Below are 288,358 nucleotides of genomic sequence, written 5' to 3' on the forward strand. Positions count from 1 at the left end.
CTTCTGTCACAGGGTCATTTGGTCGACGTGAGCGTTATAGAGATGCTCGACAAACTCCATGGCAGACACTATAAGAGAGATGCTATGCGCATCACAGTGATGTAATATTAAAATTCTGAGAGGGTGTGTTCCGTGAAGAATTGGACGGTATATTACTATCTCCCATAAGCGTCTCATGAAATGACAAAACATTTTTTAGAAATTAGAGATAATATAGAGGTTTTCCACTCGTGAATGGAACAGGGAAGGTGGGGATCAGGTAGTGGAACGAGAACTACACTCTGTCAGGTGGCTGGTGTATTGATGCAGTGTAGAAGGAACACATTTCTGGACTAAAGTGACTGATTTCAAATCTTTATGAAGATTATTTTGATTTCTATTGATACAATGAACTGAGCTGTTGGCTTGAAAAAGATATATCTTTACTGACAAATTTCATTAAGGAATAACCATGTTGGAAGCAGTAGTTAATATTCCTAGCTCCTTCAACAGGGTTCTGTAAGATGTTCTTAATTTCACACAAGTAATTCTTATTACACATTCTTGGACTCAACTTTAGTTTGGTTTATGAATTACTCCGAAAAATAACCCCATACAACAGTATGTATTGAAAGTGAACACAGTATGCTAACATTTTGTGTTATTCTCCTAGGTGTGCTACAAATGTTTCTGAAGACTTATCTGCAAACTCTTAACACACAGATGATATAAACATGAGAGTGCTTGCTAAACTAGCAGTTCTAGATCTGTAAATTGTAAACAGTAAATGATTTTTGCTAAACAAACTTCTATGCACTTTTTCCAATCTGCTGAGCACAGTCACTGGTAATTCATACAGAAAATATATTTTGCAACTGATACCAATAATTAAATGAGTTGTACTGTAAAAAATTTTATTTGTAATACATAAAACTGCGCTGAAGCTTTCATACTTCTGTGGCAATATACATTTCTAAATACATCAGGTCAGCTCATACATAATCCTTTAAAATTAATTTTTGATGAATCACTTAAAATGGTTGCAATCTTCTGAAACACTTTATGGTATGAGTTGCAGAGTATAAGATTTCTATTAGTCAGGTTGAACTCCCTTCCTCATTTGCATTGTTAGTATCTTATTTTTAATATCAAACCATGAAGTGGGACTGACAAGAGACCTACACACATTCCCTAATGTATGTATTTTTCCCCCATTCCCATTTCATGCCTGCAATTCCATGGCAGTGGCACTACCGATTTTTATCAGATTTATCATCTGGTCTGAAACGCTTCCACACCATACAGTACAACAATTATACATTGCTCTAAATTTCTCTGGGGAAATCACCAATGTTTTTGATGAGAAGTCTACTGAATGAAATGCGTGACAATGTTTCTACTGCTTTCGTTTAAACACATTACTACGTTTTTGCAACGAAATGACGTTGCGAACCGAAGAATGAAAATGCACACTATCTGAATTTTTGCGAGCTACTTCTATATTCATCTCACCACTTTAATTGGAAGTGGGTGATATATAAAACATGTTATCTCCTCATAATACACGAAAATGGAATTAGGGATTCTCTCTTCCTCAATTAAACACTCACTCCCATGGACTTGATACCTAATAGTCAAATGTCTCTGCTATAATTTATGTGAACTTGAAAGAGAGCCTATATAGGCTCTCTGTATGTGACCTGCGTTTTCATGGATACGTTGCAATACGTCAAACTCGATGATGTCTAATTGTTATCGTCAATTCAGCACTTAAACGGTTCCAATTTTCTCTACGCCGCACGCAGAACAGTGCCTCTAGGAGGGGAGCCGTTACGTAGACCCGCTAAACGCGAAACGTGTCGTGCCAGGTCATAGCTGCACATCGATTAGGTTAACACGTATCATCGGTAGACACTGCAACAGAACTGTTAGATATGTTTTCTGTTAGTATACATGCTTAAGTGTAAGAAGTGCTTTTTTTCGAATCATTCGCTGCAAGAAATAGAAACGTTGGCAGTTAACCAATTTGCCGGAATCTGTTGTGAACGTGACAATGTCATTGATTGGAAACAGTAAGTACAGAACAACAACCGGCATATATAGCTTAACTCCTCGGTTACAATGTCTAATGTTTACGAAATAAAAATTTTCCAGTTATAATAATACTGTCGTAATTTCTCACATCCTGGCACGTCACAACATCATACGATAAGTGACGCAACTCATAGATTGAAATTACGGGAACACCAAGGATAACAATATTCAAACAAGTGAGTTGCGAAAATTATTATTAATGCCTCCAGGTATTGATATTATCTAAAACAGAAAATAAGAATTGGATGACTATTTTTGAAGTATTTCACTTGCGTGTAGGGGGAAAAAAAGCTTTGATTATATGCGTGAAGGCTTCGTCAATAGTCGATTACTTGATACCTCCACTCGGCTGTTTGCACACAAATGGATGAGTTATTAAGTTTTAACAGCAAAAGGATAACGAAAATGGTGAAATTCCATTCCCCTTTATTATGAAAATTTAAAATGGCACGAATTTGAACGGTACATCGCGCACATGTTTACAAAGGCAGCTAAAATCTGCAGCACCGTAACCAGTACACTAAAGATCGTCTGCTGCGACGCTCAAAAGCTGTTATTGCATGCCGATTGTTGTGACTGCATGGACTTTTTAAAGACAGAAATAAGTGCCTAACAGAAAGGAAGAGTGTAAGTTACATATGATGTTGCAGGTAAAGCTGAGCCAAATTCTGGATGGAACCTCCAGTCTCCGTCAAGGATGTCAAGAAAGCGTCCACGGGAAGTAGAAGGTTCTAATTGCCTGCGAAACAGTAATCTACCCATACAAATGGTGAGTAACATCAAACTACTTCATAATGTGAAATGGAGAAATCATAAGGCAGATATGTGGAGAAATTGCACGGCGGAAAATTTCACATGGTAGGCTAAAAGAGAAATTTGGTATGCATAAATTGTTGTTTATAAGTTTAAATAATTGTGTCACTAAGTGAATTGAAAGAAGGTTGTTTTGCACTGCTGTTCTACTGGAAACAAACTTGAATAAATTTTGTCTGTACAGATATTAGGGCGTAACGGGCTAGTGTTACTCATTTTAGTATGGTGTAAGTGCCATATAATGAAGAAACCCACGATTTTAGTGACTGTAGCAAGGGATTCTTGTTGAGTGGAAACATGGTGCCACTTTATAGTGTAATCCAAAAGTGACTTAAGGCTCGCGTTTATGATTTTTATTGTTGTTCAAATGTAAAACTTGTAATATAGTTACATTTTGCTTGTAAATTAAACAGTACTTTCATTCAGTAAGACCAGTTACAAAGGGGCTGCTGTGAAGACTTTACATTACAACTTTGTGTGTTACACACCCTCAACATAAAAATGTTGGATATATGTCAAATCAGTTTCAGTTGAAGACAAGTAATGAATGTATATTTAGTAAAAAAATACTTTAGAATGTAAATGTCATTGCATTTTTTGCTGTAAAGTTACATTAGGAATTATAAAAACTGAAACAAAGAAAACATACGTAGATGACACTATTTTACAGCTAACTTTATGTGTACCATATTTGTGAAATGATGACTAAGTTTGTTATTGTAACATATAGCATGGAACAACTCAAGATGTTTCTTTTGTTGTGGTCTTCAGTCCAAAGACTAGTTTGAGTCAGGTCTCCACACTGCCCTGCCTTTTCATCTCTACACCCATATATTTTTATTTATTTATCTAATAATAAATATTGTAAGGATGTTACCCAAATGTACACACAAATTTTATGTGAAGTCATTATAAGGAAATGTAATACACAAATACATACATAAAATAATACCAAATAATACATTGTAATACAAATTTGTATACATACATACTTTCCCATCATGAATCTTATAGAGGGAGACAAAGGGATTAATGAAGGTGGCTCAAGTGTGGTATTGGATCACCACTGAAATCTTGGATGCGGTGACAGACTGATCTTTAGTGTAGCCCAAGATTCAGTTTAGGTTTTAAGGTGATAATTTGATTGTGAGTTGGTGAAGCCGACAAATATGAATGCAAATGAAGGTTGTTGTAATGTGTTGATCTGTACCATAGCCTCACGTTTGCATTTGCGCCATATTTAAACACAATTTGCCATTTTTTTGTTTTAACACACTGTTTGGCATAAAAACTAAAAGTGCAAGCAAAACTCAGAAAACATATTAGATAACAGACAACTCTCTGGTGAGATTTTGATGCATATTTTGCACTTACATCGTAAATATGCTACAAAAAAATTCAAGGGAGACTACCGTCGTTGGTTGAAATAGTTATTCAGAGATCAGGAGGCTCGAACAGGTTAGACTACTGTTGAGAGCTGCATCTATCCAATCCTTAGTCTGAAGATGACAACAACGCCTGCTGTGACAGTACTTCTGTTATTTTAGATGTCTGTTCTACATAGGCCTTCACTTTTGTCTTACCTAACCAATGGATCCTTTTACACACATTATTCTGATAAAAATAATCATTCAAATGATCTATGGAACATGTAACTAACTAACAACAATGGTTCAGTAAAGGCTTTTCATCAGACAACAGCTGTCTATTAGATATGGAAATATAATATAAATGTCAAGGTTAGGAAGACTGGTTCAGTAAAGGCTTTTCATCAGACAACAGCTGTCCATTAGATATGTAAATATAATATAAATGTCAAGGGTAGGAAGACTGGTTTTCCAATTTTGGCTTGATATAAATATTATTAGAAAAATTTTTGTGGCCAGTATGGTCACTTACCAAGTAAAAACATTGTACGATTAGAAATTTTTTAGGTGTTGTTTTAAATTTCTTTTCATCTAGGCTACCCTCTTTCTGTAATAGTCTGGCAATCTGTTGTAAAATTTAATACCGATATGGCTCACATGCCAGTATGTGTTAGTTCTTTCTGTTCACTGTGGATGGAGGGCTGTGCTGGTTTGAGGGATTGTAGTTGAAATGTCAACCTTCTTCGATGTGGATGATATTTTGGTATCTTAAGCTTTCTGAATACTGATTTGCAGTATATCTGTGAAGGACTAGGAATTATTATTTGGTCGGCCCTCTCCCATAAAAAAATTTTGGATCCCCAAAATATTATTCCGTGTATTGCAACAGACTAAAAAAATTGTACTATGTATTGCACTTTCTAAGGTACAAATGTTTGTGACAATACTTGAAGCAAAATAAGCTGAATTGAGTTTCTGTGCAAGAATTATTACATGGTCATTAAAATTTTTAGTTTTCATCAAGATGAATTCCCAGAAATTTTGTCCGGCATGAGGGAATGCTCTGCAAGCTGTTCGGCCTTGGCATTGGAGGCTTTTCTGTCGTGCTATTGGCAAGCTACCTGTGGTACCATACCTTTGTCATTAGAGTTGGAGAAACAACATCTGCCATCAGAAGAGTTTGCGCAGGCATGCCACAGGGATCTTTGCTGGGCCCTGTACTATACACTACGCACATGTCAGATGTGCCTCAGACTCCAAGAGTTGCCACTAAATGCCTTTGGCCAGATCTGCAACCAATACAACTCTTTGGAGAACTGAATGACTGGACTACGACGTCAGAGTATCTTGGTGTTACCCTGGACAGCAGACTGACTTTAGTACACTACGTCGTTAATGTGAGACAGAAAATATTGCAGTGCTTTGGTGTCCTCTAACACTACTGAATGCAGTTTCGCAGTTGCCCACTGAAAGTGGTTTCAACCTATTCAGGGTCTTCGTCTGTGGTGTGATGGACTGTGATTCTGCATTGTGGGGCAATGCAGCACAGACGCATCTGCACAAACTCCAAACCACTTTGAATAAAGCCCTTCACTAATCATCCATCCCCATTCGATTTTCCAGCGGTCTAACTACATGAAGCTGCAGGTGAGCTGGGAGTACCTGAAAGATTCAAGGATACCAAACAACTGCACAAGAAGTCTAGAAGCTCAGGCAACCAGCTCATATGTCAACTCGATAGCATGCGTGATGACCAAGAGTGCTATAAGTGGCCCATAGGTCTGCTACTCAGATAGCAGGGCTATCTCAGGAGCACACTTTGAAAAAATAACTATGCACCATGCAGACACACTTAAAGCTGTGATGTCCCTTATCCTCACTCATAGACAGTATCAGTCAGTGCCCCAGGGTAGTTCTTGTGGTGTTCCTCCAACATAAGAGAAGAAAGTGTGAGGTCCCCAGCAGTTTTGTAGATCATATTGGAATCCATGTGACCCCTTTGTGTGCAATGATTGTTGAATATAGACAATGAAGGAAAGAACAGCAGTTGATTGCGAAATCTGTCAATTTATTACAGCAGATCTAGATTTCAACTGTTGCATAGTCATCTTTAGCGCATATAACAACAGGTGACATTACTCGAAAGTGTTGCGTAATGAACAATATTGGTTATTGTGGAGCATACAGGAATCTTAACTTAAGCCGTGACTATGTATTACAGATCTGCTGTAATAAAACTACAGATTTCACAATTAATTGCTGTTCTTTTCTCCATAGTTAACTTTGTAGGTGCTACTTTGCCTATGAATCTGTCGACCTACACCAGATCTATATTTACATTTTTTTTTCTTCCAAACTGCATGCAGTCTGCTTTATTTACATTTAATGTCAACTCAGTCCTAAAATCTGTATTAGTATCACAGGCATTTTTTCTTTTTTAAGCTAACCTAACCCCTCTAGTTTTTCTGAAAGGACGACAGTGTTAAATGCTTTGGAGATATCTAATTAACTCCTACTAGGCTGTTGTTTTTTTTCCCCACATTTCTGCTTATTTGTACAGTGTACAGTGTACAGTGTTAAATGCTTTGGAGATATCTAATTAACTCCTCCTAGGCTGTTGTTTTTTTCCCCACATTTCTGCTTATTTGTACAGTGCAGCAAGTTACTGCTGTTTCTTTGTTTTTACATGCCTGAAACCTATGCTGACTCCTTTTCAGGAGCTTATGATTATTTAGATATTTGTTAATTGTGCTCCATCCATTTTTTCAATATTTTGATGAGTGATGGAATGAGTGCTATTGTACAGTAGTTTCTTACCTTTTACTTGTCACCCTTTTTAAATAATGGCTTCACTTTTAATATGTTTAGCCTTTCTGGAAACTCTGCTTCACTAAATGATATGTTGGCAATCTACACAAAGTGTCTTGTGGTCTGTGGAGCATCTGCCTTCTCTGATGTTTTTAGGTTTCAAGCTTTTTGTCACTCTTGTCACTTCATGTTCATTGGTTGGATCTATGTAAGTTCTCAAATCATACTGTAATCCTCAGTGGAGACTTAAATCATCCAAAAATTAATTGGGAAAATTGCAGTTTTGTTAGTATTGGGCATCATAAGAAGTCCTGTAAAACACAATTAAATGCCTTCTCTAAAAACTTTCTAGAACTGATAGTTAGGAATCCCAATCAAGATTGAAATGTATTGAATCTAATGGCAACAAATAGACGTGATTCCTTTGAGGATTCCACATAGAAACTGGTATCAGTAACCATGACACAGTGATAACAACAGTGACTACCAAGGATGTAAAGGTAAAGAACAACTAAAACAAGCAAAAAGATATTATATAGGCCTATTCACTAACAATAATATAAGGAATAGGATAGATTGCTAATCTCCATAAAGATGATCTGATGACTTGGCAGAGTGCACATGAGGTGTGCTGACTTGTGTGAATGCGTATATGTTTTCTTTGCTGAGGAGGGCTTTGGCTGATAGCTGCACGTGTAGCAGTAATTTTGTTGTACCTGTCTGCAACTCAACGGATCATCTTCACTGTGAGTAGCAATCTATCGTATTCCTGATATTATTGTTATTTCAACCTGGAGTTTCCAATATGTTCAGTAAACTAGATTAAAAAAATCTGTTGTGTCATGTCTCAGGGAGGAACTTAAAACTTTCAGCACAGCGCAGGAACATGTAGAGGAACTATGGCTCAAGTTTCAAAGAAAAGTTGACCATAACAGGGTAGATATGTACCCAGTAGAACAGTTCTTAATGGGAGGGAACCTCTATGGTATACAGTCACTGTAAAGAAAATTCTAAAGAAACAGAGACTACTGCATAATAGGTGTAAATCATAAGACTACAGGCAGAGAGAACCTGAGTGAAATGCATTTGACTGTCAAGAGAGCAATTTGTGATGCCTTCAATGACTACTGTAGCAGAATATTGTCAAATGATATTTTGCACAACCCAAAGAAATTCTGGTAATATGTAAAGGCCGTTAGTGGCACCAAAGTTAGTATCCATCCCTTTGCGAATGAGATTGGAACTGAAATTAAGGGTAGCAAAGCAAAAGCTGAAATGCTTAACTCTGTTTTCAAATGTTTCTTTACAGAGGAAGACCCAGGAAAATTGCTCCAATTTCATCCTTGTACCTCTGAAAAGATGAATGAAATAAAAACTAGTGTCAGTGGTGTTGAGGAACAGGTGATATCATTAAAACTTAACAGAGCTCCAGGGCCTGGCGGAATTCCTGTCAGATTAGATACTGAATTTGTGGCCGAGTTAGTCCCTCTTGTAACTGTAATCTGTCATAGATCACTCAAACAAAAAACAGTGCCCAGTTCTTGGAAAAAAGCACTGGCCACAACTGTCTACAGGAAGGGCACTAGAAGTGATCCGCAAAACACTGTTCAATACCCTTGACATTGATTTCTTGTATAATCTTAGAACATACTTGGAGCTCAAAACTAATGAGGTGTGTTGAACAGAATGACCTCTGCCTCAATGCCTATCAGTATGGATTCTGAAAACATCGATCTTGTGCAACCCAATTCTCACTTTTCTCACATGACATACAGAAACCTTTGGAACAAGGCAGTCAGGCAGATGCAGTATTTCTTGATTTCCAAAAAGCATTTGCCTCAGTGCCACACCTATGCTTGTTGTCAAAAGTACGATCATAAGGGCATATCAAGTGAAATTTGTGACTTGAGTTGAGGACTTTTTGGCAGGGAGGACACAGCATGTTATCTGGGATGGGTAGTCATCACCAGATGTAGAAATAACTTAAGGTGTGCCTTAGGAAAGTTTGTTGCGGTGCTTGCTATTCATATTGTATATTAATGATCTTACAGAAAATATTAAACACTCCAACTGCACACACCCCACACCATTACAGAGCCTCCACCAGCTTGATCAGTCCCATGCTGACACGCAGGGTCCATGGATTCATTAGGTTGTTTCCATACCCATACCCATACACATCCATACTCTCGATACAGTTTGAAATGAGACTTGTCTGACGAGCCAACATGTTTCCAGACATCAACAGCCCAATGTTGGTGTTGATGGGCGCAGGCGAGGCATAAAGCGTTGTCGTGCAGTCCTCAAGGGTTACATGAGTGGGCCTTATGTTTCGTTGAATATTTCGCACGCTGACACATGTAGGTGTCCCAGCATTGAGATCTGCAGCAATTTGCGGAAGGATTGCACTTCTGTCACGTTGAAAGATTCTCTTCTGTCGTCCTTGATCCCATTCTTACAGGATCTTTTTCTGGCTGCAGCGATGTTGGAGATTTGATGTTTTACCAGACTTCTGATATTCATGGTACACTCGTGAAATGGTCGTCCAGGAAAATCCCCACTTCATCGCCACCTCGGAGATGCTGTGTCCCATCATTCCTGTGCTGACAATAACATCACGTTCAAACTCGCTTAAATCTTGGTAACGTGCCATTGTAGCAGCAGTAAGTGTAGTCAGTTTAGCTGTAGTGTATTCATCCATAGCTTTATTAATTTCTCTGTGCTTTCTTGATGCATAGAGCTAATGACTGGACTTCACTGACCACGGTTTCTTAAAAGGGCTAACACCTACCTCTGTAGTTGACTGATTCAGGATATTTAATTCTTCCGCCATTGATGCAAAATCTGCATCATCTACGCCATGGGAGGCTTCACCTTGTTCAGATAGTATCATTGTTGTTATTCTGTCAAAACGTTAAGAACAAAAAAAGTCGTCACTGGAAACATCTTCACTTTGAAACAGAGACTTCAAATGAGAACACACATTTTATTTTTTTTTTTGTCTCTTTTAAGGATATGCAAATAGTCAGCACACTTCACTCTCCTGTGGCCCCAGTCAGAAGATATTTCAAACAGTCCCTTTCACTAAACACACTCCAACTGCGTCAACTGGCAAATTCCTCATGAAAACACAGAACTCACTGGATGGTCTCAGATTGTTTAGAAGCCTTGTCTGTAAACAAATTAGTACTGAACAATTACAATACAGAAACCTGCAATAAACAACCATGACAAAGAAACTGACAAGAAACAACAACAGAGTGTAAGAAATAACTGCAACAAAGAAAGTGAAAAGAAATAACTGCAACAAAGAAAGTGAAAAGAAATAACTGCAACAAAAACAATAGAAATAAACATTATAACAAAGAAATTAGTAAGAAACACTTTCAGTGAAAATGTACACCCTTGAAAGTACCGAACTAGGTTAATAATTGGCTCCTTTTACCGACCTCCCGACTCAGCAGCATTAGTGGCAGAACAACTGAGAGAAAATTTGGAATACATTTCACATAAATTTTCTCAGCATGTTATAGTCTTAGGTGGAGATATCAATTTACCAGATATAGACTGGGACACTCAGATGTTTAGGACGGGTGGTAGGGACAGAGCATCGAGTGACATTATACTGAGTGCACTATCCTAAAATTACCTCGAGCAATTAAACAGAGAACCGACTCGTGGAGATAACATCTTGGACCTACTGATAACAAACAGACCCGAACTTTTCGACTCTGTATGTACAGAACAGGAAATCAGTGATCATAAGGCCGTTGCAGCATCCCTGAATATGGAAGTTAATAGGAATATAAAAAAAGGGAGGAAGGTTTATCTGTTTAGCAAGAGTAATAGAAGGCAGATTTCAGACTACCTGACAGATCAAAACGAAAATTTCTGTTCCGACACTGACAATGTTGAGTGTTTATGGAAAAAGTTCAAGGCAATCGTAAAATGCGTTTTAGACAGGTACGTGCCAAGTAAAACTGTGAGGGACGGGAAAAACCCACCGTGGTACAACAACAAAGTTAGGAAACTACTGCGAAAGCAAAGAGAGCTCCACTCCAAGTTTAAACGCAGCCAAAACCTCTCAGACAAACAGAAGCTAAACGATGTCAAAGTTAGCGTAAGGAGGGCTATGCGTGAAGCGTTCATTGAATTCGAAAGTGAAATTCTATGTACCGACTTGACAGAAAATCCTAGGAAGTTCTGGTCTTACGTTGAATCAGTAAGTGGCTCGAAACAGCATATCCAGACACTACGGGATGATGATGGCATTGAAACAGAGGATGACACGCGTAAAGCTGAAATACTAAACACCTTTTTCCAAAGCTGTTTCACAGAGGAAGACCGCACTGCAGTTCCTTCTCTAAATCCTCGCACAAACGAAAAAATGGCTGACATCGAAATAAGTGTCCAAGGAATAGAAAAGCAACTGGAATCACTCAATAGAGGAAAGTCCACTGGACCTGACGGGATACCAATTCGATTCTACACAGAGTACGCGAAAGAACTTGCCCCCCTTCTAACAGCCGTGTACCGCAAGTCTCTAGAGGAACGGAGGGTTCCAAATGATTGGAAAAGAGCACAGATAGTCCCAGTCTTCAAGAAGGGTCATCGAGCAGATGCGCAAAACTATAGACCTATATCTCTTACGTCGATCTCTTGTAGAATTTTAGAACATGTTTTTTGCTCGAGTATCATGTCATTTCTGGAAACCCAGAATCTACTATGTAGGAATCAACATGGATTCCGGAAACAGCGATCGTGTGAGACCCAACTCGCCTTATTTGTTCATGAGACCCAGAAAATATTAGATACAGGCTCCCAGGTAGATGCTATTTTTCTTGACTTCCGGAAGGCGTTCGATACAGTTCCGCACTGTCGCCTGATAAACAAAGTAAGAGCCTACGGAACATCAGACCAGCTGTGTGGCTGGATTGAAGAGTTTTTAGCAAACAGAACACAGCATGTTGTTATCAATGGAGAGACGTCTACAGACGTTAAAGTAACCTCTGGCGTGCCACAGGGGAGTGTTATGGGACCATTGCTTTTCACAATATATATAAATGACGTAGTAGATAGTGTCGGAAGTTCCATGCGGCTTTTCGCGGATGATGCTGTAGTATACAGAGAAGTTGCAGCATTAGAAAATTGTAGCGATATGCAGGAAGATCTGCAGCGGATAGGCACTTGGTGCAGGGAGTGGCAACTGACCCTTAACATAGACAAATGTAATGTATTGCGAATACATAGAAAGAAGGATCCTTTATTGTATGATTATATGATAGCGGAACAAACACTGGTAGCAGTTATTTCTGTAAAATATCTGGGAGTATGCGTGCGGAACGATTTGAAGTGGAATGATCATATAAAATTAATTGTTGGTAAGGCGGGTACCAGGTTGAGATTCATTGGGAGAGTGCTTAGAAAATGTAGTCCATCAACAAAGGAGGTGGCTTACAAAACACTCGTTCGATCTGTACTTGAGTATTGCTCATCAGTGTGGGATCCGTACCAGATCGGTCTGACGGAGGAGATAGAGAAGATCCAAAGAAGAGCGGCGCGTTTCGTCACAGGGTTATTTGGTAACCGTGATAGCGTTACGGGGATGTTTAATAAACTCAAGTGGCAGACTCTGCAAGAGAGGCGCTCTGCATCGCGGTGTAGCTTGCTCGCCAGGTTTCGAGAGGGTGCGTTTCTGGATGAGGTATCGAATATATTGCTTCCCCCTACTTATACCTCCCGAGGAGATCACGAATGTAAAATTAGAGAGATTAGAGCGCGCACGGAGGCTTTCAGACAGTCGTTCTTCCCGCGAACCATACGCGACTGAAACAGGAAAGGGAGGTAATGACAGTGGCACGTAAAGTGCCCTCCGCCACACACCGTTGGGTGGCTTGCGGAGTATCAATGTAGATGTAGATGTAGAAAGTTACCGAGCGAGGTGGCGCAGTGGTTAGACACTGGACTCGCATTCGGGAGGACGACGGTTCAATCCCGCGTCCGGCCATCCTGATTTAGGTTTTCCGTGATTTCCCTAAATCACTCCAGGCAAATGCCGGGATGGTTCCTCTGAAAGGGCACGGCCGACTTCCTTCCCCATCCTTCCCTAATCCGATGAGACCGATGACCACGCTGTCTGGTCTCCTTCCCCAAACCAACCAACCAACCTTGAAAGTTAAAAAAATGATTTTTTAAAATAAAACCTGTCCAACTTAAAATTGGAAGCTCTCCTTTACAGAGAATATAGTAAGTGCTACATGGTATTAATCAACAGAAAAAATCTATCTTTTCTGGATTGGTGTTTTTGGGAAAAAAAAATTTTTCTGTAAATAAAAAAAAAAAAAAAATTCGACGTGCGACAGTAAAAGAACTTTGACAGATATGTCCAAACGGAGGATAGCATTTTAATAGTAAATCAATTAGCGTTCAAATAAGAAAAAACCTCTTAACAAAAATCTAGAAATGTTTTCTGAAATTCGCAGCTTGAAAATGGTGTTTGTAGTGTCATCTTTGAAGGCCTGTATCTTGGGGCAGGAACTTTTATGAAGAAAACAAAAATATGTTTTTCTTACTTACTCCTGAATTTTAAAATATGCTAAAATCAATAACATCCGAGACTAGAAGGTAATCCCCCTGCCTGAAGTGATATGGATTATGCCCATTATTAAACCTATTCCTTCATTACCTCTGTTTGATTTTTTATCTGCAACCCTGTATTCATCTGACCAGAAGTCCTATTCCTCTTGCCACTGAACTTCTGTAATACCCATTATATCTAACTTTAACCTATCTATTTCCCATTTTAAATTTTCTAGCTTACCTGCCCAATTAATGGATCTGATATTCCACTCTGCGATCCGTAGAATGCCAGTTTTGTTTCTCCTGAAAACGACATCCTCCCGAGTAGTTCCCGCCCGGAGCTCTGAATGAGGAACTATTTTACCTCCCAAATATTTTAGCCAAGAGGACGCCATCATCATTACCCATACAGTGAAACTGCATGCCCTTGGGAAAAATTATTTGGAAGAGCAGTTGAACGGAATGGACAGTGTCTTGAAAGGAGGATATAAGATGAACATCAACAAAAGCAAAACAAGGATAATGGAATGTAGTTGAATGAAGTCGGGTGATGCTGAGGGAATTAGATTAGGAAATGAGTCACTTAAAGTAGTAAAGGAGTTTTGCTATTTGGGGAGCAAAATAACTCATGATGGTCGAAGTAGAGGATATAAAATGTAGACTGGCACTGGTGAGGAAAGCATTTCTGAAGAAGAGAAATTTGTTAACATGGAGTATTGATTTAAGTGTCAGGAAGTCGTTGCAGTAGGTACTGGGAGATGAAGAAGCTTTCACAGGATAGGGTACCATGGAGGGCTGCATCAAACCAGTCTCAGGTCTGGAGACCACAACAACAGTTTTCCCTTGCTTTCAGCCATTCGCTGTACCAGCACAGCGATGCTGTTTTGGTTGATATTACGAGGCCAGTTCAGTCAATCATCCAGACTGTTGCCCCTGCAACTACTGAAAAGGCTTCTGCGTCTGTTCAGTAAACACATGTTTGTCTGGCCTTGGAGCAGATACCCCTCCATTGTGGCTGCACCTCCAGTTTGGCTATTTATATTTGCTAAGGCATGCAAGTCTCCCTACCAATGGCAAGGTCCATGGTTCATGTTTAATACAAAATCGAAATCTTTGCACTTCAAACACTTGCTCAATACTTACAAGGGATGTAATGAAATAGGCAGCTCACTTTATGCTACATAATATTAATGTTAGTCAGTCTAATTAGATGTAGGCCATAGGGATTTATGACTAGATCTCCCAGAAAATAATTTAAAAAATCAAATATAAATTTGTAAGGATTTATTTCACACTACTCTTACACAGTAACCAGTACTTATAATTTTTACACATTTATGTATACATTACAGATAACTGTGACTAATAAATTATTGTGCACTGAGACAGTTACATCAAGGAAGTTCGTCTACCTTATCTTTTTTCACATTATTTCCAGCACATGACCGAAAGAAATCTTGATTTTGCTGCAGTTATGTATGCCATAAGAGACAATAGATCATCAGTTTTTTTTTACTTGGTAGGAAGTGGCTTTCTATACTTTATCGGCAGCTAATGTGGGTCTGCTTCAGCAAGCCTTTTGATATGAGTATCTATGGACATGAAAGTTTCTGTGTCTGGCTAACAGTGCTTTTCACTTAACTTGAAGGGATCCCCAGATTGAGATCATTGTCTTCAGGATTTCCAAACTTCTGAAGTCTTCTCTTTCCATTTTATTCACAATGAAATTTTTTGGATGTGCAGATTTTATCACTTCTGTCCATTCATCTTGTGTGTACACTATTGGACGTCTGTTTCATGCGTACACTTCAGTGTTAACCAAAATCATGATCACTAGAGATTCTGCTATGACCCACTTGCACAGGTACTCAGTCGGTGGCAGCAGGTGACCCAGCGGCATAATCTGGCTCCTCGGTCCCTTTATGCCTTTCTTGGCCATGGACAATGTCATCCTCCAGTCGAACTGCAGTGGTTTTTTCCACCATCTTGCTGAGCTCCGACAACTTCTCAGCCTTCACCTTTTCCTCAGCATTGCTCTTCAGGAAACTTGGTTTCCGGTGATGCGAAACCCCGCCCTCCATGGCTATCGGGGTTATTATAAGAACCGGGTAGCTTATGAGAGTGTATCTGGTGGCGTCTGCATCTACGTCCTTCACTCCCTTTACAGCGAGTCTGTCCCACTACAAATACCTTTAGAGGCTGTCGCTGTTTGTATGTGGACGCCTCAGGCTGTTACTGTCTGCAGTCTCCATCTTCCACCAGATGGTGATGTCCCGCAGTATGTCCTGACTGGGCTGATAGCCCAATTGTCGCCACCTTTTCTGTTACTGGGCGACTTCAACGCCCATAACCCTCTGCGGGGTGGATCAGTGGCCACAGGCCGAGGCAACATCGTTGAGCAAGTATTGGCACAGCTCGACCTTTATCTTTTAAATAATGGTGCCTTCACACATTTCAGTGTGGCGCATGGCACATACTCAGCCATCGACCTTTCGATCTGCAGCCCTAGCCTAGTTCCATCTGTCCAGTGGAGTGTGCAAGACGTATTGTGCAGTAGTGACCACTTTCCGATCTTTCTGTCACTGCCACAGCGTCACTCTTCTGGGCACCCCTGCAGATGGGCTCTGAATAAGGCTGACTGGGACTTGTTCACCTCCATTGCCACTATTGAGCCTCTTTCCAATGACGCTGTTGATGCGGTGGTTCACTCGGTCGCCACCGGCATCGTTACTGCTGCAGAGTCTGCCATTCCCTGTTCTGGGTCCCCTTGGCGGAGGACTGTGCCTTGGTGGTCGCCCGAGATTGCTGAGGCAATTAAAGATCGCAGGCAGGCACTCCAGTATCACAAGCGGCATCCCTCATTGGAACACCTCATCGCCTTTAAATGGCTGCGTGTGTGAGCCCGCCGCCTCATTCGCCAACGCAAGCAGGAGTGCTGGAAAAGGTATGTCTCCACCATTGGCCTCTGTCCCTCTCCATTGCAGGTTTGGGCCAAGATTAGGCGACTCTATGGCTATCGGACCCTCTGTCAGCGTACCTGCGCTTTCACTGAATGGAGCAGTCTGTACTATCTCCAAAACAATTGCAAACTGCTTAGCAGAGCATTTTGCTCAGAGTTCCACTTCTGCGAATTACCCACTGGCCTTCCGCTCCCTGAAAGAGTGGTTGGAACGTCGGAGCCTTTCATTTCACACGCGCCACCCCGAATCGTACAATGCTCCGTTCAGTGAGTGGGAATTCCAAAGTGCCCTAGCAACTTGCCCTGATACGGCTCCCGGGCCAGATCGCATCCCCTGTCAGATGCTCAAACACCTCTCGGTGGACTACCAGCGACGCCTCCTAGACCTTTTCAACCGTATCTGGGTTGAGGGTGAGTTCCCGTTGCAATGACGGGAAAGCATCATAATTCCCATGTTGAAACCTGGCAAGAACCCACTGGAGGTGGACAGCTACTGCCCCATTAGCCTCACCAACATTCTTTGCAAGTTGCTTGAACGCATGGTGAGCCGGAGGTTGAGTTGGCTACTTGAATCTTGGGGCCATCTGGCCCCGTCTCAGGGTGGGTTCCATAAGGGCCGCTCTGCCGCCAATAATCTGGTGTGCCTGGAGTCTGCCATACATATGGCCTTTGCCCGTCACCAGCATCTAGTCGCCGTCTTTTTTGACATGCGGAAGGCATATGATACGACATGGCGACATCACGCCCTCTCTACGCTTCATGGTTGGAGTCTTCAGGGTCTGCTCCCAATTTTCATACAAAATTTTCTGTTGCTTCGTTCCTTCTGTGTGCAAGTTGCGGCCTCCCATAGTTCCTCCTGAGTTCAGGAGAATGGGGTACTGCAAGGATCTGTCTTAAGTGTCTGCCCCTTTGATTGCAATTAATGGGCTCACTGCAGCAGTGAGAACATCTGTCTCATCTTCCTTGTATGCTGACAACTTCTGCCTATACTATAGCTCCACTGGCATTGCAGCTGCTGTACAGCATCTGCAGGGTGCTATCGGAAAGGAGCAGTCTTGGGCTGTAACGCATGGCTTCCAGTTTTCTGCTGCCAGGACCTGCGTTAAGCATTTCTGCCAGCAATGCACTGTTCACCCTGAGCCACGGCTTTATCTTGATGGTGAACCTCTTGCTGTGGTAAAGACGCATTGGTTTTTGGGGTTGGTTTTCGATACCTGATTGACTTGGCTGTCTCATATTCGGCAGCTTAAACAAATGTGCTGGCGGCATCTTAACGCTCTTCGTTGCTTGAGTCACACCAGCTGGGGTGCCAATCGGTCTACCCTTCTACGGCTGTACCAGACGTTAATTCAGTCCTGTCTAGATTATGGGAGCCTGGCTGACGGTTCATCGTGGGATCCGACTCGCCACTGGAGCTTTCCGGACAAGCCCTGTCAACAACGTACTTGCGGCGGCAACTATTACTGGCTGCTTATGCTACACACGTTTGTAGCTTGCCCGGGCATCCCAATTATCGTCTCCTGTTCCCTCAGTTGGTCATCCATCTTCCGGAACGCCAGCCCCGGTCAGGGTGTATGATCACAGTTCGCGTCAGAGCTCTCCTCTCTGGGATTGAGGTTTTCCCTCTTCCACCACTTTTCCGGGCCCCTCTGCGTATACGCCCGTGATGTGTGCCCTGCCCATGCCTTCAGCTCGATTTGGCACAGGGCCCGAAGGACTCAGTCCCTCCTGAGGTCCTCCGCCACCGCTTTCTTTCAATCCTTGCCGCGTTTCAAGGCTCTGACATTGTCTATGGTTCGATGGTTGCTGGTCGTGTCGGTTATGCTCTTACTCTAGGGTATCATTATGAGCACCACTCATTGCCAGCTGGCTGCAGTGTTTTCACTGCCGAGCTGGTCGCCATCTCTTGCGCCCTAGAGTATATAAGCTCCCGCTCAGGTGAGCCCTTCGTTATCTGTAGTGACTCCCTGAGCAGTTTACAGCTATCGACCAGTGTTTCCCTTGCTCTCATCTGGTGATGGCTATCCAGGAATCCCTCCACACTCTTGCCCGTTGCAGCCGCTCTGTGGTCCTTGTGTGGACCCCATGTCATGTAGGCATCCTGGGAAATGAACGCTGGCCAAACAGGCTGTTGGTGCACCAGCCTTGGAGATTGGCCTTTTGGAGTGTGACCTCAGGTCAGTTTTGTGGCAGAAGGTACTTCGCACCTGGTGTGAAGAATGGCGCACCCTTCCTTCACCCAACAAACTTTGGGCCATCAAGGAGGCTACCGGTGCGTGGTGCTCCTCCTTGCTGGTCTCTCGCAGGGACTCTGTTGTCCTCTGCCGGCTGTGCATTGGTCATACATGGATAACACACAGCTATTTATTGTGCCGTGAGGACCCACCTTTATGTAGCTGTGGGACAGCTTTGACTGTGGTCCATATCTTGTTGGACTGCCCGCTTTTAACTCCACATAGGCAGACGTTTGCGCTGTCTGATACGCTTCTTCAATTTTATCAGATGACGTTGCGATGGCAGATTTAGTTTTGAGTTTTATTCATGCAGGGGGTTTTTATCGCTTGATCTAAATGTTTGTCCTTTTTTTTGTGTTGAGTCTTTCCTTTGGCCTACAATTTTAGACTGGGGTTTTTAGTGTGTTTCTTGGTGGTTGGCTTTTCCTTTTCTTTTTTTTTTTTTTTTTTTTGTGTGTGGTCGGTTAACCACTGTCACACTCTGTGTGACTTTAATTCCTTTTGTCTGGTCTCTGTCTGTGTCTTTCTTGTCCTGTGTCGTCTCTTGTCATCTCCACTGTTTCTTTTTATTCCTTGTGGGGCTTTCAAGTTCATGGAAAAAGGGACCAACGGCCCTAGTAGTCTGGTCCCTTCAATCCAACCAACCAATCAATTATTAGGGTTTCTTCCAGTTCCATTCACATATGGAGCATGTTATAATAAGTCCTATCAGAGGGAAAGTGGCAGAAGAGATTGTTAATGATATTTTTCAAAGAATTATTAAATGGTTCTCTGAAAATGGAAACTCCCTGAATTTTGAGAAAATACACTACATGCACTTCTTTACAACAAATAGTCATACCAGCAATGTTGTAGCTCATGAACAGACGTCAGTCAACAGGGTAGAATGCTGCAAACTTTCGGGTGTACATATTGATGAAAACTTGAATTGGAATCAGCATAGTACTGAGCTTCTGAAACAGTTAAATGCAATCACTTTTGCTCATCATATAATTCCTAGTCTTGGAAACAAACAAATCAACCTCCTGGTGTATTTTGCGTTTTTCAACTCTGTAATGTCTTATGGAATAATTTTCTGGGGTAACTCATCATTTAGGAAGAAATAACATATTGCATGAAAGCAAGCAGTACCAATAATGTGTAGTGGCAACCTGCCGTCATCATGTCATGAGTTGGGCATTTTAAATGCACCATCACAGTTCATATGTTTGCTAATGAAATTTGTCATAAATAATCCACCTCAATTTGAGAAGAATACTGATGTCCATACCTACAACACCAGAGGAAAAAACTTCAGTGGGTCAGAAAGGAGTTCAGTATGCAGCACCAAAAATTTCTGACAGTATGACCAATACTATAAAATGTATTGATAGTGAGCAAAGCTAATATTAAATTTGACCTAAAATCCTTTCTCCTTGATAACTCCATTGGATGAATTTTTATTTAAGAACTGGTAGACTGTAAAAGAAACCTGGTTTAGTTGTATGAGTAGGACTAAAAAATAATACAATCGTTTATGATAACACTAGTTACAAACTGACTTGTTCCATTCATTTTGATAAAAGAATCACTCAAATCATCTATGTACATCTAGTACACAAATCTGCCACCCAAAACAGAAGAGAGTGGTTTTTATTATGTTCATTCATGGAACAACTCTTTCTGATGAACACCTCATGAGATTCCAAAATTAAACCTCAACAGCTCAAGTTATGAAATAATGACTGTAAGGATTAAGACATCAAGTTAGAATACTCTGATAAATGAAAGTGCAAAGATCTTCAATAATTGTGAGGTGGCATCCTTTGTTGCACTAATTTCTTTCTGCAGTGCTACATCTAGTAAAATAGACAGCTTCTTGGGCAGATAACGCACAATTTTGTGATTAGAAGATACAAAGATGTTGTGCCTGGGTGAGGACAGTCTCTGAAATATGTAATATTCATTGTGAATGTGGATGCAGCTGTATTGACCAGTTTCTGTGTGCAGTTTTCAAACCTCATACAGATCACCGACAGAAAATTAAAAACTGAGTTTTGGCAAAAGCTGAACGGTCTTACAATACATACTGACTTATGTTGGTGAAATGTGAATGTTACACATCCAGATACAAGAAGCTAAGTTCTTAAAGTTGCCATAGATATCAGAAAATGCAAAAATAGTTTTAATCTGGACAGTAGTTATAATTTTAGCAGTGCATGGAAGTAGATTTTTGGCAAAGTGTGGATAACAAGAAATTCACTGGGTTGTTTACATGTAGATGCAAGTGGTGTACCACTAGCCTTTTGTACATCACAAATATTGACTAGATTTTTGTGTATATGACATCTTGTTGATGATGACTGACCAGTCACAGGTAGACTATTGGTTATAAATACCTCTACAGTACCACTCAAGGAGGTTACAATGTAACTGGATAGATAAAAAAATCGACTCACCAAATGGCAGCAGCATACACACATAAAACAAAAACTGTCCTTCTCATGCTGTCCAGTAAGACTCCTCTGACCTGCTGTTCTGGGTGACTTTTCTGAAATCTAGCCCTCTTCCTAAACCTCCCCAGTCCTTTCCCATCATCCCTCTTCCTTCCCCTTCAACCCTTCTGCTGGAAGGACCAGCCAATGGCTCCGAAAGCTTGTATACTTATAACCTTCTCTTATGTGCTTGTTCTGCTGCTGCTTGGTGGGTATATTTTTTATCTGTCCAATTACATTATACTCACGAGGGCTAGTTAACCTGATGAAGACAATAGAGGTAATTGATGAAGTTGTATTCGAAGCAGTGAGATGACTGAGAAAATTTTACTGCAGCTATGTAACTTTAAACAGTGTGCCATTATTATTGATTTGTGACATATTATTAAGTTTTTGTCCACTAGTGAGTTTATGAATTTTGTTTTTGTTGTTATTATTATTAATATTGGAGCATAAATTCACTATCTGTAAACGTATATATTTCAGTCCATCTGCAAGCCAGCACCATTTAGTGATGAGCCTGAGGCAGCAGCTGAACGTGAACGCTGTGATTACAGCCAGCGTGTTTCTTTCAAGATGGCAAAATCTGGAAATGGTGATCAAATATTTAATGAACTACATACTCCCAATTTGGCTCACTTTGATTATCAAATATTCCCAAAGGTTCATAATAGATATCTAAGAAAGACTATTTGCTTGAAATCTATAATTTAATTTCATTGGTGACCTATTATGTTGATTAGATTGTATTTAAATAAAATCCAAAAGGACATGGTGATTTGCAATAATAGATAACCCCAAAATGAAAAGACAAATGTAAACACCTGCAATAAAGTGAGATAGATAAGAACCACTATACAACAGGTGAAAGGCACCCAGTATTGAAATTTTTCACTTTATCCACATTCACCCAACTTTGACTCATTACATGATGGGAATAGGAGAGTATAGACTGAGATTTGAGAATGAGCTGAAAGCCTAAATGATTATGATGCAAATATTGAATATGTATATCATTTATAATAACCATTATGCCACTCACAGGTATGTTCTACGGTGTGCCATAAATGATGTCGAGATTTATACCCATTTCTGCCCTGGGGTACTCAAATATCTGATCTGAATCACTGTTCAACATTTGCATTCTTTATTGCAAATGCTCACAATTTAATTAGCCTTTTTTATGGAGTTCCAGCTAAATTATAACTTCTCCATGGGTTTCTGCTGTTCTCTCTCACTCAAAAAATTAAGAAATTTGAGAGGTCAGTGTTAAAACTTAATTAATACTTTGCATTACATATGCCATTTCTAAATAACATTTTGGTGTTAAAAAAAATTAAAATAAAAAAAATCTCTAAATGTGGGAATTATTTCAGCCACGCCATCTACCAGTTTGTAGAATTTTCTGGTTTTCAGCAGAGTTGACATAGTTGGAGGTATGACAGTGACCTCATGTTGATCCATGTTATCTGCACCTGAAAATGATTTGGTCAGTTGTCAAAATATTTGGGCACAATAATAGAATTGTGCACTTTAGTGGAAACTTAAAAAATGTTGCAGTTAGTCAGTCACACAAAGAAAAAATGTATACATGACAAATAATAAGTCTCTTTGCCGCCTGCAGAAAGCTGTGTCATGTAGTCAGTCAGTTGGTAGAATGTGATTCCTGATCTTTGTGTAATATTACAATAACTTATTTACAGCTTGTAAATTCACTAAAATTTTACTGCAGAATCATAACCATTGGAAACTCAAGGTTTGAATATCAACAACACTAGGGAAAGCATGGATCGCTACTCACTTTAAAGATGACACGTTGAGTTGCAGACAGTCCCAACAAAAAGAGCCAGTTACAAAAGAGTGTTCCCTTCATCACCGAATACCACACCGGACTGGAAAAACTAAACGACATTCTTTGTCAGGACTTTGATTATCTATCGTCCTGATCCTACATAAGGTCTTTCCCACCACTCCTAAAGTAGTGTCACTACCCACTGCCACAAGAATTGTATCCCTGTAGAAGACCCAGGTGCAAGATCTATGCAATCCACCCACCCATCACTTTCTATGCCTGTCCTGTCACAGACTTATCCCTATCCCATCAAAGACTGGGCCAAGTGTGAAAGCAACCATGTCTTACATCAGCTCTGCTGCAACCATTGCACAGCTTTTTGTATTGGTATGGCTACCTAGTAACTGTCCACCAAGATAAATGGCCACCACCAAACTGTGACCAAGAGCAGAGTAGACCACCATAAGGCACAATTTGCTGCTGAACATAACATTCTTGATTTCAGTGGCTGATTAACAACCTGGTCCATCTGGATCTTTGCGTTCACCACCAACTTTTTTGAACTGCAGAGATGGGAGTTATCTATACAACACATTCTCTGCTCCCAAAAGTATCCCACCGTCAACCTACAATATGCTACTGTCCCCACACCCTCCGACCAAGTTTTTGCCCATATGTCGTATCACCTCCTCCATTTTTATGCCCCTTCACCCTCATTGTGCACTGCCCTCTGCCAATGCAACTGCCTATCCTTTCCTCTTCACTGCTCTTCTCCTTTCCCACTATCTATTTTTGTCCTCAATAGCCATCTCCCAACATTGCGCTTGACTGTCTTGTCAGGCTGCCGTCTAGTCCCTGCACTCCCTGCCAGACAGCATCCTTCTCCCCCCCCCACCCCCCTCCCCCCCACCCCACTCCACCCCACCCCACCCCACCCACCCATACCCTGCTACTGCTCCTATTTCCCCGCACACCCCGGATTGCTCTTCACATGATAGTTGCATTCCGGTCAGAGCTGCCAGTGCTGGCAGTCATATGTGCATGATTGTGCTTGTTTGTGTGAATGTGTGTATGTTTTTTCTTTACTGAAAAAGACTTTGGCCAAAACCTAATGTGTAACATTCCTTCCATTGTTCCTATCTGCAACTCAGCGGGTCATCTTTACTGAGTAGCAGTCTATCCTTTTCCTGATATTATTGAGTCATAAACTTATTGTTAAATACAGGGACAGGGAAAAAAAATATGGAAACACCACAAGAAATGCATGCTTGAAAATAAATTCAGATGCTAGCCAAGCCTGCAGTTTGTTTTGTAGTATTTGACCATGAGCGACATCCGTGCAATGTCCTCAAAACATTACAAACATTAGTCATGGTCAGAACAGTGTTCTTTGTAGCTGTGAGTGCATTATGTTGGAACTAAGTGAAGTCAAATGTAGGCAGATTGTTGGTTATCATATTGTGGGCATTTTCGTAACCAAGGGAACTAAAATGGTTGGCATTTCAAGAGACAACATCTCAAACTCTGACAAAAATAAAGAGGACAACGGCTGCGAAAATCACTACAGGACTGATTGTTGCACTTGCAGTCCATGTCAGCATCAAAACAACACAAAGGGAACTCTATAAGCAGGAATTCCAAAACTATTCATCAGTGATGCTAATGTCCATAAAAGGAAAATGTGGTGCCAAAGCCATCAAACCTGTCATTTAGTCTGGCAAGTGTTGTTTCACAGTGTTTTCAACTTGTGACTGAGTTTATGTCCCAAGAGTGAAGCACTGCAGGGGTTTGGTGGTGATTTAGGCAGTCATATTGTGATATTCCATGGGCCCTATGTGTACTCTGAAATGTCACATTACTGCCAGCGATTATGTGAGCATTTTGGCTGATCAGTTCCATCTCATGGTACAACGTTTGTTCCCCAGTTGTGATGCCTTGTTAAAAGACGACAGGGCCCCTGATTGCGCAGCTCACATTGTCCAGGACTGGTTTTGTGAGCATAAGGCTTAACTGGTGCATCCCCCAGCCACCGCAATCGACAAACCTTAGTGTTATTGAGCCTTTGCGATGTGCTTTGGAGAGAAGGGTGCACGATCACTGTTCTCCCCCCCCCCCCCCCCCCTCCATTTTTACCTGAACTTGCCACTATTTTGCAGGGAGAATGGCATAAGATTTATCCATTCCAACATGACTGGAAGCTGTTTTGAATGCCAGCAGGTTTCCTACACTGTATTAGGCATGGTAATGTGTTGTGGTTTTGGTGTTCCCATATTTTTGTCCAACCCATATAAACAGCAGTTTAACATTTCCATGTGAAAATCGGAGATGTTAAAGTTGCAAAAAGATATTATCTTGTCAAATATGCTAAGGTAGTGCAGATTAATGTAAAAGTTGCTTTCTTCTTTCATTGTGACAGCAAAATTGATCTAGAGTCAGGAAAGCATTACAAGCTGACTATGAGAATGTTTTGCAGCTGAACTAAAAGTGATGTCTGTATTGCCAACACTGTCTATCTCCTTAGTAGACTTGTCAACTTTCCTGAATGTGACATGTAGGACAGCCACCCACGGGGCTTGCCGCTCTTTGGCAAGTTCGAGCTTGGCTACCACGGGACCCCAGCTTTTACAGCATCTTTTCCCTTCCATGTTGCATACCTACCCTCTTGCTGTCTGGCATGTTTTTGGGAATGTGCCCCCAGGAGCTCAGCATTCAGGCGCCGGGTACAGGCTTGGCGACCCCGGGGTTCCTGAGCTGGGGACTGGTAAGCGCTGCCTGTCCCCTGTCACTGTAAGCTCTGAGCATACTTCAGCGACCACCGTGTGGCACGGCGGTGGAATGTTGTGTGTCTCAGGGAATGGGGATCTTGGCTTGACCATCCGGATCGCGAGGATGGAATAAACCTCTATAAACAATCCCTCAATCTCGAGGTGTGCTGCGCACTGATGAGATTCATGGCTGTTGAGGTGGAACAGTCGTTAGCGGGCAACCTCTGGGGAACCTGCCGCACCTCAGTTGTATAAGACTTACCTAGGCACGCTGGGCTCTGTCTAGGTGGACTTCTAGTTCTCTAGCTGCTCGTGAGACCGAGATGGATCCTTTGAAATCCTCTTTTCTTCCTCTCAGCGGAAAGGGTGGGCCACTGTAAGGTTCTAACACCCAGTCTCTTAAGAGGGCTCGTGCAGTCAGTCCCCCTGACTCCAGCACTTCTTTGACAAGTCCAGTCTTAGATAACAGAACGCATTCTGGTAATCCGAATGTGTTTCTCATTGTGAAATGGAAGGAGGGTAGTTTCAAGAAGGTTTCACCCTTCTATATACAAAAGGGTTTGGAGGGAATCTGTGGCTCCTTAAAATCGGTGAAGCGCTTACGTAAAGGGACCTTGCCAGTGGAAACTTCCACTTCCCAGCAAGCAACTAACCTCCAATCTGCTAAATGCCTTGGAGAGTATGCCATAGACACTGAACTGCACAGCACCTTGAACTACAGCGAAGGGGTTGTGACATGCCGGGATCTAGTTGACATTCCCAAGGAAGAACTGCAATGTGAGTGGGCTCTGGAAGGTATCATTGATTTCCAACATATCATGAAGAGGGTTGATGGCAATCTTGTCAAATCCGACTCCTTTATTCTGACCTTCAGTAGCACAAAACTTACTGAATATGTTAAAGCTGGCTTCCTTTGCCTTAGTGTGAGGCCTTATTTCCTGACCCCAATGCGCTGTTTTAAATGCCAGTGTTTTGGGCATACCACCTTAGGATGTAAAGGCGAAGCGACTTGTGGCAATTGTGGTAAGGCTGCTCATGAAGGAGTTGGTTGCTCGTCTCCGGCCAAATGTATCAATTGCTCTGGGAACCACTCTGTTTGGAGTAGGGACTGCCGAATATTTTTAGAGGAACGCAAAGTCCAGGAAATAAAAACAACCAAGCGTATCCCCTATGGTGAGGCCAAGAAGATCTATAAGTCGATGCAACCTCCCACATTTGCTACATCTTTTGCATCCCTGGTTCAGAAGCCTACTCCAAAAGTCGATGCCTCAACGCAGACCGAGGTGGTGAGTGTTGCCACTAACACCTGCAGCTGTCAGTGCATGTGCAACACAGCCAGTGTTTCAGAGCCAGTAGCCCCTACTCGAACGGCAGACAAAGGTACAGTGGCGAACTTGGGCCAGCCCCTGGCGCCTCCAACAGCTGAGGCAGTTCCAAAGCCCAGTGCGCCAATTACCACTCCCACATCAGCTCCCCCAAAGCCCACCAAACCACAGAAAGCTCCTGTACAGCAGCAACAGTGGGTCAAATCCCGTGGTAAATCGTCTGACCATGCGGATGTTATTTTATGTGAGGCTTCATCTGACTCTTCCCCAGAGTTGATGGAATATGATGTATGTGTGGACAATCCTCTCGTCCCATGCCTGCCCCTCCACCTGCTGTGTGGACAATCCTCTCGTCCCACGCCTGCCCCTCCACCTGCTGCGGTCTCCCCGCCCCGTCGGAGAGACAGGATGAAGGTGCTACCTCCATCGTAGATGGCTCCCATACTTCAGTGGAACTTGCAAGGGTTCAGGACGCATGTGGAGGAACTTCTTCTACTCTCTCAGGGTAGACCACTGTGTCTATGTCTCCAGGAGACTTATTTCCATCCCTCATACTCCCCTGAGATACGAGGCTATACACTCCACAAAAAGGACGACCTGCGTGGGGAGAGAGCTAGAGGAGGCGTTGGTATTTTTGTCAGGACGGACTACCACTCCTCACCTCTCTCACTTACGACGACTTTACAGGCCATCACTGTGTCCGTGCACGTGCATCATCCATTGACTGTATGTTCGCTTTACTTGCCCCCACATGATGCACTTGATGAAGTGGCCCTCACCGACCTTCTTACACAGCACCCCCAGCCATTCATTATTTGTAGTGATTTTAATGCCGACAATGTGCTTTGGGGCTCTGCAATTACCTGTCCCAGGGGTAGAGCAATTGAGAGGCTTCTCCTGTCATCCTGTGACTACTTGCTCAATGGAGGACAGAGCACTTATTTCTGCTCAGGGACTGGGTCGTTCTCTGCCATTGATCTCTCGCTTTGCTCTCCAGCTCTTGCCGCGAGTGCTCGTTGGGAAGTGGTCGCTGACTTGCACGGCAGTGATCATTTCCCAATCTGGATTCACCTGCCAGATGGTGTGGGCCCTGAAAGGAGACCACCACGATAGGTGCTCAGTGGAGCCGACTGGACGCTTTATAGCCAGTTGGCCCAGTTCAAACACTGTGCGAATGTTGAGGCGTGGGTGGATCATGTTACCACAACGGTCCACCACGCCGCTGCAGCATCTATTCCACAGTCCACAGGCCACCGGAAGAGGCCACCTGTCCCTTGGTGGAGTGCCGAATGCCACTCTGCAATCAGGACCAGGCGTGCAGCTCTGCGTCGTTTCCAGTGTCGGCCGACTGCTGAGAATCTTGCGGCCTTTCCAGTGGCGAGGGCAAGAAATTGCCACATTATTCGTGAGAGCAAGAAGAGGTCGTGGCAAAAGTTCCTGAACAACATTAATCATTCCACCAAAAGTTCCATTGTGTGGGAGACCATCAGGAGAATTTCTGGCAGAGGAGGGAGGTGCCCCATAGCTGCTGTTTAATGAATAATGGCACTCTCCACATGGACCCGCGAGATATTGCCCAGACTATGGCAGCATATTTACTGCAACAACCAGTCAAGATCCAGGTTTCCAGCGCCATAGAGCGGTTGCTGAGAGATGTAGTCTGGACTTGCAGTCCACCTCTCACGAAGTTTACGACTGCCCATTTTCTATGTGGGAGCTGGATTCTGCATTGTCTGCAGCTCGTGACACATCCCCTGGTCACGACAGGATCCATTACAGTATGCTATGGCACCTCACAATGCGCAACAAAGAAATCCTCCTCGCACTTTTTAATGCCATTTGGGCGTCGGGTCACTTTCCTGGTGCGTGGCGTGAGGCAGTTTTAATCCCTTTTTTAAAACCTGGGAAAGACCGCATGAGCCCGAGTAGCTACCATTGTGTTGCCCTCACTAGTTGCATGGGAAAGACCTTGGAGCGGATGGTCAACCGCCACCTTGTCTGGATGTTACAATCCCGGCAACTCCTTAGTAGCTTTCAGTGTGGGTTCAGGAGGTTTCGTTCCACCTTCGATAACCTTGCCCTCCTGGAGGCGGCTATACAGCAAGCTTTCCTGCACCGTCATCACCTTCTGGGTGTATTTTTCGACATCGAGAAGGCCTACAATACCACTTGGAGGCGTCTTATCCTGGAGCAGCTTCATGGATGGGGTTTTCGTGGTTGTCTTCCTCTTTTTATTCAGTCTTTCCTCTCGTCACGATATTTTAGATACCGAATTGGAGACGTCCTGTCTGATCGCTTTGAGCAGGAGAACGGAGTCCCTCAGGGTAGCGTTTTAAGTGTGACTCTCTTTGCCATCGCTATTAATAGCATTATGTCCATAGTGAAAAGTCCTGTCCAGTGTTCCTTGTTTGTGGATGATTTCTCTTTGTCTTGCTCTTCTTCAAGCCTTGCAACGACAACGCGTCAGTTGCAACTTACTCTTAGACGTTTGGATGACTGGGCACAGAAGAGTGGTTTTAAGTTTTCCACCGAGAAGTCTGTATGTGTTCTTTTTCTCCATTCTCGTTCGATTTTAACCTTTCCTGAGTTGAGGTTGAGGGTCACTATTCTTACTTTTAAAGACAGTGAGATTTCTGGGGCTCATTTTTGACTCGCAGCTTACGTGGTTACCTCATCTTAAAGACCTGAAACGACAGACACTTAAGGCTTTAAGTATTTTAAAATGTCTTAGCCACAGTACATGGGGAGCTGACAGGACTTGTCTGCTCCAGTTTTACAGGGTGTTTGTGCAATCTCGGCTCGATTATGGGTGCACGGTGTATGGGTCTGCGAGGCCTTCGTACTTAAAGATGTTGGACGTTGTGCACCATGAAGGACTTCGGTTGGCCACTGGGGCATTCCAAACTAGCCCTATACCAAGCCTCTGTGCAGAGGCTGGTGAACCGCCACTTCATATGCGGCGACGGCTACTTACAATACGCCAGGCGTATAAAACTTTGTCCACACCATACACTCCTGCATACCATACCGTTGCTCAGCCTTCTCTGGCACGGTTATTTCATAACCGGCAACGTGCGACGCAGCCCTATGGGATTCGCACACAGGATTGCGTTGCTGCGATGTCTATGGTTGGTCTTTGTGTTTTACGTCGCGGTTGGAGCAGATTTCCACCTTGGCTCCTTCGGAGACCCAAACTTATTTTAGATTTGACTACTTTTAAGAAAGATAGCACACCAGATTTTAGATTCCAATCACTGTTTTTTAACATTTTAGATGTGCATCACGCTTTCACCGTCATTTACACTGATGGCTCCAAACAGGAGAATTTCCTTGGCTGTTCTGTGGTGTTCCCTGATCATGTTACCCGGATTCGCCTCCCTGCTGAATATACCATTTTCGCAGCGGAGCTCCGTGTGACCCTGAAGGCACTGGAGCAGATGAATCGTGTTCGGGGTGATCGATTTCTTCTCTGCTCTGATTCTCTTAGTGCCTTACAATCACTGCAGAACCTGTACCTGACTGAAGAGATGGTCCAGCTGATATATGACCAACTGTACTTGCTCCAACGGCGGGGTAAGGCGGTATCCTTCTGCTGGGTGCCTGGTCATGTCGGAATATGGGGCAATGAACAGGCCGATCGGGCTGCCAAGGAGGCCTGCAGAGAGCAGGATGTGGTCCAGTGTCCTATCCGCTTGCAATCTGTCATCTCTGCACTCCACAGGAAGTGCATGGAGTTGTGGTAAACTGCAGTTGGTAAAGTCAACAACTTGGCCGTGGCATTCCTCCTGCCGGTTGCTCTGGCGGGAAGAGGTGGCCCTCACACGTCTTCGGATCGGGCACTGTCCTCTCACACATAGCTTTTTATTACGGCGGGAGGATCCTCCGTTTTGTGATGCTTGTGGTGTGCACATCTCTGTCCGGCACATTTTTACAGACTGCATTTTATACCATGATGCAAGGGCAGAAGCACAAGTTGATGGGGATCTGCCTTGTGTTTTAGCTAACGATGAGACGTGTGTGTCTAGGGTTTTAAAGTTTTGTGATGTGTCTGGACTCTGGCCTAAACTTCTAGGCTGGGGGTTTTGGTGTATTGCAGAGTGGCTGGCTCCTCCCTTTTTTCCTTGCGGTCAGCCAGCCACTTCCATCTGCTACATTGTTTTAGCTCCCTCTACCACTTTCTTCCTGTGTTGACCATGTTTTACTGCTGACGCCCTGCTTCATCCCACGCTTCCGTGTGGGTAGGCACATATTTTTCAAAGCTTGTTACCTGTGTTTTATGTTCTGTTTTATATTACTGTTCTGAGTTTTTTTTCTTGACACCCGTCTCACTATGTTACTGAACGGGCGCTGAAGACCTTGCTGTCGTGTGCCCAAAAAACCCTCTACTACTACTACTACTTTGGGAATGTGTACTGCATTTTCAGTAGCTGACATCAGAAAAGTCTCTCCCTGATTTTCATTCCTCTTTTTTTTCCTTGTTCACCTTTTCCTATGCTTCCTTCGGTGTTTGAGGTTCCTCATTTTCTTCTTCCTGCCTGTGCACTCCTGAAGGCTGACTGATGCATCTGATGCGTAACAGGTGACTGGGTAACAAGCAATTCCCAACCGTGTGCCAATACGTAGGGTTCACACATACCCCTGCTACAGGCCAGGCCCAGGGAGGGGTGATTGCCTCGGCTTCTTCCTTCCAAAATTGCCTGTTGGTCCCTCTGTCAGATGTTCGTCAGGTGTGACTTGAGGTGTGAACCGTCACCTAAGGAGGGTGCGCTCCCCCTCAGAGGGGGCCTCTAGTTGGAAGGAGCACGCCATCAGAGATGCTGGCAATCTTGCGGGATTTTCTTACAGTGAGCCAGTTGCCTTCTTATCAGTCAACATCTACCAAACGCAAATGGAATAAAGCTCACAATTCAAAGACCCTCCCTTCTGCATCACGGTTTCTCGTGGTTTCACATACTGAAGATGACCAGTCTTTGCATCAGCAAATCTGTTTATTATTCAGAAATGTGCTGATGCAGTTTCTATCCCTGTGAAATCGTGCTCTCATTTACGATGCAGTGACATTTTGCTTTTGGAGACGGTTTATGATTCTCAAGCACAACTACTCCTCGCAGTTTCGCTCCTCCACAATTATCCTGCTTCTGTCGAGGCCCGTCACACACTGAAATATTCACGCAGTGTTATTTACACTAGGCTGCTCGATGGTCTGACTGAGGCAGAAATCCAAACTTACGTCTCTGATCAGGGCGTCATTGCAATCCGTCAGGTGATAAAACAGGTAGATGCATCGTTAGTGCTCAAATGCACTCTGTTTGATATGAAGTTATCACAGTCACATCATACATTCTGAACCTGATGTGCTGCTATATTTGTCATCATTACAACCATATTTTAATGTCCTATCGACACCCGCCAAGTGTGTAACCTGTGGTAGGGTTGTCCACAAGGGTGATTGTTTACCAACTCCTCCCCACTGCATCAATTGCAATGCTGAATGTGCAGCCCCCACCTGAGGTAGTCCCACGTATCTTGATGAACGGGCCATCCGGGAGATCTGGGTGAAGAAAAGTGCCTTATCCTGTCGTTTGCAAATGGAAAACTCTGATGTTGTACTGTCTAGCACTTACAGTACTGTTCTTGCTACTTCTCGCTTCACGAAAGACATGGCTCCGCAGGCATGCGACCTCAACTTAAGCACCGCAATTTTAAAATCTCCCAGTGTCACGGTAGCAACCCCATCTCCTCCTCCGGCTCTGCAGTAAGCCACCGAACTTTCGCTCATGGGACAAAGTCATCTGCTACACCACCAGCTGGTCAGAAAGGACAGAAGGAATACTCCTGTGTTGACTTCTTACGTCCCTCCAGCCGACAAACATCTGAATTGTCATCTGCCACCCACAAAGGCTCCAAGAAATCGGAGGCAAATGGTCTTTCCCTTCACTGACTTGGAGATCCTCTTCAACTGTATTGCTGTATGATGCTCTCACCTGGCTGACCTCTATGTTGCCAGTGTCCACCACCAACCTTCTCTCTGCCTTAGACTCGGCAGACTAACAGAGGGAGAATGCCGACACTTTTGTAGGTCTCGTGGAGCAGGATCCTCCACCCTCTGCCCCCAGAAGCAGTGAGTCTTCAAAGGTTGACACTCAGCAGCCATCGAGGTGACACCCCTTCACTTTTTCCCTCCTCGTCATGATTCTCCTCCAATGGAATGTTCGCAGCCTTAGATCCAAAAAAGAGGAATTAAGACTGCTCTTGGAATAAAAGCGTCCACTTGCTCTGTGCCTTCATGAAACAAAATTACATCCCCATGATTGCTTTGACCTCTTGCATTTCTTTCCGGCCTGCTTTGTCCTCCCCCTTGAGGACGGCATTCCACCTCGTGGGGGTGTCATGCAGCTCATCTAGGATGATGCTCATAGGCAAACCATCTCCGTGCCTAATGGTTTTCAAGCTGTTATAGTCTGCATTTTTCTTCCTCACTTCACCTTTTCCTTTTCTACCGTTTACATCCTTCTGTCATTCAGTGTCACCATGGCATACTTCTGCCAGCTTACTGGGCAACTCCCTCACCCCTTTCTTTAATGTGCACCATCCCCTTTTGGGGTTCTCCTGGAGGCTGACTGTGAGGTGACCTCTTGGCTGACGTTCTCAATAAACTTAACCTCATCTGTCTTAACACGGGAGCACTCGCGTTCCTTTCAGACTCCATGCACATTATTTCCATTTGGACCTCTCCTTCTGTACTGCCCAGCTTGCCTGTCATCTCAAGTGGTCCATTCTCTCTGACACACTCGAGCAACCATTTCCCATGTGCTGTCCATTTGTGCCTATGTGCACACTAAATGGCAGCTTTCTAAAGCCGACTGGAGGCTTTACTCCTCCCTGGTGACATTTGACGAACATTTCCCTATTTGTGATGGCCAGGTTTACTACCTTATCAGTGTTATCCTTACTGCCGCAGAATGTTCCATTCCCTGCTCTTGCTCTTCATCTTCACCTCACCATGTCCCTGTCCCTTGGTGGACTGAGGCATGCCAAGACACAATTTGTGAGTGCTCTGTGTTTTTAACCATTATCTTATGGTGGCAAACTGTATTCGTAATAAACAATGGTGGCGAACTGTATTCATTGCATTCTCCGGAACAGCAGAAAAGCTAGCTGGATTTCATTTACTAGTTCTTTTAACAGTTCCAATCCCTATTCTGTTGTGTGGGCTAACCTCCGATGGCTCTCTGGGGCCAAGGTCCATTCTCCAATTTCTGACCTGATTGTAGCAGATGATGTCATAGTGCACCCTGTTGCTATCTCCAGCACCTTGGGCCGCTATTTTGTGGAGAATTCGAGCTCCAACCGCTATCACCCTGTGCCTTCCTCCATCAGAAATGAGTGGAGGAGGCTCAGGTGGTATTCTTCTCTTCTCAGAATTGTGAGTGCTACAATGCCACCTTTACTATGAGGAAGCTAGATCATGCTCTCCAGTTCATGCCGATCTCCGCCCCAGAGCCAGATGATGTTCACATTGAGGTGTTGAAGAACCATTCTCTTGTGGGCAAGCCCTTTCTCCTTCATACATACAATTGCACCTGGGCAGAGGGCATGTTTCCCAGACGCTGGCTTGAAGCCTCTGTCATACCCATATTTATGCACGGTAAGGACAAACACCTACCTTGTAGCTACCTTCCCATTTCTGGTGATGGAATGTATGATTCATGCCCAGCTGGTATGGTGGCTTGAATCTCACAATTTACTAACCATTGAACAGTGTGGATTTTGAGTGCACTTTTGTGCAGTTGACCATCTTGTCACTTTTTCAATCAATGTCGTGAAGGCCGAAATACCAGACTGTGACAGTGTTTTTCGAGTTGGAGAAAGCGTATGACACTTGCTGGAGGACTGGTATCCTTCATACAGTCTACACGTGGGGCTTCTGAGGCTGCCTGCCCCATTTCCTTCAGTAATTTTTAAAAGACCGAGTTTTTGAGGTACACTTGGGTTTGCCTTGTTGGACACCTTCATCCAGGAAAACAATGTGCCTCAGGGTTCCGTCCTGAGCGTCGTCCTCTTTGCTACCACCATTAACCCTATTACGGCCTGTCTCCTGCTGGGCACCTCGGGCTCCCTTTTCGTTGATGGTTTTGTCAGCTATTGCAGTTCACGGACTTGCCTCCTTGAGCGTTGTCTTCAGCATTGTGTCGATCATCTTTACTCATGGAGCATCAACAGTGGCTTTCACTTTTCCACTGACAAAACCATTTGTACGAATTTCAGGTGGCACAGTGGGATCTTCCACTGTTTTTACATCTTGGGCCTGTTGCTCTTCCATTCATTGAAACTATGAAATTTCTGGGGCTCGTGCTTGATAGAAGACTTTCTTGGTCCTTCCATATGTCTTACCTGACTGCCCATTGTACCTGGTCCCTCTGTGTCCTACGTGTCCTTAGCGGTACTTCCTGGGGAGTGGATCGAACCATCCTCCTCCGTTTGTACCGGTCTCTTGTTCGTTCGAAACTAGACTATTTGTATTTCGTTTTTGCATCTGCACGTCAGTCCATCTTACACCGCCTCAATACACTCCACCATTGTGGCATCCATTTGGCCACTGGTGCGTTTTACACTAGCCCGGTTGATCATCTGTGTGCAGAAGCTGCCAAGCTACCACTGTCATACTGCCATGATTTTCTCCTCAGCAGATACACCTGATGTTTGTCTGCCATGCCTGGCCACCCATTCTATGCCTCATTCTCCAATGACTGCTTTGATCGCCAGTATGGGGTGTGTCCATCTTCTCTGTTACCTCATGGAATTTGCTTTTGGCTGTTGCTCCAGCAGCTGAACTTCACGCTACCTGTCACTTTCCCAGTGGCTGTGAACCCTTCACTATCTTGGCTTCGTGTGCCATTCCTTGTTCAACTTGGACTTCTGCTTTCTAAGGACACTACTCTGGACTCCTCTATCGCTGTAAGTTTCTGGACCTGCGCACGGAACATCACAATGTGCCTTTGTGTACACTGATGGCTGTCAGACTAACCGTGGTGTCATGTTGTCGGGTGTGCCTTCATCATTGGCACCGACACTTTTCGGTATCGGCTTCCAGAACACTGCTCAGTATTTACAGTGGAGCTCTTTGCCCTGTATCAGGCCATGCAGTACATCTGGTGACACAGGCTTTCAAATTGTGTCATTTGCTCAGACACTCTCAGTGCCCTTTTAGAGCCTGTGTGTGCTGTACCCCGTACATCTCTTAGTGTAACAAATCCAGAAAAGCTTTCATTTGTGCACTGTTGATGGAGCCACTGTGATGTTTATGTGGGGTCCCTGATCATGTCGGTCTGATGGGGAAACGGGGCTGTGACACTGCAGTCCTTGAACCTCAGCCTGCTGGTACTTCCATTCCCTCAGGTGACCCCTGTGTTGTCCTCTGTCAGCAGGTGGTGTCACTTTGGAGTCACCACTGGTCTTCCTTTAATGGGAACAAGCTCCGGGGAATTAAACCTTTCCCAGCAGCGTGGCCAACCTCCTCTCGGCCCTCTCGCTACGAGATCATCACTTTAGCTACATTGTACACTCCTGGAAATGGAAAAAAGAACACATTGACACCGGTGTGTCAGACCCACCATACTTGCTCCGGACACTGCGAGAGGGCTGTACAAGCAATGATCACACGCACGGCACAGCGGACACACCAGGAACCGCGGTGTTGGCCGTCGAATGGCGCTAGCTGCGCAGCATTTGTGCACCGCCGCCGTCAGTGTCAGCCAGTTTGCCGTGGCATACGGAGCTCCATCGCAGTCTTTAACACTGGTAGCATGCCGCGACAGCGTGGATGTGAACCGTATGTGCAGTTGACGGACTTTGAGCGAGGGCGTATAGTGGGCATGCGGGAGGCCGGGTGGACGTACCGCCGAATTGCTCAACACGTGGGGTGTGAGGTCTCCACAGTACATCGATGTTGTCGCCAGTGGTCGGCGGAAGGTGCACGTGGCCGTCGACCTGGGACCGGACCGCAGCGACGCACGGTTGCACGCCAAGACCGTAGGATCCTACGCAGTGCCGTAGGGGACCGCACCGCCACTTCCCAGCAAATTAGGGACACTGTTGCTCCTGGGGTATCGGCGAGGACCATTCGCAACCGTCTCCATGAAGCTGGGCTACGGTCCCGCACACCGTTAGGCCGTCTTCCGCTCACGCCCCAACATCGTGCAGCCCTCCTCCAGTGGTGTCGCGACAGGCGTGAATGGAGGGACGAATGGAGACGTGTCGTCTTCAGTGATGAGAGTCGCTTCTGCCTTGGTGCCAATGATGGTCGTATGCGTGTTTGGCGCCGTGCAGGTGAGCGCCACAATCAGGACTGCATACGACCGAGGCACACAGGGCCAACACCCGGCATCATGGTGTGGGGAGCGATCTCCTACACTGGCCGTACACCACTGGTGATTGTCGAGGGGACACTGAATAGTGCACGGTACATCCAATCCGTCATCGAACCCATCATTCTACCGTTCCTAGACCGGCAAGGGAACTTGCTGTTCCAACAGGACAATGCACGTCCGCATGTATCCCATGCCACCCAACGTGCTCTAGAAGGTGTAAGTCAACTACCCTGGCCAGCAAGATCTCCGGATCTGTCCCCCATTGAGCATGTTTGGGACTGGATGAAGCGTCGTCTCACGCGGTCTGCACGTCCAGTACGAACGCTGGTCCAACTGAGGTGCCAGGTGGAAATGGCATGGCAAGCCGTTCCACAGGACTACATCCAGCATCTCTACGATCTTCTCCATGGGAGAATAGCAGCCTGCATTGCTGCGAAAGGTGGATATACACTGTACTAGTGCCGACATTGTGCATGCTCTGTTGCCTGTGTCTATGTGCCTGTGGTTCTGTCAGTGTGATCATGTGATGTATCTGACCCCAGGAATGTGTCAATAAAGTTTCCCCTTCCTGGGACAATGAATTCACGGTGTTCTTATTTCAATTTCCAGGAGTGTATATTGAACACTGTCTTTTTAGCCATCGCCATTTCTTAAGTGGTGATCCCCCACCAATATGTGCTCAATGTCCTCAACTGTTAATGGTTCGCCGTTTCCTGATGGAATGCTCTTTTTTTTAACCACATACATTCTAATTTATGTTTGCTGTCTGAGTTATAAGCCATTTTAGTAAATAACACACAGGCTGTGGACCGCATTTTACTTATTATCAATCGTAGCAATATGACGAAGGACATTTAATCTTTAGTTCAGGATCTTCGTTGTCTCTATGCAGTATTTTATGGACCTTTCTCCAACTCCATGTTTTTAGCTGTCTTTCCTTCCGTCGATTGGGCTTAATCTGTAATCATTTCTAACTCCTTTCTTATCTCCGTGTACTGTGGTTCTGACATGGGTGTGTATGACCCTAGTTGTTTTTGCACCCTAAAGTAAAACAAAATAAAAAAAAGACATAGGACAGGAGGTCAGTCTCTATCATTGCTTGATGGTAGAAAGTTAATGTATACCCACAGATTTTGCAATTGGTCATGAAGTTGTGCTTTCCCTAATATAGTATGTAGTAACAGCAGTGTGTGCTGTGATGAAAATGACTGACATTAAGACATTTATCTTTGAATAACACATTTCAAATTGAGCACCAGTTTCGAATTTTGGGCATTTTCTTTCCTTCCTTACAAATTTATTTTTTAGCTATATCATCCCAGCCTTCTTCATTGAATTACACTGTTTTCTATTTTCTTCTGTTTGCATTTATTTCATTATCTACCTGGGGAGTAATCTACGGGCATGAAAGCTCAGGATGAGGAATTAACATTTGCACATAGTATACTTTTTGTATAGTCTTAATATCTTTTAAATGAATATATTAGATAACAAAACTTAACCCTTACTTTCATGTTTAAAGATTGTAATACACTTTTTAAAATGTATAATTTGTTCAAACAATGGAAAGTTCAGGTTTGAATATTAACAATATTATGAATTGGATAGATTACTACTCACCATAACAGTGACACTTCGAGTGGCAGACAACCATAATGAAAAGACTGTTACTTGTTGAGCTTTTGGCCAAAGCCTTCTTCAGAAAGGAAAACACACACATTCACACAAGCAAGCACTCCTTGCACATATATGAACCCTGTCTCCAACCAGAATGGAACTAAGCTGTTTTGAACAGAAGCAGTAATCTGAACTGGGGTGGGGAAGGGGGAAGAACAGCACAGTACGGATGAGGGGAAAGAGTTGGTGCAGCCTGGAGGAGTGTGCAAGGACTGTATGATGACAGGGCAACCCTACTAGGCACAGTATCAAGAAGGTATGGGGTGGGAGGAGGAGGAACAGGTAGTGGAACAGCAGATGGGTGGAAAAGGTGAAAAGACTGCTGGGTGCCGTAGCAGAGAGCGGCATGCAGTGAGGATGAGGTGATGTGAATTGGGATGAGATGATAGGACAGAGTGGGCAAAAACCATTGTTTTGAGGGTGTGGGGACAGCAGGTTACTATATGTTGAGGCCAGGAAGATTTCAGGAGCAGTGAATGTTTTGTAAGGATAGCTCCCATCTGCACAGTTCAGAAATGCTGGTGATGGGAAGGAGGATCCATATGGCCTGGGTTGTGAAGCAGCCATTGAAATCAAGCACATTATGTTCAGTTGCATGTTGTGCCACTGGGTGGTCCACTTTGCTGCTGTTGGCTACAGATTAACGGTGAGCAGTCGTCCTGGTTGACAGCTGGTTGGTAGTCACACCGATATGAAAAGCTGTTCAGTGATTGCAACAGAATTGTTGAATGACAAGGCTGCTTTCACAGGTTTTATGGCCCCTTGCAGACTAGGATAAACCTGAATAGGAAGTGCTGGGTGGGTGGATTGGGCAGGTCTTGCGCCTGTGTCTTCCACAGGGATATCATTTCTGTGTCAAGGGTTTGGGATTGGGAGTAGCATAGGGGTGAACCAGGATGTTGTGGAGGTTGTGTTGCCAATAGAACGACACTTTAGTTTGGGGGGACTTGGGGATGCTGTCATCCCCCCACACTGAAAAATCACTCCCACACAGTCTGGTCACCTAGGAACTGTCTCTCTGCAGTGACAAAAACTCTCTTTCCCAGTACGCCAGAGGCCTCACAAAGGCCTTCACAGACAGGCTCTATCCTCCCAGCCTAGTCCCCAAAGAGGTTTCCTGTAACACACCTAATCCTCCTGGCACCCCCAAGGACCAGCTGCAAATGAGCGCCCCCTTTGTCACTCAATCCCACCCTGGACTGGAACAACTGAACCCCATTGTTGATCTGGGCTTTGATTATATATCATCATGTCCCTGAAATGAGGGACGTCCTACCCAAGCTCCTTCCCCCCTCACCCACCTAAAGTGGTGTTCCATTGACCACCCAACCTCCACAGCATCCTGGTTCATCCCCCTAGGCCACTCCCAATTCAAAAGCCTAGCCACAGGCGTCATAATCTCTGTGAAAGACACAGATGCAAGACTTTCCCAATCCACACACCCAGTACTTTCTTTCTGTTCCAGTTCTGTCACACGCTTATCCTACTGCTTCAGAGGCCAGGCCAGCTGTGCTGCCATCATTGCACAGCTTTTTGATTGGTACGACTACAAGCAGTCCACTAGGATGCTTAGCCTCCACCAAACTGTTGCTAAGAATAAAGTTGATCACATCATAGTACAACATGCAGTTGAGCAAAACAAGCTCAATTTCAGTGGCTGCTTCACAACCTTGGTCATAAGATTCCCTCCACCACCAGCTTCTCGAAACTATGCAGATGGGAGTTACCTGTAAAACACATCCTCTGCTCCAGAAATGACCCCTATCTGAACCTATGGTAATCTACTATCCCCACTCCCTCTAGCCAACAGTTTCTTCTTCCTCCCTCCTGTCACCTTCTCCCAGTTCACTTCCCCTCACCCTCAATGTCTGCTGCTCTCTGCCAAGGCACCCACTGCTCTTTTCCTCTTCTCTGCTCCTCTCCTTTTCTACCGTGCCCCCCCCCCCCCCCTCCCCCCACATCCCCAACAGCCTCCCAAAGCTGCACCTGGCAGCCTTGTCCTGTCATCACATAGTCTCTGCACACACTGCCGGTTTGTGCTGACATCCCCCCCCCCCTCCCCCTTCTCCCTCCCCATCCCAGTCCTTATCGCTGCTTCTGTTTAGTGCGACAGTTGCACTCTGGTTGGAGCAGCCATAGATAGTGGTCATGTGTGCATGAGGTGTGCTTGCTTGTGTGAATGTGTGTGTGTTTTACTTTCTGAAGAAGGTTTCAGCTGAAACTCAGTGCCTGACAATCTTTTCATTGTGCCTGTCTGCTCCCCAATGTGTCCTCTTTATGATGTGTAGCAATCTATCCTAATCAATTTTTGATAATGTGTTGTAACTGATAAATGTACTCACCAAGCGGTGGCAGGAGAAAACTTTTGTGAAGGTTAAAGAAATGTGCAAACTTTCGGACCTGTGGTTGCTTCTCCTGCCAGAAGGCTTGAAGGGGAAGAAAGAGGGGTGAAGAAAAGGACTGGAAAGATTGAGGAAGTGAAGAGAGTTCATAAAAGTTGCCCAGAACCCTGGGTCAGGGGAGAATTATTGGAGGGTTTGATAAAGTGCAAAGTGCTTCTCCATTTTCTCAACCTCTCCAGTCCTTTTCCTTCACCTCTCTTTCTTCCCCACCAGCCGTTACGCCATAAGGAGCCAGTATCCAAAAGTTTGCAGATTTGTTTATCCTTCATATAAGTTTTCTCCTGCTGTCCCTTGATGAACAGGTTTTTTATCGATCCAATTACATCAAATGTATCCTAATCATAATTTGTTCCAAATAACTTTTTTCTGCAAGCACTGCTACATGGCTCTTTAATGATTCAGAGAAGATGTCTTAAAATTGCAAAAAGCTGTTATCTTAACAGTTTTATCATAAATCATAATCAAGTTGACAGATATTATCCTCATAACATTGAATGAGAGTCCATTGATGTGAAAATTACAGATAGAGCACAGGACTCCACTATATCAGGCATCATGATTTTAAATTGTACTTCACTGAACTTCTATGTTCTGCCTGTACGTTTGATGTCACAGGACATCCCCGTCCATGTTATGTTACTGATATTTGTTAACTTCATGAGTATTCAAAATGAAAATTAGTTGAAAATAATATAATGAGTCATTTAAAGACTTTGGTGGTTTTAAGATATCTTTTCTGAGATATAATTTGTTAATGTAATATTGAATCATTCTTTTTTTCTTAATTGTCAACAGTACTAACATTTGTATTTTTCTCACAGTTGGTCGACCAATAAGGGTGTATGCTGATGGAATATATGATCTGTTTCACCAAGGGCATGCCCGTCAGTTGCTGCAGGCAAAAAACTTATTTCCAAACGTTTACCTTATTGTAGGAGGTTTGTATGCCAAAAATTGTTAAAAATTATTATATTTGTTGATCAGCAAGCGCCCTCCCCCTCTCCCCTCTTGCTCCCCCCTGCTCCCCCTCCCCCCCCCCCCCTGCTCCCCCTCCCCCCCCTGCTCCCCCTCTCCCCCTCACTCAAATGGGGTAGTCACTTGACCCAAGTATATGAATTAGCAGATCCAGTTAATTGATGAGTAAATCCATTCTTCTGACTAGTGTGTTCCATCCTTCTATCTACAGTGGTAACATACGAAGTGATAAGAAATCCGAGGAAGCAGATATTTGTTGAGAGACAGCTGATGGACATTGACACTACATGCTAATATACTTTGCGTGTGATGCAGAGATTCAGGAATTATTCTTACAACCGAGATTTATCTGAGAATGTTATTACGTTTGCGCTTGAAAAGTAATTTTTTTTTTTTTTTTTTTTTTTTTTTTTTTTTGCGCTCTTCAGTCTGAAGACTGGTTTGATGCAGCTCTCCATGCTACTCTGTCCTGTGCAGGCCTCTTCATTACGGAATTAAAACTGCAACTTGCACCCATTTTAACTGCCTTACTGCATTCATTCCTTGGTCTCCATCTACAATTGTACCTCTACGCTTCAACCAGATACCAAACTGGCAGTTCCTTCATGCCCCATGATGAATCATGTCTGTTTATCAGTTCTTTTAATTAAGTTATGCCACAATTTTTTTTCATCAGTTCTGTTCAGTGCCTCCTCATTAGTTATATGATCTACCCTTGTAATCATCAACATCCTTCTGTAGCACCACATTTCTATTCTTGTCTGAATTTTTTATCATCCACATTTTATTTCCATACAATGCTGTACTCCAGACAAATAACTTCATAAAAGACAACTAAACTTATATTAAATGTTAACAAATTCGTCATTTTCTTAATTTTTTTCCCTACAGCTTGTGTACATGTTATATATTCTCTACTTTGGTCATCATCAGTTATTTTACTGCCCAAACAGCAAAACTCGTCTACTACTATTAGTGTCTAATTTCCTAATCTAATTCTCTCAGCATTGCGTGATTTAATTCAACTACATTCAGGTACCTTTGTTTTACTTTTGTTGATGTTCATCTTGTAAATTCTTTTAAAGACACTGTCCATTGTGTTCAGTCGCTCATCCAAGTACTTTGCAACCTCCAACAGAATAACAATGTCATTGGCAAATCTCGTAGTCTTTATTTCTTCTATCTGATATTTTAATTCCCTGTACAAATTTCTCCTTGGTTGCCCTTACTTAATGTACAGATTAAATAACATTGGAGTATTACAGTACATTGGAGATAATCCGCAACCCTGCTCAAACCCTTCTCAATCACTTCTTCCCTTTTATATCTTTCTATTCTTATAATTGCATTCTGATTTCTGTGCAAGTTGTGAATAAATATTTGCCAACTTTTGCACCCTGTGTTTTATTCCTGTTTCCTCCAGAATTTCTAAGAGGAGAACTGGGTCAGCATTGTCAAAAGCTTTCTCTATATCTACAAATGCAGTAAACACATATTTGCCTTTCTTGAACCTATCTTCTAAGACAACTCATAGGGGCAGCATTGACTTGTGTGTCCCAACATTTTTCTGGAACCCAAGCTGATCTTTTATGAGGTTGGCCTCTACCAGTTTATTCATTCTTCTGTAAATAATTCGTGTCAGTATTTTGCAAGCATGAGGTATTAAACTGATAGTTTGGGAATATTCACACCTGCCGACACGTGCTTTCTTAGGAATTAGAAGTATTACATTCTGCTTGACGTCTGAGCGTATTTCACCAGTCTCATATACTCTGCTCTCAAGTAGGAACAGCTTTCTCATAGCTGGCTCTCCCAGGCATCTCAGTAATTCTGAGGGAATATCATTTACTCCAGTGATCCTTTTTGGCGTACTACTTTCAGCACTCTGTCGAATTCTTCTGTCAGTATAATATCTTCTGTCTCACCTTTGTTTACTTCCTCTTCCCTTTCTATAACATTACCTCCCAGTTTGTCTCCCGTGTGTACCCCTTCTGTACTGGCTGTTTCAGAACTGTTGTGACAAACTTCTGGGGGAGGTGAGGCACACCATAAAGATTGAGAATAGCATAGTAACATGTGGCCACAAATGTGAATACAGCTCTAATGTTACAACAGATGATTAAAACTTGTACCATCAGATTGCAACACACTCCCAACACCAGCAGAGCATTGACTGCCAGACATGCTCGAACTTGCTTGGAGTTTCTTTGATTGTAGCACCTGCACAGACGATTCTTGCAGTGATATCCATTTCAGACTCCAAAGGATCATGATACATGAGATTTGATGGCTGCCCACAGAAAGAAATCAAGGCTCAAGAATATCTGCTGAGTGGGGGGGGGGGGGGGGGGGGGGCAAGGGGAATGGTCCATGGTCCACCACACCCATTCCATTGATGTGGGAATGACCTGTTCAAAAGCCCGTGAACAGCCAGTCCAAAACGATCGAAAACTGTATCATGTTGGAACTACATGCTGTGCCTCACATTTGCTGAAACATCTTCAAGCCAAGAGGAATCTGTTCCTGAAAAGTCTGATAATTCGAGACTGTCCAGTGGAATGGTAAAAGGTCAGCAGTCACCAACCAAACTCGCCCACACATTAATTGTGAAATGATGATGTGTCGTGGTGTGGTACTGCACACCATGGGGTTTTCTGATACCCATAAATGCTTGTTGCGCTGATTGAATACGCCATCCCTAGTGAATGTAGCCTCATCAGTGAGCAACACACAGCCTGGGAAATGCACATCTTGGTCACTTTGTATCAGAAAGCACTGTGCAAAGTGTACATGTACAGGATGGTTATTGGGGAGCAATAGCTACACTCTTTGGAGATGAAAGGCATGTAATGACAAGGCATCTAAAAACACTCAACACTGCTACAAGAAATTCTTAAGTCCGAGGCAATGGTATGTATACTTGCACTTGGATTAATCTCCACGGCACCAAACACACTTTCTTCCCTAACGACAGAATGCACCAATTGTGGGCTGTCCTCACTAGCACTGCCACTTGTTAATTACCTTTACCCACACAAATTTCAATGCAGACGTTCAGACAAACTGTGGTGTGGTTTATATCTATCTAGAAAGCATTCTCAGTAAATGTATCCAGCAGTTCGTCGATTGCAATTGGCTATTCCATACATTAAGTTCATCTCTACTGGCTCACCGTTTGTATATTTTTCCATGCTCCTCGTATGCTTGCTAGCATTCGAATGAAGAAATCCTCATGTTTCCTTCCAGTTCTTTCGTGTACATCACCACTTAGCGGCACCCCCTCCAGTACTATCACATACATCATCACTTAATGGCATACAACAGTGTTTGCAACCATGGTTGGTTTTGCAATTCTCTATCCTTATGGTTGTCCCACCTCCCATAGAAGTTTTTCAGTTTCCCCTTCATTGCTTAGTATTGGCTTGCCATGTGAACTCTTGACAGAGATACAGCTGCTTCTATCTTCTTCAGAGGTCACTTTAATTACTCTGTAGGCAGCCTCATCTTTCCCCTCGTTATGCATGATTATACGTCCATGCATTTCTTATCTAGCCATTCCTGCTTTGCCATTTTTCACTTTCGGTCAGTCTTATTTTTTAGTTATCCGTTTTCACTTCTTCCCGCTTGATTTGCTGCATTTTTATATTTTCTCCTTTCATAAATTAGGTCTTGTATCCTGTGCATTATACAAGTGTTTCTGTTAGACTATGTGTTTATACTGATTTTATCATCTGCTGCCTTCACTATTTCATCTCTCAAGGCTACCTCTTTTTGTCAGTCATGCCAAAATCGCCCTTCGTCATTCTATTTATTTCGACTGACCTGTGCTGCATTTCCTTACTTTCCTACTTTTCTGCAAGTTTTCAGCTTTAATGTGTACTACATCCCCAATAAATTATGGACAGAGTCCACTCTGCCCCTGGAAATATTCTGCAGTTAAAAATCTGGTTTTGAAATATCTGTCCTACCATGATGAAATGCATTTGACACCTTCCTGTGTTTCCAGTTCTTGTCCACATATAGGACCTTCATTGTGGTTTTTAAACCATGCGGTAGTGACGAAGTATGATCTGTCCAAATTATACCAGACAGCTTCCTCTTTCGTTCCTTCCCGCCAGTCCTTGTTCACCAACTATTTTTGCCTTGTTTCCTTTTCGTACTATCAAATTCCAGTCCCTCATCACTATTAAATTTTCATCTCCTGTAACTATCTGAATAATTTCGTCTCTTCTTCATCTTCAGAGCTAGATGGCATATAAACTTGTACTAGTGTATTCAGTGTTGGCTTCATGGCTATCTTGGCCATGATAATGTGTCCACATGCTGTTTGTAGTAGCTCACTCACATTTTTATTTTCTTATTCGTTATTACGTCTACTCTTATGTTACCCCTACTTGATTTTGTATTTATAGTCCTTCATTCACTTGGCTGGACACACTGTTTCTCCTGCCACCAAATTTCACTGTTGTTAGTTATTTTATGAGGCTACAGTATGCATTAATCAAATTCAAAAAAGATGTCAATATCTTCAGCTTATCAAACATAGTCTAATGCAAAATATACGTCTCATGCTTTGTCGGATTTAAGGAGGCAACACTATCCTGAAACCACAAAAGCTAGTGGTTTGAATTCCCTATTCAATTGGAGCTACTCGGTGGCTCCACTTCAGATGGCCTTTAAGCCTCAGAAAAACTGTTCCGTGACTAGCGAGAGATAGAGAGTAAAAGAATTCTGAAATCAAATAGTTTACAGAATATCAACATAATCACAGTTGTTAGTTTTCCTTGTCTGGAGGGTGCTGATTCCACATTTGTTATTCAGTTGAGGCACTGAGAACCATCTTTCTTCTTCTTTTCCTTCAGTGTTTGTCCCGCGTGCCTGCGGGGTCTGCTACATGGGTCCGTTGTCTTCATTTCAGTCTATCACAGGCTGCATCTGGGTGGATTTTCGTGCATTTGAGGTCTATATGAATTGTATCAGCCCAACGTTGGTTAGGTCATCCTTTGGGTCTTCTGCCGACGACTTCAAGTGTGTAACCCGCCTTGTCAATTGAGTCATCACTGGCCTGTAAAACATGCCCAAACGATTGAAGACAACACTCATGCATCTTGTCTTGGATCGGTGCAACACCAAACTGTTTCCTAATGCTGTCATTGGAAACATGATCTAACTTAGTGAGGCCCACTGTCCACCTTAGCATCTTCGTTTCCATTACACTTAGGTGGTGTTCTGTCTCAACACCACAGTCGGCCAGCGCTGTACAAGGTGACTGGTCAGATGACAGTGTGATAGACTTTTGATTTTAAGTTATCTTTCATCCTGCGGTTGTAAGTGATCCGGTTGTTGTTTGCCACTTCATCCGGGCTGTGTGAGTTCTGGTGTTGACCTCTTCGATGAGTCGGCTGTCAACAGTGATTGTGGAATCAAGGTACTTAAACTTACTCACATGAGTCAGATCTTCACACCATTAATCGTGATGGTTCCCATTTCATGTCTGTCTGATGTCATGTACTCGGTTTTCTTCAAATTAAGGTGCAAACCGTGTTGCACCAACCTTTCACTCCATTTTTTAGTTTGGCTCTGCAGATCGAGCTTGTTTTCTGCTAGCAGCATCACATCTTCAGCATTAAGTAGGGTCCTTGATAATGGCCGGTGCAGGTCAGCTGTCACGGTGTCCATTACGAGAATGAACAGAAGTGGTGATAACTCAGAACCTTGATGGACGCTGACTTTGATGGGAAAGTCCTTAGATAGTCCTGAGGTTGTACGGACATAACTTCTTGGCTGTGCATAAAGTAACTGCACCCAGTTAATAAGCTGCTCTGACACATCATACTGTTGATGCTGTGAGGCACCCAGTCAAAGACCTAGCCGAGATCCAGTAATGCTAGATGCTGGCTTTCTCATGCTGTTTCTCGACTAAGAGTCTTGCAGCATGAATCACATCAGTTGCGCTGCATTTAGTCACAAATCCAACTTGGTTTCTGGAAATCTGTGTGATCTCATCGATTCTTTGGTCCAGAACACGCTCAAAGATTTTCATGGCGTGGCAGAGAAGTCGAATTGGACAGTGGTTGGTGCATGCAGCAGGATTTCCCTTCTTCTTAAAGATAGGCACAGTGGTGCTCTGTTGCGTATCTGTTGCCTCTGCTGGAAGATCATCTGGGCTGATGGCTTACCCAGGCTTCATTTTCCTCAAAGCAGTCTTGACCTCTTTGACTGCAATTTCTCTTGCGGGCCCTTCAACAGCATGGCCAGTGGGTATTGGTGGATAGGGGAACTCTTCTGTGAAATAGCTGCGCCATCGTTCTCTGGCCTTCTTCCAGTCAACTAGCAGATTACAGAACACATCATTGACTCCGTAAACTGATGAACATCTTCCGAATTGCGATGTCTTGCTTCAGCGAGTCGATATATGTCCTGCTCTCCTTCATGTGTTTCAAGTTTTGCGTCTACGTCAGCATAACGTGAGGATTTGGTTGCTGCTATAGCCTGTTTTGCATCTCTACAGGCCGTTCTGTATACATTCCATCGCTCCGGTGTTTTATTGGCAAGTAACTCATGATACAATCGTTTCTATGCGTGTACCATGTCTCTGATGGTGTCATTCCAGAGCCACATATCTCTATCGATCCTCCATCGTCCTGGTTTTGTTGCATGTGCAGCTTCATGAGCAGACCCTTTCAGTTTCTCCCAGCTTTCTTCAACTGTGGTAACTGGTGCCAAAGATAACTAGTGGCAAAGTAATTCAGGCTGTGATGTTGGCTTCCTTATCCTTGAATTTTCACCATTTGATTCTTGCAGGTCCTGTGCGATCTACGTGCTTGTTTGTTGGCAACTTGTTTCGTAGCTTCCAGATCAATGGACGCTGTTGTGTCACAACTGTTTCATAGGGAATGACCTTTGCATCAAGCACATCTTTGAGATCACGGTGTCTCAAGAGGATGTAGTCAATCTGCATGGCATTAGTGCTGCTGTAATGCGCGATTAGATGTGAGTCACACTATTTGAACCATGTGTTTGCAGTTGCCAGGTTATGAGCTTCTGAGAAATCGAGGATACACTGACTGTCATCATTCTTTTATCCAAATCCATGCCCACTGTGAGCAGTATGTTCTTCCTCTCTGCACCCTATGTGCCCATTCAGATCACCAGTGATGATGATCTGGGGCACTTCAGCAGTCTTTGCATTAAGCATCCTCCAAAAGGCATCCTTGATGGAAGTTGCTTGGCCAGTTTCTGGAGTGTAGGCACTGAAAAAGTGGATTTTTCTGCCATCTGTGATGTACACAATCTTCATCAGGTGATCATCATATCTTTGCGTTTCAGAGATATTACTGTTAAACTTGAATGATGCTATAATGCCATCGCCACTAGCTGTTCTGAGTGTGCCCATGTACATCAGCTTGTAACCGCGTCCAATGTCGTACGATTTGTTTCCACTCCACCATGTTTCTTGAACTGCACAGATGTCTATGCGTCGAGCTTTAGGTAGTTCATTGTACCGTCCAGTCATGGTGCCGACATTGAGTGATGCAAGACGGGATGTGAGGGCTAGCTCGTTTAGTCATCGCCATCCATGATAGGGTAACCCTTGCATATTTCTCACGCTGACTTGGCCATACCAACGTGCGTCGCCTACGGGGGACACCCTAGCCTTTGTACCATGACCAGAAGACAACATTTCCATAAACACGTGACAGGCGCTGAGAACCATAAGGGCCTAAAACACATCATAATCATAGCATTTATTCATGCTTTTGACATCAGTTGATCTTACGGTGAGTCAGATTTATCTGTGCTTTAGGCTCACATTGTATGTATGAACATTCATGAAAAGCTGTCTCATTGGTTTCTGTGATATCCACTTAAATATGGGCTCAGTGACAGTGTGCTTTCTAGGCCCTTATGGTTCTCAACACCTCAGTTAATGAAAAGCCACTCCAGTTGCTTACTTAGAACTTTATTAAGTTTACACGGCCGTGTTTGGCCTTTGTGTTAGGTATTTATCAAGTATATCTGAAAGTGCCATATTTTAATACCCAATATGCTGAGGGTATAAGTATTTTATGTAATAGGAGATATGAGATAGTGGTTATATATGTACAGTGAAAGTGCAGAAAAAGTATATAACTTATGTTATGCTGTAGAGAAGTAGCATTAAATGATGGAAACAGTGAAAGTCAAGTGGATTTAAAAAAGTTCTGCACACAATGATGTCATGAGAAAATAAGTCTAAAAACTGTACAATCCATTGCATTGAAACAGTTAATATGCTATAGCTTAAGAAGAATTATATTCTGACATATTTAAAAATTACAGTTGTATGTTTTTCAAATAAAATGCGGGAAGAAATTATTTGGTTTTAATAAAAGTATAAAACAAATGCAAGTCGAACCTAAGGGTATGTCCTCTAGCAAGTGAAATTTAAATCACCAGGAACTGTTGACGGCTCTAATGTAGCTGGGATGCATTGTTGATTGCTTACAAAAGTATTTTTATCTAGTTATTTGTAAACATACTTTGCAATTGTAATTTTGAAACACATCAGTATCTCATCTTAAGCTACAGCGTGTTAACAGTTTTGAGGGATTGGATTGTATAGTTTTTATAGTTGTGACAAACCCATTCCTCTTGTGACGTAACTGGGCTCGAAACTTTCTTAAAGTCTCTCGCTTTTACTGTTTTTGTCATTTGAAGGTGCTTCTCTACAGGATAATGTATGTTATGTGGGTGGTTATAATTAAACTTTCACTTCTTGAGTCAGTGTACACGGAAAACTATTTACGGATGGGTACACAACTTTATAGGAATAATGTTCAGACTGCGCACTGCAGGATTTGTGTTGTTAGAAGCGTTAGTGTGATGATTTGCCATTTGGCAGCAGTAATGGTATGGCGATGTATGGAGGAACTCGCACCTCTAAAATCAAGGATTTGCAGTGTTGAACGGCACACATTACTGTTATCTTTGCCAACATGTGATTCCTGCTCTATGAGAGGGAGGTTCTTTGGACTCAACTGTTAATGATGCACGAGGGAATGCCATCTTACATTGCTCATGAGGTCACTTGGTTACTCTGTAACACATTTTGAAAAAATCAAATCATTGACAGATCGTTCCAAACTGCATAGCTACCAAGGTCACCATATTTGAACCCATGTGATTTCTGGCTGTAGGTTTACGTAAAGGACAGGGTTTATCACTGGGACAGTGACACACATTGGAGGTTGAAGATGAGCAAAGTGATGGAGGTAACCATCATCCCACCTGAGATGTTTTGGGCAGCAGTAGAGCTATCTCTAAGACGGTTCAGAGTTTTCGATGTATGCAGGTGGTTGTCATGTTGAGCAATGTTTGTGACCTGTACTGTAAACAAGGCATGTCATTAACAAATGTTTCCCTCTCTTGTGGAAATTACAATGTGTTTCTTTCAATGTTTTGTTCATTATTTCTCATCCGCATGTCCTTACAAATCATTCCACAAAGTTTCGTTGTTCTACGATCACTCGCTTTTTCTTGGGAGCCCCTGTCAAGTATTGAAAGTTTAATTATATCCATCCTGTATATTCTTTCTGCATTTGTTATGTATTTGTATAAGCATTATATCTCATCTCTTTGTATATAAAATATTTATATACCCACCATTACGTATTAACATATGACAGCTTCAGATAAGCTTCGCAAGGGCCTAGTATAAAGGCCAAAACTGGTCATGTGGACTTAATGATGTTCTAATTAAGCAACTGGAGCATTAATGTTCTAGGTTGCTTAAATACTGTTGCTTAAAACAGAGAAATAAATAAAAATATCAATTGAAATATTTTTCTTTACTTTGTTGCGTTACTTACTCTTCATTGTAAAACGATTGTTGTAAATGGTGTGGGTAGGTGTTGATCTGTCTAAAAACTGTGGTTTCTGTTACAGCATTGCATTTGGAGGACATTGTTATCATGTCCACACTGTGGAACCTATCAATCCTAAAACATATATATTGTGATCATAATTTTCTGAATTATGCGGGTAGGACTTATTCATGCCGTACATTTTTCACTTCGGCAGTCCTCCTGCCCTCATTTTCCACTAACTCCCTGCACCCACACCCTCTACCCAGTCTCCTCTTCCTTTGTCTCTGTAATCCTCAGCCCTCCCAATCCACACTTCCACACCATTGCATTGTGCACTGCACAAACGCACTGGCTCTAGTGCCCATGCGCCAGCTGCCTCTCCCTCCTGCGTTCCTGTCCCACATAACTGCTGTACCCTTCCATACCACCAAGTCTACCAAATCCCTACACCTCCTCCCACTTCCTGCCTCTTTCTCCCTCTGCCTACCCCATGTGACATAATCCCTCACCCCAGTCCACCTGCCAAACTGCAGTCCCTACACTATGTAGCTGAGAGAGAGAGAGAGAGAGAGAGAGAGAGAGAGAGAGAGAGAGAGAGAGAGAGAGACTTGTACTATATAGGGAGTAATATCCTTTACTGCTAAACTATTTATGGACCAAGTCCTTCATCAGACATAGACAAAACGAAACACCAAAACACATGTGACAGTGTTGTCTCCAAGCATCAACACTCGACTATGACTGTGTCTCAGGTGAACAGAAATCCCTGGGGTTGGCGGTGGGGGTACAGAGCAGGTAGGGGGGGTAGTGAGGGGGAGGGATATCAGGGTAGAGGTGAGGTAAGATGTTAGTGGTTCTCTGGGGTGTGTGCAGTGACATGGTGTACTAGGTGCAGCATCAAGAGGCTGTGCACGTGGTGTTGGGGCTGGGGTGGGGAGTGAAGGGGAGGTAGGATTGGTGAGATGGGATAGGAGGCAAGTGTAGGGCTGGAGGAGGAGCAGGAAATTTTCCACTGTTTGACAAAAACATGCAAGTCATTTTCTCCTCCTCCTCCTCCTCTTCCTCCTCCTCTCAAAAGGCTTCGTCTTGTCTGCAGCTACAGCTTCCCCTCTTCAGCAGTCCTTTTCATCTCCATGTATAAAGAGCTCCCATCTTATTGATCCTATTTTTTAAATAGGATGTTCTCAGTCATCCCTTCATTTTCTTCTGATGATCTTGACTTCAAAAATGTTTTTGGGGAAAAAAAATCATTTCTTATTAAGTGTCAGTGAGTTTCACTTTGGATTGGCCCATAACTTTCAGTGTTCTTTCTTCTCTCTTCTCTTGTAATTCTCCCCCAGAACCACATTTCTGCAGCTTCGAGATGAGATTTTTCTTGCTTTGCTGATTTTCAGATTTCACACCCATATGCCAGGGTACTCCACACAAAGGTCTTTACAAATCCTTTCTTAGTTTGGAAGGTGATGTGCTCATTCAACAGAAGTTGTTCTTAATTTGGAAGCACTCTTATTTTCTTTGAGATGTATATTGTTTTCCTTCACAGTGCCACCAAGATATTAACATTTTGTTATTTCCTTGAGTTGCTCATTGTCTCTTTTTTGTTTCTGTATAACAGTGGTTCCTGAAGAGGGGCAGCAGCCTTTTCAGTAGTTGCAGGGGTAGCAGTCTGGATGATTGATTGAACAGGGCTTGCAAAATCAGTCAAAACAGCATTGCCATGCTGGTGCTGTGAATGACTGAAAGCAAGGGGAAACTACAGCTGTAATTCTCCCAAGGCAGCTTTACTGTCTGATTAAATGACGATGGTGTCCTCGTGGGTAAAATATTCTGGAGGTAAAATAGTCCCCCATTTGGATCTCTGGGCAGGGACTACTGTGGAGGATGTTGTTATCAGGAGAAACAAAACTGGCATTCTATGGATAAGAGTGTGGAATGCCCAATCCATTAATTGGGCAGGAAGGTTAGAAAATTTAGAAAGGGAAATGGACAGATTAAAGGTAGATATCTGGGGAACTAGTGGAGTTTGATGGCAGGAGGAACAGGACTCCGGTCAGCTGAATACAGGGTTATAAATACAAAATCAGATATGGGTAATGTAGGAGTGGGTTTAATAATGAATAAAAAAATACGAATACGGATAAGCTCCTACGAACAGCATAGTGAACACATTGTTGTAGCCAAAGTAGACATGAAGCCCACACCTACCACAGTAGTACATGTTTATATGCCAACTAGCTCCACTGATGATGAAGAGATTGAAGAAATGTGTGATGTGATAAAAGAAATTATTCAGATTGTTAAGGGAGACAAAAAATTAATAGTCGTGGGGGATTGGAATTTGATAGTAGGAAAAGGAAAAGAAAGAAAAGTAGTAGATGAATATGGATTGGGGGAAGAAATGAAAGAGGAAGGGAACTGGTAGAATTTTGCATACAGCATAATTTAATCATTGCTAACACTTTGTTTAAGAATCATGAAAGAAGGTTGTATAAGTGGAAGAGGCCTGGCGATACCAGAAGGTTTGAGATAGATTACACATTGAAGCGCCAAAAAAACTGGTATAGGCATGCGTATTCAGATAGAGAAGTATATAAACAAGCACAACACGGCGCTGCAGTCGGCAACACCTATCTTAAGACAGCAAGTGTCTGGCGCAGTTATTGGATCAGTTACTGCTGCTACAATGGCAGGTTATCAAGATTTAAGCGAGTTTGAATGTGGTGTTATAATGAGGGCATGAGCGGTGGGACACAACATCTTTGAGGTAGTGATGAAGTGGGGATTTTCGTAGGGCTATTTCACGAGTGTACCATGAATGTCAGGAATCCAGCAAAAAATCGAATCTCTGACATTGCTGTGGCTGGAAAAAGATCGTTTAAGAACAGGACCAGTGACTACTGAAGAGAATCATTCAACGTGACAGATGTGCAACCCTTCTGCAGATTGCAGCAGATTTCAGTGCTGGATCATCAACAAGTGTCAGCGTGCGAACCATTCAACCAAACATCATCAATATGGGCTTTTGGACATCAAGGCCCACTCATGTACCCTTGATGACTGCACGACACGAAGCTTTATGCCTCGCCTGGGCCATCAACACTGACATTGGACAGTTGATGACTGGAAACATGTTGCATAGTCAGAAAAATCTCATTTCAAATTGTCTCGAGCAGATGGGCGTTTACTGGTATGGAGACAACTTAAAGAATCCGTGGACCCTGTATGTCAGCAGGGGACTGCTCAAGCTGGTGGAGGCTCTGTAATGGTGTGGGATGTGTGCAATTGGAGTAATATGGGACCTCTGGTACGTCTAGATAAGACTCTGAACAGGCAACATGTACATAAGCATCATGTCTGATCACCTGCATCCATTCATGTCCATTGAGTATTCTGATGGACTTGACAATTCCAGAAGGACATTGTGACACCCCACAGGTCCAGAATTACTGCAGAGTGGCTTCAGGAGCACTCTTCTGAGGTTAAACATTTCTGCTGGCCACCAAACCACAGACATGAACATTATTGAGTATATTTGGGACGCCTTACAATGTGCTGTTCAGAAGAGATCTCCACCCCCTCGTACTCTTATGGATTTATGGATAGCTCTGCAGGATTCATGTTATCAGTTCCATCCAGCACTACTTCAGAAATCAGTTGAGTCCATGCCAATTAGTGTTGCAGCACTTCTGCATGCTCACATGGGCCATACATGATATTAGGCAGGTGTACTAGTTTCTTTGGCTCTTCAGTGTATAATGATAAGACAGAGATTTAGGAGCCAGGTTTTAAATTTGAAGACTTTCCATGGGCAGAATTAGACTCTGACCACAATTTATTCGCCATGAACTGTAGATTAGAACTGATGAAACTGTAAAAAAGTAGGACGTTAAGGAGATGGGACTTGGATAATTTGAAATAACCAGAGGTTGTAGAGAGTTTCAGAGGTAGCATTATAAACAGTGGACAAGAACAGGGGAAAGGAATACTGTAGAAGAAGAATGGGTAGCTTTGAGAGATGAAATGGTGAAGGCAGCAAAGGGTCAAGTAGGTAAAAAGACGATGGCTAGTAGAAATCCTTGGGTAACACAATACATACTGAATTTAATTGATGATAAGAGGAAGTATAAAAACGCAGTAGATGAAGCGGGTGAAAAGGAATACAAATATCTGAAAAATGCGATAGACAGGAAGTGCAAAATGGCTGACCAGGAATGGCTAGAGGACAAAGTAAGGATTTAGAAGCATATATACCTAGGGGTAATGTAGTTGCCACCTACAGGAAAATTAAAGAGACCTTTGGAGAAAAGAGAACCACCTGTATGAATATCAAGGGCCCAAATGGAAAACCAGTCCTAAGCAAAGAAGGGAAAGCAGAAAGGTGGAAGGAGTGTACAGAGGGTCTGTACAAGGGCTGTGTACTAGAGAGCAGTATTATGAATTTGGAAGAGGACGTAGATGAAGATGAAATGGGGCCCCATTGGGAGAGCCAGCCATTACAAAACTCTTCCATCTGGTGAGCAAGATGTATGAGACAGGCGAAATACCCTCACACATCATGAAGAGTATAATAATTCCGATTCCAAAGAAAGCAGTTGCTGACAGGTGTGCAAATTACCGGACTATCAGTTTAATAAGTCACATTTGCAAAATACTAACACAAATTCTTTACAGACGAATGGAAAAACTGGTAGCAGCCAACCTTGAGGTAGATCATTTTTGATTCCATAGAAACGTAGGAACACACGAGGCAATGCTAACCCTATGACTTATCTTAGAAGATAGGCTAAAGAAAGGCAAACCTACATTTCTAGTATTTGTAGACTTAGAGAAAGCTTTTGACATTGTCGACTGGAATACTCTTTTCAAATTCTGATCATGGCAGGGGTAAAATAGAGGGAGTGAAAGGCTATTTACAATTTGTACGGAAACTAAATGGCAGTTATAAGAGTTGAGAAGCATGAAAAGCGAGCAGTAGTTGAGGAGGGAGTGAGACAGTGTTGTAGACTTTACCTGATTTTATTAAATCTGTATACTGAGCAAGCAGTAAAGAAAAGGAAAGGTAAATTTTGAGTAGAAATTAAAACCCAGGGAGAAGAAACAAAAACGTTATGGTTTACTGGTGGCATAATTCTGTCAGAGACAGCAAAGGACTTGGAAGAGCAGTTGAACGGAATGGACTTCGTCTTGAAAGGAGGATATAAGATGAACAACAAAAGCAAAACAAGGATAGTGGGATACAGTAGAATTAAATCAGGTGGTGCTGAGGAAATTAGATTAGGAAATTGGACACTTAAAGTAGTTTTGCTATTTGGGCAACACAATAACTGATGATTGTCGAAGTAGGGAGGATATAAAATGTAGATTGATGATGGCAAGGAAAGTGTTTCTGAAGGAGAGAAATCTGTTAACATCAACTATGGGTTTAAGTGCCAAGAAGTCTTTTCTGAAAATATTAGTGTGGAGTGAAGCTGTGTATGGAAGTGAAACATGGACCATAAACAGTTTAGACAAAAAGAGAGTAGAAGATTTTGAAATGTTGTGCTACAGAAGAATGCTGAAGATTAGATGGGTAGATCACCTAACTAATGAGGAGATATTGAATAGTATTGGGAAGAAGAGGAATTTTTTGGCACTACTTGGCCATAAGAAGTGACCAGTTGATAGGACATGTTCTGAGGCATCAAGGGATCACCAATTTTAGTATTGGAGGGGAGCATAGAGGGTAAAAATCGTAGATGGAGACCAAGAGGTGAATACAGTAAGCAGGATTCAGAAGGATGTAGGTTGCTGTAGTCACTCGGAGGTGAAGAGGCTTGCACAGGATAGAGCAGCATGGAGAAGTGCATCAGATCAGTCTTCGGAATGAAGACCACCACCACAACAACAACGACATATCAGTCTTACCTGTACCTCATTTCTTGTTGATAGATGGATTGGATGGATAAGTAGTGGTGGATGTATAGATATATAATTTACAACCTTCATCAGGATTCATATTTTCACCATTTAATATTTTTTCAACAAAAGCCATTAATTAAACAATATTTTTTTTTTTTTTAGATCATGCTTCATAGGAGTGGCTAAATTTTGTGTTGTTGGCTGATATGTTGTATTTCGGTAGTTGTTTTCTTAGCTGTGTAACTAAACCGTTGCCTTAATGTCACAAGTTGCCGATCCATCTATGATGATACTAAAATGCCAGTTTTTCATTTTGCATTCTAACCATGGAATTTTAATATTGTGATTAGTTTTTAGTATTCTTTTCAATGTTGGTTGTCAGTATTATTGTTTTTGGTCTAGTAAATACAGTAATGTTGTGTCCAATCTCAAATTATTTACTTTCAAGTTGACCATGTTTCTGATTTTAGTAGAGAATATTCCTTAAGCTTTGTGTGTTTTTTGTATCATTTGTATGCACTTACAATTCTGAAACATGTAAAATATGTTAGTTCTTGCCAGCAGTGTGTGTGTGTGTGTGTGTGTGTGTGTGTGTGTTTGTTCATGTTCATATAGTGTAATGATTTTCAATGACTTCTTATATCTTCTTGCATGTTGTCTGTTCATAGATTTTGATTTTTAACATTTTACTGCTGATTTCTCGCATCTGTGTCCCAGTGCTGTTTCATTTTCCTGTTTCGGAAGGTTGTTAGTGGATGCTCTTCTTCTTTGCCACTGGACATTATTGTTATTTTTTTATTTATACAATTTAAAGACAGTGTTTTAGCATTTATTGTCGCATGTACAATTTAAAATTGCCTAATTATGAGGGCTATCTGGGTGTAAATCCTTATTGTTTGTAATAATTATCATTTTATATTTGTGTGTGTGTGTGTGTGTGTGTGTGAGAGAGAGAGAGAGAGAGAGACAATGCCCAATTAAGTTGGAGGCATTATGTTATTCACACTACCATACTTATCATGTATAGTTATTAAATTGGGTGACGAAAAGAAAGTTCACTGGTGCCTGATTGGCAACAGTAGTAAAATTTCTGACTTTTTAAAAAATTTGATAACAAAAAGCTACATACATTCTGAAGGCATACACTTAGTTCTTAATAAACAGCATTCTAATTGTTTAAATGTATTTTGAAGCTTATGTTTTTTTTTACCAGTCTGCAGTGATGCACTCACTCACAGCAAGAAAGGTCGCACAGTAATGACAGAGTCTGAACGTTATGAAGCTGTTCGTCATTGTCGCTATGTAGATGAAGTTGTTAGAGATGCACCTTGGGAACTTGATGATGACTTTCTTGCGTTTCACAAGGTATGATAAAAATTTTTAACTATTATGTTGGAAATGTTTGTTGGGATTGGGGGGGGGGGGGGGGGGAGAGAGAAAGAGATTCATAAGTATAATAAAATGCAAAAAGAAAAGTAAGATATTGGTATATGGATAGTACTTTGCTATTGCAGGTAATGCTTATCTGATTGCTGTATCTCATTTTTAATTAATCGATGCAACTTTTAATTCACAGCAGTATGAAATCTGCTGCCATAATATTAATCATAATCATCAGCCTCTGGATAAGGGCCTCCTCTAGACTTTTCCAACAAATAACTCACCTTCCATATGGTTATTGTCTCATTCTTTTATTGCTCTTATAATGCAGCGAAGATAGGTGTAATTTAATGAAATAAGGTATACAAATCATAGAATGCAGATGTCAGGAACAAGAAATGTATGATGATGGTCAACTTTTTATTAACAGACATGTTACGTCTCCTACAATTTGTTAAATTGTGTGATATATTAGTATATATCCACAGCTTAGGCACACTAAATAATTGAGACTAGGTATTTTTTCTCTCTATTTTAGGAAAATTGTTATGTGATATCCAAGATTAGTTGCTCAGCCAAAATCACTTCTGCTACAGCTGTAATGACATTGCCTGTGCAATTGAAAAAAATGACGATTAAAAATCTTTTTGTTGTTAGAATTATTTTTTCATGTGTGATTTCTTCTTTTATTTGTGCAGTCAAGAGGAATATAAACTGATTATTTATAAAATTGTTTTTCTGCTCATCAGCCTGATGAAAACAAGCATTGCTTGTAATTAAATCCACCTTCAAGGTATTTTTGGCTTGATTACTCTATTTCATTTTTCATTCTTCATGGCAACTTTCAGTTCTCAGTGCAAAATCTGCCATCATCTTCTTCTTTTTCATCTTCTTCATCCACATCAGACATCTAAGGTACACTGGTGGATTAGCTGGTTCTAGACTTTTCCATTGTTACTGCACATTTGCGGAAGGCATCTATTCACCTTGTTCTTTTCTTACTCTTGTAATGACATTTATTGTGTCGGTAGTTGAGGTGGCCAATAAAAAACAGTCATAGTTCTACACAAAGGTAACACATTAATAAGTTTATTTACAATATGTACACGTGGTAACAGAGATATACATAACCTGGTAAACATGTAGGTTCTTCTGTAGTGCTGAATTGCCTACAATGAGGTAGTGTTTTTGATAGTAAAAAATAGTCTTGAACAGTGGTGCAATCTGATAGACACTGACATGTAGCAGTTGCTTGTAGTGTCGTGCTGATCAGTGTATTATCCTTGCTGCAGTCTTCTGTACTAAGGTTGATATAGTTTGAAGATTCACTGTGTCTGTAGAAGCAGCTCTGAATTACAACTACTTAGAACAATGCGACAGACAATCAGTCGCATGCAATGTCATGTGAATTTACTGTCCTCTGTGGTGTGTTTGCGTGGTGCGCCCTTTGGAGACAGTGAGCTCCTCAGCGATGTGCTGATGGGGGGAGGGGGGAGGCGGGATGTTGCTTTTGAACGGCACACAGTGCACTGGGGAGATGCCATCGATAACGTATTGTAAACCGGCAAAGAATCTCTTCGGTCCACTGCCTAGCTGCATCTCTTGGCCAGCTCCATTTCACTTCCCTTATAGTCATTGTTCACCTTCCATTCCAATCTGTTTCTGATCCACATAGATACAGGGAGTGGACTAAATATGTAAAAACTAAAAACCTGCACATTAATGTCCTTAATTTGCTGTAGGAAAACTGTTGTTCTTCAAAACAGCTTCCAGATGTCTTGGAATGGCTATAGATCCTGTATGATTTCAATGGAATCTTGTACCATTCTTCCTGCTAAATAGTTACATGGGATTGACTTGATCAACCAGAATGGTCAAATAATCCTTGACAGTAATGCAACCTTGCAGAATAACCGTGGGGCACATGGAATAAAATGATATGGTTGCCTAAATCATCACAGAACCCTGCCATGTTTCTCTCTTGGGATGTAAACTGGCCAGAAGTTGGAAACAATGTGAAACAAGACCAGTGTGACTTAATGGCATTCTCCCATTGCTCCGTAGTCCAGGTTTTATGGTTTCGATGTTTTCTTGTTACTAGTGTTTGCATCACTGATTTCAGCTCACCCTACAATTCCCTGGATATGGAGGTCACCTCATGTTGTTTTGGCACTGGCAGGATTTGCAAGTGCGACTTTTGTTATGCAACGATTTTTGCGGCTCCCGTCCTCTTATTTATTCACCCAATTCTCTTCAATGATTGTCCATCACAATCACTCAACATTCACTTTCGTCCGCATTGTGACTTAGTGGATGACATTTTTCTGCTTTCCCTGTATGCGGTTTAAAACTTAAATATGTTTCTTCTTAGACCTTCAAACACTTTAGCTCCCTGGCTTACAAAAGCACCCACCATATTAACACCAACAATTTGCTCATGTTCGACTTCACTTAGCTTTGATGTAATGCACTTGCGACTGTGCAAAACACTGATCTTGTAGTGTCCTCGTTGAGACTGTAGAGTCTTGTACCATAGGAATCAAGGGAGAGGATGTTGTTTGGTGGCAGGTCTCCTCTTTCTACAACACAACTGCACACATGTATTAACAGGGTTCTTTATTTACTTAAACAGATAGCTGCTACTTAACTTTAACAGCATTCTTGTGTTGTGATACAAGCTCTTCATTATTAGTCCTCATTAGCCTCACTGCTGGTGAAGTACAGGTCCCACTATGCGATGAATGACAGGTGCCAAACTGGAGTGCAAGTTGGTGTGCCAGTGACTGCGCTAGTGACTAAGATTGAGATAGTGACTGAGACAGTGAGCTAGTAACTGAGACTAAATACTTGTGTTCGAGAGGGCGTTGGCAGCGTGTCGGTTGCGAGCCTGTCTTTGGCCTCTCTCCTGATAGGCGCGGTTGATTCAGTGCTTACTATCGATCTTCTTGCTACATCTTTGCTGACCGGTATGCTGGCGACAGCTTACCTCAGCACATTCCCCACCCCCCACCCCCTCAAATGCCATACCATTGTCATAAAGGGAAGATGTGAATGACAACGGGGAGGGAGGCAGGATGCTGGATGTAGAGATGAGTTGGGAGTCGAGACTGTGGAGGACGGCGTACTCCTGACTGTACCCTGCCATCTGGCTTGCGAGACAACAGATACATCCTCCAGAAAACTACTACCAGGGCACATGTCAAGGCCTGAGGGTCTGTCCTGGGGCAATGAGGGTGACAGCGATGGTGGGTCCGCGTCCAGGTCCAGGTCCATTGGGTCGGCAAGCGAGGATGATGGGAGCGAGGGTGCATCATCCATCCGCTCCTCCTGCAGTGCCCTGGCAGCACCAGCAGGCAGCTGTGAAGGCCATTTAGTCCAGTGAGGCCGTGAATGTGGCGAAAGAAAAGCAGCAGAATCATGGGGCAAATGACACACGCGAATTTGGTTCTGGTGGCAGTGCTGCAAACCACCAGGACCTGCAATGCTTTCCTGGATCATGCCCCTTTCCCAGCACCCATAGTTGCCATAAACTCTGAAGAGAACAAGATAGTGCAGCACAAAGCGATACTTGTGGACCATTGGTGGCACTGGATTCTCTAGTGGGTGTAGCAAGTGGAGCAACATCTGATTGCGGTGGCCATGCAGAAGTTCTGCTCGTGACAGTCCGTCTCACGGGTGGGAGCGATAGGAGGTGAGAAAGTGTTGCAGCACCTGTTCCAGGGTGGACTGGGGATGAAATGGAGCACTTGTTAGGTGACAAATACCATTTCTGAAACTTCCTGGCAGATTAAAACTGTGTGACGGACAGAGACTCGAACTCGGGACCTTTGCCTTTCGTGGGCAAGTGCTCTACCATCTGAGGTACCCAAGCATGACTCACACCCCGTCCTCACAGCTTTACTTTCACAGTACCTCGCCTCCTACTTTCCAAACTTCACAGAAGCTCTCCTGCGGAAGTAAAGCTGTGAGGACGGGGCATGAGTCGTGCTTGGGTAGCTCAGGTGGTAGAGCACTTGCCCACAAAAGGCAAAGGTCCCGAGTTCGAGTCTCGGTCCGCCACACAGTTTTAATGTTCCAGGAAGTTTCATATCAGCGCACACTCCACTGCAGAGTGAAAATCTCATTCTGAATGCCATTTCGTTCACAAAACAGTTCAAAATAAGGTGAAGTGAACTGTGGTCTGTTGTCTGACACAAGAACTTCTGACAAACCTTTTGTGTAAAATATGGAGGACAAAGCTTGAATGGTGCTCCGTGATTTGGTAGAAGTCATAGACGCTGCAAAGGGGAACTTGCTACAAGAGTCTGCCACTATGAGCCAACGACTGTTGGTTGGTTGGTTTGGGGAAGGAGACCAGACAGCGTGGTCATCGGTCTCATCGGATTAGGGAAGGATGGGGAAGGAAGTCTGCCGTGCCCTTTCAGAGGAACCATCCCGGCATTTGCCTGGAGTGATTTAGGGAAATCACGGAAAACCTAAATCAGGATGGCCGGACGCGGGATTGAACCGTCGTCCTTCCGAATGCGAGTCCAGTGTCTAACCCAACGACTGTTCCGAGATGGTCCTGCAATGTCTATGTGCACTCGTTGCCATGGTGATAGAGTCTTAGGCCAAGCTGAGAATGTTTGTGGTGGAGTGGATCGGTTTTCTGCGCATGCGTGACATTGTGACGTCATCTGTTTAATAGGGGTGTCTGTGCCCTGCCAGGTACAGTGCCATGGTGCTAACTGTTCAATCCAAACAAGTCCCCAATGTCATTGATGGAGCAATTGCAACACATCAGGAATAAGCACACACGATTGTCCACTATCATTTTGAACTAGAATCACATCCTTTGAACAGAAAGATTATGCCGACGTACAAAATATAGCCGAACAACTGAGTTCTGGATACTGTTCAATGAATGAGGCCAAGGCGTGTGAATGTAATGCAACAACGTCTTCAGATCAGGGTCCACTTTCATGGCATGTGCAATTTTTCTGTAGTGCAGGGGAAAAGATTCTAGCAATTCAGAGTCTTGCGCATTGATTTGGCAACAAGATGCGGCAGGGTCATCAAAATCAGAGTCTCGGCCAAGGGGAAGGCGAGATATAGCATCTGCATTGCCATGCTTTGCTGTAGGTGTGTACACAATTTTGTACTGACACTGCGAAAGTAACAAAGCCCATCGTTGCAATTTTTGAGCAGTGCATGTAGGAGCTGGCTTTGACGGATGAAACGAGGACTGGAAAGGCTTGTGATCTGTCACTAAATAGAACTTGCGACCATGTAAATAGTGATGGAATTTGGTTACTACATACACAATAGTGAGAGGATCTTTTTCTATTTGAGAATAATTGCACTGTATTTGAGAGAGCAACTTGAGGCAAAAGCAATAGGTCAGTCTTGTGTACCAATTCTGTGCAAAAGCACGGTGCCGATTCCGTAGGAAGGAGTATCAACTTGCAAAACTACGGGCTTGGCAGGGTCAGAATGCAGTAAACATCTGTCACCAAGCAAAGCATTTTTGAGTTTCTGAAATGCGTCTTGACAGTCTTTAGTCCACACAAAAGGTACATTTTTGTGATGCAATGGAGCCTCGATCTGAGTGGCATTCGGTATATGAGCCAAATGTAGTATGTCATCTTGCATTACTGATGGCACTTCAGATACTTTGAGAAGAACGGGTAGGTCACGGATTGCAAGCAAATGAGATTGGAGGAGGTGCACACCCTTGACTGTTTATTACGTGGCTTAAGTACTATAGTTCAGTTTGGAAAAGTCACACTTTTCGAGACAACATTTGAGCCCTGCTTCTGACAACACTCAAAAAAGAGTACGCAAATTGGCAATGTGGTCCTCTGGTGTACAACCTGAGATAACAATGCCATCAACGTAGTTTGAACAAAATGACACTTTTGCAGTCAGTTGTTCCAAGTAATGTTGAAAAATGGTGTATGCGGAAGTGCTGCCGAAGGGCAAATGCAAATACTTGAACAGTTCTAAGTGTGTATTTACAACAACGTTTCTGTGATTCTTCATCCAATGGAATTTGCTAGTAGGCATCATGCAAATCTATCGTGGAAAAGTAATGTCCTGCACCAAGTCTGTCCATGAGTTCCTCAGGGCAAGGTAATGGGTAAGTGTCAACTACTGTGGGTTGACTGTAGACTTGAAGTCAGCGCAAATGCGAATGCAACCAGAAGGCTTAGGCAACAAAACAAGAGGACTTGCCCATTGACTAACTTGTATGGGAGCAATTACACTGTTATCTTGCAATTCTTTAATTCACTGGCTTCTTTTTCTCTTAAAGCAGTTGGTGTGGAGTGGGCCCAGAAAAACGTAGGCCATGCATTGTCTTTCAGTGTGCCATGTGCTACAAAGTTACTAGCTTTTTCCCATTCCTTCTGAAAATAGTTAAGCAAACTAGCGACATTGTCTTGTGGTGCAAAAGCTGATACTGAAAATACATTGTCTTGGATGCTAATTCAAAACAAATCAAAGCCCTCTAAACTGAATATGTTCTCACTGTCTCTTGATTTCAACACAGTAAAATTCACTGTCCTAGTATGAGATTTGTAAGTGGCAGGCAAACTACACTGTCTGAGCTCTGGAATTTCCTGTCAGTTGTAAGCAGTGAGGTGCTTGCTAGATTTAAAAAGGTGTGGTGAGCCTAACTGTTCATATGTGCAGGGTGTATACGACCCGGGACAACCGGGAGATCTGGGAAAGACCCAGGAATTTTTTCATCCGGGAGAAAACCGGGAAAAACCCGAAAATTTTTTAGAATTCCGGGAATTTTTCGTGCCTTAGTTTTCAGTTAATTTTTTGTAATTTTGACTGGTAAGAACTGATACTCTAACAAAGGATATAACTGTATCCCACCACTGCAGAATAATACTGCAACAATATTACATGAACGAGAGAATAAAACTAAAATTGCAAAGGAAATGCGCCATATAATAAAAACACAGAGCTCATACAAGTGTCTGCCAACAGCAAAATTACCTCCGATGTTCGTGACGTCACAACTGTTTACATTAGATCCATTTAAGCAGTTACGGGCAGGCTCATGCGCATGCGCAGTTAAGTCGCGTATGAGTTGTACCTTCTCCCGCTTCTGTCTACAGAAATGTTGCTGCTGGCAGCAAACCATGGTATATGAACCGGGAGTAAATTTCGAGGGGGGCGGGGGCAAACTCATATTCTTAAGGAAGCGCCTAGCATCGAGTGCACATTGGTCTATCGATTGTTCAAATGATTTTGAAGCGCATCCCTGTTGGTTTTTGAAAATTTTTGAACACATTCTAAGTTGATTTCTGAATGAATCAGAAGTTGATTTTTGAATGCATGCATAGTGTACGTGATGTCTCTGCCAGGGGAATCCTCATCACATCTAGAAATAAACTTTCCAGCAGACAAAAGGGGCGGGGCTATACGAGTTCAGTGGAATAAAGCCGAACGGGTGAATGCCAACTGCTGTTTGTTTATGTGATTGATTGGGTATGCGAATGATCAGTGTTGTTGAAATTACTAGCGAAGTCCATAGATTCAGACTACGAGAGTGGAAATAAGTGACGAACAAGATTAACTGGTAAGAAAGATTACGTAATATCCTCTCGGTGTATCCAAGGAAATGAAATTTTGAAAGAAAATTTTGGTCAGATCGCTAACCTAGAAAGGGCAAGTTGTATAGTCCCCGACTAGCAGCCGCTAGGTTATATTGTGGGAGTAGCGCGGAAAACGTGTTGTACGAACGTCTAACCAGAGAATAATCGCTGGATAACTAAACGGGTCTACTATTGCCTCGGTTTGAAATATCGTAGATCAGGGGCTGATACGCAGAGGAGTCTGAATGTCGTAAGTTGTAGTGCAGGGGGGGGGGGCTAGTCTTCACGTGATCCTTGTTTACATTTAGTTATTTTGCTGTTTGCTCTTCATTTACTGCTCTCACATCAAATGAAAACAAAGTGATTTCTGTGGCTGGGAGCTATCAAGTGAATTAAAATAAATTCACGTAATTACAGATTTTATTTCCGCCTTTCTGACAGTCAAGCATTCATTGCCTTGCAGAATAATGGAGTTACTTTTGTCGTTTTGCTGCAGAAATCTGGCTTTTGATCTATTTTTCTGCTGAGACAGCCAATTTATTTGAAATGAAGTGTTTACCACACTATTGGCTAGTTTCAACTGTTCGCTGCATTTCAAATGCACGTTTTCATCTTCTAGCACATATAGCATTGTGCCATAATAAAGAACTCAACATGAGATAATACAGTACTCGTACTCCAAGAAAACTGACATCCCAAACACCACACTGAAGAGCTTAATATCAGGTCGAGGCCTGCTTCGTTGGCAATCTGGACATACGTATGTACACTGCAAGGCGAATTATTCGTTGCAGTATGGTTCACGAAATTCAGACGCTCTTGGAGTATCCTCTGATGTCTTGTTTCTTTTATGACATGATGTAAGATCTTTTAATGTTTCACACATACGGGCTTCCTACGTCATCGCAGCTGCACAAGCACAGTGACGCCTCTTATCTGCCGGAACAAATCTATTTCTAACAGATCGCGGGAAAATATTGCGAATTGTGGTTTGAAAAGCATTATTTTCAAAGTAAATTTCCTTTTACGCAAGATGAACTATGTGCGAGAATGTACGATGAATTTCTTAAATCACAGAGCGTTTGACACTCATTTAAAAATCAACTCTTTGATGACAATCCATTTGGAAGAATTTCCAGCCCAGAAGATCAGAGATTAATGACGGCATTAAAATTTTACTGGCACATTTGTGTGATGTATCTTAAAGTGTAAAACGTCCAAAAAAGATCAACATTATATGTGGAAGCTTAGCTTCTCTTGCAGCTTACAAATCGTAGAGACCAATGCCATATCTGAAAGCTTTTCTTTTCTTGCAGCAGCACTGTTTATATTAACTTTACCTATTTGTGTGTTCGCGCTGCTTAACAATGATGTTGCTATTGGCTGACTACATCACGTGTCCTATGCTCTGAATATCCGCTGTCATCGGCTGGCGAGATCACATGACATGAGCTATGACTGGCTTACAAAAGCGCATCGCAATCTCGATTTCAATGCATCGGAGAGTAACAAGCGGTATTTGGTGGAATACGAATTTATACTTTCGTAACATGAAAAAGTGTATTTTCACCCTGGAGAAAGTGTATCTTCAACCGGGAGATCTGGGAAAAATCCGGGAATTTGTTTTCCTTGTCCACATATACACCCTGTATGTGGCATGATTAAGCAAAGTTACTGAGGAACCTGTCTAACTGAAAGTTCACATGATGGCCAGAAAAAAATGGTGGTATGCTGGTCGACGGCACGTGTTGGGCTGTTTGATTGGTTGCTTGTGCTGCTGACGCAGCTTTTGCAGCCAGCAGTTGTTGTTCCATCTTCAATAGCGTAGCAGTTTGTTGGTTCTGAAACTGAAAGTTTGTGTTAGATCCATCACATTGGCTGTCTGCAACTGAGACAAGGGGGGAGGGGGTGGGGAATTCATGGTTTACACATGTACATTATAGCAAAAACAAGCAGAGCCTCTGAAAAGAGAAATGTGATTAGTTCTACGGAATATGTACAAGATCGCAACAATAATTCAGCAAATAGAAATGTGCACCCTGCAAGCTAAAACACAACAGAAGCAAGCAAAATCTTCGGCCAAGTTGATTATCTTCAGTCTGCACTGTGTTATCCTCATTGTCACTCCCATGTCCTTGTTGACACAGTAGAGAAGAGGATGTTGTTTGGTGGCCAGTCTCCTTTTTCTACAACACAACTGCACACATGTATTAACAAGATTCTGTATATACTTAAACTTTTACAGCTCCTTGTGTTGTGTTACAAGCTCTTCAATATTAGTCCTCATTAGCCTCACTGCTAGTGAAGTAAAAGTCCCGCTATGCCATGAATGATAGATGCCAAATTGGAGTGCGAGTTGGTGGTGTGTCAGTGACTGAGCGGCTGCGCTAATGACTGAGACTGAACTAGTGACTGAGGTAGTGAGCTAGTAACTGAGAGGAAAACAGAGCCCTCCAGTCAGTGGCAGCGATCTAAATACTTGCAGCGATGAGGGTGTTGACAGCATGTTGGTTGCGAGTCTGTCTTTGGCCTCTCTCCTGATAGGTGTGCTTGATCCATCGCCTACTATCGATCTTCTCGCTACATCTTTGCCGAGCGGTGTGCTAGCAACAGTTTATGCCAGCACAGTTCTCACTGCAACTGACACTTGAAATGTTACGAGAACATTGCACAGGTACCGCTCATGGTCAAATACAACAGTCAACCATGCTTGGCAAACAACTGTATTCATGTTCAGGGAAGCACGTCTTGCTGTGTTTCCATGTTTTGGACCAAATCCTGACGTTACATGACATTATTTCAGTATGAAGCTGCTACTCTCATCTGTATCTTTGAAATACGACACCATAAAATGTCAACACTTATGTGCTTTTCATTTATAAATATGAAGTTATGATGAACATAAATATGAAGTTGTCCTACCAGCAGCAACAGAAGAATCAACTAACATTGTTGTTCCCTCTTTTTTTTTTTTAAATTAAAGAGCATTATTTTCCTTTCTCCATGCCTTAAAGCACTTCCCTTTCACGTCTCTTTTCATTATATAGAACAGGGAAATAAGAACCAGCCAATAAGAAGGATGCAAAATTATCATCTTCATTTGAGTCAAAAACTGCCATATACCCAACTGTCAGTGACCGGGAATGTTATCATGGTGGGAAAGCCAATCCTTTAATTTCTCCTTTGCTGGCCGGTTTTTCAGGTAAGGCCTCATGTGATAAATTTATGATTTTGAGATATTAATCTTGGTTCAGATTCTGAAGGTGGCAGGGGTAAAATACAGTGAGCGAAAGGCTATTTACAATTTGTACAGAAAGGTGGCAGTTATAAGAGTCAAGGGACATGAAAGGGAAGCAGTGGCTGGGAAGGGAGTGAGACAGGGTTGTAGTCTCTCCCCGATACTATTCAATCTGTATATTGAGCAAGCAGTAAAGGAAACAAAAGAAAAGTTTGGAGTAGGTATTAAAATCCATGGAGAAGAAATAAAAACTTTGAGGTTCGCCGATGACATTGTAATCTGTCAGACACAGCAAAGGACTTGGAAGAGCAGTTGAACGGAATGGACAGTGTCTTGAAAGGAGGGTATAAGATGAACATCAACAAAAGCAAAACGAGGATAATGGTATGTAGTCGAATTAAATCGGGTGATGCTGCGTGAATTAGGTTAGGAAATGAGACGCTTAAAGTAGTAAATGAGTTTTGCTATTTGAGGAGCAAAATAAGTGATGATGGTCGAAGCAGAGGGGATATAAAATGTAGACTGGCAATGGCAAGGAAAGTGTTTCTGAAGAAGAGAAATTTGTTTACATGGAGTATTGATTTAAGTGTCAGGAAGTTGTTTCTGAAAGTATTTGTATGGAGTGTAGCCATGTATGGAAGTGAAACATGGACGATAAATAGTTTGGACAAGAAGAGAATAGAAGCTTTTGAAATGTAGTGCTACAGAAGAATGCTGAAGATTAGATGGGTAGATCACATAACTAATGAGGAAGTATTGAATAGGATTGGGGAGAAGAGAAGTTTGTGGCACAACTTGACCAGAAGAAGGGATCGGTTGGTAGGACATGTTCTGAGGCATCAAGGGATCACAAATTTAGCACTGGAGGGCAGCATGGAGGGTAAAAATCGTAGAGGGAGACCAAGAGATGAATACACTAAGCAGATTCAGAAGGATGTACGCTGCAGTAGGTACTGGGAGATGAAGCAGCTTGCACAGGATAGAGTAGCATGGAGAGCTGCATCAAACCAGTCTCAGGACTGAAGACCACTACAACAACAACAACAATATTGGTTAAGTTCACGAATAATTGTCAGCCTGACATTTTTAGTAGTATTTCTTTATTTTTTACACGTTTACTTTTTTTTTCGTAGTTTTCTCCATCTCCTTGTGTGCTTCATTCCTAGTCCTTAGTTGTACTGTTTTTTAACTTCCCCTTTTTCTTTCTCTTAACTCGTATTTATTTGTTACTCTGTCTTTCCATCATTGGACTGTAGCTGGGAAAGTATATACCAATGAACAATCTTTAATCTGCTACTCTCTGACTAGTGGATGTTTAACTATTAAAAAATGCAGTACTGGCTGATTTCGAAAAAGCCATTCTCAAGCCTGCATTCACCACATGCAGCTGTATAGCATATGTTCCCATTATAGATTTTGGGAACCATTAGCCGAGTGCCCTGTGTAATAAAGAACATAAAAAATCTGACAGTACGCTTGTGAGCACCCAAATGCAAACTCTACTAATTGTCAGATCAATAATTTTGATAACATTTGCCATGATCGAAAGTTTATGAATTTCATTTTCAAAAGTAAGATAAAAGTCAATATTTTCGGTGCACAGTAGTGGTGGTGTTTCGCAGCTTGTGTGAAGTTTGTTGAAAAGAAAAAAGCATTGTGGCAGGTCTACATCACAATACCACTTGTAGAACAATGAAATGAATTTAACAGCTGTTGAGTATTAGCAGATACACAAATAATTCTGCATTTAACTTCCCTATTATAAAAAATCTGTGGGGTGTTTTCCTTTTTAGGGTTTTGTATCTCAGTCAAAAAACCCCAACCATTATAGGATCACTTTGTTCTCCATCTAGCTCTCTGTCCAACTTGTAATACCCCTTTTTTGTAGGAAGTGGTAGATGTATCAAGATGGTATAAAAATTTAAGCTTCCAAGTTGATGCAATCGAAAGTTGTGGCCATTCATGTCACATATTTCGATACCCGTGAACTGGCTTATCAAACCCTATAGGGTACTTCCCATTGACATAAAATCATAAAATTCAGCAAGCAGTAAGGTTTCATAGTACAACAAAAGCAAAAAAAATCCAAATCCCTTGGCAGTGTAAATAAAACAAGCTTTTAAGTCAGTGCAAATGAATGAGATGAGATGGCTAAACATGTCACATACAATGATACTTGCAAACTCACTCATTAAAATCTGTACGTGAATTGTCTACATACATATCATGCCTGGTGGTCTAGTGGTAAACAGTGTACTTGGAAACCGAGAGGTTATGGGATTAAATCTCGATCAGACTATGAATATTTCAGTCATTGTTTCAACCTAGTTTTCACCTCTCATTGATTTGAGGAGTCACCTGGAACAACATGTGGTTCAGAATCCACATTAACCCCCTGCGGGTTTTGGGGGTAAGAATAGGCCTGCGGTATTCCTGCCTGTCGTAAGAGGCGACTAAAAGGAGTCTCAACTGTTTCGGCCTTTAATGTGATGGTCCCCTAAGGGGTTTGACCACTACCTTTCCAAATTTTCCGTTAGTGCGTGCCATTTGGGGAAGGACGCCTTACGTGGTGCATCTTAAATCCATCTTCCCCTAAGATCTGGCACACCCGATATTGTCATGGAGTTGGTCTTACATCTAGCTTCTGGCCACATCTTCTGCAGTGTGTTCCGGGTAGCATACATTCACTCCATTGTGCACTTCCATCTTTGCCCTCGTGATGTACATGGATATTTCGACACCCGGCATCCAGCACGGTAGCCAGTCCGTTGTGGTGGGGTCGTCATGTACCCTCTTGGTGATAGCCCCCTGACTACACAGGGATCGCACTGCTGATGCCTGAGCTGCTACCTCCCCACGTTTGCCGAGGAGTAGATGCCTATCCCTCTGGGGCATCGGGACTCCCGGCAAAGCCCATCCTGCCAGGTGGTCTTTGCTGTGGCTAGGTGGCGCCCGTGGGGAGAGCCCCTGGTTGGAGTGGGTGGCATCAGGGCGGATGGCCCGCAATGAAGCTTGATACATCATCTCTCGCTGGTGGGCCTCCACCAGCAGTCTCTAAGTGATCGAGGTCTAACCTCAATGGTAAGAAATACGAACCAAGATCATTTCCCTCCCTGGCAACTCCATGGAAGGAACGTATGGCTAAAGAAGGCAGTGGAGCATATTCACCCTGGTACCTCGTGTGTACACAAGTTGATGGGGAATCATTTATGTCAACCAAGCCCCAGTTTTTTGTGGAGCATTTAGAGGACAAGTTCGGTGAGGTGGAGGGCTTGTCCAAAATGCGCTCTGGGTCAGTCCTCATCAAAACAGCATCCTCTGCCCAGTCACGGAGTTTGCTCGCTTGTGACAAGTTGGGGGATGTTTCCGTCACCTTCACACCCCATAAGAGTTTAAACATGGTCCAGGGTATTATATTCCACAGGGATCTTCTTCTGCAGTCCGGCGATGAATTACGTGCCAATCTAGAACGACGAGGTGTTCACTTCGTCCGGCGTGTCCATCGGGGTCCGAGGGACAATCAGGTAGCCACCGGTGCCTTCATCTTGGCCTTCGAGGGTGACGTCTTACCCGAAAAGGTCAAGGTGATGGTTTACCGCTGTGATGTGAACCATATATCCCTCCTCCGATGCGGTGTTTTAAATGCTGGAAGTTCGGGCACATGTCATCTCGCTGTACTTCTGGCATCACATGTCAAGATTGTGGACGTCCTTCGCATCCCAATACTCCATGTGCTCTGCCTCCCATCTGTGTTAACTGCGGAGAACACCATTCCCCCTGCGCGCCGGATTGTAGGATATTCCAGAAAGAATGGATAATAATGGAATATAAGACCCTGGACCGCCTGACCTACTCCGAGGCTAGGCGGAAATATGAGAGGCTCCATCCTGTACCAATGACGTCGACCTATGCCGCTGCTGCAACACCAGTTGTAACATCTACCATGTCATCACATACAGTTGGATCTCAGCTCTGTCAGAATTCACCGGCCCCCTTGGTTGTGGGGGGCACTTCACTCCCTGTTGCTCCTGCTCCACCTCCTTCAGGAGCAACACCACCCCAACCATCGGGGACATTAGTCCCCCCTGCCCCTATTGAGCCTCTCTCTAATGACGACATTGATGCGGTGGTTCACTCAGTCACCACCGGCATTGTTACTGCTGCAGAATCTGCCATTCCCTGTTCTTCTGGGTCCATTCAGCGAAGGACTGTGCCTTGGTGGTCGCCTGACATCACTGAAGCGATTAAAGATCACCGGCGGGCGCTTCAGCGTCACAAGCGCCAGCCGGAGAAGCATGAGACTTCTTTGGCTACTCTCGCCAGGAAGGGGTCCCTTGGGGCCATCCATCCCAGGCTTTGCCCAGTGCCAAAGCGGACACCCGCAAATTTCCGAAGCAACAACCGGTCGCTGGTCGTAGGGCCTCACGGTCGTCGTCCGTCCCTGAGACTGACCCAGTGAGACCCTCCCAGCCAGACCCACCAAAGGCACAGCGTGCATAGCAGTCAAAGAAAAAGGCTCCCAAGCATCCTGACATTGCAGTGGCACCTGTGCCACCGCACCCTTCCAATTCTGCAGCTGAGGAAGAGGTGGAGATTCTGGCGTCCGCTGAGGACCTGAATCTCGCCAGTCCCTCAGACGCGATGGGTAGCTGTGGCACAGGTGGTGACTCGGTAGCAGCAGGGGCCCAGGAGGTGTAAACTGCCTCCCCAGTCCCTTCACATCTTTCTCAGCCATGGACAGTATCATCCTCCAGTGGAACTGCAGCAGTTCCTTCCATCATCTAGCTGAGCTCCGACAACTTATCAGCCTTCACCCTTTCTTCTGCATTGCTCTTCAGGAAACTTGGTTTCCAACAATGCGAACCCCCGCCCTCCGTGGCTATCGGGGTTATTATAAGATCCGGGCAGCTTTTGAAAGGGTGTCTGGTGGCGTCTGCATCTATGTCCTTCACTCTCTTCACAGCGAGTCTGTCCCTCTACAAACACCTTTAGAGGCTGTCGCTGTTCAGGTGTGGATGCCACAGGCTGTTACCGTCTGCAGTCTTTACTTTCCACCGGATGGTGATGTCGCGCAGCATGTCCTGGCTGTGCTGATAGCGCAATTGCCGCCACCTTTCTTGTTGCTGGGCGACTTCAATGCCCATAACCCTCTGTGGGGTGGGTCAGTGGCAACAGGTCGAGGCGCAGCCGTTGAGCATGTATTGGCACAGCTCGATCTTTCCATTTTAAATGATGGTGCCTTCACACGCTTCAGTGTGGTGCACGGCACATACTCCGCCATCGACCTTTCGATTTGCAGCCCTAGCCTCTTACCGTCTGTTCAATGGAGAGTGCATGACGACCTGTGTGGTAGTGACCACTTTCCGATCTTTTTGTCACTGCCTCGGTGTCAGTCTTCTGGGCGCCCTTGCAGGTGGGCTATGAATAAGGCTGACTGGGGCTTGTTCTCCTCCACTGCCCCTATTGAGCCTCTCTCTAATGACGACATTGATGCGGTGGTTCACTCGGTCACCACCGGCATCGTTACTGCTGCAGAATCTGCCATTCCCTGTTCTTCTGGGTCCACTCGGCGGAGGACTGTGCCTTGGTGGTCGCTGACATCGCTGAAGCGATTAAAGATCGCCGGCGGGCGCTTAAGCGTCACAAGCGCCATCCCTCTATAGAACACCTCATCGCCTTCAAACGGCTGCGTGTGCAGGCCCGCTGTCTTTCCGCCAATGCACGCAGGAGTGCTGGGAGCGATATGTGTCCACCATTGGCCTCCATGTGTCTCCATCGCAGGTCTGGGCCAAGATTCGACGCCTCTAAGGCTATCGGACCCCTGTCAGCGTCCCTGCGCTCTCACTAGATGGAGCAGTTTGTACTGACTCCGACGTAATTGCCAACAGCTTGGCAGAGCATTTTGCTGTAAGTTCCGCTTCTTCCAACTACCCACTGGCCTTCCACTCCATTAAAGAGTGGATGGAACGTTGGAGCCTTTCCTTTCACACCCACCATCCTGAATCCTACAATGTTCCATTCAGTGAGTGGGAATTTCACAGTGCCCTCGCCGCTTGCCCTGATACCGCTCCTGGGCCAGATCGCATCCACTGTCAGATGCTGAAACACCTTTCAGTGGACTGCCAGTGACGCCTCCTCGTCCTTACAACCGTATTTGGGTCGAGGGTGACTTTCTGTCCCAATGGCGGGAAAGTATTGTTATCCCTGTTTTGAAACCTGGTAAGAACCCTTTGGAGGTGGACAGCTACCGTCCCATTAGCCTCACCAACGTTCTTTGCAAGTTGCTTGAACGGGTGGTGAGCCAGCGGTTGAATTGGGTACTTGAGTCTCGGGGCCTTCTGGCTCCCTCTCAGGGTGGGTTCCATAAGGGCCGCTCTGCCGCCAATAATCTGGTGTGCCTGGAGGCTGCCATACATATGGCCTTTGCCCGCCATCAGCATCTTGTCGCTGTCTTTTTTGACATGTGGAAGGCATACGATACAACATGGCGACATCACACCCTCTCTACGCTTCATGGTTGGAGTCTTCGGGGTCTGCTCCCAATTTTCATACAAAATTTTCTGTCGCTTCGTTCCTTCTGCGTGCAAGTTGCGGCCTCCCATAGTTCCTCCTGAGTTCAGGAGACCTGTTTTTAATAGCAATTAATGGGCTCGCTGCGGCGGTGGGAACGTCTGTCTCAGCGTCCTTTTATGCTGATGACTTCTGCCTTTAGTATAGCTCTACTGGCATTGCAGCTGCTGAACGTCAGCTGCAGGGCACTATCCGCAAGGTGCAGTCTTGGGCTGTAGCGCATGGCTTTCAGTTTTCGGCAGCCAAGACCTGCGTTATGCGTTTCTGCTGGCGACGCACTGTTCATCCGGAGCCGCGACTTTACCTTGATGGTGAACTTCTTGCTGTAGTGGAGTCACATAGGTTTTTGGGTGTGGTTTTTGATGCCCGGTTGACTTGGCTGCCTCATATTCGGCAGCTTAAACGGATGTGTCGGCAGCATCTAAATGCTCTGCGATGCTTGAGCCACACCAGGTGGGGCACCGGCCGATCTACCCTCTTACGGCTCTACCAGGCGTTAATCCAGTCTCGCCTGGATTATGGCTCAGCATCCCCATCTGCGCTGCGGGTGCTGGGCCCAATCCTACACAGCGGAATACGACTTGCCACTGGTGCCTTCCGGACCAACCCAGTGGAGGCAGGTGTCCCTCCATTGCGGTTAAGGCGCCAATATTTACTGGCCGCTTATGCTGCCCATGTTTGTAGCTTCCCCGGGCATCCAAACTATCGTCTCCTGTTCCTGCAGTCAGTCGTCCATCTCCCAGAACTTCGGCCCTGATTGGGTTGTATGATCGCAGTCCGCATCAAAGAGCTTCTCTCAGGGCTTGGGGTTATCCCTGTTCCACCTCCTTTCCGGGTCCCTTTGTGTACATCCCCATGGAGTGTTCCTCGCCCTTGCCTTCGGCTCGACTTGGCACAGGGCCCGAAGGACTCAGTCCCTCCTGAGGCCTTCCGCCGCTGCTTTTATTCCATCCTTGCCACGTATCAGGGCTCTGGCGTTGTATACACTGACGGTTTGATGGTTGCTGGTCCGGTAGGTTATGCTCTAACTCTAGGGGACCATTACGAACAACGATCCTTGCCGGCTGGCCCCAGCGTTTTTACTGCTGAGCTGGTCGCCATCTTTCGTGTCCTAGAGTATATCCGCTCCTGCTCAGGTGAGACCTTCTTTATCTGTAGCGACTCCCTGAGCAGTTTACGAGCTGTCGACCAGTGCTTCCCTCGCTCTCGTCTGGTGATGGCTGTCCAGGAGTCCCTGCATACTCTTACCCGCTGCGGCCGATCTGTGGTCTTTATGTGGACCCCAGGCCATCTTGGGACACCCGACAATGAAAATGTTGACCGCTTGGCGAAAGCGGCCACCAGTAAACCATCTCTGGAGGTTGGCCTCCCGGCGACTGATTTGCAGGCAATCTTACGCCGCAAAATTTTCGACCTATGGGGCACTGAATGGCGTAACCTGCCCATGCCAAACAAACTTCGCCCTATCAAGGCAACGACGACTGTGTGGTGTCCATGCGGGTCTCCCGCAAGGCGTCTGTTGTCCTCTGCCGGCTGCGCATTGGGCACACTCGGCTGACGCACGGCCACTTATTGCGCCGTGAGGACCCACTTCTATGTCGCTGCGGCTTCGTTTTGACTGTGGTCCACATTTTGTTGGAGTGTCACCTTTTAGCTGTGCTCAGGCAGACGTTAGCACTGCCTAATACGTACCCTGCCCTTTTAACAGATGACTCTGCCATGGCGGACTTAGTTTTGCGTTTTATTCGGGCAGGGGGTTTTTATCATTTAATCTAAGTGGTTGTTATGTTTTTTTATGTTGATTCTGGCCTTTGGCCTACGGTTTTAGACTGAGTTTTTAATGTGTTTCTCGGTGGTTGGCTTTCCCTTTTTTCCTCTGTGGTCGGCCAACCACTGTCACACTCTGTGTGATTTTAATTTGTTTTGTCTGTTCTTTGTCTGAGTTTTTCTTGTCCTGTGTCATCTGTTGTCTCCATTATCCGTTTTTTAATCTGTGTGTTTGTTTTTAAGTTTTGGAACAAGGGACCGATGACCATTGCTGTCTGGTACCTTAAACCCACAAACCAACCAACCAACCAACCAATCCACAATAAACTGTAGGTGGGTTAGGGACACACAAGTGTCTGAAGTGACATCCAATAGAAATACTTGCACCAGGCCATTGAGCCATACAAAATTATTATTATTATTATTATTATTATTATTATTATTATCTATATGCATAATTACGTTTGTAAGAAACCCTATTTTCCGTATCATGGTATGCTGAAGATTTGCAAGATAGTTTCAGTAACTTTTCTTGGTAATGGGAAGTCATTATCATGTGTACTGGAAAGTGAATTTAAAATGTTTTCTCTATTAGATATTAAAGGATACTTAAAGAAGATGGAAAAATAAATTTGTTGTTTATCATTGTACTACACTTGCTTAAAACATTCAAGATAATTCATAAACCGTTGTTGACCTTTCAGTGCGTTTATTGTACATGTTAAGTACAAGTACAAAGTCAGTTAACCTGAACACATCAGTTGCCACTAACTTATGTTACTCGTATGTGGCTGTTGATTAATAAGTCTGTGTGTTTAGTCATGATACTATACTTAACTTTGAACTATGCTAGTTTTGCGTCTTCAGGTTTTGGCGGCACAAAGACTGTTCCATTAAGTTTCGGGTGTGCAGCCGGAAGAAATCTCCTTCTTCTTCTCTGGCGCATTTGCATCTGTGGCCGCATGCGCAGTCGCGCGGTACACGAGTATAAAGGGACGAAGCGAGCACTGGAGCGGCGGTCTTGCGGCTCACTCTGAAGATGGCTGAACGTTATACAGCCGAAATATTAGAAGAAGAAGGAGATTTCTTGTGGCTGCACACCTGAAACTTAATGGAATATGCTAGTTTTGTCTGTAAAGTTAGCACAACTAACAGAAAAAGAGCAAGTTCTTGTAAAATATTTAAAGAAGATTTAATTTACATTACTTGCTTGTTCTGCAGATTGATTTTGTGGCACATGATGAGATGCCTTATATGACAGAAGATGGCACCGATGTATATGCACGACTAAAAGAAAAAGGGATGTTTGCAGCCACGGAACGAACAGAAGGAGTTTCCACATCAGATATAGTGGCAAGAATAGTGCGAGACTATGACATTTATGTACGAAGAAATCTTGCAAGAGGATATTCTGCAAAGGAGCTAAATGTTTCTTTCCTGAATGTAAGTTTTTATTTCATTTCTAGCTGTTACTTCATGGTGACGTAATACAAATAATATTATTTGGCAAACAAGATTGGTAATATGGCCATGATGGCAGCACAATTGTGTTGATGTCCGAAAAGAAAGGAGGGGAGGCAGTGACAGCATACACTCTAGTACTTTTACAAGTGGAGTTCTGAGACACAATACATGTCTTTAAGCACCACTGAATGAAGTACCCATTTAGAACAAGACCAGTAACATAACATACAATATTTCTCAGAGAAGCTGCCCATAGTGCTTTGCAGGTAGTGTCCCTAAAACTACCTTTCCCAATGATGTCGCTATTTTCCACAGCGCTGACTGTTGATTTGTTGTCTGCTGTTTCAGCCTCGGGTGATAATCCCGGCTCTTTGTTCAAGTTTATGCCAATTGATTTTATTATTTTTTATTCAGTTTCCTCGTCTGTCACATTGTCTCTACTCCAGTAGATATCACACACTCTTTTGGTGTGACATGTGGCCTTTCAAGTCTTATAATGTCACAACACTAAAAGTTCATATGGCAGTTGCAAAAGCTAATTGATTGTGTGGCCTAATGATCAGCCTTTTGGGCTATACTCTGTTCACCATAAGAATAAACATCAGGTAAACATTACACTATGTATTTTCCTGCATTTGCTGGAACCTCATTGGATTTCGTTTCACGTGGCGCAGAAGCCAATCTGTCTCGAGCACAATTAAGTACGAAAATGAGGATATGTTTAATGCTGTGCATTACGCGTACATCGACTCAGCGATAATACGGGACAACAGCTTTACCGGTGCATTTTGTTTGGAAAGCACTGGCCAGCACCTGGTCCAACTGAACTGCAGTGATGTGAACAGTTGTAGCAAAGACATAAATGTAATTTAATTCTTGAACAGAAGGAAATAATGGTAAAACACAGGCATACGCATCTTAGGTGATCCAAAGGAAAACATGCTCTCGATCTTAGCTAACATAGTACTGTAATTAAAAATAAGAGTGATGAAAATTCCTGATTTTATCAAGGGTAATTTTTCTCCATGAGCTATATTCAGCGTAAAAGCGCGCTGCTGGGACTTCACTGTGTAGCCAAATATTGAAGCCATTGAAGGTATTACAGTCAGTCATCTGGTAATATCTGAACTACTTCCTTATTGGACTCCGAGGAAAGCAGTATATTTCAGTATTGCCACACTGATAACGAGGTGATTGACAACAGGATCCCAAGCCACCAAAAAGTCCACATTTCCTCCTCCTCCTCTTTTATGATGTGCTGTTCTGCATTTTGCCATCATTCAGCAGTGATGTGTCAACAAGCTTTGTGCATTAGTTCGAGTAAGTTTGGCAGCTTAAATGTCTTGTTATTTCTCGCGACATATCCCTTAACTTGGCTCCAGATCAGTTCTGTTAGGTTCAGATAGCAGTGGTATGGTGACAACTGTAAAAATACAGCATTTGTACCATGGGCTTGACGTTGTGAAAATTATTTTCCATGTTTCTACGATACTTATCACTCTGGCTCATGTGAGGCCACATCTGTCCTATAAAACAGTGGTCATATTCAGACAAAAAGTTTTTGATTTTACATTTTTCTCCAAAAAATCTAATTGTGTAATGTTTTTTAACTTCAAAATTTGTAACAATCTTTTATGATATATCGATAATTAAGAATGTGTGTTTGCAATGAAAACCAGAATTCTGCATGTGATATGTAATTAGAAACTAGAAGACGTGCATTTTCCTTGAAAAAATGATTGTTAAGAATGAGTTAATTACCGTATATTGATAAATTTCATATTTAAATGTCGTATGTATTGAAACGCAACAAAAAAAAATTGTTGATCACATTGAGTTTTGAACTACCACCCACCAGCCGACTCGATTATCAAGAAACGAGGCTATCAATTATGCCATGATTACAGTTGCAATCACATCTCCAATATTTATTAAATCGTGTTTCTCTACAAACGTCAGAGCTCATTTTTCTCTGTAACATTGTGAAAAACATTAAGAACAACTGGTTTCTAGCCATTAGTGGTGCTCTGCACGCGTTTCACTACGAAACACGAAGCAGTGTCATCCATTTGTGCGGTACTTATGAACAGTGATACAATCACAGCACAAGTGGTGCTTAAAATAAAAATTACGTAGCTAAAGTATGATTAAGACAAACATTGATGGCTGTTAATACATCAGAAGGTCTTAAAGTTCCATTTACAGTGACGTAATAGTAAAATCTCTAATACGTAAGTTGGACCTACTTCCAAGAGCAGAACAACACCGGTGTACAAGAGCTATGGCTGCTGACAATCATTGTGTGTGTGTTTGTTTACATCAGATTTATTCTTATGATGAATGGAGTATAGTAAAAGCTGAGGACATGTGTTTGATCACTAGTGCCAGCTTCAGATTTTTTCTGGTGGAAAGGTCTGGAAAAAGGTCTACTCAGCCTAGTGAGGCCAACTGTAAAGCTACTTGAATATAAATCAGCAAAATTGATGCACAAATCATGAAGTAGTGTTAACATTGACAGGTTCGCTCCAGAAAAGGTGAACATACGGTGTTTATTTAAGAGCAGTGAAAGCATCAACCATTATTTTTTCAGTTTCACACGAGACACTTGATGTCTTATTACGACAGACATTATTCTTTGCAAGACTCTGGACTAGTTCTATGAAATTTGGATCTATGCCAGGAGTGGTCAGGATTTTGGCTCGTGGGCCATGCACGAGCCCAAGTGCCAGAGCACTCAGCCTCGCTTCACATTCCCCAACTACCACACCACACTATCTGAGCGTGAAGAGGGAGAAGAGGGCAAAACAGTGAAAACGACACATTTAAACGACAGTACATTCATACTGCTTATGACTTGGTCTTGTATTTAACATTTATGAACAACACAAATCACAAACAAAACAAGTTTTCAGTATTAATTAATTATTTTTGGTGTGCTGAAGATGTAATATAATTTATGACTGGTACAAACTATTGGCATACTGACAGACGCAGACAATTTTACAGAGTTTTGCACTCAAGTTGCCTCGTAATCGTGAAGTACTGTAGCACTTTTGAAACACCATTATCAGACTTGCAAATCTACCTGAGAAAAGCAATGTAGTCGTCCTGGAGAGTTTTAACGTAAAACAGTTTGTAATTAAAACTGGAATTACCTTTCAGATCAATCGTTAAATCTGCACATGCACTGGTGCACTTTCAACTGAAACGGCAAACTGTCTTGAAAATAGATGTAAGATAGACAGTGTCCTCAAAACCTTTATGGAACTATTATTTTAATTCTTGCAAGGTCACAAAGAATGCTTCAACCTTTGTGCTTTCTTTAATGCCAGTGAGTTTAGGGAACTGGATAGTCTGTGTGAGAAAGTGTCCCTTCCACAATGTGATTTCCTTTTTAAACGGATCCTCATCAAATCAGAAAGAAATTACCGTGAGATGTCTCACTGTGGGTAGAGTGCAGTCAAGTCCACTTAAAATGCTAAGTCTGCAATCCATTCCTTTTTCCTTGATAAATTCAACAATAGCGAAATTTAGATTGAAAAATCATTCCAGGCATGCCCCTTGACTTAACCAATGTCTTTGCAGTAATATATTAAGTCTCCATACTCTTTGTTCATATCCATTGAAATTTGTTGCAACTGAAAATGGATTAACGGGTGCAACTTCAGAAATTTTGCTATTTGTACCACCAATTTCTTCAAGTGCTCCATACCTGCAAAGTTAGTACAAAGTGCTTCTTGATCTACAGAACAATGAACCCCATCTGTCGATCATTGTGATTTTTTGCTCTTCCACTCTCATCTAAAAGTTTAAATTCTTTCTTCATGGTACTATAATGTCGTTTTGTACCAAATAAGCAGTTCCTGTCACTTAATGAGAATTGAGAATTCTGAGTCCTCTCTTCTGTCATTTCCATTCATTTTAAGGGATTGTACCTGGACCTCTGAACATACTACATACCACGAACAAATAGCGAAGAGTAAACAGTGCTGACACCACAATTCTGCCAAACTCGGAGAGTTGTACTGACCACAACATGCTGCACCACAATGCTAAACGAAATGTCATGCTGTTCCGGGTACTTCCGAGAACAATAGAGCAAACCCGAATGACAGGCCGGGCCGTGGTCTTCTCGCGGCCTGCACATTGTGCGTGTGCAGTTTGGCATATTGTGGCTGCCCCTGTTCATGATGGTATGGCATTAGTAGTTAGGGAACCATTTGGCTGCAAAATTTTTTCCATAGAATGAAGAGGGGAAGGTTGGTGCTCCTTAGTTAATTTAAAAGTTCAGCTTTGTTTGTCTCTACATTTCTAACTTTTTCCTGCCCATGTCTGCATGATAATCCGAAGTTCTCATGTTGTAGCCATAGAGGAGAAATGGCCACAAAATGAAACTCTACATTCACAACATTTCTAACTTTTTCCTGCCCATGTCTGCATGATAATCCGAAGTTCTCATGTTGTAGCCATAGAGGAGAAATGGCCACAAAATGAAACTCTACATTCACAACAATGAAATGTTGCCTTGCACTGTTGTTTAATTATACTCGTTGAGTAATGTGATTTTTCACTATTTATTTACTGTGCACTGTTTATTAAAAATAAAAAATAACTCCTATATTTAGGCTCTTTCCGAAACAAGATTCCATTGACGAACAGTCTTATCTTAAGAGTTCCTTTGCTATCCTGAACGTATAGTTTTTATGCGACGAAAGCAGTGATGGTTTTGCAGAGATGGTTTTCTCTACATCATTAATAATATTGCAGAAATTTCCATTTAGTAATTCACGTATCTACTTCATCATTTTTGTGCATTTTACTTGTTCTTCTTTGGGGCAGATACTCGAGTCCTGCCTTATGGACTGATGACCTAAGCAATTTGGTCCCATAAGATCTTACTACAAATTTACTTGAGTCCTGCTCCACTCAGCATTGTGTCCCTCCTTCCATTGACTTCACTTTTACATGTCAACATTTGCTTGCACCCTCTCCTCCCTCTGTTGTTGGCATATCACGTCTTTCTTGTCCTTACTATCCATAAAATTAAGGTTGTTAACAGTAAGTTGTTGTGGATTCGCTTGAAGGTGTTTTCCACAGATGCCTGTCATGTTTATTCAAATGCTTGTAATGTTTATTTTTCTTTTTCGCATTGCGAGGTAATAAAGCACAATGCTTTGAATTGAAACGTGGCTGTACTTAGTTACATGACAAATTAAATCGTGCTATGGCTGGGTTAGCCCATCACCTTGTCAAGTAACAACAACAACAAATTGCTAATAAGATAACAGTATGTGTGATGTTCAGCTCTATACGCTTCATAGTGTTTCTCTGCCAACATTTTTCCTATAAATTGCAGATTCAATGACAAGTTTTTCTATAAAGGCAGCTAACTTGGAATAAATTAATTTCTGATTTCTTTTATTGCTGTAATATAAAATGCAGTCAATATTATTTTTGCTGATTTGTGAGTATATTTTCTTTAGTCAATATTACATTCTACTGAGGGAATCTAATCAACATGTAGACATTTCCTTTTCTTCAAACCATTATCAAGGAAACTAAGAAGAAGAAGTTGTTGTTGAGAAACAAATAGCAATAGTTGCACGGTGTCTTGAAGTTTTTCTTCTTAATTTCATTCAATTTTGAAAATGAATGAACACTATATGCTGTTGCTGGGGAATGGTCAGTGACTTGAAATTTTATTCGAAATATGTACTTGGCCCATTACTGTAAATGATGCAACACACCTGGTTGCAATGGTATTAAATTGATGAGAAGATGTGCTTCCAATTCTGGCTAGCATATTGGTTTAAATATAACTTTCCAGATGATTTATGTAGGGAGTTGACACAGTTTTACAAATATTTGATGAAAGTTCTACTCAATGTGTCATTTTATAGTTGTCAAGGAATTGGCTATATTTTCATCTGTTTCAGTTGGTTATGTACTAAAGAAATGTGCTTTTTGTAAGTGGCCACAAAATCCTTAACAATTTTGTAATAGAAAGTTTATTGCACAGTTTCAGTACTTGGTATAGCTTTAAAAATTATGGAATGGAGCCGTAATAAGAAGTAGTAATACCCTATCCTTTAAGTATCATTAAATATGTTTTGTGGTAAATACAGTTGTTAATCAGCTCAGGAGTTTTTGAGGCTGTACAAGTTTTGTTCTTTAGGAAAACACCACCTTGTCTGCTCCCAGGACTAAATGTCCAAGTAAAATTATATTTTGCATTCAGATAGCTCAGTTTCGTGAACAGTTCTGGATACTCCCATATCCAATAAAATACTTACACCTTTTTGGGGACAGAATATAGGGAAGAATACATAAAGTGTATACTATGTACAGGTTTGAGGTTTATCCTCACATTTTCCCTCAATGTACTGGACCATCTTAATACCTCTCATTTGAACAAGATGATACTACTAATTGATAATTTTTAGTCCAACACACAGATTTTCCTAAGATCCTTAGAACTGGAGCCTACCCATACAGTTTTGAGTAGAACTCAACAAGAACAGCCTATACATAAAACAATAAGCACATATTTATCCCTTTACAAAACCTATCCCAGCAAAATAGTCCAGAAAAAAGAAAGAAAATGTTTTAATTAAAGGTGCAAACTGTGGTAGTATTAGAAGATACTGGTCATGACAGAGGAATTACTTCCCTCACTTAATTATTGTGTGTCCTACTAATCATCTTTCTTAGTATTCTCTTCATTGTGGAAAACACTGGAATAATTAGATCAGGTAATGGCCTAGTTTGGTTAATACTGGAGAAAAATATTTAGTATCACATTGTAAGAACCTAATGATAACTAAAAATGTGCTTTCTTAAACTAGTTGCAGTAAAAGACCCTTTCATATTACCTAAACCTAGAACCTGTACAGAGCTTACAAAAATATAAATATAAAAACTGGTCAAAGCATGATCTACAATTGGAAGCACATTCATAACACTCCCTGCAGCTTTGCTTTCTCCAGTATATGTTTTGATGTGCTCTATTGGCCCAAAGAGTGTTTTGTTTTTTCAACTGAGACACTTCTTCTTGTTCCTATTTCCTCTTCATTTTGTGTGTTCCCCATTACTCTTCTTGTTTCTCTGTGAGGCCCATCAATATTTATTTTTCCTTGCATTACAAAACTATTTTTTCTTAACTTCAATACCTGGTTGGGTATAGTCTCTCCCCCTGAATCCAAACAATTGTTTCTCCACATCTCTTTCTCACAAGTCTCATGAAGGATATCTAGTTGTTCCACATAATGTAAAATTGAACTACCTCTTGACCATTTCTTCCCAATCATTTTTTCACATATCCAGGTGTGCATTCTATTGGTCAATACTCATATTAGATGGCTGTCATTAGTTCAGCCAAGAATTTGACCCTTGTAAAGTGCCTTCAAAATAATTTCAGAACTCGGTCAATGTAGGTATGTTGGTCATGGATCCAGTAGTTTGTAGGTTATTTCATGCTGTCATTCTTCAGACCAGTTATTTCTCAGAATCTTCGCATTTCAGAATTTCTTTTGTATTAGGGAGTCCCATTGTTTGTCTTCTTATTTTAGATACCACATTACATGTACATCTACATCCATACTCAGCAAGCCACCTGATGGTGTGTGGCAGAAAGTACCTTGAGTACCTCTATCGGTCCTCCTTTCTATTCCAGTCCCGTATTGTTTGTGGAAAGAAAGATTGTGGGTATGCCTCTGTGTGAGCTCTGATCTCTCTGATTTTATCCTCATGCTCTCTTCACGAGATATACGTAGGGGGGAGCAGTATACTGCTTGACTCCTCAGTGAACGTATGTTCTTGGAACTTCAACAAAAGCCCATGCTGAGCTATTGAGCGTTTCTCTTGCAGAGTCCTCCACTGGAGTTTATGTATTATCTCCGTAACGCTTTCGCGATTACTAAATGATCCTGTAATGATATATAAAAAACAAAGATGAGGTGACTTACCGAACAAAAGCGCTGGCAGGTCGATAGACACACAAACAAACACAAACACACACACAAAATTCAAGCTTTCGCAACAAACTGTTGCCTCATCAGGAAAGAGGGAAGGAGAGGGGAAGACGAAAGGAAGTGGGTTTTAAGGGAGAGGGTAAGGAGTCATTCCAATCCCGGGAGCGGAAAGACTTACCTTAGGGGGAAAAAAGGACAGGTATACACTCGCACACACGCACATATCCATCCACACATACAGACACAAGCAGACAGGTCTTTAAATATGTCTGCTTGTGTCTGTATGTGTGGATGGATATGTGCGTGTGTGCGAGTGTATACCTGTCCTTTTTTCCCCCTAAGGTAAGTCTTTCCGCTCCCGGGATTGGAATGACTCCTTACCCTCTCCCTTAAAACCCACTTCCTTTCGTCTTCCCCTCTCCTTCCCTCTTTCCTGATGAGGCAACAGTTTGTTGCGAAAGCTTGAATTTTGTGTGTGTGTTTGTGTTTGTTTGTGTGTCTATCGACCTGCCAGCGCTTTTGTTCGGTAAGTCACCTCATCTTTGTTTTTTATATATAATTTTTCCCACGTGGAATGTTTCCTTCCATTATATTGATCCTGTAATGAAGCGCACTGCTCTCCGTTGGATCTTCTCTATCTCTTCTATCAACCCTATGTGGTACAGATCCCACACCAGTGAGCAGTATTCAAGTAGTGGGTGAACAAGTGTACTGTAACCTACTTCCTTTGTTTTCGGACTGCATTTCCTTAGGATTCTTCCAATGAATCTGTCTGGCATATGCTTTTCCGACGATTAATTTTATATGGTCATTCCATTTTTAAATCACTCCTAATGCCTACTCCCAGATAATTTATGGAATTAACTGCTTCCAGTTGCTGACCTGCTATATTGTAGCTAACTGATAAAGAATCTTTCTTTCTATGTATTTGCTGCACATTAAACTTGTCTACATTGAGATTGCATTGCCATTTCCTGCACCATGTGTCAATTCATTGCAGATCCTCCTGCATTTCAGTACAGTTTTCCATTGTTACAACCCCTTGATGTACTACAGCATCATCCGCAAAAAGCCTCAGTGAACTTCCGATGTTATCTACAAGGTCATTTATATATATTGTGAATAGCAACGGTCCTACGACACTCCCCTGCGGCTCACCTGAAATCACTCTTACTGCGGAAGACATCTCTCTATTGAGAATGACATGCTGCATTCTGTTAGCTAGCAACTCTTCAATTCAATCACACAATTGGGCTTTTAGTCCATATGCTCTTACTTTGTTCATTAAATGACTGTGGGGAACTGTATTAAACGCCTTGTGGAAGTCAAGAAACATGACATCCACCTAGGAACCCGTATCTATGGCCCTCTTGAGTCTCATGGATGAATAGCGTGAGCTGGGTTTCACACGATCGTCTTTTTCAAAACCCATGTTGATTCCTACAGAGTAGATTTCTAGTCTCCAGAAAAGTCATTATACTCGAACATAATATGTGTTCCAAAATTACAAATTTGACTGCCTTTGTATGATTCCACATTGATGGGAAAGCGTCTTCCAATTTCTGCTAGAAAACTATAGGCTATATTCCTCTTCAGACTTGAAACATATATATATATCTCTTTCCTGATGAGGCAACAGTGTATATATATATATATATATATATATATATATATATATATATATAGATGATGTGACTTACCTAATGAAAGTGCTGGCAGGTCGACAGACACACAAACAAACACAAACATATATATATATATATATATATATATATATATATATATACGAGGGCCATTCAGAAAGTAACCTCCGGTTGATTCAAAAAAATACACCAAGTTAAATAAAAATGTTTTAATATATACATCTTACAACTACATCTTTGCACTATTTTTCTACATAGTCTCCATAGCGATTGAGGCACTTATCGTATCTCTTCACAAGCTTTGAAATTCCTTCTGCATAAAAATCACCCGCTTGTGCCTGGAGCCAGCCTGTGACCGCATCTTTGAGCTCTTCGTCGTCATCAAACCGCTGTGACCCGAGCCATTTCTTCAAATGCATGAAGAGGTGATAATCACTTGGCGCCAGGTCTGGGCTGTGAGGTGGATGGTTGATAACGTCCCACTTGAAGGACTCTGTGAGCAGAGTGAGGACGGGCGTTATCGTGCAAAAAAACGATACCGGAAGTCAGCATACCACGGCGTTTGTTCTGTATAGCCCGTCGTAACTTTTTTATTGTTTCACAGTACATGTCTTGATTAATGGTCGTACCACGTTCCATGAATTCAACCAACAACACCCCTTTGGCATCCCAAATCACCGTTGCCATCAGTTTTCTGGCAGAAAAATCTTGCGAGGCTTTTCTTGGTTTGGTAGGCGAATTTGAATGTGCCCACATCTTTGATTGTTCTTTTGTCTCAGGGTTCACGTACTTAATCCAGGTTTCGTCACCGGTCACGATTCTGTTTAACAATGGTTCTCCTTCGCCCTCATAACGTGACAGAAAGTCTAATGCAGAGGCCATTCTTTGAGTTTTGTGGTGGTCGGTAAGAATTTTGGGCACCCATCGTGCACAGAACTTACGGTAACCCAATCTTGCTGTCACTATCTCGTACAAGAGAGTCTTAGAAATCTGTGGAAAACCAGTAGACAACTCCGACATTGAGAAACGTCGATTTTCACGAACTTTTGCATCAACTGTCTGAATGAGTTCGTCAGTCACCAATGATGGTCTACCACTCCTCTCTTCATCATGAACGTTTTCTCGTCCACTTTTAAATAAACGTACCCATTCACGGACAACTCCTTCACTCATAACTCTTGGTCCGTACACGGCACAAAGCTCACGATGAATAGCTGCTGCAGAATATCCTTTGGCTGTAAAAAACCTTATGACAGCACGCACTTCACATTTGGCGGGGTTTTCTATTGCAGCACACACCCGCTGGCACGCCGATAGACACACAAACAAACACAAATATACACACAAAATTCTAGCTTTCGCAACCAACGGTTGCTTCGTCAGGAAAGAGGGAAGGAGAGGGAAAGACGAAAGGATGTGGGTTTGAAAGGAGAGGGTAAGGAGTCATTCCAATCCCGGGAGAGGCCAGACATACCAACAATTAAAGGGAACAGCCATGGGTACCAGGATGGCCCCCTCGTACGCCAACCTATTCATGGGTCGCTTAGAGAAAGCCTTCTTGGTTACCCAGGCCTGCCAACGCAAAGTTTGGTACAGTTTTATTGATGACATCGTCATGATCTGGACTCACAGTGAAGAAGAACTCCAGAATTTCCTCTCCAACCTCAACTCCTTTGGTTCCATCAGATTCACCTGGTCCTACTCCAAATCCCATGCCACTTTCCTTGACATTGACCTCCACCTGTCCAATGGCCAGCTTCACACGTCCGTCCACATCAAACCCACCAACAAGCAACAGTACCTCCATTATGACAGCTGCCACCCATTCCACATCAAACGGTCCCTTCCCTACAGCCTAGGTCTTCGTGGCAAACGAATCTGCTCCGGTCCGGAATCCCTGAACCATTACACCAACAACCTGACAACAGCTTTCGCATCCCGCAACTACCCTCCCGACCTGGTACAGAAGCAAATAACCAGAGCCACTTCCTCATCCTCTCAAACCCAGAAACTCCCACAGAAGAACCACAAAAGTGCCCCACTTGTGACAGGATACTTCCCGGGACTGGATCAGACTCTGAATGTGGCTCTCCAGCAGGGATGCGACTTCCTCAAATCCTGCCCTGAAATGAGATCCATCCTTCATGAAATCCTCCCCACTCCACCAAGAGTGTCTTTCCGCCGTCCACCTAACCTTCGTAACCTCTTAGTTCATCCCTATTAAATCCCCAAACCTACTTCCCTACCCTCTGGCTCCTACCCTTGTAACTGCCCCCGGTGTAAAACCTGTCCCATGCACCCTCCCACCACCACCTACTCCAGTCCTGTAGCCTGGAAGGTGTACACGATCAAAGGCAGAGCCACGTGTGAAAGCACCCACGTGATTTACCAACTGACCTGCCTACACTGTGACGCATACTATGTGGGAATGACCAGCAACAAACTGTCCATTCGCATGAATGGACACAGGCACACAGTGTTTGTTGGTAATGAGGATCACCCTGTGGCTAAACATGCCTTGGTGCACGGCCAGCACATCTTGGCACAGTGTTACACCGTCCGGGTTGTCTGGATGCTTCCCACTAACACCAACCTATCCGAACTCCAGGGATGGGAACTTGCTCTTCAATATATCCTCTCTTCCTGTTATCCACCAGGCCTCAATCTCCGCTAATTTCAAGTTGCCGCCATCTTTGCCTCTGCACTTCCACCTCGACTGACATCTCTGCCCAAACTCTTTGTCTTTAAATATGTCTGCTTGTGTCTGTATATGTGTGGATGGATGTGTGTGTGTGTGTGTGTGTGTGTGTGTGCGAGTGCATACCCGTCCTTTTTTCCCCCTAAGGTAAGTCTTTCCGCTCCCGGGATTGGAATGACTCCTTACCCTCTCCCTTAAAACCCACTTCCTTTCGTCTTTCCCTCTCCTTCCCTCTTTCCTGATGAGGCAGCAGTTTGTTGCGAAAGCTTGAATTTTGTGTGTATGTATGTGTCTGTTCGTGTTTCTATCGACCTGCCAGCGCTTTCGTATGGTAAGTCACATCATCTTTGTTTATATATATATTCATTCATTCATTCATTTCATTGTTGCCCTTACGGACAGTGTTTGAACTCGAAAATCACATGATGACACAATTTTCACTTCTTTCCTTTCTTCCTCTTCTCTTCCCAAAATCTCTTCATTCTTTGGCTGTGCTCCTGTTTCCTTTGCTCTGTCCATAATGTTCCTTTCTTCTTTCTCTCCTTTACAATAAATTTTGCACTCCTAACTTTGTTTCTGAAGTATTTCCTGTCTCCTATCATTTGCCTGTTGATCCCTATCTGCCTTAAGTCTTCGTCTATTTCATGATACCAATTTGTTTTCTTGCTTGAGCTGTTTACTACATCAAAAATTTCCTTTGTAAGTCGGTTGTTGTCCATTCTCTGTATGTGCCCATAGAAAGTTAATCTGCATTTTCTGATCGCGTCTGTTAGTCTGTCAGTGTGCTGGTACAGCTCTTTGGTAGGTCGCTTCATCCATATGCCATCTCTGTGAATTGGTCCAAATATTTTTCTGAGAATTTTGCGTTCTATTTTTTCTGTGTCTATGATGCCTGATGCTCCAATTGTGGTTGTTTCTGACGCGTACAATGCTTCTGGTAATACAACTGTTTTGTAGTGCCTAAGTTTGGCCTGCCTCGATATGCTTTTCTTATTATAATGTGACCATGTGAGTTTGTATGCCTTCTGGAGTTTCTTCGTTCGTTCCATGTTAGCCGCCTTGTTTGATCCTCCCATTTGTATGTACTCCCCTAAATACTTAAATTTTTCGACTCTTTCTACGGATCCATATACCGTATGCATGGTGTGTACATTGTTGGTCTGTCGTTCCATATATTGTGTCTTCTCGTAAGATACCTGCAGACCTGTTTTGGCAGCTATTTCATGCAAGCATTCCAGTGCTTCCTTTGCCTCCTGTGTATTATTGCTGAGTATGGCTATATCATCTGCAAATGCCAGACATTTTATGATTGTTTTGGTTTCACGTGTTCTTCCCAGCTGTATTCCTTTAACTTGTCTTATATAAGTGTTGCCGACTGCAGCACTTTATTCTGCCTGTTTACATATCTCTGTATTTGAATATACATACCTTTACTAGTTTCTTTGGTGCTTCAGTGTAGATGCATTACAATACCAGAACATAATGATTTTATTCAGTTATTTTCATTACAGAACATGAACCAAAATTTAAGATAACAAGACTGCAGCTTTTCATATAATTACTTGTACTGTTCTATCCCATTTTCCTCTTTTTGTTTATTTATAATTTTCACATTTTACTTAACAAATATTTCCCACATATATATATATATATATATAAAACAACATTTCACATTAACATCTTGCTGAAAATCAGTTTAATATTACAATTGCCAGACTATACAATTTTCTCTATGTGACAGATTGTCACCCAAGATCCAAATCGACACAGTTAGATACCTTTGCACAAAGAAGCAACCAGATGCACATTGTCATTTGCAGTGCTATTCCAGGGGCCGGGCTAATCAATGGCATGTTACTAACATGGAGTAAGTGGCCCTACATTACAGCAGGTGGTGATGCTTTAAGTCACATACCGCTCCCCTGACATACAGCATTCATGGATTACTTTGTTTCTGCCCAGAATTTACGTGTTCAGAAATCTTCCCCCTTATTTCGTCAGCTACGAGGGTTTGAAAAGTTCTCGGAATCACCACAAGAGGTCAGCACTTGCGCAACAAGTTGTTCACATGATATTCATTGGGCTGTTGCCTGTAAACACATGCCACGTCAGTGCTCTTGGAAGAGAGCTGTGGTGGTGTCGTGACTCTGTTGTTGTTCCTGCATAGTGATTTGTGAAGATGGAAAAAAAAATCGAGATTCGATCAGTGATTAAGTACTTCATAAAGAAATGTATGAAAGGAAAGGACATTCATGCCGATTCCCAGAATACACTGGGAGACTCTGCTTCTTTGTATTCAACTGTTGCCAAGTGGACAAATTAATTTAAATTTGGCCAGGAGAGCTTTGTAGTTGATACAGGGAGTTGTAGGGCTCTTGAATTTTCCTTCCTTCTCTTTTTCAATAGTTCTCCTGAGATCAGCTTAAAAGTACTTAGGAGCGTTGTGTCAGAGAGCATATTTAAAATATTTGAGGTATTGATAATTGTTTTGAGTAGGTGTTGTAGCACTGGAATTCTATTAGGAATCAACTTTCTACACTTTTTCTTTCATAAGTTTTGCCTAAAGGCTTGAACACGCATAACAACGTAGTCCCACAATTTGGTGATCAGAGTCATGTTCAAAAATCCACCACTGATTGGTACAGCAGGGTATGTGGTTTTCTGACAAGCATAAGCATGTTCAAAAACTGTCAAAATTGGAAATAACAGTAAGAGGCTTCACACAGTAAGTTGCAAGCCAGTGAATCCAAAAAATGAAGCAAAGTCTATCTTAAAAAGAATCTGATTAATCCTAGTTATGTCCAAATCGACACTCCAGACCCTTAGGAAGTGATTAAACAATTCCATCTACAGATTGCTGCACAGTTGTGGAATATATTCGTCACTACCTGGTGAGAATACAATAAACAGCATTATTATTTTAAGGTGACAATGGAATGATTTTATTTTCAAATACTGGCTGAAGAAGTGATAAGTTATTAATATTTTACTTAATATAATGGAAGGAAACATTCCACGTGGGAAAAATTATATATAAAAACAAAGATGAGGTGACTTACCGAACAAAAGCGCTGGCAGGTCGATAGATACACAAACAAACACACAAAATTCAAGCTTTTGCAACAAACTGTTGCCTCATCAGGAAAGAGGGAAGGAGAGGGGAAGACGAAAGGAAGTGGGTTTTAAGGGAGAGGGTAAGGAGTCATTCCAATCCCGGGAGCGGAAAGACTTACCTTAGGGGGAAAAAAGGACAGGTATACACTAGCACACACGCACATATCCATCCACACATACAGACACAGCAGCTTGTGTCTGTATGTGTGGATGGATATGTGCGTGTGTGCTAGTGTATACCTGTCCTTTTTTCCCCCTAAGGTAAGTCTTTCCGCTCCCGGGATTGGAATGACTCCTTACCCTCTCCCTTAAAACCCACTTCCTTTCGTCTTCCCCTCTCCTTCCCTCTTTCCTGATGAGGCAACAGTTTGTTGCGAAAGCTTGAATTTTGTGTGTATGTTTGTGTTTGTTTGTGTATCTATCGACCTGCCAGCGCTTTTGTTCGGTAAGTCACCTCATCTTTGTTTTTATATATAATATTTTACTTATTATGTTTCGCTTCACGTGCCTTATGTGGGAAATATTTGTTAAGTAAAATGTGAAAATTATAAATAAACAAAAAGAGGAAAATGGGATAGAACAGTACAAGTAATTATATGAAAAGCTGCAGTCTTGTTATCTTAAATTTTGGTTCATGTTCTGTAATGAAAATAACTGAATAAAATCATTATGTTCTGGTATTGTAATGCATCTACACTGAAGCACCAAAGAAACTAGTAAAGGTATGTATATTCAAATACAGAGATATGTAAACAGGCAGAATAAAGTGCTGCAGTCGGCAACACTTATATAAGACAACAAGTGTGTGGTGCAGTTGATAGATCGGTTACTGCTACTACAATGGCAGGGTATCAATATTTAAGTGAGTTTGAACGTCATGTTATAGTTGGCACATGAATGATGGGACACAGCATCTCTGAGGTAGCAATGCATTGCGGATTTTCATGTATGACCATTTCTTAGTGTACCATGAATATCAGGAATTCGACAAAACCTCAAATCTCCAATTTTGCTGTGGCTGGAAAAAGATTTTGCAAGAATGGGACTGACAACGACTGAACAAAATTGTTCAAGGTGGCAGAAGTGCAACCCTTGCACAAATTGCTGCAGATTTCAATGCTGGGCCATCAACAAGTGTCAGCATGCAAACCATTCAGTGAAACATCATCGGTGTGGGTTTTTGGAGCTGAAGGCCCCCTTCTGTACTCTTGATTACTGCACGACACCAAGCTTTACGCTTCGCCTGTGCCCATTAATACTGACATTGGACTGTTGATGAGAGGAAGCATGTTGTCTGGTCGGACGAGTCTCATTTCAAATTGTATCAAGCGGATGGATGCGTATGGGTGGGGAGACAACCTCACGAGTCCATGGATCCTATATGTGAGCAGGGGACTGTTCAAGCTGGCGGAGGTTCTGTAATGGTGTGCGGCGTGTGCAGTTAGAGTGGTACAGGACTGCTGATACATATAGATGTAACTCTGACAGGTGACATATACGTAAGCATCCTGTCTGATCACCTGCATCCTTTCATGTGTATTGTGCATTGCAACGGACTTGGGCAATTCCAGCAGGACATTGTGACACCCCACATGTCCACAATTGCGACAGAGTGGCTCCAGGAACATTCTTCTGAGTTTAAACATTTCCACTGGCCACCAGACTCCCCAGACGCAAACATTATTGAGCATATCTGGGATGTCTTGCAAGGTGCTGTTCAGAAGAGATCTCCACCCCCTCACACTCTTACGGATTAATGGACACCCCTGTTGGATTGATGGTTTCAGTTCCCTCAGCACCACTTCAGACACTAATTGAGTCAATTCCACATCCTGTTATGGCACTTCTGCATGGTTGCGGGAGCTCTACACGGTATTAGGCAGATGAACCAATTTCTTTGGCTCTTCACTGTAATTCATTCAGAGTTATACCTCAAAATATGTACAATTAGTTATGTGCATCCATTAATTATTTTTTTTACTCTTCCAGGAGAAAAAGTTCCGCTTGCAGAACAAAATGGTTGAACTAAAAGATAAAGGAAAGCGTGTAATGGAGAATATTGGAGAGAAGAAGGTAGATATGTTACAGAAGTGGGAAGAAAAATCACGTGAATTCATTGATACGTTCCTCCTGCTGTTTGGGCGGGATGGCCCCTTGGTAAGAAGAATGAAACGCACTGTACACCGAATTCGAAATGAGGTCTGTTAAATAAGTTACATTTATTCAGCATTGTTTTGGTGTGCAACTGTACCAATGCTGGGTATGTCGGCTTAAAGCACCTCGAGTTTTGTCAGCATTTTCTCTTGTAAGGCAATGTTCTGTTTCCATTTGTACAACTGTGTTTGTGTTGTGTATGTGTGATTGGACTATGTCGCATGTGTAGTGATGTATGTTTATGTGGGTCGTATTTTGACTTGCAGTTATAATGTAGAGCTGTTGGAAAAGATATATTCACGTACACTTGGATGCACTGTCCAGATAATGTATTATAGAACATCTCAGAAATGTAAATGTTAAAAGTGAAATAGTGTGCCATTGTCATTTATTCCACCACTGTTTAGGTAGACTGATATAAAACCTGACTTCTGGCTAGCTGCCATAGGTACTTAGTTTGAATTCTTCATATAAAGCAGTAGTAAACTTTTCTTCTCATCAGTACTGTAAGTCTTACCATCTACACAAATTGCTGACATTGTAGGATGCTGAAGCTTGTGGACCAGTTGTTGTATTCTTATTGAGCTGTTTTGGAGTTGTGTAAGCTTGTGGTCTAGTAGCAGTATCACACAGAATAAGTGAAACATTGGAAGTTTAAGCCCATTTTTTCCTGGATTTCAAGGATGCTCTTCTATTCCATCAGTCTGACTGAAGAGCAAAGATGATTTATATCACTTTCTGACCTGCTAACAATAGCAAAACATTTCAAAAAAACATTTCACAAAAAATCTTGCAACTGTCTGTCCTACTCAGATCGCTTTCGGCTCGAGTGTTACCCTCAGTGCTGTGGACAACAGCCGTGAAGTCACTGTGTGATGGGACTGACAATCTACACAGTTGATTATATGACATATCACATCTTGCACAGTGATCTGCAAGGGTGTACTGAAAAGTAACGCCTTCAGTTTCTTTTAATGTGGAAACTCCTAAAGCATTTTGAATAAAACGAACTTCGTTAACATTCTACATCTTTGTTCTTCATGTCTACATATTTATTACTCAACATCATCTCCCAGGTGACAAACATATTTCTCCCAATGAGGAACCAATTTGTTGATACTGTCACTGTACAATGTTTTTGACATTCATGACAGAGCCACAACCTCACCTCTGCTTGCACCGCTTCATCACTATTAAAGTGAAGTCCTTGAAGCTGTTCTTTTAAGTTTTGGAAGCAGATGAAAATCACATGGTGCAGTGTCAGGAATGTATGGAGGATGATCGATGACAGTGATCCCAAGACATGAGACTTTACAGATGTTGCAATACTCGTGTGTGGTCCGACATTGTCATGCTGAAGGAGAATGTGCTCTATCTGTAGACGGTTGGAAACTTGGTTACAGCTCACTGTTTCTCATGTACTGAAATAATTACATTACACACCAGCATGTTACAAGCTACAGTTCAGTGCCCTCTAGCAGCAGAAGGTTGTGACTTGTGTCAGCGAAGTTGGAAAGTGGACTGAGTAATATGTATGACACATAATATGTCAACTGATATTGAGAATAGAATAAAAAATTAAGAGGCATTACTTTTCAACACACCCTTGTGCAGTGTGTGTTGCTGCACTTGGCTTTGACAAGCATAAAATTATTTATTTTTGTGATGTGAATTTGCACATGAAATATTATTGATAAACTGAATGAACACTGTACAGTATCAACAGTGGTTAGATTATTAACTCCTGCTGCATACAACATGAAGGAAATTGAAATATTTAATTTACCGTCACATTTAAAATGTACCTGGGGAAAACACATAGGCTGGTCGTAAGTCCATAATAGTTTTGTTTGCATTTTATCACTCAGGTGGATATACATGTATTTATCATTTATGTCTTTCTACTTGATGTTCTAGTATTGTTCTTCCCATTGCACATTGGATTTAGTGTATTTAAGGATTATGAGAGTTGTTCAAATATTAGGAAATGGAGTGTCAACTGGAAAGTCATATTGTTTGCATTGGGTGGGATAATTCAAATTATTTGTGCCACATATGAGCTGAGTGCCATAAGATAAAAGCCAAAAAATAGTTTTCATATATCAAGCAGGATCAGTTTGAAGTGAATGATTCTCCACATCCAGGAATGCCTATAGGCTTTGATGAAGATTATTTAAATAGTTTAATCCATGATGGTTCATGTCAGTGTTCTTACAATTGACAAATATGATCAGCTGCCACCATTTAACCTTCTTGTGAAATTGATGTTTAATGTGTAAGGTTCGAAACCAGATTATGGGGATAATGTGATCTAATTTGCAGAAGGGGGGATGGGGGTGGGGGTGGAAGATCTAGTGGCCTCGCATCAAAATATAGTATCTGCTGCAGGCTAATGTGTGGGTCTAGGACAGGATCAGATTTTTGGTGACACTAAATAATGTAGTCAATTCACAAAACTAGAACTCTCAATTTATTGTTTATGTATTAATTCTTTAGTGATCATATAACAGTATTACATGTAAACTTGAACAATGGAAAATCCAGGTTGGGATAGATTGCTACTCAACACACAGGGGAGTCGTCGAGTGGCTGACAGGCGCTGTGAAAAAAACTGCTAGATATTGTACAGCTATCAGAGTATGTCTTTCATCAGATAAAGCAAGCTTCTACATTGTGTCTATCTGCCACACCGTGCTTCATCTATGTGGTGAGTAGCTACTTATCTTCTTTAGATTACATATAGACTTAACATTCTAGAGAAACATGTCTTCTTTCTTACTGATTTCAAGCCAGACACATCTGTTCTATATTAGCTGCTCTCCGCCCCCCCCCCCCCCCCCACCCCCCCGCCCCCAGTGAAAAATATATGACAAAACAGCTGAGTCAGTATAAGCAATATCTTTGCCTAATCTCTTAATCTCTTGCTGTGTATGCAAAAATAATTGTGTTGACAATCTGAAACATATACTTTTTTGCTATGGCAAAAACACTCCTGCTGCTGACGGGAGCATTGTGATACTGCAACACTCTACTGCCTCAAAACTGAAGTATCCCATAGTAGGATCTTTTGCCTAGAATTCTGCAAAGTTTTCTACAGGTTTGTCCATGCACCTGATTGGCCAGTATATGTTGTCAGTTGAATTACTTGACAGGAACTTTCATAACTATTGCTGCTTTCACTGCAGCCCAGCAATAGGAATTATTCCAAGACTGAGTGATTCCTTTTACTAGCCAATAGTTTCTTGAATGAGCAGATGCAGCACTCTGATTTCCATGTAATTTAGCACCGTCACAGAATAGTGATTGAAGATTATGAGCAACACACACACACACACACACACACACACACAGAGTCATAGAATAGAAAATACTGTACAGTTAGGTTTATTGTCACATTAACAAGACTCTTACAACCAATATACCTCCCATACCTCCATCCACTACTTATTTGCTTGAGAAGACTGTGTTCGGTTAATAACACCAGCTTCCTCTAAGAGGAACACAAAGAGTAATTAATGTAGGGTAATGAAATGTTGGGAATACGTTTGTCTAGATAACATATTTAAGCAATTAACATGGCAAGATCACAAGTTAGTTTAAGCAAGAGATAAGCCATTGCAAATGTGAAATTCTGGTTAATTAATAACTGGTGTTTAACTGTCAGAATGTTGATGCAAGCATGCATACATGCCCGCATTGTGGTGTACAGATGCCAGAAGCCAGTTTGTGGAATGTAACACAATGCCTGTTGAACTTTGTCAGTCAATACAGAGATGATTAACGCTGTTAGTGGATGATGCTGCACTTGTTGTATGATGATGTCCCATATGTGCTCAGTTAGAGACAGATCTGGTGATCAAGCAGGCCAAGGCAGCATGTTAACAATGTAGAGCATGTTGGGCTACAACAGTGATTTGTGGACAAGCATTATCCTGTTGGAAAACACCCCCTGGAAGTTGTTCATGAACGGTAGCACAACAGGTTGAATCATTAGATTGACGTACAGATTTGCAGTCAGGGTGCATGGGACCTCTACAAGAGTGCTTCTAATGCCATATGAAATCGCACCCCAGACCACAACTCTAGGTGTAGGTCATGTGTGTCTGGCATGCAAACAGCTTAGGTATAGGCCCTCAACTGGTCTCATTCTAACCAACACACAGCCACCACTGGCATTGAGGCAGAACCAGGTTTTGTCAGAGAACACAACAGACCTCCACCCTGCCCTCCATCAAGCTCTCTCATGACACCACTGAAGTCGCAAAACGGCAGTGATTTAGGGTAATTGGAATGAGTGGAATGCACGCTACGGGGCACCTGGCTGAGAGATCTCCTTGAAGTAACCAATTTGCAACAGTTTGTTGTCACTGCAATGCCAACGGCTGCTCAAATTGCTACTGTAGAAGCCGTATGGTGCACCAGAGCCATATGCCAAACATGATGGTCTTTCCTCTTGGAAGTGCCATGTGGCCATCCAGAGCCCAGCCTTCTTGCGACCATATATTCTCCAGACCACTGCTGCCATCAATCGTGTACAGTTGCTAAATTCCTGCCAAGTTTTTCTTTGGTATTGCAGAAGAAACATTCAGGTTCTTGTAACCCTATTACATAACCTTGTTCAAACTCAATGAGTTGTTGATAATGGCGTCTTTGTCACCTGAAAGGCATTGTTGACAAAAATCAGCTCAACATGCCTAACCTCGGAGGTAACTACCACTCATGGCTGTTACAGCATATATTTAAAGCAAACCTGATTTGCATCCTCATACTGGTGTTACTAGCACCACTTTTGTGACTGGTGCAAAATTTGAATAGACATCATCTTTCAGGTGTAGAAACATGCTACCAACTTTTGTTTAGTCGCAAAACTCCTCCTCAGTGTTGAGATTTTTTTTCTTTTTTTTCCAGTCGGTTTATTACTGGAATTAATAACCATGTCCTGTATCCTTCTGCACAGTAGGACCTCTCTTCTAGTACTGGCTTCTGTATTCCACAAGTTCCTATTGATTTTTGAATTGTTTAACATCCAGACATTTTTGGCAATCAGCTGTGTAGCTATAGTTTGATGACATCTTGTCATAACCATGGGCTTCTGCAATAGTCTAGTCTCCTATGGCCCTAATTACATGACTCTAAAACATATCCATCCTGGTCAAAGCTCGAGTAACTCTGATTCTCCACATAACTGTCAAAAAAGTTCTCAAGGGCCTTTCCATTTTTATTGACATAAGTGTATTGTTCATTTCAAAAAGATAAAATTTTTAATTCTTTGGATTATTATACACAGAATGACAGTTTTACATTAGAACGAAATGTTCTAGTCATCATCCAAACTTTTTGTTTTCTTTTCTGTATGTTCTGATAACTGCATCTCCTGTCATGTTATAGGAGACTGAAAGCGAACTTGTAATTTCATTTCTTCACAGTTTTATCATCTTGCTTGTAATCTCATTGTGTATGGTTTCTTTGCATAGTTCACTTTCTTGATTTCAAACTTTCTCCTGTTTGTAGGTTACACAATTTCACTGTGGGTGTTTGTGTTTCACAATCAGTGCTGCGTTTTTGTATTTTTCGTTTTTGTTCCTCTATTTGGGAGAGAGTGCAAATAAAAGCACTCATAATTAAAACTAGTTTTTTAAGTTTATAATGTTCAGATGAACAAAAAGTATCATCTGTTCATAATGTTGACAGGATAAAAAAAAAAGAAGAGAAGAAGAGCTTTTCAGTTTGCATTACACTTGTGATAGAAAAACAGAAATTACTGTAGCAGCTACTGAAGAGGGGTGGGGGGGTTGTCCACTCAAGTAATTCTTTCTGCTCATAATTTATGGTGCTGAAATTATTGTTGATGCAATGAATACTATTCATAACTACACTTAGCCACTAAGTAGTTACGAAAATGAGAGGAAAGCTCGTTGACATTCTTTTCATATCATCAGTCAACACAGCGGGTGCCTGCAACCCATTTTGCGCCCACTCAAACAGATTGGCTGTGGAAATGTATTATTTCAATTCTTGACTTTACATTTACACTGCACAATGTTACCAATAGACCATGAGCAGATACGGCACCATTACAGCTTGAGCAGAAAACAGCACTTCCTACAGGAACTTCCACATGAAAATGACTGGGTTTATGATTCTGGTGGGTAGCTAAGTTAGTCACCTGAGCCCAACTTAAAAAGATAGTGTCATTTTCCACTTCTTCTGTACTAATTTTATTGGGACTTAGTCTCTGCAGTGACTGCACATGTAAGACACAGACATGATATGATGCAGATAACCAAATAATTCCACATGGTTGAAAGCAAAACACTAAAAAGTTCTAAAGCACTCGCCAAACCATGTTCAGGAATAATCATAGAAAGAGGGCCAGTCAGGCCAAAACAAGCTATCATAAGCAAAGTCTGTAACGGAGACCAGTCCCAATAATCCTGCAGTTGTTTGAAGGTAACCAATAAAAGCCAATGGATAGTAGGAAACACACTACCTGATAAAGAACATGAAGCAATCAAAAGGGGTGGGGGGAATGAAATGTAACTTCTCAGGTTGAGGGGGTATCTGTTGTTTTCAGTGATTACAAAATTGAGTCAAATTTGCAAAGAACTTTGGCAGTATAAGCCACTTATCAGCATGATGGTGCGTCTTCACTGGAGTGGATGCATGCACTGATTTGGTTGGGAAGGGTGTCTTAAAGCCATTGTATCCTCTCCTGAGACAAGGTACCCCGTAACTGTTGCAACTGGTCCTTGACATTGCAGCATATTAGCATTTGGCTGAAGTTGATGTCTGAACTGGTCCCACAAATGTTCTATCGGTGATAGATAAGGTGACTGTGCTTGCCATGGGATTACCTCAACTTCACACAAACGGTTCACAGAGGCAGATGCCATGTGTGGACAGGCATTGTCCTGTTGAAAAAGGGCATCGTGATATTGTTGCCTGAGAGGTAACATATGAGGACACAGGATGTCTGTTGCATACTATTGTGTCATCAGAGTTCCCTCAGTCACTACTAAACATGGCCTGAAGCCATACCCAATGGCTTCCCACGCCATGACACAGGGAGTAACACTGCTGTGCCTCTTCAGAACACTGGAAGAATGGGACCTCTCCCCAGGTCGCCATCATACCCACCAACAGTCCTCATCTGGGGTAGTGCAAAACTACAGTTTCATCACTGAACATAATGCAACACCATTAGTCAGCAGTACAGGCTTCCCAGTTAAACACCATGCCAAATGCAACTGTTTGTATTGTTATGTTAATGACAGACTATGCATGGGTTGGTAATTCCTCAGTCTGGCTGCTGCTTGTCTCTGACCAGTGGTGCGGCCGACATAGAATATTCTCAGATGGTAAGTACTGATATGGAGGGGTTTATTCTGTGCTGCTTGGTGCACAATACTATATCCTTCCTTGTGGTGGTCAGACATAGTAGACTGGAACCTTGGCAATGAGTATCCTTGCCCTCACATTCCCACGCAGTCCATCATCCGGCCACTTTCACATCCGAACGCCCAAAAGATCTGGATATTGCATGATACAACTAGTCTGCCAAATGGAGACCCACAATGAGGTCACTTTCAAACTCTATTCAATCCAATCCCCTCCACTTGCCGCGCTGCTACAGTAGTTAAGTTTGGCAGTGTCAGATATTGATAATGCCGACTCACATGAATATGTGGTATCTGTGTGTCCTTCATTGTGTTCACTCAGTGTTGGATGCTGTTCACATCCTTTATACGCCCTATGATTCCTGTTAACGTCACTAAACATGAACAACACTAATGCGCTTTGGTGGCCATTCCATCTGTTTCAGAGAATTGCAACTCTTAATCGTTTATATACCCACTGATAGTGTGTATATGTACGAAGTTATGTTGACATCTGACCATGTCGTCTGGGTGCAGTATGTTTTTGTCAGGTGGTGTAACTGAGTTGTGATGGTTGCATAGTATTTGCAGCTAGTCAGAGGACAAGTTTATGGAGCTGTCTTTCATAAGTATATCTACGTCCTTGGTACCGCGTGCCGCCATTAGTCTCCGTCTCCTGAGGATCTGTCAAATCCATGGTGCTATCTGAATAATAATAGTGACCATACATTTTGACAAGATGTTTGACTCATTTTACAACCAAGACATAACGTTATTCCCCCCTGAAATCTCCGTGTAAGTCTTCAAATGATCATTTTTGGGCTGGTGTGTTGTGGAAAAACTGTTTCTGATGTTTTGGCATCCATTGAAGGGTCTGTTAGACTACCACCATTGCTAAGGAGTGTCAAACAGAGATCAGGGAGAGACAAAAGAGCCTGTAAGAATTGTAATGTGGTCCAATAAATGGAAACCTCACAGAATATTGATTAGCAAGAGCAAGAACTAGGCTATAATCAAGCACTGTAAAATAAAATCATATAAAACTTAAACAAGAGTTCGAAAAGTCTATAAGTAGCTTCAGTACATCAGAAAAAGTATGGGAGTGAGAGGTGAAGATAAGTTGTAGTGAATCCTCCAAAATTATTTATGATATCATATAGTATGCAAATTATCAATGAGATTGCCCCATGTTAGATGCCAAAAATGTAGTGAATTGGGACTTCTTTGACATGACATAGCATGCAAATTACTAGTGAGGCCGCCTCATCCTGGGAGCCAATAATTATGTGACATGAATAATTAAGTGAACTCAAAAAACAGCAAACAGTTGTGAGATTAAGTGATCGATAAAAGAGTAGAACAGATTGATTAGATGATTAAAACATGAAATGATGGCGATTTGTCTGGGTGTGGACACAACTACGTTATGAAGGGGAAAAGGAGGGGGGGGGGGGGGGGGGTAATGAATTATATGACCATTCTTTGTGGTCATTCTTCATATAGTGATGGTGTCACCTTTTAGTGGCAGTGCTGAGACAGCAGCTCTCATCAGGGAGGATCCAAGACCAGTCTTTATGGTGACTGCTTGTTGTGGATTGCAGTAGCTGAAATAGTGATATCACGATCTCAGGAGGCAGATGTAGGCGATGAATGGAAGAACTTCCATGTCCTCTTGCTTCTGTGCTTGGCATTGCCATATGAGACTACATTTGCAATGCCAACCAGTGACTGATCGCCATTTCATGCCCATGCCTCCCAGTGCGGGTGGAATTTTTCTGTCTTGCATGGGCTGGTGTGTGACTCTGAAATTGGCGTCTTTCTCGTTTTCACTGTCAAGACTGTTACCAGTGTCAGTCACACATTGTTCCTGTGTTTTTCTGCATTCCTAAGTTGTTGTGAAAGCAATTCTTTGTAATGTCTCACTCTGTGTTAGACTCGGGCTATCTTTGCATGAAGCCTAGACAGTCTTATGTTTGTGCTTTGTCTAAGAATCTGCTGGGGTTTTTATGATGTGTAAGCGAAGTCCTCATTTTTTTAAACTGGCTAATATCTTCCGCAGTTCTTTATAGTTTCGCATGCCTTTCTGCAAATTCTTGACACTTTGTGTTTGTGCTCTGTCCCAGTGCCTGTGGACTGTGAGGCAGGAAATGCATTGTTATATGCACACTTCTTGTTGTCTGCCATGCTCTTTGCAAGGTTTCCATTCTTAAGCGAGGGGAGGGGATGGGATTTGCCAGGCTATCCCCTGCATGTTTTGCAGACTGTGCCTCTGGTGCTCGCTCTATGGGGTTATACTTACCCCTTGTCCAGGGCTGCTTGCACTGTGGGTTGGGTGAAAACGGCCATCAGTGGAGGTATTACAAGACATAAAAGCAGAGTTATCATCTGCAAGGGCAATAGTGGATAATATCACAACCACTCCACATGCAATTACCCGGTTAAGTGTCCAGACACTTCCACAAACTAACATCTCGTGCCACCTTTGATGCTATACATTGTTGACAGAGAGAGTAGACTGTCTCAATTTTAGTTCATCAGAGACAGATGAGTACAACCTCTCTTTCACCACTTGGGAGTGGGACCATGCATTGTCTTTGACCCACAGTATAACATCAGGTACAGGTGGAGTGCAGTATGAAACATTACTCTCTCAAGTACTGCTTTCAAAAGAACACTCGCACACTCTTTTGCCAAAACTTCACCAAAGATGAAACCCTAATTTATGGAGAGGGTACAGCCATCGTATTTCTTTTGAAACCAAGGGAGGACTAGACAGATACAGCTATTGAAATATGGTTCTCAGCAGCTGCATCAAGAAGACTTTTGAGCGCATAATCAACTGTTGCTTGGTGTGGGCAATTGCGTTTATTGAGCTCTGTCCCAGTGTCAGCTTAGGAGATGTTGCCTACCACTTGACAAACTGACCGTACTGGAGGTTTTGATACAGGAGCCCTTTCTGAACAGACAGCAATAAATTAGTGTATTTTTGTACATTAAAAAAGTTTCCATAACAAAGTTAAAAATTAGACACATGAATATAAAAGGAATAAGTACCAGCCTAAGAATTTCGACACACACAGGTTAACTATGGGCAGTAAACTTAAAACACTATTACGAAAACAACATCTGGAATGTGTGATCTGAGGTTTTCCTGGCATACAGAAATCTTGAAAATTTCTCGGGTAATCAGCTGGGTAGCGTCGTCCAAAAGGCACGATATTTCAGCTAGCCAACTTCTTGCTATCTTCAGGCGTTCTTGGTGTCTGATTGATCTATGATGGATGCCGACTTTATGTAATCTCCACCTCACAAAAACATTATTAGGATCAGTCAAGGACGACTTAGTACTCTGGAAACCAGGAGTTTACAGCATCCCTTGCCAGTGCGGGAAAATGTATATAGGACAGACCATACAGACGGTACAGGAGAGATGTAGTGAGCATAAGCACCACACAGACGACACGCAGATGACGAAGTCCGCCGTGGCAGAGCAATGCATCTCACATGGACATGACGTGAACTACGTTGGCACAAAGGTGTTACAGCAATCGAACACCTTCAGGGACTGTATCCTGAAAGAGGCAGTGGAGATCCGGCTGCATGACAAACTAATAAATAAAGACAGTGGTTTCCAGCTAAGCAAGGCCTTGGCTCCAGCTTTGAGTATGATCAAAACACGATGACAGTCTACACGGAAATCCACTTCTGTCAAGACATCTGAAGAAGAAGAAGAAGAAGAAGAAGATGAAGAAGCATTGTCACCATGACGGCAGAGTTCTGCAACCGGCCGTGGCCGTGGAAGGAATATGGCCCATGGTCTCTCGTGGGACGCCGCACCGGAGGCTCCGGGAGAGGGGTGGAGATTATATAAAGTCGGCATCCATCAGAAGATCAATCAGACACCAAGAACGCCTGAAGATGGCAAGAAGATGGCTTGCCAAAATATCGCGCTTTTTGGACGACGCTACCCAGCTGAATACCCGAGAAATTTTCAAAAACATCTGAAATGCAAATAAAAATGGAGAATCCTTTACAGACGCCAGGAAATCAACATCAAAGGGTCTCAAGATGGTCAGGCTAAAGCCTCTGAAAGATCAACTGACATAACTAAAATTAGAGTTTAATCAAAACAATATCAGGGACAGTGTGTACAGAACCATCTTAAGAAAATATACGCCACCAAGATTACATTTTGAAAATCCAAATATCTTCAAAACTGCATACATCATCACTGAAAACTGTAAAATACTTGCAGAATATTTCAAGCATTTATGCAACTGTGTCCACCAACAGAAAATTTCAATTTTGACTATACAACATCAAGAGAACCAAATTGGAAGCCACCAACGTTAAAAGAAATTAAGGAAACATGAGGAAGACAATATAGTTTGCAGAATTATGGAAGCACTCTATTGACAATGTGATATCATGCCTGTTGTTGTTGTTGTGGTCTTCAGTCCTGAGACTGGTTTGATGCAGCTCTCCATGCTACTCTATCCTGTGCAAGCTGCTTCATCTCCCAGTACCTACTGCAACCTACATCCTTCTGAATCTGCTTAGTGTATTCATCTCTTGGTCTCCCCCTACGATTTTTACCCTCCACGCTGCCCTCCAATACTAAATTGGTGATCCCTTGATGTCTCAGAACATGTCCTACCAACCGATCCCTTCTTCTGGTCAAGTTGTGCCACAAACTTCTCTTCTCCCCAATCCTATTCAATACTTCCTCATTAGTTATGTGATCTACCCATCTAATCTTCAGCATTCTTCTGTAGCACCACATTTCAAAAGCTTCTATTCTCTTCTTGTCCAAACTATTTATCGTCCATGTTTCACTTCCATACATGGCTACACTCCATACAAATACTTTCAGAAACAACTTCCTGACACTTAAATCTATACTCGATGTTAACAAATTTCTCTTCTTCAGAAACGCTTTCCTTCCCATTGCCAGTCTACATTTGATATCCTCTCTACTTCGACCATCATCAGTTATTTTGCTCCCCAAATAGCAAAACTCCTTTACTACTTTAAGTGTCTCATTTCCTAATCTAATACCCTCATCATCACCCGACTTAATTCGACTACATTCCATTATCCTCGTTTTGCTTTTGTTGATGTTCATCTTATATCCTCTATTCAAGACACCATCCATTCCGTTCAACTGCTCTTCCAAGTCCTTTGCTGTCTCTGACAGAATTACAATGCCATCGGCGAACCTCAACATTTTTATTTCTTCTCCATGGATTTTAATACCTACTCCGAATTTTTCTTTTGTTTCCTTTACTGCTTGCTCAATATACAGATTGAATAACATCGGGGAGAGGCTACAACCCTGTCTTACCCCATTCCCAACAACTGCTTCCCTTTGATACCCCTCAACTCTTACAACTGCCATCTGGTTTCTGTACAAATTGTAAATAGCCTTTCGCTCCCTGTATTTTACCCCTGCCACCTTTAGAATTTGAAAGAGAGTATTCCAGTCAATAATCTTTCTTCTAAGATTGTAGATTGTAGATTGTATTTTATTGGTCCTGTTGTCTACATAGCAGCTTATGCATAAGACATTGGACAAGTCAAGTTATAAATATACAGTCTGAAAGTAATTTCAAGACATACATATTTAAGCTTACAATAATACACTTTACACATAAGTATTTATATAACACATTTCATAAATTTAAATATTCTTCAATGGAGTAAAAGCAGTGATGTTGTAAATATGACTTTAGAGATTTTCCAAATGTATTGACCTCAGTGATAGCTTTTATGTTTTCAGGAAGTTTGTTATAAAGCTTAACTCCCATGTGAAAAGTACCTTCTTGGCACAGTGCTGTGCTGATTTGAGTCATATGTAAGTTTCTGTTTTGTCTGGTAAAGTGCTCATGTATATCACAGTTTTTTTGTAGTCTCTGGTCCTTGCCTATTACATTTAATTTAAAGAACAAAAGGGTTTCCATAATGTATACACATGGTAATGGGAGAATACCAGATTTCTTAAACAGGGGTTTACAAGAGTCTCTAGGCTTGCACCCAAACAAGATTCTAATGGCCCTTTTTTGTAGTTTAAAAGTGCTATTAGCTATTTTAGAGTTTCCCCAGAAGGTGACCCCATATCTAAGACGAGAATGAAAGTACGCATGATATGCATTCAATACTGTTTTATCACTACAGCATGATTTTAATGAACAAAGAAGATAACATGTTTTGCTCAGTTCTGCATTGAGATATTCAATATGCTTATTCCATCTGATGTTACTCTGCAGCCAAAGTCCTAAGAATTTGGTTTCAGTACTGTTACCAACTGGTTCGTCATTGATAGAGACTGATGGGATAAACATGTCCTTGTTAGGAACATTGTGGAATTTTAGAGCAACGGTTTTCTTACTGTTTATTACAAGCTGATTACTCTGTGCCCAGCTGCTAAGTTGTTTCGTGACCGTGTTTACTGCCTGCTGTAACTGTTCATCGTCGTCTCCTTTTAGTAGAATCGTGGTGTCATCTGCAAATATGATTGATTTGTGTGCATCAATATTTGAGCTTAGATCATTTATGTACAGAAGAAACAGAAGGGGTCCCAATACGGATCCTTGGGGTACACCACATTTTATTTGTTTATAGTCAGATAAGTGATTAGATACAGTTTTTAGTTCAATATTTGTGTGCTTGACGCATACTGCCTGCATACGATTTGTCAGGAAGGACCTGATCCACTTGTTGGACAGACCTCGAATACCATATCTTTCTAGCTTTGATAGCAGAATTTTATGGTCCACCATGTCAAAAGCTTTTGACAAGTCAATAAAGACTCCTATTGTTTCCTGTTTTTTGTCCATCAGGTTTAGGATGGAATTGATGCACTCATAGACAGCAGTTGTCATTGACCTCTTATTTCTGAATCCATGTTGTTCATTACATAGGATGCTGTTTTTATTTATAAATTTCATAAGTTTCTCATACATAACTTTTTTCCAGTACTTTAGAGATGCAGGAGGAAATTGTGATGGGTCTGTAGTTATTTACATTGTCTTTATCCCCTTTTTTATATACAGGAATAACTTTTGATGTTTTTAACACATCAGGGAAAGTGCCTGCCTGAAGTGAGCAGTCGCATAAATGTGTGAGTACTTCAATTAGGTTTGATGCGCTCTTCTTTAACATTGTTGCAGGTATACCATCAATACCTGCCGATTTGGAGTTTTTTAGTCCTTTTATTGCTTTAGCTACTTCATCTTGTGAAACAGAACTGATGTACATTGATCCTCTACAAGCACTTATTTTATATTCATTTGCCTGGATGCTCTTAAAGTTTGATTGTAACATATTTTCAGCAACACCTGTGAAAAAGTTGTTAAATGTGTTGGCTACTTCTAAGGGGTTTGTTACTTTTTTGTTTTTATGTGATAGTGTTATATTTTTCCAAGGTTGTCTGTATTCTCCACATTCTTTTTTTATAACACTCCACATAGCCTTTGATTTATAAGCTGAATTATAAATGATTTCATCATTATGCATTATTTTTGCTGCTTTTATTACTTTTCTTAATATTTTGGAGTATTTTTTATAGTATGTGCGTACTACAGGTGAGGAATTTTTTGAGTTACATATTTCATGAAGCAGTCTTTTCTTCTGGCCTGAAACCCTTATTCCCTTTGTGATCCAGCTGTTTGTTCTAGAGTTTCCCCGTATGGTTAATGTTTTCAGTGGGAATGCAAGTTCAAAGAAATGGGTTAATGTATCAATGAAAGTGTTGAATTTTTCATTTATATCGTTCATTTTGTACACTCCTAGCCATTTTTCTTTCTGTAATAAGTTGTTGAAGTAGTTCACATTATGCTGATTATAGCTTCGATATGCTGTTCTAAAAGACATGTTGTTAATAATACTGCCTTGTACTTTTATGCTTAATATTTGAGCAAGATGATCACTAAAACCTGCATTGAAAATTTTTAGTGAGGTGTTGTGTAAACTCTTCTTTACTAGAAACTGATCAAGAGCTGTTTGACAAGTTTCTGATACTCGGGTAGCTGCTTTTACTTCAGCCTTTAAATTGTAGGACGTTGCAAGGTTCAAAATGGTCTCCCTATTTCCACTATTCGTGAGGAAGTCAATATTGAAGTCACCACAGATTATCAATTCACAATCCATTTTATTTACTTTATTTAGCAATGACTCCATTTTGTTTAAGAAAAGTTCAAAATTCCCGGACGGTGATTGGTAAACTGTAGCAATAACCAGGTTGAACTGAGTAATTTTTATAGCTGCAATTTCATAATCCTTTTCGACATTTGCCCTAGTTAAGTCAGGTAGTGTAATAAAATCTACATTATCCTTTGTGTAAATTGCTACCCCACCCTGCTTGCTGTTTTTCCTGCAGTAGTAAGCAGCCAAGACAAATTTGTTTATTTTCGTATTCTGGATTAATTCTGGGTTAAGCCAGTGCTCAGAAATGCATAACACTGAGATATCATTAAGTTCATGTGTTAATAGAATGTTAATTTCATCGATCTTATTACGCAGGGATTGCACATTATGGTGATAAATTTTTAGTTCGGGCGTATTCACGATTTGGTAATTGGGAATCATATTTACAGCATCACATACCTCTAGTTTAAATTGGGAACGTCAGCAGTGTTGTATTTTTGTTCTTCTTTCTTCTTTATTTTGTTTTCCTTGCCGTTGGAAGGATGTTCAGGAAGCTGATAAATTGTTCTATCCCTTACAAGTCTTTCTTTGATTATTTCACTAACACGATCACAAACAAATCTTTTCCCTTCATAGTTCAAATGCATTCCATGCTTCGTGTGCAGATTTCCATGCAGCTTGCTTATATCTAGTACATCGCACTTAGTGTATTGAGAACACAGTTTCCTTATTTTAATGTTTGTTTTCCGAATTTCTTTGTTTACACATGAACTATAAATCAGATCATGCCTATGAGGAAGTGTGGCAACTACTGTGTTTCTGCATTTATTAGCTTGTAAAAAATTCTGTAGCGTTTTCTCGCAAACCTCTGCTTCATTTTTTGCCACATCGTTTGAACCCATTATACAGACGATAAAGTCATTTTCTTGCATTAATTTCGTCTGAGAGTTAATGTCTACAACATTTTTACATCCCGCTCCTGGTTTCACTACACTAGTCACTGCTATGTCGCGATTTTTCTCACGGAGCATGCTGGATAGATTCCTGCCATGACTGTCTGTGAGTAATAGTACACTACTCTTTTTCCCTGATGATCTGTGTTTGTTGTTGACATTATTTGAAAAAACGCTATTCATTTTCAGTTCACTGACTTTTTCAAGTTCACGATCATTTGGAGAGTCGTTATCACAGTCACTTGTTTGCAAAACATGATATTTGTTTTTCTCCGAAAATGTGGCAGTTTTAGCAGACTTTGTTGTTCTTTTTGTAGTTGGAACACTATTTTTGTACGGCACTTTTATCCACTCGGACGATATATTACTTTTATCTTGCATCACTTCACTTAGTGTTGGCTTCGATCGCAGATCCCGATTTTCTTTCTTGAGTGAGTCAATATCGCTTCTTAAAGAACTGACTATGAATTGTAAGCTAGCAATTCGTTCTTTTAGCGTTGTTATTTCAGTGTTACAATTCTTACAAACTCCCTTTTTAACAGCATAACTATAACTATTTCTCAAGTTAGATTCACACACTTCTACACTCGCGGCCATCTTGCTTGTAAGGTCAGTATTGCCTCACGTGTTCCAGTATTTCTACAGAATCCAAACTGATCTTCCCCAAGGTCGGCTTCTACTAGTTTTTCTATTCGTCTGTAAAGAATTCGAGTTAGTATTTTGCAGCTGTGACTTATTAAACTGATAGTTCGGTAATTTTCACATCTGTCAACACCTGCTTTCTTTGGGATTGGAATTATTATATTCTTCTTGAAGTCTGAGGGTATTTCGCCTGTTTCATACATCTTGCTCACCAGATGGTAGAGTTTTGTCAGGACTGGCTCTCCCAAGGCCGTCAGTAGTTCCAATGGAATGTCGTCTACTCCAGAGGCCTTGTTTCGACTCAGGTCTTTCAGTGCTCTGTCAAACTCTTCACGCAGTAGCTTATCTCCCATTTCATCTTCATCTACATCCTCCTCCATTTCCATAATATTGTCCTCAAGGACATCGCCCTTGTATAGACCCTCTATATACTCCTTCCGCCTTTCTGGTTTCCCTTCTTTGCTTAGTACTGGGTTCCCATCTGTGCTTTTGATATTCATACAAGTGGTTCTCTTCTCTCCAAAGGTCTCTTTAATTTTCCTGTAGGCAGTATCTATCTTACCCCTAGTGAGATAAGCCATCAATTAAATTCAATATTTCTTCTGTTACCCAAGGATTTCTACTAGCCCTCGTCTTTTTACCTACTTGATCCTCTGCTGCCTTCACTACTTCATCCCTCAAAGCTACCCATTCTTCTTCTACTGTATTTCTTTCCCCCATTCCTGTCAATTGTTCCCTTATGCTCTCCCTGACACTCTGTACAACCTCTGGTTCTTTCAGTTTATCCAGGTCCCATCTCCTTAAATTCCCACCTTTTTGCAGTTTCTTCAGTTTTAATCTACAGGTCATAACCAATAGATTGTGGTCAGAGTCCACATCTGCCCCTGGAAACGTCTTACAATTTAAAACCTGGTTCCTAAATCTCTGTCTTACCATTATATAATCTATCTGATACCTTTTAGTATCGCCAGGGTTCTTCCATGTATACAACCTTCTATCATGATTCTTAAACCAAGTGTTAGCTATGATTAAGTTGTGCTCTGTGCAAAATTCTACCAGGTGGCTTCCTCTTACATTTCTTAGCCCCAATCCATATGATGCCTAACAATAAGAAAAAAAACACCCTGCAGGCTTGATGGACATCTGCATTAATACATCTCCTACATAAAAGGGATGTAAAACAGATCCTAACATTTATAGGGGAAACTCCCTCTTGCTGATGTCCTACAAGATCCTGCCTTACAAGATCCGGTCGAAGGCACTTGTAAGCAGAGCAGAAAGAATACGTGATCCACAGTTAGCGGAGTATCAAGGAGTGTTCAGAAGATGTACAATGCTATCAATAGAAATACATTACTCATCATTTTACCAGAGTTTGGACTAGATTACAAAAGAACAGAACAGAAATAATTAAATTAACTTTAACCAACTGTACACCAAAAGGTAAAGGGCGAGGGAGGCCTAGAAAAATTAGAAAGAAGAAGGCAAAGAAAAATATGACAGCCTAAAAGCAGCTGTGAATCAGAATTCAGATTAAGATCTAATACAGAAACTTACCCGAAAGCTGAAAAGATAATAGATGTAATGAGAAAAATACGATTAATATTCCACATGCACACATGCAGGATGAATAAGACAGAATAACTAAACAAATCATTGGCTTACTAAACAATCACAAATCCAAAATTTCATGGCTGAGGGAACTAGGAAGAGAGACAAAAAATATGGAATTTGAAATTGTAACCCGATGTGGGTCGTGACACTTCAGAAGCTCACGCTCGGATCAGAGATGATGCAGGATTTGAGGTCATTCATTTATTGGTACACAAGTGGCTATGTACAGGAATGACATGGCAACAGGGTCAAGCTGAGATTTTTCAGGTCTCTGTCTGTGGTTGGAGACAGTACAGAATGACTTGGATGTTAGTCTAATGAAGTACATATGGTGATGTTAAGTTAAGGGGGTAGTTATGGTGGATTCTCCCACCAGCCCCCCCCCCCCCCCCCCCCCACCCACCCAAAAAAAAAAGAAGGCATCCAAGCCTTTAACTTTGATTCGGGTATACATGGTAACATATGGGACTACAGGCCATGAATCATAGAAGTGCCAAATTGTATTGCCCTAAATGAACTCTTAGATTCAAGTACTTGTTATGAAGAAAGTGATGTACAGACATAAGTACATGTTGACAAATGTGCAATGGCAAACAATAACCCTAGTCAGCGGTACGTACAGGCAAGCTCCGCAAGTCATCCTTAATGTACAAGCTTAATTGAGTGTAATGTTCACTTACATAGTACCTGCTGCAGGCTTGTCTATCCAAGACTGGGTGGAACTCTTTTCTGTTTGGAACTCTTCTACTCATTGGAACTCTGCCTGGCTTGATGTTTTGAGGGCCTCTATATATAGCATTTGGGGCTGTTTGCTTATAAATGGCACATGACTGCATCACTTTTGACCTTGATGAGTGTGAAATCGGTGGTTTCCAAATGCATGTGACTCCTTAATGGACTGATGAAAGCAGCTTGCACTGTACATTGCTACCTAATTTATAAGGCTTACAGTTAATATTAATAATTAGATATCTCTTCATGTTTCGGTCGTAATTGTACTTATTTCTTATGAAAGTTACATATACATATATAAATACATGTATTTCTCTTTTCTTTTAACTTATAAGCATACATACATACAGACGTATAATCTTGCATTGATACAATTAGTACACCCTTGTAACACAGATATGTACTGTAAGTAATCACATCTTCTTCCATACTTCATCTGCGATACTATGTATCCTGTGGTGAAGCACTGGGGTTAGAAATGATTTCACATAGGGGATGCAATTCTTGTGAGATTTTCCCATGAGCTGGATCACAATTCACATGCACATGGTTGTAACACTTCTTTCCATTCCTGCACTAGATGCTACATCTGAGATGTTAAGTGCCACTTCTATGGCTACGAGGGATGGTGGTGGTTACTAATGCATAGATGGATATGCTGCTTTCCAATTGGATCTCTCAGTTTCTGCTACTCCTGTTCGCAATTTGAACTTATTTTCTAATTGCCCTCTCCCTCCTACTTGCTACTACTGGCAGAGTTAGGCTAATAGAGGGAAAGTGAGCAGGAGTCAGTCTGTCTCAGAGTACAGATCACGATATCTCCCTCACCTACACCTTTTGAATTCCTATACTTAAGTCCCATTTTATCAGTTTTAAAATAGAATTGAGACTGTTCTTCCTCCTCATATGAACTCAGTTGTATCACAAGCTCACAGGATTAAAGTTCAAATGAACTTTTAGTAATCAATTCACTTATAATGTTATGAACTTCTTGTTCATAAATTAGAGTACTGCATTTGGTCCTCTTCATCGACTTGTTGTGTTCCTTGCTTGCCCTCTTCTCATACCTTTGTCATGTAATAGAACCTTGTCTCCTGCTTTGAATTCCTTGGGGTTTTGAGTGTGATCACAGTATCTTATTCTCCTCCTTGCCATCTGATTCATCTACTGCATCTCTTCCTTTAGTTCCATTGCGTAATCGTCGTAGGTGTGTTGTACTTTGGCCAGATCCCGCTTTAGCATCCTCGGAATGTTCCATATTCTTCCAAAAGATAATGTGATTGGAGTGAATCCAGTTGATAAATGTGGTGTGGTGTTACGTACAAAAGTGACAAAATGCATACATTCATCCCAGTTTTCCTGCTTCATTCCCACATGATGGCGTACATATTCTGTTAGTGTTCAAAGTGTTCTTTTGTATGCTCCTTTTGTTTGCGGATGGTATGTAGAAGATTGAGTAAACAATAAACAATCTTTAGAAAGTTTGCCTCCTTGGCCACTCAGTAACATTCTGCACTAAGACTTGCACTATTGTGTCAGCATCCTGTTGCACTATAGGTTGTGCTACAATAAATTTTGTGAGGGCATCCTGAAATGCTAGGATGTATCTAGTCCCTTTCTCTGTTATCTGAAGTTGTTCAACCATGTCGATATCACAATGAGCAAATACGTGGTTAGGTATTTCGGTCGTCACTAATGCCATCTTCACCTTGTTCTGCATAATCTTGTTCTTCTGACAATTCTCGAAACTTTGAATGTACCTTTCTAGGTCTTTCTTCACACCTCTCAGAGATCTACAACATTTAATACATCTACATTGATACTCCGTAAGTAACACTTCTTAAGTGCCTGGCAGAGAGTTCTTCACAATAGTTCTCTATTATTCCAATCTGGAACATTGCATGGAAAAAATGAACACCTATATCTTTCTGTGTGAGCTCTGATTTTGTTTTTCTTTGTGATGATCAGCAAAATACAGGGTGTCCCAAAATAATGTGTACACTCTTTGAAACTGAACACCTCTATAATCAAAGGGGTTAGAAATATAATTGTAGTGGTGTTAGGTGCCACTTGGTCTGACTTAAGTGGTAAATGTTCAAACTGGTGTCCATCCATCGCAATACACCATCTGCGATGACTTACGACTGAGCGACATGCCAACTTTATTGTTTTCAATGGAATAGCATCACAAGCTGGCTCAATTTGCTCTCTAAGATCATCCAGTGTGTGTGGTCCACAGTGTAAACTGTGTTCTTGAGAGTACCCCACAGAAAGAAGTCTAAAGTATTTGAATCTGGAGATTGAGTGGAATACTCCACACTCCCTCTTCGTCCTATCCATCTGGCAGGGAATGTACGATTGAGAAATGTCCTCACAACCATGTAAAAGTGAGATGGTGCCCCATCCTGTTGAAAGCAATAATTTTCATTTCCAAACACAACACTAAGACCAGGAGTTATGATTTCCAAGTACAAGTAGCCCGTGACAGTGTTGTCAAAGAAGTACTGCCCGATTAACCCTCTAGAAGACAGACCGTGCCAGACTGTTACTCCTGGTAGATTAACATGCCTTTGCCCAGTTATGTATGGATTCTCCCTGGCTCAATACGCGCAGTTATGGCAGTTAATTGTTCCATTTAAGTTTAAACATGCTTCATCTGACCAAAGAATTCGATCTTGGAAACTTTGCTCTTCTTCACATCTGTTAATGAACTACTCACAAAATTCGTTTTGCCTATCAGGATCATCCTCGTTAAGAGCATGGAGAAGTCTTGGAATGTAAGGCTTAAAGTTCTGAGAACGCAAAATTCTATGAACACTGCTTCTGCAGATCCCAGTCTCAAGAGAGCATTGCCTCACAGATTTCTTCAGGGATCGTTTGTAAGCCTGGATTACTGCATCAACACTCTCATAGTCTTCTTCATATCGTGCACCATTCCTTTGACTTCAAACTTATCTCCGATTCTTGTAACAGTTACTCTTGTCAGTGGTGGTGTTCCGAATTCAATTCTCCAACGTTGGTGTACCGCACTCACATTATCTGTTTTCCAGTAACACTTAAGCACCCATTTCCATTGTTCAAACGATAACGCCATGTTCGCTGAAAATCCTGAAACAAAAGAAAGCATTGTTATGTTTTTCACCACATTCTAAATTATTACCCATATAAATTGTATTTCTGTCTCCTTTAATTAAAGGGATATTCTGTTTCAAAGAGTGTATACATTATTTTGGGCACCCTGTATTTTCACAATCAGAGGAGAAAATTGGTGATTGAAATTTCATGAGAAGATTCTGTCGCAGTGAAAAACGCCTTTGTTTTATTGATGTCTTCCCCAAATCCTGTATCATGTCAGTGACTCTCTCTCCTCTATGTCTCGATAATACAAAATGTGCTGCTCTTCTTTGAACTTTCTCAATCTACTCCATTAAACCTATCTGGTAATGATCCCACACTGAGCAGCAGTACTCCAAAAGACAATGGAGAACTCCGTTTAGTAGATCTGTTGCATTTTCTAAATGTTCCGCCAAAAAAACATAGCCTCTGTTTCACCTTCTGCAGAACGTGTTCTTTCCAATTTAAGTTGCACAGATGATTCCTTGGTGCCCATTCATTACTGGTCATCTTGTTATTCCCCATCAGTCTCTTCCACATTCGTGATGACTACAACTGGGTCCTCTGGTATGCAAGACAGTCTGTCTGCTACTGTGTTTTACAATCCATTTTTGTGTGTTGTCTCAGTCATATTTGCCAATTTAATTCTGAATTTCATTAGTCTTGATGATGGATCACTCGTACGCTCCAGTTATTTCAAGGGTTCATGATCAGTGTATGCAGTGAATTTTCTTCTGTACATGTAAGGTTGGTAGTGCTACACTGCCCACACTTATGTCTAAGAGCTCTTGTTCAATCATACTATATCTCTCTCAGTGCAGTTCAGCATTCTGGATGCAGACGTTACTGGTAAGTCCTGTCCTAATTGTCCTTGAGTCAGTAAGGCACCGATCAACTTTTTGCTTGTGTGTGTTCTCATTATGAACTGCTTTGTAAAATTGGAATATTGTAAGATTTTTTTTTTTTTTGTTTGTGGTTTTAGGGCGCAAAACTTATTGTAAGATTGGGGGAGGGCTAACTGTTTCCTCTCTTAGTTCCTAAAAGGCTGCTTCCTACTGAGTCAGCCACTCATATTCTGCTCCTTTTTTGTTTAATTCATGTAATGGTTTCGATATTTGACAGAGTTCTACATCTACATCTACATCTATACTCCGCGAGCCACCTTACGGTGTGTGGCGGAGGGTACTTATTGTACCACTATCTGATCCCCCCTTCCCTGTTCCATTCACGAATTGTGCGTGGGAAGAACGACTGCTTGTAAGTCTCCGTATTTGCTCTAATTTCTCGGATCTTTTCGTTGTGATCATTACGCGAGATATATGTGGGCGGTAGTAATATGTTGCCCATCTCTTCCCGGAATGTGCTCTCTCGTAATTTCGATAATAAACCTCTCCGTATTGCGTAACGCCTTTCTTGAAGTGTCCGCCACTGGAGCTTGTTCAGCATCTCCGTAACGCTCTCGCGCTGACTAAATGTCCCCATGACGAATCGCGCTGCTTTTCGCTGGATCATGTCTATCTCTTCTATTAATCCAACCTGGTAAGGGTCCCATACTGATGAGCAATACTCAAGAATCGGACGAACAAGCGTTTTGTAAGCTACTTCTTTCGTCGATGAGTCACATTTTCTTAGAATTCTTCCTATGAATCTCAACCTGGCGCCTGCTTTTCCCACTATTTGTTTTATGTGATCATTCCACTTCAGATCGCTCCGGATAGTAACTCCTAAGTATTTTACGGTCGTTACCGCTTCCAGTGATTTACCACCTATGGCATAATCGTACTTACTAAAACAGCAGTAAAATGACATGATCCGTAGAAAGTTCTTTAACTGCTATGTGGTACTGGGTCTTGGCTGCTCCTTTAACATGTTCAAGTTCTAGGGTTGGATTTTAATCCTTCTGTCATAATTATGTGCCGTAAGTAATTTACCTCTTTCTATAGGAATTAACACTTGTCGGCCTGCAATTTTAACATGACCACATTATCAAAATATATGAACAGCTTATACATAACCTTGTCTTTTGGTCCACTGAAACTATACTAAGTATGCGCCATTCCTTGCCTTCTTCCACTATGTGTACTGCTTCTATCTTAACTTTAGGACATCCATTATAACAGCTTCTTCCATGGTATTGAAAATACTCATTTCTGTCTATGGTTATCAAAGCTGCAGCCAAAGATACACCCAACTGCTGCTTCTCCATTATTCCTTTGGTCAGATATGTGTTATGGACTTAAATCCTTATCATGGGCCTATTTGTATAATGTCACACAGGCTCACTTTTCTTTCCATCTGCTTCTCATCTTTGTTCCTAGCTTCCCTTAGATGTGGCACCCTATCACTTCTTATTTCTTCTGACTCTTTACTCTAGAGATCTCTCTTATCACTCAGAATTATTTCTGATTCTACTTGAACTCCTACTGAGGCCTCTGGGATCGCAGTTTTCCTTGTCATCCACTTCTGTCGGCTGCCTTATGCCCGTTCCGTGGGCACTGCTCCTCTCTTCATGGCTTTCTCCTAGTCTGCAAGATTCTGTGGTTTGGCTCATGTTCTGTCTGTAGCCATAGTGGTCTGCCCGTGAGCCATAGGGTCTTTGTCACCTAATCTATGATTACTTTTACACTCTCACAGAAATCTCTGCCTAAGATTCCTTCATACAGGATGTCTTTACTCGTGCTTCACTATATGAAACTTATGCTTTACACACACACACACACACACACACACACACACACACAAAATCATTGATCCTCAGTGGTAACATCACATCTCCGCACATCTCTATTACTTCTGTAGTAATCGCTTTAAGTTTTAATCTTTGTAGCCAACATACTCTTTGGTGCTGATTTCTTTATTGTGCTAACTTGAGCAGCACTATTTAATAGGTGTACAACTTTGTTTCTGCCATTCTTTTCCCTGGCATTTGATACTTTAATTAAACAAATTGGTTACACATATATCATTCAAAGTATTTTCCATTGCTGGCCACTACTTTCTCCCATCTTTTGGGCAGTGTACGAATCCCACATCGAAAAAATGTTAATCTTTTGAAGCGATCCATTTGAAGCGATCCATGAGTTGATCCAATTTGTGACTTCTTCATGAGATCAGAAGTGTTGGTCAGCCAGGCCATGCACCATTGATCTAAACAGGTGATAGTCAGAGGGAGAAATGTCTGGAGAATATGGAGGTTGGGGTAGGACTTCCCATTTTAACATTTCCGAGTACGTTTTGACGTATTTTGCAATATGGGGTCGAGCATTGTCGTGCTGCAAAATCACTTTATCGTGCCTCTCGCTGTATTGTGGCCGTTTGTCTTTTAATACTCTGCTGAAACGCATTAATTGTGTTCAATAATGAGCACCTGTGATTGTTTCACTTGGTTTTAACATTCATAGTACACAACGCCGAGCTGGTCCCACCAAATGCAGAGCACGATCTTGGAGTCGTGAATATTCTGTTTGGCCGTCGACGTGGAAGCATGGTCGGGATATCCTCTTGATTTTTTGCATTTAGGGATATCTTAATGAACCCATTTTTCGTCCCCGGTCACAATGCTATGCGAAAATCCCTTCCATTTTTTGCCTCTGAAGCAACTGTTCACAAACACACAAACACCGTTCAACGTCTCTTGGTTTCAGCTCACAAGAGACCCAAGTTCCTTCTTTCTGAATCATGCCCATAGTTGTGAGACATTTTGAAATGGCTTACTGTGTCACTCGCACTGATCGTGCCAATTCTTCTTGAGTTTGACGTGAGTCTTCACTCAGCAATGTCTCCAATTCTGCGTCTTCGAAAACATTCTCTCTTCCACCAATATGCCATTCTAAGATGTTAAATTCACTGTTCCTGAAGTGTTGAAACCACTCCCGACACATTCTTTCACCAATAGCGTCCTTACCATACGTACTTGAGAGCATTTGATGAGGCTCAGCTGCTGTTTTCTTCTTATTGAAACAAAACAGTAACACCTCCCACAGATGACGAGAATTAGGCTTGTAAACAGACATTTTCAATCAAGAACAACTTTATGATGTAGACACAAATCGACTAATGTTTGAATGAGGTTATGTTGACCGAGGTCCAAGCTAACTGCCTGACGTCTGCGATCTGTTTCTTTCGACTGCTACTTACCATTGTCGCCACCTATCGGCAAACTCCGGAAGCAAAGTTGTACACCTTCTGCTATGAAACATGTGCGTTCGTGCACTTCCCAGCATGCATCTTATACTTACGGAATCATTCCTACCTTTGCAGTCTACTGAGAACAACTTTTCAGCACTGGTTGACTGCATACCCATGCCATTCTTTCGTTTCCCAGTTTCTGAGTCTTCATGTTTGCTAGACTAGCATCAGAATTACACTGTTGGGCTGTGTCCTGTTCGTTACAAACAAACATATCACAACGACAAACCATCAGCCACATGCTTCCAGTTTCCCTGTGATGGCCTCTGCATAGAATTCTCTCTATCCTTTCTGGTGGTTGGGGAGGATGGAGTGCCCATTTTTCTGCTCTACTATACTCAGTGGGATGGTGTCTATTTTCCTGACTTCTCTATCTGCAGTGCAGTTCCTTGCATGGCAGCCCCCTCTCTTACATCTAAAACAGTGATCTCCTGGGCAACTGGATTCACCAAACTTTTCTTTATTAGAGGTGATGGATGGATGCTCCATCTGTTAATGCTAGAGACACTGCTTGAACAAACATTAAATCTTCTCTTCTTGCTGCTCTAATGACTGTTTTAGTCCCTTTATCTTCAATTCCCCATATGAACATTGCTTGTGCCAGCTTCACAATTAGTTTGGATTCCTGGAATGTCTGATTCTTTCAACACTCCCTGGATGGCTTCTTGAAATTGGTGCTGCAATGTGACAGTGTGACGCACCCATTCGGCAATAGTTGCGGCCCTGTTCTGTCTACTGAGTAATAATAGACACATATGGTAATCCAAAGACCATTTTGACTCGTAGTTCTCAAAGAAAATTCCCTTCACATTTGCCCACGTTGCTGCCAAATCATGTACAAGTAGTTCTAATTTTAATAAAATTTAATAGCACACTATGACTGTGGCTTCACAGCAGTTAAAATGCTTGGTCACAGTTGTCTATGAATTCTCTAAGTTCATTTTTATTTCCATCAAAAGCTCTCAGAAGTAACTTAGCCAAGACTGTATGCTTAGTGGGGACCTCACTCCTTTCCAGGTTCATGTTATGTGCTTTTTCATTCTTCCTTAAATCTGTGAACCTTTTTTTCATGCTATGTAGTTATTCACTTACTGCATTTGTCAGTCAGGTGGCGACACTTTGTAGATGTCTCATGCCGCATAATGTTGAAATTTGGTGTGGTCAGCACATATATGCCACTGATTCAGATGTCAGTGGCCCTGACCCCAATTGCTGTAACTGCTGGGAAGGCATCATCTGATGTTTACTGCAGTGATCTATTAATTTTGTGACACTGGACGGTGGACAGCCTCTTGACTTCATCTGTCTTCTTCTTGCTTCGCTCCTGCTGTACACTAAAAATGACAGCTCTCCATGTACACTGTATCAGATATACCTTGAAAGCTCAAGCCAGTCATCCTAAGATGGGGCTTGCTAGTTCTCCAAGGATAAAATCTTATGTTTCGTATTCTAAGGCACCTTCCTTCTTAGTAAAGGTACTCAGCAATTTATCGAAGCCTGGGCTCCACATCTAATATGTCGTGGGTTGCAACATACTTAGAAGCTCACGCTCAGATCAGAAGTGACACAGAATTTGAGGTCACCTGTTTCTTGGTCCATATGTGGCTGCGTGCAGGAGTGAGCTGGCGTGGGGTCAATCTGAGATTTTTCAACCAATCAGTTACCAGAACAAATGGTCACTGTGGTCTGTAACTTCATTAAGATTCAGATATACACAGTAATGTATGGTACTACAGACCACGAGCCGTGGACTTGTCAGATTGTATTGCTCTAATTGCACCCTTTGGTTCAAGTACTCATCACAATGAAAGGGACTTAAGACACAGGTATATAGAGACAAATGTATGATGGAAACCATTAATACTAGTCCAATGGTGGTATATACAGGCAAGCTTTGCAAGATACCCGTAGCGTGCAAGCTTAATTGAGTATGATGCTTACTCGCATAGTATCTGCTGCAGGCTTGTTTATCAAAGACTGGCTGGGACTCTTCTGTTCAGTGGAACTCGGCCTTGCTTGACGTTTGAGGGCTTCTGTATGTGGCATTTGAGGCTGTTTGCTTAAAGATGTTACATGACTGTGCTGCTTTTTTATATCCAATTCACAATCAGTAAATGTGAAATCAGCAGTTCCCCAATATGTGTGACCTCTTAATGAACTGACAAAAGTGGCTTACATTGTACATCTCTGCCTAAGTTACAAGCCTTATAGCAAATATTCATACTTAGTTGATTTTGTTTTTTTTCCTGGCAACACCCTCATGATTTAGTCATTACAACAATGAGTAACAGAATACTTCGTAATAAAGCACTAGCAGAGGGACATGTTCAGGACAGAGAAACACAAGAACTGTAAGAAATTGGACACAAGAAGAGAAGGAATGACATTCTTGAAGAATAGAAGTAGTATGGACCTAAAGGAAACTGCAGCTGAAAATAAAAAAGGAGAAACAATGTTGATTTATTGTACCCTCTAAAAGGGTTAGGAAAACATGTATTGAGACCTGCCAATTGTTTTTGTGGAGGATTTTGTAATCTTCTCTTCTGGCTCTTATCTTTCTTCCATTGGCTCCCAAATACAAATGATGCAGATAAATTTTGAAGATTTGATTTAGAAGCCACAGGTTTTTGGTTTTCCATTGAGATAATTAGTGTGTGTGTGTGTGTGTGTGTGTGTGGGGCGGGGGGGGGGGGGTGGTGGAGGTGGAGGTGGGGGGGGGGGGGTAGTACAGCGCGCGCGCATGCACTGGTTTCAACCATAGACATGTTTTTAGTATACTGACATTGCTACTGTGGGACACACTCTTAGGTCTAAGGAATCGGTAAGATTTCTTGGCATTGTATTTGATGCAAAGCTTTGCTGCTTATGTGTCTAAAAAGATCTTAAAACGAGAATTGTGAAGGCTGTAAACAACTTGATATTTCCAAGCTGGATGATATGGAGTACATACAGGTCTTCCCTCATATTGTTTTCCAAATCCTTCATTAGATACTGGCTGGATTAAGACTATACAATGTATAGATCAGTAAGATCTTATCTAAGAATGTTAATGTGTCCACAACATGGGTATTAGGCGAGTTACAGGCACCTAAAGAACAAGTTCCACGCATAGTGTATGCACAGAAGTTGGTGAGCTATCACTTTCTACACGAGTGCTTGTTTCTTACGGTGCAACATGTTTATAATGTAATGTAATTTCCCCGGTTTTCAATGTGTATTCTCATTGTCTAAACATAATTTGGATATGCCTGCTTAAATCATAGATTGACAGTGAGATTATTTAGGATCTGGGCAAAGGTACAACTCAAAAATTTAGATGCAATCAAACAACGGAAATTCCATGATGGAATAACAAAAATATTAAAACGCTAGATTGCTACTGCGTTGAGTTGCAGACAGGCAAAATGGAAAAGAATACAAGAAATATATCAGCTTTTGGACAAAGTCCTTCCTCAGTAATAGGACACTCGCACATATTCACACAAATGCAACTTGCATACAAATGACCACTGTCTCTTAGTGCCAAGGCCTCACATTTTTCTGCGGATATGGTGGAAAATTAACAGAGGCTTATTTGAGGGCAATAGAGGTGGATCACCGTTGGCTTTAGGAGTAAACCGAGTTGGTCAGGTTTCAGTATTGACTTTGGATTGAGTCTAATTTGTAGGGTTAGTGACAAAAAAGTGTTTCCACTGTAGGGATCAGGAGGAGAGAAGATCTTTAACAACCCCAGCGTGACTGAATATGGGGCAAAAGATTAGGACCTTTGGAAATGGCTGATGCTTATGTGGGACCGAGGCTTTTGGAGGACAAGTACATGACTGTGTTGCAGGTCAGTTTAGGCTCTGGGTTCTGTAGGGGGCAGCAGGGAGTTCTGAGGGTGTGGTGAATGTAGTAGTTCTGCTAGGTAGATTTGGAGGCAATGATGGATGCAAGGAAGGTTTGATGGAGGCTTTTGTAGTGGTGATGAGTAGTGGTGGTCAAAGGCAGGAGTATGAGGTGAACAGATTGATACTTTTTTGGAGGGGAGGAGGGAGAAGGGGCATTGTGCATGCTACTCTAGTTCCTGTTTTAAGTTTGCTTACACTGATTATACCAAGTAATCGAAGGCATTTGACTGCTCGGCTATTTTCAGTGACAGTGTTCTTATTGCTTGTCTGCCAAATCAATTTTTAGATTTTGTTGTAGAGCTTTTTGCCATTTTTAAACATTTGGTGTGAATTAGAAGAGATCAGTGCAAGGACTTCCTCATATGCTTAAATTCCCTTAGCACCCATCAGAGGATTCAACAATGATATCCAGTGAACAGAATGGTTCAGTAAATCCAGATTAGCCTCCTCCTTTTACAATTTCAAGGGAAATAGATATCACTGATTTGGGTACCATGGCACATGGTTATTCATAGGAATGAGCAGGCTGACAACGCAACTAGGAATACTTGTAAGGGACATGTGGGGACACAGTGAATCATGCACTAAATGCTATCTTCTAACACCACAAAAGAAAACTTATGCATCAGTGGAAGAATATATGGCTGGAGATACAAAGCAACACACTGTACCATGTGGGGCCAACTACAAGGCCATGGCAGACATAATTCCAGTCGCTCAGATAGGAAGTGGCGCTAACAAAACCAAGAATAGGACACTGCTGTATGATGTACAGCTGTCTCCGATGTGGAGAAGCAGCCCTGGTTCATGGTGCATGTGACATGCCAGTTAGTGTGCCACATCTTGACTGACTGTGTATTGTATTCAGTGAAAAGAACAGAAATTTTCCTGAACAGTAACCTACCAATCATTTAACGAAACAATAAATTGTGTGTACAAATAGTTTTAAAGTTTTGCATGTTATCTGGTCTCCTACCCGAACTATCAGGTACAGCAAGAAATTTTTTGTGTGCCTCAGTGCAGATTACTAATTGATTCCTCTCAATGAGGAACCATCCATATTCCTTAGTAAATTGTTGTACACTTTCACTGTTTTTACATTTCCTTTTGTAAGAGTTTCCAACAAGTTCTACTGTACACATATTTACTATATTATAACCATAATTACATGAATTGCAAAAATAGTATGAGCTCTTATAATCCGGATGCCATCTGCTGTAAATTAAAATCACTTTATCAATCATCCAATAGCATATATTCCATGATACAGTAAGAAGCTTCATTCTGGAACCATTCTGAAACACATTGTGGCTAAGTCCATCACCTAGGAATCTAAAGTCATCAGTTGTTGCTAGTGTGTGTGTGTGTGTGTGTGTGTGTGTGTGTGTGTGTGTGTGTGTGTGTTTGTTGAGGGTGGAGGGTAGGTGTCACAGTAATTGCTATTTGATTTGGACATATACTATTCTTTTGACTTCGCTTATCTGAACAACATATTTGACCTATAAGTGAGAGGAAAATATAAAATTATAAATACACCAAATAGCTAGCCACTGCTTAGGTTCAGAAGGTGAAATTCCAGTGCTGCAGATACTTCTTTTTAAATGTGAAAGCACTAATTCCAGCTTTTCAAACTATTACTCCCCTCTTCAGAAATGGAGTAGGTTAGAAAGGAACAGCAGGTCACTCAAACACCAGGATGAGAGGGACCCACCTGCCTTATGGACATCCTTACAACAAATGGGGGCCCTGTCCTCCTTGGGTCTGAGTGACCTGCTGCTCCTTTCTAACCTTCCCCAACCTACCCTTTTACCTGTCCCAACCTACCCTCTTAACTATCTGTGAAGGAACTAATAGTTCCAGAAGCTGGGATTAGACTGTGTAATCTGGAATTGTGTTTCTGCAACTGTCTGCCTGTTTTCATGTTGATGGAATTGTGACATATTTTTGTTTCTGGTACTGTGAGCTACATTTCCACAAGTGTGTTATTTTTTGTATGAAGTGATCATGTATATAAAAAGTTTTAGCTATAAACTGCTATCAGAATTGACAATAGCCAGGTTCTGTAGCTGTGTAGAAAGACATTATTCAGAGTGAAGTGCAGATGTAAAATATAACTTAATTGCTTTAAATAATATGCTGAAAGGTTGAGAAGTCTCAAACACACAACTATTGTTTGTACTAATATGTCAGATATTTCTTTATAGATGTGGGTTTTGTGGTTCACGCATTTTTGTGGATGCCACCATGTGAGGCAGAGTGATATGCTTGGTTTGTTACAGTGGCATTGTTTGTAATTGCCTATCATGGGCAAGTGCTCTACTAGCTGAGCTAACCAAGTGTGATTCATGGCCCATCCTCACAGCTTTACTTCCACCAGTACCTGATTACCTACCTTCCAGACATCACAGAAGTTTCTCTACATATCTACTAGGACTCCTGTGGAGTGTATTGTGGAGACATGGCTTCATTTGCAGTTTTCAGTTGCTGCGAATTGTGTTATACTTTGATAGAAAATCTAGGCTCAAATGTAAGTACTTAAATGAAGCAAATAGTGGAAAAGTAAAAATAGCACTGGGGTGCTTTTGTTAAACTAAGCAGGTTTTTCATAACTAAACTTCATATATGTGTGAAAAGGCAAGTTTACAACCTGTGTGTTACCAGCTTATGGTTTTTGGCAGTGTGTCACTTTGCATTAAAAGTATTTGAAAACTGACAAGTGCTCAATGATCAATCGAAAGATGCATACGGAGAATTACTGGAAGAGACAGGAAACAAACAAATGGATTGGGGAACAGATGTGAGTGGAAGAAGTTATAATTAATAGACTGAAATTTAGATGGAGCAAGGGTTGCTGGATTCCAAAAGATAAGCCTTGACATAATGGAAGGTGGATGGATGATGATAGAAACTGGGTAAAATATAGTTGAAGACCACAAACCCAGGAGGCCTTTATCCAGCAATTTATGTTAGCTGACTAATAAAGATGATGAAATAAGGATAGATGACTACCCATGACCGAACAGAAAAAATATTTTATGTTTATTTAACAGTCTTTATCTTTTTTCTTCCAAGAAAGTTAAGTATTTTTTAATAGCCACAGTACCGTTTCTAGGTATCTGATCATTTCATTTCCAAGAATTTGAGAGAGAGAGAGAGAGAGAGAGAGAGAGAGAGAGAGAGAGAGAGAGAGAGAGAGAGAGAGAGAGTTTTCATTAGGAAATTTCAAAATTATTTTTACACTCTACTCATACATTTTGTTCTGAATGAATGATTGGAAGTGTCCCTGCTTAACTTCTCTCCTTAATGTATAGGTGAAATGCTTTTATGAGATATTCGGTGAGGGCGCAATTTACATTTATCAAGCATTTCTCCCCTGTGATGCCACAACTGATAAGTTCACTACATTTTACAGTCGCAAATATGGAATGAAGGGAAAGGGCGTCTGATGCAAGCTCTATCGCCTCCAGCCAGTCCTCGGCGTGATGGCTCACCCACGTCATCTACCAGCAATGATGTTGATGAAAGCACAAGGTATGCACTAAAACAAAAAGCGTATTTACAGTGTCTAGATGGGCTGTTGCTGGGGTTAGATATGACAGTAGTTCCATACAATATTGACTTTCCTGGACGTCTTAGCTGACTGAAAATTGAATTGTTAACTGTGATGTTTTGGCTAAAGCTTAAAGTTGTCAAATTTTACAGATAATATTCACTTTATATCTTTCCCTTGTTACTATTTTAAATCAAGCTTTGCTATGTACAGTTGTTGATTTGCAAATTGCGGCACTTACTTTTTATCAACATCAGATGTTCCAGTTGCTAAGGATATAATTTTATTACAAAATCAATTTTGGTTGTGTAAATAAATTTAACTCTAGCCGACATCACAGTGAACTTGTGCATTTTGTTACATTGTTGGCGTTGGCGTAAATACTTAACATGGAGAATACACAGCAGTCGGATTTTTGTATCAGCCTTTCAAATCAGTTCAATGCAACTCCCAAAAAGTCTCCAGAAAATAGACCTAGAAATTTTTCTGAGTGTTTTTGATACCCTAGATAAGATCTTTTTTTTATGGATGGTGTGGCTCTTTACTAGAATGCTTGCCTGCAATGTGGGCAACATGGGTCTGATTTCCGGTCATTGTTAACTTTTAAACAAAGGTCATGTTTCTGTGAAGTGTAAAATACAATTTCATTTGTGAGGTTTTTAATCTAAACAATCTTTCTTCATAAAAAATAGATAATTAAGAATTATATATTCTGATCACAAGAATGCACAGACAATGAAAGAAACAACACTTTATTATGTCTAGAAATAACTTGTTACAAGAAGACACTTGATGCGGAGTGACTACTAGTCCGATAATCCTAATCAGAATGTCAACATGTAACTGAGGGTGAGGCTGGACAGTCCCGACTCTGTAAGCTGTTGGCTGGACGGTAGGGTGCATTGAGGAGAGGCTGTGCCCGCATCCTTGATTGGCAACTTCTGTGGCTTGCCTTACAACAGCATGCCTGAATCTTGGGTGTGGAACCGATGTGGGTCACTATACATTTACAATGGCAACTGGGTTTTTGCTTGTGATGTAATTAGAAATAAGGAGGCTTGCATTTTTAATAAAAATGACTGTTAGGTACATTGATGATCATATATTTGATGAATTTTATATTTAAATGGTGTTGCCATTCAAACTAAACTGAATTGGGGGGGGGGGGGCATCCAGAGATTGTCTCAAGCACTACTGATTTTTATTTCCATCTTTATATATTTTATGCATCATGGAAATGCTCATAACATGCACCTTTGTTTAAAAATTTGCTCCTGCCATAAATTGAACATGGGTCCCCTATATGGTAGACAAACATTCTACCACAGAGCTATGCAGTCCCTCATAAATTTGAACTTCCTAGGTATTAGACACTTGGGAAACTTCAAAGTTGATTTTCGTGAGAACATTTTAGAGCGGCATTGGCATGCTTTAGGAGACTGATACTCGAGTTCTTAACTTCATTTACCATAAATGCAAGAAACTACAAAAATCAAATTGCTATGTAGTCTCCTTTTTAGTAAATTTGATTACTTGTAATTGACTTGAAACCAGCTGAGCAAGTGAAACTGCAACATAATTTGCAACTGAAGCATTTGCTTTCAGATAACGTTGTCAGTCATTGTGGATAACTCCGGCTCATCAAGGAGTGCCCACCTAACCTTTGTTTGGGAGCAAGAAAATTTTAAATTTTTAATTAATTTATATAAGGGGCAGTGTGACTAACAAAAGGTCATACTAGTTTTCCAATATTTGTCTTTAAAATTTGCAGTAGTGTTTTATCTTGCTTAGGCTTAAAAATTTTCCAACAGGCACATTGTAGTGAAATGATGAAGTAAGAAATTATATTTTCATGTATTGTTCTCATCTCTGATTCTCTTGCCTTTATTGTTGACATTGCCCTTATAGTGAATTTATTATTGTTCAAAACTAAAGCTATAAGTGCATTGCAAGATTTTAAAAACCATGTGTTTGAAAAGTATGGATTTCTACTTACCACATGGAGGAGGTATTGAGTTGCAAACAGGCACAATGAAAAGACAGCTAAACATTTAAGCTTTCAAACAAATTCCTTCTGTTCAAAATCTTAAATGTTTACCAGTCTCATCATATTGCCTGTCTGCGACTCAATGCTTCTGGTATGTGGTGAGTAGCAACCCATCCTTTTCATCTTGTTGTTACTCCATTCTGGAATGCATACTGTTTAAAAATCATTAGTTCTATTCAGGGCCCAGTTGAGAAGTTGGTTGGGCAGTAAAAATAAAGAAGATATTCTGTAGAAAAATTAAACTTGTGAAGATAGAAACTAAAATTTTCAAACAGTGTCTCGTGTTATACTTCTTAATAATTGCTATTTTTTAATGTACTTGTTTGCGTGCAGAACTGAAAATTTATTCTCTTGTTAGCAGCCCCCCACCATCAAAAGCTGGTCGCTATGACTTCTCCCCCAACTCTTCAGCACAACAGTTTGCTGGCAGACCGTCAGGAGACTTCTCTGATGATGATGAAGATGATGAAGATGAAAGACAGTCAAAATAACAATAGAAAATGTAAATCTTCCATAACCAGAATCTGTTGGTGCTGAAGCTTAGTGCACTGTAAGCTGATCTTTTATGAAAGGAGTGTTTGACTGTAAATCTCCAAAGTACTGTAATATTGTTTTAATTGTTTTATAGCAAAAAAGAATGTAAATGAGCCATCTGCTGTAAACTATTATATATTTAAAGTCTTTTAATTGTTTTAAGTTTTCAGAAAGGCTGGACTTAGTTACAAGTGGCGATTGTTTTGTTGATATTGTGTCTAGTGTTACGTAAGGATATCGCTCCTAATTTTTTTTTTTTCCTCTTTTTTTTTTCCCGCTGTAAGCTACAGCATCAAATAAAATTTTGTTTTGTTTGAATAATGGCTGTCATGTTTTGTGTGTTACGATATGCATACTCGATTACAAGCTCCAAGGCTTTTGGTTCATCTTTATTCCCAGTCTTCCTCTCCATAAAGTAAATGATTCAACCACAGAAATAATTCCCCGTATGGTGTGTGCGTTTTTGAACTTATCATGACGGAACTCAGATTGAATAACATCACTGTTACCTTTGAAATTTTTTTGGACCACATATGGTCAAAATGAGGGAATCTGTCAAGCACTCTGAACCAGTCTTTCTAAATTAATGAAGAAAAAAGTTGCTAGAGTTCGTGTGTCTGTCTGGCACGCAGTTCTAATCTGCCAGGAAGTTTCAGACAGAAACATATTTGTTAAAGAGTGTATGGAATTTCATTCCATGGACTACTCAAGTTGAGGTACACATTGAGTCCTACCTTGAGCTTACAGAAAGCCCAACATCAGGTGAAGAGTGAAAGCCAGACAGCTGACATGGGATTATAAGAGCAGTGACTTGTTACACAACATGAATGGTGCTTTCATCTTTGGCACCTGGACTACATATAGGTATATAAACACATCATACCACTGCCATAGCCACATGGTAGCAGTGTGGTATGCAACCAAAATATTATGTCTTTCCTATGGATTCACCTGGCTTGAATCCCAGAAACCTCTCATGCAACACACCAGAAAATATGAGGCCCTATCAAAAAACTGGAGAAAGCAATGTCACATTGAAGCGGAATAGTTGCAAGGAAACAGTATTCGAAATGGATGTGCATGCTATGTCAAGGGATGATAACACAAAAACCCAAACACAGCATGATGTTTACTGAGAAAAGTATGAAATATTCAGTAAAACATTGTTTTGTTATAAAAAACTTGTCCATGTCATGTCATGTCTGTCTCACAGATAAATTCCTGTCAGATTTCAGTCTGCTTAAAAAGCCAACACATAAGTTAATACAGAAATGAAAATCATTAATCCTTTAATCACTTTGGTAACTGCAATGTGGCCTCACAGATTACAAGTCTTCTATGCAGCGAAGTTACACTGATCACAGGAATAAGTATCATTAATGGGTAAGGAGGCTGTAACAAAATAATTTGTTCATGTAATGATGGAGAGCATTAGCAAGTTCATTGCTTTTAACAATAAAATTTAGTGCAATTAAATACAAATTTGGAGAACATTGTAGCCTGCGTGACAGTGAAACACCCATTGTATCGACGTAGGTAAGTACACCATGTGCAGTATGTACTCTTACATTATCAGATTGAAAGACGACATTATAGAAACATCAAAGATGTAATGTGTGCTGTCCAAATTACCAGCTATGGGAGAGATGATCATGTGTGAACCCAGTTTAACACAGTGTTTCAGGACCATGTGACAAAGCAAGCTGGGATATTTTTACTTCCCCTCTCGTTTTGCCATCTGCCTTCTTAAAATTCATTTTCTCAAGTCTGACTAATTACCATTAACATACGTGAGTGAGAAAAGTTGGCCCTCAGTCTTAAAGAATATAGCAACAGGTCTAATTTTGTGCTTAGTTTTGTGTATGTCATCAATTTCCTAATTTATTTTGACTATTCCTTGTTAAGAACTTTTGTTATAGGGTGAAATCAGTAATTGTTTCATAACTTAAATTCTATTGTTGACTTAGAAACAAATGTAAATTCTGTACTAATTATAAACATTTGGAAGACGAAACGCTGGCATTCTTAAAGTATTTATTTGGCTCTATTCAAAACCATATTAGCAAAGCCAGCACTCAATTAATTCCAAAGTATTACCAGTTTGACAAAAGTATTGTTTGCATAACTATATTTGTAAACAAATAATATGGCTTAACCCTCGTATTAGAAGAAACTATTAAAAAAAAAAAGAATTTTTCCATGTATTCAGTTAACTGAATGAGGTATCTTTTAATTGTAATTTCTATAACTTTAACATCCAACAATGTATAGTTTCAGTACCTATTACTGTGATGATATATAAATGCCCAATTTTTGGGCTCGAGTCAGTCAGTCCATGGTCGATTTTCAGACAAGAAGGGCGTGTTGGTTAGGTCAACAACAATGCATCAACTTAACTGTGTAAGACAAATAGGCCATGTGTTAAAATGATGACAGTGTCTGATCAGTACGTAAGACAAATAGGCTGTATGTTAAAACAATGACAGCATCTGTTCAATACATACCATATTATTCTGCAAGAACTGTGAATTGTGTGGTTAGGTTTTCACTGCTCGTAGATGTTCAACGGTAAACTGTTGCAGCAGTATGCTGACGTATGCCTGCAAACTGTTAATGAGGCTTATCAAAATTTGCTAATAGTTAACTGGCCGTATTATCTGTAATATTGGGAGGGGGGTTGTGAACAGTAAAAGTAAAGAACTGTGAAACGCAACTGTGCAACATCATTCACAGTAGTCAGTGTCAAACTTCCACCACCCATTTTTGTATGTCAACATCAAAGATTTAAAATTTGCCTGCATCAGTGTGAACAGCAGAGCAGCTCAGTACAGGGAAAGGCAAAAGCGGCCTCCACAGACGACAGATATTTTAACATCGTTGCACCTGATGATGTGGCTTGAAGCTGTGGAACAGGTTGTGTTTTAATAAATGACAGTCATAGTAGCTGTAAAAGGAGTTCTTCGTAGCATCATCCCTTTCAACAGCTTTGGTTGCCCAGAATATTAAATAGATTCTGAGAAAACATCACAGAAACCCCTATCCTGCAAACCCTATTTTTACCACTGCAGGGGAAAAAAGTCTCAAATGTGATGCATACAAAATTTTTAGGCATACATATTCAGGAGGATTTGATGTGGGAGATGTACCTTAACTATCTAAATAAAAAAGTGAATACACTTCTGCTGTTAGGATTCTCACTTAAAATACAAGCTGCCCATTGGTGGTGACAACGTATCGTGTTGGTATACTGTTACTACTGATGTACAGAATAATTTTTTGTGGGAATTCCACAACTGAAATTAAAATGAAGAAAACTATTATCTTGGTAAAGATAAATGCAGGGATTCCTGTAGACCCATTTTTAAAAATCTGAAAATACTGCCTCTGCCTTGTTTATATATAAAAGAGAGCATCTTAAAAAAAGAAAACCTTCTAACATAACTATGATTTACATCCATATGAAAGCAGACAGAATCTTAATCTACAAGGATACACAGTAAGTACAGACATGTTGTTGTTGTGGTCTTCAGTCCTGAGACTGGTTTGATCAGCTCTCCATGCTACTCTATCCTGTGCAAGCTTCTTCATCTCCCAGTACCTACTGCAGCCTACATCCTTCTGAATCTGCTTAGTGTATTCATCTCTTGGTCTCCCTCTACGATTTTTACCCTCCACGCTGCCCTCCAGTACTAAATTGGTGATCCCTTGATGCCTCAGAACATGTCCTACCAACCAATCCCTTCTTCTAGTCTGTGCCACAAACTCCTCCCCAGTTCTATTCAATACCTCCTCATTAATTATGTGATCTACCCATCTAACCTTCAGCATTCTTCTGTAGCACCACATTTCGAAAGCTTCTATTCTCTTCTTGTCTACACTATTTATCGTCCATGTTTCACTTCCATACATGTCTACACTCCATGCAAATACTTTCAGTAACGACTTCCTGACACTTAAATCAATACTCGATGTAAACAAATTTCTCTTCTTCAGAAACGCTTTCCTTGCCATTGCCAGTCTACATCTTATATCCCCTCTACTTCGACCATCATCAGTTATTTTGCTCCCCAAATAGCAAAACTCCTTTACTACTTTAAGTGTCTCATTTCCTAATCTAATTCCCTCTGCATCACCCGACTTAATTTGACTACGTTCCATTAGCCTCGTTTTGCTTTTGTTGATGTTCATCTTATACCCTCCTTTCAAGACACTGTCCATCCCGTTCAACTGCTCTTCCAAGTCCTTTGCTGTCTCTGATAGAATTACAATGTCATCGACGAACCTCAAAGTTTTTATTTCTTCTCCATAGATTTTAATACCTACTCCAAACTTTTCTTTTGTTTCCTTTACTGATTGCTCAATATAGAGATTGAATAGCATCGGGGAGAGGCTACAACTCTGTCTCATTCCCTTCCCAACCACTGCTTCCCTTTCATGTCCCTCGACTCTTATAGCCTTTCGCTCCCTGTATTGTACCCCTGCCACCTTCAGAATTTGAAAGAGAGTATTCCAGTCAACATTGTCAAAAGCTTTCTCTAAGTCTACAAATGCTAGAAATGTAGGTTTGCCTCTCCTTAATCTTTCTTCTAAGATAAGTCGTAGGGTCAGTATTGCCTCACGTGTTCCAGTATTTCTACGGAATCCAAACTGATCTTCCCCGAGGTCGGCTTCTACTAGTTTTTCCATTCGTCTGTAAAGAATTCGAGTTAGTATTTTGCAGCTGTGACTTATTAAACTGATAGTTCGGTAATTTTCACATCTGTCAACACCTGCTTTCTTTGGGTTTGGAATTATTATATTCTTCTTGAAGTCTGAGGGTATTTCGCCTGTTTCATACATCTTGTTCACCAGATGGTAGAGTTTTGTCAGGACTGGCTCTCCCAAGGCCGTCAGTAGTTCCAATGGAATGTTGTCTACTCCGGAGGCCTTGTTTCGACTCAGGTCTTTCAGTGCTCTGTCAAACTCTTCACGCAGTAGCTTATCTCCCATTTCATCTTCATCTACATCCTCTTCCATTTCCATAATATTGTCCTCAAGTGCATCGCCCTTGTATAGACCCTCTATATACTCCTTCCACCTTTCTGCTTTCCCTTCTTTGCTTAAAACTGGGTTTCCATCTGAGCTCTTGAGATTCATGCTAGTGGTTCTCTTTTCTCCAAAGGTCTCTTCAATTTTCCTGTAGGCAGTATCTATCTTACCCCTCGTGAGATAAGCCTCTACATCCTCACATTTGTTCTCTAGCCATCGCTGCTTAGCCATTTTGCACTTCCTGTCGATCTCATTTTTGAGATGTTTGTATTCCTTTTTGCCTGCTTCATTTACTGCATTTTTGTATTTTCTCCTTTCATCAATTAAATTCAGTATCTCTTCTGTTACCCACGATTTCTACTAGCCCTTGTCTTTTTACATACTTGAGCCTCTGCTGCCTTCACTACTTCATCCCTCAGAGCTACCCATTCATCTTCTACTGTATTTCTTTCCCCCATTCCTGTCAATTGTTCCCTTATGCTCTCCCTGAAACTCTGTACAACCTCTGGTTTAGTCAGTTTATCCAGGTCCCATCTCCTTAAATTCCCACCTTTTTGCAATTTCTTCAGTTTTAATCTACAGTTCATAACCAATAGATTGTTGTCAGAGTCCACATCTGCCCCTGGAAATGCCTTACAATTTAAAACCTGGTTCCTAAATCTCTGTCTTACCATTACATAATCTATCTGAAACCTTCTAGTATCTCCAGGGTTCTTCCTCGTATACAACCTTCTTTCATGATTCTTGAACGAAGTGTTAGCTGTGATTAAGTTATGCTCTGTGCAAAATTCTACCAGGCAGCTTCCTCTTGCATTTCTTAGCCCCAATCCATATTCACCTACAACATTTCTTTCTCTTCCTTTTCCCACTGTCGAATTCCAGTCACCCATGACTATTAAATTTTCGTCTCCCTTCACTACCTGAATAATTTCTTTTATCTCATCATACGTTTCATCAATTTCTTCATCATCTACAGAGCTAGTGGCATATAAACTTGTACTACTGTAGTAGACGTGGGCTTCGTGTCTATCTTGGCCACAATAATGCGTTCACTATGCTGTTTGTAGTAGCTTACCCGCACTCCTTAGTAGCTTACCTGCAAAGTACAGACATATGCAACAGATTAGTTTACCATACTGGCGTTACTTAAAATCCATGCTGACATGAAATACATTTAAGGTAAAACTGAAACAGTTCTTGCTTGACCACTGCTTCTACACAGTCTCTGAATTTCTGGAATATCATAATAAGCGATAAATATTATCAAATATTCTTAATTATGTACTATGTTACTTTATACTGTAATTTACTTCGATTCTGTCAATCTTGTAGTCTCAATAACTACTGCTATCATATGTACAAGCAATGTGGCATGTCAATTTACATTGTTATGTACTTTGTGTTATCATGACTACAGTAAACTATGTTTACCCTTTGGCATGTATGATGTATACAAAAAAGTAACAAAAATGATTTCCTGCACCAAATAAATGGCACCCCAAACTGTCACACTACATCTGGGTCTGTATTACAATGTAGTTTGCTAATGATCATTCTGCTGAGAGCTTCCACATACATATACATGAACACTGATGGTGTATGCAGATGCATCTGAAAATAGAACATGGTATCACACATGTGTCCATTGTTGTCATCTGGTGCACCATTGTCAAGTGTCTCACTCTATTGCAGAGTCAAGGGATGTTGTAACAGTGTTTGCCATGCTGACAGTCCACGATGTTTCAGATGTCGCCATATTGCATGGATACTTGTCTGGCTGCAAACAAATCCATTCTGACTCCAGGTATGTAACATGGCTTTGATCCTGAACATAAAGGAAGAACCAAATTTGCAGTTCTGACAGGGCATAGCCCCACTGCTCAATAAAGAAATAAATAAATCCCCTTTCATCTCCAGAAAAACAAGCTCAAATCACAAATTTATATATTGCCCAACTACATTCACAGACATGTCCATTCAGTATAAGTTTGATGAAAGCCAAACATAATTTTTATTGACTAATAGCAAGCATACCCAGAGCCATTTGCAGTAAAATCTGGTAACTATTTCATCATTTACGGTGAAACTAGCACGAGTTGCCACCCCGAACCCAAGCCTGCCAACTCAGGTTCTGTGTATTTTTTTAAGGAGATACAGAACCGAGGGATGTGAAGAGGTTTCAGTCAAGACCTGTCATAAGACAGATGTACTAAGGAACAAGAATATGTCATTAATAAAGTATAATATAAAACATTGTACTGATTGTACTTTATTAACATGTTTGAAGATGCTTTTAGCAGTTCGTATTCAGGTATCTCATGACGGTTACAGAAGTCAAGAATCATACTAAATTGTTATGTAAGTTTTATGTAGCAGATCTATTCTAAGATTTATTATGTAGTGAGTCCTGTAAATAATATCTAATAATTGTAGTAGTACTTTAATTTGAATGAACTGATTACCTGTTATAATGTTCAATGAAAGTTTTTATGTATCCGTTAACAGAAAAAGTCTTCCAACTATGTCTGATGTATAATTATCAGCACCCATTACAATTCTGTCCAGTCTTGCAAAGTGAAATAATCAGTTCATCTGTGCCAAACAAAATTTACATGAAAACATTTTTATCCAATTGAAACAAGCAGCACAGAAATCCCTCTCCTTAGTCACCTGCTCCAATTCAGATTAGTCATATCTAAGCTGTAGATTAAGTGCAAAACGTGTTTAGTGAAAATAAATCTCATTTAGTTTGAAAAAACATTTCTCAAATCTTGGTGCCATTAGCTGTTTGGATACATTTTAAATTATTTTATAACTGGCTGGGTAAGTTAGTTCCATTGTCTGAGAAAGCGAATGGCAATACCATCTTCAGCAGACGATGCTTAGTAAAACACTGAAAAAATTAAACTCTGCCCAAACAGGCCACAAAGGTCCAACAGTACTAACCAGCCGCTGTGTCACCCCCAGCCCACAGGCATCACTGGCTGCAGGTATGAAGGGCCATGTCGTCAGCACACTGCTCTCCTGGCCATGTGTCAGTTTTCGAGACCGTTAGTAAAACGCTATGGTGTTTAAACCAACCTCTGGGTTGACAGCTTTACATCATGTCTTAATTGTTCATTATTTATGAACTGACCCTTAACAGAGACAAATGTAATGTATTGCGAATACATAGAAAGAAGGATCCTTTATTGTATGATTATATGATAGCGGAACAAACACTGGTAGCAGTTACTTCTGTAAAATATCTGGGAGTATGCGTACGGAACGATTTGAAGTGGAATGATCATATAAAACTAATTGTTGGTAAGGCGGGTACCAGGTTGAGATTCATTGGGAGAGTGCTTAGAAAATGTAGTCCATCAACAAAGGAGGTGGCTTACAAAACACTCGTTCGACCTATACTTGAGTATTGCTCATCAGTGTGGGATCCGTACCAGGTCAGGTTGACGGAGGAGATAGAGAAGATCCAAAGAAGAGCGGCGCGTTTCGTCACTGGGTTATTTGGTAACCGTGATAGCGTTACGGAGATGTTTAATAAACTCAAGTGGCAGACTCTGCAAGAGAGGCGCTCTGCATCGCGGTGTAGCTTGCTCGCCAGGTTTCGAGAGGGTGCGTTTCTGGATGAGGTATCGAATATATTGCTTCCCCCTACTTATACTTCCCGAGGAGATCACGAATGTAAAATTAGAGAGATTAGAGCGCGCACGGAGGCTTTCAGACAGTCGTTCTTCCCGCGAACCATACGCGACTGGAACAGGAAAGGGAGGTAATGACAGTGGCACGTAAAGTGCCCTCCGCCACACACCGTTGGGTGGCTTGCGGAGTATCAATGTAGATGTAGATGTAGATGCGTGACTGAGACAGAATTCCTGGCCAGTACATACCATCAGGAGACAAAATTTTTAGCACGGCTGATAAAAATATATAAAAGTGACATAATCCTAGTTTTTTTTAAACTATTAGTTTTGTGCAGAAATGATTAATGGCCAAGGCATCAGATGATGTGAAATCTCCATAGTATTTCACCTGTGCAGCCGAGTGACATCTTCAGGTGCAACAAATAAAGTGTTGAGCAGTGACTGTAGCTTCTAGGAAACGCAGGTGTGAAGGTGCCAAATTCAGTGGCCAATGGCAGGGATTTCCTATATGGTAGAGGAAAAGTCAGATACTCCACCTGTTATACAATGAACAAGGGACTTTGGTGCATGCGCAAAGGCTGTCATTCCTATTGTGCACTGCCATCAGTTGTACCAGTGCGCTCCATCAGAAGCCAAATGCCAGAATTGCAACCACACTGGCGTGTGACCATCCTTGTCATTGTCATCTGAATATTTGAGTTGCCACCAGAGTGTCACCCGTTGGACGACCAACATTTCTCTTCACGGCCACCGTGATTTTTAATACAGCCTGTGCTGGTTTCCATGCTGTGTGAAGTTGGAAACATGTCTGTCCAGTCACAAGATTCATAAAGCTGAATATTTCTACTGCTTCTTGAATTATGATATCCCAGTACAGTGACAGACTAGAGAATTTTGGTACTTTTGTGGTTCATGTTGAGCTCTAGACTGAAAATGCTAGGCCACTGGTGATTTATGTGGTTGGTCCAGATGTGTGTGTTGTCTGTATCTGACACATTTGTCTTCCACAATGTGACAAGTTTGTCTGATATATGACTTCTGCAGCTGCAAGAAAACTTCTAAAAGCCGGGCTTTCTCAACTCAAGATTGTCCTTCACTGATCCTAGAAGAACTCTGAGTTTCATTGTTTGACAGAAAATGCATTTAATTTTATGTCCCTGTTTTAAGAAACCCCACCAAGGTATGGAAAGATGACCTTTCCTTTCTGTTCTTCACTTCCGTCTGAAATCTGACCCATGTTGGATGTAATACACAGAAAATCTTCTGTTTGGAATATCCGTTTTACAGGAGTAGAGTGTATAGAGGCAGCATCAGACTGTTCAAAGTGTATGTCACTGAATAAAAAAAAAGATATAGGTCAAAGTGAGAATATGCTTGAATAAATCCACAAGTTTCCCTTTCAGCTTCTCATCAATGAGCAACAGCTATTCCTGCAACGGCACTCAAGTGAAATCGTGTCAAAACTCACAAATATATCTGAAGGTGTGAGTCATAAGTTCTGAGCAGATGAATGAAGTCCGTATGTGGTGCTCACATTTTCCTACAAAAGTGTTCAATTCTACTGTCACGTGTATTGCCATGTTGTATGTAGGCACTGTACCTTAACACCTAGTGCATGTCGGACAATGTTTTTACTGAAGAAACACAAAGGTAAACATGGCTTCTGTCCAACAACAAAACTCAGAGCTCTTCTACATTCACTGAAGGTCAATCTTGGTTTGAGAAGGTCCAGTGTTTGTACGATTCTTTGTAGCGGCAGGAAGTCATATACTGGACAAACTTGTTACAAAATGGAAGAGAGATGTGTCAGATATCGGACATTGATTGCACACACTTGTGGACCAGTCACAGAAATATGCAGTGACTAAGCATTGTCTCAGTATGGGCTACAAAGTACCAAAATTCCCTCATCTACACCTTCATAATGGGAAAGCTTAATTAAAGAAGTAGTGGAAATTCACAGTTCGACCAATATTGTAAAATAGAGATAGGGGTTTCTGACTTAACACAGTGATCACAATGGGAAACTACTGGTCATCCAAGTGGTAACACTTTGGTGGTGACAAATATTCACCTAACAATGGCAAGGGCGATCACACACCAGCGAGGATGAGTTTTTGGCATTTGGCTTTCCACAGAGGGTACTGGTGTGGCTGACAGCAGGACACAGTAGAAATGACAGCCTTTATACATGTGCCAGCATCCTCAGTTTATCATCCAGTAGGGGATGTAACTGTCCATCCTTCTAATGTACAAGAAATCTTTGCTGTCTACCACCAAATTTGGTGCTTTCACAACTGTGTGTACTCCACTTAGATTGCCACACATAGGAGGCTTCAGTTATAACTCAACAGTGTGTTTGTCACACTTGAAATGTTGGTCAGTTGTGATGATGAAATATTGTGTGGATTCCATTATGACATTCATAGTGTCATGTCAGAAACATTTCTGCAACTACTCTGTCAGAAAAGCCGTGATCAACATATTAGTTTCTTTCGTAGGGAGGAGAGAGGAGTAGGTTGGGGAGGGGCAGGCTGCTCATTCCCCAGGAAGAGAAGGAGTAGGTGGCAGTTGGTAGGTGATTGGATCAGTTTTACATTGTGTCTCAAACCATTATTCCCACCCCATGGTTCCTACTCCTTCAGCTGCCCTCAATGTAAAACTGGTCACATCACCCACCTACTCCAGCCCATGCACTGGTAAATCCTACAATATCAAAGGCAGGGCAACTTATGAAAACATACTTGGTGATAAACAACATAATTGTGTCAACTGCACAACGTTTTATATAGGCATGTTCACCAATCAACTGGCTGAGCACACAAATGGGCACAGAACAACTATCTGCCCTGGAGACACTCTGTACCCAGTTGTTGCATATGCTCTACAGGATGCCTTAAGGGACCTGAAAGCCTGCTAAACCACGTATATACTTTAATAAATCCTTCAAATGAAGAAAGGGAAATGTAAAGAAAAGGGTGAATGCGTAATGTGTCCAGAGAGACTTAAGGAACAATAAAAGCATTCCAGGAGCCATGTTCAAATTTTAGAGCACCAATAAAGTGATCTTGGGAAGCAACAGGTCAAAGATGGGAGTTACACTTTGAATAAATAACATGTGCAGATGGAAATAAGATACTGGTGGCATAAAGAAAGTAATGAAAAATGGAACTGAAATGGAGAAAAGAATAAAACTGACAGGGATTCCTAACTCCTTGCTTTATGTTAGATATGAGCTTGTTGAAGCCATTTTCACGAGAGCAGTAACTCCTCTCTGTACACAAGACAATGAGGCAAAGTCTACATGAAAATTTTTATTATCAGTAACAAAAACCATTAAGCAGTAATTGTACTAAGAACAGGGTAAGAATTTCAAGTCCTAGTTATCTAATTTACAAGATGTTCTCACTGTTTGCTTCTACTGAATAAATAATTTATTTACATTGGGTTCACTGCCACAGAACATAATTCTTGAAGACAAGCGAGAGTGAAAATTTGCAGAATAAGATAACACACTTATCTAATAAATTACGAGCAGAATTGCTGGCATTCAGGAGGTGAAATGTATAGAACCTGTGATAGACACACATAAAAGTTAAAGGGTCACACTACCTAGCTTTCAGAACATCATCAGGGAAGACAGAGGGATATGTTGGGGAAGGTTAAAAAGAGTGATAAAGACATACCAGTAGTGAGGATGAGGGCACATTCATGACAAAGCATCGAAAATAATGACCCGTTTGTAGACATCTGTTGTCACATATCTACATATCTCCAGAAATCTACCAAAGACTTGTGAAATCTATGCTAAGCAGAATCACTACTGTACTGTGTTCCAAAGGTGGGACAGATGGTCATAATGTTTTGACTCTTCAGAGAGACAGAGATATATATATATATATGTGTGTGTGCGTGTGTGTGTGTGTGTGTGTGTGTGTGTGTGTGTGTGTGTGTGTTTTAGCAATAAGAGCAGGACTTACCAAGCTGAACTTCGTAATTAGCTTTTCTAAGTATTGACTCCATGTAAACTTCTTATTTAGCTGGAACCAAAGAATTTTACACAGTGAATGACATTTTCACTCTGCAGGGAAGTGTGCACTGATGTGAAACTTCCCGGCAGATTAAAACTGTGTGCCGAACCGAGACTCGAACTTGGAACCTTTGCCTTTCACAGGCAAGTGCTCTACCAACTGAGCTACCCAAGCTCGACTCACAACCCATACTCAGGTAAAGGTCCTGAGTTCGAGTCTCAGTCTGGCACACAGTTTTAATCTGCCAGGAAGTTTCATATCACCACACACTCTGCTGCAGAGTGAAAATGTCATTCTGGAAACATCCCCCAGGCTGTGGCTAAGCCATGTCTCTGCAATATCCTTTCTTCCAGGAATGCTACTTCTGCACGTTCGCAGAAGAGCTTCTGTGAAGTTTGGAAGGTAGGAGGCAAGGTACTGTCAGAATTGAAGCTGTGAGGATGGGTCGTGAGTTGTCCTTGGGTAGATCAGTTGGTAGAGCACTTGCCCGCGAAGGTCAAAGGTCCCGAGTTTGAGTCTCAGTCCGGCACACAGTTTTAATCTGCCAGGAAGTTTCATATCAGTGCACACTGCTGCAGAGTGAATATGTCATTCTGGAAACATCCCCCAGGCTGTGGCTAAGCCATGTCTCTGCAATACCCTTTCTTCCAGGAGTGCAGGTTCGCAGAAGAGCTTCTGTGAAGTTTGGAAGCTAGGAGGTGAGGTATTGGCAAAATTGAAACTGCGAGGATGGGACACGAGTCGTGCTTAGGTGGCTCAGTTGGTAGAGCACTTGCCCGCGAAGGTCAAAGGTCCCGAATTCGAGTCTCGGTCTGGCACACAGTGTTAATCTGCGAGGAAGTTTCAATTTTACACACTGTTTTTCATTTAGTGTATGACCATTAATGTCTACTTCTGGTGTATTTACATGTTTTAAATAGCATAGAATGAATCTTTGTGAGTTTGAATTTTAAAAATGTTTCTGGGCGAGTTCAGCTATGACCTAATTTGGACCTGGTGCGGTTGTTACCATTTATTACCAGTTTATGAAATAATTTTTACTGTTTCAGTCACTTTTTACTAATATTTATGAGCAAGACACATTTTGGCAGCATGCTGTGATCATCAGGGGCATTACAATCATCATCATCATTTATTGTACATAACAGGCCATAAAGGCCCATGACAGAAACCAAAAGAAATATTACTAACCAGAATAAGATACTATACAAAGATCAATAACACAATCAGTGACACAGGAAGGAGCATTGTCCTGATCACAGCTGCAGGTATCGCAGATGTTGTTCCACTTCTTCTGTCCATTGCATCTTCCAGGGATGCTGTTGGTTCTACCTTCTGCAACGACCTCATCATCCTATCTTTCTACTCTTTCCACCTAGTCCTTGGATGACCTCTTGGGCATCTTCCAATCAGATGGGGATTGAACACTCGGTTGGAGGTAGATTCTCCAGCTCTTAAGACATGTCCCAACCACTGGAATCGTCATCCTCTGATGGTCCTACCGATGTCAGCTTTCCCAAAACGTTTGTACAAGTCCTCTTTTTGCCTCCTTTCCCATCTTCCATTTTATCTGCTGAATGTAGGCCCATAGATCTTTCTGAGCACTTTCCTTTCAAATGTGCAAATGCACTCTTCAAGTGTTTGTGAAGTCACCCATGTCTCGCAGCCATATAACAGAACTGATTTTACCAGTGCATTACAATTATATGAAAATTAATAGGAAGTGAGTTGAGGATTATTTGCAGGATGTGCCAGTGTATACTTTAAGTGAGTTGTATGTCTAATTCATTTCATTAATGCAAAATGGTCAGGTGAATACAGGGTTATAAATACAAAATCAAATAGGGGTAATGCAGGAGTAGGTTTAATAATGAATAAAAAAATAGGAGTACGGGTTAGCTACTACAAACAGCATAGTGAACGTATTATAGTGGCCAAGATAGACACGAAGCCCACGCCCACCACAGTAGTACAAGTTTATATGCCAACTAGCTCTGCAGATGACGAAGAAATTGAAGAAATATATGATGAAATAAAAGAAATTATTCAGATAGTGAAAGGAGACGAAAATTTAATAGTCATGGGTGACTGGAATTCGGTAGTAGGAAAAGGAAGAAAAGGAAACTTCCTGTCAATTGTTCCCTTATGCTCTCCCTGAAACTCTGTACAACCTCTGGTTTAGTCAGTTTGTCCAGGTCCCATCTCCTTAAATTCTTACCTTTTTGCAATTTCTTCAGTTTTAATCTACAGTTCATAACCAATAGATTGTTGTCAGAGTCCACATCTGCCCCTGGAAATGTCCTACAATTTAAAACCTGGTTCCTAAATCTCTGTCTTACCATTATATAATCTTTCTGATACCTTTTAGTATCTCCAGGCTTCTTCCATGTATACAACCTTCTTTTATGATTCTTGAACCAAGTATTAGCTATCATTAAGTTGTGCTCTGTGCAAAATTCTACCAGACGGCTTCCTCTTTCATTTCTCTCTGCAGGAGAGCTTCTGTAAAGTTTGGAAGGTAGGAGACGAGATACTGGCAGAAGTAAAGCTGTGAGTACCGGGCGTGAGTCGTGCTTCAGTAGCTCAGATGATAGAGCACTTGCCCGCGAAAGGCAAAGGTCCCGAGTTCGAGTCTCGGTCGGGCACACAGTTTTAATCTGCCAGGAAGTTTCATATCGGCGCGCAACCACTCCAGAGTCAAAATCTCATTCTGGAAACATACAGGTATTCAGAAGGAACCTAAAAACATCTCTCAGAGAACAAAATTTTTATAAAATGAATGAATTCCTAGAGTAATAAGGCATCCATTTAAGCAAAAATAGAGGGAACCACCTTTTTTTAAACAAAAAAGGACCTCTTAAAAAAATCTTCAGTGGACAAAATTGTGTATTCCTAACATAAATTATAATGATAAAATGTAAATTTATTTATATCATAGGTTAAAATGTATACTACCAATTATTCTACATTACATAGTATTCACTTGAACTTACTTATGTGATGAAGACAAAAATTTATATTTTAATTTAAATAATAATGACAAAATGTAAATTTATTTATTTATTTGTGGTGCTGTGATAAAAATGTGTACTTCTAGTCAACCTGCTATTTTAAGCATTCACTTGAACTTATACCAGTAAAATGAAGGTTGTAATATTGTCTGCAACCAATCATTCATAGAAAACAATTATTTGTGCAATTGTGCATTTTTGCATTATTTCACTTGACTTGCCCTATATTACTGGTACAGGTACACCCTTTTTACAATATGTAATCAACAGGGCCAAATAAAAAATCAAATCAAATCAAATCAATGATAGTCTTTGAAACTAGGAGAGTGTTTATCACGAAGTACTATTGGAATTGCTCATCCAGCAGTAACTGTAAATGTGCCTCATGTAAATCAATCTTTGAAAAACATCTGCTCTTTCCCAGACTGTCCATCAATTCCTCTGGATACGCAAGAGGAAAAGAATCCATGACAGTTTGTGGGTTTACTGTTTCTTTAAAATCAGCATACAGACATAAACCACCTGAAAGCTTACGGAAGATGACCAAGAGTGATGTTCATTGACTTACAGACATAGGTTGGATAAACCCACTGTCTTTCCATCTGCGCTGTTCCTGACCAACTTGCTCATGTATTGCATGGAGGACAGGCTGTGCATGAAAAAATCACTGCTACGCATTGTCTTTCTCTGCAATGTGTACTCCAAAGTCTTTAGCCCTTACTAAATCTGGTTCAAACAGTTCCTTGTACTTACAACACCAGTCAGAAACATTAGTGTGAGGAACAAAAACACTGATTTGCAACACATTGTCTTGTATGTACAGGTTGAAGAAATCAAATATATCTAAACAAAAAATGTTTGTACTGTTTCTAGAATTGAATATATTAAATGAAACACGCTGTCACTCCATGAAAAGTTGCTGGTAAACTATGGATGCCAATGACTGGAATTTCTTATCCACTGTATGCAGACAAAAGAGAAGTAGGCTGCTGTAGCAGTAGGCTACCGAGTCTGAAATATGCACCTATACTGATTAGGGAAACAGAAGCACCAGTGTTCAACAGTAACCTAATTGTCTTTTTTTCCACTCATAACTGAACAAAATGTTGTTTGCCTGTCTGCGTATAATAGTGGAAGATTTCTGTGATGCAGATGTGGAAGTTTCAGCTCATGCCTGAGTGAGTGGCAGTGCCAGACCCATATTTTCTTGTTGACAGTAAAGCTGCAGTCACCTTATGTCCACTCTATGGAAATTGGGCACTGTCCTTGCCTTCTGCGTAAACACACCACTTGAACATGACCTTCACATCCCTATTGAAAGCAATATGCATTACAACAAGGACAATCTTTCTGATAATGTTGCAAAAAGCACTGCAGATATGATTTTCTAACGGAGTTTTGTAGCACACATCATGTACCAAGAGACAGCAAGTCTCTACTTCTACCTCTACTGTTCTTACTGTTTGTCTGACTTCAGTTTTAATCACTTAACATTTTTCTGTACTTGAGACTGAGCATCTGGTGCACTGTGAACAACTGAAATACAATAGCTTCAAAATTGATCTCTGTTGAGTCCTCAGTTGTTTGAGATTCGACAATAGACAGAACTGTTTCTAATTAGGGTCTGGCAGTTTGAGAACTGCATCGTGGATGTATGAGTCTGATTCAATGTGTGAATTGTATCACATAAAAAAATGATATCACTATAGTAAATACCACAATAACACTTAAACTTGCAATTCCTAGTGAGGCCTCTGATTTCTGCAGTCCACTGTTTTGTTCTCTGAGCAGGCTGCTACTCCAGAAGAAAAAATTTCAACCTTGCAGATGTTACTTGGACCTGACTATTGAAATGTTCATAAATCAATTTAACCAGATTGTTGTGTGTGACTTTCTAGGGAACAGTTTGCCCTCACAACTTGACACACAGACAGTAGATGTCAGGATCAATGGTGGATAAAAGGTAAACATTGCACTCCATAACTCTTATTTTGTAGTCTGCAAAATGTGTCTCCATTTGTGACTAATAGTCCAACCATTCTTTTTCCTGGCTATGGTATGGGTGAAATTTTGGTGCAGCTATTGGCAGTAGAACTGCTGGTTTACTCAGTAATGGCATAAAGTGGCTGACAATGAACAGCAGTTATTCAATCTGCTGATTGAAACTATGCAAGGTTGATGAGAGATATTTCCTGTGATGGCTCAGGCATGGTGAAACATGGAATACAACACACTAACTCGGAAGAACAAAAAGGGATCAACAGCAATTATCAAAAATATGTCTGCAACTCCAACAAAATTACAATTGTCCAGTGTTTGATTGATCTGGGGGATGGTTGAATGGGACTACAACACACAAAGTATTAGTTCACTTTGTTACAAGAATTATGAACAATTTGCTTAAGTTTATACAATCCATAGTCATAGAATTGTGTCAAATATTTACAGCTGCATTTGAATACTAAAGCATCACTTGATGCACATATTTACTAAACTCTTCTATTAGAGAACAAAATTCTCAATATTCGAAAGTACAGTTTCATATAAGATGTGAGTAACACAGGAGCCCTAACTAGTCGACATTGCCTTCTCGATCAGAGGTCACAAACTGCGGCAGAACCTTCCTCTGCTCAACAGTATACAGGCCTCTGGATGATAGAGCTATGGAGCTGTGAGGGAGGGTGTGGTTCCACCAGTGCCTCTCATTTGTTAGTGTGGATAACACCAAGACATCACTAACTTTTATGGCATTGATGTGAGTTGCCTGCTGCATGATCTTTGGATGATATCATATTCCTCCTGCCTCAAACCTCTGCACTGTGTTCATGTAGGCAGATGCACATGACAACAGTGGGGGGAAAACTGAATGTGGACGCAGATGAAAAGTCAAGGAAGGTAGTTATGTCCAATGGCGCATCCCTGCCCACACTCCAGTATCCAATGTGAGGGCAACCAGGAACAATGGCTAAAAAACAGTCGCAGGGTACACACCTGCATCCAGGGATACAGATGCTGTGGTCGGCTGGAGAGCAAAGTGATTTTCTGGGGTGGCACAATGACCTTCCAGGGCAGCACATCCATGGACATTGGTTTAGGCAGGTGAGTGGGTACTGCCACTGGTGACATCAGCAGCGTTAGCGATGGGCCATCAACCTCCAAGGACATCACAGAGAAAGGTGTCAGCAGCGACTGGTGGAGAGGCAGCTGCAACTGCAAGTTAGGACCCCAGCAATCTGCTGGGTCTGTTGTCAAACATTCTGTGGCAGAATCACTGACATACTCATGGTGCAGCTGATTTTGATGGCAATGGAGTAGCCAGCAGAATTTCGGTTGATGTAAGAAGAATGTCCAGTTGCTTTGATAATGACTCCATGCTCCCAACACTCTTTATTTTCAAAGACTTTGTAAAACACTTCATCCTGCAGCTGAAACTTTGTCTGACCTTGTGGACTGAACTGTTACTGCAGTGGCCACAGAAGACACAACAGGGTGTGATATTCAGCTGCTTTATTTCTTCATTGATATTCCTTGGTGTTGACATGCTGTTTTGTTATACTGGCTGAAAAATGGGGGGAGGGGGGGGTGGCAGAGGGGGGGGGGGGGGGGGTGGAAGTTCAACACCGAGTACTTCAAATGATGCAGCCAACAGTTGCACAGTCGTGTTTCATAGTTCTATACTTTCATTGTTCACACCCACCCCCCAATAATACAGTTATATGGCCACTTAACAATTGGAAAATTTTGATAAGCCTCATTAATAGGCTGCAGGCAAACATCAGCATACTGCCACAATAGTTTACTGTTGAACATCTATGACCAGTAAAAACTTAACCACACAGTTCAAAATTCTTGCAGAATAATACAGTACGTAATGAATAGACACTGTCATTGTTTTAACACATGCATTACACTTATTCCACCGTTAAGTTGATGCATTGTTGTTGTTCTAACCAACACAGGTTTCTTGTCTGAAACTTGGCCATGGACTGACAGTCTCAGGACCAAAAATTGGGCCTTTATACATCATCACAGTAATAGATACTGAAACTATACATTGTTTGATGTTTAATTTACAGAAATTACAATTAAAACGCAACTCATTCAATTAACTGAATACATCAAAAAATTGGTTCTTTTTAACAGTTTCTTCTATAGCAAGGGTTAAGCTGAATTATTTGTGTAAATAATGAAATTAACAGATATAGTTATACAAACATTACTTTTGATGAAACTGGTAATTACTGTGGAATTAAGTAAGCACTGGCTTTGCTAACATGTTTTAGAATAGAGCCAAATAAGTAATTTAAGAATCCTGGTTGTGGGGCAGCGGGCGGAATAATAGAATAAATGTTTTGTATTTATGCTGTTTGCCGTTCTCAACACTGGCTCTCTAACTACAATATTGGCAACCAGAAAGTGATTAGCAAAACGTGAAGCCTGTAATTAGAATTCCTAGTGCCCATGTCATCTGAGAAATACATTTATAGCTACAGCTTATAGCTCTGAGGAATTAGGAGATTGTCTGGGATTCATAATCAAAAACCATTCTCTCTAAAATGTTCACTATATTCTGAAAGTCACAGACCAAAAAGAATCCACACAATCCAACTACCAGAGCAGTTCAGAGTCTAATGCGCTGATGCCACTATTACTGTTCAAATTAAATGTTTAAGTGAATGCTCGCCATAATTTGATGATAATGTTCATCAAACGCCACGCTAATAATGGTAGAATGTCTGTCCTGCGGCGGCACGTGAAAATACGACATACGCAAACTAAAGATAGATCATTAACATCATCCCAAAATTAACACTTCACTCGAAAACGATTTCATGGTTACGTGTATCTCGAGTAACTTATTACTGCATCCGAGGCTGTTTATATCAATGATACCGATGCGATGCGACTCCCGGCACAGGTGGTGCGCTAATCAGCGTCTGGAGGAAACTGGGGCCTTCTTTTTTCTCGTGCAGCATTCTTACATATAAAGCTGCGATGCGGATGGCTAAGGGAATGCCTGATCAAATCTGCTCTCCCGACTAGCCGCTGGGCTAGTAATGCACCACTTTAAGTTATCGAATAAATCATTGCTTCCTTTGCTGATGGCCGATTAAGCTCTCAATTTAAATGTGCAATCAGCACACAGGTAAGTAATCATAATAAAAGTCTGACGTGGCTAAGTCAAATATTTTGGGCGAGATAATTAATTTAATTACACTACACGCAGTAGACGAGCTCTGAACTTGCCCTTTGGAGATACGCTATCGCTATAGTTTTATAGTTTTATAGTTATTCAGTTGAAACTTCTCACATCTTTATGATTACAGCGGATCTCCCTTCTACTTAAATTTAAACATCCTTGCTTTATTTATTCGCCTACTTAATATATCTTGCTTCCTTAATTTCTAAGACAAAAACCAGAAAATCATGAATTTCAACTAAAATTTTAATTTGTGAGATCCAGAATACTGTTTCTACTAAATTATTATGCAAAAGGAATCTAAATATAAATTTTTAAGTTTCTAGCTCTTTTCTGTTGCGCAATGATTTTTACAGAAAAACATCCAAATTTCAAAAATGGTTAAAGTTATTGAACTGATATCCAACACATATTGATTTTGTATTACTCCTGACATGCTAGAAACGTTTCAGGTTATTTACTTCATTTTAAAGTATTGCGCAACATTTATGACATCAGAGCTAGTTACAGCGGACTAGGCTGGCACACAATGGAAAGACTGATGTGAATTTAATAAGGCATGAGTATGCTGCTTCCCTACAGGCTGCTTCCCTACATCACCCTCTACTTAATTTTTTTAAATGTAAATGAAAAAAAATTAATTACAAAAAGGGAAGCAAGAGTACAGCTTAACTCCCTATGAATATTAAAATTGAAATGTAAACATATAGAAATATTAAAAGAAAACTTATTACCTACTTCAATTATTTAAATTGCTGGCATGTTCACTGCCTCTTACGCAACATTATCACTCAAAATTTAAGCAAAATCAATCAAACACTTTGGCATACATATTGCCTTAGGCAGACAAACACATAAAAATATGTAAAATTATGAAAATCTTAAATCCATTAAATTGTCTGTAAATATTTTTACATACACCAATTCATAGAAAATAACACAGTTATTCATGATACATAAACAGATAATTATATCTTAGCAGCGCTTTCTAAACCTGAAAGAAAATTTCACAAATCATGACAATTTAATTTTTACACACATGGTTGTAGCCACTTTGGCTGGCGTTCTACACTTCCATTCACAAGGGTAGAGGAGGGGAAGTTGCTACGGTGTGCGTCCTTCATATTCACTCTAAATTACATGGGGAAAGGGGAGGGGTCACTGTGAGTTGTGTCCAAGTCACTCCACGGATTCACGCAGCTACCAGGCTGCCGTTATCTGGTTTGTCCTGTAGAACAAACAAAAAGAGTGCCTTAGACTCTGTTCACTTAATATCTAAGGGTGGGTCACAATGAAATGGGGATATATACATTTTATCTTTCAATATATTACTGGAACAAAGTTAACAGAACTTTTTCAATTTTACTCTCGCGGTTACTTAACTGTCATAAAATCGGTAAACAAATGGCTCAAAACGCCGTTAGTCATGTAGTAGAGAAAATTTATGCTCAAGGCATACAATCATAAATCCTATTTAATCTCAATTCATTATTTCTGGGCCGGATGTTCGGTACATTCCTGACCAATCTGTATTTTATTTACTTAACTGACTCATCTTCGATTACCTTATTCTTAGAGATAGTATGAGTATATTTGATTAGCAGTTGTCTTCTCAGCCTCTTTGTACATTTGAGTAACTTTTGGTAATAGTACAGTTCTGAGTTTTCAAAACACACTACATTCAGTTGACTACTAAATCCTCTTATTGGTCCTCTGCTGCTGTGTCAGTTCCACATCTGCAATTATGTACTTACTTCATCGAAGTGTATTTATGCTGAGCTATAAATAATGTTTCACGTCTGCCATTATGTTACTCAATTATGTTGCTAGTGTATGTACTTATTTAACACTCACTCTATTAACATTTAACGCATAGGATAGCACATTTATTTCATATCTATAGCGTATTGCGCTGATCAGTTTGCTCACGTTGCAATCCATTTCCACTTGATTGGATGCTGAAACCACAGGTAGTCTCTCTCGGCCTACCACTAAAGTGCATTAAGTAATTGTGGCCGAGCGTAATGCTAAATTCCTTAAACCTATAGGACACCATGAGCTGCTCTGTCTAATCTAACATAAGGGTACCTATGGTTGCATTCATGCCTCCAACTCATAACCTCAATACTTGTAGGTGTGTCCTGTCACACACTACACCAAATAACAGCCAGCTCCAACCTTATAAATATTTCGAGGACGTGTCCTTCACATCTCAACCACAAACACTGTTCAATTCTATTACACTGCCATTCCTTGCTACACAAGGTGAGTTCATTCTTACAACTTATCTGCATATTTTTCATAACACTAAGCAATCTCTTTTACTATTAATTAGTTAGCTCTAATGCATACACTAGGTCTCATTGCCACTTCAGAACCTGCTTATAAACGAACTTGTATATCTTTTTTAAATATTATTGTGGGACCATTTCCAATAAAACAACACTTTGTACTTACAATATTACCGGGGTTCTATACATACTTGTTACTCAAATACCTTTGTATCTTAATTACATCATACTTCTCTGTTGCTTATGTCACTGTTAGGTTTGTCACATTAGGTATTTTCTTCACTAATCAGTGGATAGAATGGTTACAGAACTCATGGTTTGATAGCCATGATGGAAAATTTTTGTATTGCAACGGAGTCGAAACTTTGGTGGATAGGAAAGATGAAGATTGAGTGAGACCTGAAAAGGAAAGAAGATCTCACCCAGCTGGGACTGCACAACTGCCACACTGAGTAGAGGTTACAGAACAACCTCCTCCCTACAGAATTCATTAGCTTAATACTGGCTTGATAGTCATACCGGAAGATTTTAGTATTTGAGAGTAAGAGCCGAAATTTTGGTGGATAGGAAAGATGAAGAATGAGTGAGACCTGAAAAGGAAAGAAGATCTCACACAGCTGGGACTGCACAGCTGCCACACTGTGTAGAGGTTACAGAACAACCTCCTCCCTACAGAATTCATTCACTACCTATGAACTTCTTTAGGTCGATCACGTTCCTGAGACCGAATAGTTTTTTACTTTTAGGGTACTCTAGCCTATATGCTTTGGCATGTGGTTTTCCTATGATCCTGAAAGTTCATTGGTATACAAACATGAATTTCTTTGTTTCCGCATTTATTTTCTTTGATTTTTCCTTGGTTTTGACAAGCACTAACTGACCTATTTCAAAACTGGTGGGTACAGCTTTTGCGTCATGACGCTTCTTTCTTTCTATTGTTCTTTTCCTTATATTTGCGCTAGCCCTTAACTTCTTTTTGTCTGTGGATATTTGCATTACAATAGGGAATTCTACCATATCTGCAATCACATTGTGTGGTTTATGGCCAAACATCAATTCGCAAGGCGCAAAACCAGTTGCATCATGCCTTAAGTTGTTAATTACATTCTCAAAATACTTCATGTGCTCTGCCCAACTTGAGTGTTTCCGAGCACAATAAGTCCTGGAAAGCCTATTCAATTCTCTCATAATATGTTCATTCATATTTCCTTGGGGGAAATACGCAGATATTTTCAGATGTTTCACTCCGGGCTTATCCAGACATTCTTTAAATCTATCAGAAGTAAATTGAGGCCCACTGTCTGACAGCAAATTCTTCGGAACACCAACATTCACGAAGAAATCTTTTTCCAACTTTTCTACCAACGTTTTTGCATTTGCTCTTTTAATTGGGTATAGCTTAACATATTTACTAAATCCATCCACAACAACAAAAACATGGGTGCACCCACCTCTCGAAGCAGGAAGTGGGCCAAACAAATCACAAGCCAGTAATTCTAGGGTTTCAGTTGGCTCTACTGAATGCATATCCCCTTGTATTCTGGTGTTAGCAGCACGGACTTTCTGGCACACTACACAAGATGCTAGACGCTTGGCAACATGGCGGTACATGTTGTCAAACACAACCTTCTCTTTTAATTTGGCAATGCACTTCTTTGCACCGTAGTGCCCATACCTCAGGTGTACATAGTCGATTAGTAAGTCTACATGTTGTGAGGGAAAGCACACCTTACACTCTGAAACTACTACATTTTTCCTTCTAAACAGAATACCTTTATGCAGACAATAGTATTGCAAAACCTTAGGATAGTTCGCATTTCCTAAATAGCTCTTCACTAATTTCAGTTGGTCATCTGCATTCTGCTCACGTCTCAAGTTCTTAATCACCCTCTTTAATGCACTTTCTTTGTTTATTTCGTGCAACGCAAACATTTGTACTTCACTTAGGCCAGTTGCTATAATTCTAGTGTCATCACATAGCTCCGCACTTCTAGATAACCCATTAGCTACCAGATTGTCTTTCCCTTGAATATATCTAACCTCAAGGTCAAACTGCTGGAGGTACAATGACCATCTTACCAAACAAGCATTCCTCAACTTACAGGTCTTTAAAAAGGTCAACGCCTTATGGTCACTGTAAACAATTATCTTGTGACCTAATAGATACTGCTCAAATTTCTGTACCCCAAATACAATTGCCAATGCTTCCAGTTCTGAGATGCCATAATTTCTCTCTGCTGCCTGTAAAGATCGACTTGCGAAAGCTATTGTCTTGTGCACTTCTTGTTTGTTCCCTATTTCTACTTGGAATATCTCCACAGCTATACCTTAGCCACTAGCATCAACAGACATACAGAATGGTTTTTCAAAATCAGGATGATGTAAAATAGGACTATTAATTAAAGATTGTTTAAGCACCTCGAACGCCTGTTGGCATTCTGCTGTCCAAACCCAAGGGGTATTCTTTTTCAGCAGGAGGTGAAGACAGGGTGCATTAAAAGTCTGATCACTAACAAAACGCCTATAGAAGCTGAAAAGACCAAACATCGATCTCAATTGCTTCTTGTTTCTGGGAGCCTCAAATTTTTCAATGACTGCTAGCTTGCCTGGGTCAGGCAGAATACCTTTTCCACTTATCATATATTCCAAGAAACCTATTTCCTCTTTCACGCACTCTGTCTTTTCAATCTTTAGTTTCATGCCACCTCTCTCAATAGCCTCCAACACTTCCTCTAATGAAACTGTGTGTTCTTCCCAGGTAGGAGTTGCTATTAACAGATCATCTATGTAGACTGTTATTTTATACTTAAGGCTGGTCCTAAAACATGGCACATCACACGTACCAAGGCACAAACAGAGATATTAAGTCCGAAAGGTGCCACATGGTATTGGTAACAAACTCCTTCGTACAAGAAAGCTGTGTACTTCCTTGAACTTTCTGCCAGTGGCAAATTCCAATATCCACACGTGATGTCTATAGAGGTTAAGAATTTTACTCCCCGGAATTTTTGCAATAACTCGTCCATGTTCTGCGGTCTATCACTTTCCCTAACCACTATTTCATTTAACCAACGAGCGTCCAAGACCAATCTGACACTCCCGTCTCTTTTTGGTACAACAACAAGAGGATTATTGTACTCACTGACCGCTTTTTCAATCACACCCCACTCTAGCATTCTCTGTATCTCCTTTCGAACCACCTCCTTCCTAGCCACATGTATTTGGTATGGCTTCCTGAAAAAACACTTGGCCAGATTTCACCTTTAATTGACATTCATAACCTTTGACCACGCCAGGTCAATTTGAAAATACCTTATGATGCCTTTTTAAAACCTGTCTCACTTCTTCCTTCTGATTAGCTGAAATTTTATTGATTTCCTGCAATTTAGCTTCTATTTTGTCCAAAATAATTGCTTCTTCTTCTTCTTCTGTGTTTAGCTTACTTTTACTGAGATTAACACCTTTGTCCCAATATCTCCTATTTTTCAGAACTCGAATAGGCAGCTCCCAAGGTTCATCATTAGTTACTACATGTTTATCAATAAAAGGTACCGTAATTACTCAGGTTATCGGCAAGACCAATTTTAACTGGCTTCTTTCAAAGTCAACAACACTCTGATATTTCGACAAGAAATCTATGCCAATTAAAACCTCAATACTGAGATTGTTTACAATTAAGCATGGATGATCAATTAAATTACCATTAATATCAAAGGGCAGTAAAGCTTGTTGCTTTACCGTTTTTGACACCTTGCCAGTAGCACCAATTATTCTTAGTCCTGATACCCTCATTGCTATAAGCTTGTCTTTACCAGGTATTGCATCAAAGAAGGGCTGAGATATCGCACACACCTCACTTCCACTGTCTAAGAGACAACGTACATTGATACCCAACATATTCACTATTATTATAGGGTGGCTTATTCTAGGTTGTACAGGTGGTTCCTCAAACTCATCCAATAGTTCCTTTTGGATATGTCTCCAACTAAAGTGATCGACATCTGTCTTCATTACATTTAGGTCAAAGTGTGTAGGGGTTTCCTGAACTACATTTTCAGCTGCCTTTTCCAGTCGGTCTATTAATTTCAAATCGAAACACCGCACGATTTCATTACATTTAGTTTGCTGAACATGACCCAAATTACTGTAGTCTGAGCGATTGTTCGCCTCCAGACTGGGCATAACACTAGTTACAGCTAAACCACTTTCACTATTATCGTCGGGTTCCTTCTCCAGCGATAACTGGTCACAGCTACTGGGTTCATTGACCCCCAACAGCCTACCTTCTACATTCTCACTTACCTTCTGTCCTAAATCTATTAGTACAGTATCAACATCCTGCACAGGCACTTTAGATAAGAGCACATCATCCTTATCGTAAATATAAGCATGAATTTCTTCTGCTTCTTTACCTGACAATTCAGTATTTTGTAGCTCTTCCCTACCGTTACACTGCTGCGCCTTCTCTTTCTCTTCCCACTTAGAAAGCGTCTCTAACATGGTATATATTAAATACTGTGAGTGATCTAATATTTCTGCTGTATCCTTAGATGCTACCGACCTCTCATCCACATGTTCGGTCTGAGTATTCTGATCTGTCTTACCAATTACTGTAATTACTGGCTTAGGAAAAGTAACCGCCTGGTGAGTGCCAGTGGTCTCATAGACGGGAACTAGTTTTCCTGCCTCGGCCTACTACTATTTCCTTTATTTCCATTATAGTTAACTGGTACAGCATTGCTTTCCACACTGTTGTTTACCTGCATAATTTTGTTTGGAACAAAATTACTATCGTTTGGATGCCATTGTTGGTTCTGATAATTATTTCCCCAATTCCTACCTCTCTTAGGATGGCGAACACCTACTGTTCTGATGTTTACATTGCCATTCTGCTCGTCCTTAAAATTACTACTAGTGTTATTACCACTTCTGTTATTACGTGCTTGCTCCTCATTGGCCCTCATTGGCAGCAACACGCTCTACACGTTCCAAATACTCAATGAAACGATCAAGATTGTCTTTAGGGGCAGATATAATTCAAGTTTGCCAATACCATGGCAGTTTGGCTTCAAGACCGAATATTATCGTTTCAGGTTTTAGCTTTTCGGCCAAATGTGACAAACGTGAGATCCATGACCTGGCAAACTCTTGCCTGCATTGAAGCGTTTTCCACTCCAAAATTCTCTCAACACTTCAGTTTGCTTATTACTAGACCAATACTCATTAATGAAAGCTGTTTTAAATTCCGCTAATGTTTTACACTTCAACATAACATCAGCTGACCAAAGCATGGCGTCACCCGCTAAATGGCTTCTAATAAATGAGATGTTCTCTCGTTCAGACCAAGTTGGTGGAATCACTTCTTCAAAATCATTCCAGAAATCTAGTGGGTGGATATTTTTATCTGGATCGAACCGCAAGAACTGCCGACACCCGATAAAAGCGGCGTTTGCAGCTACAACTTGTTGCATACTACCATTACCAGAAGTTACTGAAGCTACTTTACTCTCAATGTTAGCAATGTTAGTACTAATATTTTCTACTCACATTTCAACATTATCTACTCTTTGCATAATATGAGTCGTATCAGTTTTGATTGTGTCTACTTCTGCTTGACATATGTTTACTTTTATATTAACATCTTTAAACCTATCTGAGCACAGTTCAGATTCCGCCTCGATCTTTTCTGTTAACTTGTGCTCCAGCTCCGCATCTTCCATTTGGAAGTCTTTGGGAACCTCAACAACTTCGGATTTTACTGTTTTATACATCTCAGATAACTGTTGAGCAACCTTTTTCTTAATATCCTCACGGTTGTAATCAATTTTGTAATTTAAACTGTCCAGATCCTCTTTCAGCTTATTGCAGCCAGTCTTGAAGGAGGTTTCTAATTCAGCTTTATTGGATTCTAATTTATTGTCCATTGCCTCAAACCGTTTATTAAAATTGGTTTGAGTGGCCACAATCCTGTTATTTACCTCAATTATATCAGATTTTAACTCAGCTGTCATTCTAGCATTACTGGCTGACATTTTTGCATTACTGGCAGCTATTGTTTGTAATATTACATTTAAATCAATAGCCCCAGTATCTTTGGGTTGCTCACTAGCTGGCTTTTTATCACACTCAGGTGATGAAAAACTAGCTCCAACACCAGAATCATCAAAACTAAATGAAACTTCTGATTGATCAGTCATATCTAACTTCTCCTTTTTAAACTCTACTATCTCTGATGACTGTTTCATTTTTAATTCATCAGAGAAACTATCATCCAATAACTTAACACTTTCTGATTTCTGGTTTACTACAGGGGCCTCTACTATTGAATCGTTGCCCTTTTTCACACTACTGTCAGGAGACACTAGTTCGGATTTCACTTTAACATTACTATTTTCATGCATATTTACACTTGAACCATTGTCTGGATTTACAGTTCCTTCAACAGACATAGGTCCTGATTTAGGTTTAACTTCTGTTTCTTTTTGCGGTTCCATCGCCGACAGTCTTTTAGTGCAGGTTAGTAAAAGTTTTAACAGCTTTTCCCTTAACTTAGTTCCTTCTGCACGATGTATGGCATTGCCGGCGTGGCGTACCAGGACTACTGATGTGACGCGGCGTGTTGAACTGCAGATGGCACCTCGACAACTGCCATGTTGTGGGCGTAGCCCGCAACAGCAGACGCGGCTCCGGTCGCTCCGACGGATGACTGCGTGTGGTGAGACTGACTTCTTGCGATGCCAGCACTGCAGCTAGACTCAGTGCCAGCTCCGTCAATCCAGATGTGTTGTTAATCCAATTGCGTCGTCCACATGCACACGTAACACTGCCTATCACTGTTTCATTGCTCAGTCGCGTGTTGCATTTCACTTCTGAATCCGAATATTTAAAAATCACTTTCACTTTCACTCAGTTTGTTCCCGGACGATTAGTAACATTTGTGGGGCAGCGGGTGGAATAATAGAATAAATGTTTTGTATTTATGCTGTTTGGCGTTCTCAACACTGGCTCTCTAACTACAATATTGGCAACCAGAAAGTGATTAGCAAAATGTGAAGCTTGTAATTAGAATTCCTAGTGCCCACTTCATCTGAGAAATACATTTATAGCTACAGCTTATAGCTCTGAGGAATTAGGAGATTGTCTGGGATTCATAATCAAAAACCATTCTCTCTAAAATGTTCACTATATTCTGAAAGTTACAGACGAAAAAGAATCCACACAATCCAACTACCAGAGCAGTTCAGAGTCTAATGCGCTGATGCCACTATTACTGTTCAAATTAAATGTTTAAGTGAATGCTCGCCATAATTTGATGATAACGTTCATCAAACGCCATGCTAATAATGGTAGAATGTCTGTCCTGCGGCGGCAGGTGAAAATACGACAAACGCAAACTAAAGATAGATCATTAACGACATCCCAAAATTAACACTTCACTCGAAAACGATTTCATGGTTACATGTATCCCGAGTAACTTATTACTGCATCCGAGGCTGTTTATATCAATGATACCGATGCGATGCGACTCCCGGCACAGGTGGTGCGCTAATCAGTGTCTGGAGAAAACTGGGGCCTTCTTTTTTCTCGCGCAGCATTCTTACATATAAAGCTGCGATGCGGATGGCTAAGGGAATGCCTGATCAAATCTGCTCTCCCGACTAGCCGCTGGGCTAGTAATGCACCACTTTAAGTTATCGAATAAATCATTGCTTCCTTTGCTGATGGCCGATTAAGCTCTCAATTTAAATGTGCAATCAGCACACAGGTAAGTAATCATAATAAAAGTCTGACGTGGCTAAGTCAAATATTTTGGGCGAGATAATTAATTTAATTACACTACATGTAGTAGACGAGCTCTGAACTTGTCCTTTGGAGATACGCTATCGCTATAGTTTTATAGTTATTCAGTTGAAACTTCTCACATCTTTATGATTATAGCGGATCTCCCTTCTACTTAAATTTAAACATCCTAGCTTTATTTATTCGCCTACTTAATCTATCTTGCTTCCTTAATTTCCAAGACAAAAACCAGAAAATCATGAATTTCAACTAAAATTTTAATTTGTGAGATCCAGAATACTGTTTCTACTAAATTATTATGCAAAAGGAATCTAAATATAAATTTTTAAGTTTCTAGCTCTTTTCTGTTGCGCAATGATTTTTACAGAAAAACATCCAAATTTCAAAAATGGTTAAAGTTATTGAGCTGATATCCAACTCATATTGATTTTGTATTACTCCTGACATGCTAGAAACGTTTCAGGTCATTTACTTCATTTTAAAGTATTGCGCAACATTTATGACATCAGAGCTAGTTACAGCGGACTAGGCTGGCACACAATGGAAAGACTGATGTGAATTTTATAAGGCATGAGTATGCTGCTTCCCTACATGGTGATTCTTTTTCCAAATGGCTACAATTATTATAGAATTTATATTTGTTTATAAGTCAACAATAAAATTTAAGTTATGAATCAATTACTGATTTCACCCTGTAAATAAATTATTAACTAGGAATAGTCTAAATAAATTAGGAAATTGATGACATGCACAAAACTAAGCACAAAACTAGTTCTGATGTTATATTCTTTAAAACTGAGGGCCAACCTTTCTCTTTTATGAAAATGCAGATTATACTCATGTATGTTAATAATAATTAGTCAAAAATAAAAATAAAACTGAATTTAATGTGTCAGATGGCAAAACAAGAGAGGAAGTAAAAAGATCCCAGCTTGCTATGTCACAAGAGTATGCCTCTGGCAGTGTAACAATTCGGCCACTGCCTTCCCATCTCCTGATAAGAAGTGATGAGGGCAGAAAAATTTTCAATGCCTGCTCCCATATGTGGGATAAGTGGGTTTTCTCCATGTGACTTATGAATGACTGAACAAACCAGTCAGCTTCACCACTAGGCTGTGGGTGTAAAGCTACAGTGGTCATATAGTGTATGGTGTTGGCAACACAAAACTGTTGGAAATTGGCTGACATGAATCATGGTTCATTGTCCAAGACAATGACCTCTGGAAGACCTTCAATACAGAAAATAGATGTTAAAGGTGATAATGCAATTGCAGAAGTCATGGGGGCAACAAAAGCGTCAACCACTAACAACCATTGAGTATTTCACAAAGGATCCATGAAATCAATATGAAAGTATTACCACAGTCTGGTTGGATGAAACCACTCAAAAAAGTGTTGTAGCAGAGCTGATGAATGTTCCACACAAACTTTGCAACACAATGCCATTTGCTCAATCTGACTGTTCATTCCCTGCCAGTACAGTCACATCTGATGAGTTGTTTCGTACAAACTATGCTCCAATGACCTTGGTGCATCAGAGATAAAATTTCCCCCTGTATGGGGCAAGAACTCACAAGCAATGCATTGTCATTCTCTGTATGCAACAGCAGAACACTTGATAGTGCGTAATGATATGGTTGGTTAGTTTGTGGGGGTTGAAAGGACCAGACTACAAAGGCCACCGGTCCCATGATGATATGAAAAGTAGTGACATGCCACTGGGTAGTGAATTTCTTTCAAGATGCTTGGGCACTCATTGAGCATGTATTGCAAAACAACTTGCAGAGCTGTGGCAGAAGAAGTTGCTGCAACAACAAACCAAAAATTGAGAGATAATTTTTGAAGACACAATCTGAAAACAAGATTCCTGTGTCGCAGCCAACTGGTAACCAAAACAACAAATCAATATTTGAATCTTGGGCATGGGCCTGTACAACAACTCATAATGATAATTAGACAATATCAGAGACCAATGTTGCAACTTTTGCATGTCAGACTCTGGACAGACTTAGTAGGATTGGATAAGAATGTCAAAGGCCAACGATCTGCCACAAATAGAAATTCAGACAATAAAATGCTGGTGGAACTTTTTTTTCCAAACTCACTATAGTTCCACTGCAATTTGATTATAGTTTTCAAGGCAAAAGCAATAGGTCTATCAGAAGAACCAATTTTATGAGGGAGCACTACTCCAATTCCATTAGGAGATGCATCCACAGCTATATGACAGGCTTAGCTGGGTCAAAAAGAATCAAACCATGATGACTTAACAACGTGTTTTTTAATTGTTGAGATGTGTTCTAGCATTCTTTCGACCACACAAAAGGAAACCTTTTCTTGCACAGCTGGTTACGTGGTGCAGCAGTTTGCACAGTGTTATGAATAAATTTGATGTAATATTTGAGCTTCCCCATGACTGATTGGGATTCCTTAATGTTAAGGGGCACTGGTAGATCTATAATAACAGCCAAGTGTGATGTAATGGGATGAATACCCTGTGCATTAATTATGTGACATAAGTAGTTCTGTTCTTCCTAGAGGAAGGAGTACTTTTCTTTGTTTCACTTTAGGCCAGCAGCAGAAAAAACTTGAAACAGGCAATCTAAATTTGCTAAATGTTTACCAGTCATACAACCCTTGACTACAGGACTGGGTAAATAGTTTGTACAGCAGAGAATAGAAGCTTTCGAAATGTGGTGCTACAGAAGAATGCTGAAGATTAGATGGGTAGATCACATAACTAATGAGGAAGTATTGAATAGGATTGGGGAGAAGAGAAGTTTGTGGCACAACTTGACCAGAAGAAGGGATTGGTTGGTAGGACATGTTCTGAGGCATCAAGGGATCATCAATTTAGTATTGGAGGGCAGCGTGGAGGGTAAAAATCGTAGAGGGAGACCGAGGGATGAATACACTAAGCAGATTCAGAAGGATGTAGGTTGCAGTAGGTACTGGGAGATGAAGAAGCTTGCACAGGATAGAGTGACATGGGGAGCTGCATCAAGCCGGTCTCAGGACTGAGGACCACAACAATAACAACAAGGATCTTTGTTGTCAACTATCCAGGGGCCATTGAAAATTGCAGGAGACGAAGCTCTTCCAAACAGTAGTCTTTGAAACTGGAACAAACATAGGTGAGTGTTTATCACAAAGCACTGCTGGGACTGCACATCCAGCAGTAACTGTAAATATGTCACACGTAAATATTTGAAAAGTATCTGCTCTGCCCCAGACTGTCCAACAGTTCCTCTGGACATGGAAGATATAAAGAATCCACGATGGTTGTGGATTTACCATTTCTTTAAAATCAGCACATAGATGTATCAACTGAAGGCTTCAGGAGAATGATCAAGGGTGATGCTCATTGGCTTGCTGAAACAGGTTGGATAATCCTGTTGTCTTTCCCCCCCTGTCCAGTTCCTCATGAACTTGTTCATGTAATGCATGGGGGACAGACCACGCATGAAAAAATTGCTACTAACATTTTCTTTCACTAAAATGTGTGCTTCGAGTCTTTAGCCCTTCCAAACCTGGTTCAAACAGTTCCTCATGCTTACTATACAAGGCAGAAACATTAGTGTGAGGCACAGGAACATTGAGTTGTAACACATTGTCTTGTTTGCACAGGTTGAAAAAGTCAAATAAATCTAACCCAAAAATGTTTGTACTGTTTCTATAATTGTGTAAATGAAATGAACCATATGTTCAGTCCACAGAAAATTGCTGGCAAACTGCACTTAACAAATAATGCTATTTCTTATCCATTGCATGCAGATGAAACAGAAGTAGGCTGCTGTAGTAGTGAGCTGCCAAGTCTGAAATATGTGTATTTATTAATCAGAGAAACAGAAGCACCAGTGTCCAATAGTATATCAATTGTTTTTTGTTCCACTCATAACTGAACAAATGTTTGTTTGCCTGCCAGCATACAGTGGTAGAAGATTTCTGCGATGCACACGTGCAAGTTTTGGCTCATGCCTGAGTGAGTGACATTGCCAGAACCGTACTTGTTGGCAGTGAAGCTGCAGTCAATGTACGGCACTCTATGGTGGCTGTCACCCAGCCCTGGCTTTCCAAGTAAACATACTGCTTGAATGTGACTGTCATGTCCCTACTGAAAGCAATATGCATTACAACAAGAACAATCTTTCCGATAGTGTCAAAAAAGCACTGCAGATATACTACACACATTGTGTACCATGTGACTGAAAGTCTTTTCTCTCTAACTTTACTGTTCTTGATGATTGTCTGAATTCAATTTCAATTGCTATTCTGTACTTGAGACTGAGCATATGGTGCACTACGAGCAACTGAAATGCAAGACCTCAAGATCAGTCTCTGCTAAGTCTTCAATTGTTTGAGATTCCACAATAGACAGAAATTGTTTTAAATCAGGGTCTGGCAGTTTGAGAACTGCAGTGTGAATGTGTACAGCTGATACATTCAATGCATTAGAATTAAATAATAGAAAATCCAGGATGCATTGCATCACATAACATGATATCACTATAGTTAATTCCACAAGAACACAAACTTCTAATTCCATGTGAGATCTCTGAGTTCTGCAAGCCACTGTTTTATTGTCTGAGCAGGCTGCAGCTTAACATTGCAGCTGCTACATGGACTTGACAGTTTAAACAAATCTTCATAGTGACTTTCTCAGACACAGTTCCTGCTCACAACTTGACACACAGGTGATATATGTCAGGTTCAAAATGAATAAAAAGTAAGCATTGCGCTCCATACCTGTTACTTTGTAGCCTGCGAAATGGGCCTCCATTTGCGACCAATAGTTTGACCATTCTTTTTCCTGGCTATGGTATGGACAAAATTTTGGTTCAGCTTCTGCCAGCAGAGCTGCTTGTTTACTCAGTAATGGCATCAAGTTGCTGACATTGAGCAGCTGCCATTCAGTCTGCTGCACCTTAGTGCACCTCACACACAACCACTGGCATGTCAACCTGCTTAAAAGACAATCTACTTGGGCCTCATTTCTTGTTGCCATTTGTTATGAGCTGATGAAACTACAATCATCCAATCTTTGATTGGTGTGTTGGATGGTTGATCGGAACTACAACATCTGAAATATTAGTTCACTTTATTACACGAATGATAAAAACTTTTACTCAACTGTATACAATCCATGTTGTTGTTGTTGTGGTCTTCAGTCCTGAGACTGGTTTGATGCAGCTCTCCATGCTACTCTATCCTGTGCAAGCTTTTTCATCTCCCAGTACCTACTGCAACCTACATCCTTCTGAATCTGCGTAGTGTATTCATCTCTTGGTCTCCCTCTACGATTTTTACCCTCCACGCTGCCCTCCAATACTAGACTGGTGATCCCTTGATGCCTCAGAACATGTCCTACCAACCGATCCCTTCTTCTGGTCAAGTTGTGCCACAAACTTCTCTTCTCCCCAATCCTATTCAATACTTCCTCATTAGTTATGTGATCTACCCATCTAATCTTCAGCATTCTTCTGTAGCACCACATTTCGAAAGCTTCTATTCTCTTCTTGTCCAAACTATTTATCGTCCATGTTTCACTTCCATACATGGCTACACTCCATACGAATACTTTCAGAAATGACTTCCTGACACTTATATCAATACTGGATGTTAACAAATTTCTCTTCTTCAGAAACGCTTTCCTTGCCATTGCCAGCCTACATTTTATATCCTCTCTACTTCGACCATCATCAGTTATTTTGCTCCCCAAATAGCAAAACTCCTTTACTACTTTAAGTGCCTCATTTCCTAATCTAATTCCCTCAGCATCACCCGACTTAATTAGACTACATTCCATTATCCTTGTTTTGCTTTTGTTGATGTTCATCTTATATCCTCCTTTCAAGACACTGTCCATTCCATTCAACTGCTCTTCCAAGTCCTTTGCTGTCTCTGACAGAATTACAATGTCATCGGCGAACCTCAAAGTTTTTATTTCTTCTCCATGAATTTTAATACCTACTCCGAATTTTTCTTTTGTTTCCTTTACTGCTTGCTCAATATACAGATTGAACAACATCGGGGAGAGGCTACAACCCTGTCTTACTCCCTTCCCAACCACTGCTTCCCTTTCATGTCCCTCGACTCTTATAACTGCCATCTGGTTTCTGTACAAATTGTAAATAGCCTTTCGCTCCCTGTATTTTACCCCTGCCACCTTTAGAATTTGAAAGAGAGTATTCCAGTCAACATTGTCAAAAGCTTTCTCTAAGTCTACAAATGCTAGAAACGTAGGTTTGCCTTTCCTTAATCTTTCTTCTAAGATAAGTCGTAAGGTCAGTATTGCCTCACGTGTTCCAGTGTTTCTACGGAATCCAAACTGATCTTCCCCGAGGTTGGCTTCTACTAGTTTTTCCATTCGTCTGTGAAGAATTCGTGTTAGTATTTTGCAGCTGTGACTTATTAAGCTGATAGTTCGGTAATTTTCACATCTGTCAACACCTGCTTTCTTTGGGATTGGAATTATTATATTCTTCTTGAAGTCTGACGGTATTTCGCCTGTTTCATACATCTTGCTCACCAGATGGTAGAGTTTTGTCAGGACTGGCTCTCCCACGGCCATCAGTAGTTCCAATGGAATATTGTCTACTCCGGGGGCCTTGTTTCGACTCAGGTGTTTCAGTGCTCTGTCAAACTCTTCACGCAGTATCGTATCTCCCATTTCATCTTCATCTACATCCTCTTCCATTTCCATAATATTGTCCTCAAGTACATCGCCCTTGTATAGACCCTCTATATACTCCTTCCACCTTTCCGCTTTCCCTTCTTTGCTTAGAACTGGGTTTCCATCTGAGCTCTTGATATTCATACAATTCGTTCTCTTATCTCCAAAGGTCTCTTTAATTTTCCTGTAGGCGGTATCTATCTTACCCCTAGTGAGATAGGCCTCTACATCCTTACATTTGTCCTCTAGCCATCCCTGCTTAGCCATTTTGCACTTCCTGTCGATCTCATTTTTGAGACGTTTGTATTCCTTTTTGCCCGCTTCATTAATTGCATTTTTATATTTTCTCCTTTCATCAATTAAATTCAATATTTCTTCTGTTACCCAAGGATTTCTACTAGCCCTCGTCTTTTTACCTACTTGATCCTCTGCTGCCTTCACTATTTCATGCCTCAAAGCTACCCATTCTTCTTCTACTGTATTTCTTTCCCCCATTCCTGTCAATTGCTCCTTTATGCTCTCCCTGAATCTCTGTACAACCTCTGGTTCTTTTAGTTTATCCAGGTCCCATCTCCTTAAATTCCCACCTTTTTGCAGTTTCTTCAGTTTTAATCTACAGGTCATAACCAATAGATTGTGGTCAGAGTCCACATCTGCCCCTGGAAATGTCTTACAATTTAAAACTGGTTCCTAAATCTCTGTCTTACCATTATATAATCTATCTGATACCTTTTAGTATCTCCAGGGTTCTTCCATGTATACAACCTTCTTTCATGATTCTTAAACCAAGTGTTAGTTATGATTATGTTGTGCTCTGTGCAAAATTCTACCAGGCGGCTTCCTCTTTCATTTCTTAGCCCCAATCCATACTCACCTACTATGTTTCCTTCTCTCCCTTTTCCTACACTCGAATTCCAGTCACCCATGACTATTAAATTTTCGTCTCCCTTCACAATCTGAATAATTTCTTTTATTTCATCATACATTTCTTCAATTTCTTCGTCATCTGCAGAGCTAGTTGGCATATAAACTTGTACTACTGTAGTAGGTGTAGGCTTCGTATCTATCTTGGCCACAATAATGCGTTCACTATGCTGTTTGTAGTAGTTTACCCGCATTCCTATTTTCCTATTCATTATTAAACCTACTCCTGCATTACCCCTATTTGATTTTGTGTTTATAACCCTGTAGTCACCTGACCAGAAGTCTTGTTCCTCCTGCCACCGAACTTCACTAATTCCCACTATATCTAACTTCAACCTATCCATTTCCCTTTTTAAATTTTCTAACCTACCTGCCCGATTAAGGGATCTGACATTCCACGCTCCGATCCGTAGAACGCCAGTTTTCTTTCTCCTGATAACGACATCCTCTTGAGTAGTCCCCGCCCGGAGATCCGAATGGGGGACTATTTTACCTCCGGAATATTTTACCCAAGACGACGCCATCATCATGTAATCATACAGTAAAGCTGCATGCCCTCGGGAAAAATTACGGCTGTAGTTTCCCCTTGCTTTCAGCCGTTCGCAGTACCAGCACAGCAAGGCCGTTTTGGTTATTGTTACAAGGCCAGATCAGTCCATCATCCAGACTGTTGCCCTTGCAACTACTGAAAAGGCTGCTGCCCCTCTTCAGGAACCACACGTTTGTCTGGCCTCTCAACAGATACCCCTCCGTTGTGGTTGCACCTACGGTACGGCTATCTGCATCGCTGAGGCACGCAAGCCTCCCCACCAGCGGCAAGGTCCATGGTTCATGGGGGGGGATATACAATCCATAGCAGTATGAAATTGTAGAATATTTACAACCATCTTTGAATATTGAAGTCTCACATGATGCATACATTTACTAAACTTTTCTCTTGAAGTATGAAGTTGTCAACGTTCAACAATAGAGTTCCATCTGACATTAGTGACAGATGATCGTTAATTAGTCGACATTGTCTTCTTGATCAGAAGTCATGGACTGTAGTAGAGCCTTCCTCTGCTCTACTTTACATCAGCTTCCATGTGGTGGCGCTGTGGAGCTGGGATCGAGGGTCTGACTCCACCAGTGCTTCCCATTCTTCGCTGTGCTCTGCGGCAAGTCATTGCCAACTTCTATGGTATTGTTGCAAGTTGACAACTTTTGTATGGCTGTGCAATCTTTTGATGATATCACTGATTTGATATCTGAACTTATTGTAAATTATAAAATGGTGAGTGCAGTAGCCACCAGAAAGATCGCGGGAGGCGCACATCGGCACGGAGCATCATGGACAGTAGTTGCCGCAAGTAAAGTCCCATCCACCAGAGGGCACACGAGAATTCAGCCGCACCCTCTGTGGAACAACAGCAACTCAGGCAGCATGGGCCATGCCCAGGCAGTTCACATTCACATCGGGCATGCCTATCAGACAGTTCCCGGTCTACACTATGTGAAGTGCGACGGAAACATGAATTGTACTACTACAGTGAGTTTTCATTTCAGGTACTGTTTTTGTCTTTTTAGTTTATGTATAGAACTGTAGTACTATTAGTTCAGTATGAATATGTAAATACATGTATATTCACTATGTTACTGTTGAGGGCTTTTACTATGAGGTTTTAGCAGTGTTCTTTTATATTAATTTTATGCTTTTTGCATGGGAAATAAGCAGCGAAAATAATGTTCATATTCATATTATCTTTTATACATTTACTGTTATATTTTGGAAATGTATGTTGTGTCAAAGAGTGGTTTTCAGATCACAGTATTAGTTGTTTTTAGTTGCCAGTGTTTTTTATGCTTATACTTCCACAAATATAGATGACAGATCACATTTGGTTCACAGGCACTGCATATTAACACTTGCTATAACTATGGGCACATTATTTTATTGTAAGTTTTGCTGATCGCTTCTTGTAATTTGTATCCTTGATTACTATGCTTGTCATCAGCAAACATTACAGTTTTTGTGTTGCTCTTTAAAGTAATTGGAAGATCAGTCATGCAGATTAAGAACAAGAGCTGGCCCAGTACATACCATGGAGGGACCATACAGTATGTTTCCCCATTCTTGTGTTAGTTCCATGCCTTTAACAGAGTCAATCAATGAATCATTTTGCTTTCTGTTAAGAAGATAAGACTGCACCTATCTGAGAAGGACATCGCTTCTGTCATAACCTTTACAGTTTGCGTATTAGAATTTGGCAAGGTTACACAGTAATTTTTCTGTTTAGCTCTGCCATGACTGTGTTCATGAAGTTTTATATGTTTTTTTTTTTTCTGTAGAGAAAACTTTATGGAAGCCAGACTGAGAAGCAGCTAATAAATTATGCTCAGAAAAAATTATTTGCTACCCTATCATAGGCCAGATTCCCAGAAACATTTGAAAAGAATGATGTAAGTCTGTAATTAGAAGAAATTTGCTTGTTTTTTGTTATATAGATGAGTGTTACTACAGCATATTTAAATCTGTCAGAAAATATGCCCTGAGTCATTAATTGTTTACAGAGGTAAGTAAAGCACATAAATGACATGAGAACAAGACAGATTATTGTTTGATGTAAAGATGTCACATTAAGTTTGCAGACAGGAACAATAAGCTGCTGGAGATGACGGTCATATGTGTGTTAGGCGTACTTGCTTGTGTGAATGAATGTATGTGTATTTCCTTTTCTGACAAAGACTGAGGAAGAAAGCTAATATGTAAGTGCCTTTTCATTGTCCCTATCTGCAACTTAATGTGTCATCTTTATGGTAAGTAGCAATCTATCTTTTCCTTATATTGTTGATATTCTAACCTGGAGTTTCCACTGTTGTAAATCATGTAATGTCAGAATAAGATTTTAATATTCTGCTGGAAACAATATCACTGCGGCAGAATTTCCACTTTTTAGTGATCTGATGAGTTAGAAAATCTTGTTAACTGATTATTTTGTCACTTCTTGACAGTACAAATCAAAAACACAATATTGTGTATGTTCTAGAGGACTTGTAACACTACTGCCTGCTGCTGCTATACCATAACCTTAAAGTTGGAGGCAGGTCATGAAATAAAACTATCTTGATAAAGCAGTTATGGTATAAAGCAACAGAGTTGTGTTACCCTCTGAAAGGAATTTAGTTGTGTTGACCGTGATATACCTAACGGAGGTGGGTTATGGGAGGTGAAAGTCAGAATTACGTAAATATTTAAACAGTAACAAACAATATTTTGCCTATCCACAGTGTCCAAATAATAATAAAAATGGTCACCAGCCTAATTAGGCACAAGAGTGAGTAACATTCTTGTTCAAGAAAATAGATATGAGTAACTTTAATGGACAGACACAGCCTATACTTTATCACACGAGAGTGCAATGAACTCTGGCACCTGCATATGTTCACCTTACAGGTGGAACTGACTGAGCTGAACAAACTATTTGCATAAATATAACAGATAATGAAACACACTATTGCCTTGAGGACTTAGTCAAACACAAATTGGACATAGGTTCAATATTACTTTTCAAACATTCCTATCTGACATCAAAAATGGATATGGTTTACAGCGAAATAACTTATTGTGCATAGGTTAAGTCTCTCACTACTAAACACCTTTCTACTTAGAATGAAAATTAAATGGAATTCACTAACAGATTATTTCTCACTGTCTTTTGAATAAAGAAGTTACTGTTTTCATAGATAGTACTCTTTCTATTAATCGTTATCTAGCATGAGCATACTAGACAGACTGTAGATCCTGTTACACCATTTGTGGTGTCACCGCCAGACACCACACTTGCTAGGTGGTAGCTTTTAAATCGGCCGCGGTCCGTTAGTATACGTCGGACCCACGTGTCGCCACTATCAGTGATTGCAGACCGAGCGCCGCCACACGGCAGGTCTAGAGAGACTTCCTAGCACTCGCCCCAGTTGTACAACTTACTTTGCTAGCGATGGTTCACTGACAAAATATGCCCTCATTTGCCGAGACGATAGTTTAGCATAGCCTTCAGCTAAGTCATTTGCTATGACCTAGCAAGGCGCCATTATCAGTTACTATTGCTATTGTGAATCATGCACCGTCCAGACCGACATTCACCATTAATGGATTAAAGTTAAGTATTCCACCAGATACGTCCTTTTTTTCTAAATTCTAATTTCCTTGTCCTGTTCCAGACCTCATGCCAGCCTGCGTGAGCTAAAACACGTGCCTTTTGGCCTCCTCTAGTAACTCGGTGTTGGCTCTCCTGCCAACCAAAACATTGGCGACGAGGCAAAACCACGTTCTTATTGATATTGCCCTGATTTACTTGTGTAATGGCTTCGCCACAATCTCCAGATGTACTGTCCGAATTTTATCACTTACAGAATCAGCAGACGCAGGCCTTACTGGATGCCCTTGGACGGCTCGTCCAGGGTCAACAGGCAATGCAAAACGATGCGGCAGCCGCCGCTCCACCGCTAACGCCACTACAACACGCTGTTGCACCAACTTTTCAACCTTTTGATGGTGCACTGGAAAGCTGGACGGAGTGGTCACGCCAATTTGGATTCCATCTTGCCACCTACAGAATTCAAGGTAACAAGCGGCAGCCTTTTTTGTTATTATCAGTCGGTGTACAAACGTACCGTGTGATAGTCAAATTATTCCCCGACGCGACGTAGCAACTCTGTCCTACGACGAAATTTTGTCTGCATTAGATGCATATTTCAAAGAATCAATCAATGTAGTTGCGAAAAGGTATACCTTCTTTCGTACAAAACGTACGGCAGGTCAGACTAATCGGGAGTGGGTTGCAACCTTGCATGGCCTTACGAAGGATTGTGCTTTTGAGTGTCAATGTGGACTCCCTTATTCAGATACTATGGTACGTGATGCAATTGCACAGAATGTTTCTGATGTTCGTATAAGGGAACAGATTTTGAAACTAGTCAATCCCTCCCTTCAACAAGTGATGGACATATTGGATCGGCAGGACACACTTGACTTTGCTCAGGAATCATTTGAAACTTCACCAGCCGTGTGTCAGGTTAACCGGCCCTCCGGGCGAGCTGCATGGAGCAGTAAACAGCCCTCGGGCCCCGCCGCGCCCATGCCGCCAGGCTCTCAGCCACGTGTGCCACGCAGGCAAGCAAATGCAGTGCTAAAATCATGCCAACGGTGTGCTACTAGACATTCGCGTGAGAATTGCCCGTCACGCGAGGCTATTTGCTTTTTCTGTAATAAAACAGGACATGTTCAGTGTTTGCCAGAAAAATCTCAGATCGGAAACTCAAAACCATTCCAGGCCCTTTGCTTCACGCCGAATTCGAACCAAGGATACTCAGGCTTGTGAAACTTTGCCCATGGAAATTCATGTAGTTCATTCCACTCCGCTCAGTGCCACTCCTTCTAACAGTGACTGTGTTCGTCCCACAAATAGTGTGCGTCGACATTGCCGGAAATACCGTCAACTCGCAAGTGATTATGTATCAGTGTCAGTTCACGTTGCACAAGACAGTCGCTCTTGTCGTCAGCAGGACAATAAACTTTTTGTAGACTTGGACATTAACGGCAAAGTGCTACCATTCCAGCTTGATACCGGAGCTGCAGTTTCACTGATCAATCAAGACACGTACAAACAGCTGGGCACACCTCCGTTGCGTGCCACAAATGTTAAGTTAACTAGTTATTCAGGTCAAGATATCATTGTGTTAGGACAGTGCAGCCTTCTTGCAACATACAAAGGACAAACAAAACTTGTGTCATTTTATGTCCTTCATTCTTCTTCTGCAGTGAACTTGTTTAGTTTTGATTTATTTCAGTTGTTTAACTTGTCGATAGTAAATCAGGTCCTATCAGTGAACCAGACTGTGCCTTCAGACAGTGTTTCTCATCTATGTGAAGAATTTGCAGACATTTTTGCACCGGGCCTTGGTTGCGCTAAGAACTATAAAGCACATTTGGAACTGAAAGTAAACACGCAACCGAAATTTTTCAGAGCGTGCAATGTTCCCCACGCATTGCGTGATGAGGTCGCAAAAACATTACACGATTTGGAATCACAAGGTGTAATTGAATGTGTGCAGGCTTCTCTCTGGGCATCACCCTTAGTAATTTTGCCAAAACCCTCGGGAAAATTGAGACTTTGTGTGGACTTCAAGGGAACAGTGAATCCACAACTAGTGATTGCAACTTTTCCTTTACCCCGTCCGGAAGATCTTTTTGACAAACTGTGCCCGGGTAAATATTTTTCGAAGTTGGACCTAGCAGATGCATACTTGCAAATACCGGAGGACGAAGAATCCCAGTGCGTTTTGGTGGTTAACATGGATCTTGGTTTGTATCAATTCAAACGACTGCTATTTGGGTGTGCATCCGCCCCTGCATTGTGTCAGCAGTATCTACAAACTGTTTGTGCGTCGGTCTCTACTGCAGCAAACTATCTGGATGATATTGTGATCTCCGGAAAGATGGAAGAAGAACTTTGAGCCAATCTCAGAACATTATTTCAGGTCTTGCGACAAAATGGTCTTCGCTTGCGGAAGGACAAATGTGTGTTTTTTGCTCTTGACTTGCCCTACCTGGGACATGTACTCAATGCCCAAGGCATACATCCCAGTCCAGAGCACCTCCGTGCCATACAAGACTTGCCTTCGCCACAGAATTAGAAGCAGCTACAGAGTGTGCTGGGAAAAAGTAATAATTATCACCGTTATATCCCACAAGCCTCTTCCATTTCAGCTCCGCTTCATCGCCTACGCTGTAAAGGTGTTCCGTTCGTCTGGACGATGAAATGCAAATGCGCCTTTTGCCAGTTGAAATCGGCGTTGCTTTCCAATACTTGCCTTACGCCATTCGATCTCCAGAAGCCCCTTTTGTTGATGGTGGATGCATTGGATTTTGGGATCGGTGCTGTGCTTGCGCACAAAGATGGATCGCGCGATCGCCCTATTGCCTTTGCGTCCAAATTGCTCTCGTCTGCGCAAAGAAATTATTCACAGATCAAGAAAGAAGCATTGGCTCTCGTATTTGGTGTTACAAAGTTTCATGATTTCTTGTATGGTTGTCACTTTACCATCATCACAGACCACAAACCTTTGACATCGCTTTTTCATCCGAACAAGCCTGTACCTCCCCGTACAGCGCAGAAATTCATTCGCTGGTCTATTTTCCTCTCGCAGTACCGCTACGATATCTTGTATCGGTCCACTGCTAAGCAGGGAAACCCCGATGCATTGTTCCGTTTGCCTGTTGCTGAGGATAGAGCATTCGATTCCTCTGAACTTTTTTGCATGTTCATTTATTCAGAAACTGATGCCGTGGTCGAATCGTTTCTGATTGATTTTTGTCGTGTAGCTACTGCCACAACTGGCGACCCTGTCCTTGCTACCATTTTGCGTTTTGTTGCTACACAATGGCCCTTGTCAATGTCATGGATCGGGGATCCGTTGGTTCACCGATTTTTTGCTCACCAGGAGAGACTTTTTGTTCGACGTGGTGATTTGCTGTTGCGTTCTGATAATGATCAGTCCAGGGTCGTGGTTCCACGTTCATTACAGTCCTCTGTTTTACAGCTTCTCCACCAAGGACATTGGGGTATAGTGAGAACGAAACAACTTGCTCGTCAGCACTGTACTTGGTTCGGAATCGATGCTGCGATTACGAATATGTGCTCTTCTAGCATGGTGTGTGCCGAACAACAATCAGCTCCACCGCGGAAATTCTTTGCATGGCCAAAAGCCACTGCTAAGCAGGGAAACCCCGATGCATTGTTCTGTTTGCCTGTTGCTGAGGATAGAGCATTCGATTCCTCTGAACTTTTTTGCATGTTCATTTATTCAGAAACTGATGCCGTGGTCGAATCGTTTCTGATTGATTTTTGTCGTGTAGCTACTGCCACAACTGGCGACCCTGTCCTTGCTACCATTTTGCGTTTTGTTGCTACACAATGGCCCTTGTCAATGTCATGGATCGGGGATCCGTTGGTTCACCGATTTTTTGCTCACCAGGAGAGACTTTTTGTTCGACGTGGTGATTTGCTGTTGCGTTCTGATAATGATCAGTCCAGGGTCGTGGTTCCACGTTCATTACAGTCCTCTGTTTTACAGCTTCTCCACCAAGGACATTGGGGTATAGTGAGAACGAAACAACTTGCTCGTCAGCACTGTACTTGGTTCGGAATCGATGCTGCGATTACGAATATGTGCTCTTCTAGCATGGTGTGTGCCGAACAACAATCAGCTCCACCGCGGAAATTCTTTGCATGGCCAAAAGCCACTTCCCCTTGGCAACGCTTACACATTGATTTTGCTGGTCCATTCTGGAATGCTCGATGGTTGGTTCTGGTAGATGCCTTCAGTAATTTTCCTTTTGTTGTCCGGATGTCTTCCATGACGTCATCTGCCACCATCCAAGCATTATCTGCTATCTTTTGCATTGAAGGTCTTCCACAGACTATTGTTTCCGACAATGGCCCCCAATTCATGTCTGCAGAATTTCAGTCATTCTGCAAGGCCAATGGTATTCAACATCTGACGTCCGTGCCGTTTTTGCCACAGTCAAACGGTGCAGCTGAACGAATGGTCAGGACTTACAAGTCACAGATGTTGAAGTTAAAAGAGACGCATTCTCGGGAGGACGTGTTATTGCTCTTTTTGTCCTCGTATCACTTTCAGCCCCAAGATGGTCACTCGCTGGCTAAGTTGCTCCATGGTCACCCTCATCGAACCTTGATGTCTTTGCTACATCCGCCGCATCAGGTTCCTGTGCAGCGGCAGACACCTGCTTTTGCTCCAGGCAACGTTGTCTACTATCGTCACTACTAAGGTTCATGGTGTTGGCTCGAAGAGCGCATTCTTTGCTGCCTCGGACGCGCTATGCATCTGGTTTTGGGGGCTTCTGGTGAGGTGCGCCGGCATCTCAACCAGCTGCGCCTCTGTCGTCGCATGGGATCTGCCGCTCGCCGTCTGCTCTCAGTGACGGTGCCGTTCGGTCAGCGCCCTGGGGACCCATCTACTGGCTTGCCTCAGCCCCAGGTGTTACCGATGCTGCCTTCCATTTTGCCCCATGGCGACGCGCCGCTGCTGCCTGTTCTCCCGCCGGCGATGCCCGCAGTGGATGCGTCACTGCAACCGTCGGGTGCCTCCCTGGGTCACGCACTGCCGATCGCTTCCCGTGACCAGATGTCCTCCGACATGGAACTCTTCCCGCTCCGGACCATATGTCGTCTTCGCCCGTCAGGTGCCCCGACCCGATGGAGGTCGACCCTTCAGCCCCTCCTGTCTCTCTGCAGGTGCATACACCGCATGTTGGCGTGCACCCTGGAGCAGGTTTTCAGGCGTTTCCTAGCTCCCCGCGGTCCGAATGGTAGGGTGTGGGTGGCACAGCCTCGCCTGTTGTTAGGCTCCCCACCTCGTCACATACGTCAACATGGGGTCCTCCCCACAGCGGGCGGAAGCCTTAAGCCACCACCCTACGCCAATTTGTGGAATGTGGTGTCACCGTCAGACACCACACTTGCTAGGTGGTAGCCTTTAAATCGGCTGTGGTCCGTTAGTATACGTCGGACCCGCGTGTCGCCACTATCAGTGATTGCAGACCGAGCGCCGCCACATGGCAGGTCTAGAGAGACTTCCTAGCACTCGCCCCAGTTGTACAACTGACTTTGCTAGCGATGGTTCACTGACAAAATATGCTCTCATTTGCCGAGACGATAGTTTAGCATAGCCTTCAGCTACGTCATTTGCTACGACCTAGCAGGGCGCCATTATCAGTTACTATTGATATTGTGAATCATGTACCGTCACATTCACCATTAATGGATTAAAGTTAAGTATTCCACCAGCTACAACCTTTTTTTCTAAATTCTAATTTCCTTGTCCTGTTCCAGACCTCACGCCAGGCTGCGTGAGCTAAAACGCGTGCCTTTTGGCCTCCTCTAGTAACACGGTGTTGGCTCTCCTGCCAACCAAATCACCATTAATGTGCACTTTTAATACACAAAAGGAACCCAATATTTTACAGAATTTGACTTGAATAGCAAGAGTAATTAAAACTTTCTATAACTAAGTAACTTTGTGCATTTGAACTACTTTCAATTGAGGGGGCCCTTAATCTTGACCACTGTAATGGAGCAAACTATACACACTTTCAATACACTAAAGAAACAAGCCATTAACAAACATGAACATGTAACTTTCAACAATAATAGTTCTCAACTTTTACTGCAGTAGAACACAACTTGATGTGGTTATAAGACAATAGCTCACCTTTGTGTGATTTTCAACAGACTGCACTGTGATCATTTAATTTGCAAATCTCTATAAGCCACAGGTTTGAGAACATTCACTTTAGAAATTGGCAACAAAATATTAATAAGCAGTTTTAATAGAAAAATTATTTTCAGCAGGCATCATTTACTATATTACTCAGTTTTGCTACATTAACTTTAACTTAGTTTCTTCTTACTATCTTCAAGTGGCATTAATAAGTAAAACACTGAGCTTTAATGTTCTTTCAATAAGGACACTGGGTAATCACTTTAGCATGGGAAGGATCCTAAGTGGAAATGTGACCGAGGATAAATCGAGGTAAGATTTCATAAATTGTCTTTTGGGTACCTTGTTATTGAAAACAAATAAATCATCCACATGAGCTGATCCTTCACTGTACATTTCTACAATTCCTTGGTTCCTTTTCAGTGATTATGCAACATGGTGACGAGTGCATGTTGGTGGGTGGATTTGCAGGCGGAAATGATGGACTCTGTCATTTCTTGGTGGCGATGATAGATATCAATTCCAGAATAGTTCCAGCTCTTTATCCATCCATTTGAGGCATTGGAAAGCGGCACGGAAAGCCTCTCTTGGCACCAGCACAATACACAACTTTTACATGAGCAGTTGACAGCTTGGTAGCTACCTTTTTATCCATGCCCACCACATTTTGCGCATGCTACTAAGTTCTGTTCCATAGGGGAACCACACCACCTTTTACATACAAAATAACTCAGAACCCTAAGTGAAGGTCAGCAGTTTACATAACAGCAACCAAACATATTAAATAAAACAGGAAATTTGCACATATTGACACTTCTACAAAAAAAAAAAAAAAAATATTCACCAAATTCCAAATATATACAGTAAGCTTGGTTTCCCTCCAAATGAGACAAAGAATTTAAATGTTAGTTACACTTCATTGCATAGAATCAAACCATGACATCAAAGTTTTTACAAAGAAAGGAGTATACAATTTTGTGTTATCGATTCAATCAAACAACATTTACAGAAGCTCAACGATGGAATGTTGAACATAACAGAAAGCAAAATGAATCAACAAAAGGTATGTAGTGTCTAAGCTATGGTGTTACAGACTAATTAATGGAATTGATCAGTATAAAATGCCCTCATCAGACTTTAACTGACTGTTGTCATCAGCCAAAATTACTTGTCCTGTTGTTACAGTAATTCAGTGTTTTTGCTACAATCTGTGATACCTGTCCTCAGTATGGGATTGTACACCACTTTCTGCAGACACTGGAAGGAGCAGCAGGCAGAGGGAGCATAGAGGAGGGGTAAAATTTTCAAATTTTGCTTCCCATGCAAGACATGGTCAGTCAGGTCAGGGTTGTAGCCCTTGGTTGAGGCAATAAATTGTGTTATGTCTAACTTTGCTTTGAAATGTTCTTTGGCATAGGAACAGATATGAGGTGGTGCACCACTGAGCAGAAAGATTTATTTTTGTGTTATTGGGTGTTGTGAGCATGAAGTTGTTATTGGGTTTGTAGTTCTTACATGTCCTGATTGTGATAAGTTTTATTTTGGTTAATCAGGCAGAGAAATAGCAGCTAGATTGGCTGCACATGATCACAGATGGAGGCTTCAGAATTAGGAGTCCACATTTGTTGGGCATGTACTGAGTGAGAGTGACAACTATCAGCCACAATCCCCTTTCCTCAACATAGTAAACAAAGGCCAAAAACCAGCATGTTGGAAGCCCTAGAAATGAGCAAACATCTGGCTCACAGCACTGATTTAATATTAAATGACCATTGATTTAATATTAAATGACCAAAACTATGAGCACTTAATGCTCATAGTTTTCCAAAGCTTCCCAAACTGTATGTTCCTTTCTAGTCTTCCATTTATCTTTACTTGTTTATTTTATTGTAATTAGCTATGTACTCCATACATTCTGTTAGTCAATTGTCACTCTATCTTTTACTCTGTTTCTGTATCACTTTCCATATGTTTATAACTCTTCAAGCTATTCTTTAGTACTCTTGCCAACTACTAATTTTATCTTGTTGGAACTGTTAACTTAAACTGTCAAATAGGCACTGTTTTTTGAATATGGTGTTAATGTTTTACCTGGTTTGCTTCCTTCATATTTATTTACTGTTAAACTTTTAACTTTTTAATTGCATTACCACTCCACTGTCAAAGATGAAATTTACTCTGTTTTTGTGCCCTAGTCTAAATGAGTAATATCTTTTTCAATATTGTTCACAAATATTGTAACTTGATTGATGACACCAATCAATTAAAGACTGATGATGGCATTGTAAGCTGAAAACCAATCATCTCAATAGATTTAATTTTCTGTGGAGTCAATTTTATTTGAACCACTATTTTTATTCCTTTTTTCTTTAATAGTGTACAGGATAGAGTAGCATGGAGAGCTGCATCAAACCAGTCTCAGGACTGAAGACCACAACAACAACAACAACAACAGCGTCCAGAATGGTTTAGAGTGTTTTATAGCATGTGGAGCAAACAATGAAGTTGACAGGTTGTTGTCAATGGGATGCACCGCTACTCGCCATTCATCTCTGTTTGCAGTAGATATTCATATAGCTGGACAGCTGGTTAAGGTCGTGCCAACACAAAAATCTGCACAGTAGTAAAAAAAATGTTGGCATATGATGTAGCTTGTTTCCACAGCTGGCTCCGCAACTGGTGGGGCAGGCTATACCTACAACAAGCCTGGAATAGGGGATGCACTTGGTTGCTGAGTGGAACAGGTCTTACACATGGAACATTCTTATGGACATGAGCCATGTAATAAGAACTAAGATGTTGGGTGGATATAGTAATGGAGGGTTAGGAAGGATATTCCTTGTTTTAGGGCATAATGAAAAATAATTGAAGCCCTTGTAGGGTGTGTAGTTCAACTGTTCCAGTCTGAGTTGATATTAGTTACTAATGGGTTGCTCCTTTATGCTATTAGTGGGTGTAGTAGGAGTACTAGAAAAAACCTGTTCATGAAATATATTTGGAAGACACTGTCTTTCTCTCAACACAGCTAATGAAGTGAAGATATTTTTGATGGTTTGTAGATTTATATGGGTGGAAGTCTTTATGAAACCATCAGAGAAGTGGAGATCAGCACCTAGGAAGGTAGCTTGCTGATCTGAAAATACTGCTGAAATGGGTGGGGGATACTGTGATAAAGCAGTGGAGGAAAGAGGAAAGTTTGTTTGCCCCTGGGTCAACACTATGAAGATATCATCAGTGATTTGAAGCACATGAAGGGTGTACTATTTTTCAGTGGCTAGGAACAATTGCTCTTGAGGGCCTATAAGAAAGTATTCGTGTAAAGCTGCTGCAGAACTAATTTGCAGAACTGTAGCTCTGAATCAGTCAAAATTTTAAATTTATTCTAAGCACAGAGACCTGTCTCAAACAAAATTATATTCTCCAACACAAATTTTAAAAAAAGGAATGTTAACCATATTACGCATTTCTAGCAGGTGGGTGCAGAGTATTAACCTGATTTGAGAATTTACCATATAAACAAATAAATACATAAGGTGTGGTCTTGACAGTAATATATCAGCTTCTTTCTGGTCAGTAATAATTTCCCCTGGACTTTTCACAATTAGTGAATAGAATAGAATATTTATTCACTTTTGAGTATATTTACATGCAGTCTGTGTTATCAAACAAAGTTTATAGATGAGGGCATGCTGATAATTACTACCCCCCAAATCTTTTATTTGAAAGCTCTAAAGGCTTTGTAAACAAAACAAATGTTATCAACATTCTAAATCTTTATTCTTCATGTCTACATACTTGCAGCCCTCTGCCACTAGACGGCTCCAAACTACAGCATGTAACATTGCAGTGTGTAATGTAACTATGTCAGTGCATGAGAATCAGTGTGGTGTAACCTAGTTTCATATTCAAAGAATTCATCCACATATCTGTACCTAGCATGTCTGACCATTATATAATTTCTATGACATACTCATTAGAATGTTACAGAAAGAAACTGCAACTGACTACATACTGAGACTTCAGCATGACAATGCCAGACCATGCACAAGCACTGTGACATCTGCAACAATTTGATGCCATTGGTTCACTACCATTGATCTCCTCCATACAGTATCGACTTGGCTCCATCTGAGTTTCATCTGTTCCCAAAACTTAAATGTTGAGAAATAAATATGTAGACACAAAGTTTGGTGAATCTACATGGCTAGATCTTTCTAACACTACAGACGTAACTGATGAGGCGGTGGAGTAGGGGCATACAAACGCTCTGATTTATCGCATACTGTGCTATATGTGTCTAACAATAATGAAGATAAACAAGTGGAAAATCTGTTCATAGAGATCAAATCTCTTAACAGAAAGTGCCTGATATGTGTCCTCTACAAACCTTCTAAAGTGGGTGCTGCTTCGAAACTGCTCTTTCACATCTTGAACTGACATATGAGTATACATTTATAGCTGATGACACCAACACAAATTTTCTATATAACAGTTCAAATGGCTCTGAGCACTATGGGACATAACATCTGAGGTCATCAGTCCCTATACAACAGTCCTTCCAGTGTGAAAATTAAGCGGTTGCTTTCTTCTTCAAACATGTCACTACTTCAGCTTACTCCTACCCATTGTATGAATAGTAGCACACTCTCATGGATATATTTGCAATGAAATCCCAAAACAGAGTAATTTCTATGTCTCAAATATCTGTACCTAGCATGTGTGACCATTATATAATTTCTATGACATACTCATTAGAATGTTCCAGAAAGAAACTGCAACTGTCTACATACTGAGACTTCAAAGTTTTTATTTTATCTAAACTTGCAACTGAGGCATAAGAAATAGTTTGGGGCTAATCCATTCTTGGACATAAATGGAAAACTTCATGGATTTACTCAGAGACCTCAGAGGTGCTGTACATCAGGCATACAAACTATGCCCCACTCCTGAAAATCACATTGCTTACAGCATCTACTGGGCATTATGGCATTGCAGTCCAAGTGATGAAACTTGACCCACTACTGCCCACTACAACAGATATCTTCAATGGCTTCTTAACCACAAATAGTTTCACTGAGGCCAGGAAACAGGGACTAGTTAAGCCACTACCTAAAAAGGACATTGCTACAGCACCTTCTGATTACTCACCTATTTTCATCCTTCCTGCACTGTCCAAGGCATCAGCCAGCAAAGCATCAGAATGTGTAATCCACAACCAGCCAGCAAATTACCTAACTGTAAACAACCTAGTAGATGAATACCAATCAGCTTGATGTTAAGCAACCCTAACTCACAAAAAAATCTCTCACACACACACACACACACACACACACACACACACACACACACACACACACACACATACAAAAAAAAAAAAAAATTCCATAAACATTACAGCTGCAGCACAACATCATAAAGGTAACAGATGACCTGAAGATTTCCATGGATGCACAAGAGACAACTATCATGTGCTTCTTAGACTTCAGGATAGCCTTTGACACTGCTGACTTCGACATTTTACTTGCCAAACTTACCAACATAAATTTATTATCATGTGCATTGCAATGGTTTTGCTCATACCTGATGTCATGCCAGCAATGCAACATGTCTGGGACTTTAAAATCACAATGGAGGCAGGCAGGTAGTATCAGGCATTCCCCAGGGTTCAGTATTAGGTTCTGTACTCTTTTCATCGTATATAAGTGATGTGTCATTAGTTTCATCCCACTGCAAACACCACATGTTCAATGATGACCTCCAGTTGCATGTAAGTCCAAGACCAATAAACCTGAAGAAAGCCACCAAGAATCTCAATACCATCCTGTAAGCACTGTCAAAATAGGTGTGAGATGTAGGGTTAAATTTCAACTCATCCAAAACCTAAGAGGTACTTCTGGTGTCCAATAGCACAGAAGTTGAATGTGTGCTAGAGGATTGGACCTGGATACCCATTAGGGGTCTCTGTGCTCTGGCACACCTGTGCCATGAGCCTCATCGTGCAAGTGAGCCACTCTCTATGCTGCATGAAGTCTGTAGCCAATTGTGTTTACCGTGGCCATGTATTTAGGTGACCGTGTGGTGCTATTCTGGCAATCTGATACTCATCTACATCTACATCTACATACATACTCCGCAATCCACCAAATGGTGTGTGGTGGAGGGTACCTCGTACCACAACTAGCATGTTCTCTCCCTGTTCCACTCCCAAACAGAACGAGGGAAAAATGACTGCCTATATGCCTCTGTATGAGCCCTAATCTCTCTTATCTTATCTTTATGGTCTTTCCGCGAAATATAAGTTGGCGGCAGTAAAATTGTACAGCAGTCAGCCTCAAATGCTGGTTCTCTAAATTTCCTCAGTAGAAATTCATGAAAAGAATGCCTCGTTTCCTCCAGAGACTCCCACCCAAGTTCCTGAAGCATTTCCGTAACACTCGCGTGATGATCAAACCTACCAGTAACAAATCTAGCAGCCCGTCTCTGAATTGCTTCTATGTCCTACCTCAATCCGACCTGATAGGGATCCCAAACGCTTGAGCAGTACTCAAGAATAAGTCGTATTAGTGTTTTATAAGCATTCTCCTTTACAGATGAACCACATCTTCCCAAAATTCTATCAATGAACCAAAGATGACTATCCGCCTTCCCCACAACTGCCATTACATGCTTGTCCCACTTCATATCACTCTGCAATGTTACGCCCAAATATTTAATCAACATGACTGTGTCAAGCGCTACACTACTACTGGAGTATTTAAACATTACAGCATTCTTTTTCCTATTCATCTGCATTAATTTACATTTATCTATATTTATAGTTAGCTGCCATTCTTTACACCAATCACAAATCCTGTCCAAGTCATCTTGTATCCTCCTACAGTCACTCAACGATGACACCTTCCCGTACACCACAGCATCATCAGCAAACAGCCACACATTGCTATCCACTCTATCCAAAAGGTCATTTATGTAGATAGAAAACAACAGCGGACCTACCTCACTTCCCAGTGGCACTCCAGTTGATACCCTCACCTCCGATGAACACTCACCATTGAGGACAAGGTACTGGGTTCTATTACTTAAGAAGTCTTCGAGCCACTCACATATTTGGGAACCAATCCCATATGCTCGTACCTTAGTTAGGAGTCTGCAGTGGGGCACCGAGTCAAATGCTTTCCGGAAGTCAAGGAATATGGCATCCATCTGATACCCTTCATCCATGGTTTGCAAGACATCATGTGAAAAAAGGGCGAGTTGCGTTTCGCAGGAGCAATGCTGTCTAAATCCATGCTGATGCATGGATAGCAACTTCTCTGTCTCAAGGAAATTCATTATATTCGAACTGAGAATATGTTTGAGAATCCTGCAACAAACCAATGTTAAGGATATTGGTCTGTAATTTTGAGGATCCGTCCTTCTACCCTTCTTTAATACAGGCGTCGCCTGCGCTTTTTTCCAGTCACTCGGGACTTTACGTTGGGCAAGAGATTCGTGATAAATGCAAGCTAAGTAAGGAGCCAATGCAGTAAAGTACTCTCTGTAAAACCGAATTGGACCCCAGGGATGTCTATCACTATGTCCTCCATACAGGAATCTGCACGAGACTCAAACAGCGGTATTTAAAATTTCAGCTTTTGTTTTGCTGTCTTCCGTTGCCAGGCCAGACTGATCAGTGAGTGACTGGATGGAAGCCTTCGACCCGCTTACTGATTTCCTTGGGTTTTCAGCAAGATCTTTTGCTAAGGTATGACAGTGGTAGCAGTTGTATGCTTTGCGCATCACTCTTTTTACAGCAGCACGAATCTCTACTAACTTTTGCCTGTCCTCATTCTCCCGATCTTTCTTGTACTGCAAGTGCAACTGTCTTTGCTTCCTGAGCATTCTACGAACTGCGCTGTTAAACCATGGCGGGGCTTTTCCATCCGTAACCCACTTTTTCGGCACATACTTGTCCAATGCGTGATTTAGAATGTGTTTAAAATTTGCCCATAATTCTTCCACGTCCATCGTACCAGAAGTAAATGAAGTCGATTCATTTACTAAGTGGGATGCTAACAATTGCTTATCTGCTTTTTCTAGTAAGAATACTCTCCTAGCCTTCTTGCCTGACGCATTGGCTGTTGACTTAACTGCTCAAGACAGTTTTTGGATAATGCGTTCAAAAGTAATTCACACAACGGCTTGTCTGTTCCACCTGTACTGAATCCATAGACATCCCAGTCTATACTAGGTAGGTTGAAGTCGCCTCCGACTGATATAGCATGATCTGGGTACTTCTGCGATACAGAGTGTAGACTCCCTTTGAATGATTCTACAACTGTCATGGTGGAACCTGGTGGCCGATAATAACACCCAACAATTAACTTTATTTCTCCTAGCCCTGTTAAACGTGTCCAGATAATTTCACAGTCACACTCTACTTCGACCTAAGTAGACACAATATTTTTGTCAACTGCAATGAAGACACCACCTCCTACAGTGTCTAATCTGTCTTTCCGATACATGTTCCAACCCTCACTAAATATTTCAGAACTTCCTATCTCAGGGTTCAGCCAGGTCTCAGTTCCGAGAATAATTTGGAATAATTTGTGCACCACACGCTTCCTGGAGGGCAGTAAATTCAGGAACTTTACTCCAAACACTCTGAAAATTTACTGCTAATATCTTGATAGCTGAAGTGTCTTTACACAGAGCACATCCTGACTTCCCTGCCTGCATGTTGACTGGTGAGTGTTCATCAGGACACCTCGCACTACTGCCTAGCCTCAAAGACCCCCATATGCACGCCACAAGTACTCTGCTACCCGAGTAACCACTTCCTTTGTGTAGTGCACCCCTGACCTATCTAGGGACGTCCTACAATTCCCCACCCAGTAGCACAAGTCTAGAAATCTGCAGCCAAGATCGTCACAGAGTCGATGAAGCCTCTGGTTGAGACCCTCCACTTGGCTCCAAACCAAAGGACCCCGATCCACTCTGGGAACGATGCTGAAACTAGAGAGCTCTGCTTGCACCCCGCGTGCGAGGCCAGTGGTCTTCACCAAATCTGTCAGCCACCTGTACGAACTGAACTTGCCTAGTTCATGTAAGCATCTCGGCTGTACTGTATTCTAGTTCCGTATGTTGTTGTTTGGAGGTCTCCTGCGCTGGTATTGTCTTGTTGTGTTTGTCACGTCCATTCTTGCTTGCTTGCCTCGTGTTGTGTCCTAGTCAGTCATAGTGTATGTTGTCCACTACTTGTTTCTCTGCCCTGTCTGCTCATTGTGAGTGATACATCCCATGGCTTCCCCCACCTGGTGGCTTCACATCCTCCTCCTCTGCCATGCGTTTCTCTCTGATCACACTTGGCTATAACATTGGCGATGAGGTAAAAGGTTCGGTAGCATGGAAGCTAAGTTGGTCTGTCTCCTGGAGCAACAACAGCAGCTCAAGCAGCAGAAGCAGCACCAGTTAGATGTTTTACAGCAATCCTTGCAGTTGCTGATGGACAAAGTCACAGCACAGGGTGCCCTATCGCACCAGCTCATGGGTGTCCCAATTTCTGACACTTCCCCACATCTGCCGTCATTTCTGCCCTTTAACAACGATAAGGAAGACTGGGAAACACACTTGCATCATCTGAAACAACATTTCACAGTGTTTCAGGTCAACGATGACTCATTACAGTGGTCGTTATTCTTGTCCTGGGCGTCACTGGACACATTTTTTCTGCTCTGCAAGTTGGCACTGCTATCAGACCCTGTGGCTCTCTCCTTTGACAAGACATGTGTGCTGCTGACTAACTACTATTCCCAGCAATACTATGTCGTGGCATTTCGGCTTGAGTTCCACCAGTACCACAAACAGCCCAGTCACTCATACCGTGCTTGGGTCACGGACTTGCAGAGTCTCAGCTGCAAATGCAACTTCAGTTGAACCAATCAGTGTTGCAAGGTGTTGTGTGTGGACTCCTTGATTCGCGATATTGCCATTCAACTGGCACCCAATTCCAAGGTTCGCACAGCTGCACTGAAACTTGATAAGCCCTCGTTGGAAGACATTCTGCCCATAGCCCACTCCTTTTAAATCACACAAGTGGCAAACAAGCGTTTCATGGCAAGGATACAGGTGGCAGCAGTAGAGTGTTCCCCATGTGCACCTCCTGCATGCCATCAGCAGGGTAGAACCCACAGAAAGCAACGTCGTCAAGACTCCTCCTTGTACGATGTCTCTATGGCTTCAGAGCCACCAGTCGCGCCTCATCGGCAGTTGCATGGGTCACTTCCATACTTCTCGCGGTTCTTTTCCATCCACTCCCACACAGACTGTCCCCATTGCTGGAAGATGTGCACACTCTGTGAGAAAGATGGCCAACTCTGATCTGGCAATCAGTAATCACACTGCAATCAGTCGTCTCACTGGATGCCCCATTGATGCAGAAGTTGTTTCTCGTGTTCCACACTTTTAATGTGGATGTCCATATCTGGGTTGATATGGGGGCCACTATCTCCTTGATCAATCTGGTGTCGAATATACGCCTGGGTTCCCCGAAGCTGTTTCCCACTTCTCAGCGATTAGTCACATATGGTGATGGTTCTATCCCCCTTTGTGGGCAGTTTTCGGTCCAGGCCATCTATAAACAAGTTCTCCAGATCCTGACCCTACTGGTGGTCGACCATCCCTTGGCTTCAAACAGCTTTGGACTCGATGCTTTCATACTGTTTGGCTTTTCAATTTATGAAGAAGTTAAGGTCATTTCCACTGCTGTTCCATTCCAGGACCTCGCTGATCTGTGCTCGGGCTATGCCTCTCTGTTTCAGTCTGAATTAGGGTGTGCTTCGGACTTCCAGGTGCATATTGCTCTCTGGTCAGGTGCTCAGCCTCAGTTCTTCTGGGCTTGGCCGAATCTGGTGGCCTTACATCCAGCTGTCATGCAAGAGCTCAATTGACTGCAAGCTGCTGGTGTCATTGAGCCCGTGTAACCAAGTGCTTGGGCGACCCAGTTTGTGGTGAACAGGAAACTCAATGGCTCTCTTCGCCTATGTGGGATTTCAGAGTTACACTCAATGCAGCCACAGGTTGAAACTTATCCCATTCCCTGGCAGGAGGACCTTCTTGCCAAACTTGCACATGGCAAGTACTTCCCTAAGATCGACCTGGCTGGGGTTTACCACCAAAAACCCTTAGAGGAGGAATCCCAGACATCATTGTCATCAACATGCTTTTTGGATTATATAAATACAAGCGCCTTCCATTTGGTATTTCCTCAGTGCCAGCCATTTTCCAGAGGTACCTGGAGCAGCTTCCTCAGCCCATCCCGGCTTGTGTCAGTTATCTCGATCACATCTTGGGTCACCGGCCATACACACCATGAACATTTGTAAAACCTCAGTACATTATTTCATGCCCTGCAGACCCCGGTTTACGCTGTCAGCTGGAAAAGTGTAGTTTCTTTCAACCAGAAGCTAGATATGTGGGGCACTGGCTCAGTAAAGACAGCATTTGTCCATCGAATTGCTACATCATGGCCATCAACTCCCTTCCCTGCCCCAAGGATTTATCTGACCTCCACGTTTTTTGGGCAAGGTTAACTGCAAAAAGTTTTTAACTCAAGACTGTTGACGTTGCACAGCCCCTGAATAACTTGCGTTGCAAATGGGTGCTTTTCAAGTGGATTCCTGCCTCTGATCAAGCTTTTCTTCACTTGAAAGTTGTGCTCAAGTCTGCCCCCTTGCCTGACTCTCTTCTCTCCAGACTGCCTCTTGGTTGTGGTGGCTGATGCTTTGGCCTATGGTATTGGGGCACTCCTGACTCACAGGAATCAGGATGGCTCCAAACAGCTCATTGCAGGCTCTCAGTTCCGGTGAGTGCTTCTGTTCGCTGTGGAGGCTGACGCCCATCAGGTGACCATTCCACCCAATTTGTGCCCCCACGTCCTCTGCTTGCTACACTGAGGACACTGTGATTGACCTGTACGAAGGCATTGGCTTGCCAGCATGTATATTGGCCCGGCATTGAAGGCAACATCGAATGCTTGGTCAGTGGGTGCACGGTGTGTGCATGTCATAGGCCAGCCCTCCACAGTAATTTGCACCCTGGCCCACACCTCACTGGCCCTGGGATTGCATCCATCTTGATTCTGCAGGCCAGTTCTTGGGATCGATGAGATTGTTTATTGTGGGTGCATACTCCCGATACCCGTATGTGGTGCGCATGGCATCCACCATGACTGAGGCCACCCTCACAGCCTTGGCCCACGTTCTCACCATCAAAGGCCTACCTTGTACCTTGGTCTCTGATAATGGCCCCCAGTTGACATCAGCCTCCTTCGACGCATTCTGTGAGGCCAACAGTATCAAATACATCTGCACCCGTCCACTTCATCCGTCCTTCAATGGCACATCAAAACGACTTGTCAGGACGGTTAAACAACAGCTGACAAAAGCAGTTGAATCCTCTGCCACCACATCGGCCTTCACCATACTACTGAGCACTTGTTGCACCACGCCGACGGATGGTCATAGTCCCGCAGAACTCCTCCATGGATGGCAACCATGGACACTGCTCCTTCTGATGATGCCATCACCTTCTGAGACTTGCTTTCGACCCTCTCAGTGCTACACCCCGGGCACAGTGGTGGGGGCCCACTTGTATGGGGGCAAGGCTGCTTGGACTCCCACCACAGTAGCCATGACCTTAGGATGGTGTGTAACATCGGTACAGATGCAGTAAGAGCTTGAGTGCTGCCACCATAACCAATTCTGTCCCTGTACTCCTTCGTGGCACCTCATGTTCCCCAAACCCTCACTAGAGTGCGCACAAGGCCCTTGAGTTGGCCCCACTGCCAATGGCCTCTGGCTCCCACAGGCATGCCAGCACTTCTTCCTGCAGCCTCCAGGATCAGAGACGCTGTGCGATGTCCTGCTGTCCAGTGACATTTTGATGGATTTCGTAGCCTGCCTTACCAACCCACCACTGGCAGTCATTGACACAGGGTCTCTGTCCATCCCTCCTTCCATCCAACACAGCACCATGTAGTGCTTCCGCCTCTATGCAAAGGTTTCGGGGGGGGAGGAATCTGGTGTCGGACGGCACAGAAGTTGACTGCGCGCCAGAGGATATGGACTTGGATACTCACTAGGGGCCTCTGTGTTCCGGCGTGCGTATGCAGTGAGCCTTGCCTTGTGAGTGCACCACTCTCTGTACCACATGAAGTCTGCAGTCAATCGCGTTTCTCACAGCCGTGTATTTAGGCGGCCACACAGCACTACTCCGGCAGCCTGCTACTCACCTAGTTCACATAAGCATCTCAACCATACTGCATTCCAGTTACGTGTGTCATAGTTTGGAGTGTTGCTATGATGGTGTTGTCTCATCATGTTTGTCACCCCTGTTCTTGCTTGCCTGCCTCGTGTTGTGTCCTGGTTGTTTGTAGTGTCTGTTGTCCACTACTTGTTTGTCTGTGCTGTCTGTTCGTTGTGAGTGGTACCTCCTGTGGTTTCCCCCACCTGGCGGCTTTGCATCACCTTTCTCCACCGTGTACCGCTCGCTGGTTGCTCTCAGCTACAACAGTACTGGGTGGTCATTATAGGCTCATTAGTCTGAAATGACTGGAATTACTAACATTTCTAATGCTAAATGGGACAAACATCAACTTACCTCTTTCAGAGAAGAGCCAAGGAGCAATAATAGATGAAAATCTAAATGGGACTGAGCACATAACTGCAATGTGCAAGAAAGCATTAGCTTCTCTCCATGCCCTACAAAAATATAAAAAACTCTCCCTCTTAATCTGAAAAAGGAACTTGTACAAACACTTAAGCTTTTCATTATTGATTACAGCAATGTTATCCTGAAAGGACTTTCTCAGGAAAGCTCATTAAGAACATCTGTGTTCATTATATCTGTGATGTTCAGATCTTTGATCGTATTTCATGATTATATGCACAGCTATTCTACCTGTGTGCAAACAAGATTTCCATACCCCCTGTCGTCTCTACTGTGTTATAAAAAAAACACTTTCCCTCATATCTCTCCTTGACTTTAATGTTATTATCTGAACAAGATGGCAGAACACCCATTCCAATCAGAGTCAAATCCTTTCTGTCCCACGCTGTCATTCAGCCTCTTTCTCAGTCTTTCCCAACTCTGGAATAAACTCTCACAGGGTATTAGGGAACTGCATACATCTCCATCTTCAGAAGTCAGTTAATCACATATCTACTAAAGCAACAGTACGATTACTATTGTTCCTATATGTACTCATTACCCTTGTACATCCTTCTCCCCAACCAGACCGTCCTCTTTTCCCAGTATTCTTAACTGGTGCAGTGTCCTTAAATTTCCTTTTCCCAGAACTTGCTACATCAGAAAACATCTATCTTGTAAACCTATAAATTCTTTTTTATATCTGCCACTATTATTACTATTACTATTAGTGGCAGCTCCTGCAGTAATACAAGTACCGCTAGCATTAACCTTATTAGTTCATAGTCAGTATTATTTAGTGACATTGCCACTTCAGACACTCAAATCATTTTAATACTATTTGTCATACTAAAACTGTTATTTCTTCAGAAACCATTATGTTAAAAATGGTACTGTATGTCTGAAATCCTGATCTGACATAAGATCAGATTAAATACACAAAATAAAAATAAATAAAGAATAAAGATGTAGAATGTTAATAACGTTTGCTTTATTTAAAAAGAGTTTTCCAATAAAAAAAGTTGGAGACATTACTTTTCAGCAAGACCTTGTACACTCCTTCTGGTGTCGAAATATTGTATATTACATTATTCTTAACATTGATCAATGAGACAAAGATATAAATATATACAACTATCAATATTTTCACCTTAGTGAATGGAGCACAACAGTGTTCCTTGGGGAGAACCTTACACATTATTCATAGTATATTCATTAACTTGAAGCTAACAATAGTGTAGTCAAATTACACAGTACAGCTGCAGTCTTAAAACTAAAGTCAACACTACAGATATCGAGTGAAAGAATACAGCACTAATCTTAAATATTAAAATTAACATTGTCCATATCATGGTACTTTTTTATATTGTAACACATGTTTTTTGTTAGCCTGTCATAATTTTTTTTAATTTTTTAAATGGCAAGAATCATGCAACAAGACAAAAATTGCTTACAATTTTGAGGGCATCCACTTTATGGGAGTTTCCTGCTATTGCTAGCTTTTGCCTTGGAATGTTAGTGTTTGCATTATTTCTAGTACTGTTCTCATGAATCGTTTCCCTAATAACACGTTCTTTATTGTTATTCCTGACAAAGACTGCACACACACATAGACATTCAGACTCATAACAGTTAGTATCCTAGATTAGATTAGATTAATACTAGTTCCATGGATCATGGATACGATATTTCGTAATGATGTGGAACGAGTCAAATTTTCCAATACATGACATAATTAAGTTAATTTAACAACATACTTAAGTTAATATAACAACTTTTTCATTTGTGTTTTTTAATTTTTTTTATTAATATTTTTTTTGTTTTTTAAATTTATATCTAAAAATTCCTGTATGGAGTAGGAGTAGTTGTCATTCAGAAATTCTTTTAATTTCTTCTTAAATACTTGTTGGTTATCTGTCAGACTTTTGATACTATTTGGTAAGTGACCAAAGACTTTAGTGCCAGTATAATTCACCCCTTTCTGTGCCAAAGTTAGATTTAATCTTGAATAGTGAAGATCATCCTTTCTCCTAGTATTGTAGTTATGCACACTGCTATTACTTTTGAATTGGGTTTGGTTGTTAACAACAAATTTCATAAGAGAGTATATGTACTGAGAAGCTACTGTGAATATCCCTAGATCCTTAAATAAATGTTTGCAGGATGATATTGGGTGGACTCCAGCTATTATTCTGATTACACGCTTTTGTGCAATAAATACTTTATTCCTCAGTGATGAATTACCCCAAAATATGATGCCATATGAAAGCAACGAGTGAAAATAGGCGTAGTAAGCTAATTTACTAAGATGTTTATCACCAAAATTTGCAATGACCCTTATTGCATAAGTAGCTGAACTCAAACGTTTCAGCAGATCATCAATGTGTTTCTTCCAATTTAATCTCTCATCAATGGACACACCTAAAAATTTGGAATATTCTACCTTAGCTATATGCTTCTGATTAAGGTCTATATTTATTAATGGCGTCATACCATTCACTGTACGGAACTGTATGTACTGCGTCTTATCAAAATTCAGTGAGAGTCCGTTTACAAGGAACCACTTAGTAATTTTCTGAAAGACAGTATTGACAATTTCATCAGTTAAGTCTTGTTTGTCAGGTGTGATTACTATACTTGTATCATCAGCAAAGAGAACTAACTTTGCCTAAGCCTGGATAAAAGATGGTGACAGTGCTCCATAGGACCAGCCTTGCATATTAAGCTGTGTCTACATTGGCTGTGCCACACTGTGGCACGGAAAACCAAAAAAAAGGTTTGATGCAGAATGGTGTGGACATTGAACTGCACCACTCTGCGCCACAATGAACAAGTTACACACAGTGTCAGTACATTAAAGGAAATGGTTCATTATGTGCATCATTCTGTTTGGACAGCGTATCTCATTTTCTATTTTTTCCCCCTGTGTGGGCATGACTTTACATGGAGAGCTGTATTTTATTTTAAAATGTTACTGATATGAGTAGGCTATATGGGATATGTGACTGAAAAATCCAAACTATGCTATATGGAAATAATTATTACTTATCATATTTCTCAGTTTCCACATGAGATAGGACACTCCTGAAATCTTTCTATAAACTTGGTTGATATGCTCTTCTCAATATGTGTTGCCAAGAGTTTGACACATTTATTTTCTATATTACTAGCCAATCCTGAAACAAGTTTTTAGGTTTTGTCTGGATTAAAAATAAGTTTATTGGCTGCAAACCAATTTGATGCAGAATCAAGAGTTTCTTGCATAAACTCATTGAGAGCTGGGAAGTTGTGATGTGAAGTAACAAAAGTTTTATATTAGTATAGCAGACTACGGATTATGATACACAATGGAACAGATCATTAACAGCCATAATGAAAAAGAAGGGGCCAAGGATTGAGACCTGTGGAACACTCATACTGAGTTTTACTAATGGGGAATATCTGCGAGATATGTCCACAAAGTAAGTTCTGTTTAGTTATATAAAACAAACATGTATAGATACAGAAAAAATATTTATTGTACAAAAATCTACAGCTGTTAAACTACTTTTCTACATAGCTTCTGAAATTTTGTACGCATTTGTCATAGCGTGGCACAAATTTTTGTATGCCTTCTTCATAGAAGGTTGTCACCTGTGTATTCAATCATGTGGTAACATGTTCTTTCAGTCTGTCATCATCAGTGAACTGTTGACCACCAATAACAGATTTTAGGTGTAAGAAGAGATGAAAGTCACTAGGAGTGAGGTCCGGGCTGTACAGAGGATAATCAAACGCATCCCAGTGAAATTCATGTAAGAGTTGTTAGGTCACATTCACCATGTGAGGTCGGGCATTATCCTGGAGAAAAACAACACTTTTTGACACTAATCCTCAGTGCTTGTTCTGTATTGTGCAGCGCAATTTCTTAATGGTCTCATAGTAACCATGTGCATCGATTGTTTGCCCTCGTGGTAAGAAATAAATTAGCAAAATGCCTTTTCTGTCCTAAAAAATGGTGCACATGACTTTTTGAGGTGTCAAGATTTGCTTAGGCTTAACCTTTGTTGGGGATGAAGTGTGCCTCCATTCCACTGATTGCTGTTTTGTTTCGGGGGGTGTCGTACGATACCCAAGTTTCATCCCCAGTGACTATCTGAGAAAGAAAACTATCGCCTTCTTCATTGAAGTGTGTCAAAAACTGAAGTGCACTAACCATCCGTTGTTTTTTGTGTTGATCAGTAAGAATTTTGGGTACCCAACGTGAGCAAAGTTTTCGACATTTCAGTTTTTAAGTAACAATTTCATGAATAAGTGATCATGAGATTTGCAGACCTTCCACAGCAAGGGCCCTAAGTGTAAACATATGGTTGTGCTTAATCTTCTCTTCAATTATCTGAACCAGTTCATCAGTAACCACAGATGGGACTCCGCTTCGTTCTTCATCGTGCACTTAATCGCGTCCTTCATTGAACAGTGTGACCCATCTTCTAACCATTGAATCACTCATAGCATTTGGTCCATAAACCTCACAGATTTGCTGATGAATTTCCTTTGGTTTAACTTTCTTTGCATTTATAAAATGAATCACAGATCTGATTTCACATGTGGCAGCATTTTCAATTACATCTGACATTATAAAGATGCGCTACAAAGCACGCATTGGCAGCAGTGATCTGAAAATGGCATACATGTCTTCTCCTTGAGTGAGAGTAACTGCCACACATGCCTTGAACAGCGATCGTAGCACTGCTGCGGATAGAAATAGACACGGAACTTATTTTGTGGACAACCCTTGTATTTCTAAACGAGACAAGCTGTCTTCTGTCATTCACGCAGGAAGAAATGACTGCTAATGTGCAATAGGAAGTCCAAGCTGGAATATCAACATTGCAGCTCACTGTACAATCTTTCAACCAAAGCCTTCTTCTTTTTTTTTTTAAAAAAAAAAAAACACCCACGCATATATGCAAATGCAAGCAAACCTCTCACACCCTCTCACACACGACTGCTGTCTCTGGCCTTTCTGGCCAGAACACAACTGTATTACATTGAATGGAAGCAGCAATTTGGAGTGGGGAAGGAGGAGGGATGGTAGGACATGAGTGAGAGGACGGAAGAAGTCAGTGTTGCCTGGCGGAGCCTGCATGGACTAGATGGTGGCTGGACAAGGTTTCCAGGCACAACACCAGGATGTTATGGGGAGGAGGGGGGGGAGGATGGGAATGGGAAATGGAAAAGGAGAGGGACGTAGAAGTGGAAAAGATTGGTGTACACATTGGCAGAGAGTGATGCACAATGAGATTGAAGGGGCATGAACTGGAAGATGGTGATAGGACGGAGGGGATAGAAACTGTTGGTTGAATGTTGTGGGTGACAGTAGTTTACCACAGATTGAAACCAGGATGATTTCATGAATGGAGAATGTGAAGCCAATATGATTTCAAGAGCAGAGAATGTGTTGTAAGGATTTATCCTACGGTAACCTACCATCCTCATACCCCCCACCCAACAGTTTCTGTTCCCTCTGTCGTACCACATCCTTCCAATTCACATCACTTCAATATCATTATGCACGGATTTCTGCCAATGCAACCACCAGTCTTTTCCCCTTCTCTGCTCCTCACCTCTTCCACTCCATGTTACCCCCTTCTTCCCCACAGCCTCCTGAAGCTGTGCCTGGTAGCTCTGTCTTGCCACTGTCTAGCTTCTGCAACCACCTTCTCCACCCCATTCTGGATTCCTGCTTCCATTCAACATGATACAGCTGCATTCTGGCCAGAGCAGCCGGAGATAGTAATCGTGTGGCGTGTGTGAGGTGTGCTTGGTTGTGTGAATCTGTGTGTGTTATTCTTCCTGATGAAGGCTTTAGCTGAAAGCTCAATGTGTAACAGTTGTTTCATAGTGCTTGTCTCTAACTCAAATTGTCATCTTTACAGTGAGAAGCAATCTATCCTTTTCATAATTTACTGCTAATGTAGATTGGTGTAAATTATAATATGCAAATTTTGTTAGTAATATGTTGAAAGGAATGAAATCAGATGCTATACTTAAATCACATAATACAAGAGACACCAGATTCTTGTTACATAAAGCTGTTAAAGTCTAATCAGATGGTATTTATCATGCAGATGGTATTTATACAGGGCCAAAATTCATACTGACTATTGCAAAGGCATTCATGCTTTTTAAAATAATTGCTTAATTGAATGTACATCAGTGTTTCAAATATATTTGAGAGTATTGACACGACAGAAACTGGTCAGTAGTTCTGAGGCAGTTGGCTATCATTCTTTTTGAACAGGGGATAAATTTTGAGATTTTGAGTGAACCAGGGAACACTCCTTACTCTAAAAATTGATTAAAAATAAGTGAACTGTTCTTTTAACAACATAATCAGACATCCAGTAGCAGTCCATACTTTTGAATTAGATAATTTAGAAACAGTTTTACAGACCTCATCAGACATGATTTTATCCCAATGAATCAAAGGCCATTTAAACAGCTGGGGACCAAGAAGAGCCCTTGCAAGCCTTAATTTTGCCTCCAAGTTTTCTGACTCATGTGACAAAGTAGTCACTCATTTCTCCTGTACTAAGCAGAGTTTGACATATCACATTAATAACACTACAGGATATTACAATTTATAGTTTTGTATAGGTCAGAATTCCAAGAAAATGGAAATGAGTGTTTGACTGTATTGGCCGGGTGGCCCTTTACGGGGCAGGTCCGGCTGCCTTGGTGCAGGTCTTATTACATTTGATGCCACATTGGGTGACCTGCATGCTGCATGGGGATGAAATGATGATGAAGGCAACACAACACCCAGTCCGTGAGCGGAGAAAATCCCCGACCCAACCGGGAATCGAACCTGGGCCTGTAGGACGGCAATCCATCAAGCTAATCACTCAGCTATTGGGGAGGACAGAATTCCAAGTCATCACATTCTTCAAAATATAAGCACACACACTGATTAGCCAGAACATTATGACCACTGGCAAGTACACCCATCCAGATGATAGTAGCACCATCTGGTGAGGAATGACTGGAACAATTAATATTGGTCTAAAGTTATCTAGTATGTCTCTGTCACTTTTGTGTGTTGCAAGTTATTTATAATTTTAAGGCATTTAAAGAAATTACTGTGGTGGTCACATGTCTGACTCAGTAAAAGGAGGATTGTTGCCCCATGACGCAGTGAGAGTGAGTTTGCTCTGTATGCTTGTAATAATTTCACAAGTTACGAATATTGTGTTTACCAATAAATAGTGTGAAAATCACATCTCTATGCTGTACCACTATTCTATCACACCGCTGGTACCCCATTTCCCACAGTACCATGGTCAAGAATTTTGTTTACAAGATAGAGCAGGGGTATTTTGATTCCCTTAAATACACATTTTAGAACACAGTAACTGAAACCATAGTAGTTCCCTGTTCTGCTTGTTTACAAAGTTAGTAACATCTGCAGCAGTAATTCAATTCTTCTCCCAGCGAATCTTTCATTTGGTGTACTCTGCTATTGGGAAGAAAAAGCCTGAGCTTCAGATGTATCATTAATTTACGTTAAAAGAGGTCTGGCAGAATTTATAAAATATTCTTTGAAAGTTTAGTTGTTCCTCTAACTTTCTCCTGTATGGCTGTTGTCTTGGATGTGGTATTTTGTGTAATAAAGAGTGTGGTGTCTCACATCGGGACCTGTTGTCTGTCACCCTGATCCTATCCTAGGATAGGACACTACATCAGTGACCCATGATGACCGCATACTGACATATTTTCATGCTGGTTTGGATACTAAACATCAACAATGTAGCCATTGTGCAACTGTTGTGTACTGCAATTCACAATTTGCAACTGTCTCTCCAGCAACCCAAATTCATCAAACGTGAAAGTGACACTCACCAGTACAGTGCTCCAACAGCAGACAACAAAGCTGAAAATGATGTGCTACAAATGATTTACTGTTACTTTGTTGCCTCTCCTGCTTTGCATGAGAATCTGACACATACTGAGCCACACAATCCAAGAGGTCAGATTCATGATCATTCGCTCTGGCTGAAATGTCTTCCATGCCACAAGCAAAATCATGTGGCCTGGTAGTGGTGCAGCCAGCTACACAGTCTTGGGATGTTTTCACCACACTTCCAGCTGTGCATTGAACAGATATGGAACATTTGTCTCTTTTACCTCTATGCATGTCACCTTGGCAATTGACACAACTACCCCCTGACGTCGTATCCTCCTGCTTTAGTGCACATCCTAAGCTACCACCATTTCACACAGACCAACTCATTGTCTGATTCACAATAGGTGAAAGTATCCTCACCGCATATGACATCACAAGTGACAGCACTAAATTTCTTATACTGCTCAGTCATTTAGGAGAGCATACTGATGTGCTTATCAGCCCCCCACAGATAACAAGTACACTACAGCAAAATCAGCTCTTCCTCTCACAGATGCCAGAAGAACAGCTACAGCAAGTGATTTATGACAAAAAACTGGGGAACAGGACTGTGTCACAACTCTGGCCTAGGTTAGATACTCCAGTTGACTATTAACTAATGTTAGACCACATGTTTTGGACCCTATGAGTCGTCAAACTTCTGTTGCAAGTGCAACTTGCCACGACACCCGTGTACATGAATCGCTGGATAACAGGCTCAAATTGGCAGACAGAATCTTTGCCATATTCACACACTGACAATACATCATGGTCTCAGTCCAGGACAGTGTTCTTTACACAAACACAACAATCTCCTATGCACCTGGAAACCATATCCCTCATGGCACCACACCTGCGTGGGCCCAACTTTGCTGATGTCGCTTGCAGTTTGGCAATGCTCCGTGTATCTACTGCCCGCCTTCTGACTACCCAATAGAGTAACACAGTCCACGATGGGTGCACCAGACTGTGGATGCTATTGAAGTTGCCTCATCTCACACTACAGCAATGAATTGTCTCTTATGCCACAAACACAGAAGGGCACCACACATTACATCCTCAACCAGTTATGCCAACAATATTATCTCACTGACTTGGACTCCAACGCAAGAAATGCACCTTCAGCCCTTTGTCATACATCACGCGGCAACTTTGCTATATAGTTCCAAGCCTCATACACTGGATCTGGACCTCAAAGGTGTGATCACAAGGAGCTTCCTCATTGTGGACATGAGTGAACTTTTACTCTGTGCTAATTTCCTTCCCCATTTCTGATTACTACTGGATTTGGTTATTGGTACATTGATTTACCAAGAAAAAACCTGCTCCATTTCCAGAGTCACTGGCCACGTCCTTCTGACAACACAGCACACCATTGCCACATCTCTTTCGGATGACACTAGAATCACCCTTCAACTTATCATCGTCGTTGTTAGCTACGAGACTGCATTACATTCTAAAAGTTCAACAAGTCCACTTTGAAACACAGCTGGATCCTCTACGCCTACAGCAGGAAAATGACACCACAAGATGTTGGAAGAACTCACCGCAGCATGGCGCCATCTAGAAATTTTATCAGACACAATAGTTACCTTCACTTGCCCATGATCCCTTTGATGCACCCTCTCAACCTGGTCTCAACAGAGCAATGTCAATCTCCAAAGAAGCGCCTCTGTCATTGACAAGGGCAGTATGCTATCTCCTGCTCATGTGCTTCCCCCCTGAAACCCCATGTGTTACTGCATCCCCAGTCTCACTATGAGTGTCATTTACACAGTATACTCTGTGCTGCTAAGACAGTGGACAATGAATTTTAAAAGGCAGAATTGTGAGATCTTGGGACAGTTCATGGGCTTTCCCCTTTAAGTCAGTGCCCAAGAAAGGTGGGACTGTTTGTTTATTGTGGAGAATACAGGGCTCTTAAGGCTCATATGATAATTGACAGTTACCTGATACCAGACATTCCTTTTACTTATTTATTTATTTTTATTTTATACATGTAGTTCTATAGGACCAAATTGAGGAGCAAATCTCCAAGGTCACAAACCATGTCAGTATATGAAATTACATCAGAAAAGTAATAACAGATAAAATGTTTACCAAATCCAAAAAATCACAAGCCCAAGTATATGTAAACACAATCAACAATATAACACAGGAATCAGCTTAATTTTTCAAGGAACTCTCAACAGAATAGAAGGAGTGGCCCATGAGGAAACTCTTCAGTTTAGATTTGAAAGCAGGTGGATTACTACTAAGATTTTTGAAATCTTGTTATAGCTTACTGAAAATGGATGCAGCAGTACACTGTCCTCCCCCCGTGAACCATGGACCTTGCCGTTGGTGGGGAGGCTTGCGTGCCTCAGCGATACAGATAGCCATACCGTAGGTGCAACCACAACGGAGGGGTATCTGTTGAGAGGCCAGACAAACGTGTGGTTCCTGAAGAGGGGGCAGCAGCCTTTTCAGTAGTTGCAAGGGCAACAGTCTGGATGATGGACTGATCTGGCCTTGTAAAAATAACCAAAACGGCCTTGCTGTGCTGGTACTGCGAACGGCTGAAAGCAAGGGGAAACTATAGCTGTAATTTTTCCCGAGGGCATGCAGCTGTACTGTATGATTAAATGATGATGGCGTCCTCTTGGGTAAAATATTCCGGAGGTAAAAATAGTCCCCCATTGGGATCTCCGGATGGGGACTACTCAAGAGGATGTCGTTATCAGGAGAAAGAAAACTGGCATTCTACGGATCGGAGCGTGGAATGTCAGATCACTTAATCGGGCAGGTAGGTTAGAAAATTTAAAAAGGGAAACAGATGGGTTAAAGTTAGATATAGTGGGAATTAGTGAAGTTTGGTGGCAGGAGGAACAAGACTTCTGGTCAGGTGACTACAGGGTTATAAACACAAAATCAAATAGGGGTAATGCAGGAGTAGGTTTAATAATGAATAGGAAAATAGGGATGCGGGTAAGCTACTACAAACAGCATAGTGAATGCATTATTGTGGCCAATACAGATATGAAGCCCACACCTACTACAGTAGTACAAGTTTATATGCCAACTAGCTCTGCAGATGACGAAGAAATTGAAGAAATGTATGATGAAATAAAAAAAAAATTAATCAGATAGTGAAGGGTGATGAAAATTTAATAGTCATGGGTGACTGGAATTCGGTAGTAGGAAAAGGGAGAGAAGGAAACGTAGTAGGTGAATATGGATTGGGGCTAAGAAATGAAAGAGGAAGCCGCCTGGTAGAATTTTGCACAGAGCACAACTTAATCATAGCTAACACTTGGTTTAAGAATCATGAAAGAAGGTTGTATACATGGAAGAACCCTAGAGATGCTAAAAGGTATCAGATAGATTATATAATGGTAAGACAGAGATTTAGGAACCAGGCTTAATATTGTAAGACATTTCCAGGGGCAGATGTGGACTCTGACCACAATCTATTGATTATGACCTGTAGATTAAAACTGAAGAAACTGCAAAGAGGTGGGAACTTAAGGAGATGGGACCTGGATAAACTGAAAGAACCAGAGGTTGTACAGAGTTTCAGGGAGAGCATTAGGGAACAATTGACAGGAATGGGGGAAAGAAATACAGTAGAAGAAGAATGGGTAGCTTTGAGGGATGAAGTAGTGAAGTCAGCAGAGGATCAAGTAGGTAAAAAGATGAGGACTAGTAGAAATCCTTGTGTAACAGAAGAAATATTGAATTTAATTGATGAAAGGAGAAAATATAAAAATGCAGTAAATGAAGCAGGCAAAAAGGAATACAAATGTCTCAAAACTGAGATCGACAGGAAGTGCAAAATAGCTAAGCAGGGATGGCTAGAGGACAAATGTAAAGATGTAGGGGCTTATCTCACTAGGGGTAAGATAGATACTGCCTACAGGAAAATTAGAGACCTTTGGAGAAAGGAGAACCACTTGCATGAATATCAAGAGCTTTGATGGAAACCCAGTTCTGAGCAAAGAAGGGAAAGCAGAAAGGTGGAAGGAGTATATAGAGGGCCTATACAAGGGTGATGTACTTGAGGACATTATTATGGAAATGGAAAAGGATGTAGATGAAGATGAAATGGGAGATACGCCACTGTGTGAAGAGTTTGACAGAGCACTGATAGACCTAAGTCGAAACAAGGCCCCCGGAGTAGACAACATTCCATTAGAACTACTGACAGCCTTGGGAGAGCCAGTCCTGACAAAACTCTACCATCTGGTGAGCAAGATGTATGAGACGGGCGAAATTCCCTCACACTTCAAAAAGAATATAATAATTCCAATCGCAAAGAAAGCAGGTGTTGACAGATGTGAAAATTACTGAACTATCAGTTTAATAAGCCACAGCTCCAAATTCCAACACGAATTCTTTACAGACGAATGGGAAAATTGGTAGAAGCCGACCTCGGGGAAGATCAGTTTGGATTCCGTAGAAATACTGGAACATGTGAGGCAATACCGACCTTACGACTTATCTTAGAAGAAAGATTAAGGAAAGGCAAACCTACGTTTCTAGCATTTATAGACTTAGAGTAAGCTTTTGACAATATTGACTGGAATACTCTATTTCAAATTCTATGGGTGGCAGGGGTAAAATACAGGGAGCGAAAGGCTATTTACAATTTGTACAGAAACCAGATGGCAGTTATAAGAGTCGAAGGGCATGAAAGGGAAGCAGTGTTTGGGAAGGGAGTGAGACAGGGTTGTAGTCTCTCCCCAATGTTATTCAATCTGTATATTGAGCAAGCAGTAAAGGAAACAAAAGAAAAATTTGGAGTAGGTATTAAAATCCATGGAAAAGAAATAAAAACTTTGAGGTTCGCCGATGACATTGTAATTCTGTCAGAGACAGCAAAGGACTTGGAAGAGCAGTTGAATGGAATGGATAGAGTCTTGAAAGGAGGATACAAGATGAACATCAACAAAAGCAAAACAAGGATAATGGAATGTAGTCGAATTAAGTTGGGTGATGCTGAGGGAATTAGATTAGGAAGTGAGACACTTAAAGTAGTAAAGGAGTTTTGCTATTTGGGGAGCAAAATAACTGATGATGGTTGAAGTAGAGAGGATATAAAATGTAGACTGGCAATGGCAAGGAAAGCGTTTCTGAAGAAGAGAAATTTGTTAACATCGAGTATTGATTTAAGTGTCAGGAAGTCATTTATGAAAGTATTTGTATGGATTGTAGCCATGTATGGAAGTGAAACATGGACAATAAATAGTTTGGACAAGAAGAGAATAGAAGCTTTTGAAATGTGGTACTACAGAAGAATGCTGAAGATTAGATGGGTAGATCACATAACTAATGAGGAAGTATTGAATAGGATTGGGGAGAAGAGAAGTTTGTGGCACAGCTTGACCAGAAGAAGGGATCGGTTGGTAGGACATGTTCTGAGGCATCAAGGGATCACAAATTTAGTATTGGAGGGCAGCGTGGAGGGTAAAAATCGTAGGGGGAGACCAAGAGATGAATACACTAAGCAGATTCAGAAGGATGTAGGCTGCAGCAGGTACTGGGAGATGAAGAAGCTTACACGGGATAGAGTGGCATGGAGAGCTGCATCAAACCAGTCTCAGGACTGAAGACCACAACAACAACAACAGTACACTGTGTACCATTCTGCACAAGAGTCAATGACATGTGATCCAAATGCAGATTGGATTTCTCCCTTGTATTAGCTGGGTGAAAACTGCTTATTCTTAGGAATAGGCTGATATTGTTAACAAGAAATATCAGTAAATATATATATATATATATATATATATATATATATATATATATATATATATATATATATATATATATATATATATATATATATATTGAGAGGCCAATGTCAGAATACCTAGACTAACAAACAGGGATCGACAAGAGGTTCAAGAAACGTACACCACTTGTTGCCCAAACTGCCCATTTCTGAGCCAAAATTACCCATTGAGAATGGGAAGAGTTACCCCAAAATATAATACCATAAATCATAACCAGATGAAAATAAGCAACATAGACTACTTTTTGTGTAGAACTATCAATTACTTTAGATACCACTCTAGAAGCAAAAATGGTAGCATTAAGTCTTTGAACAAGATTCTGAACATGGGCTTTCCATGACAGTTTACTATCTTTCTGAACACCTAGAAAACTGAACTGTTCAGTTTCACTAATCATACGCCCATTCTGTGAAATTGCAATGTCAGGTTTTGTTGACTTGGAAACTGTAAAAACTGAATCTTACTGTGGTTTAGCATTAGTTTGTTTTCTATGAGCCATGAATTTATGTCTTGAACTGCACTATTTGAAACAGTGCCAACAAACACCTGTAATACTAGAGGGCATATCATTTATATAACCAAGGAACAGGAATGGCCCCAGCACTGATCCCAGGGGCACCCCTCATTTAACTGTGCCCCACTGGACCCCATACCATAGCCATTCTCAGTACTGTGGAGAATGAGCTTTTGTTGTCTGTTATTAAAGTTACGCCAGTTGTGAGTGACTCCCCACATTCCATAACAGTACAGCTTCTGGAGCAATATTTTGTGATCAACACAATCAAATGACTCACAGAGAAAAGAGAATATATCATTTTCAGTTGTTAAAACTACTTCTAAAACCAAACTGTACACTTGACAACAAATTATGTGACATAAAATGATCAATTATCCTTACATACACAGCCTTTTCAATAACTTTAGCAAAATGACATAGGAATAGGTCTAAAATTGTCTACATTATCCCTTTCTCCCTTTTTATAAAGCAGCTTTACTACTGAGTATTTTAATTGTTCGGGAAATTGACCATTCCCAAAGGAAAAATTACAAATATTGCTAAATACAGGGCTAACGTGTGCAGCACAGTATTATAATATTTTGCAAGGTACCCCATCATATCCATGAGAGTACTTAGTCTTCAGTGATTTGATTACTGACTCAATCTCCTCCTTGTCAGTATCACAGAGGAGTATTTCAGATATCAGTCTTGGAAAGGCATTTTCCCAGGGAGTTATATGATTCCCTGTAGAAACTAAATTTTTATTTAATTCACCAGCAATGCTCAGAAAGTGATTCTTAAATACTGTACATACATCTGACTTCTCAGTAACTGCAACATTTTTACTACCTACTGACTAAATTGTCAACCTTGTGCCGCTGACCAGACACTTCCTTCATGACTGACCATATGGTTTTAATTCTACTACGTGCTATCCAAAATTCTCGGGACTGGTGCAGCCATCTGTTGAAAACCTTACCTTTTGACTAATGGTCACTATCACCCTCGAAGTAGTTCCCATCCGCACCTTTACACCGGTCCCAGCACTTCTGCCACTGGTCAAATGTTTTCTGGAAGTCCTGTTCTTTGAGCGTGTTTATCACTGCCAGCAATGTTTCTTGAATCCTCTCTAGAATGTTGAACCGATGGCCTTTCAACTGGAGTTTCAGTTTTGGGAATAGTGTGATGTCGCAAAGTGCCAAATCTGGTGAGTACGGAGGGTGGGGTACAACTGCCATGTTGTTTTTTGCCAAAAAGGTCCTGGTGAGCAAGGATGTGTGACAGGGTGCATTGTTGTGATGCAGCAGCCAGTTCCCATGACACCAAAGTTTGGGCAGTCGTCGCCACACATCTTCATGGAGCCGTTGCAAAACGTCACAGTTGTACACAGAATTCACTGTTTGGTTGGGTGGGATGAATTCTTTGTGCACAATTCCCTTGGTATCAAAGAAAACAATGATCTTGCTCTTCACTTTGCTTTTCACCTGTTTTGCTTTTTTGGGTCTTGGAGAGCCTAGGCTCTTCCACTGGGATGATTGTTGCTTTGTCTATGGCTCATAACCGTAAATCCATGTCTTGTCACTGGTGGTAACCCATGACAAGAAGTTTGGATCATCAGATGCGGTCTGACGAAGTTCCGTGCACACTTCAACATGCTGTGCCTTCTCCTTGGCAGTCAAGATCCTTGGCACAAATTTCGCGGTGGCACAATGCATGCCCAATTCATCAGTCAACATTCGTTGACATGTCCCATAATCAATATCCACCTCATCCACAAGGTCTTGAATGTTTCGACGTAAATCTGCACAAACCAGTTGTTGAAGTTTGGCAACAATGTCTGGTGTTGTGCGGATAACGAGCCCTCCAGTGTGAGGATCATCTTCGACATCTGTACAGCTGGCCCCAAACCGAGCTTGCCACTCAAACACATGCATACGGCTCATGCTCTGTCCCCCAAGCTATCATTGCAAGGGTATCCGTAGCACTTTTCCCGAGATTCGCACAGAATTTGATACACATGCGCTGTTCTGTTCACAGATCCATCATAAAATTGTCAACCACCAAACACAGAGTATTATGGAAATCACTGTGGACACGCAACATGTCCTCCCAGCTGAATGCCACCCTGCACGCTTGTAACCTCCCACTCACTTATCGACCTTAATGACAGTGAAAAATTAAACTGCGTGTACCTAATGGAAATTTGGGAAAAGCAATCGTCACCGAAATTAATTTGTTGGTAAAGAGGGAGGAAAGGGTTACATCTTTATGAAAGGAAAAATGCAAATGAAACTGGTGGAAATTAATTTTGAAATGGGGTAAAGTTAATAAAGAAAGTAAATGTGCGGCCATCACGTTAACAATTAACTAGCGGTAATTAGATATTTGAGATTTGGGGGAAATTACAGTCGCCGGTCCTAAGGACAATTACTATAGTAACTGAAAAAGAAAGGTTATTACACATATAATTAGCACTAGAAGCGTAGCAACTGAAGGTTGACACGTGTAGTGTGAAAACTGAAAGTTTGTCAGAAGTAATAAATTTCGCTACACTCTGACTTAATTTAGCAAAAGAATTAATAAAACTGGAAAATTGAAAGTTAATTAAGTGACTGAAATTAATAGTGAGCTTTCTTTCTGAAGCACAACAAAATTCAGTAAAATACGGTTAGTCTTGGACTACCTCAACAATCATTTCAAAAGCTACTTGAATCTACGCAATTTAGAAATAAGAGATTTAACTTTGATCTTGAATTAAATGATTCTGAACAATTAACAATAGTAAAATTTAGTACGTACCAAGCTGAGCTGCAGTCACAGGTAAGCTAAAATACGGTAACAAAACTCGCACTCTTAATTTGTGCTTGTGTAATCTAAATATTGTAGCCAGCTATGAATACCTTAACTGAACTTTGAAATTAAAGCAGTGAAATCAAATGATGCTGGTGTTTGAATTTCAACGACACTCGGGTTCATTCCGGAGAAGGAAGGGACCCTGCTTGGTAATGCAATTGGGACAATGAGCAGCAAAAGTTCATGCTACGTTGCTGTAATTTTGTAATTTGAACAGTTTGAAAAGCTGAGGTCTGCCATACAGTTCTAAAACTTTACGTGCTTCCAGTCTTCCTTGTTGGTTGATTGAAGGTTTGAAGCCGTCGATCGAGGAGGTGGCGACAGTCACTCATTGTCGGCCGTCGCTGTTGCAGAAGCTGGATGTTCGCACGCCTTCTTCTCAACACAGTCACCAGGCGAAACGGGCTCTTGATGTGCGCCAGCTAATGCTTCCCGTCCACGACACCGTGTCAGAAACTATCATAGCAAGTCGAGCGCAATTACATGCTGCCCAACCCCGAAAGCGCGGCAACTCGCGGGAGCGTCACACAACACACCTGCTCCACTGCACTACCCCAGCCAGACTCTCTTCTGCCCGCGCTCCACGCGACAGAGTTAACACTACCAAAGATCCGAAACACTTTGGTTCTCCACACGACCTATCGATGTATTCGTTCGATAGCATAGTTTTCCCTAGGCCAGACCCAGCGTATAAATACAAATAATATTCACAAAACAAACCAACATAAATGCATAAATATATATACAAACAGTAAAACAATTACAATATATAAAGACACAGAAATGCCATATCTTGAGGTAACAAAACGAGGAAAAAAATTTATAGTACTATAGATGTAAATAGGAGGATATGCATTTCGGCGTTACACACTGACTCATCAGATATGCAGCTCTTGCCACCTAGCAGTGCAAAGATCTACTACTCCCACTTTCCAGATGGCACCACCAGTCCCGAAAATTTTGGATTCCACCTTGTACCATGTGGATTAGCTATTCTATTCGCGTACCACATACTCTTTGCCTTCCTAATAACATGTTTAAGCACTTTACAGTACTGTTTCTCTTGGGCTACTGTAGCTTGATTGAGACTACTTCTAACATTTTGATGTAATTCTCACTCTACTCTATATGATATCCTTATCTCACTAGTCAGCCACCCAGGCTGCCTTTTACTGCTAGAATCCTGTTTAGAACATTCTAAGGGAAATCAACTTTCAGAGGACATGAGAAATGTGTTAAGGAGAGCATTATATTTGTCACCTATGTTACAGAACTATAAACATCCTGCCACTCTTGATCCTTAATGAGGTTTAAGAAACTCTCTATTGCCATTGGATTAGCTTTTCTACATACAACATTTGTTTGAATACAAAAACCTTTCAGTGTTAAAATTTGCGCTTCATGGTCTGAAATGTAATTCACCCTTTTACTAACAGAATCACCATCTAGTAATGAAGAATAAATAAAAATGTTGTCTATGGCTCTGTTACTGTTCCCTGTGCCCTGGCTGGAAAAAAATACAGTCTGCATCAAATCATATGGTTTTAGGAGATCTTCCATCATCCTTTTTCTTGCATAATCACATACAAAATTAATATTGAAATCACCACAGACAACTAACTTTTTATACTTCCTATAAAGTGAACAAAGAACCATCTCTAGATAGAGCAGAAACGTTCTGAAATCAGAGTTAGGGGAACTATAAAAACAATTAGAAGTATAGTTTCACCAAATTCAACTGCCCCAGCATAACATTCAAATACCTGTTCAGTGCAGTGCTTTGATATGACTGTGGATTCAAATGGAATACTGTTTTTTACGTACATGGTCACTCTCCCACTCAGCAAAGAACTCTTTGAAAAACAGCCAGCTAATCTGTATCCTTGTGTGTGCTAATGTTTTCAGTGTCCTTGACTACAGGCAAGAATATCCTAGATACTGATGAGTGCAGAAGACGTTGACAAGACAATGATTATCACGCCTTATGGCTTATTTGAGTTCTTGTTTATGCCACACCAACTCAAGAGCATGGCTCAAACCTGGCAGCAGTTTATTGATGGTAGTTTGTTCAATCTCTCTATATGCTATTCCTACCTAGATGACATCCTCATTTTCCCCCAGACAAGGGCATACATGAATAGTATCTTAAACAAGTTTTCATTACATTTGCTGATAACAGCGTCATGATTATCAAAGAAAAATGCCAACTTAAACAAGCTCACCTTTTCTCAGACATCTCATCAACACTGCTGGCATTCATCCTACGCCACAGTAAATGGAATTCATCTGTCAGCTGTGAATGCCACAGGACTTACAAGAGTTATACTGATTCCTAGGGATGGTTAATTTCTATGGCAGTCATCTTCCACAGGCAGCCACTATTCAGGCCCTACTCATTGAGGTTCTTGCAGACAAGAATACCACCAGTAAATGTAAGCTGGCATGGGCCCCCCATGTGCAGAATGCCTTTGACCCACACTTACAGACAGCCTTGCACATGTCACAACTTTTGAACAAACTCTTCCTCATGCTCAACTCACTATTATGTCTGACATGAGTGACTTCACTATTGTGGTGCTTCTCCAGCAGGAAGTGGCAGGTGTGCAGCAACCACTTTGATTTTTCTCACATAAACTGTGGTCCACACATGACTGTGAACTTCTAGTGGTTTATGAAGCAGTCTGCCAGTTCAAAAATGATATAGAAGGCAGACCACTAGTCATTTGCACAGACCACTGACAGGTAGTGGACTAAGTCCAAAATCCATCAAAAGACATGTCTCAGGCAATTTTGCCACATGGACTATATTGTACAGTTTACAACCGACATCTGCATCTGAAGGGTGCAGACAACATTGTTGTGGACTGTCTCTCATGGATCAATGTCATTTCCACACAAACTGAGTATGATACATTTACAGAAGCACAGCTGCAGGACCATCAACTACAAGACCTTCTGCATAATCCTACAACTAATCTCCAACTTGAACACTGCCCAATACCAATCACAACTAGACAGATCTTGTGCAATGCGTCAGAAAACCAAACTCACCCTCATCTCTCAGGAAATCTGGAAGATCATTTTCAACCAGTTGCACGACATGTCGCACCCAGCGTCTACTTGACAACATGCCTCACTTCATGTGGCTGAACATTATGAAAGATTGCAAAGAGTGAACAGGTGCATGCATGCCATGTCAATGGAGTAAAGTGGGGACTCACACACAACCATCCCTATAACAGTCTGAGATTTCAACTGCATAACCCAAAGGGTACAGGCCGTACCTCTCTGGGATATTATGGCAGATTCAACAGCCAGGGCTTTCATTAACACATGTATTTTAGAGTTTGGCTACTTTGTGTCTATAAACACGTTGAACAGTGGTGCCATTCCTTGAAAATGGCACCTATGTGTCATGGAGGCCAATGGACTGAGGCCCTGCCTTGGTTGCTGTTGGGCGTGTGCTCAGCACAAAAACATGATTTAGGGGCTCCTCTGGCAGATATCCTGTATGGCAAAACATTCTCCTTATCTGCTGATTTTGCACTACAACAACCACTGGTCGCAGCCATGGACCTACCCATCCTCGTTGCAAGCATCATACATCATATAGTGGGCCTCTGTGACCCTCTTCCACATCTACACAGCATGACATAAATCTTTGTACACAAGCCTCTGGCCAGTTGTGATTTCGTTATGCTCTGTAGCAACAGGATCCAGTTGGCTTTGCAGCTGCTGTTTACCGGCTCCACATAGTGCATAACAACAGGTACATACTTTCAAGATATTACTGAATGGCAAGCCAAAGATAGTGACGATAAACCGTCTCAAGAATGTGTGGACCCTGCATGATGGCTCGTCTACTAACAATGCTCCACTTCCTTCATGCCACACAGCTCTACCCCTTGCCATGCAGCTGCCTCAATGTTCAAACCTTCCTGCCTGACAATGTTACTGTTGTTATGTTCTGCAGTTCAGAGACTGGTTTGATGCAGCTCTCCATGCTACTCTATCCTGTGCAACCCTCGTCATCTCCAAGCAACTACTGTGACCTACATCCTTCTGAATCTGCTTAGTGTATTCATCTCTTGGTCTCCCTCTCCGATTTTTACCCTCCACACTTCCCTCCAGTACTAAATTGATGATCGCTTGATGCCTCAGAACGTGTCCTAGCAACCGATCCTTTTTTCTAGTCAAATTCTGCTACAAATTCCTCTTTTCTCCAATTCTAATCAGTATCTCCTCATTAGTTTCATGATCTACCCATCTAATCTTCAGCATTCTTCTGAATCACCACATTTCAAAAGCTTCTATTCTCTTCTTGTCCAAACTATTAATCGTCCATGTTTCACTTCCATACATGACTACACTCCGTACAAATACTTTCAGAAAAGACTTCCTCACACATAAATCTATTCTCGATGTTAACAAATTTCTCTTCTTCAGAAACGCTTTCCTTTCCATTGCCAGTCTGCATTTTACATCCTCTCTACTTCAACCATCATCAGTTATGTTGCTGTCCAAATAGCAAAACACATCTACTACTTAAAGTGTCTCATTTCCTAATCAAATACCCTCAGTGTCACCTGATTTCATTCGACTACATTACATTATCCTAGTTTTGCCTTTGTTGATGTTCATTCTATATCCTCCTTTCAAGACACTGTCCATTCTGTTCAGCTGCTCTTCCAGGTCATTTGCTGTCTCTGACAGAATTACAATGTCATCAGCAAAACTGTAAGTTTTTATTGCTTCTCCATGGATTTTAATTCCTACTCCAATTTTTTCCTTCTTTTTCCTTTATTGATTGCTCAATATACAGATTGAATAACATAGCAGATAGGCTACAACCTGGCCTCACTCCCTTCTCAACCACTGCTTCCCTTTCATGCCCCTCGACTCTTATAACTGCCATCTGGTTTCTGTATAAATTGTAAATAGCCTTTGGTCCCTGTAACTTACCCCTGCTAAATTCAGAATTTCAAACAGAATATTCCAGTCAACATTGTCAAAAGCTTTCCCTAAGTCTACAAATGCTAGAAATGTAGGTTTGCCTTCCCTTAACCTATCTTCTACGATAAGCAGTAGGGTCAGTATTGCCTTGCATGTTCCAACATTTCTACAGAATCGAAACTGATCTACCTTGAGTTTTTCCATTCATCTGTAAAGAATTCGTGTAAGTATTTTGCAGCCGTGACTTATTAAACCGATAGTTCAGTAATTTTCACACCTGTCAACACCTACATTCTTTGGGGTTGGAATTATTTATTATATTCTTCTTGATGTCTGAGGTTATTTCACCTGTCTCTTACATCTTGCTCACCAGATGGAAGAGTGCTGTCATGGCTGGCTCTCCAAAGGCTATCAGTAGTTCTAATGGAGTATGGTCTAGTCCCGGGGCCATGTTTTGACTTAGGTCTTTCAGTGCTCTGTCAAATTCTTCACGCAGTATCATATCTCCCATTTCATATTAATCTATGTCCTCTTCCATTTCCATAATACTGCCCTCAAGAACATCACACTTGTATAGACTGCGATATACTCCTTCCATCTTTATGCTTTTCTTTCTTTGCTTAGGATGGGTTTTCCACCTGAGCTCTTGTTATTCATACAGGTGGTTCTCTTTCCACCAAAGATCTCTTTAATTTTCCTGTAGGCAGTATCTATCTTACCCCTAGTGATATATGCTTCTACATCCTTACATTTGTGCTCTAGCCATCTCTGGTTACTCATTTTACACTTTCTGTTGATCTCATTTTTGAGATGTTTTTATTCCTTTTCGCCTGCTTCATGTACTGCATTTATGTATTTTCTAGTTCCATCAATTAAATTCAATATCTCTTCTGCTACCCAAGGATTTATATGAGCCCTCGTCTTTTACCTACTTGATCCTCTGCTGCTTTCACTATTCCATCTCTCAAAGCTACCCATTCTTCTTCTGCTGTATTTCTTTCCCCTGTTCCTGTCAATTGTTCCCTAATACTCTCTCTGAAACTCTCTACAACCTCTGGTTCTTACAGTTATCCAGATCCCATCTCCTTAAATTCCCAACTTTTCACAGTTTCTTCAGTTTTAATCTACAGATCATAACCAATTGATTGTAGTCAGAGTCCACATCTGCCAATGGAAATGTCTTACAATTTAAAGCCTGGTTCCTTAATCTCTGTCTTACCATTATATAATCTATCAAAAACCTTCCACTGTCTCCAGGCCTCTTCCATGTATACAACCTTCTTTCATGATTCTTAAACAAAGTGTTAGCTATGATTAAATTATGCTCTGTGCAAAATTCTACCAGGCTGTTTCCTCTTTCATTCCTTACCTCCAATCCATAGTCACCTACTACTTTACCCTTTCTTCCTTTTCCTACAAATGCATTCCAGTCCTCATGACTACTATATCTTTGTCTTGCTTAACTATCCATATAACGATGTCCTCCTGAGTAGTCCCCAAATGGAGATCCCAATGGGGAACTATTTTACCTCTGGAATATTTTACGCAGGACGACACCATCATCGTTTACCATACAGTAAAGCTGCATGCCCTCGGGAAAAATTACAGCTGTAGTTTCCCCTTGCTTTCAGCCATTCACTGTACCAGCACAGCAAGGCCATTTTGGTTAATGTTACAAGGCAAGATCAGTCAACCATCCAGACTGTTGCCCCTACAGCTACTGAAAAGGCTGCTGCCCCTCTGCAGGAACCACATATTTGTCTGGCCAATCACCAGATACCACACCATTGTGGTTGCACCTACACTACGGCTATCTGTATCGATGAGGCACCCAAGCATTTCCACCAACGGCAAGGTCCATGGTTCATGGGAGGTGGGGGGGGGGGGGGGGGGGAGAGGAGAATAATACAAGAGGAAATTCTGTATGTGGTATCCAGCCTGAGCCAAAATGCATGCCTTGATCATGCAAAAACTGTGAGATTGCTGGATTTTGTTATAGATCACAAACTTCCATGGAATTAACACATAGCGTATGTGTGCAAGAAACTGTCATGTATAGTGGCAACGTAGTCATGTTTCATACGGACTACAACTGTGACATTATTTGTCAGGCTGTTACTGCAAGAAAAGGCAGTAGAAATTATCACATCAAGTAGTAAGCTGCAGCACTGCAGGCCATTATTTCTGGAGCTGAGAATAATGATTGTTTACTGTCATTATATCGTATTGTGCCTCATCCACGTCAAGGAACACCTAATGTTCAGGAAGTGGTATGGGATACACATACGCAACATACAGAATGAAGAGTCATAAACTTACCAAGCTGTCAACCACAGTAAACAAGAGATGGCTTTCTGATGATTGCCCTAATAATGTTCAATTCATTACTCTTGGATGTGAATATGTTAACACTGAAGAAGTTTAACAAAACAGCATGTGTACCTTCCACTCAAGAAAAAAATTACGGGAGGCCTAAAACTACACTCAGTATACTCAAAAATTTTTTGACTCTAATGACAGTGAAGTGAAGTCGGGTGATGCTGAGGGAATTAGATTAGGAAATGAGACACTTAAAGTAGTAAAGGAGTTTTGCTATTTGGGGAGCAAAATAACTGATGATGGTCAAAGTAGAGAGGATATAAAATGTAGACTGGCAATGGCAAGGAAAGCGTTTCTGAAGAAGAGAAATTTGTTAACATTGGGTATAGATTTAAGTGTGAGGAAGTCGTTTCTGAAAGTATTTGTATGGAGTGTAGCCATGCATGGAAGTGAAACATGGACAATAAATAGTTTGGACAAGAAGAGAATAGAAGCTTTCGAAATGTGGTGCTACAGAAGAATGCTGAAAATTAGATGGGTAGATCACATAACTAATGAGGAGGTATTGAATAGAATTGGGGAGGAGTTTGTGGCACTACTTGACAGGAAGAAGGGACCGGTTGGTAGGACATGTTCTGAGGCATCAAGGGATCACAAATTTAGCACTGGAGGGCAGCGTGGAGGGTAAAAATCGTAGAGGGAGACCTAGAGATGAATACACTAAGCAGATTCAGAAGGATGTAGGTTGCAGTAAGTACTGGGAGATGATGAAGCTTGCACAGGATGGAGTAGCATGGAGAGCTGCATCAAACCAGTCTCAGGACTGAAGACAACAAAACAACAACAAATGACAGTGAATGGATGTATTGCACTTTCTTCAAACTTTTAGTTTAAAAACTATGTTACATTAATATACTTGTTCAAATGTGTTGTACTTTTGCATATTAATTATCTGCACTGTTATTTGATGCAGTTTGCTCAGAAATCATTGGTGAATGAGGCAGACCTAGTAATAAATGGTAATAGTAACATTACGTGTCTCCATATTTAGTATCAATTATCAATCACTGCACCAGTTTGAAGTCTTGAAACTTTTTCACATGAATTCTGGCAATATTTTTCTGACATTTCAACTAGGTTGCTGTACTAATTGTAAAGAACACCATAATAATTGCTCAGCACACAAACCTGGATGGGTTATAACAGAATGTAGCAGTAGCAATAGCAATAGGTAGGGATACCTCCTGGTTCCAGGCTAATGCATTAATTATAAATAATAGCAAAACAAGAAATATTGTGTTTCATTTAAATGCTCCCAAAAAGGAAATTAAATCAATGAAACTTCTTGGCTTCCATATTCACCAGAGTCTTAGCTGGAATATACACTCACACGAATTACACACCAGATTCTCTCATGTGATTTATCTGCTACATAATCTGACAGTCCAAGTTAGCAAAACTCACTTACTGTGTGCACAAGTGAAATGTGATTTATTCATTTCATTACATACCAGTTTTAAATCATTTGACTGGAACACAGGAGACATGTCAAGATTTATTGTTAGAAGATTTTTATAAGAGAAATACAAAAGCTTACATTATTTTTATTTCTTTTTGAGATAATGCTGGTACTATAGTTTCCAATACATAGAAATAAAATATATAACTCCCTTGGACTAACGATGAAATTGTCCTCAAATAATTCTGCAATACAATAACATTTTTCTGCCAGGAGAGTAAAGAGCTATCTTTTAAGTGAATCAGGCTCCATCTATAATATATTATCCCCTTTTATTTTATTATAACGTTTTAACTCCATATACCCTGGTGTTTTTTTATTATAAAGTTTTAACCACATATACTCTGGTGTTTCCTCCCCCCCCCCCCCCCCCCCCCCTCCCGCCCCCAATGAACCATGGACCTTGCCATTGGTGGGGAGGCTTGCATGCCTCAATGATACAGATAGCCGTACCGCAGGTGCAACCACTACAGAGGGGTATCTGTTCAGAGACCAGACAAACGTGTGGTTCCTGAAGAGGGGCATCATCCTTTTCAGTAGTTGCAGAGGCAACAGTCTGGATGATTGACTGATCTGGCCTTGTAACACTAACCAAAACGGCCTTGCTGTGCTGGTACTGCAAACGGCTAAAAGCAAGGGGAAACTACAGCTGTAATTTTTCCCAAGGGCATGCAGCTTTACTGTATGGTTAAATGATGATGGCGCCCTCGCATCCTCTTGGGTAAAATATTCTGAAGGTAAAATAGTCCCCCATTCGGATCTCCAGGCAGGGACTACTCAGGAGGACGTTGTTATCAGGAGAAAGGAAACTGGTGTTCTACGGGTCAGGGCATGGCATGTCAGATCCCTTAATCAGACAGATAGGTTAGAAAATTAAAGGGAAATGGATAGGTTAAAGTTAGATATAGTGGGAATTAGTGAAGTACGGTGGCAGGAGGAACAAGACTTCTGGTCAGGTGAATACAGGTTTATAAATACAAAATAAAACACGGGTAATGCAGGAGTGGGTTTGATAATGAATAAAAAAATAGGAGCATGGGTCAGCTACTATGAACAGCATAGTGAACGCATTATTGTGGCCAAGATAGACACAAAGCCCACGCCTACCACAGTACTACAAGTTTATATGCCAACTAGCTCGAGGACGGACAACGGATTCAAGAAATGTATGATGAGATAAAAGAAATTATTCAGATAGTGAAGGGAGACGAAAATTTAATAGTCATGGAGGACTGGAATTCAATAGTAGGAAAAGGAAGAGAAGGAAAAGGTGTAGGTGAATATGGAATGGGGATAAGGAATGAAGGAGGAAGCAGCCTGGTAGAATTTTGCACAGAGCATAACTTAATCCTAGCTAACACTTGGTATAAAAATCATGAAAGAAGGTTGTATATGTGGAAGAGGCCTGGAGACAGTGGAAGGTTTCAGACAGATTATATAATGGTAAGACAGAGATTAAAGAACCAGGTTTTAAATTGTAAGACTTTCCAGGGGCAGAAGTGGAATCTGACTACAATCTATTGGTTATGAATTGTAGCTTAAAACAAGAAACTGTGAAAAGATGGAAATTTAAGGAGATGGGATCTGGACAAACTGAAAGAACCAGAGGTTGTAGAGAGTTTCAGATAGAGTATTAGAGAACGATTGACAGAAACATGGGGAAAAAATAGAGTAGAAGAAGAATAGGTAGCTTTGAGAGATGAAACAGTGATGGCAGCAGAGGATCAGAGGATCAAGTAGGTAAAATGATGAGAGCTAGTAGAAATCCTAGGGTAACAGAAGATATATTGAATTTAATTGATGAAAGGAGAAAATATAAAAATGCAGTAAAAGAAGGAGGCTAAAAGGAATACAAACGTCTCAAAAGTGAGATCGGAAGGAAGTGCAAAGGGGCTAAGCAGAGATGGCTAGAGGACAAATGTAAGGATGTAGACGCATATATCACATTGGGTGAGATAGATACTTCTTCTTCTTGGTTGGCTCTACAGTCCTTGAAGAACCTTGGACTCCTGTATCACCTACCATAGATACTACCTACAGGAAAATTAAAGAGACCTTTGGAGGAAAGAGCTCAGATGGAGAACCAGTTCTACACAAAGAAGGGAAGGCAGAAAGATGGAAAGAGTATATAGATGATGATGTTTGGATTATGGGGCACTCAATGCGCGGTTATCAGTGCCCGTACAAATTCCCAACCTTTGCTCAGTCCAGTCTCACCACTTGCATGAATGAGATGAGGAAATGATGAGGACAACACAAGCTCACAGTCATCTCGAGGCAGGTGAAAATCCCTGACCCCACCAGGAATTGATCCCAGGACCCCGTGCTCGGGAAGTGAGAATGCGACAGCGAGACCGAGAGCTGTGGATGAAAGAGTATATAGAGGGTCTATACAAGGGCAATGTACTTGAGAGCGATATTATGGAAATGGAAGACGACATAGATGAAGATGAAATGGGAGATATGATACTGTGCGAAGAATTTGATGGAGCACTGAAAGACCTAAGTTGAAACAAGACCCCGGGAGTAGGCAAGATTCCATTAGAGCTACTGATAGCTTTGGGAGAACCAGCCCTGAAAAACTCCACGATCTGGTGAGCAAGATGTATGAGACAGGCGAAATACCCTCAGACTTCAAGAAGAATACAATAATTCCAATCCCAAAGAAAGCAGGTGTTGACAGATGTGAAAATTACCGAACTATCAGTTTAATAAGCCACGGCTGCAAAATACTAACACGAATTCTTTACAGATGAATGGAAAAACTGGTAGAACCTCACCTCAGGGAAGATCAATTTGGATTCTGTAGAAATGTTTGAACACGTGAGGCAATACTGACCCTACGACTTATCTTAGAAAATAGATTAAGGAAAGGCAAACCTATGTTTCTAGCATTTGTAGACTTAGAGAAAGCTTTTGACAATGTTGACTGGAATACTCTCTTTCAAATTCTGAAGATGGCAGGGGTATAATAGAGGGAGCAAATGGCTATTTACAATTTGTACAGAAACGAGATGGTAGTTACGAGAGTCGAGAGGCATGAAAGAGAAGCATTGGTTGGGATGGGAGTGAGGCCAGGTTGTAGCCTATCTGCTATGTTATTCAATCTGTATATTGAGCAATCAATAAAGGAAATAGAATAAAAATTTGGAGCAGGAATTAAAATCCATGGAGAAGCAATAAAAACTTGCAGTTTTGCTGTCAACATTGTAATTCTGTCAGAGACAGCAAATGACCTGGAAGAGCAGCTGAATGAAGTGGACAGTGTCTTGAAAGGAGAATATAAAATGAACAACAACAAAAGCAAAACTAGGATAATGGGATGTAGTTGAATGAAATCAGGTGACTCTTAGGGTCTTAGATTTGGAAATGAGACACTTAAAGCAGTAGATGAGTTTTGCTATTTGGGGAGCAAAATAACTGTTGATGGTCAAAGTAGAGAGGATGTAAAATGTAGACTGGCAATGGAAAGGAAAGTGTTTCTGAAGAAGAGAAATTTGTTAATACTGATTATAGATTTAAGTGTCAGGAAGTCTTTTCTGAAAGTATTTGTATGGAGTGTAGTCATGTGTGGAAGTGAAACATGGACGATAAACAGTGTAGACAAGAAAAGAATGGAAGCTTTTGAAATGTGGTGCTACAGAAGAATGCTGAAGATTAGATGGATAGATCAAGTAATTAATGAGGAGGTACTGAATAGAATTGGGGAGAAGAGGAATTTGTGTCGGAACTTGACTAGAAGAAGGGATTGGTTGGTAGGACATGTTCTGTGGCATCAAGGGATCACCAATTTAGTACTTGAGGGTAAAAATCGTAGAGGGAGACCAAGAGATGAATACACTAAGCAAATTCAGAAAGATGTAGGTTGCAATAGTTATTAGGAGATGAAGAAGCTTGCACAGGATAGTGTAGCATGGAGGGCTACATCAAACCAGTCTATGGACTGATGACCACAACAAGATTCTCATCTTATTTGAGCTGAACCTCTCACTGACCTTTCTGAATAGCATAAAACCAAAAATTATCTATGCAGTATATGAACTAATGTTCACAAATTGTTTTATTGAAATTGTGTGACCACAAAAAATAGTAACAGTTTGATTGATTTCAACTGATAAGCAGTTGAATTATGTGTGGCTTTTAGATAGTTACTCTACTGTAGTAATAAGTAAACTGTTTATTACTTCAAAAGTAATTGCCACAGCTATTAATATGTTTATCGTACTGTGAGAGAAGATGGTCAATGCCTTCAAGGAAAAACATTTGCAGTTGCCTATGGAACCATAACTGTATCCAGGCATGCACCTCTTCATCCAAAGCAAATCAATGAATGTCTTTCTTCTGGACTCCAAAAATATGAAAATCACATGTCGAGACATTGAGACTGTATGTGGCAAAGTCAAAACAACTTTGCAACATACCATCCAAAGAACATCACATAGACAGTGAAAAGGTGTGTGTTAGGAGGCACAGTTCAACTACCATGTAGAAGCATGAAAAAACAAAATCTACAAAAGATGATATACTGGAGGGCAATAATTATAGCTGTACTGCAAATATCAGACAGTCACAGGAACACCAATATGTAATACTAAGAGAATAAGTGGACCTATTGAAGATGGAAAAAGTTCTCTGAAACATGTTTTGGTACTAAAGCAAGAAGAATTGTGTTTGGTCATAGCATAACCACATTTAAATATTATACAGTGCGTTTCATAATTCATGTTACACACTTCTAGAGGCCACAGAGTGGACTTAATAGATCAAGTTTTACATAGGAACTCACATCTGGAAATGATTCGTTTTCATATTACAAGGAAAACAAGATTTATAGATTTCAGTCCTATTTATGGTGGTATTAGAATGGCTGTGTGATATGACAACCATCAAATTTGGTGCACACATTGTATCTGCACAGTAAGTTTGCTTAAACTCTGTCCAACATACTTGGTGTGTGATTAATAACTTCTGCCGCAGCCATGATCTGTCGAACAAGATCTTCCCACAACTAAATAGGGGTCTTGCAAACAGGACTCTTTATATGGCTCCTCAGGAAGAAGTCAAAAGGAGTTAAACTGGGGATCTCAGTGGCCAAACATGTGGTCCACCTTGACCTAGTCACCTCTTCCCATAGACTATGTTCAGACAGTTTCGGATTCTAACCGCAAAATGTAGTGTTGTGCCATTATGCTGGAACCACAATTCATCCTGAATGTTGAAAGTCTGTCTTCCAAGAACTCCACCATCAGGTGTTGCAGGAATATCAAGTACCTGGCACCCTTTAGGTGGCAAGGAAGGATGTGTGGCCCAATCACACGACCATTTCAGATACCTGCCCAGAGACTGGTCCTCAAGGCATGCTGAAATCTTCATGTGCAAATAGCTTTGGGGTTTCTGGATCCCAAATGTGGCTATTCTGAGCGTTCAAAACACCTTACAGTTGAAATGCACTTCATTGGTGAACAAAATTCGCCTTGGAAATTGAGGAAAATCAACACAACAATGTAAAAAAAGAGGTACAGAAATTGACACATGGCACAAAATCACAAAACCGACTGGGAGCATGGTGCGTACCCCTGAGGGTGATACGGGTGGAGTGGCTGTTCATGCAGAACATGCCAGACAGATGAGTGAGACACATGCAAGTCACTGGCAATTGGTTGAGTACTCGTCAATGGATTCTCTTCAGCTTGATGAATCATTTCCTTTTCCAATGCAACAGTGCACCACCTTCTCGGAGCACCACAGTTTGCTCTATCATTTGCAAATTTCCTACTTTCTCACAGCCATTGTTCTACTCTGGCAAAAATGGGATGAGAAGGAGCACCACAATTTGGAAAATATTCATGGTATTGATGTTGAGCTCCTCTTCAATTTCAGTGCGCTTCACTGTGAATTAACAACATATCAGAGTACTCTTTTTGCATGTACTCAGGCATCCTTTTACTGCAATACTTGTCTCCATAATGTCAACTGACATCACCAGGATGCATGAAAACAAGGCAGATGGAAACAGGGACATTACATCATTGTACCATTCATGAACATGGGTAGCCTATCATAACAGGCAAACTGCAGAAAAAACATCTAGTGCACGACTGAGTAGCTCTTTTTTTTCCTTGCAACATGGAAATAACGATTTCTGGGCATGGGTTCCTATGTAAAACTTGATCTACTAAGTCCCATCTTCAACCTGTAGAAGTGTGTAACATGAGCTGTGAAACGTGCTGTATATTAGGAAGGAAATGTGGATAAGAGAACAGGTTCAACCACAAGATAATTATTTAGTGTTTTAGAAATGCATCCATACCCAAACACAAGAATGCAAAACAATGTGCATTTAGTAGTACATGTTGTTAAGGGTGCAGAATTATTTTAATATTTTGGAATGGATGGGTAAATGCTTGTTTTACATAACAGAGTAATCATACTCATTAACATGTAGGATTTGTTACAATGAATTAGTTATGTATTCCATATTTGGTTTGTGCTTTCTTTTATGCTTGAGGTGCTCCAATGGCATCGTGTGGTGACGCGAGACTGCCATCCAATGTGCTTGGGTCATCATAAGTAAATGTCTCGGTGTCTGCAGTGCCATATGCTGTGCCATGCAGTTCCTCCTGTAAGGATTCCATGGTACTGGGCTTCCCAAGAATGAGATGCTTCTCTGAGATGATGTGAGAGACAGGAGAAGTAGGAGTTGTTAATCAGGCTCTGAATAGCAAGCACATAATTGGACAATAGCAAAAGGCTATGTTAAATCTGGCTATGTGATTAATAAATTCATTGCTAGTGAGAATGTAGTCCTCCGTACTTATTCCTATAGTAACCGATTAGTAAGGAAGAGGATTGACTTCAGTACAAGGTTCCAATTGATGAATTTCAGCCCCTTGGTCAGGAAAATTGAGGGGAACCCTTGCAATGTAAACTCACTTTTGTGCCAGAAAGGGATTAACCACATAGGATTTCAATTGTTTAATAAGTTAGCTGCACATATTAAGAATGCTGATATGAAATTATTCCGTAAGTCATTTACAGACTGTCTGCTACACCAGAGTTTATATTTTGTTAAACAGAAAAATATTCTTATTTATTAATAGGTGAACAATAGTCTCATTATATAGTTGTATTGTATAAGTGGCAGTAAAATGAAAATGAGACATATGTAAAAAAGTGAGTAACCTGTTGATTATTTCAAAAGTTATCACCATAACTGTTTGCAGCAGCACCATTGTTTAGGATAGGGAAAGTTAGTTTTGTGCAATATTCTGAGCACAAGTTACAGCCAGCTCCAGGCCGGATTGCAGTGAGTTAAGCATACCAACAGTTGCGAAGTAGAATAGAGGCCACAGGGCCATCAGATTGCTGAAAGAGTATATGTAGCAGTTTTGCATGTCGCAAATTACAGGCAGAAGGGGCCCACTGGCCAACCTAGTGTGTTATGAGTACGTGACGCGATGTGGCGCATATGGCAAAACAGAGGCACACAGCCATGTACAAATAGGTGCGGGTTTCTAACAAAATGCATTCAAGTGTGGCAACTCTCTTGGACGGCGGGGTGTGTCACACGACCAGCTGCACGCAGCAGCAGATGGGGTGCCAATGTTCCAGTCCACGGCGGGTTGCTGGTTCGACCCTCTGAAGCCGATGCGGGGTCCGTAGCCAGGCAGTGGCGGGTCACTCCACGGCTTGCTACCGCGAGCATTCGTCCTGGCTTCCAACACACACCGGAGGTATCCCGAAGCAAGGGCGTCAGATTCAGACTTCGGATCACGGGCACTTGTTGTTGCCGTGATCTTAGCCATGCCGGCGAGAAGCACGCAGCTGGCCGCCTGCGGCTCACGCTGAGTGGCGCTGAGCTGGCAGGGATGCAGGCCACTGAGTCAACTGCCGGCATCCTGATGATGTCGCAGCTCTGCTGCCGTACAAGGCCAATACACAGCAGTGCGTGCACGGGTCACTGAGGCAACCATTTTGTGCCAAGCCGTTCTGCGGACAGCAAAATGGTGTCCTCAGCATTGTGGGACCCAGTGACACAGATCGAGAGGAGTGTGGGCACTGTAGTTGGAAACAATAAATCACTTGTAAAGCTCAGACGAGTCTTAATAGGCTATGGTGCCTTCTACCTCTTCCTGCTACATCTGGTATTGCTGTCACATTCAGTGGCAGAAGTTCCTACTACATGTTAGTACATTTATCACACTGAGAGACTAAATGCTCGATGCCTTCATGGAAAAATGTTTGTGGCTGCCTATGGAACCATGATTATACCTAGGCATACACGTATTTGTCTGAAACAAATCGACAACCCACTGCTGCTCATTGACATTCTGGCATATGGCACCACAATTAACACACAGCAGTATGCTGACACTTTGCACCATCAAGTCCAAATGTCCAGGAATGTTTACAGAGGGCATCATTCTGTTGCAGGATAATGCCCCGCCCATATGTTGTGAAGTTTGTTTTGAGTACACTGTATAAGTTCACTGGGAAGCCCTTATGAATCCTCCATACATCCCCAGTCTTTCCCCATGCCATTTCCATATTTTTTGAGCTATGAAGAAAGACATTTGTGGCTGTCAATTGCTTCAGATGAAGAGGTGCACATCTAACTACAAAACATGAACATTTTTAAAATAACACTGAGGAAAGAAGACTGGACTGAAACAATGAAAGCACAAAGCACAATCAAGGATTATGATGCATTTATTAACACACTTATGCATCATTTTCAAGCAGACTTCCCCAGAAGGACCCATAAGAAAAAGCAAGGTCATAGTAGCAATTGGATTACAAAATAAATACTGAACTCAGGACTAGAGTGAAGGAACTCTGACAAACAGGGAACATGGGGACATGTAAACAGCATCAGGAGAAGTACAGTCAATCAATAAGAGAAGCAAAAGCTACTTCAATAAACAAAGCCATAGCAAATTCAAATTGTAAAAGTAAAACAACATGGGACATAATAAACACTCAAAGACACAGTCAAAAGAATGTAAATAAAAGAGATTTGATTAAGTAAATGATTATAGAGAACAATGTAGCTGCAGATGGAATAAAAGTTGCTAATATACCCAACAACAATTTTCTAGATGTTGTGCAAAATGTAATAGGGGGAAGAAATCATCAGGGACCAAAGCATCCTACAGCAAATAGGCAACCATCTCACTCAATATTCCTGGAACCAGTAACATAAACAGAACTCATAAAAAAACTCAGAAATTAAAATCCAAGATGTCTTCAGGAAATGATGAAATATCAAATTATCTAATAAAGTACATGAATAAAGAAATAACCGAACCTCTTTTAGCTGAGAAGGAGTATTTCCACAAAATTAAAAATAAGCAAAGTGGTACCAATATATAAGAAAGGTGAAAAAGGTGACCTGAATAACTACGGACCAGTGTCTTTAATCTATGGTTTCTCAAAAATACTAGGGTTGCTCATGTATAGTAAATTGACCACATTCCTAGAGAAACATAGCATTCTGATTCCAGCACAATGTGGTATCCAAAAAGGGAAATCTACAGAAACTGTTATCTCAAACCTAGCAGAACTGTTATAGATGCATTAAACAAAAGAAATTACGTGTCTGCTACGTTTATGGATTTGTCTAAAGCTTTTGACACCTTCGTCATACAGGAATAACTGAAAAATATTTCGAGTTCTGAAGATCCATATGAGAATGTATCTATGGATATAGAACGAGTCAAATTTTTACATATTGTTGTTTAGTGCGCAAATACGTATAACTATTATATCTTATCATATAAGTAACAGGAACAGATAAGCTAACATATAACCTTACGTAAGAGATATCAGCTCTCAGACATTGTTACGAAACGAAAACAAATGAAAACGTACGACACTTACGCTACGGAAACTTAATCAGAACTGACGAATGCTTGTACAAGCCCCACATTGTTGGTACAAACCCTCTAGCATGCACACGCTTGCAAAATCATCGTCGAAATTCGACCAAGTGTCAAGCTGCTTGTACAAGCCTGATGCTTTAGTATATTTATCCTCACAAGCTCAAGCAGGAACGCTTGTGCAAGCACGCTGGTGAAGCATGCTTGAGCGCCTGTAGCCGCCTTCACGGTTAATAAAGTATCTGAATTAACTTCTTCCACATTGCTCCTGCCTCTGGTGTTGCGAGGAAGACGTTGATAATCTCTCGCTGTTCTTTTTCTTTTCGGTAAGTTATCCTTCTTCATTCTGATGTTGGACCGAGAAGTGTTGGAGGAATTTATTAGGTGCTACGAAAGACAGCCAAGTTTATGGAATATTAAAAGTAAATAATATAACAATAAAATGAAAAGAGACGCGGCATATGAGGTGCTTCTCACAAAGTACAAAGAAATAGAGCCATCAGCAACTAAAGATACTATTATAAGAAAATTAATACATTAAGGACGAATTATAGACGAGGGAGGGGGAAAAAAAACGTGACAGCACTTACAAATCAGGGGTTGCAGCAGACGAAGTTTGCAGACCTGTTCTGTGGTACTTTGATCTTTTCAGCTTTTTAAATGAACAGGAGACACCAAGATGCTCTTCGAGTAATTAACAAGAAATAGAGGTAGCTGAATTAGGTTGGTAGTGATATTTAATTACAGTAGCACTGTTACAATTAAGATAGGTGCCTATGCTTTTATTTGTTTATACTATACTGCAATACACATTGTTTTCTTTTTACATTTTTCTTTAATGCTAATGCACAAAATTATGTTGCCAAGGAACTTGTCCTTCATTCACAAAGTAGTTCATAAATTCCTCTCTCACGTGTTTAGCATCAAGTGGAATGTTTCTTGCAGGTAGACCTTTGCAATAGTGGCAATTAGAATCCTCTGTTGTTAAGCCATAACGCGTCACGAGGGACAAAATATTCAAATACGTTTTCTCATTCATCCTGAGGTAATTATGCCAATCACGAGGATATGTCTTCAATTCACCCCGTAAATTTGTATGAGAATACGATTTTCGTTTTTTAAGCCACTCTTTACTCCACATATCGCATTTCCACTTTTGTTTTTTCCGTAAAACAAGCAAAAAGGCTGCAACAGCAAGCGCATCGTTGCCTGTGCTTATTTATTTATTTATGCTCGACATTTTCCAATGTAAACAAACTGATACTGTACGTGCGTGCTTGAGTCGTGTGGAGGCGCGAGGAATTTGTGCATGCTTGAGCAAGCACGCTTGCACAAGCGTGATTGTCAAGCATGCAGTAGCGTGTGGGGGTGGGGGGTCTTAAGGCCCGTTGCACACTTACGCGGATGGTCCGCGCTCCGCGTTCCGCACGCGGTTGGCGGACCCGCGTGATGGTTTACACAGTCGGGCGGATGCGCGCGGTTCTGTGCAGTCGAGTGAGCGCGGTCTTCCCTGCACTGTGCTGGATCTCATCTGTGGTGTAACACATCGTTCTGTTTGACGGGATGTATAGAGATGAGCTCGCTGCAAGTAAAAGTCATTTCAGCCTATATGATATACAAAAAGAGAAATTCCACGCGCGAGAGACGGTTTTGGGTGCATCCTATGGTGGAGCAAAGATGTAGAAAGGACCGTTCCTCACATTGTATTTTGTATAGAACTACAATAAAAACACAAGGAAAATATACGTCTTCTTACCACACTTTTTCTGAAATGCCTCGTTTAGACCTTCAAAGCCGAGTATTATATTTGCACAGACGTCTAGCCACGCCTTCAATCGCATTTCACGGTTCTTGTAGTCCCCATGCGATGGATCCCATATGTGAGGCCTTCCTTCAACTTCGTCAATTAACATGTCTGTATCGATTTCACAAGATATTCTGGAAACTTCTTAATTCACACCCACATTTACCATACTAGTCGAATGCTACGGCGGAAATGAGGTACTCTGCTTCTACTGCGCGCGCCAACTTGTTTCTGTGTATTCAACTGACGCGGACGGTCCGCGGCGCGCAAGGGCTGCGCGGACGGTTCCGCCGCTTGCGGACCGTCCGCGTAACTGTGTGGTGCCCTATTCGAATACGTGACTACCAACCGCGCGCGGAACGCGGACCATCCGCGTCACTGTGCAACGGGACTGAGGGATGGACTGAATTGTCTCAAATTTTACTGAATGCTTAAAAAACAACAATCTATTGGTACTGTTAAATGCATAAAAAAATCTAGTGGTTTCTGGTGGTTCTTGGTAACACAAGATACCTATGGTTGGCGAGGGGGGCAATAAAACCAATGATCTCTATACAGTCATAGAAATCAGTAAATGAAACAAATATGATATTTGACAGAAGGCTTCCAATTTCTGCTGATTTGTGCCAACTGACGACTGGAATGAAACTGTTTAAGCTAGAGTGCTTCAAACTATTTGATACAAAGGTAAGTGACCTGGGAAACAGAACTCACATGTAACAAATCTTTTAATTTGTTTTTAATTTACTGTTGGGAACGCCTTATATGAGAACTCTGTAACCTATTTCGAAAAATATATGGCAGTTGTTTTTTTATGATATATGCGGCAGAAATTACATCTTTCAGATTACAGTAGGAAAAGATTTTGAAGAGCACTTACACAGCTTCCCATTTGAATATTTTGATTTTTCTTTTATCATGGGTTACGAGATACTTACCCAAACAGCGAAAGAGCTTTGAGGATGTTCGTGACAGTTCCAATAACTGCAGCATTTTGTCAATGCAGTTTTAACAAATTAAGGCTGATAAGAAACTACTTAAGGTCGAATATAGGTGAAGTAGTTTGTCTGATTCAGTTATCTTCTCAACAGCATACGCCACAGCTGCTAAATTTGACGTGAATGACATGATCAATGACTTTGCTTCACCCAAATGCAATGGAAAGTAAAATAGTATTGAAAACTGATTTCTTGGAAAGAAATGTGGTCTCAAAACTTGATTATAGCACTTTTTATTTTATTTCGAATTAATAATTTTTGCACATTAATAATATACCGAAAGGAAATAAAGTGTTTTCTTTATTACACATCATGCTGAGGTAGAGGAGCTGTCATAAACTCTGACACAAAGATTTTGTTGTACTTTAATTTTTTTTAGTAATTTAATACAATTTGTAATTTATTTACTGCTGTAATACGTCACATTCATTCGTTCACCGTGTGCAGTAGTTTTCATTTATATACCATAGGTCTTCTTGGCAAAATTTTTCAGTAACGCTATTTTGAACGGGAGCAGCTTCGGCGTTGCAGTTATTACACCGGAGCATGTTCGCCACGGTACAGCGCTGGTTGCGTAATATATTTGAAAGATTTTGATTTGACCAGTGTTATTTTTCAGCGTGTCAACCTAATCTGTACATGTTCAGTATTAATGCAGATTCGTAAATACCGAGCAATAATAAAAACGGCGACACAACCTATCTATAGGTGTTGTTGAAAATAGTGGAGTGACCATTTCATTCTTTGTTTTGAAACTGATCTTCCAGCTATATAATATTACAAGTTTCCGCCCGTATTGCGAGCCATCATGAACAGTAAACTTTGTTTTCGCACTGTCTTCGTGAACCGTGGATAACGGGGAAATGTCTTCTTTTAACTGTTAAGAAAGTAGAAAAACTCGAATTTCAGCTTGGAGAGAAGGAAAGCCAACCTTAAAATAGTAAATATCTTAGAAAAACATCAACAATAAGTAATGTCGAAGGTAGCAACTTTTCAAGTCGACCTGGCGGTGTCCCATTAAGGGAATTAAAAACTAAAAATACCGAAATGTAAAATATGACTGAAGATTTGGTTCTCTCTCTCGGAATTTTGTGGGATGAAAAAATTGTGTTTAGAGTATGTGCGTAGGAATTTTCTCAACGTGCTATTGACGTGATAGCCGTAATTCCAGGGAAGTAAATGTATTGGAAAATAGTATGTACGCACTTAGAATTTTCTTGAATGTGATTGGGGGATTCGGACATCTTCATTTATAAATACTGAACTGCTCTTCTATTGTCATTGAGGCACTACATTTGACACTTCGGTGTGGATTGTTGTAGCGTGCACATTTTACAGTCGTCATAGAAAGTATGGTATGTAACACGGAGCTTCCTCATTTTTACCGTTCATTTCACAAATATTCAACAGGGCATATATTTTAATGTACTTATTAATTGTTCACATTCAGGAAACGACATTTTCTCGAAATTGCTTTTGTACACGCTGTAAGTCAGTTCCGACTTTTCATGGTAGCTCCCTACGGGAGCGATGCAAGGAGGGAAGAAGGATCTACAGATTCTTCTTTAACCTGTTGGAAATGCGGAACCCGGGTAGTTGTTTCGTATAATAACTAACAGGTCGTATGATTCCATTCAAATATATTTTATTGTTCAACAAGGTACAAAGTATGTTGCCACGAGCATCGATCAGAGTGAACCGAGGAGGGGGGCTGTAAAGAATACGCAGAAAGTAAACCGTTTCCTTAGTTCAACTGAGTCAGTTGTGCGCATGACGCCAGAGTGAAAGCAGCAGCGCCGAACAGTACACTGATCCAAGTTGTGACTCATAGTTCTTGGTGTATTTGATGGAGTACTTCGAGTTCTTCCCCCGAAAGTACATAGTTAACAGCAGAAACTTAACGAATTCGGGAGTGTTACGGTTTTTGTTGTAACTGTATAGAGATGTGATTCTGAACTTCATTGCGTTCGCCAACTTTATGGTTTGCCCTGTGAAATAGTCAGAATGTACTATTGAGTGAAAAATTAATTTTTACAATGTCAGGGTGTGCTGCTAAATGGTGTTTTTCGTACGGTACAACCGGAACACAAAGGGAATTGACTTAATATATCAGTTTCCTGCGTAACGAAACATTACAAGTACAATGGCTGTTCAAATGTTATAGGAAAGACGGTATATATGTTGCTCAAGTACAAATATGCCCTCGCTATTCGCAGAAGCAGATTACATTAAGAATTTCGGTCTGAATTGCTCGGATTGTCGCGAAAAAGAATTCTCAAAAGCCAGACACAGTTCCGTCGTGCAATTTGCTGTGCGATTGTTAATGTGACACCTGCAGCAGAAGACAGAAGCAAACGGTGTAAGAAACGAGAACTACATAAAAGATCTCTCGAGGCTCTGGGAAAGCTGTCACCAAATAAGAAACATCTTAATAAATCTTTCTTCTGCTGCTGATAAAGTTACTTTGGTGAATGTTATAGCAGCAATAGAAAGAAGGAATGCAGTTCTTACAAACAAGTGTGTGCAACTTGCATTACAGATCTTAGGAGTCAGCAGTCAAGAACACACTGACTTCCGCACGAGGAAAAAATTAATAAGGCAGTTCTTGTGTATAATGAAATTACTCTTGTGTTGGGAAAAATATTTTCACCTAATCAAATAAAAAGGTTTATTAAGGGACTCATAAAGGGTTCACTGGAGTTATGAGGACATTTGCAAAGTGATTACTGTACGTGCTTTATCACGGATACTTTTAATTTTCTGAAGAAAAACATCGGATATCGACGTTAAGAGCCTCGTCGATAAACCACTCTTTTAGTTGCAATCCTGGCATTTTGAAAGATGTTTTAGTTATGATGAAAATGCGGGCTAAAACTTTCATCGACAGGGAACATGTTTGCATTTTGTCCTTTGACGAAATGAACAATAACAGCAGGATTTTCTGTGATCAACAAGAGGACATACTGTTAGAACCCGACTGTACCTAATGTTTTAGTCGTCAAAATGCGTGGACTGTTTCCAAGATGGAAATAACCTGTTTATTTTGATATTTGATTTGATTTATTGAGCACCCGTTTTATCATGTACAATGATATATCAGTGAACAAATCTGAATTAAATAGATAGGCAAGATCAATTATAGCTTACATGACACAAATTTGTAACAATATAGGACACAAATAAGTTACATATATTCTGTGTATAATGGACAGCAACAAGAAACAATGATTGTAGCACTCTATATTGACAAATTAATTAATTTTTGTGTGTACATAAAAGAGTCTACCCCACGACACAAGTTTGTACATGAGTGAATTATAAGATAGGTGAAGGCACGCTCTTTCTGAAGAATTCATGTATTCACTAACACTGTAAAAACTATTACTAATTAACATTCTTTTGAGTTCACTTTTAAAACTGCTCAGCTTCTGAATCCTTTTAATTTTTAAGGGAAGAACACTATAGAGAATTTTTGGGTGCTATATTGCACTCTTGTTGTACTGGGCTTTCTTATGCACTTCTCTGTGAAAGTCATTACTCTGTCTTGTTGTATACTTATGAAACTCACTGTTTAAAGAAGAAAACTGGGGGTGAGACTTCAGAAAGCATATACTTTCATAGATGTAAATGGATGGAAGAGTCATGATTTTATATTCCTTGAAAAATTCCCTACATGGGTCTCTAGGTGCAGCTCATTTTATGATCCATATCACTCGTTTTTGAATAATAAAAGAGCGTTTTGCCTGACTTGAATTGCCCCAAAATATGGCACCATATCGCAAAAGACTATGCATAAAAGCATAATATGTACACAATACTGTATGATCACTGCAGCAATTTTTGAGCATTCTAAATACATAGCAACATTTACTTAATTTTTTATTGAGCACCTGTATATGTTCGTCCCACTTTAGATGCTCATCTAACCAAATTCCTAAGAATTTTGTATTTGGCGTTTGTAGTATATTCTGTTGGCGTTGCTTCTCAGTTATATTGGGCTTCACATTATTTGACACATGTCTGTAATTCATCCTTAATGTTTTTTTCTCATTCACAAATAAACAGTTGTCCCTGAACCATTTACTTGATTCAACTGTTGTTGTTTCAATTTTCCTGTTAAGGTTAGTCTCATTCTGAGCTTAAATAAAGAGACTGTGTCATTAGAAAAAAGTACACAAGCAGCTTATGTTAAATAGTTTGGCAAGTCATTTATAAAGGTCAAGAACAACAGGGGTCCCAACACTGAACCTTGGGGCACCCCACAACTAACTTCCTTATAGCCAGAAAAGTATGACTATCCATCATGAACTATTTCTACTTTCTGGCATCTGCCAGATAAGTATGACTTAAACCATGCATGAGCAGTACCACGGACTCCATAGCAACTAAGTTTTTCGAGCAGTAGTTTATGACCAATAACGTCAAAGGCCTTTGATAAATCTAAAAAGACCCCACAATTTACTTCATTATTATCAGTGGAATTCAAGACAAGTTTTAGAAAGTTGTATATAGCTGTTTCAGTTGATCTTTTCTTTTGAAAGCCATTTTGTTCATTGACCAATATTCCACTTTTTTTTTAAATTTTTTTTTTTTTTGGGGGAAGTAGAGACTCTTCCATACATTACTCTTTCTATAATTTTTGAAAAACAAGATATCATTGATAAAGGCCTGTAGTTCTTTTACATCATAATGATCCCCATTTTTGTATAATGGTTTTATAATTGATTGTTTCAGCTTTCTAGGGAAAGTGCCAGTACTGAAAGATGCATTAATTATATCTACAAGAAGAGGAGTAATATATCTGCTGTGTTTAATGATTTTGTCTGGAATGCCATCGGTGCCACAGGATAATTTATATTTTAGTTTGCTGATAGTATTCTCTACCTCATGTACAGTTACAGGATACAAAAACATAGTTTTGGTATTCAATGTGATGTTATGACTAATGTCTGTACTGCTTTGGGTTCGTATGAGGTTTTGAACTACACTTGTATAATGACAGTTGAATATATTGGCAATGTGTAATGGATCATTTATAGTTTTGTCCTCAGTTTTAATAACAATGTTGTTGTTTCTTACTTTGCTTCTTCCTAAGTAACTATTGTTCGAATGACAACTGCTCTCTTGAATGAAATTATTGTCACCTTCGCCAATTTGCACAAGGTTGTAGCTTGTGTAGCAGACATGGAAACAAAACACATTCCCGTTTGGAAGGAGCTTTGCGTGACGTGCACAAACAGTTGTTTCCCTCATCCAAGTGACATACGGAAGCATGTGTGGGTGTTCGTTGATGTCTCACATTTTCTGAAGCTGTTATAGAATCATTTGCTGGATGAAGGCATTATTGGCATAAAATAAGGCAGTCACAAAATTCGTGTTCGAGAGGCCGTAGACAGTGGCAATATGAAAATATGCCCAGAGTTAACTCAGCAACACATCACTGTTGAGTGCGTTTAGCAGTTGAACTGCTGTCTAGTATAACTTTTAAGACCATTCAGTGTTTAATGCCAGGAGGACACATTAGTGACACCATACAGCTGGTGGGTGATACTTTAGATGTCCTCAATTCAAAGACCTTCAAAAGTAAGAAGCACAAGAACAATGTCTGCACAAGTTCTACAAATGCTATGAGAGCATGTGCATTGGATCGTCACTCAAGGACTCAGGAGAGAAAAACCACAGTAGGCACGACAATGAAAAATGCACCACATTGTAGATCATCTCAATGAATTTATATTCCTGTGTCAGAAGTACTAAGTATTGTCACCAGAGTGCAGTATGGTTGCATGAGGTAAAAATTGTGACTCCACAGCAGTGCGCGCAAGCAGTAGTGTGGTTCGCAGAAACAAAATCGCCGATTACTGTGCAAAGAAATTATAATCATGTGTATGAATATGACCCACCTGATGTAAAAACAATTAAGGAATGGTATAGGAAGTTTCTGGCAACAGGAAGTGTTCTGAAACATTCTGAAGGTGCACCTTATGGAGTTTCAGAAGACACAGTGGAGGACATCAGACAAACATTTCTCAGAAGCCCACATAGTCAATTCGTCAAGCTTCTAGGCAACTTAATGTACCTTGATCAACATTGCATCATGTAGTTCACCAGCGTCTTCGTATGTGTGCTGACAAAGTGCAGATTCTGCAACATCAGACACCGAATGACAAACCACTCTGACTGCAATTTGCTGCGGATATCCTGCAGCATATTGACATGGAAGCCAGCTTTGTGGAAAGATGTTTATTCTCAGATGAGGCAACCTTTCATCTATCAGGAAGGGTTAATAGGCATAAAGTTCGGATTTGGGGTTCGCAAAATCCACACATTGTCATTGAACATGTTTGTGACAGTCCTAAACTAAACATCTGGTGCGGGCTAATGCATGACAGGATTGTAGGATTGTTCTTCTTTGCAGAACAAACAGTGACTGGGTCAGTGTATCTGGACATTTTGGAGCAGTTTTTGTACCCTCAGATACAAGACTTGCAACCCAACATCATTTTTTAACAAGATGGGGCTCCGCTGCTTTGGTCAATGGCTGTTCACAAGTTCCTGGATAGGAAATTTCCCTATTGTTGGATCGGATGTGGAGGACCCATTGCCTGGCCACCACGTTCACCCGACATTACGCCGCTTGATTTCTTCATGTGGGAATTCCTGCAGGACCGCGTGTTTGCATGGATAGGATGTGTGACTGCTGTGTACGGACGCAGGAGGAGCTGGCCACTGTTCGCGAACAGCTGAGCGTGTTGATGGCCACGGTCAGCCATCTTCAGGCTGCTGCCTCGGAGTGTAGCGGCAGTGGGGAGTCTGGTGCATTGCATGGTACACCCCTGGTGTTACATGCTTCATCCACTGTCCCTGCTGTCGAGACATCTTCGCGGGTACCGGGCGTGGTTGAGCCACCCTCTCCCCAAGGGGAGTGGCAGGTTCAGCGGCGTTCGCTGCGCACGAGGCGGAGGGTAAATGTGGAGGCTGGCCGTGTGACATCACCCGCTCTGCCTGTGAGTGAACATGTGGCTGCTCCTTCAGCAAGGTCCGAGCAGGCACACGGGGGGAGGGGTTTATTAGTTATTGGGAGCTCCAACGTTAGGCGGGTGATGGAGCCCCTTAGGGAAATAGCGGAAAGGTCGGGGAAGAAGGCCAGTGTTCACTCTGTCTGCTTGCCGGGGGCTCTCATCCGAGATGTGGAGGAGGCACTGCTGGCGGTGATAGAGAGCACTGGGTGCACCCGACTGCAAATTGTTGCTCATGTCAGCACCAATGACTCCTGCCGTCTGGGTTCAGAGGTCATCCTCAGTTCGTACAGGCAGTTGGCGGAATTGGTGAAGGCGGAAAGCCTCGCTCGCGGGGTGAAATCAGAGCTAACTATTTGTAATATCGTTCCCAGAACCGATCGCGGTCCTCTGGTTTGGAGCCGAGTAGAAGGATTAAACCAGAGGCTCAGACGATTCTGCGGAGATCGGGGGTGCAAATTTCTCGACCTCCGCTACTGAGTGGAGAAATGTAGGGTCCCCCTGAATAGGTCAGGCGTGCACTAGACGCCGGAAGCGGGTACAAGGGTAGCGGAGTACGTGTGGAGTGCACATGTGGGTTCTTTAGGTTAGAGAAATCCCTCCCTAGGCCTGACAAGACGCCTCCTGAGACGCGGCAAGGTAGGAGTAGGTGAAATGCAACAGGGAATAACAATATTAATGTGCTAATAGTAAACTGCAGGAGTGGCTATAGAAAGGTCCCAGAACTGCTCTCATAAATAAACGGTCACAATGCCCATATAGTACTAGAGACAGAAAGTTGGCTGAAACCAGAAAGCAGGTGTTGACAGATGTGAAAATTACCGAACTATCAGTTTAATAAGCCACGGCTGCAAAATACTAACACGAATTCTTTACAGATGAATGGAAAAACTGGTAGAACCTCACCTCAGGGAAGATCAATTTGGATTCTGTAGATATGTTTGAACACGTGAGGCAATACTGACCCTACGACTTATCTTAGAAAATAGATTAAGGAAAGGCAAACCTATGTTTCTAGCATTTGTAGACTTAGAGAAAGCTTTTGACAATGTTGACTGGAATACTCTCTTTCAAATTCTGAAGATGGCAGGGGTATAATAGAGGGAGCAAATGGCTATTTACAATTTGTACAGAAACGAGATGGTAGTTACGAGAGTCGAGAGGCATGAAAGAGAAGCATTGGTTGGGATGGGAGTGAGGCCAGGTTGTAGCCTATCTGCTATGTTATTCAATCTGTATATTGAGCAATCAATAAAGGAAATAGAATAAAAATTTGGAGCAGGAATTAAAATCCATGGAGAAGCAATAAAAACTTGCAGTTTTGCTGTCAACATTGTAATTCTGTCAGAGACAGCAAATGACCTGGAAGAGCAGCTGAATGAAGTGGACAGTGTCTTGAAAGGAGAATATAAAATGAACAACAACAAAAGCAAAACTAGGATAATGGGATGTAGTTGAATGAAATCAGGTGACTCTTAGGGTCTTAGATTTGGAAATGAGACACTTAAAGCAGTAGATGAGTTTTGCTATTTGGGGAGCAAAATAACTGTTGATGGTCAAAGTAGAGAGGATGTAAAATGTAGACTGGCAATGGAAAGGAAAGTGTTTCTGAAGAAGAGAAATTTGTTAATACTGATTATAGATTTAAGTGTCAGGAAGTCTTTTCTGAAAGTATTTGTATGGAGTGTAGTCATGTGTGGAAGTGAAACATGGACGATAAACAGTGTAGACAAGAAAAGAATGGAAGCTTTTGAAATGTGGTGCTACAGAAGAATGCTGAAGATTAGATGGATAGATCAAGTAATTAATGAGGAGGTACTGAATAGAATTGGGGAGAAGAGGAATTTGTGTCGGAACTTGACTAGAAGAAGGGATTGGTTGGTAGGACATGTTCTGTGGCATCAAGGGATCACCAATTTAGTACTTGAGGGTAAAAATCGTAGAGGGAGACCAAGAGATGAATACACTAAGCAAATTCAGAAAGATGTAGGTTGCAATAGTTATTAGGAGATGAAGAAGCTTGCACAGGATAGTGTAGCATGGAGGGCTACATCAAACCAGTCTATGGACTGATGACCACAACAAGATTCTCATCTTATTTGAGCTGAACCTCTCACTGACCTTTCTGAATAGCATAAAACCAAAAATTATCTATGCAGTATATGAACTAATGTTCACAAATTGTTTTATTGAAATTGTGTGACCACAAAAAATAGTAACAGTTTGATTGATTTCAACTGATAAGCAGTTGAATTATGTGTGGCTTTTAGATAGTTACTCTACTGTAGTAATAAGTAAACTGTTTATTACTTCAAAAGTAATTGCCACAGCTATTAATATGTTTATCGTACTGTGAGAGAAGATGGTCAATGCCTTCAAGGAAAAACATTTGCAGTTGCCTATGGAACCATAACTGTATCCAGGCATGCACCTCTTCATCCAAAGCAAATCAATGAATGTCTTTCTTCTGGACTCCAAAAATATGAAAATCACATGTCGAGACATTGAGACTGTATGTGGCAAAGTCAAAACAACTTTGCAACATACCATCCAAAGAACATCACATAGACAGTGAAAAGGTGTGTGTTAGGAGGCACAGTTCAACTACCATGTAGAAGCATGAAAAAACAAAATCTACAAAAGATGATATACTGGAGGGCAATAATTATAGCTGTACTGCAAATATCAGACAGTCACAGGAACACCAATATGTAATACTAAGAGAATAAGTGGACCTATTGAAGATGGAAAAAGTTCTCTGAAACATGTTTTGGTACTAAAGCAAGAAGAATTGTGTTTGGTCATAGCATAACCACATTTAAATATTATACAGTGCGTTTCATAATTCATGTTACACACTTCTAGAGGCCACAGAGTGGACTTAATAGATCAAGTTTTACATAGGAACTCACATCTGGAAATGATTCGTTTTCATATTACAAGGAAAACAAGATTTATAGATTTCAGTCCTATTTATGGTGGTATTAGAATGGCTGTGTGATATGACAACCATCAAATTTGGTGCACACATTGTATCTGCACAGTAAGTTTGCTTAAACTCTGTCCAACATACTTGGTGTGTGATTAATAACTTCTGCCGCAGCCATGATCTGTCGAACAAGATCTTCCCACAACTAAATAGGGGTCTTGCAAACAGGACTCTTTATATGGCTCCTCAGGAAGAAGTCAAAAGGAGTTAAACTGGGGATCTCAGTGGCCAAACATGTGGTCCACCTTGACCTAGTCACCTCTTCCCATAGACTATGTTCAGACAGTTTCGGATTCTAACCGCAAAATGTAGTGTTGTGCCATTATGCTGGAACCACAATTCATCCTGAATGTTGAAAGTCTGTCTTCCAAGAACTCCACCATCAGGTGTTGCAGGAATATCAAGTACCTGGCACCCTTTAGGTGGCAAGGAAGGATGTGTGGCCCAATCACACGACCATTTCAGATACCTGCCCAGAGACTGGTCCTCAAGGCATGCTGAAATCTTCATGTGCAAATAGCTTTGGGGTTTCTGGATCCCAAATGTGGCTATTCTGAGCGTTCAAAACACCTTACAGTTGAAATGCACTTCATTGGTGAACAAAATTCGCCTTGGAAATTGAGGAAAATCAACACAACAATGTAAAAAAAGAGGTACAGAAATTGACACATGGCACAAAATCACAAAACCGACTGGGAGCATGGTGCGTACCCCTGAGGGTGATACGGGTGGAGTGGCTGTTCATGCAGAACATGCCAGACAGATGAGTGAGACACATGCAAGTCACTGGCAATTGGTTGAGTACTCGTCAATGGATTCTCTTCAGCTTGATGAATCATTTCCTTTTCCAATGCAACAGTGCACCACCTTCTCGGAGCACCACAGTTTGCTCTATCATTTGCAAATTTCCTACTTTCTCACAGCCATTGTTCTACTCTGGCAAAAATGGGATGAGAAGGAGCACCACAATTTGGAAAATATTCATGGTATTGATGTTGAGCTCCTCTTCAATTTCAGTGCGCTTCACTGTGAATTAACAACATATCAGAGTACTCTTTTTGCATGTACTCAGGCATCCTTTTACTGCAATACTTGTCTCCATAATGTCAACTGACATCACCAGGATGCATGAAAACAAGGCAGATGGAAACAGGGACATTACATCATTGTACCATTCATGAACATGGGTAGCCTATCATAACAGGCAAACTGCAGAAAAAACATCTAGTGCACGACTGAGTAGCTCTTTTTTTTCCTTGCAACATGGAAATAACGATTTCTGGGCATGGGTTCCTATGTAAAACTTGATCTACTAAGTCCCATCTTCAACCTGTAGAAGTGTGTAACATGAGCTGTGAAACGTGCTGTATATTAGGAAGGAAATGTGGATAAGAGAACAGGTTCAACCACAAGATAATTATTTAGTGTTTTAGAAATGCATCCATACCCAAACACAAGAATGCAAAACAATGTGCATTTAGTAGTACATGTTGTTAAGGGTGCAGAATTATTTTAATATTTTGGAATGGATGGGTAAATGCTTGTTTTACATAACAGAGTAATCATACTCATTAACATGTAGGATTTGTTACAATGAATTAGTTATGTATTCCATATTTGGTTTGTGCTTTCTTTTATGCTTGAGGTGCTCCAATGGCATCGTGTGGTGACGCGAGACTGCCATCCAATGTGCTTGGGTCATCATAAGTAAATGTCTCGGTGTCTGCAGTGCCATATGCTGTGCCATGCAGTTCCTCCTGTAAGGATTCCATGGTACTGGGCTTCCCAAGAATGAGATGCTTCTCTGAGATGATGTGAGAGACAGGAGAAGTAGGAGTTGTTAATCAGGCTCTGAATAGCAAGCACATAATTGGACAATAGCAAAAGGCTATGTTAAATCTGGCTATGTGATTAATAAATTCATTGCTAGTGAGAATGTAGTCCTCCGTACTTATTCCTATAGTAACCGATTAGTAAGGAAGAGGATTGACTTCAGTACAAGGTTCCAATTGATGAATTTCAGCCCCTTGGTCAGGAAAATTGAGGGGAACCCTTGCAATGTAAACTCACTTTTGTGCCAGAAAGGGATTAACCACATAGGATTTCAATTGTTTAATAAGTTAGCTGCACATATTAAGAATGCTGATATGAAATTATTCCGTAAGTCATTTACAGACTGTCTGCTACACCAGAGTTTATATTTTGTTAAACAGAAAAATATTCTTATTTATTAATAGGTGAACAATAGTCTCATTATATAGTTGTATTGTATAAGTGGCAGTAAAATGAAAATGAGACATATGTAAAAAAGTGAGTAACCTGTTGATTATTTCAAAAGTTATCACCATAACTGTTTGCAGCAGCACCATTGTTTAGGATAGGGAAAGTTAGTTTTGTGCAATATTCTGAGCACAAGTTACAGCCAGCTCCAGGCCGGATTGCAGTGAGTTAAGCATACCAACAGTTGCGAAGTAGAATAGAGGCCACAGGGCCATCAGATTGCTGAAAGAGTATATGTAGCAGTTTTGCATGTCGCAAATTACAGGCAGAAGGGGCCCACTGGCCAACCTAGTGTGTTATGAGTACGTGACGCGATGTGGCGCATATGGCAAAACAGAGGCACACAGCCATGTACAAATAGGTGCGGGTTTCTAACAAAATGCATTCAAGTGTGGCAACTCTCTTGGACGGCGGGGTGTGTCACACGACCAGCTGCACGCAGCAGCAGATGGGGTGCCAATGTTCCAGTCCACGGCGGGTTGCTGGTTCGACCCTCTGAAGCCGATGCGGGGTCCGTAGCCAGGCAGTGGCGGGTCACTCCACGGCTTGCTACCGCGAGCATTCGTCCTGGCTTCCAACACACACCGGAGGTATCCCGAAGCAAGGGCGTCAGATTCAGACTTCGGATCACGGGCACTTGTTGTTGCCGTGATCTTAGCCATGCCGGCGAGAAGCACGCAGCTGGCCGCCTGCGGCTCACGCTGAGTGGCGCTGAGCTGGCAGGGATGCAGGCCACTGAGTCAACTGCCGGCATCCTGATGATGTCGCAGCTCTGCTGCCGTACAAGGCCAATACACAGCAGTGCGTGCACGGGTCACTGAGGCAACCATTTTGTGCCAAGCCGTTCTGCGGACAGCAAAATGGTGTCCTCAGCATTGTGGGACCCAGTGACACAGATCGAGAGGAGTGTGGGCACTGTAGTTGGAAACAATAAATCACTTGTAAAGCTCAGACGAGTCTTAATAGGCTATGGTGCCTTCTACCTCTTCCTGCTACATCTGGTATTGCTGTCACATTCAGTGGCAGAAGTTCCTACTACATGTTAGTACATTTATCACACTGAGAGACTAAATGCTCGATGCCTTCATGGAAAAATGTTTGTGGCTGCCTATGGAACCATGATTATACCTAGGCATACACGTATTTGTCTGAAACAAATCGACAACCCACTGCTGCTCATTGACATTCTGGCATATGGCACCACAATTAACACACAGCAGTATGCTGACACTTTGCACCATCAAGTCCAAATGTCCAGGAATGTTTACAGAGGGCATCATTCTGTTGCAGGATAATGCCCCGCCCATATGTTGTGAAGTTTGTTTTGAGTACACTGTATAAGTTCACTGGGAAGCCCTTATGAATCCTCCATACATCCCCAGTCTTTCCCCATGCCATTTCCATATTTTTTGAGCTATGAAGAAAGACATTTGTGGCTGTCAATTGCTTCAGATGAAGAGGTGCACATCTAACTACAAAACATGAACATTTTTAAAATAACACTGAGGAAAGAAGACTGGACTGAAACAATGAAAGCACAAAGCACAATCAAGGATTATGATGCATTTATTAACACACTTATGCATCATTTTCAAGCAGACTTCCCCAGAAGGACCCATAAGAAAAAGCAAGGTCATAGTAGCAATTGGATTACAAAATAAATACTGAACTCAGGACTAGAGTGAAGGAACTCTGACAAACAGGGAACATGGGGACATGTAAACAGCATCAGGAGAAGTACAGTCAATCAATAAGAGAAGCAAAAGCTACTTCAATAAACAAAGCCATAGCAAATTCAAATTGTAAAAGTAAAACAACATGGGACATAATAAACACTCAAAGACACAGTCAAAAGAATGTAAATAAAAGAGATTTGATTAAGTAAATGATTATAGAGAACAATGTAGCTGCAGATGGAATAAAAGTTGCTAATATACCCAACAACAATTTTCTAGATGTTGTGCAAAATGTAATAGGGGGAAGAAATCATCAGGGACCAAAGCATCCTACAGCAAATAGGCAACCATCTCACTCAATATTCCTGGAACCAGTAACATAAACAGAACTCATAAAAAAACTCAGAAATTAAAATCCAAGATGTCTTCAGGAAATGATGAAATATCAAATTATCTAATAAAGTACATGAATAAAGAAATAACCGAACCTCTTTTAGCTGAGAAGGAGTATTTCCACAAAATTAAAAATAAGCAAAGTGGTACCAATATATAAGAAAGGTGAAAAAGGTGACCTGAATAACTACGGACCAGTGTCTTTAATCTATGGTTTCTCAAAAATACTAGGGTTGCTCATGTATAGTAAATTGACCACATTCCTAGAGAAACATAGCATTCTGATTCCAGCACAATGTGGTATCCAAAAAGGGAAATCTACAGAAACTGTTATCTCAAACCTAGCAGAACTGTTATAGATGCATTAAACAAAAGAAATTACGTGTCTGCTACGTTTATGGATTTGTCTAAAGCTTTTGACACCTTCGTCATACAGGAATAACTGAAAAATATTTCGAGTTCTGAAGATCCATATGAGAATGTATCTATGGATATAGAACGAGTCAAATTTTTACATATTGTTGTTTAGTGCGCAAATACGTATAACTATTATATCTTATCATATAAGTAACAGGAACAGATAAGCTAACATATAACCTTACGTAAGAGATATCAGCTCTCAGACATTGTTACGAAACGAAAACAAATGAAAACGTACGACACTTACGCTACGGAAACTTAATCAGAACTGACGAATGCTTGTACAAGCCCCACATTGTTGGTACAAACCCTCTAGCATGCACACGCTTGCAAAATCATCGTCGAAATTCGACCAAGTGTCAAGCTGCTTGTACAAGCCTGATGCTTTAGTATATTTATCCTCACAAGCTCAAGCAGGAACGCTTGTGCAAGCACGCTGGTGAAGCATGCTTGAGCGCCTGTAGCCGCCTTCACGGTTAATAAAGTATCTGAATTAACTTCTTCCACATTGCTCCTGCCTCTGGTGTTGCGAGGAAGACGTTGATAATCTCTCGCTGTTCTTTTTCTTTTCGGTAAGTTATCCTTCTTCATTCTGATGTTGGACCGAGAAGTGTTGGAGGAATTTATTAGGTGCTACGAAAGACAGCCAAGTTTATGGAATATTAAAAGTAAATAATATAACAATAAAATGAAAAGAGACGCGGCATATGAGGTGCTTCTCACAAAGTACAAAGAAATAGAGCCATCAGCAACTAAAGATACTATTATAAGAAAATTAATACATTAAGGACGAATTATAGACGAGGGAGGGGGAAAAAAAACGTGACAGCACTTACAAATCAGGGGTTGCAGCAGACGAAGTTTGCAGACCTGTTCTGTGGTACTTTGATCTTTTCAGCTTTTTAAATGAACAGGAGACACCAAGATGCTCTTCGAGTAATTAACAAGAAATAGAGGTAGCTGAATTAGGTTGGTAGTGATATTTAATTACAGTAGCACTGTTACAATTAAGATAGGTGCCTATGCTTTTATTTGTTTATACTATACTGCAATACACATTGTTTTCTTTTTACATTTTTCTTTAATGCTAATGCACAAAATTATGTTGCCAAGGAACTTGTCCTTCATTCACAAAGTAGTTCATAAATTCCTCTCTCACGTGTTTAGCATCAAGTGGAATGTTTCTTGCAGGTAGACCTTTGCAATAGTGGCAATTAGAATCCTCTGTTGTTAAGCCATAACGCGTCACGAGGGACAAAATATTCAAATACGTTTTCTCATTCATCCTGAGGTAATTATGCCAATCACGAGGATATGTCTTCAATTCACCCCGTAAATTTGTATGAGAATACGATTTTCGTTTTTTAAGCCACTCTTTACTCCACATATCGCATTTCCACTTTTGTTTTTTCCGTAAAACAAGCAAAAAGGCTGCAACAGCAAGCGCATCGTTGCCTGTGCTTATTTATTTATTTATGCTCGACATTTTCCAATGTAAACAAACTGATACTGTACGTGCGTGCTTGAGTCGTGTGGAGGCGCGAGGAATTTGTGCATGCTTGAGCAAGCACGCTTGCACAAGCGTGATTGTCAAGCATGCAGTAGCGTGTGGGGGTGGGGGGTCTTAAGGCCCGTTGCACACTTACGCGGATGGTCCGCGCTCCGCGTTCCGCACGCGGTTGGCGGACCCGCGTGATGGTTTACACAGTCGGGCGGATGCGCGCGGTTCTGTGCAGTCGAGTGAGCGCGGTCTTCCCTGCACTGTGCTGGATCTCATCTGTGGTGTAACACATCGTTCTGTTTGACGGGATGTATAGAGATGAGCTCGCTGCAAGTAAAAGTCATTTCAGCCTATATGATATACAAAAAGAGAAATTCCACGCGCGAGAGACGGTTTTGGGTGCATCCTATGGTGGAGCAAAGATGTAGAAAGGACCGTTCCTCACATTGTATTTTGTATAGAACTACAATAAAAACACAAGGAAAATATACGTCTTCTTACCACACTTTTTCTGAAATGCCTCGTTTAGACCTTCAAAGCCGAGTATTATATTTGCACAGACGTCTAGCCACGCCTTCAATCGCATTTCACGGTTCTTGTAGTCCCCATGCGATGGATCCCATATGTGAGGCCTTCCTTCAACTTCGTCAATTAACATGTCTGTATCGATTTCACAAGATATTCTGGAAACTTCTTAATTCACACCCACATTTACCATACTAGTCGAATGCTACGGCGGAAATGAGGTACTCTGCTTCTACTGCGCGCGCCAACTTGTTTCTGTGTATTCAACTGACGCGGACGGTCCGCGGCGCGCAAGGGCTGCGCGGACGGTTCCGCCGCTTGCGGACCGTCCGCGTAACTGTGTGGTGCCCTATTCGAATACGTGACTACCAACCGCGCGCGGAACGCGGACCATCCGCGTCACTGTGCAACGGGACTGAGGGATGGACTGAATTGTCTCAAATTTTACTGAATGCTTAAAAAACAACAATCTATTGGTACTGTTAAATGCATAAAAAAATCTAGTGGTTTCTGGTGGTTCTTGGTAACACAAGATACCTATGGTTGGCGAGGGGGGCAATAAAACCAATGATCTCTATACAGTCATAGAAATCAGTAAATGAAACAAATATGATATTTGACAGAAGGCTTCCAATTTCTGCTGATTTGTGCCAACTGACGACTGGAATGAAACTGTTTAAGCTAGAGTGCTTCAAACTATTTGATACAAAGGTAAGTGACCTGGGAAACAGAACTCACATGTAACAAATCTTTTAATTTGTTTTTAATTTACTGTTGGGAACGCCTTATATGAGAACTCTGTAACCTATTTCGAAAAATATATGGCAGTTGTTTTTTTATGATATATGCGGCAGAAATTACATCTTTCAGATTACAGTAGGAAAAGATTTTGAAGAGCACTTACACAGCTTCCCATTTGAATATTTTGATTTTTCTTTTATCATGGGTTACGAGATACTTACCCAAACAGCGAAAGAGCTTTGAGGATGTTCGTGACAGTTCCAATAACTGCAGCATTTTGTCAATGCAGTTTTAACAAATTAAGGCTGATAAGAAACTACTTAAGGTCGAATATAGGTGAAGTAGTTTGTCTGATTCAGTTATCTTCTCAACAGCATACGCCACAGCTGCTAAATTTGACGTGAATGACATGATCAATGACTTTGCTTCACCCAAATGCAATGGAAAGTAAAATAGTATTGAAAACTGATTTCTTGGAAAGAAATGTGGTCTCAAAACTTGATTATAGCACTTTTTATTTTATTTCAAATTAATAATTTTTGCACATTAATAATATACCGAAAGGAAATAAAGTGTTTTCTTTATTACACATCATGCTGAGGTAGAGGAGCTGTCATAAACTCTGACACAAAGATTTTGTTGTACTTTAATTTTTTTTAGTAATTTAATACAATTTGTAATTTATTTACTGCTGTAATACGTCACATTCATTCGTTCACCGTGTGCAGTAGTTTTCATTTATATACCATAGGTCTTCTTGGCAAAATTTTTCAGTAACGCTATTTTGAACGGGAGCAGCTTCGGCGTTGCAGTTATTACACCGGAGCATGTTCGCCACGGTACAGCGCTGGTTGCGTAATATATTTGAAAGATTTTGATTTGACCAGTGTTATTTTTCAGCGTGTCAACCTAATCTGTACATGTTCAGTATTAATGCAGATTCGTAAATACCGAGCAATAATAAAAACGGCGACACAACCTATCTATAGGTGTTGTTGAAAATAGTGGAGTGACCATTTCATTCTTTGTTTTGAAACTGATCTTCCAGCTATATAATATTACAAGTTTCCGCCCGTATTGCGAGCCATCATGAACAGTAAACTTTGTTTTCGCACTGTCTTCGTGAACCGTGGATAACGGGGAAATGTCTTCTTTTAACTGTTAAGAAAGTAGAAAAACTCGAATTTCAGCTTGGAGAGAAGGAAAGCCAACCTTAAAATAGTAAATATCTTAGAAAAACATCAACAATAAGTAATGTCGAAGGTAGCAACTTTTCAAGTCGACCTGGCGGTGTCCCATTAAGGGAATTAAAAACTAAAAATACCGAAATGTAAAATATGACTGAAGATTTGGTTCTCTCTCTCGGAATTTTGTGGGATGAAAAAATTGTGTTTAGAGTATGTGCGTAGGAATTTTCTCAACGTGCTATTGACGTGATAGCCGTAATTCCAGGGAAGTAAATGTATTGGAAAATAGTATGTACGCACTTAGAATTTTCTTGAATGTGATTGGGGGATTCGGACATCTTCATTTATAAATACTGAACTGCTCTTCTATTGTCATTGAGGCACTACATTTGACACTTCGGTGTGGATTGTTGTAGCGTGCACATTTTACAGTCGTCATAGAAAGTATGGTATGTAACACGGAGCTTCCTCATTTTTACCGTTCATTTCACAAATATTCAACAGGGCATATATTTTAATGTACTTATTAATTGTTCACATTCAGGAAACGACATTTTCTCGAAATTGCTTTTGTACACGCTGTAAGTCAGTTCCGACTTTTCATGGTAGCTCCCTACGGGAGCGATGCAAGGAGGGAAGAAGGATCTACAGATTCTTCTTTAACCTGTTGGAAATGCGGAACCCGGGTAGTTGTTTCGTATAATAACTAACAGGTCGTATGATTCCATTCAAATATATTTTATTGTTCAACAAGGTACAAAGTATGTTGCCACGAGCATCGATCAGAGTGAACCGAGGAGGGGGGCTGTAAAGAATACGCAGAAAGTAAAGCGTTTCCTTAGTTCAACTGAGTCAGTTGTGCGCATGACGCCAGAGTGAAAGCAGCAGCGCCGAACAGTACACTGATCCAAGTTGTGACTCATAGTTCTTGGTGTATTTGATGGAGTACTTCGAGTTCTTCCCCCGAAAGTACATAGTTAACAGCAGAAACTTAACGAATTCGGGAGTGTTACGGTTTTTGTTGTAACTGTATAGAGATGTGATTCTGAACTTCATTGCGTTCGCCAACTTTATGGTTTGCCCTGTGAAATAGTCAGAATGTACTATTGAGTGAAAAATTAATTTTTACAATGTCAGGGTGTGCTGCTAAATGGTGTTTTTCGTACGGTACAACCGGAACACAAAGGGAATTGACTTAATATATCAGTTTCCTGCGTAACGAAACATTACAAGTACAATGGCTGTTCAAATGTTATAGGAAAGACGGTATATATGTTGCTCAAGTACAAATATGCCCTCGCTATTCGCAGAAGCAGATTACATTAAGAATTTCGGTCTGAATTGCTCGGATTGTCGCGAAAAAGAATTCTCAAAAGCCAGACACAGTTCCGTCGTGCAATTTGCTGTGCGATTGTTAATGTGACACCTGCAGCAGAAGACAGAAGCAAACGGTGTAAGAAACGAGAACTACATAAAAGATCTCTCGAGGCTCTGGGAAAGCTGTCACCAAATAAGAAACATCTTAATAAATCTTTCTTCTGCTGCTGATAAAGTTACTTTGGTGAATGTTATAGCAGCAATAGAAAGAAGGAATGCAGTTCTTACAAACAAGTGTGTGCAACTTGCATTACAGATCTTAGGAGTCAGCAGTCAAGAACACACTGACTTCCGCACGAGGAAAAAATTAATAAGGCAGTTCTTGTGTATAATGAAATTACTCTTGTGTTGGGAAAAATATTTTCACCTAATCAAATAAAAAGGTTTATTAAGGGACTCATAAAGGGTTCACTGGAGTTATGAGGACATTTGCAAAGTGATTACTGTACGTGCTTTATCACGGATACTTTTAATTTTCTGAAGAAAAACATCGGATATCGACGTTAAGAGCCTCGTCGATAAACCACTCTTTTAGTTGCAATCCTGGCATTTTGAAAGATGTTTTAGTTATGATGAAAATGCGGGCTAAAACTTTCATCGACAGGGAACATGTTTGCATTTTGTCCTTTGACGAAATGAACAATAACAGCAGGATTTTCTGTGATCAACAAGAGGACATACTGTTAGAACCCGACTGTACCTAATGTTTTAGTTGTCAAAATGCGTGGACTGTTTCCAAGATGGAAATAACCTGTTTATTTTGATATTTGATTTGATTTATTGAGCACCCGTTTTATCATGTACAATGATATATCAGTGAACAAATCTGAATTAAATAGATAGGCAAGATCAATTATAGCTTACATGACACAAATTTGTAACAATATAGGACACAAATAAGTTACATATATTCTGTGTATAATGGACAGCAACAAGAAACAATGATTGTAGCACTCTATATTGACAAATTAATTAATTTTTGTGTGTACATAAAAGAGTCTACCCCACGACACAAGTTTGTACATGAGTGAATTATAAGATAGGTGAAGGCACGCTCTTTCTGAAGAATTCATGTATTCACTAACACTGTAAAAACTATTACTAATTAACATTCTTTTGAGTTCACTTTTAAAACTGCTCAGCTTCTGAATCCTTTTAATTTTTAAGGGAAGAACACTATAGAGAATTTTTGGGTGCTATATTGCACTCTTGTTGTACTGGGCTTTCTTATGCACTTCTCTGTGAAAGTCATTACTCTGTCTTGTTGTATACTTATGAAACTCACTGTTTAAAGAAGAAAACTGGGGGTGAGACTTCAGAAAGCATATACTTTCATAGATGTAAATGGATGGAAGAGTCATGATTTTATATTCCTTGAAAAATTCCCTACATGGGTCTCTAGGTGCAGCTCATTTTATGATCCATATCACTCGTTTTTGAATAATAAAAGAGCGTTTTGCCTGACTTGAATTGCCCCAAAATATGGCACCATATCGCAAAAGACTATGCATAAAAGCATAATATGTACACAATACTGTATGATCACTGCAGCAATTTTTGAGCATTCTAAATACATAGCAACATTTACTTAATTTTTTATTGAGCACCTGTATATGTTCGTCCCACTTTAGATGCTCATCTAACCAAATTCCTAAGAATTTTGTATTTGGCGTTTGTAGTATATTCTGTTGGCGTTGCTTCTCAGTTATATTGGGCTTCACATTATTTGACACATGTCTGTAATTCATCCTTAATGTTTTTTTCTCATTCACAAATAAACAGTTGTCCCTGAACCATTTACTTGATTCAACTGTTGTTGTTTCAATTTTCCTGTTAAGGTTAGTCTCATTCTGAGCTTAAATAAAGAGACTGTGTCATTAGAAAAAAGTACACAAGCAGCTTATGTTAAATAGTTTGGCAAGTCATTTATAAAGGTCAAGAACAACAGGGGTCCCAACACTGAACCTTGGGGCACCCCACAACTAACTTCCTTATAGCCAGAAAAGTATGACTATCCATCATGAACTATTTCTACTTTCTGGCATCTGCCAGATAAGTATGACTTAAACCATGCATGAGCAGTACCACGGACTCCATAGCAACTAAGTTTTTCGAGCAGTAGTTTATGACCAATAACGTCAAAGGCCTTTGATAAATCTAAAAAGACCCCACAATTTACTTCATTATTATCAGTGGAATTCAAGACAAGTTTTAGAAAGTTGTATATAGCTGTTTCAGTTGATCTTTTCTTTTGAAAGCCATTTTGTTCATTGACCAATATTCCACTTTTTTTTTAAATTTTTTTTTTTTTTGGGGGAAGTAGAGACTCTTCCATACATTACTCTTTCTATAATTTTTGAAAAACAAGATATCATTGATAAAGGCCTGTAGTTCTTTTACATCATAATGATCCCCATTTTTGTATAATGGTTTTATAATTGATTGTTTCAGCTTTCTAGGGAAAGTGCCAGTACTGAAAGATGCATTAATTATATCTACAAGAAGAGGAGTAATATATCTGCTGTGTTTAATGATTTTGTCTGGAATGCCATCGGTGCCACAGGATAATTTATATTTTAGTTTGCTGATAGTATTCTCTACCTCATGTACAGTTACAGGATACAAAAACATAGTTTTGGTATTCAATGTGATGTTATGACTAATGTCTGTACTGCTTTGGGTTCGTATGAGGTTTTGAACTACACTTGTATAATGACAGTTGAATATATTGGCAATGTGTAATGGATCATTTATAGTTTTGTCCTCAGTTTTAATAACAATGTTGTTGTTTCTTACTTTGCTTCTTCCTAAGTAACTATTGTTCGAATGACAACTGCTCTCTTGAATGAAATTATTGTCACCTTCGCCAATTTGCACAAGGTTGTAGCTTGTGTAGCAGACATGGAAACAAAACACATTCCCGTTTGGAAGGAGCTTTGCGTGACGTGCACAAACAGTTGTTTCCCTCATCCAAGTGACATACGGAAGCATGTGTGGGTGTTCGTTGATGTCTCACATTTTCTGAAGCTGTTATAGAATCATTTGCTGGATGAAGGCATTATTGGCATAAAATAAGGCAGTCACAAAATTCGTGTTCGAGAGGCCGTAGACAGTGGCAATATGAAAATATGCCCAGAGTTAACTCAGCAACACATCACTGTTGAGTGCGTTTAGCAGTTGAACTGCTGTCTAGTATAACTTTTAAGACCATTCAGTGTTTAATGCCAGGAGGACACATTAGTGACACCATACAGCTGGTGGGTGATACTTTAGATGTCCTCAATTCAAAGACCTTCAAAAGTAAGAAGCACAAGAACAATGTCTGCACAAGTTCTACAAATGCTATGAGAGCATGTGCATTGGATCGTCACTCAAGGACTCAGGAGAGAAAAACCACAGTAGGCACGACAATGAAAAATGCACCACATTGTAGATCATCTCAATGAATTTATATTCCTGTGTCAGAAGTACTAAGTATTGTCACCAGAGTGCAGTATGGTTGCATGAGGTAAAAATTGTGACTCCACAGCAGTGCGCGCAAGCAGTAGTGTGGTTCGCAGAAACAAAATCGCCGATTACTGTGCAAAGAAATTATAATCATGTGTATGAATATGACCCACCTGATGTAAAAACAATTAAGGAATGGTATAGGAAGTTTCTGGCAACAGGAAGTGTTCTGAAACATTCTGAAGGTGCACCTTATGGAGTTTCAGAAGACACAGTGGAGGACATCAGACAAACATTTCTCAGAAGCCCACATAGTCAATTCGTCAAGCTTCTAGGCAACTTAATGTACCTTGATCAACATTGCATCATGTAGTTCACCAGCGTCTTCGTATGTGTGCTGACAAAGTGCAGATTCTGCAACATCAGACACCGAATGACAAACCACTCTGACTGCAATTTGCTGCGGATATCCTGCAGCATATTGACATGGAAGCCAGCTTTGTGGAAAGATGTTTATTCTCAGATGAGGCAACCTTTCATCTATCAGGAAGGGTTAATAGGCATAAAGTTCGGATTTGGGGTTCGCAAAATCCACACATTGTCATTGAACATGTTTGTGACAGTCCTAAACTAAACATCTGGTGCGGGCTAATGCATGACAGGATTGTAGGATTGTTCTTCTTTGCAGAACAAACAGTGACTGGGTCAGTGTATCTGGACATTTTGGAGCAGTTTTTGTACCCTCAGATACAAGACTTGCAACCCAACATCATTTTTTAACAAGATGGGGCTCCGCTGCTTTGGTCAATGGCTGTTCACAAGTTCCTGGATAGGAAATTTCCCTATTGTTGGATCGGATGTGGAGGACCCATTGCCTGGCCACCACGTTCACCCGACATTACGCCGCTTGATTTCTTCATGTGGGAATTCCTGCAGGACCGCGTGTTTGCATGGATAGGATGTGTGACTGCTGTGTACGGACGCAGGAGGAGCTGGCCACTGTTCGCGAACAGCTGAGCGTGTTGATGGCCACGGTCAGCCATCTTCAGGCTGCTGCCTCGGAGTGTAGCGGCAGTGGGGAGTCTGGTGCATTGCATGGTACACCCCTGGTGTTACATGCTTCATCCACTGTCCCTGCTGTCGAGACATCTTCGCGGGTACCGGGCGTGGTTGAGCCACCCTCTCCCCAAGGGGAGTGGCAGGTTCAGCGGCGTTCGCTGCGCACGAGGCGGAGGGTAAATGTGGAGGCTGGCCGTGTGACATCACCCGCTCTGCCTGTGAGTGAACATGTGGCTGCTCCTTCAGCAAGGTCCGAGCAGGCACACGGGGGGAGGGGTTTATTAGTTATTGGGAGCTCCAACGTTAGGCGGGTGATGGAGCCCCTTAGGGAAATAGCGGAAAGGTCGGGGAAGAAGGCCAGTGTTCACTCTGTCTGCTTGCCGGGGGCTCTCATCCGAGATGTGGAGGAGGCACTGCTGGCGGTGATAGAGAGCACTGGGTGCACCCGACTGCAAATTGTTGCTCATGTCAGCACCAATGACTCCTGCCGTCTGGGTTCAGAGGTCATCCTCAGTTCGTACAGGCAGTTGGCGGAATTGGTGAAGGCGGAAAGCCTCGCTCGCGGGGTGAAATCAGAGCTAACTATTTGTAATATCGTTCCCAGAACCGATCGCGGTCCTCTGGTTTGGAGCCGAGTAGAAGGATTAAACCAGAGGCTCAGACGATTCTGCGGAGATCGGGGGTGCAAATTTCTCGACCTCCGCTACTGAGTGGAGAAATGTAGGGTCCCCCTGAATAGGTCAGGCGTGCACTAGACGCCGGAAGCGGGTACAAGGGTAGCGGAGTACGTGTGGAGTGCACATGTGGGTTCTTTAGGTTAGAGAAATCCCTCCCTAGGCCTGACAAGACGCCTCCTGAGACGCGGCAAGGTAGGAGTAGGTGAAATGCAACAGGGAATAACAATATTAATGTGCTAATAGTAAACTGCAGGAGTGGCTATAGAAAGGTCCCAGAACTGCTCTCATAAATAAACGGTCACAATGCCCATATAGTACTAGAGACAGAAAGTTGGCTGAAACCAGACGTAAACAGTAATGAAATCCTAAACTCAGATTGGAATGTGTACCGCAGAGCATGCCAAGTGTGAGATTCAACACATATGGAACTAGAATAATTAAAGTATCCTGAGTTGTTTTGTTTTTGTTCATTTATTTACAAAATACTGTCAAAAAATTGAGAGTTTGAAAAAAAAAAAAAGGATACCATGCCCCACAGTACAATTTTACTAATAATTCTAGTTCAGTGTATCTAGAAAGGTGCATTCATTAATTATGGAAAATTGTAAGTTCATGTATTAAAAAATTTCCAAGTTAATGGGTCTGGCGGCGTAGGACATACAATGTCCCCTTACCTGGAAGAATGCTATAGGCTGAAATTAATAGTACAGATTGTCTGCAAAAATCAGCAAAGTCCTCTGACTGGATTGGTGGGGAGGGGGATGTAATATTTTGAAAAGTGCATGTTGAGTTTCACATGATTGATGTTCTTGGAATCCATGCTGGTTGGCATGGAGGGGGCATCCTATTCGAGATACCCCATTATGTTTGAACTCAGAATATGTTTTAGGGTTGTACAATAGGTGAACATCACTGAGACTGGTCACTAGTTTTGTGGAACCCTTTGTGAATAGGGTATGACCTGAGCTATTTTTCTTATCAGTGGGCATAGGTTTTTCTTCCCCCCCATGAACCACAGACCTTGCCATTGGTGGGGAGGCTTGCATGCCCCAATGATACAGATAGCCGTACTGTAGGTGCAACCACAATGGAGGGGTATCTGTTGAGAGGCAAGACAAACGTGTGGTTCCTGAAGAGGGGCAGCAGCCTTTTCAGTAGTTGTAGGGCCAACAGTCTGGATGATTGACTGACCTGGCCTTGTAACACTAACCAGAACGGCCTTGCTGTGCTGGTACTGCAAATGGCTGAAAGCAAGGGGAAACTACAGCCGTATTTTTCCCCGAGGGCATGCAGCTTTACTGTATGATTAAATGATGATGGTGTCCTCTTGGGTAAAATATTGCGTAGGTAATATAGTCCCCCATTTGGATCTCCGAGCGGGGACTACTCAAGAGGACGTCGTTATCAAGAGAAAGAAAACTGGCATTCTATGGATTGGAGCATGGAATGTCAGATCCCTTAATCGCGCAGGTAGGTTAGAAAATTTAAAAAGAGAAATGGATAGGTTAAAGTTAGATATAGTGAGAATTAGTGAAGTTCGGTGGCAGGAGGAACAAGACTTTTGGTCAGGTGAATACAGGGTTATAAATACAAAATCAAATAGGGGTAATGCAGGAGTAGTTTTAATAATGAATAAAAAAATAGGAGTGCGGGTAAGCTACTACAAACAGCACAGTGAACACATTATTGTGGCCAAGAGAGACACGAAGCCCATGCCTACTACAGTAGTACAAGTTTATATGCCAACTAGCTCTACAGATGATGAAAAAATTGATGAAATGTATGATGAGATAAAAGAAATTATTCAGGTAGTGAAGGGAGACGAAAATTTAATGGTCATGGGTGACTGGAATTTGACAGTAAGAAAAGGAAGAGAAGGAAACGTAGTAGGTGAATATGGATTGGGGCTAAGAAATGCAAGAGAAAGCCGCCTGGTGGAATTTAGCACAGAGAATAACTTAATCATAGCTAACACTTGGTTCAAGAATCATGAAAGAAGGTTGTATACATGGAAGAACCCTAGAGATACTAAAAGGTTTCAGATAGATTATATAATGGTAAGACAGAGATTTAGGAACCAGGTTTTAAGTTGTAAGACATTTCCAGGGGCAGATGTGGACTCTGACCACAATCTATTGGTTATGAACTGTAGATTAAAACTGAAGAAACTACAAAAAGGTGGGAATTTAAGGAGATGGGACCTGGATAAACAGAAAGAACCAGTGGTTGTACTGCATTTCACGGAGAGCATAAGGGAACAACTGACAGGAATGGGGGAAAGAAATACAGTAGAAGAAGAATGGGTAGCTCTGAGGGATGAAATAGTGAAGGCAGCAGAGGATCAAGTAGGTAAAAAGACGAGGGCTAGTAGAAATCCTTGGGTAACAGAAGAGATAATGAATTTAGTTTATTAAAGGAGAAAATAAAATGAGATTGACAGGAAGTGCAAAATGGCTAAGCAGGGATGGCTAGAGGGCAAATGTAAAGATCTAGAGGCTTATCTCACGAGGAGTAAGATAGATACTGCCTACAGGAAAATTAAAGAGACCTTTGGAGAAAAGAGAACCACTTGTATGAATATCAAGGGCTCAGATGGAAACCCAGTTCTAAGCAAAGAAGGGAAAGCAGAAAGGTGGAAGGAGTATATAGAGGGACTATACAAGGGTGATGTTCTTGAGGACAATATTATGGAAATGGAAGAGGATGTAGATGAAGATGAAATGGGTGATATGATACTGTGTGAAGAATTTGAGAGAGCACTGAAAGACCTAAGTCGAAACAAGGCCCCGGGAGTAGACAACATTCCATTAGAACTACTGACAGCCTTGGGAGAGCCAGGCCTGACAAAGCTCTACCATCTGGTGAGCAAGATGTATGAGACGGGCGAAATTCCCTCACACTTCAAGAAGAATATAATAATTCCAGTCCCAGAGAAAGCAGGTGTTGACAGATGTGAAAATTACTGAACTATCAGTTTAATAAGTCACAGCTGCAAAATACAAACACAAATTCTTTACAGACAAATGGAAAAACTGGTAGAAACCGACCTCGGGGAAGATCAGTTGGGATTCCGTAGAAATGTTGGAACACGTGTGGCAATACTGACCCTACGACTTATCTTAGAAAATAGATTAAGGAAAGGAAAACCTACCTATCTAGCATTTGTAGACTTAGAGGAAGCTTCTGACAATGTTAACTGGAATACTCTCTTTCAAATTATGAAGGTGGCAGGGGTAAAATACATGGAGAAAAAGGCTATTTACAATTTGTACATAAAGCAGATGGCAGTTATAAGAGACGAGGGACATGAAAGGGAAGCAGTGGTTGGGAAGGGAGTGAGACAGGGTTGTAGCCTCTCCCCGATGCTATTCAATCTGTATATTGAGCAAGCAGTAAAGGAAACAAAAGAAAAGTTCAGAGGGTATTAAAATCCATGGAGAAGAAATAAAAACTTTGAGGTTCGCCGATGACATTGTAATTCTATCAGAGACAGCAAAGGACTTGGAAGAGGAGTTGAACGGGATGGACAGTGTCTTGAAAGGTGGGTATAACATGAATATCAACAAAAGCAAAACAAGAATAATGGAATGTAGTCGAATTAAGTCGGGTGATGCTGAGGGAATTTGATTAGGAAATGAGACACTTAAAGTAGTAAATGAGTTTTGCTATTTGGGGAGCAAAATAAGTGATGATGGTTGAAGTAGAGAGGATATAAAATGTAGACTGGCAATGGCAAGGAAAGCGTTTCTGAAGAAGAGAAATTTGTTAGCATCGAGTATTGATTTAAGTGTCAGGAAGTCGTTTCTGAAAGTATTTGTATGGAGTGTAGCCATGTATGGAAGTGAAACATGGACGATAAATAGTTTAGACAAGAAGAGAATAGAAGCTTTCGAAATGTGGTGCTACAGAAGAATGCTGAAGATTAGATGGGTAGATAACATAACTAATGAGGAAGTATTGAATAGAATTGGGGAGAAGAGGAGTTTGTGGCACAACTTGACCAGAAGAAGGGATCGCTCCGTAGGACATTCTGAGGCATCAAGGGATCACCAATTTAGTACTGGAGGGCAGCGTGGAGGGTAAAAATCATAGAGGGAGACCAAAAGATGAATACACTAAGCAGATTCAGAAGGATGTACGCTGCAGTAGGTACTAGGAGATGAAGAAGCTTGCACAGGATAGAGTGGCATGGAGAGCTGCATCAAACCAGTCTCAGGACTGAAGACCACAACAACAACAACAGGTTTTTCTTAAGCGATTTACAGCTTATTATGATTAAAAGGGGAGCTAACTCAACAGCAAATTCTTTGCAGAATTTGACAGAGATTCCGTTATCATCTTAAAAAATGATTGAAATGGCTCTGAGCACTATGGGACTGAACTGCTGAGGTCATTAGTCCCCTAGAACTTAGAACTACTTAAACCAAGCTAACCTAAGGACATCACACACATCCATGCCCAAGGCAGGATTCGAAATCTGCGACCGTAGCGGTCTCGCGGTTCCAAACTGTAGTGCCTAGAACAGCTCGGCCACTCTGGCAGGCTTCATCTTTACAGTACTGCAAGAAGTCTCTTCCTTAGTAAAAGAACATTTGAAAAAGGAATTAAGCATTTCTGCTTTTGCTTTGCTACCATGGTATGCGTGCTCAGTTTCAGTGGGAGACTGCACCCTGAACTTGGTAGTTGGCTGTAAGTGTTTGGAGTTCTCCTTTGTGCTCGCATCCCGTATATGTTAATTTTACTTTACAGATGATGATGAAAACAAAATCTTTCTTTTAATTACAGTCTATTTAAGAACAGTCTGACTAGAGAACTGTACATATGTAAATATTATTCCCAACATGGGCCACTAAATTAGGTCCACTACTGATGATCTGTATGCATGTCTTGATAAATTATCAAGTTTAAGGAAACTAAATCAAAAGCAAGTAATATGATTAATCCAACACTGTTTCTTAAAAAGTCTGAACAAATGGAGTCTAAGGTGAAGCCCATAACTGTCTCATTAGCTAGACTATCTGAATGGTAGAAGACTATTTGTTGACATCAGAAATGCCAAGGAAGCTACATCCTAAAGATCAAATACACACTCTGGTGTCCACAGGGCCCTTGGTCACGTATGTACCTGCACTCATGATGCAAGCAATTTCAGAGACTGTGCATTCATACTGTTGGCAGGTCCACTTATGGAGGGCACCTCGGTTGGCCCCATAGTGCATTCTGGTGAGCTGCCAAAGAAACAGTATTATTCAAGTGATCTAAAACAAGTGCTTGACCTATTCTGTAACCTGTATTACTGTTGTCCAGTCAGTGTGTTCAGTGCTATGCACAACCTGTACTTCATTGTTCTACAAAGTACTATGTTCCATAAATCATGCTTGTTCTTGCTATAGCAAACTTGGCGATGGGTGAGGGTTAAGTTTTCTCTGCATGTTTGTGTCTGTGCTAAGTCACCTGACAAACATTGCAATGGAAGAAATGCTCCCACATATCAATGCCTAGCAGCAAGCTTTTACGGAACAACAGCAGGCTCTCACCACTGCTCTCAGTCAGGTGGTATCTGTGTGTTCAGGGTAGGTTACTCTTACTTCAAGGCAACTGTAGCCCTTTCCAGCACATGCTGAAGATTGGTACTCCTAAGAGACACAGTTACACCAACAGTTTGAGGTCTTTCGTGCGAGAGATGCAGACCTGTGTAGTGCTTTCTTTCTTTCCTGGCTTTCGCTGTGCATTTATCAATTTTTGTGCCAGCTTGTGCCTTTGCAAGAACTCGCCAGTTTATTGCTTGATGAAATGTGCAAGCTTCAATCAAACCTATTACTGTGACAGAGTGTACGTTATTGTGACACATGCAGAATTTTACCATTGTCAGAAATGCCCAAACCTATCCGACAAAGCCATGGCTGCTGAACTATAGGGGTTGAGCTGTCATTGTAAATTTGTCTCTAGTACCCATCACAAATCCTATGGTGATCACATGGTGCGTAATATTATTATTTGTCTAGTCCTGGATGGGGAAGTCCATGAGAAATCACTTCAATGTGAGTATCCAATGGTTATGGATGTGCTCAATATAGCAAAGGCCTTTGAAGTGTCACAGGCTGCAGGAGATGAGATTGCTGCGTCGGAGGAGGTATCAGAAGTTTCTCAGTCAACACCTGTTAGGCATGCTGCAAGCGTTCAGGATGAAGGGAAAGCCACTGCAGCAGTACATCTTTTGGCTCCGCATCACATGAGGCAGCATCAGTTACGGCCACAGCAGCAACAGGCTGCTTCACAACAGCGACCACTTGCCCACTTTCCGTCGTGCCTGTACTGCTTTTTCCAATATGAGTGTAATTCCTCTTCAAACATGGCGACCATAGTAGTACCAAAGGACATAAACTGTAACTCTACAATGATTGTTTCACTGAACAAATTGTTTATTGACTTATGTGTGTTTAATAAACAACTAAAAATGCAAGCGGACACAGGAGCTGCAGTGACTTTAGTAAGTGCACAAACTTATGTGGACTTGGGCTCCCCTCTCCTCATACAGGTTTCATTGAAGTTGGTTAGCTACAATAAACTGCATATTCTGATTCCAGGAGACAGAAGCAGGGCAGTCCTCCACTCCTGTCTCTTACAGATCTGTTGGTTGCCCTCTCACCTTTGTAGTCGTGGACCGTTCCCATGTATCAAACCTGTCTGTGTAGATGTGTTTAATGCTTCTGGTTTCTCCATTGTTAGTGAGGTAAATTTAGTATCAGATCAAGTCCCTCTGCTCTGAATTTTTATCTCTGTTTTCTCCTGGGTTCTGTTGTGCTACTGGTTTTCAGCCCACCTTAACCATGAAAGAATGTGCCTGCCCTCAGTTTCCTTCTTTCTCTTCCTCCCCCGCCCCCCCCCCCCTCCCCCTCTGCCCTCTGGGTGCAGCAGGTGCCTGTCGCATTGCATGACTCTCTCAAGGCCTAATTGGGCTTTTTGAGATTGCTCATTGTCATTCAGCCTGTTTTTTTCCAGTGAATGGGCTACACCACTGGTCATCATTAAGAAGCTGACCAGTAAGCTTTGCCTCTGTGGCAACTTCAGTAACACAATTAATACACAGTCCATGATAGATACATACTCTTTGCCCCACCCAGATGAGTTGCTCGCAAAATTATCAGGTGGCTACTACTATTCCAAGATTGATTTGTCAGAAGTGTACCTCCAGTTCCCCTTGGGTGGCATTGCTAGTGTGCCCACAATTTTTCAGCATTTTGTAGATCATCTGACAGCCTCTGTGCCTGGCTGCAGCAATTACCTCTATCACATCATTGTTTGGATTCTTCCACTGAAGACCACCTTAGAAATCTCTGGTCATTGCTTTCTACTTTGCAGTCTATGGGTCCCAAGTGCAATCTTGCAATATCTCAATTTTTTCAGCCATTAGTAGAGTACCTAGGTTTTAAGGCTTCTTGCACAGGGGTCAAGCTTTTGCTTCACCATGTTGATGGAATTGTGACTTTGCCATGGCTGACCTCCATTAAGGAACTGCAAGCATTTCTGGGTAAAGTTGCATACTACTATAAGTTTTTACTGGATGCATCTACCGTTGCTCAGCCACTGCACATGCTTTTGTTTAAAAATGTGCCCTTTTTATGGTTCCCAGCTTGTGACTGAGCATTTACTTCGCTTAAATCTAGCTTCAATTTGTCCCATGTCTGGCCACTTTTCAACCAGGTCAGCATCTTGTGTTGACAACAGGTGCCTCTCAGCATAGTCATGTCACAGTGTTGGTGTGAAAATACATGGGCGGGTCTGAACAAACTGTTGCTTACACTTCTAAGACTTTAACTCCTGTTCAGCAGCAATATTCTCAGATTGAAAAGGAGGCTTTAGCGATTGTGTTTGCCCTCAAGAAATTTCACATCTTCTTGTGTGGCCCATTTAATCATGGAACACACGCTGTTGGCTGCTCCTTTCAACACTTCAGCTCCTGTGCCAGACAAGGCAGCGCATCGTTGGAAGCGGTGGGCTCTCCTCCTCTCCCATTATCATTATCAGATCCATTACCAGCCGATGGTGCAACATGCTAAAGCTGAAGGCTTATCTCACCTTCTGATTGGGCCAGACTTTGCATTTAATCATGACAAATTGCTTTGTTTCTATTTAGATATTCAGAACCAGAATGCAGTTGTTGGTTTTCCCATCAGTAGTGCCATGACAGAATCAGCTATCGCTGTGGATCCTGTACTTAGACACTTTGTGCAGCACGGTTGGCCAGAAAACCCCCTGGATCCCTTACGTAATTACTTCTCCCTCCAGCACCACCTTTCTGTGTTTAATGGGGCTCTTTTGTAAGCTATGGGGGATGCTGCTCCCTGGGCTGTGATTCCTGCTTCCTTACGCCGTTATGTACTGCATCTTATGCATGTTGATCATTGAGGGACCTCTTCCACCAAAGATCTGGCCCGCTAACCATGTGTATTGGCTGGGCACAGATGGGGACATTACACAGCTTATCGCCATTTGCACTCACCGTGCTCAGCAACAGGTGGCCCTGCAGGTGTCTTTTACCCCCTGGCCAATGTTGCAGCTCCTGTGGGAGTGTCTACATGTTGATTTGGGTGGGCCTTTCTTAAATCAGAAGCGGCTCATTGTAGTGAATGCCTGTTCAAAATTTCCCAGCATGGTGCATTGTCTATCCACATACACAGCGGCCACTATTTCGGCCCTGTCTAAAATTTTTGCAATTGACAAACTTTAGTATTCTGTGGTTATCAATAAAGGCCTCCTGCTTTGTTATCAAGAATTTGCATTTATTTATTTATTTATTTTTTTTGGGGGGGGGGGGGGGGGGGGGGGGGAGCTAGTGATGTTCACCATACCACAGCTCCCCTGTTTCATCCTAAATCTAATGATGAGGCCAAATGTATGGTTTGGATATTTATTTATGTAAAACTGTAGTGTGCATGTGTGTACCTGGCAGGTTCCCGGAACCTGCTTCAGACCATTTTTTGGGTTAATATCATTTCACTCTGGTGGGGGACAAGAGCCTGGCAAAGCTATTACATGGGCACCAACCATGGACACTCCTTCACCAGCTGCATCTGACACCACGTCCACTGGCATCACTGGCTCAACAACAACTCCGGCCAGGTGTGCCTGTCTGGGCCTATGGTTTTGGATGCCAGCTGAACTGGGTTCCTGCCATCATCGAGCATCGCCAGAGCCGGCACCTGCGCCCGTCTACACTTCGGATGGGCAGACGCCCAATCACTTTGACCAGCTGCAGCCACACACAGTGGGATCTGTTCCAGAGGGACCACCATCTCTCCTGCCCCTGCCCCCACTGCCACCAATGCATGGTCCTGTGTCGCAGGTGCAGAGTGGGGTCACTGCCTGACAGATTATTGTCTTGGGTTCCTGCCTCCACCTCCACTCCCCAACTGCTGTCGCTGCTGCAGCCCCCACTGCATCTGATGCTGCAGCCACTGCCACCTCTGTTGCTGGGTCCTGTGCAACCATCATCTCAGATGCAGGTGCAGGTATGCCTATCTGGGCTTGTGGTTTCAGCTGCCAGCTGAACTGAGTTCCTGCCATCATCGAGCATCGCAAGGGCCAGCTCCTGTGCATCATCTGCACTTCGGATGGGTGGACGTCCCATCACTACAACCAGCTGCAGCCACACACAGTGGCCTCTGGTACCAACTGCTGACCTCAGTAAGAATGTTGCTAGAGAGACACCATCCCTGGTCCTGCCCTACCGCCTGTCACGAGTGGGCAGATGGAGAGCTGTCCTGCCCCTTTAATCACTTCTGCCCCTGATTGCTGGTGACTGCTGCCATGATCAGGCCATGAAATGGACATCAGCACCATGATTGGTGTTTTCTGTGACTTGTAATCTCAGTGCCTGTGAGATCAGTGATTTTTTTTCATGGTAATAGTGCTTTTTTGGTACCAGTTCTTTTTCAGTATCGGTGCTTTTTTTTCTGTACCATGCATTCTTTCTGCACAAGGTATTTTTCTGTGCCTGATGATTTTGTGCATTTATGTGGTTCTGTCAACTCCTAGAAGGAACGACTGATATACCTTCATTCATGACATGCGCGGGTTCAGAGCTTGTATGTCCATACAGTTCACAGGTCCGCTTATACAGGCCACCTGGGTCGGCCCCCTGGCATGCTCTGGGTAGCCACCAAAGAAACAGTATTATTTAAGTGAGTGTGATGAGTGCTTGGCCTATTCTGCAAAAAAAAAAAAAAAAAAAAAAAAAAAAAAAAAAAAAAAAAAAAAAAAAAAAAAAAAAAAAAAAATACAGTACTGCAAATTCCACTCAGGACAAAATGTCATTTCAACCAATGTAGGTGACATTAATGTTGTGCAGGATACCTTTCTTTTTGGACTGCACGCCACTAAGCTGAGGCCTCATAAATAGAGCCTCATATCCTTTAAATTTCTGAAACTGAGTGAGGCTGCACTGTTGTCAGCACATTGAACTTGTATTCAGAAGAATAACAGTTCAAATCCTTGTCCGGGCATCCAGATTTATGTTTTCTGTTGATTTCCCTAAATCACTTAAGGCAAATCCTGGGATGGTTCCACTGAAAGGGCACAGCCCACTTCCCTCCCCGTCCTCCAAAATCCTGCCTTTCAACATTTTATTGGGCTTCTAAACATTTTCTATCTTGACACTGGCAGCTTTCTGCTTCTTTACCCTCAGAGTTCATGTACTTAAAGAGTTATACATCCACAAAGTAGCCTATTCTTCTTTCCGCTGAAAGTGCTTTGATAATTTTATCTCAGAAATTCATCTCTACCAAAGTGAATTATTGTACACACACACACACACACACACACACACACACACACACACAAATTGTTGTTCTATAAATATGCACTGCAGCTACTGTAAATTAAAAGTTATATAAAATAGTAAATGAATACTCTTATGTTATTTATATTAATTTTTGTGTGGCATAGTACAGCACAATTTTAAAATGGTAAAGTGAAGTATACTCAGTTAGTTCTCAATGATTTCATTTTAATATTAGTTTAATGAGTCAGCTTGCAGACCAAGTGCAGTTTAGATAGTTGGCAATATGAACAGGAGTAACATCAAATTTATTTCCATATGTCCCAAATCAGAATCAGAATTTTTATTGTCCCATAACATACAGAGATAAATCACAAGATTTAATGTACAGGGGACTTGCCAATACTGCAATTGCAACATATGTTTATTACAGAAATAATAATTAGTAATTTATAATTTATGGAGACTGTTTACAGTATTAATTAAAAAGAGAGAATAATTATTACAGTCATTTATTAGACATCAAGATTTTAAGCTTAATTAACAAAAGATTTCAGCCACTAGCTTTCTTCCTCAGATTGTCATATTGTCATTAAGAAATTCTTCTAAGGAGTAATAACATTCCTGTACTAACAATTGTTGTAGTTTTTGCTTTAGTTGTCCCATCTCCATGCTGAGGGTTTGTTTCTTTTTTAGAATGTTGTAAACCTTCATGCCCATGTATTCTGGGGTTTTTGCAAACAGCTTTAATCTGTGAGTGGGAAGCATGAAATTCTCCTTGTTACTAGTACTGTATTGATGTTTAAAGTTATTGTCTATGAATAACTTGGTGTTACTGTACACAAAAGTAATCAGTTCATAATGTACAAAATGGAGCACTTAATGTTTTAAATTTCTTAACAGTGGGCGACAAGTTGTTGTTGTTCTTGTGGTCTTCAGTCCTGAGACTGGTTGGATGCAGCTCTCCATGCTACTCTATCCTGTGCAAGCTTCTTCATCTCCCAGTACCTACTGCAACCTACATCCTTCTGAATCTGCTTAGTGTATTCATCTCTTGGTCTCCCTCTACGATTTTTACCCTCCAGGCTGCCCTCCAATGCTAAATTTGTGATCCCTTAATGCCTCAAAACGTGTCCTACCAACCGATCCCTTCTTCTAGTCAAGTTTTGCCACAAACTTCTCTTCTCCCCAATCCTATTCAATACCTCCTCATTAGTTATGTGATCTACCCACCTTATCTTCAGCATTCTTCTGTAGCACCACATTTCGAAAGCTTCTATTCTCTTCTTGTCCAAACTAGTTATCGTCCATGTTTCACTTCCATACATGGCTACACTCCATACAAATACTTTCAGAAATGGCTACCTGACACTTAAATCTATACTTGATGTTAACAAATTTCTCTTCTTCAGAAACGCTTTCCTTGGCATTGCCAATCTACATTTTATATCCTCTCTACTTCGACCATCATCAGTTATTTTACTCCCTAAATAGCAAAACTCCTTTACTACTTTGAGTGTCTCATTTCCTAATAAAATTCCCTCAGGATCACCTGATTTAATTTGACTACATTCCATTATCCTCGTTTTGCATTTGTTGATGTTCATCTTATATCCACCTTTCAAGACACTGTCCATTCCGTTCAACTGCTCTTCCAAGTCCTTTGCTGTCTCTGATAGAATTACAATGTCATCGGTGAACCTCAAAGTTTTTACTTCTTCTCCATGAATTTTAATACCTACTCCAAACTTTTCTTTTGTTTCCTTTACTGCTTGCTCAATATACAGATTGAATAACATCGGGGAGAGGCTATAACCCTGTCTCACTCCTTTCCCAACCACTGCTTCCCTTTCATGCCCCTCGACTCTTATAACTGCCATCTGGTTTCTGTACAAATTGTAAATAGCCTTTCACTCCCTGTATTCTACCCTGCCACCTTCCTAATTTGAAAGAGAGTATTCCAGTTAACATTGTCAAATGCTTTCTCTAAGTCTACAAATGCTAGAAATGTAGGTTTGCCTTTTATTAATCTTTCTTCTAAGATAAGTCGTAAGGTTAGTATTGCCTCACGTGTTCCTACATTTCTACGGAATCCAAGCTGATCTTCCCCGAGGTCCGCTTCTACCAGTTTTTCCATTCGTCTGTAAAGAATTCGCGTTAGTATTTTGCAGCTGTGACTTATTAAACTGATAGTTCGGTAATTTTCACATCTGTCAACACCTGCTTTCTTTGGGATTGGAATTATTATATTCTTCTTGAAGTCTGAGGGTATTTCGCCTGTCTTATACATCTTGCTCACCAGATGGTAGAGTTTGTTTTGTCATGACTTGCTCTCCCAAGGCCATCAGTAGTTCTAATGGAATGTTGTCTACTCCCGGGGCCTTGTTTCGACTCAGGTCTTTCAGTGCTCTGTCAAACTCTTCACGCAGTATCTTATCTCCTGTTTAGTCTTCATCTACATTCTCTTTCATTTCCATAATATTGTCCTCAAGTACATCGCCCTTGCATGAACCCTCTATATACTCCTTCCACCTTTCTGCTTTCCCTTCTTTGCTTAGAACTGGGTTTCCATCTGAGATCTTGATATTCATACAAGTGGTTCTCTTCTCTCCAAAGGTCTCTTTAATTTTCCTGTAGGCAGTATCTATCTTACCCCTAGTGAGATAAGCCTCTACATCCTTACATTTGTCCTCTAGCCATCCCTACTTAGCCATTTTGCACTTCCTGTCGATCTCATTTTTGAGACGTTTGTATTCCTTTTTGCCTGCTTCATTTACTGCATTTTTATATTTTCTCCTTTCATCAATTAAATTCAATATTTGTTCTGTTACCCAAGGACTTCTATTAGCCCTCGTCTTTTTACCTACTTGATCGTCTGCTGCCTTCACTACTTCATCCCTCAGAGCTACCCATTCTTCTTCTACTGTATTTCCTTCCCCCATTCCTGTCAATTGTTCCCTTACGCTCTCCCTGAAACTCTTTACAACCCCTGATTCTTTCAGTTTATCCAGGTCCCATCTCCTTAAATTCCCACCTTTTTGCAGTTTCTTCAGTTTCAATCTGCACTTCATAACCAATAGATTGTGGTCAGAATCCACATCTGCCCCTGGAAATGTCTTACAATTTAATACCTGGTTCCTAAATCTCTGTCTTACCATTATATAATTTATCTGATACCTTTTAGTATCTCCAGGATTCTTCCAGGTATACAACCTTCTTTTATGATTCTTGAACCAAGTGTTAGCTATGATTAAGTTATGCTCTGTGCAAAATTCTACTAGGCAGCTTCCTCTTTCATTTCTTCCCCCCAATCCATATTCACCTACTATGTTTCCTTCTCTCCCTTTTCCTACTGACGAATTCCAGTCACCCATGACTATTAAATTTTCGTCTCCCTTCACTACCTGAATAATTTCTTTTATCTCGTCATACAATTCATCTATTTCTTCATCATCTGCAGAGCTAGTTGGCATATAAACTTGTACTACTGTAGTAGGCATGGGCTTTGTGTCTATCTTGGCCACAATAATGCGTTCACTATACTGTTTGTAGTAGCTAACCCGCACTCCTATTTTTTTTTATTCATTATTAAACCTACTCCTGCATTACCCCTATTTGATTTTGTATTTATAACCCTGTAATCAGCTGACCAAAAGTCTTGTTCCTCCTGCCACCGAACTTCACTAATTCCCACTATATCTAACTTTAACTTATCCATTTCCTTTTTTAAATTTTCTAACCTACCTGCATGATTAAGGGATCTGACATTCCACGCTCTGATCCATATAACACCAGTTTTCTTTGATTTTGCATTGGAGATATTTTTAACAACTGATTTTTGCAATTTCAAGTGTCTAGTCATTTTGCTTTTGCCTCTCCAAAAAATGATGCTATACCTTATAACTGATTCAAAGTAGCTGTGGTAAACTATTTTTCTGGTCTACATTTTAGCTGACTATAACAGCATCTTCATTGCAAATGTCAGGCTGTTTAACTTACTTTCTAGATACTTTATGTGTGAAGACCAGGATAGATTTTGGTCAAATGCATACCTAAATATTTAACCCAGTCTTCTTCTTTCAGTCCTTGGTTTCTGAAACTAATGTGGAATTCGTTTACCTTAGAGTTTTTAGTTTTAAACTGCAGCAAATGTGTTTTCCCAATATCCAATTTTAGCCCACTTAGTTGGAACCAGTTTTATAACTGTCTAATAGTTTTGTGAAAGTTGAAGGAATTTGTTCGGGGTCATTGCTTTCAACAAGGGCTGAAGTATCATCAGCGAATAAAATTGAGTGTGAATTTATGTTCAGGGGTAGATCACGTATATGAAGTAAAAACAGAATTGGACCCAGAATTGAGCCTTGTGGAACACCTTTCAAAAATAATCATTCATTCAGAGAAGGAATTTCCCTTATTTGATGATAAAACTACCCTTTGTTTTCTGTTCATGAGGTATGACCTAAACCACTCTAAAGCACAACCCCCAATTCCGTATCTTTCCATTTCATACAGGAGTAACTGATAGTTTACACAATCAGATGCTTTCGTGAGGTTACGGAATAATACTACAACTTTTCTCGACATGTTTAAGGTGAAATTCTTTATTTTCACAGACTCATTAATGGCCTCTATTCCCCTCAGGATACCATCATGAAATTTGGCATACACATTAACAAATAGTGTAACACACATTATTTTGAAAAAAAAAAAAAAAAATTGATTTTGAGATTTTTCAGAATTTAAAAACTTATTGGTTCGGGAAATTTAGCAGTTTAATGAATTTTGTCAAGCTGCATGTATCTTTATAACTTATAATCAACTGAATAAAACAATATAAATTTCAGGTCTGAATGTCAAATACATTTTGAGGTATGGCCATTTTAAGGCTTTGAAATGTGTCAAAAATCACACAGTTTTGGTAATTTTGAAAATTAATGACTCAAGAACACAAATGTCCAAAAAAATTAATTTTGTGTTTTGTCTTATTTTAATATGTAGAATAACACGAGAAAATTACAAAATTCTAAATCATGAAGATTCAGATTTATGTTTTTATTGGTTAATTACACACAGAATGACTTGTGTACAGAACCAAAATTTAAAATAGTGTAATCTGGTGGAAGACTAAGAAAGATGTAAAAATAATAAAAAACTATTTCAGTGCATCTTATTATATTGTAAAATATGCATAGTTATTATTAAATAAATGTTGGATAAAATTTTGGTATTAAATTGATATTATCTACTGTGAAATAAAACTTTTAGAAAGCTTCCACTTTTCTTTGCCCTGTGTCAAACAGGAATTACAAGCTTGAATTCATTCCCCCCTCCTCTGATTTGGTTGTGTCAATTCTCTATTTTCTAAGCTTTAAAAATACCATATCTTGATTTTTCACATCATATATTGGGATTAGTATTTAAAAATTTTGGGTCAGTTTCAAATCAGTTACAGAAATGAATTTTATAGCAAACAAAAAACCAAGGTATTTAGCCAACAAATGGTGTTTCCTGCTCCTCCCCCCCCCCCCCCCCTTTCCCATCCCTCCCCATCTGGAGTGGCTGGAGATAGCAGTCGTGTGTGTGTGTGTGTGTGTGTGTGTGTGTGTGCGTGTGTGTGTGTGCGAGGTGTGCTTGCTTGTGTGAACGTGTGTGCATTTTTCTTTTCTTTTTTTTCATTTCTGAAGGAGGCTTGTATATAATTCTTTTTATCATGCTGTCTTGCAAATCAACATGCAACATGTCATCTGTACGGTGAGTAGCAATCCATTCTTTTCATAACACTGTTGATGTTCCAACCTGGACCTCCCATTTTTTAAGTTTGTCACTGCTATTATTTGCACTGCTCCTATATCAAAAACACTATCCCTTTCTTAACAATACAGAACATTTTTAGGGAAATATCTCTTCAGCACAGCAACATTAACTCCTCTTCTTTATTTTTCAGCCTTCTCTCTGCAGGCTGAAAAATTGTCCTTAATACCTTCCATTCCTCTGATGTGCTGCTAGTGGTTGGTAGTGTGGTACAGATTCCAGTTCTACATCTTCACATTCTAAAAATAAAATGAAAAATACAATTCATCCAATATTTTTCTCTGATTTCTCTAATTTTGCTATCTCAGCTCCCTTCCTCTTTTCTCACTGTTGTTCCACTTTTACAAAGTTCATGGAACATGTCCTGTGCAGTTAGGACAGCTTTCTCTTTCTCATAACAAAGCCCCCTGCTTTCTTCAGTCATATTTGAAAGTGCAGTGTGATGAGCAGTGTGAAACAGGTTGTAGGGGATATACTTGAAAGATTATGCTTTTTGAGTTTGAGCAGGGCCTTCACAGCTGGTACCATTTATTTCTATTTTTTATGCAGTTTTCTCCTGTTGCACAGTATTTACAAGATTTGCAACACAATATTTTATGCGTTTGGTAGGCATACCATCTCTTTCATAAATAAGTAAGACTTCACAGTTAGAAGACGTGTACACCCTTTGATTTGATGAGAGATATGGGTCTTATCTTTCTGTCTTGAACTTGTGCTTATTGATGTAATATAAGTTGAGGGAAGAGCCAATGCCCTTTAAATGTCAAGAAGAAAATTCACTAAATGAACTTTACTCCTAGTATTTATTAATGGTTCTGTCAACCTTTGCACATTCATTTTCAAGCCTGGCCCACTGAGGCTTAAAAACAGTACACAGTTGCTAGTGAAGAGTGAATACAAAAGTGGTATTGCAATAAAAAAGTTCAATAAATTAATTATTTGAATGCAAACATACCTGCTCTGATAGTGCTGGAGCTTAATAATAAACATTGAGTGACAACACATGGTCTATAAATGTTACCAGGATGAATACCACAATCTACATATATCTGTGACGTGTCGCATATTTGAACAGAAGATGAGCATTTCATGTTCAAGTGTGCATCCATGGCCAATAGACACATCAAATTAAAATAGGGGGTGTTGCAGCACCTTTATTAACCAGTCACATGTATTATAAAGTACAATGAAACAAATCACATTTGTTGTTCCCATTGTACATATAGATCATTGTCTTCCAAAAGTCTATCATTTGTTTGGCTAATAAGCATTGTAAAACACTGTTCTATAGTCCTACTAAAACAGTGCCTCATAGCACCAAATCATTACTACATCACATCATACGTGACCACCTTGAAATCTCCTTATCCTGCACTCAAAGTGCATGTCTATTCATTTGAGTACTATTGTGACTTACAGAGCACGAGTACTGAAATTTGGTTATGCAAGCATTTTACATAATTCCAAACAATTTTGCATAATTGGCCAGGCAGACTACATGAACAGCCTTTTCCATTTAGTGCCTCTGTGATCACACCACCCGTCAGATACACACGTCATGACCTGACATAATTTACTAACTTGACATGCCAATTCAATTACAGATGCACTGAAATGCTCTTCTACGAAACTTTATTTCACATTTAAACATCTCGATCCAATATGTTTGCTGGCTTGATATGCATTTCTGATTGCAGATTACACTCAAATGATATAATATCCACTAGAAAGTGTTCTTGTGCGAAACATTGTGTTACGTGTCATACAGTGAGCAGTACTTTCCTGTTTATTTGTGGTGAGATCATCATACACTATTTTTGGCACCTACTGCAGTAATTAAATTTGGAAAGCCATTGTATGTAGCCGCGCATGACAATCCATACACCCTTAACTAAAAACAAAATAAAATTAAAATCCATAAATTTAAAAAGTCAAGAAATAAAGTTTAATTTTGTTTAAGTCAGGCTATTGTGTCTGATATCCATGTTTGAGCATTTTGCACACCTTCTGCACACACTACTTAAAACCCATATGATCCTAGAGATAGTGCCATACACACCTTAGCCCCTGTTAATAATAATAATGGCGTGTGACAAGGGCCTCCCGTCGGGTAGACCGCTCGCCTGATGCAAGTCTTTCGATTTGACGCCACTTTGGTGACTTGCACGTCGATGGGGGTGAAATGATGATGATTAGGACAACACAACACCCAGTCCCTGAGCAGAGAAAATCTCCGACCCAGCCGGGAATCGAACCCGGGCTCTTGGAATTGACAGTCTGTCACGCTGACCATTCAGCTACCGGGGGCGGACCCAGCCCCTGTTAATATCCTGGCATTACCATCTAGCTATTATTGGGAAACAACACTGGAGTCCCAGAATGTGTGATAAAGATGCTGGTGACATTGAGTGGACATTCAATGAAATGTCCATGTTTTGCTAAATGTGTGGGTAGGTGCAGAGTGATCACAATTCAGTGATCTTGTAAATGTGTGTGGTATTAAGCAGTTCAAGAAATCACAAAATCAGTAGTCACTAAAAGCCCCAATTCAGTTTGGGGAGCGTGGTTATATGAAGATATAGTTGATCAACCAACACATCCACTTATAAAATCACTATCCTTACTGTAGAGAATTCAACCCCCGAAACACCTTAGGGAATGCAACCATAACAAAACGTATAACATAATCATTTTAACAGTGTTAGTGTAAACATTCTAGGAAGAAACATTTGTGCATGGTGGCTTCATTGCCCTGTGTGTCATCAACATTGTTGTAATATGTACTGCAGCTTACGCAGGAATCGGCGTATTGAACTTCATTCACTATGGGATCTATCCTAGTGGTTAGCAACCATACGACATACTTCCCAGTGGCCTTTGTGTGAAGCAGTGTCATAAATCAGTCATGCCTCATGCCAACATTGTCATCATTGTTAATACACCATGTGCACGTAGGCCTTATTGGGACCCACTTACTACGATCTCTGACTATTTATCTTTCTCCTCGAAAAAATGCTAGGCTAGTTCTTAAACCCATAGGAACCCTGCTACATAATGGTGTTAATGATATAACAGACTATCTGTGTCTCATTCGATAACTTGAACCCAATATTAAAATGAAAATGTACTTTGGATGAATACTGTGTGTGCCAATTTCATGAACACTCCATTCGATGTGCAGCTGATCATGGCACTGCCTAAGTGGGCCCTATTTTGTTGACATAAATTTCTCTTCTGAAAAGGCCAAAATTGTAGTAACTGAAACCAACCGCGGGAATGCCTTGGGCTGTGGATCGGAGCCCCCAGGCGGGGAAGCCGCCGCCGGATGGAGCACGCACCACCAGGTAAACACAAGGACGAGTCGGACGACAGACCAACGACAACTGACAACAACCGATCACGACCGACTATGACCGACACAACAAGGATGAGATAAACAACGGAGTCTTGTGGAAACCACAACACCAAACACCAACAGTAAATCCACTCGGAACCAGAGCCAGGCAAATGTCAACAAAGAGCAACGACCAGAACGCAGTACCGCCGAGATAGAAACGCAATCCAGAGCGAGTACCAGACTGACTGGACTAGGGCAGAGCGGGTCCCTATATACAAAACCGGAGAGAGCGGCTATTGGCCGCTGTCTGCACATGGCGTAGCAGTGGCGCCCTCGCTGCGCGAGAGCCGGTGCGCGGAATAACCGCCGCGGAGGCGGAGCCCTCTATGGGCTGACCACGTCCATTTGTTCTGGCGCGTGTTTGCCTTCTGTGGCAGAAGGTACTAGAGAAATAAGTATTATACCCGAAATTGGATTGCTCATTGAGTAGTTTATCTGGCTCATTTACTTTGTGTTTGTAAATTCTCTTTCTTCTAAAATCTCCAGCTTTACTCATTTTGGTGCCTTGTGCAATATTTCCAGAACATCTTCTGTTCTACCTGCTTTGTGCTTAGTGGCAATTAAATGCTGTCCAAAGGCAGTCTTGTTATTGGAGCCAATGTGTTCTCTGAATCATGTCAGAAAACTTCGGCCAATCTGGCCTACATAATAACTATCAAAAGCTCCACATTTCAGTTTATACACTCCTGACCCTTCCAATTTTTATCTATGCCTCCTGATTTTATTTACAACTTCATGTCTTCACCTGTGTTGTAGCAGCCTGGATGTAAAGTTTGCGATTCTACATTTTTTAGGGACTACGTATACCAGTATGCTTCTTTGAAACATGATTGACTATTCTGCTTTTAAATCCACTGGACACCACTACCTGCTTTAAGATTTCAACTCAACCTGTACATCTTCCTCCATTCAGCTCAACCTGTATATCTTCCTCCTCCAAGGGTAACTTCAATAGACATAATATCATGGCACTGAGTAGGCTTTCTTATGTTGATTAATTATTAGAACTTACATTAATTGTTGCATCGGTGTGTGCAGGTTTACAGTAGATTGAGAACCTAAGTTTATCATCAAGCCTGGTCACTGTCAAATTTTAAAAAAAAAATCTTCCTTTACTTCTCAACCTCTGGTGTGTACCTAATATCACTAAACCGTTGTTTGCAGACAGAGTGCAGGGATATCAAATCATTCTCATCATCCTCAAGTAGTACAAATGTGTCATCCACCTACCATTTGTACAATATTACAAAGGAGTCTTCAGAAAATACCTCAGTTTCGATGCTGTTACTGAAGATATCAACCATGCTGTTAATGAAGATATCAACCAAGATGCCAGAGAGACAATTGCCCATTGCAAGGACATTATTCTACTGGTAGACCCTATCATTAAATGCAAAGTAATTATAACTTAGTCTGAATTCCAAAAGATCCACGAGCTCCATAATTTCCCCATTCCCCATGGTGCCATGTTGTAGCGAGTTGTGTCTTGTTACTGTTAAAGTTTCAGCAACCGGGATATTAGTGTACATATTTACAATCTTGAAGGCGCCCAGAATCATTTTCTCCATAAGAGTGAGCTCCTTTGCTTCAATGGCAAAGCAAAGACTGCTGGAAATGCAATAGTTTGTAGGGAATCTGTAAGCACGTGTTCACTTCTTATATAGAAATTTGTTCAATTACGCCATTGGGGCCTCCCTGCCATTGACTAACACATGCATACTTTTCTTTATGTAATTTTATAAGGCCGTTGACTGGAGGAAGCTTGGAGTTCATGTTCAAGATCCTATTTATTTATTTATTTTTTGCACAGAAGAAATAAAAATGATATCTTTGTACTACTTGAGGATGATGAGAATGATTTGATGTCTCTGCACTCCATCTTCAAACAATAGTTTAATTGCAAGTGTTAGGAATGTATAAACTGAAACATGGAGCTTGTGATAGTTATTATATAGGTCAGACTGCCCGAAGCTATATAATATGATTCAGGGAACACATTGGCTCCAATCACAAGACTGCCTTTGGACAGCATTTAATTGCCACCAAGGACAAAGTGGGTAGAATGGAAGATGTTCTGGAAATATTGCACAAGGCACCAAAATGTGTAAAGCTGGATATTTTAGAGGAAAGAGAAATTTACAAACATAAAATAAAGGAGCCAGTTTTAGGTATAATAATTATTTCAGCCTTTTTAGAAGAAAAATTTAGGTGCATAAAGCAGGGCCAGCTTTGGCAGTGCTATGATAAGCTGCACTTCGAATGGAGCGTTCATGAAATTGGCACACACAGTAATTGTCCAAAGTAAATTTTAATTCGTGTATTGGATTCACGTTATTGAATGAGACACAAGTAGTCTACTGTATGGTAGGTAGCACAATGTTTAGCACAAGAACACTTTCTAGTGGATATTATATCATTTGAGTGTAATCTGTAATCAGAAATGCATAGCAAGCCTGCAAACATATTGGATTGGGATGTTTAAATGTGAAATAAAGTTTCGTAGAAGAGCATTTCAGTGCATATGTAATTGGATTAGCATGTCAAGTTAGTAAATTATGTCAGATCATGAGGTGTGTATCTGAAGGGTGGTGTGATCACAGAGGGAGGCACTATACGGAAAAGGCTGTTCATGCAGCATGCATGACCAGTGACACAAAATTGTTTGAAATTACATATAATACTTGAGTAAGCATATTTCAGTACACGTCCTCTATAATTCACAACACTACTCGAGTGAATAGGTGTGCACTTTGAGTACAGGGCAAGGCAGCTTCAAGGTGGTCGTTCATGATGTGATGTAGTAATGATTCAGAGCCATGACACACTTGTTTTAGTAGGGCTACAGAACTGTGTTTTTAAAACTTATTGGCCAAACAAATGATTGTATTGTTTTTAAATGTTTTGTGTATATAAACTATATGTATGAAGACGTGTGGAAGACAACCATCTATACGTACAATGCAAAATTTGTATTGGAGCAACACATATGATTTATTTGATTGTACTTTATATGTGAATGGTTATAAAGGTGCTGCAGTGTTCCCTATTTTAATTTGATGGGTCTATTGGCTGTGGACGCATGCTTGAACATGATATGCTTGTCCTCTGTTCAAATATATGACGGATATATGTCACACTAGTATTTGTATTTGTGTAATACCTGTACATTTGTTGTTGTCTTCATTGTGTTGACGTCAGGTTTAATAAACGTGCTTTGATGCATCCCCATTTTAAAATGCGACACGCGCATTGGATGGGGATGTGCACTTGTATACAAAGCGCAATGCTAGTGCCATCAAAAGTTTCCTGTTGCTGTTGGCTATGTTGACCTCCAGTTTGATTTTGACTTGATGACAGGCATGTGTGGATTGTGGCATTCATTCTGCTAACATTTACAGAGCATTTGTTGCCACTCAGTGTTTATTATTAAGATCAGATAGTATCAGAGCAGGTATGTTTGTACTCAGATAATTAATTCCTATTATATTTGAACTTTTTATTGTAATGCCACTTTTATATTCACTGTTCACTGACAACTGTGTACTGCTTTTGTAGTCTCAGTGGGCCAGGCTTGAAAATGAATGGGTAAGGATTCGAAACTAGTCACCTAATTAATAACTGCAGCTGTTGACAGAACCATTAATATATACTGTAGGGAATTTAAATAAAGTCGCTGTTCCCTGGCAACAAAATGTTGAAACTGAAGAAAAAATATTAAATTATTGCTGGGATTTTGAGGGTATGCACTAAGAGCCAAAAAGGAACATAATACATACCACTAGATGTATATGTTTCAGCAAAAAGTGACATGAATAAAACTTCAAGGCAGTAGAATTTTGTATCAAATGATATAAAAAACAAGATTCTAGGACAAATGATTTCCACTTTATGGAACAACAATTGCTATACTTATTTTTCTTTAGTTTCAATGACACACTTTTTAATGTAATGAGGTTGAGCTGTAACTTTGCCAGTCTCTTTAAAATAGCAAGCAAAAAAGTTATTCCATGTACCTTGTGACCACTCTACTGTCTACAGGCCTACACAATTAATTTTACTTTTTCACAATGCAGCATGCACAGATCTACATGTAACCTCCATTTCACTTCTGCAGCACAATAAACGATTCACTTACAGAGAGGCCTGTTATCAAACAATCCAGATTAAATGAAAATTGTATAAAGTACATGGTCAAAGGTACAATCACCATCCAGTAAACCTCAATTATATCAGACCTGCAATAGATATGGAAACCAAACACAAACAATTTTTGTTATATGATCGTTCTAATCTATTGAATTTCCCAAAACATGACTCTAAAATTTATATGAAAACATTTTGTGCTGCTGTGTGTAAAGTAGTACTACTGTTACTATAAAAACTATTAAGGTCGTGCATGCTGTAATCCAGATGACTATTAATATTTTACTTGCTATCCTGTTGTTTGTTCATTTTGTAAAAAAAGGTGCTCTATCACTGATATTTATATTCTTTGTATCGTAATATAACTGACCTGTCTCATTATCATTATTATATTTATGTGCTACTTCAATTCAAGCACAAATGAAGAAGCAAATAAGCAAACCAAAGAGATCAAACCACAAAGCCCAAAATGAGATAAAACCACAAAAACCAAAAATGTACACAACATCTTTAGAGTGTTAGCATCATTTTCATGTATCATGTTATTCTTAACCTTTGCAGTTCTTGTCTGTCAGCAATTGATGATCTGTCCATGAAATGTGATAAGCACGCTGATTACAGTTCATCTTATGCATCCTGTTACAATATGTGTTTTCACAGTAAGAGAAATGGCAGTTGATGTGGCACCACAAAAATCCACGTAACAGTTGCTATACACTGGGTGTTTCAAAAAGAATATTGGGGTTTAAGGCTTTTTAGCATTTATTACATTCAGCTTATAGTTATAAATAAGGCATAAGAGGGAAGAGCAGGTCAAACAGTTTTTTTGTATACATGTGTGCACGCATATTCACTGTTTCCTGACCAAAAGTGACTGTAGAATGTGTTGAACGAGTAAGAGGATCTTTCATGCCAAGCCCCAAGAAATGGCTAGTTGTGAAGTAGCATTTCCAGTGACATCTGTATGAAGACCTGTAGTAGTTGTTAAAAGCTCTAAAGCCTACAGACTATGGTTTACATGCCAACTTTGCAAACAAAATTTTGCTGCATGATGGTGAGGTTTTCTGAATCGTGTCGTTGAAGATTTTCTGGATCGTGTTGCCTTTAGTGATGAATCAACATTTCATCTAAGTGAAAACGAGCACATTGTTGGGGGGGCATCAGCATATCCCCAGGAGATGGTACAGCTGCAATAAGACTCCTCTACATCTACATCTACATTTACATCTACATCTACATACATACTCCACAATCCACCGAATGATGCATGGCGGAGGGTACCTCATACCACAACCAGCATCTTTTCTCCCTGTTCCACTCCCAAACAGAACAAGGGAAAAATGACTGCCTATATGCCTTTGTACGAGCCCTAATCTCTCTTATCTTATCTTTGTGGTCTTTCCATGAAATGTAAGTTGGCGGCAGTAAAATTGTACTGCAGCCAGCCTCAAATGCTGGTTCTCTAATTTCCTCAGTAGCGATTCATGAAAAGAACGCCTTCTTTCCTCTAGAGACTCCCACTCGAGTTCCTGAAGCATTTCCATAACACTTCCGTGATGATCAAACCTACCAGTAACAAATCTAGCAGCCCGCTTCTGAATTGCTTTTATGTCCTCCCTCAATCCGACCTGATAGGGATCCCAAATGCTTGAGCAGTACTCAAGAATAGGTCGTATTAGTGTTTTATAAGTGTTCTCCTTTACAGATGAACCACATCTTCCCAAAATTCTACCAATGAACCGAAGATGACTATCCGCCTTCCCCACAACTGCCATTACATGCTTGTCCCACTTCATATTGCCCTGTAACGTTACACCCAAATATTTAATCGACGTGACTGTGTCAAGCGCTACACTACTAATGGAGTATTCAAACACTACAGGATTCTTTTTCCTATTCATCTGCATTTATTTACGTTTATCTATATTTAGAGTTAGCTGCCATTCTTTACACCAATCACAAATCCTGTCCAAGTCATCTTATATCCTCCTACAGTCACTCAACAACAACGCCTTCCCATACACCACAGCATCATCAGCAAACAGCCACACATTGCTATCCACCCTATCCGAAAGCTCATTTATGTAGACAGAAAACAATAGCAGACCTACCACACTTCCCTGGGGCTCTCCAGATGATACCCTCACCTCCGATGAACACTCACCATCGAGGACAACGTACTGGATTCTATTACTTAAAAAGTCTTCGAGCCACTCATATATTTGGGATCCAATCCCATATGCTCATACCATAGTTAGGAGTCTGCAGTGGGGCACCGAGTCAAACGCTTTCCGGAAATCAAGGAATATGGCATCCGTCTGATCCCCTTCATTCATGGTTCGCAAGATATCATGTGAAAAAAGGGCGAGTTGCATTTCGCAGGAGTGATGTTTCTAAAGACGTGCTGATGCATGGACAGCAACTTCTCTGTCTCAAGGAAATTCATTATATTCGAACTGAGAATATGTTCGAGAATCCTGCAACAAACCGATGTAAGGATATTGGTCTGTAATTTTGAAGATCCGTCCTTCTACCCTTCTTTAATACAGGCATCACCTGCGCTATTTTCCAGTTGCTTGGGACTTTACGTTGGGCAGGAGATTCGTGATAAATGCAAGCTAAGTAAGGAGCCAATGCAGTAGAGTACTCTCTGTAAAACTGAATTGGAATCCCATCAGGACCTGACGATTTATTTATTTTCAACCCATTCAGCTGTTTCACAACCCCAGGGATGTCTATCACTATGTCCTCCATATGGGAATCTGAAGGTTGTTTTATACCATATCCTGGTGAAAGTTTATGGGCCTTTCTTCTTCAGTGAAACAATGGTAACTGGCGTTTCTTATCTTGCTGCAGCAGATCTATGGCTCTTTCCTCTGTTGGCAGAAGCTGAGTCACAGAAATTTATTTGGGAACCTCACTTACATAATTCAGTACGCAATTGGTTAAATGAAGTTGTAGACGACTACTGGATTGGCGTCAAGGGGCTGGAGTTTGTTTTACATGGCTTCCACATTCACCTAATCTGGCAAGTGATTTTTACCTTTGGGGGTTCATAAAGGATCACATGTATGTGCCTGTGCTACCAGATGATCTACCTGACATAAGAAACAAG

General features: G+C 41.1%; 1 protein-coding gene across 8 annotated transcripts; it reads left to right on the top strand.

Moving 5' to 3' along the window:
• The first annotated feature begins 1,646 nt into the window (after nt 1-1,646).
• LOC126458440 (choline-phosphate cytidylyltransferase A-like) lies at nt 1,647-134,996 on the top strand. Of its 8 annotated transcripts, none has more exons than XM_050095497.1 (10): nt 1,647-2,051; nt 2,134-2,282; nt 2,724-2,842; nt 21,794-21,902; nt 42,460-42,576; nt 59,573-59,724; nt 80,125-80,346; nt 97,782-97,991; nt 132,013-132,131; nt 134,556-134,996. In XM_050095497.1, the coding sequence occupies exons 2-10, from the start codon at nt 2,273-2,275 to the stop codon at nt 134,686-134,688; spliced, it is 1,191 nt and encodes a 396-aa protein (XP_049951454.1). In that variant the 5' UTR covers nt 1,647-2,051; nt 2,134-2,272; the 3' UTR covers nt 134,689-134,996. The 8 variants fall into 8 exon arrangements, with proteins under 8 accessions (XP_049951454.1, XP_049951457.1, XP_049951452.1 ...); XM_050095500.1 differs by having other exon boundaries at nt 2,134-2,249; XM_050095495.1 differs by lacking the exon at nt 2,134-2,282.
• The last annotated feature ends 153,362 nt before the right edge of the window (nt 134,997-288,358 follow it).

The sequence above is a fragment of the Schistocerca serialis genome, chromosome 2 (assembly GCF_023864345.2).
Source record: "Schistocerca serialis cubense isolate TAMUIC-IGC-003099 chromosome 2, iqSchSeri2.2, whole genome shotgun sequence".
NCBI lineage: Eukaryota > Metazoa > Arthropoda > Insecta > Orthoptera > Acrididae > Schistocerca > Schistocerca serialis.

Bases quoted from the DNA above. Each gene is read 5' to 3' on its own strand.
- LOC126458440 (XM_050095495.1), top strand. The intron at 42,577-59,572 runs GTTTGTATGCCA...TTTTTTTACCAG, and splicing joins CGTTTACCTTATTGTAGGAG to TCTGCAGTGATGCACTCACT. The intron at 132,132-134,555 runs GTATGCACTAAA...TTCTCTTGTTAG, and splicing joins GATGTTGATGAAAGCACAAG to CAGCCCCCCACCATCAAAAG.